A 246,667-nucleotide genomic window follows, 5' to 3' on the forward strand; every position below is an offset into this window, starting at 1 on the left:
ATCAAATTCGTGGAACCATGCTGCTTAGTGAGGAAAGAAGGCACACAAAGGAGAGGATGAGCCCCCCACGCATGTTGCGTTGCAGTGACGGGATCCCAAGAGGATAGCACCTCAGTTGAATAATTCTTCCAGATTAATCCTTAGCAGAACTAAACTTAAAGTAATGGATAATAATTTCTAATTTTCCTTGAAAGTTGATGTAAAGTGTTAACGGTATTCAAGGAGACGCCGCTAAACTGCAGTTTGTCCGCTTCCTGTCAAGCGCAGTCTTTGAGTCTCCTATTTGCAGACGGGAGGCAAAACGCAAGAAACGCTGTGCCTATGGCAGTTACATGCCCTGGAAAGTCGAAATTGGGTTTAGCACTATGGCCAACTACTTCAGCCTTCGACCTATGCACCATGACATAATCTTACTTATGCCATAGGTGGTCCGTGGAAGCTGCGCAGGTGGGCACAGCTACACACTCTGTAGTCCAAACACCTCTACAAAAAAGCAACGCCTGCCCTTCTTCACAACGGATTTCTGTGTGGTGAGCCTGAGGGAATTGGTTTTCAATAGCATGAGCGACATTTTTCATGCAACTGTGGTGAGTGCTTACTAGTGAATGCAATTGACGTTTCAGTTGAAGAACAAGAGGAATAGGCAGTATCAAGGAGAGCGTGGCAAATGTGCTGAATAATGGCGGGCTGCCGGCCCACTAGCACCATGCTGACCGTCCACCGCAACGCATCTAGCTGATTCCTGACTCAGCCCCAAGCTATGTTTTGCAGTATTAAAATCCGCGTAACATGGAGGGAAGGCTGAGCTTTAGGCAGATGGCTTGTTAGAAATAGCTAAAGTCCAGGAATTGCCTAGCGCCCTTATGCATCGCCCGGTGTGGATGCCGGGAAACGACGGAAGATGGCATCTGAGTGCCAACTTTAATGCCCCCAACAGGACCCCTGTGAAGAAGCTCTCGATGGGTCAAATAGGCGAACTAGCCTGCAACATACACGGCCTAACAGTCAAATCGACATTTGACCTCCCTCGCATATACCTTCTTACAATCCTCATTCAACCTGATGGCAGGCATGAAAATGTTTTTCCATGCCAGCATCTGCAAGCTTGAATGTAGATATATGCGTTTGTTCTCATTACTGCCTCAGTTGAGATGCAACCTCAAGTTGATCAATAGCTTCAGTAAAGCTTTCAAGCAGGGCTGACAGGAAATTTGCATGGAGGATGCCTGAGGATTGAGCCAAGATGTTTAAGAGCACCTACAACATTCATGCTACTCGAACCAGCTACTGTGGGAACTACTGTAGATGGGGCAATGATGTGGGAAGGCATGCAAGTGTTTATTTCTCATCAGAGCACCTGTGTTCCTGATAATTCCCTTTCTGGATGTAGGACTTGAACAAATAGTCAAAATATTTGACGCGAGACTTTTACCTTTACGCACAACCCAGAAAAGCTGCGAATTTCCGGGATCTTGCACATTCTAATCAATATTTCATTTTTCGATACGCTCGGATCCCTATGCTTCCGAGCAAAGTAGTTGCGAAAATTCTGTCTAGGGCCTGCACAGAGTAGGCTGATGCTGCAGCACGGATACATGCTGGCCGCCTTAGAACTTAACCCCTACTTGCGCTGCCTGACACTGTTTCCTCCTAACAACCGATATTCGTGACATAGAGGTAAGTGCTTTCTCTCTAAATACATTGCAGGCTCTCCAGAGCATACACGTATTTCTTGTTGAGCTAGCCACTTCGCCAAAATTGGAAGTGGTACTCGGTGCGGGAAAAAGAGCTTTATGCGGCGTGGCACGAAAAATGCAGGCACTATTTGTATGGGCGTGCTTTCACTGTCCAGCCAATTCGTCAATTTGCAATGTACGTTCCACAGAGATTACAGGACTTTGCTTATTTTAAATTTGTTTGCTGGCTTGGGCGCTTCTTGCACTACGATATTACACCGAGGTATATAACGGACATCACCAGCGTGGCTGCTTACGTGCTCTCGCGACGCCTCAGTGATTCACTGTTGTGCAGCGCAGCCACTCGCAACTACAAATATTCATGGCTTTTATCGAGAGTGCTTGAAGTCCGTGCCTTTGACATCCATGTATGCGCCACTGTTCCCAAAATCAGAATGACAAATAGCTGAAGGACGACCACGTCTAGGATAGCCTGTTGTGGTTCAAAACAAGCAACGACACCGTCACCTGTGCACTCTGACCTTGCTCCGCAGTGCCGTTTTACGCAATGTTTATGAACATGGTCTTTCGAAACACCATATGATTCAAGATGCAGCGGAACAGCATTTACGGTCCTTCTGGTGGCCTGAGCACAACAGAGCAGTATGCACTGTGCTGCCCAAATTGCTAGCAGCTAAAGCCACGGTCTGCTAAACCCGACCTTTGTGAAAGACCAAATGTTTTCTGAAAAGATTTTGACTGTTCTGACTACCAATGTTCTTTGTTGGACTCCTGGAGGTCAAAGGTCAAGATAGCAACTACGCCATTGTTGACGGAATCAGCAGCTTTGCCCATTTCCTCCCGTGCCTCAACTGCATAACGGCTGAAGAAGTTGCTCAATTACGCTTGCCTCGTGCATTGCAGCTTCAAGATTCCCAAGGCGTGTCATTTTGGGTGGGGACCTAAATGGCGCTAGTGCATTCTGGCGTGCCTGTACGATGCGCTTACTCATTGACAAGAATACGACCGCTGCGAACCACCCTGAGGCAAACGGGTAGCTGGAGGGCACGAGCCGTCCCCTTCTGCACTATTAGCCACCCATGCTCACAGACATTCAACTGTTCGGCACGATGTTCTTCCTTGTACTGAGTCAGCGTATATGTATACTCACACCGCACTTTTGATATAGCATGGGGGAAGAATCTTTGATCGAAGCGTAGGCCAGATGGCCGAGGCGGTGAGGGGGGAGGGTCACCAGCAACCGTTGGCAGGGGGGAGGTTCACAGAATAGCTGCCTAGTGGGCGCGAATCTATGCATGAAGCCTGACACAATCACGTAACTACAATGATCGGCAGTTGGCTGTGTGTTTTGAGCCTGGATATTCGGTTCTGGTGGATATGCAAGTCTACAGGATGCAGCAGACGTTAATCGGACAAAGAGGCTTGTGGCCAGGTGGCTCGGACCATTTGCAATTCTACCGCGATTCAGTGCTCAAAATACCACGCTGCCTTTACTTAATCTAAGAATCCTCGATTACTATTAAAAATGGGTTCCCAAAGAAGTTCCAAAGGTATCCGAATTACTCCTCGCAGGGAAGCGAGTAGAATTAAGCTGACGCATCCACAAGCAGTGTAGCAGTGCTGGGTTCCGAGACTATTGAGAAGCAAAAACACTCTAGTGCAGAGTTGCTGACGAAACATAGTGGCGGCCAATGCCAATCTCAGTGGATGACAAAGAAGTAGTTGTGGGCGTCGTTGCCTGCAGCAGAATTCGTGGCTTGGGCTAGTTCACAAGGCGAGTCGCAATGGGCGATACCTCTCTCATTTCCTAATAGTTGTTCTTGCCTCAAGCTTGTTTTGTGACTAGAATGCAGCTCAATAGTCATCAAGGCTTAAAAAGAAATACCCACTGATGTTCTCAGATGTGTTCTCTACGCTCAGAATTGTGCTTGCACTATTAAAATTATCCCACATCTACATGAATGCTTATTCCTCCTAATGGGATTGTAAAATTTACTCTACTGCATGCATCGCCTGTTTTGGTATGCAAGAATATCTTTATGAGGAGCGGAAGAGCTGCCAAACTACCGTGTACTTCGATTCACACTACACATTTTACTTGTCCTAGGTTCTGTAGTAAGAGGCCGTTCACATTTTAGCACTCTGAGGACAACCAAGCGTTGGACCACCACAGTCGTGCTGGTTCGCCTCTTGTTCGCTAGAGGATACTCTGCATCTTCCCTTCGATTTTCCTCCTTAGCTGTAGGTGCGCGCTGCTTTCCTCTTGAGCACTGCTCTTCCCGCTTATACTTGCGTGCGAAGTGGTTTTGAAGCGGAAACTCTTTCGCTGTTGCGCACGCAGTTTGTCATGACGTACAGATATTCTGCTCAGCTAATTATGAATGATCGGAATGCCTCGCCGGTGCATTCATGGGCATTGCAGTTGACTTCTCCCCTTTTGTCAGCAACTTAGGGGTTCGGCCAGAAACACGGAAGAACTACAGGTAGATATATTCACGAAAGTTTAATAGCCTTCTATCAAACGCGTATTGAGTTTGAAGTTGAGGATATTTGTAGGAAAATCTTGAATAGAGCGTAACAGTAGGTGCAGGGCGACTCAGCGCCTTAGTGTTCTGTCGACAGCGGTTGATAAAAGCTCATACAGCGTTCCGTCTATATCACGTGATAAAAGCTTAGATACGAGGCCGCATCCACTCCAAACATACGTTGTTTTACTTCAATACACTTGCTTGGCGAGCATAAACGCAAATACAGTCTTCGCACCTGGGCTGCTTTCTTGTGAAGGTATTGCACGAGAGCCATCAGAGTGGAAGATGGCTGACTTCACTCCTTGCAGCATAAGATTAGCTTTAAGACTAAAGCCTAGTATGTATATAGTGTCTTGCTTGCCGAAGCGGAGTGGTAGGGAATGAAACTGCAATGGCGTATCTGGTTACTATGATGGATCGCTCTGCAGTGCCGCAAGCCTGTAACTTCAGCATAATAAGGGGAGAACTGTGCCTACGGAAGCTCCACTAAATGCACGAACAGATGCTACAGCATTTAAGGTCTATAGAACATGGTTGATGGGGCTAGGTGCAGTGCACTTGTCTGAAACCCCACTTCTACGTCGATTTGGTGAGGCTGGCTCGACCCGGATCATTGACCAAGATGGTCTTCTGCAGTAAGGGGTTCGACTTCAAGTTGTTCTATGATAGCGGTATGTACTCCATTTCAAAAGCACAACAATGGTTTAATGCGGCAGAGGAGTGGAAAAGGCGCGAATACGACTAGCGCAGCACGAATGGATTCATCGAGATCTGACAGATATGTAGTCACATTTTCATTGCTGAGCACGCAGCAGCTGTGACTACATTGCAATATACTTTAAACTAATCAGATCCCCAACCAAATACACCGTATTTAACACCGCCATCCTATTGGATCTAGTAGAGCCCTCGGCAATGTGGGCATTTCAGTCTACCTACTTCGCCTTCTCGAGTCTATCGGCGCAAGCAACGGCTGCCTTTCAATAGCACGCTCGAGTCACCCCCATGTAAACCTAAGGGCGAATGGCTGTGAACACCCTTGATGGAATGCATGAACCTGTTGCCTTGATTTCGAGTGACGGCCCCTTCCACGGGCAGCACACTAAGAAGGCGTTGCTTCAGGTCGCCCACCCTCCTCTCCCTAATCCTTCTGCAGGCCCTACGCCAAACCCTGAAGAAGTGAAAAGGTTAAAATATTTTGGCTCAAGCAACAGATGGCGGCGCCACAAAACTTTCCAGGTCCTTACCATTATCACATCTGTTGTGTTTTTCATATGGACAATGTATTTGTGTCGGCTGAAAGGTAGGACCGAATACAAGGTAGCGGCAGTAGATCGCAGGCTGGCTAGTGGCGAAGCAGGAGGTGGGGATGAGGGAGCAGGGCCGAGCTCAGATCCAAAATTGTGCGAAGGGGCAGAGGCAGTACTGGGCACGGAGCCAGAAGCTGAGGCAGCAGGGGAGCCAAGTGCAGTATTTGATCCAGCAGTGGCAACAACGTCTGGAACCAGCACAGGAGAACAGCGGCCGAGAAAGAGGAAGAAGAAGTTGAAGCACCTGAAAGAGTCAGAAAAGGAAGCAGATTCATCCGCCAAGAAAGCCAAACACGGTGAGCCTTCGATAGACCCACTAGAAGATTTTGAGGCATTGTTACAGGCCGAGATAAACCTTGGGCCAGGAACGCCTTCCAGCATCGAACTCAGTCCTTTCAGCCTGGGACAGTATTTGTTTCCTGACTCCCCTGTCAGCCAAGAAGAGGTGCCTGGGTTCCTAATTGGCCACGGCGAGCAGGGTGTTGAGGAGGCGTCTGGGCACATGACATCACCATATAGTAGTCCAGCAATACCTGAGGATGAACCCTTCCCTGACATCCTTGGAGAATTCTTGGAAGCAGAAGGATTGCAAGAAGAAAAGTGGCTTCAGCTTTTCGATGAGAATCTGCTTGGTGGTTCCGATTCTGCACCGCAAGTCGAGGACCAGGCAGGAGCACCGTCGACAGTCAAGCAGCCCCTCACTACGCAAATAGGTGAAGGCACCTCTTCCCTATCGCAGGAGGTATGTGCCTTGTCTTTTCGGTAATTGTAGCATTGCAATTAGTGAGTTTCTTAAGGTTGACCCCTTTGTCCACATAATAGCGAGATGCATGTATGGCGTGCTGGCGTGGCACTCTGCTGTTTTCGTCTTGCCCATATTATTTTTGACCAGGCCCAAGCTGTGAGTGAATTTGTGGCTCAACACAGTTCCTCAGGGTTGGATCCCAGTTAAGCATAACCTTTTGTGTGCCGCAATGTTTGTGTCTTTAGGCTAGTTCCTATTCCTCCGATATCAGTCCTGCTGCAGGCAGCAGTTTGATATCTATTTTCCCGGGTTCCTCGCCTGATCTGGCCCGGCACCCATATTATCGTGTGCCGGTTGGAGACCCAGGAGCGACGCTGCCGCCGTTTGACCCACAGAATATCCCGGGAAAACAGGGAGTACCCCTTTCAGAAATTCTCGGTGACATTCGACAGCTGCTTCTCAAGTCACACTTATCAGAGCTCGATATGAGAACACTTCAGGTGGATGCATATCGTCTGGTTCAATATGCAAATTGGGTTTTATCACAGCCGGTACAGGGAAAGCGCGCGGCTATAGCGGTGTATTTCCTCGCTCGTCGGTTTCTAGTGGCGGATGCCATGTGGTGTATTAACCAAGTCCTGGGTCCCCCAATGAATATGCATCTGTGGTGGGATGCATTTATGGAGCCATTGGCGGAGCACGTGAGTGTGCCCCCTGAATCCAAGTCGCGTACAGGTGCGGATTGGACCCTAATGGCGGAGCGCCTTATGGTTGCGCTATATCAGTACAAGTTGGGTCAGCGCCCTGCTGCTCAGGAAGTGGTTGAACTAAAACGCCAAATATTCCGTTGGCCCTGCATCTGCCGCGACTTTAAATCAAACGCATGGGACCCTTGGCGAGACGATGACACGGGCAATGACGGACATTCATAATGCCGGAAGTCCAGAAAGTACATGTGGGCATGGAAAGCCTACAGAAAGCCCAGTCAAAATCGGTCCAAATGCATATGAATGTGTGATTCTTTTTACTTTCTTCTCAACCAGGTTACTCACGTGAACTAGCTTATGAATGATTGACAAAATGCCCCGCTGCATACCCGCGTGAACCTTGTCCTGCTGCTTGTATAATAGTAAAATATTTGGCGGAGGCATATATTTGCAATCGTTTTATTCGTGGAAAAGGCGGCAACTCTCTTTATGTAGAGTGGCAAGGCACTCTGCCTCGTGTTCAGATCCAGTTTCCTTGCCAATTCGTTGATAAGATCGAGTTGTGAAGCATACTACTGTTTTGGAGGTTACTTTCCTGGCAACGATACATGAAACAATGTGTAAACATGATGAAAACTGGAGAGCAAGAAGAGAGGCAAATGTGACGTTAGCCATATTGTGTTGTCTGCAAGGTCTTGTAAACATTAACATAATCATAGGAAGTAGCTTCATAGTAGTATAGCTTGGTTCGGGGAAACCACTGAATTCATGAGGACATTAGATCATACTGGACATAATATCGGATCGTCGAGCGAGCACAATAGCTCCAAAGACGTCTCGCCTTTACTCGGCAAAGTAGCTGGTGAGACAAATTAATTTTGTCAAGCAGTGCCAACTGGAGAACAGAAGAAATGCGTAGTCGAAGGCAAGAACAATTTTTCAATTTCAGGTTGTCCGCATGGGGCGCAGCCCAAGGCGCCTGGACAACACGTTGCTGTTCAGTTTCAAATGCGAAATGTAAATCTCTGGTGTAGAGCAGTACACCTCACTCAAGAACACTTTCGATTACAATGCTTATGATAAATAGGCGTTAGCAAAGGTTTGTTCAATTGGTGTCTACACTCATTGCAGAGTAGAGTTTGCTTTGATGTGAACACAGTCGTTCCACAGCTGGTGGAAAGGCATCAATGGTCAGCCGATTTAAAAGGCTAAGAAATGCCTCGACGATGCTCTCATGACCCGATAAGCATGATAGGCAGCGATCCCGGCAGGTTGAAGATCTCCGTGGTAGAATCCCAACCGGTCTATACTTTGTGGCCCATTCACACCGCCGCAGCCCTTGTGGGGGCCCTCCATTTCACATCCATTCCCGTTGCTTTCCAAGCAGCCTTATTCTACAGGTCGGAGTTCCATTGTTCACCATCACTTGAATTTTCCTTCCGCTGGAAGCTCTGGATTCTATCTGCCACTTTCCTTCAAGACAAGAAGGTGCGTTGGTGTGGTGCTGTTCGGGGTTGCTTCGAAGCACTGGTTTAGCTGTTTTCCTCTTGTACACCGTCGACTTTTAATTAGAATTGTTGATACAACCCCAGCATTCATAGGTTTTAAATACTACGTTGCTCTTCGCTGTCAGCCAAAGACTCAGGTGTTGTGCTCACATGTTCATGGAACCTCACCTAGTCAATGAGTTGTAGAAGCTCTACTGGCTGGTTGTTTATTGGCTGCCCACCCTGCTACCTGCAGACGTGAAGGCTTCGGTATGTCCGAGATGGGCCCCTGATACAGCAGCTGCGTGTATACTTTGTGGATTTTGCAAACCGAAGCTTTATATTCTCGTATATTCTTTTGACGGTATATTCTTTTGCTTCAGCTTCCGCAGTTCTCCTAAACTTGTTGCTGAGCGGATCTTATCAACAGCCGATGAATTCGTTTATAATGGCCAATTATAGTGAACTTGCATACTCCCTAGTTTCTCTTCATGGATCGAGCCACCATTGAAGTGCTTCTCCTTCCAAAAAGTGTGTTACAAGAGCCGCCATTTTAATCCTCAGGGATATCTCGACTGCGCTACCTGTACTGGCGCTTTTTGTATGCCCCGATTGTTCTAGAATGCAAGGAGGCAGTGCTCGACTACACTGATACTTGATTCCTTTAACACGTTTCTGTCTTTTGTTCTCCCGTTGTAGGCACTGCAAACATTTCGGCCTCCCGACAACAGCGAAATAGTGCATCCCCGTGATGATGTTGGCTGTTGCCTCGCTCGAAGTTGGCTAGTGTGTGCGCCTTGCTTTGCATTACTATTATTAAGCGGCAACAATGGCCTTCTCACCCGCAGTGTTCTACGCGTTTCTGTCTGCCTGGAAGTGGTACATAGGCAGGTACCCTTCTGCTACCTGCATGCTACTGGTCTCGACTGACAAAAACGGAACACGCGAGAGTTTTGAATTGAGGGGAAGAGCTCTGCATGTGAGTTGCTCTGGTAATTAGTTGAGAATGCACAGAGTGCTCAGCGGGTGGAGCAAAGTGCACCCTCGTGGTCCCTATGCCATCATTTCGAAGAGTGCGAGGGGAGAAAGCACTCGTGACTAAGTATCTTCCAGCAGAAGCAGATGGCGCCACATTCATGCACCTGGTGTACATGTACCCCACATTGGTTTTTAGTTTTCTGAGCTCGCGTTACTCTGAAATTTAAATTATATACGAACATTCGAAGCCAAAAGCGATTTTAAAAGTAGTCCTCAACCTACGTAACTGTTGTAATATTTAATTTCCAAGTGTAACCCACTGCACCACCAGTCGAGTAGGAGAGCCCCATGCACTTTGTCCGCCCTTTTTAGAAATAAAAAAGGTAGCGCTAAAATGAAGCACCCTGCGCAAACAGGACTAGAGATAAATTGCAGAAAGATATTCGTGGCTTAAGCAACTGCCGTCGGAAAATATCGCTGCGGCTGTCCTGGTGCTTTGTAGACCACTTCCACTTTTTGCATAGTGGCTTTTGCAACACTGGCTAATCAATTGATTGCATTAAAGCAAACTCTATACAATCAAAGACAACTTTTTCGGTTTTATTTAATTTCCTCTCGGCAGAAAACACCATGACGCGCTAGGATGCTTGCACATATCGCCGGGAAAGTCAGCCCCAGCATATTTGTTGTAATTTGCTTGTTCTACTTCAAGTCTATTTAATCCTGAATCGGTGAAATTCTTTTTGCTTTGACAAATGCTGAGGGTTTCGCCTTTCTCTCTCGATGCAGCTTCGGCCGTCTGCTAAGCCTTTATCTGCGTCTAGGGGAAAAGAGAACGAGGGTAAGAGTAGATTTGCATGCCCTCGTCACTACTGTTTTTTAGAATTCCTTCACCATTTTGCCTGTGCTTAACTCACGCGTAGGCAAGATATCAGTAGAGCGCGGCCTTCAGTATTGCTTCTTTTTATCTTCTGTCTCTCTGTCTTCTTCAGGCCCAGGGCCGTTTTCCAACTCGCGCAGTAAAAGGACAAGGACGGAAGGGACTGCTGTACGCTTATCGGCATACGGCAGCTGCGGGAGAGCATGTAGCTGCTCAAACCTCAACAATGGCATGAGCTTATATAGCTGCAACGACCCGTGAAGCCACGTCAGCATAGTAGCGGGAGCACCAGCACCAGCACCAGCACCAGCACGTCGTCACAAATAGATGTAATATTGCCCAAGATGACATATTTTTTGCTTGCCCATCTTCTATCTGCTCCCCCTTGATCAGAACCGTGGCACCATGATACCCCGCATGGTAGATTGCTTCGCAACCAAAGGGAGCATTGTCAAATGTGGATAGAGGTCACAGCTTACACCAAAGCCAATAGAAGTCCCAGCACCAACAGCAGGTCCAGCAGGCGTTCGAGTTGTACGTACGAGATCGGCTTTCCCCCAAGTTCATATCTTCCTCAGCCCAATCCTTCGTGTAAGCAGATCACTCCGTGACGCCTGCGAACAACTCGAGGGCCTGCATGAGGCCATTCAAAGGGGACAGAAGAGGACACCGAAGGCATTCCCCAGTACAACACCAATCTTCTCCAGCACAGCTCCGGACTGTCTTGCGTACAGTAGAAATCTACAGGGACCCCAGGGGACTGCACAGATGGTCTACAGACTGAAACAGAGTTCCCCATCGTGGGCCACCAACGTAGACTGTGCGCCCCCAGAGCTGGACGCTGGGCCTCCTGCAGTGGCACCAGCTTGTGCTCGGGGCCCTGCTGTTGCATCAAGAACGGCAGCAACAAGTGGATCACAGGGATCGGGATTTTTGCAACGTCGAGTTTCCCAGCGGTGGCGGCTAGTAGGCAACCGAGGAGGTCGGCATACACACCAGCACCAAAGCCAGCAAGATCAGGCTGCGAAATTCAGTGAATCGTCGTGTGTTCTGCAGCAGAAAGAGTACCTGGTGACTTCCTCCGTGTGCCCCGTGAACGCTTCTCCGATTGATGGCATTGAAGGTGTTGACACAACAAAAGAGCCCTCCAGAGAGCCGCTCCATTCACGGCAACCAGCTACACTCAAGCTGCACCGGTCTGGGGGAGCCGGCGTCGATAGTTCAACTGCTGGAAATGGGCCTATGCAGGGCGAAAGCGTCAACACAGCTCTGCAACCAGCAGCAAAATGGAAGGCAGGACCTCCGTGGGATGTAGGAACACCGCAAGTGGTAGATTTGGAGGGGGCTGCAGGCTCTTGTGGCGGCGATGTTGGAGCCAATAGTAGAATAGCCCCCAGGGCTGACTGTGTTAACCCGAATAGCACTCGCAGCATTAGTAGCATCTGTCGTAGGACTCGGTGGAAATCACTACCTTTGGGCCTGCCTTGCGTCCTACCAGGCCAGCCACCACTAGACGGCTCCCGCAGCGCTTCCGAACCCGTCAAGCTGTGTGCATCAGCATCATCTGTACGTTCTGGTGCTCGACGTCAAACGGATCGAAGTGTTGATGCAAGATGCTGGCCCCAGTTGCTTTCACGACATGCCACTAGACGTTCATGTCTCTCAAGTGACAGCAGCAGCAGCAGCAGCAGCAGCAGCAGCCGCAGCAGGAGCACAAGTGTCTGGACGAACAGTCTCAGGGCTTTCTCAAGGACCACCCCAGGGCATGCAGGAGCTCGTGGGCAGTCGTGCACCTCTGATAGGGGCCAGGGAGGAGCTTACAAGAACAAGCAGTCACAAGGTGTCCCTACCTCGGAGGTTTACTCCCAGCAGGAGCGGCCGAAGTCACGCTGGCGGCAGCAGCGGCAGCAGCAGCAAATACTGCGTCATTCGAGAACACACGAGCACTTTAGAGCTTCGTCGCCTTCGCAGCGGCAGCACTTACAGCCACAGGAGCTGCAGCAAGAGCATCGGAGGCAGCAAAAGCAGCAGCAAATACCGCGCCTTCGAGCAGCTGCACCTGATCATGTGGAACCACCCACTTGTGCGCCGCAGCAACAGCAGATACAGCAGCTGCAACAGAGGTCTCGGGAGCTGGTTCGTCGGCTTGCCATGGGCTTGCTGATGGGCCAGCGGAGGAGGGCGAAGGGCTGCAGGGCGTGGCTTAACCGTAGCAGCAGCATATCCAGCAATGGGAGGTGCAGCATTTGCAGAGAGAGCCAGCATCATCAGCAGCAGCGTGAGGAAAGCGACCATGCAGACTGGGATGAGTGCTCTATGTCGCAGCCAGCAGACGAGCAGAACGATGTTGCAACTTCCTGTAGCCACAGCAGCAGCACCGAAATTAGCCTGCGGAAGGGACGAAGGGTCGCCAGTAGGCTGCAGCGAATGGCATCATCCATGGGCTGTTTCGGGGAAGCAGCGTTGCGGCGGATAGAACCTCAGCGAGGAGGATCTCCCGTCGTAACCTCGGCTGAACACAAAGCCTGGAGAAAGCAGCTAGAGTCGTTTGCAGGTAAACGTAGGCTTAGCGGCGTCTAAGGTGTGGCAAGAATACTGGGTGAATTCTTGCCTCGCCCTCATCCCCTGAGAACGCTAGGCATAACGCTTCCGTTTACCATTCATCCTAGCCTCAAGAGCTTGCGATTTGTGCTTCCAGAAGATGGTTCCTTCTTCCCGCGAGGCCTGACCAACCTGAAGAACACATGTTTTCTCAACGCAGCTCTCCAGGCCCTTGCGGGGATCCCCTCTTTTGTATCCACCCTCCAGGAGGGGCTTCCACCTGAGCCAGGTTATAGTGGAGCCTTTTGGGGGCCACAGAGACTCATCAACGAGGAGTTTGACGGAGTACATGAAGAGACGAGTGCTGTCGCAGCTGCGGGATGCAGCAGCACCACAGCAACTCCACCCAACGAAGACGCAACAGGCCAGCAGCAACAGCAGGAACTGCAACGGAGGCAGATACTGCGTCAGCTGAGGCTGCAGCAGCAGAGGAGAAGGCAGCAACCCCAGAACCTCACCACCCTTGACGAAAATCAACGGCGGCTCCTGCTGAGGGAGTTCTTCACTCTTCTGTGCAGACTAACGTCAGACTCGGGCTCCAGCTTTGGCGATGATTGTATGGGGCACATAACGTTCAGAGTAGTAATTTCACGCATCAGCATTTCGTGTTTGTGTGTATCTACAGGTGTTGTCCCAACGTTCGTCCTGTGGATCGGGGTGTGGATCCGCATGAAGGGCTTGCAGCTCGAAGGCCCCGCCACTCCAACTCCCAAGCCACATGCAGGACCGAAGCATCACCACACCAACAGCAGCAGACAGCTGCGACACAGCCAGGTAGTATCAGGCCAGAACGTTTGAGAAGGGCCCTGGTCGCACCATTAGAAGGTCTGCTGTTGAAAGACTGCAGCTTGCAGCAGCAGCAGGACTGCCATGAATTCCTTAGAGGACTCATTGATATTGTTCACGAGATACTCAAAACATGCAGATGGGTGAGTCACTCAATGGGTGCTGTTGTTTTTGTGTGATTGCTGCTGTTATGCCGGGGTGGCAACGAGTTGCGACACAAGTAGCAGTAACAGCTAGACCTCGTGCCATGCAGCAGCAGATGCTGATGCTTTGCTTTGCCTATTTTTGCGACTGTAGGAGCGAGAAGAAGCGGCAGCAGAACAGCTGCTGCAGCTTCAGGCGGAAGTGTCCTTCTCTGCTTTACGATCATGTAGCCCCTCTGTATCCGATTCTCCACTGGCACCTTTTGAAGACAAAGATAACCAGCAGCAAGAGCAACTCCCCCCAACAGGATCATCAGTCAGTGCAACAGCAGCTTCCTCTCTATCAAGCCTCATATGTCCTTTGCAGAGCAGCCTGTCAGGGCCTCCAGTTGTGCAGGCACTAAAGGGGCTGCCTTCTGTGGGCTCACAGTTAGAAACCTCCGGTGATAAGGGGACAGGCGAGCTGGCTGAAAGGAGTAATAACGACGAAGGGGGTCTCGACCTAGCTGAGAAGAAGTGGAAGGAATATCTGGAAGACCAGGCATCCCCCATGTCAGATTTCTTTGCTGGACAGGTTGGTACTTATTACTTGGGAGCTAAATCACAGCCAAGGCTACAGAGTTTGACGTTCAGAACTGCAGCATTGGAATTTACCAGTTTTCACCTGCGAGTACCTCACTTCAGTGTAGCGTAGGTGGTCTAGAGAGAACGCTTTGAAGCTTCAGCCTTTTCTAGAATTCTGGTGCGATGGGCTGTGTGTATGTGTGTGTGCATGTGTGTATACTTCAGTTATGCAGTGAAATCCGATGTAGTTGTGGACGATCGCTTTCAGTGTATGAGCCAGCCTGGGATCTCTCTCTGCCTCTTCCCGCCATCGCCAGCAAGGTGTCCCTCTCGACACTACTCGATTCATTCTTCGGGGCGGAGGAGCTTGAATTCCGCTGCAGCAACTGCAGAAACCCCGCTTGTACTGCCATCAGGACCTTACGCTACACACACCCCCCGCGGGTGCTGCTGCTCCAGATCAAACGCTTTTCAGCTGTGGGTCAGAAAAGGAGAAGCAAAGTGGAATTTCCCCTCGAGAACTTGTCCATCCAACTTAGCCGGTACAAAGCAAAACACATTAGAGTTTATAGGAATACGTGCGCTAATAATGAAAAGGCTTGCGGAACTCGTTTGTTCAGCACGGACATTGGCAGGGGTGCACAGCACCTGGTGGTTAAACACCGGCCGCAGATGAATTCATATCTCTTTTCCTCACGACTTTTGTTCATGATTTACTATCTCTTTCCCATTCACTCTTTCCTGCGTTGGTGTCTCTTCCCTTTCGGCCCTCCATCTGCGTCTTCTTGCCATCTGCCCGATCTGTTTGCATATGGCACGTCGTCTTCAAACGGTCATGGTTGCGTGTGCATTATGTGCTGTATTTTACCTGCTGCAGCGGCTCAGCGTCATTTCGTTTAATAGCTGTCATAGAGCACAAGGGCAGCAGTTGCCACACTGGGCACTACGTGGCATATGTCCGCCGCAAACGGTTCCAGTTTCCCCAGTCAACGCCAAGCAAAATGCACTCACAAGCCTTAGGGGCCCAGGGGGCTTCCCCACGGGGGCTTTGGGCTTCTGGAGGTTCTAGTCTCCGTCCAGACACTCCTAGGAATTCTGCTTGCTCCCCTTCTGAGCTGCTAAAGCGCATTGGTTTGTTCAGCAGGTCCAATTCAAGCCTTCAGTCTCCCATTGTCAGTCAGCCAAATAGCCCATCTACAAGCACACCTTCCGCTTGTGGGTCTCCTTACCATAGCGGAGCCCAGAGACCCCATGGGGTTTCCACACAGGAAACATTACCGCCTACAAGGCTGCACAGATATGGAGGTGTGAACCAGGGATCGATAGATGATGCCTCGGAAGTAAGTATGTGTGTTTGTGTGAATGAGAGAAGTTGGATCGACGAAGGGGGGCGGTACTCGTGTTTATCATGCATGACAATAGCCAGCCCCTCTGTGTTGACCTCTGTTTCGTTTCTTCCTCTGGTGCACTACAAAGTTTGAGTTTCTCTTTCCTGGTTTAATTTACGGTTTTTAACTAGTTTCCATGTTAGTTTAACAAATCGCTACTTTATTTTCCTCTGTCTGCCACCTTCTCAGTGGTTTCGGTTTGATGATGGACTGGTTTTGCCCGTCTCGGAGTTGGAGGTGCTGGCGGCGGAAGCATATTGCCTCTTTTACTACAAGACGGATCTCGCGGCGAGCCCACAGCTCAGAATTTAGGCTTGGGGTCAGGATATTACTACCATTGGTTTTAACTGAAATTCGGGCATCAGATTTATTGTCGCACGGCTGGGAAGAGTTTCACGGATTGTAACTCGTGCTTCACTAAATCACGCCATGTAGCTCTTCGTGTTGCTTAGTATTTGAGTTGATTTTAGACTCAGACACGTGCGGCATTGTTACATCAGCTACATCAATTGCGAACACGAATGAAATGATGAATGCAAAGGAGTATCTAGGGGGTATGTGTAGCCACCCAACTGCGGTGCTCGTAGACCGCAGTATTGTCGGATTGAACAAACCACGCAGCTGTATATTATTTGTTTAGTCCTGTCACTTTCTTGGAGGAAAAAGTCTTTTTGTTCTAGATTTATTCCCGTTTTAGTCAACGATGTGGTTCATTCAGGATCAGCGCACTAGACGAGACCGTGTGTACCAAAGCTGAGGTTCCCATGCAAAGCAGATTAAGAAAAAGAGCCAACAATCCAAGATTTGAACTATCTCAATAGCAAAAGTGGCAAGAGCGCTGTGCTGCTGGGGACTTAAAAATGCAACGCTTTACATTAGGCCCTTAATGTTGTCTTCATTTACATTGGTGGTGATCCACTTCCTCTAAATCCCCTGCTGAAAAAGGTAATTTCAAGTAAAGACAGATTCCTCCAAGAGTACGCATGGAGACTAAATAGTACAAGAGAAACTGGAGGAATTGATCCTGATGATATAGGACACCGCTCCTCCTTCCGTGAGGGCAAATTGTCAGATTCAGTGGTGCAGGTATGATATCTTCCTCTACAGAATCTTCTGTCATTGTTTTCATTAAAGATTATTTAATGATCGAAACAGTAGCATCGAATGCGCGGCGGCCTTGTTTGAAGAAAAAAGGGCTATGAGAAAGATTGAGTCCGGCGAAATATCATGGATACTTATTTCTTACGTTTGGCCGTACATACAGTGTGATTTAAAGTTATTAGAACGGTAAGATCAAAGCAACGAGACACTCCGTAAAAAGAAGATAAATTACCTGCACGGGAGCAGGCCCCGGCCCCACAGTCCTTCACTCGCACAACCTAGTGGAGAAGACGAGTCATACTTTGTTTGCTTTTTGTTTATTCTGTATTTAACAGCCCTACAATGTGTATATGGGCTTACAATATAGTAAAACTCTTGCTATCATGATATCGGGGCAAATATCTGCAGCGGTTTTTCAAAAGCTGCCGTAGCGTCTTTGCATTCCAGCGATTACAAACCCCTTCTCTCCACGGGAATAACTGCTCAAAACTTCGCAGCAGTTTCTAGGCCTTTTCATCCTGCTCGTCAGAAGCCTCAAATTCTCTTCTCAGAATTTATAGGTTCCTCAAGAGGGACCCAGCTGGAAGTTCTCCACTAGCCTCCCCCTTCACAGTGCCTCGTTTTGGCTAGCCGAGCTGAAGCATTCGTGTTAAATCCACGCGTTCTCCTTCCGCTTAATTAAGTGTCTTTGGTGTATCCTTTGTTGAGGACAATGGATGACCTGGCATCCGAACAGCCAGCAACCGCTGCTGCTATAACCGCTGCTCCTGTAGCTACTACTTCTTCTTCTGCTTCTTCTTGCCATAATATCTCACTTGCAAGTGCAAACATTGTGTGTAGTCGTCCTTCTGCAACATCTGCTCCGTCTTCGTCCTCCCCTACTGCTCCTGCAGCAGAAGCTCGGCATGCGGAGGCAACAGCCGCCGAGTACATAATGCAAGCAGCAGCCACTAAAGAGGCGTCATCTTTGTCGGATTCAGAGTCTCTTCTGGACTGGTTCCCCGCAACACGTCCAGAATTCACTTCTCGCTGTGGCGATGTAAAACGTTTGGCTAGAGAAGACCTGGAGGACCCCCACCGGAGGCGGCATTTGGAATCCTTTCGTCAAAGCATGAAAGAGTGGGCTGCTTACGACTCTTCCACGAGAAATGTACTGGAGGATGAAACAGCAGACTCCTTCCTTGCCGACCTGGTCAAATTAAAACCAAAAACAAACAAAGAATTCAAGCAGGCTTTGCAGGCGCTCAGGAAAAAACACAAAGTTGCTCCAGCGAAATCGCAGCTGGTTGCAGCGTACAACCGTTTGCTCGCCGCTGAAAGATGTGCAGAGGATTTGCAAGAAGGCTCCTCTGCACAAGCCTCTGATGGGGGGATGGACACGCAGAACGGTGCAGATTGTAGTGCACGCAATCCGATGTTGGAAAGCTTGATGAGAAGAAAGGCGGTGCGCACAAACAGTGGCGTTGTTGTTATTACAGTTTTAACTGCTCCAGGTCGTTTCTCGTGCCCCCAGGACTGCCATTACTGCCCTAACGAACCGGGGCAACCACGATCTTACCTCTCGACTGAACCCGCAGTCCTCAGGGCAAACCAAAATGGGTGGAGCCCCCTAAAACAGTTTCAAGACAGAGCAGGAACGCTTAAAAGAAACGGACACGTTGTTGACAAGATCGAAGTCCTCGTATTGGGTGGCACGTGGAGCGGGTAAGCAAGGACAAAAAGCTGGATTTCGGTACTGCGTCTTAGGGTCTATGCGTCTGGATATGAATTTTATGCAGCCGAGTAACGGGCAGGTAATGGTTTGTCACGTATACTCTGATTGCGAGCCGTTCCTTTTAGCATCTTCTACTGTTGCTCCTCCTGCTGCATTTACTTCATTGCATGGGCTGATATGCGCTATATCTTTTCATGTGTATGAAGATATCCCCAGGACTATCAAGAAGAATTCATCAGAGACATTTACTTTGCCGCGAATGTCTTCGACAAGGCCGAGCCGACCCGCAGCCCGTAGGAACATTCGCAGATATCTAACGTGTCATCCGTTATTTCGGCCAAGAATTACCTTTTGTAACCATTTTACGTACTATCGATAATAATGTAGTAACTGGCTGCTTTCCTTTCTCCCTTTGTGATGGTGTTTGCAGCTTGACCCTCGAAGAGGAGCAGCACGAAAATGAAACTGCAGCATGCCGCATTGTTGGCCTGACACTTGTCGGTCTTCAGAACGCCTGTTACGAGCAACAACGGCATATGCTTAGCCCTTAAACTGAGGTTTCTAAACAGCTTTCGGAAGACCATTCATATTCAGTTTTATCAGTTTCTGTGGATGCCTAAGCGGTGCTTTTTGTTGCTCTCGGTAGCCTCACGGGCTTTGCTTTCTCCTGAATAGGAACTGAAAATATGAATATGTCTTTGTTGTTGTTTGTTTCTGTTTGATAGGAAACGCGTCCAGACTTCATTACGCGTTATGAACTCCGCCGTCTGCGTCGTTTCGGCTGCACTCGGGTGCAGATCGGGGTGCAGCATGTAGATGACAATGTGCTTCAGTTCATCAATAGGGGATGTGCAAGACGGGACGCCATCCGCGCAATTCGCATGCTGAAAGATGCTGGATTCAAAGTCTGTCCCGTTTTCCCATTCTATCTGCTGATAAATAAGCTGTGTATTGTTATGTATTCGTGTGCATACGGTGGAAACAAAGAGTGATGGGAAGGATGATTGACCGTTTTTAGTTGAAATGCTAGAATTCCGAAAATGCTAAATTCAGTAAGCAACGCTTACATTTTGCGGGCTTCTGTTTCAGGTTGATATACACCTGATGCCTGATCTGCCTTCTAGCAGTCCTGCAGCTGATTATCAGATGTTTTACTACGTTCTTTCATCCCCTGACCTCCAGGCCGACCAGTGGAAAATTTATCCATGCGAAGTAACACCCTTTTCAGCAATAGAGGTACAAATAGGCAAAATAAGATATTTCATAGTGTGAAAGAATTGCTCGAGCAACATGGCAGTGGCACTCTGCTAAATCCCGTATACTTACCACATGGATGCGCAGGCTGCATACTTAGTGGAGTACATAACGTCGAAGCATATGTTTCGTTGTGATGTGCTGTGTCAAGTCATCGCCTTGTTATGCAACATGTATCTAGACGCATTATTTGTGTACATGCTAAATCAAAAGTGTACAACCTAAAGCTACGCCGTTGTTTTGTTTGCCGCAGCAATGGTACAAAGAGGGAAAATATATACCGTATGCAGACAGTGATGGAGAGACCCTACTATCCCTTATTTGCTCGGTCAAGGCGGCAGTTCATCCATGGATTCGGCTGAATCGCGTCGTACGAGACATCCCAAACCAATCCATCATAGGAGGTAACAGCGTCACAAACCTACGGTAGGCTAGCCGCCCATGCTTATAAAGAATCCGCAAAGTGCACGCATTCAGAGCGCGTGTTAGTAAAGGTTTCATGTATTTGGATACATCTTTTTATATGCCTGAACGTGCACATCCGGATGCAAATGTATTGCGCATTTCTGGGGGCACATCTCTAGCAGCCTTTTGCCGATTCTGCGGTGGCATGTTCTGTCGAGTATATTATCCCATTGAGTGTGTCCTTTCGCGCTATGGCTTTACTGTCCTTGTCTGTGTTGCTCATCTTCATTTTTCTGTTTTTAGCCAGGAACTCGCGAGAGAGTTAGAGAGCAGACATTTGCGATGTAAATGCATTCGATGCCGCGAAGTGAAGGATGCCGAGTTCGACTTAGCGTGAGCTTGCACGCCCTTTTGGTTTAACAGAACCGAACACTAATTTTGTGTGCAACGGGCAATAAGGGGTGAAGAGAACGATGTGTTGAAAAGTAGTAATAGTGAGGGGAGGCCACACAGACAGGAACGCACGTTGGGGTAACGAAGGGATACAGAGTCTTAGTAGGTGGGAGTGCATGATGCTAATAGCATAGGAGGGCAGCACAGAGCCGTTTGTTAAGATATATTTTTCCTGTGGCCTCCGGCCCTTCCTCCCTGTACATGCAAACGCCAACGTGCGTCCATCCTACTTCATTTCTCCGTCCTTTTTCTGTTTCCACAGTTTGGCGGAGCTCTGTGTCCGTTGCTATGAAACAAACGGCGGCGTGGAATATTTTCTTTCGTTTGAGACGCGCGACAGAAAAACCATTTTCGGGTTTCTTCGAATGAGACTTCGTAGCAAACGACACATACGGGACTGCCCTTTCAGCGTCCTGAATGGGGCGGCGCTATTGCGAGAGCTTCATGTTTACGGTACGATTCTTTAGGGCTAGCTGTGCGGAAATGTGAGCGGGCATTTTGGGGTTTGACAGTTTGCGTCCATTTACACTTTGCTCTCGTCGTGTTGGTGCTTTTGAATGCACTCCTGGCGCGGTCCACAGCTTTTCGTTTATGTCCGCTTATATGCGTCTTCATCCGCGGCTCGCCTCCTGCCCTCAGAGAAGCTTTTAATCACTTTTGCGCCTTTTGCATGTTTTCTGTGCTTAGGGCGTCTGGTAGCCCACGGTGAAGCGAAGAATAGTGACGACATGCGGCCACAGCATGCTGGATTCGGCCGACGGCTAATTCAAGCTGCCGAGATTGTGGCCCTTGCAAAAGGTACTGATCATCACATTCTGTGGCTTACTGCCCGTAGATACTGCTTTTCTATCTTCCGTACTGACGTGTCTGTCTTTTGGTAGCACACTAATTTACTGCAGCGGTGCTTCAGCGTAAATAAGTACGGCCATTCTTCATTCTCTTCAATGTTTATACTGACATACACATAGGTTATGTCACAGCTACACAGCCAGCATCTGAAACACTTACCAGTCTCACTTTTGAGACACAGCTGCTACCTTTTATTTTTACACCTTTCCACATCCTTCTTCCAGGGAAAATTTTGGTCTACAGGAGGGACGACAGCCGATAAAACGAATCGTTATTTCAGCGATCGCAGCTCTCCTGAATGGCTAATAATCACATTATTGTAATGAGCCTCCTCCTTTTTCTTTTTCCGTCGTGTCTTTCTTAACTGTATGACACCTATTCGTCCTCATTTGTGTTGTTTGCACTTCAGGGTACCGCCGGATGGCTGTAATTGCGGGAATCGGCACGCGGGAGTACTATAGGGGTAGCGGCTACCATTTAGAAGATTCTTACATGGTGAAGGAGTTGACAGTCGTGGGACTACATGCAGGACGGGCGGAGTTGCTTGCTGACCAGCCAACGCAGTTGTTAGTTGAACGCCAAGACCTACAGCGTGCCGCTGCTTCTCTGCTGCTGCCGCTGCCGCCCAAGGTCCCTCGGAAGAAGACGAAAGTATCGCACAAGAGTAGCAACAAGCAAAAGGAGAGGACAAGGGAGGCAGAGGACTTCGGGGGATTGGGGGTAACTGCAGCGAATGCAGTTGCCGTTCAGGAAGCAGAGGAAAAGGCTAAAGCATTTCTTACTGAATATGCATATGGCGTGGAGGAGATTGATGTGCCTTTCCTTATACGCAGATTGAGGGACAGTGAAACAACTGAAACACAGGAACAACCCGGATTGTTCTGTGATAATGACACTTTCGCAGAGTATTGCAGTTTGTACACAGCGTTGCAACAAAAGCAGCAGTGTAACGTGATATGCACATCGTGTCAGTCATCTTTCGCTTCCCGCTTGGCTGCTTGGCTTCTTGGCGAAGCTGCGAACACATGTGAGAAGCATCAGATTCTGCTGGCTGTATCAGCAGCAACAGCAGCCGCTACATGTGCCACCTTGGGACTTTTGTGGTTTGCGGCCAGGCGGCGGTATTAGACCTAAACATAACGAAGATGCCTCATATCAGCTGTTCATTGCTACGCTGGCCAGCAATCAATGGGTTAAGGAGCGGAGTACGTGTAGTCTATTGTGCATCGTACTATCAAAATCCGCTAGCACACAACCGCATGCACTGCAGAGCATGAGACCTATTAGTCGTGCATATACTGGAGCAGATGTGCATAAGCAAAAGAAATACGATGGATGAGGGGCGCAGTATTGCTCTAACATGAGGAATCCCTGCTTGGTGCACCAAACATTGCTTTTCAACACCCTAGGTTTTCGCGCTGTCATGCCCATAATTGTTTTGCTTTTGGTATACTGATACCGGCAGCAGCAAGAGCCTGTATAGAACTGCAGTAACACGCCTTTGTATCCGTAAGTATGTTAGATCCGTCTATATCAATCAACTCTATAGAAACGTGTTTTCCATCAGGCATAGTGCTCACGTCCACCAACAAAACTGCTTGCTTTGCGGATAAGGAAACGGGCGGCCAGAAACACCCTTATGATTATAGCCCCCCATATTCGTCGCCACAAAGCCTTTGGATAAAAGTATTGCAGGATCACCACATGCGAATCTGCCAGGAAGAAAAAGTTTGCAAACGAGCGCTACTTCATTAGCCGCTAATGCCCCTCGACAAGGGCATCAGTAGGGTCATTTTTACGAATCAGTCAAGTGACTAGTCAAGCTGTTCGTGCAAATGCAGCCATTGTTGGCTTATGCGGTCCTTTTATCTCCCGTATTCTCATTTCTACGGCGCATGGAAGGGAAAAGGATAACCTCCTTGATCGTGATTTGATCCGAGAGGAACATCGTCAGTCGATCGATGCCGAGACCCCAGCCAGATGTGGGAGGCAGGCCGTATTCCAGGGCCAGTATGTAATTCTCGTCAATTGGGCATGCTTCGTCGTCACCCTGGTCCCTTGCCTTCTCACACGCAAAAATTCAGAAAACTGCTGATACTTGCCTGTGCATTGTCGTGCACCTAGGTTCAGGATTTACAAAAATCCACTTGAGAAACCTTGTGGGAGCCTACTGGCCCTCATTGTCAGCACCCTTAAAAAGTGCGGGAAACTGCTAGGAGGGTAGGTGACAAAACAGCAGCAAACTATCGGGAGGCATTTACCTTTGCTTGGTCCATGAAACATTCCCGTTGCTTCTTCGGGTCGTTAAGTTCAGTATATGCGTTGCACAATTCCTTGCCCATTAGGAAGAGCTCAAACCTTTCTGTCAACTCCGGTTTAGATCTGTGCCACTTAGCAAGGGGAGACATCACCTGCGGATGTTCTATAATGAAAGTTGGCTTCGTTGTACATTGAGTTTCTACAAAACGGCCACCCAGACTGTCTAAGGCTTTAGCGGGGGTGAATGGGTTAGGCAGCTCAATCCCATGCTTCTTGATAAGGGATTTCATAAACTCCAAGCACTCAGGGCCGTCCAGCGGCCGCGGCAACGTGACACCGGCCTGTTTCTCTATCTCCTCAACTAGACAAAGGCGCCGGAATGGAGGAGTGAAGTCGAGCTCCACTACTGGTCCGTTGGGGCCATCAGGATGGAAGGGTATCTTGTGGCTTCCGTGAATAGATAACACCATTGCTGAACACAAAGGCTCGTACATTTGGCTATTCCAAAAGTGAATAGCCCAGAATATGTGAAGTACAGATCTACATTGACACCAGTAAAATGCCTCTCACAACGCAAAGGAGCAAACTGGCAAAAGGAGACAAGCAAGTTATCGACACATCCATGAGTCTCAATGCTTGCTCTTCAGTAGTAAGCTTATAATCTTAAACTGTGGGACACACTTCCAGAAATTCAAATACGCCGGGTATAACAAATGTGCAAGCACGACAAAACGCGTTGAAGTAAATATCAACAATTGAAAGGGCTAGTCTTACCGGAAAGCATTTCTTCAGTCAGTTTCATTGTATCGTTGTAATCAGCGTAGGCCCAATAGAATTCACACGCTGTGAATTCCGGGTTATGCGTCATGTCGATTCCTTCATTTCTAAAGTTTTTCCCTATTTCATACACCTTTTCCATGCCCCCAACTGTAAGCATCTTGAGGTATAGCTCTGGAGCAACACGCATATACAAGTCTGTCTTCAGGTCGTTGTGGTGCGTAATGAAGGGCTTCGCGTTGGCGCCCCCAAAGATTGGGTGCATCATTGGCGTCTCAACCTCTACGAATCCGTTATCCTCAAGAAAGTCGCGCATAAAACGAATAACCTTCGACCTGAGGCAAGACGGCTCGAAGAATCGAAGAAAGGGAGCTGACTGGCAAATTGTGTACAACACGGGGAAACGGGAGAAGCCCTGCAAGATAGAGCAAATTAGCAACGTAAGTACTCAGGGTGCTCCTACATCTTTCTCGGCAGTGATACGAACGCTAATAGAGAAACAAAGGGTTGTCCGTTACGTAGATCGGAAACCTTGGAAATAAACTGCAAGCTGAACAAACTCTCCATTCCTTTTTCTGCCTAAGGATTATATGTTTGCCAGAAAATAGCTACACCGCCTGTGCAGATATGTGAATCACCTGATGGAGAAGATTTTGTGTGGCTGGTCATTAACGATTAGATCGATAAACCGATGGCGGAATCTAGTGTCTAAATCCTTCAGTGTATTTCTTTCCGGGAGCATTCGAAGACAGGGTGTCAGCAGCCTCATTTCACGAGGAAAAATAGACAACTCCCCGCGTTTCGACTTGCCAGGGTAACCACGGATGCCTGCAGGGCATGAAAGTCATATCGAACACCGCCTTTCTTGGAACACCACTGTTCTATAATCCAACGTATACAGAAAGGCAGATCGAGTTTATAGGCTTCCGTACCCACGATATCGCCTCTCCGAAACGCATTGTGAATCTCAAAGAAGTCTCCAGTCGACGGATCATGATCCCCCAAATTCGCCATTACTTGGAGGCGGAGGTTGCAACTGCGAATGTCGTAAAAACGGAGCTTTTGGCCACTTGCTGCCACGCGTGTCAGGCGCCCTACAGGAATAGAACAAATATAGGCAACGCTGTATACTTCATTATTCCACGCTCTGAAGCCTCTCGCATAAAAGTCAAAATCACCTGTGACGAGATCTTCAGCTCACTGCTCAGGTCAGCTACAGTCGTTGGGGGAAAGTTAACAAAGATTAGACAAATCTTCAGCTAAAAAGCTATAATACGAACCAGCGAGGCAAACTTCTTCCTCAGGGAGGTGCATGCCGTCGGCCAGACTTCCGTACTTTTTCTGATACTCCTCCATCGTTATTGTGACCTGAATAATGGCGGTAGTATACCTTTCAACAGTGGTGTATTTAGAAAACTCCACAGCTCATGCAAATATGTACTTATAGGGGTAGACGCCAATTCCCAATCATCACAAAAATGCATGGTCCGATAGAGAAAGCACCCTCAAACAGTCTGCGGGTGACCTGGAGAACAAGATTCATAGGAACCAGCTGCCTTATTCACGCCTGTATTTCACTTACGTTAAACTTATGAGGGTACGCAGCATTTTTGCTCCGGAGCTGTTCAACAAATTTGCACCGACTTTCGTAGAATTCCCTCGGGTCGACCTCATTTCCATTCTTGCCTTCGCCTCTTGTTTTCTGAGCATCCACCTTACGGAGCTTTTGCGGCTCTCTAAATAGCATAAAGCAGGACAAGCTAAACGAAAAGAACTTCAGCATCCCATTGGGGTTTTCAAGAGGGAAAGACTAACTAGAGCGGACGCAACTGTACCCGCTGCACTCATGGGTTATCACCAATAGGCTGTATCTTCTCCCCTATAGAGGTGCGCTAGTCTCACTTATCTGCGAGCGTAGGTTCTTGGTCAGTGGGTTGCGCAGGGGGGGCCATCACACTCATTGTATCTTCAATGCAACCACGTGAAGCGCTCACGCTGAGATAACGTGCTAACTGTAAGGAGGAAGTAGTTTGACTGTTATATGGCTTGAAGAAAATACGCCCTGTAGGATATGCTGCTGAGAAATTAGTTGAAAGGAAGGAAGATACAGGATCGAGCAGTCTAATGGCCGGAGGAGATCGAAGTGGGCGCAGCCAAGGCCCCACCGCCCCACGGCGAAGAGGAATGACAACTGAAAAAATGGTACCGAAAGTTTTCCTTACGGCCATTTATACTTTAGTACACTAGGAAAAAATCGCCTAAGCCATGTTCCAACACACGTGTTGCCCTCTCATTTAATCAGACATGCTAGCAGGTGTCGTAAGCCATTGGGTTGCTGTGTACGAGAGCAAAACAGCATGCATTGATTACTTTGTCATGCATGACCCCCCCTATCTGCATCGGTTAAGTTATACCACGGATGAACACTGTTTATAACGACTCTCTTCCCCTACTTTTTCAACATCTCGTTTGGCCATGCATAAGTTCTTGCTCAAATAGAGGTGTTTTTGTGATAATCGTGGGCACTGAGCATCCAACGCTACATGCAACGGGCCGATGTACTCCCACGACGTTTACCCTTATCGCCATCTCATTTACAATCATTATCGTTTTCCCTGAATTATAGACTTCAATCTATCTGTGCAAACGTGGTAGCTTATACAGCAATGTACAGTCAAGCACGCCTTCATGCATGACAGACATGGGCAACATAACTGCTTTTGTCTGTTTATCGATAGAAGATTATGCAAATAGTCTTTTGACAATATGTCTTACAGAGTTTTACTCAAGCCTAACTGTTGAGATGGTCGAAGCTTTGTGAGCGTCCCCGTAGTGCGCCTGTCCAGCACAGCGCACCTCTAGCGCTGCATCTAAGATCTCTATTGGGAAACCCTTGACTCAAGAGTCGATAAAAACTACTGAAATGTCTCTGAGTACTCCTTATAAGGGCTCTTCTGCATACCTGCCAGTTTCCTCAAAGTTCCTGACATGAGGAGGGAGAGAGATAGCTTTGTTGCACGTTGCTTAGCAGCTTGCATTGGACACCTTCTGATACATCTATTATGCTTAGAAATAATTATTTACAATTCATGCCCCCGTTCTTGGCATATTAGTGCTAGCTCGATACATTAAATCGCAATGTTGTATGCTTATGTGTTGGAACACTCACGTACAACTGCCCGTGAATGTTCGCAGTGCCCGGGGTTGCAGCTGCGTTCGCTCTAAGTATCCCTTTCCTCAAATGTTGGGAACGAGGCGGGCCGCAGGAGGAATACGCAGCTATCAAAGAAAAGCCTTCCAGTAACCTTTTAATTAAATTTTAGTTGACTGGAGTTCAACACCTCCCTACGGACACCTTCGATGGGACATCACACTTAGTAGTACAGCATAGTTCAATGCAACTGTTCCCCGCTCATTTACTAGCTCTATAGATCAAAGCATGCACAAACTCCTTTACAACTTGTTTGGCTTGAATTGTGTCCAGTAATCAAATGATCCGACGTTATTGGGTCGCATTCTTAATTTAAAAATAGAACTACCTGTTGCGGAAAGCCCTTTGGGGCTCCCGAGGCACGCCTAGACAGCTGACAAAATAACACTATTTTATTAGCCGATTAACTATTTATGAATGCTTCAATGATTTTATGGCAACCAGAAAAGTATTATAGCCAAAAGTACGAGCAAGTACTCAATTTTTCCATCAGCTGTATGGTGATGAGCTTCACTTGGTATTCCGCAGATACATAAAACGAGTGCTCCTTACAGCATGTTTATGGGGAGGATACTACGTCTAGTGTGGCTCACTCCCCCCAGAGTTAGTTGTCTGCCTGCAGGAATCACTACAGTTGAGACTCAAAAAAGACACTCTGCTTCATTGATTTAGGCCCAAATCAGCTCAACAAGCTTTGAAGCAAGCAAAAGCGTGGGGTAATGTAAAGGCATCAATGGATTGCTACACAGAAAAACGCGAGGTGGTGTTGCGTGGCTCGCAGAAGCCAAAATGTACAAGAATATGTGCTCTATCGGTGATGCGTATCAGGTCAACGTGGAATGTTTCGTCAAGTGGTTGCATGGTGGGAAGCAGCTCACCTATTAACAGTTAAGTGCAAAGCCTCCGCAAATGAAGGCTTGATAGAGATTTTAGAGGCAAATGAGCAGAACTAGTGCTTTGGTTTGGTAAAATGGAAGAGCCTATTCGGGTTACAGAACCTATGGTCACCCCGGCTGCTTCGACCAACCTTCCAGTACAGCCGGAACTAGACGAGAAAATAAAGCCTGAGAAAACCCGTGCTTTCAACCAGCCTCTGAGCCCTCCAGAGCACCTGGTTCTATTCGTGGAAGATTCAATCACGCACTCTGGACCTGTAATCGCATGCAAAATTCAATGTAACGTAAAGAATGAGACTGAGCTCAGCCGGCGTAGACTACCTGGCAGCCAATAAAGCGTTTCAGGGAAGTCAAAAGCATCCAACTCAGGCTGCGGCGTAGCGAAGGGGGCTACAGACAATGAGTTCACACTTAGGGACTCATCAGGGGTCAGTTCTGTGCTGATCGAAGATTACATTAATGGCCAAGAATTGCTAACATCACCTGACACTGGCTATGAACTCGTTTTGTCACCCGAAGAGCTGAACCAGAACTACGACCTGCATAAACACTCGTTACCGCAGTCCCTGAGAGTCGGGTTTGCTGGCAGGCAGCTGAACGCAATGCCTAGCACGGCCACCTCAGCTAAATGCATTTTTAAATTGAGCTTTGGTCATCTTAGTATGATCCAAAATTCTGCGTTGGACCATCCACCGTTTTTACTAGTAGGCATGCCATGGGACACCCAATCAAAGGAGCTCATGGGGCCACACATGCTCGCTGTGGAGGTTAACGTGCGAGGAAGCCCTACGAAGAAGCAACGACTAAACTCTCCAGCAAGGCTTATTTCGTCTATGGGGAGTACGGCATTATCGGCCCGTCAACAAGGCGAGGCATAATATTCATGTGGATGGCGGAGGGAGGCAGTAAGAGAAGGCGCTTCTAAGCATGCATGCAGTCTTATTGGCTCTGCACATGAATTTGCGTTGTAAATTTGATTAAATGTCTAGACTAAGTACAGTATGAACGAGTAAATGTCAAATGGGGGCTCGCGGATGCCCTAGATCATGAAGAGCTGCCAGCGCGCTCGCCACGTGCTGGTCGTCCAGCGACCCGTATTGAGCTGGCCCCCGGATGACTTTCAAGTTGTGTTTCGCGGCATAAGAAGCTCTTTTACTATGGAAGACCGGGGGTCAGCTTGATGGCTTGTTGGAAATGGAAAAGTGCAGGAATTGCTCGGCACCTGTGGGCATAACCACTTGTTAATGCGAAAAGAAGGATGAATTGTAGCGCACGCGCATTTGTTTTAAGCCCCTAAACAAGATAATTGTGAAGCAAACGCATCCGGGGTCTCGTATTCGCAAAGGACTTGAACAAATACACGAAGTTGCATTCTTTTCCATTATTGTTTTCCCAGACACGTTCCAACAAATCCTCACTCAGCCTGGCGACAGGCATAAAACGGCATTTCGCGCTTACACTGGCAAACTTGAGCATATTTCATGCTGCTTGTATTAATTAGCGCCTGCGCTGGACTGCAGGGGTGACTTAACGTCGATGTTTAACTGCCAAGCAAGGAGGGGTGGATGACGATGTACATGGAGAGGGTCTAATTTTTCAACCGAAAAGCTTACGCGTACCTACGGCATGTGAACTAGCTGTTTCGGGGTAAAAACATGAAGTTAAAGGCATCCATATGTTCACGTGCCATGATAACAAGTGTGTGCCTTGTAGTCCACACTTTTCCTGCAGGCATTGTACCAAATCCGCTACAATCGACATGATCAAGGCGTGGCCTTCAAGTTTACACACTCTCGAGCTCTTAAAATACATGGAATCGAATCCGATTTTCCAGCATGACTGCTTGCTCATCTATTATACTCTGGAAAGCGTGCTCTGTCATCTGACTAGAGAAGACTGATGTTCCACCAACGACGTCTATACCCCGCCTTTCCATTTCTTCGCTGCTCATACGATGACCGTCATGTCTCTTCAAGAACCACCGCGAGTTACGTAGCGGCAGGCTCTATTCTTTTTCAACACCCTACAGGGTCTTCGAACTACCAAAAAACTGTTAATTACTCCAGTTCTTCACTGAAGCTGAGCAGCGGTGTGCAGTGCGAGAACAGAGCTCTTATGAGGATTGGTGGGGCGTTGACAATGCCAGCACTATTCATGAGCGTGATTCTGCTGTCTACACAAATCGTCAGTCTATTTTGAATTTACCTGTTTTTCAAGACTTTTGATAATCCTAGGCTTTATTTGCGCGCCTTCTGCGGTATGACTTGACAGTCAAGTAAGTTAGAGGCATCATCAACTTCGCTGCCGACGCGCTCTCGCGATGCCCCAGCAATTTACTATTGTGCAGCGCAGGTGCTCTTGGGTGCCATAGTTTACGATGTCTATCGAATTTGCGTATGTTGCCTGCTTTAGGCATCCTTGTAATCCAGAAGGGTATATGAAGGACTATTTTGTCGAGGAAGGCCTGCCACGGTTTAAAACGAAGCGAGCACTCAATAAAGTTACATCCAGACGTTGCTCCACGCTGCAAGTTGGCGTGATGCACATGATTATTTGGGTTTTTTGGTTTTGGGTGGGAGACACCTTACAAGGGAAAAGCCTTCGCGGTCCTTCTGGTGGGCTGGGATGCTTTATAGGGTAGAGTAGTATGCACTGTAAAGCCCAAACTGCCCGTAGCCAAAGCGGTGTAATCCCCCTGGACCAGGGCATTTCGCAAGGCTTTCTGAATCCTCGAACAATGTGTGCTGACCTTACTATACGTGTTTGGTCCTGTTGGACTGCCGAAGGTCGCGGGTCAGGATAACATCTACGTCGTTGTCTACGCATTTGGCAAAGATGCCCATCTCATTCCTTGCTTGACTTTATCAAGGCTCAGAAAGTCGCTCAATTATCCTTATTTCAAGTCCACAACTTTCAAGGATTCACCAGGAGTGTATGTGCGGACAGGGAGCCGAGGTTCATCATTGCGCTCCGGCATGCCTTTATGATCCGTCGGCACAAATGGCCATAATATGAGCACTGCGAATCATCCTGGGGCACATGGGCACAACGCACCACCGGCGCTCTTTTGCAGCATTGGCGTTACTGTGCTCACGAAAAACTGTCTGCTTGACTGTATAGTCTTTATTGTGCGAAGCGCTCTCATGAGACACGATTTGTTTTGTTACAATGGTCTGCCTTGTACCCCTACACCCTTGCTATAGACTGAGAAGCGCCACCTTGCTCCAGGCCTGGATCATGCAAATCGGATTAAGCAGCGATCTAGAGCAGAGCAGATATTCACAGAGCAGCTGGCTAATGCGCCAGTAATCATAATCGCGTGTTTTTAGATGGAGTTTTGCGGATATATTAGCGTGGTTGGCAGGTTGTGTCGAGCCTTGAGATTTGATCCTGGAGGATTCGCACGCTTTACGAGGTGCAGGTGACGGGACGAAAAAGTTTACGCCCACGTGGCTAGGACTACTTGCACTTCTCAAGTCAGTGTGCTGCTGTCTTTTAATTTCCCTAAAAGTTGGTAATGCTACGGAGTTATCAATGTTGGATTCCTAGGGGAGTTTTTTGAAGCATTAAGAACTGGTCACGGACTTTGCTGTGCAGGCACCTGACCCCTGTAGAGGCAGCAGTAGAAGTGCAGGATTCTCCGATTATCGAGCGCAAAGGACCCACTAGGTGGGAGAGTGGGTGACATTATCTGGGGAGTGCAAGTCTTCAGTGAGTAATGGAGGAGCAGTGGGGTTCGTTGCTGCAGGCTCTATCTGGGTCAGTGCATTGTGCAGCAGTGAAGTATTCCGTACGTTTCATCGCAGTTATCCCTACGTAGTGCATGCTCTGTCTGAAATAGCTACCTTTGTCCATGGAACTCCCTTGAAACCTTATCGGGATCTGCTATCAAGGTGATGCCTACAATCATATTTTTATGAGCAGGCACTGACAGGCAGAATTTCTCTACGTTCTCTCTCATGCCTCTTCTGAGGCTTGGAATTCAACTGTGCAAATGTTCTTGCTGTATTTGCACACCAACATTGCTTCACGAGGTGCGGAGACATTGCTGGACCACTGGGAATTCTAATCCCGTTTGCACATTCCACCTGTTTTCTGTTTTCTCGTTGTAGGCCCACTCAATCCAGCTCTAAGCGAGACGTTGCCCCGCCGCGATCGGTTGGGATTGGACCCTTGTTGGTAGTGGGCTAGTGTGTGCCTTTTTCATCCCGTCCTTTCCTTGTCAGCGATAGGTGCACACATTTGCATTTCACATTTGTACTGTTGTCGCTCTTTTGTTTTCCTGGGTAGTGCGGAAAGGGCGGGAATCCTTCCGCAGTCCTGCAAACAGCTGGTCTCGATGTACCGGTATGAAACACGAAAGCATGTACTTTGAAGCGGGACAGAAATGGTATAAAGTATCGCTGGCTAAACTACACAAACATACTTCCTCTTGCATGTTTTTGCGTAATTAATAAGTGCTACAGAATGAGAGAAACGGAGTTTTTTGTTCATATATGATAATAGTTGCAAAGCGCAGTTCGCTGGATACAATACGGCACCAATTTCAAATGCCGCTGCTTTAGAAGCTTGTGCGCTCTCGGTGAATGCTGATTTGCTGACCGGGTGCGGCAAGATGCACCCCATATTCCCCACTCGCATGTCGGGGGGCTCTGCAAGGCGCGGCGAGGGAGACGGGGACTTCTTTTGAGGAAGGGCTACTGGCTTCCTAGTAATTCTTCATTGTGTCTCGATTCAATTAAGTATCTTTCTACTAAGATCTTTTACATGGAACGTTACATTTGACTTTTTCGTCCGCAGAAAGTTCCGGGCTTGCTCTCCAAAAGAGGTTGCTGTTCCATTCTTGCTCAAAGAGCACGCAGGCAGAATGAGACCCAACAGGGGAATTCGCAACACGGGTGTTGCTAGCTAAACATCTTCGCATTCTTCTTTTTGCACTTTCTCGTCACAAGCCTTGTGCTTGTGCACACGGGGTACGCTCAAAGGTGGAATGTAAGGGCATCCGAGCTGCCCCGGAAGATATATTACCATTAAGCCCATGTATTCAACTCACAACAATCGTGAACTGCACCAAATTTATCGCAAATTAACAGCCGAAGACCATCGAATCCCCAGCGCACATGTAGCCGCCAACATGGACCTAGTGCGGTTACTTCGCTGCGCCTAAAGTGAAATTTTTTTACTCCTGGTAGTTAAAATATATATGAGTTAGGACCATGCCGGTTTCTCACGCAGTGGAGCACTTGCATCGCAGCTGGGGGACATGCAGACACCAGCTTATTTGGTTACGCGGTAGCAATTAGCTTTCTTTATCTCCGCAGGTACAGTTTCTTCTAGCCCCCATCCACATTATACAGTGGCAGGGAGAATTTGGGGAGGGGCAGTGTATTTAGATCGCAGAACAGTGAGCTTCTCCAGAGCTGTAAGAATGCTGTAGCAGCCGCCGAAGGGCAGGTGCTCTGCTGTTCCGTAGTCTTGTGGATTATGTTGTTTCTTCGTCCTACGATATTAAATGAGCTTTGTTACGTTTCTTTTATTTTCTAAATCTATCTTTCAACCGTCTTCTTCCGTTAACATTCAGCAGACTCCCAGCTGCTCATTGGCGCATAAGCTCCGTGGGTCGCCCCCAGGACTGTGTCCAACAACTGCACTTTCTCTTCTCGTGTCGCTCTCCTTCTTGATGCAACAGTTGCTAGCGTTTGTCTCTTTACTCACTTCTCTTGCTCCCGGCCTTCTCCCCAGAGTTACAACTGTACGTACAATACTGGCCCCCACAGCTTTGTGCCACACCAGTTCCTTCCTATCTCCTCTTAATAACTGCTTCTCCCCCTTCTCCCAACTCCGTGGTGCACGGGCTTTTTCGCTGCATCAATCCAGCTCTTTTCCCCGTTGCCCAGGTGCCACCACTCTTCTCCAACGTGATCGAACAGCTGCAGCTGTAGGAACAGCAACCGGATACGGCAGCACCAACAGAATAAATCAGCAGCAGAGACATCCAAAAATGACGACGACGCCAAGCTCCACCAGCATAACCACCGGTGGTGCTGTGCAGACTATGGAAGAGCTGCAAGCCATGGCTGAGAAAGCGCGGGCGGAGGGTTGGCCTTCCTCGGCGGTTCGTGAGGTTTACATTTCGTTCTTCGAGTTGATGCAGCACAAGAGATACGCGTCATCTCCTGTCGTTCCCCATGGAGATAATACACTTCTGTTTATTAATGCCGGTAATCAAGCTTCTCCGGTTGCTGCCATACTGCAGGCTCAGCACCAGAGTCTAGGGCATAGGAAGGGCAGCGGTGTTGGCATCTGGGGGCATGCATCTATAGCCACGGAGAGGATGGACTGCTTCTTATGGGAGCAGCTGGTAGTACAGTGGCCCCCATGTGCCTGTGGATAAATATAGACGAGAACTGCTTCATTGTGCTATCTCCTGTTGCACACGAAGTGCTGCACTCGTAATTGCACGTCAGTGCATTCGCGTGACTGATAAAACGCACCTTTTGCTCGTTTTGTGTTTATTTACAGCTTCCGGCCATCTAAATATGACTTTACTTTGTTCTCGATGTCTGCATCTGTTTTTCCAGACGTGGTCTCTGCCTTCCTCTGCACCCTTTTGCTATGTCTCCATCTCTTCTTCCGTACATTTGTCTTAGTACATTTCTTCTCTCACCAGTATTTAGAGCTTCGCGAGCGCTTGAGCTTGTGGTCCTGAATGCATATTTGGTTTTTGCTTGCAGGTATGAATCAGTTCAAACCTGTCTTTTTGGGCCAGGTGGACAAGAATTCCCCTTTGGGTATGGTTCTATTCCGCGGGCTGTCTTGCCTGTCCCTCCCTATTTCTATCGAGCTTCCTCATGCAGCTTCTTTTCAGTGCTTGCTCGTTTTCTGCCTGCTTTTAATACTGCCGTTTGATCGGTCTCCTTTGTTTCAGGCCGCTTACGTCGTGTGGTTGACACACAAAAGTGCATCCGGGCTGGAGGCAAGCACAATGACCTGGAAGATGTGGGGAAGGACGAGTACCATCACACGTTCTTTGAAATGCTGGGAAACTGGAGCTTCGGGGACTATTTCAAAGATGAAGCCATTGAATGGGCGTGGACGCTTCTAACCGAGGTGTACAAACTGCCCAAGGACAGGTCAGAAGTGCAAGAGATAGGCCACCGCCTCGCGTTTGGGTCGTCCAGCAGTTGGCACGCTTTTCTGAGTATTTATTTGTATTTGAACACCACAAGGGATTTACTAGCGATGCGTGGCTGCACGGAGTTTGACGTATGCGAAGTAGCGGCGGGGGCGTGTTTGTGGTGCTTCCTACCTCTCGAATGAGGCTTTCTCGGCGCCTCTGCTGACTATTTTTTATTTCTTTCTATCACGTGCCATGGTAATCGCATTATCGCATAGCGTTATGGGCCAGAAAGCGCTTTCACAGGAGGTCCTACAAGGAGCCTTCTCTCCGTATGGCCGCACTGCATCGCTTGCTCTTTGTGTTTCCTGGTGTGTGGATGCTTAAGGTTGTACGCAACGTACTTTGGTGGAGATCCGAAGTTCCCGAGCTGTCCTCCGGACGAGAAAGCGAAGGCTATTTGGCTTAAATACCTACCTGCAGAAAGGTTTGTAAGGGGATTGGCATATTTAGCACTGAGGGGTTTTTGGCCAACTTGAGGAGTAGTATGCCATGTGACGCGCTATGTTCGTTTCGTTCGCGTCTGTCTTTGCTGACAGGCTCCTTTTTTGCCTTGCTATTTTGGTTATTTTCATCAATCAGCCTTGTTTACTTGATCCTCCTTCACGTATGTCTACCGATGTCGGCATTCAGGGTTCTCCCGTTCGGAGCGAAGGAAAACTTTTGGGAGATGGCGGATGTAGGACCCTGCGGTCCATGCACGGAGATTCACTTTGATCGAATAGGTGCCTATACACCCTAGTCCCCGTACTTAAAACCCTAAGAGGAGGTCATCCTGCCGTAGTAGCACGTTTTGTGCTTTGCGGAACCACTGCTGCATCTTAATGCTGCCTTTTGGTGAAGGCACCCAGCTAGGTTCTAGTTGCTGGCATTCAAAGCCTTACTATGAACTCTGCTGACCATTGCTTGAACTGGAGGTTTTCTTAAATGGATAGTTCCAAGGGGTAACACACTCCATAGTGTCATCTCCTCTTGCACATCTTTCAGGTGGCCGCGACGCTGCGAGCTTGGTGAATGAGGACGATCCCTCGGTCCTCGAGATCTGGAATTTGGTATTTATGCAGTTCAACAGGGAAAACAGCCAAACTCTCACACCCCTACCTGCACCCTGCGTCGATACAGGTAGGAGTTGGTGTTGGTAAGGGAGCACACTGTTTGCTCTCAGGGGATAGGTTTCTGTAGGGAATGGGGGTGTGGGCCGCGTGTGTTTCTTGGCTACATGGTTTGTGGTTCATTTTGCCTGCCTTTGTACCACCGCTTGTGGGGATGCCTTTGCAATGCGCAGTGTTTGCTGGTGTGTGTTTCTGTTGCGGGGGAGATCAGGGATGACATTTGTTCTGTGGTTTCGGCGTACTTTTCCGCAGGTATGGGCTTGGAGCGCCTGGTTTCAGTGTTGCAGCAGAAGAAGTCAAACTACGACACGGATCTATTTTTGCCCCTTTTTGAGCGAATTCACTCTTTCAACCCGAAGCTGCCACCGTACCAGGGGAAGGTGATTGCAAAACCCTGGTAGCATAAGCCCTAAAAAGTCGAGTTTTTAGTCCGTAGCGTGTGCAGATTACTTGACCATTGATTGGTGAACACTGGCCACCGCCGTTTTCTTCAAGTGCCTGCACACAACCGTGACGGCTCTTAATGCCTAGCGCTCCACTGTATGACGTATCTGCCCCCTCTCGATCCTTTCAATGTTCTACTTTAGGTAGGGGCAGCGGACAAAGACAAGATAGACATGGCTTACCGTGTCTTGGCGGACCACATTCGGTGCTTATCCGTGGCCATCACTGACGGAGCCGAACCTTCGAACGAGGGACGGGGTTATGTCTTGAGAAGAATTCTCAGAAGAGCTATTCGTTTTGCGAAACAAACACTCCAGCTACCTGGTACGCCGACGCTTTCCAGGAAGGCTAATACCTGTGGAAAAGAGGAAATTGAATATTCCTGCGTAGATCTTGGACCCCCTTTCCTACCGGTCTACCTCTTGGTGTTTCTTTGTGTCTGGGCTTTTGCCTTCTTCGCTTTCCTTCTCTTTTTTGTTGGAGTTGCTGTATCGGGCAAACGTAACTACGTATGAATGAGTGTGTGACTGCACCGTGGTCCTTTCCTTTTTCCCTTTAAGTGTGGCTCTGTCCTGCGCATTGCATGCATACTGGCAAATATACCTTGAACGGTGGGAGTCACTCTCCGGTTCGCTTCTTTCGCATTGTCGTGCTCCGAGCTTGCCTCCTTGTAAGACCCCGTCTTTTTATCTGTCCCTGTTCAGACAAAAGCTTTCCACAGTTGGTGTCTTGCGTTTGCTCGTCCCTCGGTGCTGTTTTCCCGGAGCTTATCCGCCGTCAAGAGAAGGTCGAACAGATTCTTTCGAGGGAAGAACAACAATTTGCTAAGACTCTGGATAAGGCAAGTCCCGAACCACGCCCCGCCAACCTCGTAGTGCCAAGCTTCAGGCAGTCTGAAAATTCTGGCACTTGCAGCAACCTGTGCCTTCACATTCGTCTCTGTTTATGGTAGTTCTCATCTCGTATATTGCCTGTAGATCGGAGTCCCTGCTAGCGCCATGCATCTCTTGTGCTTCTTCCTTTCGCCCCCCTCCGCGTGTGTTCTTGCATTCGCGTATCAAATAGCACACTGTCCCCCTTTTGAGTGCCACTATATCTACCTCCGCCTCTTGCATTGGCACCTTCTGCCGGTGCTCTGCTGCTTGCTTTAGGGTGTTGAGCGCTTCAAGAAGGTTGTCGCATCGCTCTCTCCTGGGAGCAAGTTCCCCGGTGCTGAGGCGTTCACGCTCTACACCACCTACGGCTTCCCTTTGGACCTCACAGAGCTGATGGCAGAGGAGGAAGGCAGGGCAGTTGATGTTGAGGAGTTCAAAAAGAGGTAAGGAGGAGGGTGTATCTTTTGGGCCAAGGGCAAGAAAGTAGAGTAGGGACAGCTCAGGTGCACGATACGGGCACGCACACGTGGACGCAGAGAACACGCACACACGCTAACCTCCGGGTTTCCTTTATTCTCTGCATGTCTTTACCTCTTTGTTCACATGCATGCGTGCTACAATTCATATCAAATATTTTGTTCTCCGAAGTCTTGAGAAGCCATGATTGTGTTTACTCTTCACTCCCTTACCACCGCATCGTGTTGTCCTTGTCTTTCTTAGTTTCGCACCCACTGCAAATTATTGGGTTTGTGTGCAAAGGTTTGAGGAACATCGTGCGGCATCAGAAAACGCGAACTTCAAGGCCTTAGGTGGAGCCTCCGTCTGCCGTCTACCACCCGACCAGCACCACAAACTGGAGCTCGAAGGCGTGCCGCCAACGAATGATTCATTCAAATATAAGTGGAACATCGCACAGAAGTTTTATGATGCCGTAAGCAGAGGAACATTCCGGGAAAGCGACAGGAGAAACGGCAGACAGAGACAACAGTATAATGAGGCAGAAACAGTTTGCAGAGTGTCTAGGGGTATAAGTCCCGCATGGAGGTATATAAGAGCAGTTTACTCGACGAGAGGGATGCGGGAGTGGCGAGAAGAGGCAAGCAAAGCTAAAGGATGTGGAGAAGAAGCGGCTTCTTATGACTGCAACCATGCCGTGTATATTTTTGGATTTATATTTGTATACTTTTCGAAGCACTTTGTATTTTTGCTTGAATGTGCATTCACCTGAGGTGCGCGTTGAATCCAGATATCACAGGCTGCTCGAGTCCCTTGTGATCTCTGATTTTTTACCCCAGGCGACAGAAACATTTCCCCCGTGCACCTGTAAGGTCTACGCCATATGGAATGGATCCAACTTCATGGTGAGGGTTCGCCCTTTGAGTTTTTTTTCGCGCATCTGCAGCACAGCCTCTTGCTTTTCGTGTGTCCAGCTAGTGCGCCTAAATGGGCCTTTCGTCTAAGGGATGAATTTGTGGGATCATGCGTCGGGTGTACTACGTGTGCATGTGTATATGTGCGTTGCTTGCTGTTCACTTTGTTGTAGGACTCCGCCTTTGAGGATGGTACAGTGGTGGGCCTAGTGCTTGACCGTACTCCCTTCTATGCGGAGCAGGGAGGCCAGCTGGGTGACGAAGGGATTTTGCAGTCTGGGACTGTGCGCTTCAAAGTCAGAGACACGCAAAAGAGTGGCAGCTATGTCCTACATATAGGTTCAATATTCGGATCGGGGACACTCAAGGTGAGAAAAAGGGTGCAATCAGCAGATTAGAAGGAAGTGTGGTTAGGGCAGCTGGCTAAGGTACAAGTATCTTGCAACGTTTGTGAAATTTTGAAAATTTAGGGTATGGGGTTTTGTAGGTACGTGGGACGTGTGTGTTTCACTTTGCATTGTTGTGCTCATATGTGCGTGTTCGTAAATTTTGGTTAAGAATTCAGAAGCTTCCATCAGGTGTGCTAAGTATATATATATATATATGTATGTGTTCGCTTTAGGTTGGCGAGGAGCTCGTTCCCCGGGTGAACTACGGACGCCGTTTTGGGCTTGCACAGCACCACACAGCAACGCACTTGTTGGGAGTCGCTTTAAAGCAGGTTCTGCTGCAGGACGGAGAGGGCAAGAAGGAGCCTGGAAAGCCTTGCAAGGCGAACGACAAGATTGTTAATGGAGAAGCTAATGCAGACAAGAGAACTATAAAGCAAAAAGGATCTTTGGTCGAGGAGAAGCGACTTCGGTTTGACTTTGACTGGGATGCACCTCTGACAAATCAGCAGCTGGAAGCGATTGAGCTCCATGTTCAGAGAGCAGTATGCCACAAAGCCCCAAATTTGATATTAGAGTCCATAACGACATAATCTGCGTCTTGGGCTACGTGGGAAAAGTGTGTAATGTGGAGAGATGTGGAATCTTCTATGTCCGAGCTGCTTGTTGCGTCGCCTTAGTTTTCCACAGCCTCTGAGAACGGTTATTCTGTTTCTTTGACCCTTTAGTTTCTGGTTTCAATATGCTCTCCCTTCTGCTGCGTGTGCCCTACCATCGCAAGCCCCTAAGTATATCCTCTCAGCATGCTCCCGCCTCGTCTACTTCATAGTTCGCTCTCTGCCAGCCTGGCCGTTATTTGTCTTGCAGCTAGCTGGATCCCTGCCAGTTTCAACTGCTGTGCTTCCCCTAAAATCGGCACTCACTCTGCCTTCCCTCTGCGCGGTCTTCGGCGAGGTGTATCCAGACCCAGTGAGAGTCGTAACGATCGGTCCAGACACCGAAGAAATTCTGAAAATCAGAGAGACACAGGGAGAAGACAAAGTGAACACCAGTGTGGAACTGTGCGGAGGCACACATCTTAGCAGCGCGGCACAGCTGGAGGTATAAATTGCACGACACATTGGAGACTGGGCAATCGCTTTCTAGAGATTACGGCTTCAGGGTTCACATTTAGCTAGGTGCTTATATTGGAATGATTTCTGGCGGCAATGCTTTTATGAGGACTTCTGTACATCGAAACTATGCCTAAAGATCCTCATAGCCGCTCGGACGTTTATTGATGCCTGAAGTAGTGTTCATTGCCTTCTTCAAATACACATGACTTTCTGTGCTTATATTTACATGTATGTATTGCACGAATTCTGGATGTGCCTATGTGGATGCTCTTTAAAATTATTGTTCAAGTAGGAAAGTATTGACTGCTGAGCTTGTCATGGACTGCTCTGGTCTCTGGTTTCAATATATTAGTCTGCGTGCCATATAGTCAGCCTGTGTCTCTTTGTGCATGTTCTTCTCGTTTTGTGTATGCTCTTTTGCCGCTTAGGACTTTGTGATAATATCGGAGGAGAGCATTGCCAAGGGCGTTAGGCGAATTGTGGCGGTGGCTGGAGAGGCAGCAGTTAATGCCAGAAATGAACTCAGAGACGTCTGTGTAAGGTTTGACAGTCCGGTGTACAGTCGTTGGGATGTAGGATATAGAGTTTCCTGCCTTTCAGAAATGAAATTTAGGGTTAGGAGCTGTGGTGCCCTTTCGTTCTCTGTGCCGACATGTTCCTTTTGCGTGTTTTTTGTTGGGCGAGCTTGATGGTAGATCACGGGTTTAGGTCTGTAGGGTGTATGCGGCGATTGTTTGTTTAGCTGAGCCTGGCCAATTTGGAATGTGCATCCCCGGCTTCTTCGCTTTTCGAAAAGGAGGTGCAGCAAGCGAAGTCCTTCGTAGAAGCCAACAAGACACTTCCGCTCCTGGGCAGGCGGAGACTCCTGGCTGAGTTGGATCACAAACAGAAACTAGGGGTAAAACTGATTCTCCAAGGGAAATACACAGCCTTAGCGCTTCATACAAATCACAGACCCAAGATAGAAGTCGCACGCGCTGCGGTGGAAGATCATTGTTAAAGATGACACGGCCCACCTGGAAACCTGCTAGCCGTTGTTGCGGCTCATGAGATGTCTTCAATTCTTTCTGCTTACGGTGTCTTTTGTATGACGCATGACAGTTGGTGTGCGCAGATGCTCAGATGCTTCCGGTTCTGTTTTTTGCAGCTGGAACTAGGCAAGTTCCGTGCGAAGGAGTTGCTGCGTGTGGCGAAGTCCCTCGGACAGGGTGCAGCAGAGGCGGCCAAAGCTAAGAAATTTGTCGTCATCAATATGACACAACTCCAGGGTGACGGGAAAGCCCTTGATGAAGCTGCAAAGGCAAGCTTTACATTCGAAGTATTGGCTTTGCTCCATTGCTCACGATGTACAGTATGCGGAGATCAAGCTCACTTCTGCTTAATTCCACGAACACGCGATTTATTTGCATTTCCACTTTATCTTTTGCGCACACTATATGTTCATGTCTGCACCCTTCATGTGTACGTAGTACCTGTTATCCTTCAATTCTGCAATGCAAAACTGTCCACAGGCGCTTCAAGCTGCTGCTCCAACAACTCCATTTCTGCTTCTAACGGGTCTGGAGAGTCGTGGGACGTCTTGTATTTGCTTCAGTCCCAAGGAAAGTCCGTTGGTGTCGTCCCAGTGGCTCAATGCTGCCCTTAAGGAGCTTGGGGGGAAGGGAGGGGGGAAGGAAAGGTCTGTGGGTGCCGCCAAAGACGGTACTGAAAAAGGACTGGAGAAGGCCACAAGAGCGGCTGTACTATTCGCAGAGGCTGCGCTGGAGTAACCTTGAGTGAAACTGTAGAGCGCAGCCTGAATCCCAAGCCTACTTCTGTGCGTAACGGACAAGCCCAGCGTTCCTTAGGCCAAGCCGCCATACAGCTAAGCGTTTCCAGTGTGGGCAGCAGATACTAGAGCATTTTTGAATTGATGTAGTTGTTTTCTCTCGTCTGCCTTTGCTTCCGAGTAGCCCTTGAACGCTGCATCAACAAAAATGCCATATCTAGATGTCTTCGCTGGACAAAATTTTATCTATAGCGGCCTCCTGCCAAGGAGAAATAGCTCTTTGTCAATGCATGCGGTTGATTCTAAAGCTGCAGCGCCCAGTGCACTTTGGACTGTGCGCCTCGAGCTGGCTTTAGGGTGCTGCTTCTCAGAGAGAATGCTTATGCATCTAGCACGAGGCTCCATGGAAACCGCATCATTTGTGCTGCAACAAGTAGATTTTGTACCGTTTCTGTTTTGTCTGTCCCCTTTAAGGTCTTACCCGAAGGGACGTACAGAGGGAACCGGCAATCGGTGTAATGGTACCACCGTGAGCACCAGGTTGATGCACACAGCGAGTGATTGTATAATCTGGAAGCTACAGTATATAGCCCCACATTCATGGTTGCCCATACCAGTATGCAGTGACGGTACAGCTAGGGTATCGCTACTCGTGTGCATACCAGCATCCCAACGCTCGAGGTCAGGGAATGTGCGACACTTTCTCCATTATTTGTTTCTCCGAGGGGTGTCTTGCCCCTCCCGCACAGCTCCCCTTTCCCAAATTTTATCTCTACTACCTATCGACTATGCCCGAAGAGAGCCTATACATTTTTATCGCCTCCTGATGAAAGAACGGCTGTCACGATTTGAGGGATCTCCTCCCCGGCTGTCACAGGCACTCTATACCATTACTCGATGATAGTTTTAACACCGAACCGTTACTCATCCGCGCATGAGCAATTTCCCCATAGAAGATCCTCGAATATGACGGGGCACACTATGTGGAGGCATCCCTTAAACTGCAGAATTCCCGTGCGGCTCAGGTTTCTGCTTTTGCAGCCTAGAAGCCTAAATTCTCCAGATGCCTGCAATACTAAAGCAGGTGCAACTGCTACGTGAAGAATCGCTGCACCTATTCAGCGCCCAAGCGTTTGTTTGGAAGGGAAGCGGCAGAGAAAGGCACAGTCCACGAGAACGTCCTTAGAGGAAGCAAACCGCTGACGTTTTAACGGAAGATATTCTAAGGCCCCCATACAGACACAGCCGCAACATCAACAACACAGGAGTTCATTATACTGCAACTGCCGTCCCCTTTACTCCTGTTGTTGCTATTGCTTGTGCTGCTGCTATTGGTACTGTTCCCACTGCAGCAACAGCAGCTGCGCGGGTGGGCATCATAGCGATCTCCCCCACCTCACTCCGTGCTGTTTCTAAACCAAAAAGAGTCCCTAACCCCCACCTCCCCCTCACACACAAATATACCCACAAATATATGTTAAGGCAGATCCCGCTGTGCATGCAGATACAGCACCAGGGTGTATGCGGTCTACAAACACCACAAGACGCATATGCTGGATAGATACGCACAGTCCGGTGTGAATCTTTATACACACATTTGTGTACAAAGATCCACACCCCAGGAGACAATACCGATATACAAATGCATAGGAGTATACATTTATATATAGCTGCCGCACTCCTCGTTCTGTTTTATACTGAATGTCCTGAGCGGGGTGCCTGTATATTCCCCTCTTGGGGTGTACCAGAGGCGTTCTCTATGCACCCGATGCCGCGTAAGTTTACAACTCAGTAGGGAGCGCCTCTTGCTGAACGGGAGGCTCCACCGTGCCCCTCATCTCCTGTGACCTCAACACAGCAAAAAAAAAGAAGCACTTGCACAATACTTCGTCGCAAACCTCACCACTCGGCCGACTATACAAAGGAAGCGCCAAGGCAAGAAAGGGCGATGGACTAGGCAGAAAAGGCTCAGGGCGCACAGGCAATCAGCAACGGGTGCAGCAGCAGCAACAGCAACAGCAGCACCACCAGCTAGAACAAAACCAAGAGACGCTACAACAAGAGCTTTAGCAGCAGTGAAAACATCCTTTCTAACCTCTCCTAATGGCTCCATAGCCCCCTTCGGCCGTGCCATACGCATCTCCATACGCTGTCCCGCCATAGTAGCCTCCGTATCCCGCATAGGCTCCATATGGGTTGGGGGCGTACATTGGAGAGTAGGCAGCAGCCGCTGCAGCATGGTACCCGTAAGGCCCTGCTGCTGCCCCTCCATACCCATACCCGTAATAACCCTGTTCGTAATACGGAGAAGTAGAGTAGCGGCCAGCAGGCAAGCGACGAGCGCCGCGATCCTGCGCCGGCTGGGCGTCGACCTGCCATGCAATACACAGTAAGGGATGCGAAAACACACAGGGGATACACACAGGTTAAACTGGAAAAATTCTATCCCGCCGCAAAAGACAGGTGAATAAACACGCGCATCACGGAATCAGGAGCCCAGACAGTGCACGGAGGATTCGAGACAGGTGAACGCTGAAAAAAAAGAAGACATGCCCACTTTGTTCTCAGAATCGAGCTGGTGGGGAGAGGCCCCAACCGCAAGAGCCACGGAGTCCACAGAGGTGAACTGCACAAAGCCGAATCCGCGGCTCTTCCCACTGCCGTCACGAATTATTGTGGCCTGCAAATATGCACATACAACGAATGGATAGCACGGGGTGATGATACATACACATGCAGAAGCATCGAAAAAGACGCGATCCAATATATATATATATATATATATATGCATAGCTTTACCCACAATCCAAACAGGAACCCATGACGCCGCACTACGCGTTCAGGGCATGTCGGGAGCAAACCGACAAAGGTATGCAGCTCCGCAACTGGCAGCCCAAAATAGCGAGACGTATGCAGAAAAGGGGAACAAACAAACAGTAGGCAGGCGCGTCGATATCCTAACGCGAGAAAACGCAAAGGGATGCATGGCGGATGGCGATGGATGGAAAGCAGTGATCCAGTTGTGCAGTCTCGGACCTTCTCGATAGAACCAAACTGCTCAAAATGGTGCTGTAACGTCTCTGATTACAAGACCACACGCACACGCATCGACGGAGGACACATACTTCACGGATCCATTGCTAGTGGCTTTGGCGGCGGGGGGGGGGGAAGGGTCTCGTTGAAAGGGGCGAGTCGGGCTTTGTAGATTTCGCACCTTCCGTTACGGACGAAGTAATTCCACCAATAAATATCTTGTGGCGATTTGCGCTGCTGCTACTCATGCGTCGCTCCGGCGGCCTCTCTGCCTGTCTCTCCGGTGCGGGTTTGCTCCCAAGTTCCCTGAGCCATAAATCATAAATCCTAGCTCACAGGCCAAAACAAGTAGTCCACATCGAGTCGAGAGGATAGGGACATGAAAATATGTCCAGATACGCGAGAACAAAGTGACGGCCATACAATACATGGCCCTACACCCTTACCCTAAACCCTCAATCCTCGATGCCACGCCACGTACCGGATATCCACTTGCTTATCTCTAAGGATGTGTTTCGTGTTCAAAAATGCATCGGCGTTGAAAGGCGGCCGAACGGATATAAATGCATAGCCCCTGTTCCTCCCTAATCACACCACATAGACACTAATATACGCCCCTGTTCCTGCGTGAAGGCGCCAGTGTAATAGCGATTTCTAGGCCACAAGACCTGGGGCAAGAGGAGAGAAACGACCTCGAAGCTAGAACAATTTTTCCACAACTCTAATCCCAAGCACTAGCCACCCAAAACCCCCTAACTATAATTGGACCTTAACGCCATGTATACCTGTTGAAACGTCCATCTTTATGTCGATCTCCTCGACAGGCACAAATCCCGAGAGATACTCCTGCAGCTCCCCACGTGTGATCTCCGGATGTAAACCCCCAACAAAGTAACTCCTGTGCAAATAGCACGCACACCCTAAGCCCTGAAGCCTAAGCAAATCCTAAGATGCCTAGCCAGACAGACATATATCACACTGTGCACTACGAAGCGAAGAGAGACGCGGGACGCTACCGCTGAGGATTCTAGACTTGCGTACACTCGATCGCCCTTTTCCTCTGCGCTGCCGTTCCTTTGATTATCAGCCTGCGCCTGTCTACCGCCGCCCTCTGTCAGTACAGACACTCCCGCCTTCTGCATTGCTGCGCCTGACGGGGATCCAGCGGTCCCTGCGTCTGCCGGGGGATCCGCTGGTTCTGTGGCTCCATCAGGTGTCCACACACTTCGTTCTGGAGCCTCCTCAGAAGAGGCACCTTGAGGCCCCCCTTGATTATCCACCGGAGGAGCAGCCTGAGGATCCACAGGGGGACCTCCCTGGTGATGGCCGCCGTCCCCAGCCCCCTGAGGGGAATCCGAACCCCCATACATGGTCGGAAAGGTTGGCTTTAAACCCCAACACCAAATCCCAGAACAGAAGCCCTGGGATTAGCTCTCCACGCAGCAGTTGCAGGTTGCTAAACCCTAATCCTAGAGCTAAGAACCTAAACTCGGAAGCTTAGGACTGGGTTTTGCTGGCTAGAGGGGCAGCGCAGCGGGGCCCCTCTGAAGCTGCTGGGTACCGAAAGCCTAGAGGTTACTTCAGGCGTCGGGGTATATTTCTTATTAGAAGAGGGGTAGAAAATGGCAAGAAAAAGAGGAAACCAAGGAAGAGATATGCAAGAACAGACACCCCGCACCTCCTGGGGCGGACCGGTGTACGCGCACTTCAGTTGCAGGCACTGTTCCGGCTAAGCCCTTAACCCTAAACCTTCTGTCCTAAACCCTAAAGAACAAATTAAACAGAACAAAGATACCGTCCTTGTTTCTGTGAACTCTAAACCCCACCGGGGGGCCCGGCTCTGCATGCTGTGCGTTGTTTGTGTGGGTTCTCATGTGGCTGCGGCTGTGCCTGCAGAAGCAGCTGCCTCCTATTTTCTCTTCTCAGCTAGAACAATTGATTAATTTAAGTTGGATGGTTAGGTTAATTGAAGTTCCTTGCCGCTAAAATCAATCGGGCTCTTGCTATTGGTAGAAAGCCTCACTCTGGGATCCTGGGCGTTTGCCCAGCCGCTCACCAGCCAAGGGGTATTGGGGGGAGGGAAGTGGAAGACGCCAACAGGAGACATAAAAGTAGCGAGTCACACTATGAGAAATTTCAAATTGCAAGTGAAACATGAGGCTGCGTCTGCCACACAACAACGAGGTACACACGCAAGATCTACTTGCAATACGCCAAGGAACTTGGCAGTTTCTGGGTGATGCGGCAAGTGTCAGCAATGCGGAGGCAAAGAGGGCTCCCAGTGCTCGTCATCCCACGTAATTGACACAAATTATTCAATCTCCCTCTTCTGTGCAGCGAGACCATGGTGCTGTGCAGCCACGCGGAAACGCAACAGCGCAAAGCAAGAAGACGAACGTTCACTCTTCTTTGCGGGGATGAAGATCCATACTCCTCTTCTTATGAAAATAATCTCAAGGGACATAGCACTCATTTCTCGCTTGGTTTTGTCGGTTTGGGAGAGGCGGCCCCTGGGTGCTAGCGTTCTGAAGCCGAGTGAGCCGCAAATTCTCATGCAGGCAAGGTCCAAAACTGCTCCTCAGCCGGTCACTAAAGGCTTTAGTTTTCTTCCACACTTCACTAAAATATCCCATCTAGTGTGCCCTTGGGCATCAGTAGCCGTAGAATCCAGCACCACTGCGGCCGTCCGTGAAACCTCCACCTCAGCAAGGTCACTTGCCTGGACGGCAAAGTCCGGCAATCAATTTGGGGAGCTATAAATGTTATACAGGATGTCAGTTTCGACAGTTCCGGAGCACTTCCAACTTTAAGGCAAATCGATCGTGCACGAAAGAATTTTCCGGCCAGATGGCTTAGCTATTTTGCGATCCTCTCACTGTATGGTCACCAGCTGTTGAACCTCGTAAAGCCCGCCGATCCGCCGGGACCAAACCTTTAGGCTCAAGCACACAGCCAGTTGCCGCCTTTCATTTTTTCGGTACTTGCCTCTGATGAGTTTTTAGCATGGACTCGCATGCGCTGTCCAGCTGTCCTTCCGCTGTTATGGGTATTTGCTAACCCCGGACCACCCGCTCCAGGCCTATAGTCGATAGAGACTTCTTGATGTAGATCAGGGATTCAGGACAGCAACAAGTAGGTGGATATACTGTTGTATTGTATGCCTACTCAGCATAGGCAAGAAAAATAGTCAAGCCAACCAATTCGGCGTTTGTGAGCAGCGAGACAAGTACTGCAAGAGACTGTGGCAGGTACAGTTGTTCTGCCCAGCTGCCTCACAGTTGTTTGTAGTATCCATTATGATCAATGCTCAGGCAGGTTGGGTCATAAAGGCTCGTCCGAACGTACCAGTGACCTTCAGATGCAATTCCATAAGCTTTCTTATGGTAAACCTCTGCAGCTATTAGACGTGAATTAGGAATAGTTAAAGGACTTGCTGAAACATTATACAGGTGAGGAAAGGGATAAAAGAACATACATGCTGATTCTGTCACCAGTGACGTAGATGGTCGCCTGTTTCCTGACCTCTAGGAGCTCAACAAGAAAGCTTCCATGCAGAGCAGTCTAAGTCTATTCGGGAACTAAAGAGCCTTGTGAAAGGCCTGATATAAGAGGCATGCGAGGCTATAGCTGCTGATAGTTTGGAAATGACAGTATATACTCATGTGCCGCAGGGTTCATCCCAAGTCACCGGAAGGGCCGTGAGAGCTTTTCCACTGCGGATTGAGCAGTACTGTGGCCTAAAGAACATTGAACATTGTCATGTACTTTGTGCAATCAAGCCCTACACAGGGAAGTCGAGATGTACAACAGAGTCCTCACTTTATTCGAACCATAGCAGGTCATCTTCAACGCGGTACTGCTGCACTCTTTGCCATTCTGGATCACGGAAATGGAAGTCAAAGGATGGCTGTCAAGATCATGAGTCTCATGCTATTTATATAGAACCTTAGAATCATCACCGACAGAAGCGATTGTGCTACACAGTAGTCAACTGCTGGAGAGTCCGGAGCGCATCGGCAATTATGTTGATGGTGCCGTCCATCTACTTCACAATAAAGTAGCAAAGCACAAGGAGCCCAAGCCGGAGAATACCTCATTGTTTTCGAAGCTTTGAACAGTGTCTGGAGAGTACACTAAAGACTGATGGCCGATCGGGACAGTACAGTGACGCTTAACTGCACAGTGCCGGCATTCTTTTTGTCATCGCACCTCAGGGATTTCTATTTCCCGCATTGGCTACCACTGCCCGATTTCTGCTGGGACATGAGTATTTAAACCAATAATTTGCTTTTTGAGAGAGTAGTTAGGGTGCTAGGGGAGAACATTTTGCACTGCTAGGTCAGTAGAGTCGGTTGGAGGGAATAAATGGCGCTCAGCGCAAGTGCCGGAGGAGTTGTAGGACGGCCGATGGGGAGTCAGTATCCTGTTGTGTTGATAAAATGCGCGTTCCTAAGTACGGCAGTCACAGGAGCAGCAATCCGAACAATCCTAGGGATGGAATTTCGCTAATAAGATGCAAGACTATAAACTTCACAGCGTCATTGCAAGTGCGTGAGGGTGAGGTCCATTCGTTCATTGTTCCGATTTAGCGGATCTGGCTCGTATTCGCTACCTGGAATACGGAATACCGGAAACACAATTCTTTTCATGCAAGGCGAACACTTGCAAGACTATACATACAACTGCTTGTCCCACAGCAGCTGAAACGCATGCCGTAGTCGCTGTGAATGCTTCTGAGCGTGTCAGTCAAATAATTTGATGTCGTCGATGTAGGCTCCACTTTGCCCTGCTTGATACTGAGGTCGTAGGAACGCACTAGAAGTATTCATGAAGTTAGACGTCGAGTAGACTGTTGCTTTGTGTACGCCGTCAGGTAATTATGCGATATGATGCATGGAGAAATTCTCTTTTGCGCTGACCCTGTTCAAAGCCTTCATTTTGACGCACCTCATCCGCATGTCGCTCAATATCCTGTTTGTACTGTGGGGGCTTCCGATATCGCGGAACCCAGCCTGGAGGTAATTCTTGGATTTGCTCAATACAGAGCGCTGAACGACCAGGAGCTGGCCAGCCTGCTGACAGCTCGTCATTATCAAGCACATACTTGAGCAGTCCTTTGATAATTGCACAAACCTGCGGTCTTGGGCTGAAAGATCAATGGATCATTTCGATCAAAACAAGCTGCACAGCCACTGTGACAGCTTACATGCTCAGAAGCGTTTTCTTGGAATGCTCCACTGAGCCGGCCACATCAAGACCATGCCGCACCTTGTTGAGGCAACGACTTTCACCCGCTTACCAACTGTAAAGCTATTCCACTCACAACAGCTTGACGGCCGGCCCTATGGCCCTACCAAGCACTACCCTACCGTTAACCTCTATCGCCCAAGGGCTTTGTTCTCGGCCTGCTGCAAAAGAAAATCAAATGGTTAACTTATCGAATAGAGTGTCCAATAATAGAAAGCTCGTAGGAGGCCGTGGCATTCCGCTACACTCGCAGCTAGTGATTGCGCGGGTAGCAGCTGCATCGACCCACGCGGAGCTACCAAGTAAAAGGACACACCACAGTCTCTGTAGAGAGGCAATCAACTCCGTGCTAAATACAAACCCTATAGAAAAGTATCAAGTGTCTTCCCAAACAATTTCTTCCTTCTCCCGCACGCGTCCCTCAGAGGTCCCAACACGAGGGAGGAGTACAGCTAGGATGTGGTCGGCTATACCCTCCATACACTTTGCGCCTTCCGAGCTAGTTGCAAACAGTATTTGTGGACAAGTACACAGCACTGCTTCTGTTCGGATTGAGCTGGCAGTATTCTGCAGTAAGCAAGGTATGTGAACAGGCAAAGCAGTTAGTCAATTTCTTACTAATAGTGAAGTATGTATTTAACTTAATAGAAAGTGATTTAGTGTAGCTTAGCCCGGTGCAGGCAAATTCTGGAGGCACACGTGTGCTTGTGGGCTAAGTGCTTCTACGAACTGATGTTCCCGTTGCACTAAGAATCCCCTACCATGGTGTTTATGAGGACGCAGTGACAGTCAAGTGCAATGATTAACCCCACACCACAAAGCATCGAAAAGAACGAAACCACCAAGTCAGCTACAGATCAACTAGTTTCTCTGAGAATTATATCTCTTCGGTTCGTGCATGGATGCCTCTAAGACACGTCAGATGTCCCGTGGGCATGGACCTGAGGTTTATTGTCACTGACTAGGTTTCCGTGCAAACTAAGCCATAAATACCAAGCATCCTGCTTATGACCTGTAGTGCTGAATTAGAAGAGTTCCACACATGAGCTATCGGTGGGCTGCAGCGTGCTTTTTCGATATCTACTACAGCGCTAGTTGTTCCTTGTGCTGCTGCTGGCGGTTGCATTGATGCCCTCCAAAAAATCTGTTGTTCGAAAACCCAGGGACCCTCGATTTCGCATTGCCATTTTGTCCGTTGGGAGCTTTCCTTTAAAGGCTGTTGGTGCTGCTGCTGACCCTTTGCTGCAGCAGCTGATGTTGCCATCTGATGCAAGAGTACTGCATCTCCAGCAAGATGCAGTAGTACCTGCAAGGCGTTTAAGACTACAATCTCAGCCGAGGCCTCATCGCTGGCATTGTGATCTTGTAAGTTCTTCTGCTGTTGTTTCATCACGTACTGCCGCAGCAGCATCGCCGCGTTTTCCGCTGCCGCGTGTAGCGCATCTTCAAGCGTTCTACAATCTGCATTAGGCTCCACTGCTTCCTCTATTGCTACACCTGATACAGTTGGTGCTGCTCCACTTCTTGGTGCCGCAGCCATTGTGCCCCAGAAATCATCCGGAAGGGGCTCTCGTGTATAGCTGCCCAGCATGCTGTCGACTAGCCGAGCGACAGAGGGGTGGAAAGGGAGCCTCACAGCAGCAAAACAGCCCTCTCCCTCTGTCTCAAGCAGTTTCCCCAGGTTCATGCACGTCTTCCTCTCGCTTGTTTGCCCTTGCTGCTTTAGCGCGGCAAGGGGACTTTTCAGAGTGGCGGGAAGCAGCTTTAGAGTTACTGGGTCGTCCTCGGTGTTGAGATCTACAGGCAGCTGCAGCACAAGGGGCCCCCATGGTCCTCCATCCATGCAGCAGGGGAGGCAAGCACCTAAGAATACAAGTCGGCGTGCCAGCAGTGAGAAGGAACAGGCAGCAGCAGCAGTTGGAAGCAGCAACAAATCATCTCGCTCCAGGCATCCGGTAGATACGACCTCGCCGGTAGTAGATAGCGTAAAGTGTTGCTGCTGTAGCTGATGCATTTGTCTGAGTTGCTGCTGCTCTACAGGATCAAAATCAGATATGAATTTTCTCCAGTCTGTGTGCGCCAGCCAGAGGTGTATGGACACCTCGTTCAGCTGCTGCTGCCGCCGCTGCTGCTGCTGTTGCGCGCATGCAGAATACAAAGAAACTAGTTGCCGGCCCATTTCACCCGTCAGGAGCTCCTCCTGAAGCTTCGGCTTGTCCTGTGATTCCTGCTGTAAGCATTTGAGCGGTGTATCACCCGTTTGTGGAGCCGATTCATTCGTTGCCCTCCTTGCCTTACTGTTGCACTGTTCTCGTTCTGCAACCACTTGTCCTTTTCCTGCATCTTCCCTTCTGTTTGCGTCTCTCACCAGTCCCGTGACATGCGGATCTGCCTTGTTTATCTCGGCCTCTGCTGTCAGAGATATGAGCCTAGCCAGCAGCAAGACAACTGACGGCACACACAGCTGCCAGTGTGGGCCCCAAGCCGCATGGAGCGACTGCTCATGTTCCTGGATTGTCTGACTGCTCCGTTCTAAAATCCGAACTGCAGAGACACCGCGAAGGCGAAGGCATTGGCAGAATCCGAGGGATGCACCCACATCCCACACGAATTCCAGTATCCGCGACAGGAAGCAGACAGAAGCGCATTGTTGGTGCAGCTTCTCCTCAGCCTTCAGAGAAGCGCATGCGGTGAGGCCCCAACAGTCTTCGAATGGCCCCCAATTGCTGGTGGTGTGGCTAATGCGAATAGACCGAAAACGAGAATACAGGAATTCAGAAGGTTGACTTAGGAGGGAGGTTACGTCGGCCGTCTCTGCTGGTGTTGTAGTTTCAGAGCTCAAAAATAATACAAAGGCCCTCAGTGCCTCTAGGGCCCTATGAAAGCTCTCCTTCTCATCGAAAGCTCTGCAGCAGCATCCTGACACAGCCCGTGTTGCACTTTTTCTTGGTGAGTCTGCTGTCCTCGCTGCCTCTGCATTTTTTGCTGCAGCTGCAGTTTGGCAGGTAAGACGTGAGCAAGCGAAATGCACATGCTTCTTTCTACCGCCACTGGGATGAGAAAAGCAGCAGGCGTGCAGCCGTAGTAGCAAGCGAAGGAATGAAGAAACACTTAACTGCATAGAAGGGCCCTCCGTAGCAGGTGCATCGTTCGGTGTGGCAACAAACATCGTGCTGCAGTTGATGATGTACACAAGCAGAGGAATCTCCGCAGCGAGTGAGAACGACCGCCGAAGGGACTGGGCCAGATGGAACGCCTGAGTTTCTGGTACTGTTGCCTCTCCTGCTGGTACTGCAGCCGGAGCAAACGCCACTCTTGTTGAGCCTGTTGAATCGGGTGCAACTGTCGCGTTTGCATCTAGGGGGCCCGCTGTTGCCCCTTGTGCATCCCGTTCGTGCAACAGCAGAGCAGCCGCTGCTGCCTGGTCGCATGTGCTGCAGTAATTGTTGGGCCTTTTGAAATCGCGGCGGCAGTCACTCCTCGCACAGTTGCTGTCGCTGCAGCAACCGCGTGACCTGAGGATCTGTGAAAAGGTGTGCATCCTGTCAAGCTGGTGTCCACCAAATTCCAGGAGGTGCAGCAGAACGTATCTGCTGTCTTTTACTCTCTGCCATAAGCCCTGATTCTTTTCTTTGAGGCCAAATTCTAAGCAAAAGAAGTCAAAGTCTTCAGCATCAAAAAGCGTGGCAGTGCGCGCCACATCTGTGTCGAGGAAGGGCAGCTCATCTCGAGATAAAGACACCAACGCCTCCACTGCTGCGACTGGGGCTGCAGGTTCTGCAGCAGGTAGCTGCTCGCCTGCTCCTGACCGTGCTGCTGCATAGTTTGCTGCGTCTGAGGGTGTTTCTGCGGGTTGCAGCTGTGATCCGTCGTGAGCCGAAGAGGTCGCGGCACCTGTTTGCCCAAGTTCTGCAGATGCTGCTGCCAGTGTTGCCCTTGGTGCAGCAGCATCAGCACCGCTGCCATCACCACGAGTAGGATGAGATGCATCAGTGAGTATTTCCCTCCTGTTAGAGAACTCCGCCTGGATAATTGGGAGGAGGCTTGATAGGGCGGTGTACCGAGGATCTGTTGCGGCAATTAGCGAATAGAGCAACGCCGTCTTCCCAGCATTCTGATCCCCTACCAGCAGAACAGTGATGCAGCAACAATCTCGCCTGCCGGTGATACTGCTCCCACTGTTGCTGCACAGAGGGAGGAGCTGCTCATAGTACTCGTCATGTCTATCCTGGAGTACATACAGCCCGCGTTGCTCCAAGCCGAAAGGCGTCAGCCGTAGGGAAAGACCCATCGTTGCAGCCTTCGTGATTTTTGGCTGTCGCTCTCTGGTAATCTCGCTTCACTCGCTGATTTGCCGCCGCAAAGGCCATTGGAAGTAACGGAACTTCGAAAGAGCCTAGGGATAGCCGAAATCACAGATCATCAAGTAAGGCGCTCCGCTTTTGCCATTGCTGTTGGTTGTGATGCTGTCTTTGCTCGTATAGCTGTTTTAGCTGTTTGCGTTGGTACTACTGCTCATCAAGGCACTGTAATCCTTGGCTTGCCGGACGAACGTCGGCCCTGTGTGTGTTCAATTGGGCAAAAGCTGACGATGGGAGCGATAAGAGTGAAGGAGCCCCCATATTGAGCCGCGGTGTGCGTCTAACTTGTATGTGCGTCTAACTCGTTGCTGAAGCAGAGGTCGACGGTTGCATTCTGACTGGGATGCGGATCTGAGGGGTGTCTGTGGTGCTCCGAGTTGCTGCAGCTTCAGAGCCAACAACAGCAGCATAGATGGCGATTCTTGAAATTACGTTTATTGAATTAGATGAGCCTTTACAGAAGGAACCGTACACCCTAAACCATAAAACGAAAAGACGCTTGCGTTGGAAGGCGCTGCCGACAAACCAATGCCAAACTAAAAGGCGTCATGAAAGCAAATCTCTGATTCTACGGTGATGATCAAATATTTTGTATGATTAGTTCATTTTTTTGCTTGTTTTTAACGGATCGGTGTGCGTGGCCGGCTGTTCGGCGCTCCAACAGATGGATGGCCGTACAGTTGGGCCCCACACACGAATTCTTACAGACCCGAAAAGGCACAACAAGTGCTTCTCTGCCCCCTCACGGCAGGCCCTGAAGCCTACATAATTATTCCTATACCTTTTCCTTAGATAGTAGACTCTTACTGCAAACCCATAATGCTCCTCGCTTGACCCTAACGATTCATGCTTTTCTTTTGAACTTCACTCCTGATGGATTGCTTTAATCTACTAGAAGAAACAGTTGCTGTGCCCTGTTCTGAGGCACTGCGCCACGGCATTTGTATTTTCTCGCCACTTGTCTCTCCATAGAAATACACAACGCATTGCACTTCAGATTCATTGCACCCTACTAGCCACGCAGCATCGAGGTACAGTTATACTTGGTTTAGGCGCTATGATGTGTTATACTTTGGCCATGTCGTGTGGGCAACTCTAATGCATACATTATAATTATTCTGTACGTGGTCATGGGTTTTTTTTGTGTGAGCATGTGGGTGACAGTGCAGGGTACTGTTGGCTCGAAACACGAAGACGCAATGATGTATGCTTGTGCAGTAGATGCTGTGCGCCACTAGCTAGGAGGAAGGTGAAGCTACTCGCACTTTAGCTCTCCTTTCTCCACACATGATCTTACCTTGCTGGGAATGTCAAGGGCAAGAAGGAACTCTCTGGAAGGAGCAGGTACCTTTTTTTATGTTCCAGATGCTGTTCCAGGGCTTAAGCTTTCCTCTAAAAGATCATAGCAGAAGTGCTGTAGAGGGAGAAGCACCACTTTTCGGCGCTTTCTCCTATGCTACTTATATTTAATTTAAAATAAGTAAAGAACTGCTTGAGTGTCTTGTCTGCTTGAGTATTTGCATTATTGCAGAGTACCGTTAGCTTGAAACAAGATGTGTAGACTCTATATTTCAAACTGCATCCAAGTTTTCCGTAGGGAGGCACTGAAATCCCACAGTACCCCACACTTTTCTAGGCACCAAACAGTGCGTGATTCCCAGTTGTACTGGGCGATTCGTGCATTTTGCTGCCCCTCAACAAATTATCCGCCTGCCACTCAATAAGCTGTTTCTGCGGAAGGGGCTAGGGGCTAACCTCTGGATTTGCTCAATACAGTACGCTGAACGGTTAGGAGCTGGCCAGCCTGCTGGCAACTCGTCATTATCAAGCACATACGTGTAAGTCTGACATGTAGCTCTGTGTTAATGAAGCAGTGCGGATGGGGCAGTGCAAGTGGAAATATGACGTGCGGCGGACAACGCCAGAGGGTCAGTCCACTTGACCGTGAGGGTTCGGAGTTCGAATATATACTGTTCTAAGAAAATAAATGCTCCGTTGCTAGAACAGATGTGGTTTAGTCGTGTAGTTATCTCCAGACAACGGTGGCTTGGCGTAGAGTCTTGCACACCGCAAAATGTGCGTTACAATAACTGCTGACATACCTGAGACCAAGGCATGGTGCACGGGTCCACCAAAAGCGTTACGGAATATGTACGTGAACCAACTTATGCTTTGAAAAACACTTAACTGCACTAGCCTTGCCGCTTCTCCAGTGATGCCACCCGTCAGCAAACCTGAGTCTTCAGAACTGCGCCTATGAGTGATTTGGCAGGCTGCACCTCTGCGCCGCCTCTTCAGATAACTGATCCAAGTCACATCAAATGTCAGGTAACGCTATTAACTCTTGAACACCGAGGTGAGCTTCTGTCAGTGCATATTTGTCTTGAGGCGGGTGTCCAAGTGCGGCTCCTTAATCCGTAGCCCACTTCACTCAGCCTCAGCCTGCGTGAGATTTTACCGCTTTCCTAATGGAACTTCTTTGCTCGCCAAGCAATCTGTTTCCCCTGGGCTCAGTCCCGTTGGTTAAGTTCTTGGGCGTTCTGCACGCGCTTGCCGTTCCACGCTATTTGGCCCTCTATCTGCGTGTGAAAACAGGTCCGTTGTTGGAGGGGCCGTCTGAGGCTGCTTACGATTGCAGGCTAGCTGGGGTTTCTCGTTCACCTTCGACTGTCGGGTGTGGCACCTTGACACAGGCCCGTTGTCAAAAGCTTCTAGATCCCTACTTGTCTCTTCGCTCTCAAACAAAGACTCAAAAGCTGCGCTCATTTGCCCCTGGAATCACGGGCAGTTCATCATATATGACAGCCTCACGGGGCCGTTGTTTGATCGCTGAGTCGCTGCCTGACCTGCGGCCACCTGACACCACTTTGAGTACGGCGGAGGTAAACCACCAATAAACCAGCTATGATGTGACTTTTACTTGCGAATCCTGTTTCTATATTTCTCATATGATCAATCTATTGCTAAATTGTTCTGCTGGGGCTATCTTAGTTGTCCCAAGGCTCGCTGTTGAGTTGTTCTCGGCAAAAACCAATGGGCTGGGGCTTGTATGAAGGCTTAAACGGCAGTAATTCCTGCAGGATGACGACTGCCTCCGCACAAATACAGCCACCATCGTAGCGATTTTGCATTCAATGAAGATGTCGCCAGAAGCAAGCGTTGCTCTGCAGCTACAGGGCACCAACCCAGGTATATCTTTTTCGGCAACGAAATCTCCGAGTACTTGACCATCCTTGTGGCCCTCACACTTTTCTGGTATGCATAAACGTATCGACGCGTCCACGAGCAATTTTATTGGCTAAAACTCATGCCTTTTTGCCAGTTGTGAAGCTACTCCGATTACATCAGCTTGCAGGCTAGCCTTTTATTGTCTCAGCCTGCTGCAAAAGAAAATCAAATGGTTAACTTATCGAATAGAGTGTCCAATAATAGAAAGCTCGTAGGAGGCCGTGGCATCCGGCTACACTTGCAGCTAGTGATTGCGCGGGTAACAGCTGCATCGACCCACGCGGAGCTACCAAGTAAAAGGACACACCACAGTCTCTGTAGAGAGGCAATCAACTCCGTGCTAAATACAAACCCTATAGAAAAGTATCAAGTGTCTTCCCAAACAATTTCTTCCTTCTCCCGCACGCGTCCCTCAGAGGTCCCAACACGAGGGAGGAGTACAGCTAGGATGTGGTCGGCTATACCCTCCATACACTTTGCGCCTTCCGAGCTAGTTGCAAACAGTATTTGTGGACAAGTACACAGCACTGCTTCTGTTCGGATTGAGCTGGCAGTATTCTGCAGTAAGCAAGGTATGTGAACAGGCAAAGCAGTTAGTCAATTTCTTACTAATAGTGAAGTATGTATTTAACTTAATAGAAAGTGATTTAGTGTAGCTTAGCCCGGTGCAGGCAAATTCTGGAGGCACACGTGTGCTTGTGGGCTAAGTGCTTCTACGAATTGATGTTCCCGTTGCACTAAGAATTGCCTTACCGGGTGCATATGTATTATGCAAGACGCAAGGGATGCAAACAGGAGCGCTAGTTAATCAATTCGCTATCAATTATTGGTGGGGCATAACAAGTGTAGTGAAAGGTAGTACAGTGTGGTGTCACTGCCTACGCAGTGCCTATGCCCGTGTTGTAGAAATATTTTACATCGACTGACGAATTAGTTGTGATTACGTGGATTTAATGTTTCATCTATGGCACACACAGGGAGATTCTTTGGAGCGGAATAAGGTTTTTATCATCAGTTTTTACCATAGTAGTTCTGTTTAAAAGTAGTAATGTATTGACTAGTTGGTGTAACTGTATGTACCTATTTATTCTCCATAGAAGAGAAAGCTCGGAGTTCAATACCAGGATGCAGTATTGTGTGCGTATGCCCTACATGCTTTGTGTACCTAACTCGGAATGCGCGCAGTGCATAGAGGGTGCAGCTACGCTCACCTTAGCTGTCCCTCTTCCCATGTCGACAGATCTGAGCAGCGCGTGCAGGGGAGACATGGGTTTATTCGGGAAAATTTCCAGCTGCTTTTGTAAGTTTTTGTCAACTCAGGAGTGTGGTGTATAACCCTCCATAGAAAGTTTCCTTCATGAAGCCTCCCCACTTAGTATAAACTTAGAAGTTATTGAGTGCCCCTCAACACAACCCCTCAATTCCGCTGCACGCGCCTCTTATGAATCTCAACATAAGAGGGGAAAACAGCTCAGGTGAGCATAGCTGCACCCTCTTAGCACTTCGCTCTACCATAGCTAGATGCACATAAGATCTGGGGGCCATACACACAAGATTGCACCCGATTGTATCGAACTAGCGATTCTCTGCAGTAAATGGGATATCAGATAAGCCAAATGAATTATTTAGCTCATTAGTGACTCCGATTTAATATTGCTAGCGTGGTACGAAGTGTTAACGCGTATCTTAGCACTATCGAGTCACTGCGATGTGTACATCAGTGCACTGTGTGAAGCGTAGTGGAACCATGTTTCTAGGAGACCTAAATATGTGGCAAATTCTTGTGTGCTAAGTAACTGCGAGCAACTCTCCGGGTTAAAATGACGTTGCAGCTAGCTGCAACAACGCTGTCCCTCCTTTGGTAAAGCTGGGGAACGTATGGCAATAAGGCTTTTGAAAAAACTGGCTGCACCTGATCCGATGAGTAGTCTTCATTAGATTCTAAACATCTTCTTGGCAAGATCTCCTCTATAGAGGCTCAAAGGTGATTGTTCCACAGTTGACGCATGTACACCATGCCATTCAACCCCGGGGAGAGACCGGTGGTGGCAGAATATTGAAGGAGGGCACAAAAACCTCTTTCAAGCTCCTGACACGGTCAGATCAAGTGTTACAAAATCTACTGCCTCTAAAAAATTAATTTTTACAGGAAATGATTGGTCATAAACAAACGAACAGCCGCAACATCTGACAAGTGCCATCCCCGGCATTGTGGCCAAGGAGCAAAGGGTCCTTCGCATTGAAAGGCGAGACCAGAAACATAAAGAGCAATGAGAACAGATAGGATTGACACTTAAATATCATTTCAGCTTATTTAGCGGTGCTGTGAAGGGTGGAAGCCTCCAAAACCTACGGCCCGCTATAGAAGCGTCGGCTGCTCCGCATCTGGGATGAAGAAGGGTTGCGGGAGGGAGGGCTACTCTTCGCTGTTCCTTTTCTCGCTAAGCACCGTGTCCTCTGCCGCTTCAATGAGTGTAAGCTTTAGCTGTGCCATCAGGGCATGCACAGGTATATTCTCGGTGGTCTGTTTGGCTGCACCTGGTGTGTGCTTTAAACGCGGGGGGTTCCTGAGGCAATAGAAGGCCCAACTAGAGCTTTTCCATATCCTTTCGCCCTAATATCTTCATTTAAACTATACAAGGCTTTTTCAAATTCATCAGCACCCGTTGGGCACACCGCTATCCAGGTCTAAGGCGCTGGTGGAGTTCGTGTGTGGTCCACGCATCTCCCTAGCCGCCATCATCGGAGTATCTAAGCCCCAGAACTCGTCCGTATGCAGTGCGAAGCTCTTTTAGCACGGGTCATCACTGAGGCTTGATACATGTGCCATACCATCGGGGAATTTCTCTACGAGGCCGCCTCGACCGGACCAACAGTTATTGCTGCAACACGTTAAAATGGCGGAAACTCAGCAAGAGTCAAAGTTTGCGTTGCCGATTTTAGAAGGCTCAGATGCTGACAGTTTCGTCGTAGAGTTTCCCGTTGAAGGAGGTCGCACACTGGTGTGCACAGTGCGCCGCCACCCAGAACCCATAGCAGCTGAGACGGAAACAGTGCAGGTGCTCCTGTCTTTTAAAGCTCCCTTTTTTATGCCTCATGAGGGCAATAAAGAGCTGTTCCTACACTGGTAAGCCGTGCAGTGGAAAGCCCTGTCCAGGAAAGCCGTCCCTCGTCCTCGCTGTGCATGGCGGAAAGGGGGCAGCGTAAGTGTCAATTGGACGAAGGAGCGTATTTTGCACCTTCGAGGGTGGAGCACTTGGCCAGTATACGCAGCGCCATGCTGACACTTACAGCTTCACACTGCATTATGAGGAGCAGTGTGAACCGGGGTTGCTCTAAATCCATGAGCGTGGTCTTTTGTTTCTTGAAGGCATTGTAACCTGGATCTGGCCTGCAAAAGCTTTAATGGCCCCTAACGCTTCTTGTGGGTATCTGCCGCTTCTAAGGATCCCCCCAAGCTGATTGTGGGTAGGAACCATGGCAGGCTGTGTGCTGCTTTACGTCCTTGTGTCAGGGGGGTAGCCAAGAACCCAGGCGAGTGGATGGCACCCGAAGGGGAGTTTCGTGAGTCGCTTCGTAGCTGTGGTCAGAGGGTGAAGTTTGGAGAGACGGCAACTGACATTGCATTTCCCTCGCCATCTTCTTCCCCACCACCGGTGCTGGACCTCACCTGCCCAGCACACGTAGCCCCTGAGTATTTGGTATTCGTACTACACTCTCCCCCGCACGAATGGTTCAAACAGCCAAACCCTGGCCGTCCTTCGACTAACTTCATGCTACCGCTCAGACAGGCTCTTAACCAGATGCTGTCCAAGGTTGCATTGCTCAATGCCATTTCGGCTTACAAGGAAACGCAGCCAATACGTCAAATCAAACCCAGCAGTGCACAGTGAGCCTTTGACCATGCTGTCTTGAAAAGTACTGACGTCTGAGCGTCTTGTCATTTGGCGCAAGGCAACCCTATTCATCAAGCCCTCCTCATACCTCGTGCTTTCATATCTCGCTTGTTAGTTGTCGCACCCGTGGTTCTTGACCTATATCAGCAATGCGAGCTCTGACCTAGCTTTCTGTTTCTTCTTGTGCTGCATCATGGTGTCGCTTGCCCTTTATGATGAAGTAGTTACCATCAGGGTAGCCCAGACACATGCCGCTACGCAAATGCTCCCATGCTAATCTGCTGCAGCCCTGTAACCTTACACATATATTTGCACGTTGTACCGCGTGCATGCGATTCGTGCATATATATATACATAGATATATATATATATATATATGATCACAGACCACGCACATTAGGTCTATGCATGTATGTACATCTACAAGAGTGCACACCGCCACATTCATGTAGTTATATATGCGTGAGTACTAAGTTTATTGATGACTATATGACGTATGCATATATACGTGGAGACATATATGAATATGTGGCTCACAAGTGTGCCAGTGTGAGCCTAGGCGCGAGTATGTATTTGTAGGATTTTTGCATGAACCAGCACAGGTCCCTTGGATGCTCTCCTCTACTCTTCTAAGCTCACAAATTATACTTTGATCGATGTAAGGTGTCTACGAATTGATTTTGCTGCAGCTACTGGAGGATCGAGGTAAATGATGGAGATATGCAGCTGCTGCTGCTGACATATGCGGACAGCGAGGCATGCGGGGTGGAAGTCTTTTGCAACTGGCCGGCCGCCCTGTTGTTGCACTGGGGGACGTGTGGGACAGCCAGTTGCCCTTGGAAGCGCATGGAACTTAATAAGATGCTCGTGCATGTAGGTGGCGACGAGCAGCAGCCACAGCAACAGGAGCAGCAAGATCAGCAGCGCGGGAAGCAATCGAAGCAGAGGAAAGGGCAGGAAGAGGGTCACAAGCAAGAAAAAAAAGAAACCGACAGGAATGGATGTGGACCCGATGCATCTTGCGCATCAGCCGATTCTGAACAACAGCAGCAAATGAGCGCAGAAGCCGCTCGTTTAGAGGTTGTTTACGGCACCTTCGCCCATTACCCAGTTGATGATAAAGCATCACAAACTGCCTTTGAGGTGAGCTTGTGTTGCGGCGTGCTTAGAATAAAGGCCTGGTTTGAGGTTCTTACTATGTATGCGTCCTACGCGGATTCGTGCACTTTCAAGTTGTGCTTTTTGTTTATTGGTCCCTGTACATTCGAATTCTCTGAAATATTTTTGGCGAGCGTTGACATGTCAAATCTGCAAGATATGCGTTTGTGTCCGTACTTTTTACCTGTTTCTCAGTTCTGTGAGACTTCGCGGAGCGTGGGCTTCCAGCGGGTGGCATTGTGCTTTAGAGGGGATGCTGTACCACCTGGTTTATCCTTTGTGTTGAAAGAGGCAAAGGCTGATCGCTGGTTCTCAGATCAGTCAGGGGACTTCTTCGTAAAACTCCCCATGCACCCCCACTGGGAGATCCTGAAGGCTAAGTACAAAAAGATTGCAGAAATGAGGGCTATTGAGGAGGCCAGGGAGCAAGAAGAGAGAAGACAGAAATGGAACGACGCAAAACAAGCATTCAATATATTTGTTCAGGAGCAGTGAGCCAAGCACTGACAGCCAGACAATGTGAAGGTGGCGGGGAACACCTCAGGATGCCCAACTGGCACATGACTAGTTCGTAGGCCATAGATAGTCAATATGGTCGTATGAAATTCTCTGCTGGTGTTGTAGGGTGCACTAGCCTTTTCATTTTCGCAGTCCTCGAGTTACGAATCATCTGAACCTGTCAGGACTAGTACAGCACATGTAGAGCCGCACCCATGTGCGGGCACAAGGAATCAATTCATTAGTTCAAATGAAAGCTGCGTTATGACGCGTCTAAACAATTTTGTATCCTCTGTTGATGCGTGATCGGGCTTGCCGCTTTGCCATATCTATCTATTTCTTTTCAAGTATTTGGAAGAAAGCAACCTGGGTACAGGCAATGACAGAGAGGACAGAGGATCACAAACTGGCTTTTTTTATTTCTGTTGAGCGCGTATCCTGCCTTCAGGAACCCCGAAACCGCGTTGGCGATGAGGCGCGTGCCCCTCTCAGATGACGTGGGAGAGATGTTGGTCCGGACAGAAGCAGACGCCACGAGAAACAGCATTCGCATATCTCTCACAGCCTGCCTTCGAACTCCCTGTATGCTGCGATGGGGCATGGTTGATATTATGGGGAGGCGGCAGACGGAGTTGCACTCGGAGAAACAAGCCAGTGAGGAGGCAGCCCGCGTAGCAGCAACGAGAAAGGGAGGAAGGTACCAGTGGATATGTCCTCCAGCTGAAGTTCGACCGCCGCATACCGTCGTTGCAGATCCACAGAGGTGCGTGTGTTTGCAGAGTGAGCGGAGGCTTCAAGCATATATGCAGTATGTAGCTTTGGTGTGGATGCTGCGGGAAGAAAACGGCAGTGTCAGCTGCTTCTAGTATTTGCATGTTTTGTATCCCTCACCTTCGGTGCTGTGATAGATAGATAGACACTTCATCTCAGAAATAAGTACGTAAGACGTGGGAGTGCGATATTTCGGGCACACACTAAATGTTTGAAACTGCATTTGCACATGCGCATCATCGTTGTCTCATGCACCTGCAGGGCTTGTGAGACTCCCTTTGAAGATTCTCCCGACGGATTGCTACAATGTCTAGAGATTCACGTCCCAGCAGCGAAGGCGCTTCCCCAGTTTGAAGGCGATCCCGGCATCCAGCCTCTCTTTGAAGGCTTTGCCTGCTGCCTTAGGGAAAGGTCTGCCGACAGGTGGTACAAGGCCATAGACAACAGAGACATCCAGGTAGGCTAGTTGGCATAGAGCTCAGCGAATGGACGTGCCCTCTTCTGTGGCAGGCCTCCTCCCTTCCTATTGGCCCCACCAAGGGGAGGCAAGGCTTGGAACTGGTCATTTGAATACCCAAGAGGCCTCGAGGTGCATTGTGTCTTCAGCAGCCGTGGTGTGTATGAACTGATCCGCGCGCCTGTTGCGGCTCCTCAGATCCGTCTCTTAGATGTTGAGAACATGCCATGCAAGGGTGAAAATCGAGATTATCTGGAGAAGGTTGTCGAAGCTGAGGTGGAGTGGCAACATATGACGCTGATGCACCGCTACAACTTGATGCGTCAATTCTATGAATCCTTCTCTCGTCGGTCCGAGGAACGGCTGCACTCCTCCCCCGACTATGGTACACGGGCGCAGAGAGTGGCAGAGCTCATTCGTGCGTGGCCTCGACGACAGTGGGAAGGAGACGAGGCGCCTTTACCCGAGGGCTTTGGGTGCTCTATGGGGAGGGCCAGAGCTGCACATGAGGCCGTGGCGTATAACGAGCTGGCGACTGCGGAGGCAGCAGAAGAGCAGGAGTTCTGGGAGCTCATGTTTACATGGGCACGTTTTGCATTCTTGGGGCTGCTGGATTGGCAGCGGAACTACAATACGAAGCCGAGAGAGCTCGCACATGCATGTGAATCCCTGACATTCTGCGCAGTCAGACTGTGGCGTTGCCATCCTTCTCACCGCACGCTGATCCGCAGCTGCCTTAGCACCATGGGGAGGGGGGGATCTCAGGGACAAGCCATCAGGGACAAAATCCTAGAGATTATGCACAAACACCACATCCCCGAGCACGGCTCCTTTTATGAGCAATGGCACCAGAAACTGCACAATAACACAACTCCAGATGACATCGGCATTTGCAGGGTAAGAAAGCACACCCAGGACTTCCGAACCCCTTCTTAGCGAAAATCGAGCGACTTCTATAATGCTCCCAGACCATGCCTATGATTAGACAGAGGCAATGCTTTGGGGCCATTACAGAGAGGGGTGTGTATTTTCCGGCTTTTGGAGCAGTACATGCAAGATTTGCACAAGTGCCGTTCACTTGTACAGTCGGTGTGTGGTGTTGACGCTGTACTGCCTAGGTTGTAGCAGCGGCATATGATGCGGCATCATGCGATATTGGGTTCTCTCCCAAGTATTAATATGGCTGCCTTTGTCGCTTCATTTTTCTGTCGCATGCAGGCAGTCATCGCCTTCCTGGAGTCCCGGGGAGACCTCTCTGCCTTTTGGCGCGTGTTGTCTGACCATGGCATTACGAAGGAGAGGCTTGCAAGCTACGAGAGGAAAATAACTATGGAGCCACATCTCGTGCAAACGAACATCAACGAATTGGTAAACGATTTCAAGGCCTATCTGAGCGTTATTCAAGACGTTCACGACGCAAGAGACGCCAGAGTGAGTTGCTTCCCGCCCCTTTCTTAGCAACCAGGTAGGCACGGATGCATAAGTTGGTCTGCCAGACCATGGGCCTTCATTTTACTTTACAGCAGAGAAAGTGTGAAGCTCGTTGCTCGCACTCTGAAGCATCTGCGGAGATGCGGCGAGGGCGGATTGTTGCGCATGTGTGCTGCCCGACTCAGAAAGCGTTCGATTATGCACGAGGATACCTGCAAGGAGACACAGTCCACATGGTAGAGACAGTGCTGACGGAGATGGGACAGCGGACAGATGGCATGAGTCCTGGAGAGGTACACAATCGTTTTGTACGGTTATCCGAAGCGCGGCGTCGCCTTTGTTTCCAGCTAAACGAGAACGGCTCTCTTTCGGCTTGTGATGATTCGAGGGTAGCAGAGACACGGGAGCTTCTAATGCTCGACTTTGTCTTGGAGCAGCAGCAGGGGCTACTGCTGCAGGCTACGGCGGCCTTTGATGTGCACCAGCTTGCAACGCATCTCAGAGAACTGCTCCTCTGTCTTTCCGCCCACGACCCCGCCAATGTTGAACTCGCGTGCGTTAAACTTTCCCGTTCCACATGCAGAATTTAGGCTGTTGCACGTAGGGCTATCCCTTCTGGTATCATACAAGCTGCAAAGCCTTATATCCAGATACTGCAAAGTTCCATTCTCCTCGAACTCCATGAATTTTTCCCCCCCCGTTCTCTCTCGCGGCGTATTATCCCTGCCTGATCTTTCCCCAGGCTTTTACACTGCAATACATGAGGCTCTGAGATGCCGCATGTGTGAACTGCTACGCTTAACAGCCACAGCATTTAGGAACGAGCAACAACCTAGGTCGACAGGAGTAGGATGGCCTCAGAGGGCTAAATGGCTTTGTGGTGTAAGTATTTTCTCACCGCAGGAACCTGTGCGCTGATTGGCAGCATCTCTCGGGTGACCTCGCTCTGGCTTGCGTCTCCGAGAACAGCTCAAGCAACGAATGTCGGGAGGCGGCATTACTTTTGAAGGCTCTGCTGGACCGTCTGTCTAGGTTTATAGGCAGACAAGTTGATGCAGTACAGGAGGGTTTAGGCCCTAAAGCACAATACTTGGGGGCCCAAGTGGGAGCTGACAAAAAAGCTCTGGACTTCTTCGTGGATGAGGTTCTAAGAGGGTCATCGCTGCTCAGTGTCGCCTTTTCCATCAAGCGACTCGAGCCCTTCCTTCGAAAGACAGCCTGCCTTCCTGCCTGGCAACTAATTTCCGTTGTTGAACGGGTCAGGGGAGAGCTTGTCACGATTGACCAACTCTCCGGCATTCAGGTGCGGGCTCTCTTTCCATGTAAATTATGAATTTTGCAATAGCCAATGACTTCTCTGGATATCGGAAAAATGCCCGAAATGAGGCTTCGGCTTGAGGCTGACGCTGCTGTGTTGGGGATAGTGGCCAAGAAAAGCCCGCAGGTTTACGCTTGCTGCACACGCTTGAAGAAAACCTGTTACTAGCGCTCCCCCCAATGGGTGCCTTACTGCGCTTCTTCGTTCTGCAGGACAAGGTTTATGAGTCGCCAACAGTGCTCTTGTGCAACGCCGTGAGTGGGGAAGAGGAGATACCCGAAGGCGTTCAGGCTGTTCTGGTCCGCTCAGCAGCTGTCTCCCCAGACATCCTCAGCCATGTATCGGTCCGCGCGAGAAACGCTCATGTTCTCCTCGCGGTTTGTTTTGACGAGGCTGAGAGTGGCAAGCTGGTGAGTGCACTAATAAGCTAGAATTCATTCATGCATCTTGATTCAGGCCGAAGCACGCATCGCGCCTGTGGAGGTGTCCTTAGCCGTGTGGTTTGAGTGCGGCATGTCATGACTCGCCACAAGGCTTTCCCACACCCCTGGTACGCCGCGGGTCATTGCTGAGATTGCCGCTTTTAATTGTCTCAGGAGGAGCTGGCAGGGGAGTGGGTGGAGGTTTTGTGCACACGAGACGGCAGCAGTTTGTCAGTTGCGGCTGCTCCTGACTTGAGACCGGACAAGGCCATTCAAAGGGCTTGTTCTGGTTTATTCAACCGCCAGGCATCTCAGCTCGCTCTCGAAGCGTACGAGGAAGAACGGACTCGCAAAGCCAAAAAGCATACAGACAGAAATGTGGCGCTTCTTGATGCCTCTGCAGATGCCCCCTGGGCTCTGACTCCAGACAGGTTCACAAAGTAAGGCGCCTTAAACGTTATTAAAGTGGTCTCTATTCTAGTAGTTGAATATCTTATCCCCAATGTATTGTACCGACAAGCTGCATAATTCATTCCATTTGTTTTGTCTGCACCAAATATTGCGAGGTGCTCAAGCAGTGCCTGGTCTGTCACACTTTGGGGATTCAGACTGAATGAGAGCAAGAAGGTGGTGCTGGAGTGCTGGTTCATAGTTAGAGCTTAGGACCTAGCATGTACCTTTTTGATGCTAATGATCTTGGGCTGTAACGATATGTCTGCTTCCCAGTTATGCTGGTTACTGATCGAGAAGTTGGGTGGGGCAACTGTAGACGTCTCCTGCTGCCTGTTGTGTCTTTGTGAAGGTCGGTGGTTGGTTCCAAGTCTCTAAACATAGGGAAGCTAAAGGCCTCTCTTCCTAAGGATGTGCTCACGCCTCAGTCTATTGCACTCCCATTCGGCAGTTTACAACGGACTTTGCATGCGCCCGACAACGCACAAGCACTCCAATCCTTAAGCTCTGCCTTACGGCGTCTGTCTAGCAGTCTCAAGAACGCCGAAGCTGAGGCCATCTTCGATATTTGCCGCAAAGCAATGCTCGGCGTCATTGTTCCCACAGAGCTCAGAAAGGCCCTCGAAGAGGCCCTTCAGAGCATCGATGGCCAGGGAACCAGCGACGAAGGTAGCAAGTGTCTCGGCAAGAGGCCTCGTCTGATGGATCTCTGGAGGAAGAACGGTGACACCAAATGCGCAGAGGCTCTAGTGGAAGTTTGGGCTTCGCTTTTTGGATTGAGACCCTGGGTTTCCCTGACGAAGGCGTCGCGCGATTATTGCGAGCTCAACATGGCGGTTCTCGTGCAAGTGAGCTCTTTGATACATAGTGGTGTCTGTCTGCCTGGAGTCCCTGAAATATTCAAACTTTGTACATAAATACTAGCGCAGCGTTTTTATACGGACCCATATTCCCCATATTCCGAGATGCGCTTTCTTGAGCATCGAGCGCCCTTGCCCCATGGTTTCGGTAAGCAAAGGGGACTCGCATTCTCGGATCTTTTGCGGCAGACATCTTTCATTGTCGCTATGATATAATGATTCATTGGCCATATCAAGTGTGTCTGCATGATAGGAACTGCTCCCAGTCCGGTATTCGTTCGTGCTACATACGAAAAATCCCTTCTCCCAGGACCCCAACGAGCTCTATGGAGAGATCGCTCCAGGTGATTCTCGGCATCCTTTGTGCAAAGAAGCTTCACGTATGGCGTATCACGATGCTAGACGCATACGTGAAGTTTGCCTCAGGAGGTCTACTCATTTGCCATTTGGCCTTGGAGCCTCGGACTTTATTCAACCCTGATGCAGCTCTGATCCTCAGATGAATGAGCATCAAACTCTTGCAAATGTGAATGCATGCATTTGACGCAGGACTCGGTGAAGCTATTGTGGGGAACTATGCCGGCCGTGCCCTGGGCTGGACACAGAAGCGCAACGGGGAACCAACAGTTATTGCATTCCTGAGCAAAAGTGTTGCATTGACCTGCGAACCTTGTTTGATCTTCCGGTAAGCCTCCTGCGCAACAATGCTGTAGCCATGGAATGGGTGAACAAAAAACTGCAGATGGTTGGAAAGGACACTGACGGGGAAGAAGCGAATACGACTAACCAATGAGTCTATCTGCTCCTTTTCTGCAAACCTCTTTTTCGCTTGCGTTTGCATGGCTTTTATCTTTTTCCTACTCTTGTGCTGGAAGAACGCTTATTGTATAATCGGTCTTTGCCCTTCACTTGTATTGATTAAATGCAACTGTCTATGCAATTCCGAATCGCTATGCTTGCGGTGCTGCTGCTGGTATAGTTCGGACTCGAATGGAGAAGACCTGGAAGGATTCGCAGGGGCCGGTCTCTTCGAGTCCATTACGGCGGAACGATCAGTTTGGCTACCTCTCTGTTACTGTAGGCAGCGCCTTGTAAACGACAGACCATATAGGCAAGCGTTACTTGACAAGATCAGCAAGGTGAGTTTCACTGCTTGGGCTTAACTCCAGGGCACTAATCTGTAGCTGGAGTTATCATACCTCAATGCCGTATTCCAGTGTATCCTCTGTAATGAACACAACGAAGCGGGAGTCTATCTATAAGCCTATTTTTTGCAGAGAAACACTCAAGCAGACGATATAAAATGCGGTCGATCACATTAAATATATAGGTTGACAGGCGCATGTGCTGTAGTGCAAATTGCAAGTGCATCTGCACGTGTGTTTCGCTTGCTGTGAAGATTGGAGTTCTCGTGGAAGAACTCTACGGAGAGCCGCAGGACATTGAGGGAGTTGTTATTGGTGAAGACACGATTGCCCTGGTGCAGACGCGTCCCCAGGTCTAAGAGAGAGCGAGTGTATGGAATGGATTACCGCCTTCCACCTAGGCTTCCGCAGAGAGGCCCGCGAAGAGGTCCTCCTATGCAACCCCATGAAATCACGTGAAATGTGTAAATGAACGATTAGCATTGCTGTATTCTACCTGTTGTGTGTACATGTAATTCAGGAAAACATACAGTATAGCAGCAGCTTTGCGTATGTGTTTGCATCTACACTCAAAAGTTCCTGTTACCTTTTCACCTGCTCCACGTTGTATCGCCAGGTTCACGATGTGAAGTTACTCTCAGTGAGGCACAGGATGTTACTCCAAAGTATTTCTTATTTGTGGAAACCCTTGTGCCACCCGTTGAAGTAACAGCGAGCTTTGCTCGAGTTCAGTTGCCCTTTAACCCACAACCCAAAACGTTAACTGAAACAACTGCAGGGGATGTCAACGTGGCGCAACCCTTGTGCAAACAGGCATGACGGGGCATTCTGGGAGCCTAGAAACGTTGAGCCTCAACACCAACGGCGGAAGTCTTCCCGCTTACGCGGAACATAGTTCTCCCTAGCTCAATTTTCAGAGTGTACGGTAGTATTTTGCGGTGATACTTCGGAAAATGTAGAGTAGGGTGAAGCCCGCGTGGTGCTCTTTATCCAGTGAAGCTTAGCTCTCTACCAAGTGTGGATCTAATCAGCATGCTACTAAGTTACACATAACAGTGAGTCCACAAGCAAGATTTTAACTACAGCTTCCACACTTCCTTGGGTCTCCTGCATTGTGCTGAGAGTTTTGCTTTTTCTTTAACGGGCTACGCTGACACACGCGCGAGGGTACACGAAGTAGTCAAGAATGCACTAGCTACAAACTGTCTGCCACAACTGCTTTAGCTTACTGGAGTGCTGCAAAGCTAAATGTTTGACTTACATAATTTGTATCGAAGTAAACAAAAACAAAGTTTAAAGAAAGAAACAAGGTGGATATAAATCAAGTAGGTGGCGTAAGAAACCAAACGCACGCGGTACAAGCATAAATTCGACGCAAATCATATCAGGTGAAAGTGAAATGCATAGCATGTTCACCTAAGCCCTCTATAATTCATCATTGCGAGTTCCTGCAAATGACAGGTATTTGGTTAGATCCTAGCCCCTTGAAAGGCGCTGTGGGCGGTGGCCCTTATAGCATGTTGTATTGGGGCTATGCAGCTTCTCTTTCGTCCAAGAGCAATGCACCAGCGACAAACTCATCTTCGAATACGTCACATATTTTTGCAAAGAACCCCCGGACGACTGCTGTCAGATCCAGCAGATGCATCTTGAAATGAAGCAAATCTGCAGGATCTCGGTCAATGTATTCCCGCGCTTCAAAAGTTTCCAACCTTTCCTGCAAAGTGTCCAGACTTCGTTCCAGTTGGCCTTGATGAAATTCGAAGAGGTGTTTCTGGCGGTTTTCTGGAAACTCCGCAAAAAATGCAAATGCATATGACCATTTCAGCATGCGTCTGCACTCTATCACCTGTAACCACCCTTTTTCCAGAAAATCCCAATCAAAGTCCTCCCCGAACCCGAGAGAACCGGTTGCTTCCCTGTTGCTCGTGGGAACCGTTCCAAGTCGCTCCCCCGGCTGCACTGAGCTTATGCTGGCTGAGACATAAGCAGGGCCAGCAGAGGGCTTGTTGCTCTCACTGCCCGCCATGGACTGCGCAGATGCGCATGCTGGTGTCTGCCGCAAGGCAATACACGCAGCAGCCGCAGCTACTTCTCGGCATTTCTTCAACTGGCTGGACTGCATGCCAGCAGCAACTTGCTGTCCGTGATTATGGGCCCTGTAGCGTTCAAAGAAATGCGCATAACGCTCCAGGGCATACTGGGCATCAGCCTTGTCTGATCCCTTGTTAGCATCACCACCTCGTCGCTCGTAAACATTGCACCGGTAAAAGCTCGTGGTTGCATGCTGTTTCCAGTCACCAAGACAAAGCCAACAAAACTCGTGCTGGCAGTAGCACCGCATGTGCATACACCCCATGTCCTTCTGTATGGGGCGGTGGCACTTGGGGCAAGGTTGCGTATTGCAGGAAATCCATGTTACGCTGTCGGCCTCCCGAACGTTCTTCCGCATCCACGCCGCTATAACCCGGCAAGAAATCGGACGGTGGGGTTCGTCGCCACACAGAACGCAAAAACGAGTGCCACACATGCAGGTGACGTCCGATACTGCTGCCACTTCCGCCGCAGACAGGGCGCATAATGAGGCGTCGGCCTCAGACCCCTCGCAACTCATTCCCGCTGGCACCAACTCCACCGCACGTTCGCACGTTGGAGAAGGGCACCACGCAAGTGCTAGTCGCTTCGCAACGAACTGCTCACGAGCGAACATCCGCAGGCGTCCAACTGCTGAGGGACCCCGGAAGAAACGCCACACGTCCATCGGTACAAGCTCCAGACACTCGGGAAAAGGACACCTACGTACAACACACGCGGTCCTCGCAATCATGAACGCACATTGACGAAAACCTGCACACGGCGATAAATGTATTTAGCAGACTCTATAGGAGCTAGTTGTGGTACACTACGGTAGGAAACTACCAGAGTTCAGAACAGGATTGCAGCAAAAAGTCGTCGGTCTAAGGGGCTGTGCCGTCGGAAGACTTCATGAGACCCCCGCGTCGCTAGACGTTCATGGACTACCAACGGAACAGCAGCCGTTTACTCAACACTCTACCGAGGCTACAACACATGTTTGGCAGGGTATACTTCCGTCAATTTGACATTCTTTTTCCGCGTGCTTATCAGCAAGCCTTTTTCCTCCATGCACCGGTGGCTTATCCCCACTCGCGCACACCAGTGCATGGCACCTCCAGGAGCTCAATTGCAGCGAAATATTCAAAAGCATGAGAGCCGGCATATGCACGCTTCCCGGTCCCCCAATACGCTGTTGGTTTGCCAGTAATCCCATCCGAGAACCCCCAACATGGAATCAAAAAATAACTGTGGGTCTATACCTTAGCGCAGCATTCATATTACTCTCACCGGGCATCAAGAGAGCGTTGCGGGCCTTCAGTTAAGAGTGAGTCTAAATATCCAACCCACCCGCTGCAGTAACATGCGACACCACAGCCAAACAGCCACAAAGATCCTTGTTTAGAATTGAACTTCAACGCAGGGGTACAAACCAAGCCAAGAATTGGGGGCTTTCAGCGCGCTCGTTGCTCACGCGTTAGAGTATCTGTGATTGCATTTGAGAGCGAATGTTTCAGTCATTGGGACAATGCATGCAGTAACGGGGCATTCAAACGTCTCGCCAGCCGGTTCATCTTTCTTGCTGATCCTCCCGGAACAGGCCAGAGGTTCTGAGGCACTGCTCGACGCGTCTGGCCCTCCAGGTAAAAGTGAGTTATTGTCGGTAGCATCAGGAACCCTACTGTGCTCCATACTTAGAACCTCAGGTGGCAGTCTGCCCTGCAAAAGCAGGCAGCATTTTCCACATAGGCTAGGTGTTGAAGTCGTTTACATACCCTGCAAAGGTACTTGACAGAAACACAAGAAATGCAACGCGAGCTGAGATGCAAATCGAAGTTAATCTTCCACTAAGAAGCCGATGAGTTTCTCAATGTTGGAAAGTCCAGTCTATGGCACGAAGCAAGATTTTTTGTACTCCCTCAATGCTACGAATGCGGTACCTTTCGTAGAACCGCAGTGCTGTCATTGAACCACTCTTGGACTAGTGCATCACTGCGAAAGTCAAACGCTCGTAGAAGGATCCTGCATGCGCCAAAATCGTCACACAGTCCCTATAGAATACATGATGAAAAGAAATCCATATTGAGGACAAGATGGCAGCACGCCCTCCTTCCGATGACGGAACTGTCAGATGACAACAAACCAGCTGCTAACCCCACGATTGCCTCATTCAAGCCCATGAGAGATGCAGTTTCGTGGACAAGCTCGTCGATACGTCTGTCTAAAGACTCTGGTGAATGGTATCTCGGAACCAAACCCTGGACACAACCGCAGCAATATTGTTGAGATTAATATTGCGCGCATTTTTTTGATAATCGGATCAACTAGTAGATACCAAGGAAAAAACTGATTGCTGTCAAAATAGTGGGCATTCAAGAAACCAAGGATGGCTTTGACAGCACATGGTGCTCATTCTCTAGATTTGGGCTAGGTAATGAGGTGGCTATGGATACCTTGGCTTTGGGAGGTGCCGCCATGTTGCCCAATAGGTCGTCTTCATCGAAGACAAACTCGTCCAGCTCACAATCTTCCGGGGAGGCATCATCGTCCGATTGGAGCTCCATCCTAGTTGCACGTTTCCAGTTTTGTTTTCCCTGCTTGCTTTTGTGTATTCGGCCGGTAGCTAGTGCGGAGGGGAAAACTCACGGTCAGCTGAGTTGCCACGAAAAGAAGAACATAAATTAATCTCAGATCTGCTAGAATTTACTTCCCGATACTATAAGCCTACAGGGGACGAACTTTGAAGTCAAGGTACACATGCACGCTCAAGTACTAATAAACGTATCCCCCCTCCGCATGTGCGCTGCCCAAACCCTAGCAAGTCAACGAGACAGGGCACCGCTTCAGCCCACTACAGCACAATACAAATATAAGCCAGAAACAGAAATATGTGGCGAAATTCTGGTCCAGGCCGGGCAAGTGCCGCTTTGCCCAACCCTTCGGTGAAATTAGTGGTCTGCAAGGCATATCTAACCCTGGACACGCGTTTCGAAAGTCAGGATTCGTAGTGTTATGGTCTCTTATGAAATAAAAGGCTACTAATGTCCAGTAGTCACCCGATAACTCGTGTTGCGTGTACACCCAACGCCACGAAGCCCCGTGTCGCCGCACCTGGCGTGGATCCGGCCTTCCATCGCAGTACGCAGCAAAATTAAGGCTTTTGCGCCTGTTTCCTTGTTGTTTCAACTGTGTCGTGCTCCAGCAAAACAGCTAATCAATGGGTTTCAGTGTCCCCTTGCAAAGGGCTCGTCAGTGTCTCACCACAGAGCATTCACAGTGGCCCACCTCATGCTCTATTGGAGGCAAGCTCGACAATTCTTGCTACGGCGTATGAGTACACTTAGATGCCATGCTCATCATCCCTTGAACCATGGTGCAGAGTGCGATCTTCCTTGAAGCCTTCCTTCGGGTCGCGCAACTCCAATGGGGGAACCGTGTCACACGTGTAGAAAGAAACGCTCCTTATTAGAGCCAAGATTGTTTTCACTTCAAAGTTCAATTGTTGCTTTCACATCGTGCTAGAGAGACAATTGGGAGGACGTAAACATATCAGTATATCATGCGCTGCACGCCGAGTTTCAAACAGCGAAAAGCTCGTTTCGAGCTGAAACAGAATGCGATCAAATTAGTTCGGCTGCTGCACTCGGTAGTGAGAATGTGGAAGCCTTCTTCTAATGTTCCCCTTCATGTAGTATATATCGACGAGGAAAACTAGAATATGAGAAGCCAGGCAATCAAAAATCAAGTTTCTCAATCTTCCTCGAAAGCCTATGCCCTGTTCCATTTATCGGCAGCAAAGATCCGTATGCAACAGTGTTATATGTCCTTCCAAATGATACAATACATATATATGGTCGGAGACGCACTGTTAGCCAAAAGGATTTGTTATTACATACTAGCTTGCCTGATGTAACGCTTTATTTGAGGTCTCGGTAGAAAGGAACTTGACTTTTAACCTAGTACAAAATTGGTTTAAGCTATTCAGTGTTCTTCCAAAACCATTCCCTCCTTGCCCGCGCACCTCAGAATTCCGACATGAGGGGTAAGTCACAGCGAGGTTGTGCTGCACCTCTAATGCAGTCCGACATTCACACCTGCTTGTAGATAGCATCCTGGGCTCACGTACATAAAAAGCAGTGTGTCTTAGTTGAGTGAGCTACTGCTAGCTTGCAATAGCTCATGTATACTTACAAACTAAGCAACGCGTGATCTTAATTAATTATTTTGATCCAGCCTAATGAAGGTAGTAGATAGTGCCACACTGTAGCTGGCCCCGCTACAGCTCAAAACAGACACCCTCGTGTTCCGTACTTGCACGTCGAGACTAGGTGAATGCGGAATAGCCGTAAAACTCCCGTCCGACCCCTACTTTCCAAGCAGGCATTGCCGCTGAAGTGCGTGGGGAAAAGGCAAATTGGGCATGAAGCGCTGAAGTGAAGTCAAACTGAAGACCTACACACACTGACCAACAAGTCCGAGGGACTAAACGAACACGATTGTGGTGGAGCTGTGGCTAGCCATCGTCGAGCGGAGGAAATGTGTGAGCCTCCCGCTGCAGCACAACACAAGACAATTAGAGCAAATGTAGAAACCCAAGATGCGCACTAGCTCAGCAGTGCCTTCACACCTCATAAAGCAATGTCGGCATGCAAATACAGCCAGCGTACCCGACATAGTACACTTGAAAGCCCCAATAGAAGCATTAGCGAGGATGTACAGACAGGATACCTACGAGTGCCAGCAAATAAACGTGAGCAGGACCATCAAGATAATAACAGTTTGGAGTGTTTCAAGGAGTGCACATAGATAAAGGCAGCCATATCAGGCACTGGAAAGGCAAAGAACTTCAATTATTAGTAGACATGTGTTGTATTATCCATGGTAACTAGCTTTTTTAGCCAAGCAGAGCAGCAACCTCTCCCGCAGGCGGCGACGCTTGCATCTGCTCCTCCATCAACCAGTAAGTCTGGCGGTCACCACATCACCTCACTAAAATGTCTTGTCTAACGTGTCCTCGGTGCTTTATTGTTGCATAATGCTGCGCTTCTACACTTGGGCGGCAAGGTCCACGAACAGATTGGGAGCCTTGATTCCACCTAGGAAGCCAATATTAGTAGTTCTGTGGGATCGATTAACGTAGCACAGAGCATTTCTTCGTGGCAAAATTGCAAAAGGTCCTAGCCGCCTGGACGCAAGCTTCCTCGTTTCGTCACCTTGTGGTTCACCTACTAAAGCCTAGTGATCCGCCAGAACCAAATCTTCAAGCTCGAAATACAGTACCAATCGCCGCGTATCAAAATTCAGTGCTTATCTCATTTAAAGGTTTGCTCATATATTTACATGTACCAGCGCCCCACTGTTTTCTGAGACCTTCTATTGCTAATGCTGACTGCTTGGTCCGCACCATCTTGTCCAGGCCCGGATCGGGGATGGGCTCGTCAGTGGACACCAGAGGTGCGCAAGAGCAACTGGCAGAACGATGTACTTTTCTATTAGGGGCATGCACAGCACAAGGGTGAAAACCAAGTCAAAAGTTGAATTTGGGTGAGCACGGAGTTTTGCAAGGACACAGCAGAGGAGTGCAGTTCATTGTTTCTGTCTGCGCATCTGCCTCAGGGTGGTTGGTAGGGGTCACAGGACACCCAATGTGTACCGGGTCGTAACAACACGCGAGTACGCCGTATTGAACGTCTGATCCCCATTCATAAGATAATCCCTGTGGAAAGTCCAAAGCTTTAAGGAATGAGGTAAGAATAGTTGAGCGATTTACTAAGCCGTGGCAGAGCTGGAGCAAGGCATTTGATGGGCATATTTGCTGAGTCTTTCGACAGCGACATCGATGCTAACCTGACCACCCAACTGAGGCAGTCCAAAGCAAAAGTCCATAGTCAGATCAGTACGAATCGTTCCAGCATCCAAGAGCCTTGCAAAAAAACTTGGGTAATGACAAATTTCACGGATTCAGCTGCTGACAATCTGGGCATGATAGTCCACGGTTTTCTGCTGCGGGACGCATCCTAGGCCTCCAGAAAGACCGTGAAAGCTGATTTCCTTAAGAATACAGATCTCGGCGGCCAGACTATTATGTACTGTGAGCAGAGCGGCACTGAGTTACGAAGCCCGGGTGTACGAGTACGGGAGTCATCACTTTTTCTTGAGCCAAGGCAGATCATGTTCAACGTGGTAGTGCTTCGCCCCTTAGTCGCTTTTGGATCTGGGTAGTATAAGCGGACACATAAGTAGCAATAATACACGCAATTTCTTTTAAATTTTTTCTCGTATAGCGGCTACGCGGCACAGTAGTCTAAGGTGAGGTGTCGCTAGAGCGCATTCAAGTTCGTGTTTCCCTCATAATACTTCACCGTAAAGTCGTCGTGCAGGAGGCGCCACGCCCAAGATAGACAATAATTTTAAGGCTATCAACGACGCTTAAAACGTGTTGAGAAGTACACTCAAGAATGATGGGTGATCTGGACAATAGGATGACGCCCGTATAAACAGTGCGAGCATTTGCTCCACGCCCCATCAACCTGCATGGAGGTCCTTTCTCCGCACCGGACATGCTGCTCGGTTTCGGTAAAACGATTCAAATAACAAACATTAAGTTAATGCTTGGAAACTCCTTTCAGAGAAAATAGCGCCCACCTATGCGCGTTTAGCATCGGATATGAGGAAGACATGACAACCATGAGGGGGCAACGCTGAGAATACGTAGGGAGTTGTGGGGCGGTCAATAAGCGTCCTTGCCGCGACATCCTTCTCCTCTGTCCAGATGATATAGACTGCGTTTTATTAAGTAGGCCAGTCAAAGGGGCAGTGATTCGAACAAGAACAGGGATGGACTCGCGGTAATGGGATGCAAGTCCTGAGCAACGTTCTTACGGATACGCCTACACTGCTTCCTCGCTTCAAATATGCCTGAGCTGACTCAATTCCTGCAGCCGAAATAGGGACTCCAAGGAGCGTAATCGCCATTCTGCGTACGAGCATGGGTATGCTTTGGCGTACCACTGCTTGTCTCGCAACAACTGGGTTCGCGCCGTGGGTGCTCTTCAAAGTTTCGGCTTTGAACCAAACCGTCGTCCATGCATACAGGCAGCCAGATATCCCTGAAAGGCTTATTCAAAATATCGATCTGCTTGTAATTACAGTCCAGATAAGGCACTAATCAGTTTAAAGGCGTACAGGTCCATTCACGATTGTGAATGCTAGTATGGAACGGCTTTTTGTGCCTGCATGAAGGTAAGTGGAATGCGTATGAACTCGTCTACGAAGTTAAATGTCAACTAGCCTGTTGCTTTGTGTACTCGGCCAAGCTTTTTGCCAACAGAAGGTATCGAAAACTTCTGCTTCATAGTGATCTCGGTACCGGAAAAGGAGAGGTGATGGTGCTGCTCTAACTAAATGCCCCTGTACAACATCATTTTCTGCCCAGAAGCGCTAGCCGATCCATGCAATTTGCTTTTTTTCAACGAATAATATACCTGTCACTCAACGCTTTTACTCTGTGAGGCTCCTGGATGTCGTGGAAGATGGTTGAGGGATCACGCAGGGAGTAGCACATTGAGGTGCGCTTGACAAACAGCAGGTGGCCAGCCTGTTGACAGCTTGCCAATTAGCACATCGGCAAACTCCTCGATTTTCGCACAATCTCGCCATTCATCGAGTAAATATTTATGTGAGGTGAGGCTTTTAAGTAGGCAACTCTTTGCATTGCTACTAAGACGGTACACCTGCTAAAAAGTGTCGTATCTGACTGCTCTGCTGCGATACGCCCATTAACACTCTACCTCACCTTTCGAGGCAGCAACTCTACCCTATTCGGCATCAATGATATGAGCGCTGTTAAGCAGACCATAATGTGCATATTCGTAGCGCTTTCCCAAACACCAGAAATCACAGCGCGAAGCTCTGGCCTCATGCGCACCTTTCATTGGATCACCCATGGCATACCACACCTACGGCATGGTTCACGGGTCCAAGTAGAAATCTTGGGGTTCGCTGGTACAACTCGATTCTAATTCATAGTAGCGTATACTTGTAACCTTGCCAACCATTGCTTTTAGTCGTTATCAACAAACCTGAGGCTAAGGGACTGCTGTAAGGAGTCAGGAGTGAACAGACAAATCGTGAATCCTGTGCCGTCTCCCCGCAAAGCTTGTCCTCTTCAAATCCAGTGTCAAGTAACACTATCAACTTTGAACCATCAATGTCGACTTGTCTTAGAGCATACTTGAATCATGGTAGGTTAGCTACTGCAGCTCGGTAGTCATCAGCCCCTTTCACTGCGCCACAGACTGGATGAAGAGCTCTCCGTTTCGCTGATACCCTTTCTTTGCTCACCAAGCTGCCTGTTGAGGCCTATTATTTTTGTTCAAGTGATTTAGCTTGTTGCATGCGATTGCGGCTGCGGGTTACCTAACCCCAGTTCCACAATAGAAGCAAGGGCGAGTTCAATAGGAGACTGTCCTGAAGCTGCTTCCGGGTGCAAGCTTTCTCTGGCTTTATTTTCTATGTCAGACTGTAGGCTCGGGTGCCTTCACATAGTCTCGAAATCCACATGTTCTAGGTTTCGACTTGGCGCTTCCTGCTCACTCAGAGCACACGGGTTGCCCCCAATTAGTCCTGGAATCTCAAATACGTCATCGTTTGTGGAAGCCTCAACAGCTGATTATTATATCGCTTAGTTACCGCCCATTCTGCGGCCTGACGTGACACTTTAGCTACGGCCGAAATAAGCCACTGATGAAGCAGCTATTCGCGCATGATATGGCTGTTGTCAAACAGAGTTTCAAACTATTCGAGATGCCGACGTATTGATAGCTTTCTCTGCTTAACTTGTAGTTGTTTTCTACATCCTTGCCATTGATCGAGACTGGGAATACACTGCTGACTTAGGGTCTGTGAAAAGGCTTGGAAGTGTAGCAACCTCTAAAGGCAAAAAATTGTTTACATGAGTACAGCGACGATCAAGGTGCTTCTTTATTCAAAATTATCTTGCAAAGAGCACGCGTATCTTACCTCGGGGGTAAATGCGTGGTATATCTGCTACCGGCAAACAAGAGATTCGAGTATTTGCCCATTCGTAAGAGTATCATACTCTTTTATTTGGCATAACCCCTTTGACGCATTTGTAAACACGTTATCGGCTGACAGATTATGTCTTTCTGCTAACTGCGGAGCTGCGGCGATCGAAGTAGACGGCGACGCAACGCCATAAGTATAACCGGCGTACTAGGAAGTGCCCAAGTGTAGCTTAGTCCACTATAACGTCTCGAACTGGAAAAAGGGATAGCCTGATTGGACAGGCGCGCCAGGGTAATGTAGGGTTTGTTCAGCCTAGCCTTCTCCCCGAAGAATTTCCTAGTGCCGGCTACTCGTATAAGTTCTGCATATGCTCAATCAGATCACCAAGATTTACCATTTAAATGCCAAATACAGGAAGCTTCCTTTGTCCTATAAGGGGAGGCACTTTTTTTGCTAGATGCAAAGAAAAGGAACCGAAACATTTTCTCTAGCCTACACCATTCGTACAGCAGCTAGAATGTCTCGCCTAGCCTTGCAATAAGGGGTTTCAATGGACAGTAAATAACGTATTGCTACCATAACTCCTTGAAGTTCCCCACTCAACGCAGTGAAGGAGGCATTCTTCTGACTAAAAGCGTGGATTTACGATGTTCTGGAAGAAACTAATACCACCTTTTGAATCGATATGTCGGCACGGCTTCATGCGTGCTTTACAGAAAAGGCCTGGCTATGTCTGTTAAATTGAGAATGAACATCCCCCCGGTTACCCAAGATACTAGCGAAACAGTCTATTGCTCCATTCCAAGAATCACCACTATTCTTGCTGGCTAGCAACGATGCATGTGCACTGACACAAATACCTGAAAGCAGATCAAGGGATTTGGTGCATTTTGAAGGGTATTTCAAAACAGTGATAGAATAGGCAGGACCCGACAGTGCCATTTAAAACCGCTAGGAGGCTAGTTCGAAATAGTGAATAGTTGCAGTCACTGGGTGAGGCCTGAACCGAACTTTCAGAACAGTATTCAAGCGCTCTTTCATCAGGATTAGGGTGCTACTCTGCAGAAACATGCTCTCAGGCACTCATCAAAGCAAAGCCTTCAAAACGTTTCGTCTCCAACCTCCCTGACAGCCAGCAGAAGGTATACCTCAAAAACAACAAAAGCCAGAGCAATCAGACCCCATAGAGAGCCACAGAGGCGGCTACTGCAATGGGTCAGCGAAGCGCACTTGTACGCATCACTGTCAGGTTCCTTCCTGCGTATTGTATCGTCCAAAATATCGAGGAGGCTGTATACGCTGTTCATGGATCCAATCGCCAGCATGGCAACCCTCAGTGGCCAAATAGTGTGGTATAGCTCGGTGAAAGCCCAGACAACTATTATTTCAAGAATAAAGATGACACAGACTATGCCTACTGTCCAGTTCCTTGCAAAAAACAGGAGGACCATTAGCAGCATGAAACACAGTAAGCCGGCACCTACTCGTAGGGTCCAGATATTGATACTTGCAAGAAGTGTAAACACCAATCCCCAAAAACAACTGCCCAGATATCCGGCAGGTAGAATAATCCATCGAATTCCTCCCACTGTATGCGTAACGCCTCCCTCGTTCGTGTACACCTCTGCACGGAAGGAAGCGCAAGCACATGGCCAATTGCATCTGTGTGGATGAAAGTGATAATCTACGCCTACGCAGCCTCTCTCTAATGATTTAGGGAGAACACAATGCTAAGCACGGTTTTCAGTAGGCGCTGTTTCACAGATGGTGCGATCCTTGGGCAGCGTGGGGACCAGACTACTGCAAAGTTCAACCTCATGAATGACTGGTTTGCAGCCTTGTCTCGTACGCAGACAGCATTACGTACCGATTCCCTTCACTTTCCCGCCTGTAATCCAAGCCGCAGAAGCATGGGAGAACTCGTGGAGGAATGTGGTAAGCAACTTGAACTGTAGCAAAATGTGGACGCCAAATATCCTGCAATGCCATAATACTATGGCGACAAGCGTCCAGCCTGCGATTATACCAAGGGTAATCCATTGGCCTCGACAGCAGCAATAATGCAAAGTCCAATCTACGGACGACATATTGAGGGAGATACCTGCAAAAAGACGGCTTCACGTTTTACCACCTCAGATACATCCCACTAACAACTCGGCCGGGTTGCCAGCAAAAAACGGCTGGCCGCTTCTGCGGAGATCATTATAAGCTTGGAATGAGATCACTTGAAGAAAAGCGTGCCTTTTGTTTGCTACAAAAGTGGATGCTACAACCCCCCAACTTAGCCAGCCACTGCTGCCGAGAAGTCACAAACTTCGAAGCAATGGAGTTTCCGAGTTCGCTATGATGGAGTAACGAGCCATAGAAAATAAGTGGGCGGAAGCATTTTGACTAGACCAACCACAAATTTTAATAAGAATGAAGCATCTCATTTGTTTTCTAGCTACTCATCTTTCTCTTATGTCCTTTTGAACGGGCGCACGACCCCGGCGACGCTTGACGGATCCTCCAGGAGAGCTTGCACTGGTGAGACTCGTTATTAGCACAGACAATGCTAAATGCCGAAGAATTAAGTAACACTGATGTTACTTTGTTGACGCCGCCAGTTTCTGCTCATTTTCCCGCTCGCTCTGCTTCCTAGAATGGACGAAATGCTTGTGGGTCCCACTGTGTGCCTGCTATGTCTTTCGGCTCTCAATAATGCAGTCACGACCGATTATTTAATGCCCCTCATGACATAACCTCCAACAGATTACTGCTTGCTTTCATGCATTAGTGTGCACTAGTAGTACATTCCGTCGCCTTTGTCCTGAATGACAGTCTCTACTTTTCCTATAAGTTTGGAGACCCCTAACCTCTTGCCGGCCCGCATCATTCTTAAATGATGCCGCTGCTGCGGTGGAATGAAAGGTGGCTTTCCGCCGCCTTGCTGCTCTTATCACTACTCCTGCCACCCCCACCAGCAGCGTCGTTTCAAGTCCCCAGCCGTCAGGGCCTCCAACGGGGTTCCCTATTTTTGCCTGGGAGAGTAGCACCATCACCCGCAGCGTGGCGTGTAGGTACAAGGCGGGCCCAGCAGTCAGCAGCTCCTTATTGGTCCTGTGCCTCCGGCGTGGTTCCCGCACTAAGGCCTCCTGTGTCACACTCGGCGTCGCGTATTTTGGCGACAGCATCGAGGGAGGAAGCTCTCGGTGGCGTTGACAGTCCCGCACATCCCCTGCCTTTTTGGGACAAGGTGTTTTCTCGAAAATTCTTGTTCAGTGAAGCGCTGCCGTCTGTGATCCCTCCCTTAGAGGCGGCTCTGTTTGCTAAAGCAAACCTAGCAGCTCGATTTTCCGGCAACTACAACAGGGGCTTTGGTGTTTTTGGCGCTGGCGGACTACCAGCTCTGTGCATAGCAGCGGTAGCTGCATCTGTTGCCGCCTTCGGTTCCTGGCGTCTCCTGAACTTGGCCTCGAGGTCCTTACGTAATGTAGCTACTCAGGTACGTTTTCTTTGTCCTCATCAATTATTGTGTGAGTTCACCCAGTGTACAGTGGCTTCAGACAACTGAATCGTTCTTTGACATCTGTTGCTTGATGCATTGACCGAGTGTCTGCAAACCTCCCTGGGCGCGAGAAACCGATGCAAATATTTTGGGAGGCACTGAGCAACGGGACGGTCATGTTCCCCTTACAATCTGCGTTGTATGGGGGCTTTTGCAGCACCGTCTTGCTGAGGCGAAGGCCTACGGACCCTTGCATTCGCTGGATGCAACGATTAAGCGGGTTCCAGAAGGGCAGGGAAGGGATATGGGCTCTCGCGAGTACAACAAGGGGACCAGCATAAAACGTAGCAGGAGCAATCCCAGTAAAAGCCTACCAAGCATCAAAAAGGATACCCTCCCACAGCGAACAACTGCGATTTTGCAGGAAAGCCCAACACGTGATCAGGATACATCTGAGGCCCCAATGAAGGCTGGCCGTCTGTCCAGCCCCAAGGCGACGAAAGTTCCCCGTGGCTCTAGTGCCACTAATTTGGATAACAGCGGCCCCCGAAAGCGTAGGGGTAGGAAAAGCGGCAAGGGAGTTGATGAGTCTTCCATTGCTCCGGCTGGTGATGTAGGGGGTGAACACCATGGACGAGAAGACCAGGACGGCAACGAACTCGTTCAAGCCCACACTGTTCTCGATACCACCTGAGCTTCCTTGAGAAGTCTCCTCCCAGGTATTACGCCTCTAGAAGCTACAGGGGCCTACAAACTCCCTTACTTCCCCAACAGAGCAAGGAGGCTGGTACAGTCTTGACAGTTCGGGGAAAGTTCGCAGTACGAAGGGGACGTTAGACATGCATTTGACAAAGACGACATATTCTGCGCCCTCTTGGCCGATACTGAGCAGAAGAGCGTACAATGGAAGGCTAGGTGTACTCCTAACTTCACTGGCAATATTGAACCATAAAAGAAGACTGTGCTAGCCCATGCATGGGTGCCTCACGTGGAAGGGCTTGTTGTGTACAGACTGTATCCTGCAGGGGGCAATATCATGGTAGCTTGCTCAAGTGACTCTGTGAGCTTTTGGAAGGTTCCAATTGCTGTGATACAGAATGACGCACGGACGCTTAGTGACTCCATCCCGGCAAGAGCACGCAAGCAGGCAGATAACCCCGTGCACCCAGTAGCTTGGGTGCTTTGCTGCCTTATGTTGAAACAGCGCACTTGTGCTGCGTAGAGTCCTCTAGAAACCACAAAGGCACCACCATAAGCATAGAATCGATTATTCGGGGGGATAGCACCTAGTGTGGACGACCCCTACAGATAGCTTATAAGCTGTGAATCCTAACTGGGTCTTCATGTAGACTGCATGGAAGCTAAGTAATATGCTTTCAGCGCTCTCCATATCAAAGGGGTGGTGTATGTGGGGCCTACTGCAGCTCAGATGCTGTCAGTTCTGATGCAGGACAACGCAAGATGACGCCAGTGATTCATGCGTGTGGCAATTTCTTTTCCAGTGTATCCTAAGTGCGATCAGCATGTACCCCAATTTGAAAATAACATCTCCCCAAAAAAATGCTTTTTTAGGCTGACTCGCCCCTTGAATGGCGCTGCTGTGGGACTACGTGAATCACGCTACTTCACTAGAAAACGTAAATGGCAGTCAGTACTGTTGGTGCGGCGCTGATCTAGGACATAATCCCCAAAGCAAGCATGTGTGTGGACCACTTGAAATTTCTTTTGAGGATGTACACAGTTGTTCTGAAGTCTGGTCTGCTCGTCTCTAGCAGATAAAATCACTGCAGTTTACCAGTCTGATAATCATATCATGTTACATATTACATTAGTTGACGCTGCCCAGTACACTGCTGCGCCAGCCACTACTCTTGCTGCTGGAATTCGGTATGCTGTTTGCAGTGCTCTGGCATTGTTGCTTCTGTCGGCTGTGGGTGAACCGCCACCGCTGCTGCAGTGTCTTAGCTTGTTCCTCATGCTGAACATCTTCCTGCCTCCTTTTCCTTATTGACAACAAAATCGAAAGCTCCCACTGCTCCAGCACAGGTTGCAAAAGAACAGCTGTTCGCTTCGTGCTGTGCTGCCTGGTGTATATTTTCACTCTGTGGCTACGTTCCCTCATGTTGGAGCACAAATCTGCCAAGCACAAAGGTGAATTTGCTGGCCATTCTATTCTGGGCTTCTGGTCCTGCCTGCACTGCACTTCTGCTACAGCAAAAAACCCGGATAAGCCATTGATGAGCTATTACAGTTTCTGCGGCAGCAAGAGCCCAACAACTGAGTAGCTGACTGTGTGATCTTGAGGCTGCTTTCACTGTCAGGGGCAGCACTGGGGAGTGTAATGATGGAGGAGCCCTGAGATAATGGAATATGGGCGATTTACGGAGAGCAGGGAGCCGATTGAGGTCTCTCTTCCAATGAAATCTTGCTAGATGCGTCTGCCTACCTCTGCAGGTATCGCGCAGCCGACACTTTGGTCAAAAAGCCGTTAGTAAGAAAAACACTTCTGGTGCAATCGCATTGAGGCATAGATTGATTGCTGCTTGGTGCAAGCGTCAGACAAGGAAAATGCGTCAGCAAAACACGACATTGAGATGGGGCTAGCAAGTGGCAATGCTCTACAGGTCAGTAAGATCGAACTGATAGATAGGCCTGCATAAAACATACCCAATTACTTTTGCATGTCTGCAAAGGGATAGTCTTTTAGAATAGCGCAATGAAGAAGGTGTACAGGTCAGAAGCTTTCAATGCAACCAAAAGTGTTCCAGATCGCATTCTCAGTGTTCCAGCGATGCCATGAAGCGTGGTTTGCATGTAGAGTGCACAATGCAAGTGCGAGCCAATAAAAGGCTCAGTGAATCTGCTGACCATTCATACTTCGTCGTCATTATTCTCGCCGAGATCGACAGATACTGGACTCTTCCGGCTACGGACAACTTTTTTACATTAGATGCCTCATTGGAATGCATACGCTGTCCTACTTAAAGGGCTTTCGGTAGTCCTACTGTAATAGGAAGCGTTGATTGGATTTTGCCTGTTCGATGCTATCCCAAATGTAGCCAAAGCATTCTTTACGAAGGACGGCACATGTACCCCAATGCAATTATGAAAATTCCCCTTAGCCACTTGCTAACGTTGGGGAGGCCGTCATGGATGTGCTGCTGCAAGAGAGACAGAAAAGCATGGGAGGTTACCGTAAGTAGCTGATCGAGTGTCAGTAAAACATCTCACCAGTGCCTTTTATTCTTAGCACATAAATACCGAATGGAGCTGCATATTCGTGTTCCGTCAAATTCGGCCTCACGGCAAGGTGGACACCCTTGAAGCACAGCAAAATGACTTAGGAAAAGACTGATGAACCGGAACCTTTGCGAGCTGAAAAACCCTTTGTTTTTCCAGCTCGATTCTCGGTTGCGGCGCCTGTAGACGTTTATTCCATTAGTGCCGCTTTTATCCGTTGCGCATGCAACGAACACTGAAAAAGTACGACTCGGCGCATCGTTACCAGTTGGCATTTCGATTTGTCCTCGAAATGCGCTCGTGCAGGGTGCTATCGTTGGCTACGCAAACAAGAGAGGTCCCAGCATCAGCAGTTTAGACATATGCGTCGAGTCCATAGAGACTCCGTGAATAATAATCCGTATCTTCGGGTGAGCGGGCTGCAAGACTCGGATGCGTCGAGTATACGTACTGCGGTGTTCTACCTAGTAAGCTCGCAAGCCACAGTACTTAAGTGACACAGCAGAACTGCCCCGAAGGAACGGAAAATTCGTCAGAATAATGTCGATAACATCAATACCTGTGTTGGTTCTGGGTTCGTTCAGGCGTCTGCCGAATCTTCGTGAAGTAGCTTCTGCACACAGGGGCACTGTCCGCAGGAAGGAAAAGCTGCAAGGAACAATGTGCGCTACTGTGTAGTAGATCTTTTGTCAGTTATTAAGTGCTTTACATATGCTCGATAGCTTGAAGATCCCTCGAGTAGCTTTCAAGCAGCCACTTTCAATTGATCGGTATGCCACAAAAAGAGTCGGTATGATGTCACAGCCTCGAGTTTTTGTGGCAACTTCCCTAGGTAGCCTGACAGGAGGTACAAATCGTCTCTTGTTATTACAAGGCCCACATTTAGGGGTTTATGAAGAAACCAGTGGTAAGGAAACAATAGAGCTCATGCAAAAGTATGGTAGGGCGTCGAAGAAGTGAGGGTGTCTTTCTTGCGTCGTTCAAGCGGGCGCTTTGTGGGTTCACAGGCACTTAGGGGAGGTCCGGAGGTTAGGAAAGCCTTCTGCCGTATTTTTGCGCACATTCATTCGTGCTTATCTTTGGTCACCGCCAAATAGGGTGCAATTTATCTCAAGAAGTCCCTTGTTGCCCCTCCAGTATTTCATGCTTCACGAGGTGACGCAAATTCTTTGTCAGAAACACTTCTTGCTGCTCCTCGTTCAGCTCAAGATCTACCAGACATCCCATATAAAGAGCCCTAGTTTACAATGACGCATTCGACTGTTGCTGCCCCTGTTACCACCATCTGCAGGCCGCAGGCTTACCGGGGAAGTAGAAGCAAGGACGGGGAGCTTTACATTTTTTGGATTTAGGCACACGTGTCTCTTGCAGCAAACAGCATTATTGGAGTGCCTATAAATATGGAGTCCGAATGTGAAGCTTCGCTTACAGGCTAAATGGTGATGTCTGTGCAATGAGGTTGAGTAAACTTCTGCGATCCCATTTGAATATGCAGATAGGAGTTATTGTGGCTCTTTGCCCGCAAGAGCCCACGAGAAAAGTCTGCCTGGAATTTAAGGAGAAAACGGCGAAAGGATTTCGGTGGGAACTGATGCCATAGCATGTGGGCTGCACGTCGGGGGGATGGAGGCTTTTGTCAGAGCGCACTTTCCCCTCACGGCAGTTGACGGCCTCCACAGGTGAAGCTGTAGCACCTGTCCTTAGCACAAGAGTACATGGCTGGTTTATATTTTTGATGCGTGGTGCCTCAAAGAAGGTCGCTTGAAGACAAAGCTTAGTAAGCAATCACGTTGAGTGTGGATATATAGGACTGGCAGGATTGGCCGGTTGGGCTCCAATTGGATTATATCATCCCTAGTTGCCAAGCGCAAAACAGCAGTTGCATTAGCCGTACGAGCATCACTGTCTACAGATGTTGCTATTGATGAAGTTGATGAATGTAAGCAAGCTGTAAAGCATCGGGTAGTAGGTCACTTGACAGCAATAGTTGGGCTGGCCTTAGTCGATTGCTTTTGCAGAATCGTAAAAGACTGGTACAGTACTCGAGTGCATTGGCGTGGTGGCCGTGGCCGCATGTTTTCTTGTAGGTCGAGGTATTCTGCAGTTTCGTTCGCACTTTAAGTTGGCCCCCACTGCCTTAGCATTGGAGCGTTACGGATCATTTCACCTGCACCCAGCCTCCACAGGCCCTCGTGTACGCTTGCTACTCGCTCACTTCCAGATAATGTAAATCTGCCAAAGCCGGTGTCTGATGCAAGACAAGAAGGCTGGAAGCCACGACGGTAGGCACTGAACTGGGTGTCAAACTACGTGAACCACTACTATCCTATCTAGCGATGACTTCGTAGGCTTTGCTTTTATTTCCATGTCAAGTCATGCATACGTATTCATATGCATGCAGTTTCAGAATGGTGACTTACAGTGATTTTACGTAATGTAGGGGCCTGTACTAACAAAGTAATGTATTGGCTCCACAAAATATCATAGATTTCCTGCTTCCAGTGTTTTGCAGACCTATGAAGCATCATTTTAGCACAAAGAAAGGGAATGAACACGCAAAAGTGCGCTGCGCCAAGGGTCTTTAGATTAATGCAAAGCTCAGAGTTGCCAGTGCAATCAAGGCGATTAGGGATCACGCGTAATAAGGTACCCTCGTGCGTGGCAAACATTATTCCTGGGTAGTGCCAGCTATACTGGACTTTGCAGTGCATCTCAAATTTCTGGAGCAGCTGCACTCACATCAACTTCATTGAGGGCGTCAAGCTGTAGTCTTAACATGAGGTCTAGTACTTAAATTTCTGTTTTCTCGCTCCCTTCCCTAGTTGTACCTTCATAATGGGAAGAATCATAGCCTGGGGTCATCTGACACAGTGCACACAAAGTAGCGAGAAACAGGCTAACTAGTGGAATGGCGCAGTAAATGCAATACCATTTAGACAACCGAACAGATTTCTATTGGGCTTCACATGATGTGGGCAATTCCTACTACGGCAAGGGCACGGGATTGAGAACAGCGTAAGAAAACCGCAAATATATACGAAATCTCGTAGTCAGACATCGCTCCAGTGCACCTGTGTAATATTTCAAAGGATTTGCATGGTGCAGTGCAGTGAACGCCCCCTAGTGGCGTGTGTTTTGTTCATGCTAATCGATGGACTTGCATGGCACTGGAGGACGGAACACGGCCGCAACAACTCTTTGCACATGCATTCATGGGTTAGCACGTTCATAAGGACTTGCTAGGAAGAATGGTGAGAGCATGTTGAAGCATTGGCGATATGCATTGTAGAGGGCGGCAGAATGGGGCACCGGTGATAGCTCAGTTGGTAGAGCGGCAGACTGTAGATGCTGCGGTTATCTGTTGGTCCCTGGTTCGATTCCGGGTCACCGGACTTTTGACCTTTTGAACAGTTTCGGGCTGTTTTTATTTGAGTCATTGAATTTTGGCAACCGAAGGCTTTTGCTTGGATGAATGGGCATACCAACTGTGGGGTGCGTGATACTGTGGAGGGCAGTTGGCGTTCCCTCCCTGCATACCACCTTCGTTTTAATTTCTGTTAGGCGGATCAAGACTCTCTTTTGGATGACGCTATTCGCTTTTATGTGCTTAGCTTCCTAGAAGCACATCCATCTGTGGACGTACGTTCAGCCTTGTACCGACAGAAGCTACTGCAACCGGCTGGGTTGCACCAATAGCATGGTCAAGAACACACTAAGTTTACTTACGATTAGTTTCTGTTGTGTTGTATTAAGCGTATTTTTCGCCGAAGTAGAAATCATATAGGCTGGGAACCACTGCGTAATGGTTTTATCCTGCTGAGCTGGACGAATGCATACTGCAGATTAGTCTTCAAGCTACAGAGAATCTTCTCAGTGCATCAACTTGGCAGAGACTATCATCCTGTCTGTTCAGCTTCTGACTGCCAAGCAACTGGTTTTGCATCGATGTAAGAGACGAACGGACATACAGGTGAACCCGTACCATGGTGATGGGCCAGTGACCGCATGCGGTGTTGCGTGTTCGAGACACTTCCTAGCGTGGGCCAACAATTATCGAAAGATCATTGTTAGGCGATTGGTTGAAATGGGTTTGCTGCCTCGATATTCCGGATTGAATTACATAATTCACTAGCTCATCGTTCTATTGGAGCTGATCAACGGAAAGGAACGCCAGCAGGACACAAGCAAATCAGGGTGCTCAACCGTGGCTACCCGCCATCAAGCTCAACATAGCAGAGCGATTTGGTAATTTTTCCTTGGTGAAGGTGATGCGCGTGGTGGCGATGCCTTCATTTTTTCCACTCCGATCCAAGTTGAGAGCCTGCGTACAAAGCTGCCAACCCGCAGCACACTGCTATCCTTGGGCATTACACAAGTATGCAAAACAGTACAGGTCTGCTGTCACAGGCACCACACCTTCCTGTGTTGGATGAATTCTTGCAGATCGGGCTGATATAAGAATTCGGACGACGCCTGATGTCAGGGTCGCCAGTCACGTCTTGAAACAATGGCTGTGCCGAAACTCAAATTTTAGCATGATACATCGCAAGTGAATGTCTGCAACCTTTCAAATTTGATGGCTCTTTATTCTAGCATGTCTTGCGTGGAGCAGTAGAGGCAGCATGTGTTGCCCACTGTGTGGTACTTTGCAGTGTCTCATTACAAGGCCACAGCTTGCGAAGGCCCGCTGACCCTCGGCAGCAAGAGGTTTTAAAGACTTTTAAAGCTTAATCTTTTCTGATATTGCACAATTTGGGCTACTACGTAAATGCAGTTTAACGGAACGCCGTTACGTTTATGTAGAGTCATCGCTCGTTTGGTCTTTAAGGATAATCCAAAGATCTATTAACTAGCAGGCTTTCACTGTCGTCTCAGCGGGAAGATATGCGACGGTATTTCTTAGTATGTCAACTTACCAAAAAGAGTTTTCCTGTGTCTGTCGTTCTCTCTACCTGCCCCATTTCGTCGGTATATACGTAATTTCTGTCAGTGGGCAGAGTGACTCTATTAAAACTTGGATAAAATTAAAAAATCAGAGGCAAGCACTCTGCTTACAGCCAAGTTTGTGCACAGTAGCCTTCGAGGCTGTGAAGGGCACCGAAGAACATTCAAAACGAAAAAGCAAGAGCGCAACGTTTCCGTTGAGTTCGCAAGCATAGCAGCCCCACCCTGTATCCGGCCCTTCACTCCATCACAAAGGCAGACGGGAAAACACATCGTAGCTCCTAGTAAACTGGATGGTCGTCGTCAAAAGGCTATGACTAAGGCGGCTACCGCTTGCGAGCCATGAGAAGTCCTCTCTGGTTTGCATCTTACAACAACGATTGATTCCCAGCTCTGCGTGATTGCAGTAGGGCGGCGGCTGCAGCCCACTCACTTTCGCCCTCGTCTAAGGAGCAAATTAGCTTCATGAAGGTTCCACTTTTCATGGAGATGGGTGTTGCACATGCGCGTGTAGTAAAGGTTATTTTCAGCAGTTTTTGCCAGTCCTCCTCACTAAGAGGGTCTCCAACAGTGGTCAAGAGATGACGCAATTCCTCAACATTGACAGCTCCCTTCTTCTCTCGATCCAGGAGGTTGAAGGCAGCAAGAACGTCAACGGGGTCCGCTCTCCTAGGAAAGCCCTTGTTGGCGATCCAAGAAAAAGTTCGACAGTTCACCGTAGTCACTTTTTGACGGCGCATCTCCATCTCAAATGCCCTGGCTTGCTCCACAAGCACCACAAACCCCAAGCTTCGAAGCATTGTGGCTACTTCAGTAACAAGAACTAGCCCGTCGCCGTCTGTGTCAAAGAAGCTGAAGCATTCCAAGACTTCGTCCTGCAAGGCACCGCTAACAGCGTCTCCAAGACGCCCTTCCCCAACATCAGCTACAGCAGCCTCCGCAGATGGAGAAGGATAAAGCGACCATTCCTTTTTTGGCTCGGGCTGCCTGGAGTAAAAGATAGTAGATGTTGGGGCTCTCTGAGCTAAGTCATGACTCACGGAGCGCGCGTTCCACCGCCTTCCTTGCTCGCTGCTTGCAGAATGACCAGCCGCCAGACCCCTCCCTGCGCGTGTTCGAGAATTCATAGTGTCTGCAAGTAAAATTTCACTTTCCCGAGTGAATACTTCTAATGCCTGTTGCCGGTCTACGAACACCGCAGATGTTCTCCGCAGGCGTTACGCTGGTGATATGAGTACACACCGAACTGTAGGCTGAGATAATATATTGAATGTATAGCCCATATTTAGAAACGATGAAAGTGTGCAGCTGTGGGGTGGGCTTCATGAGAAGTCGAAGCCTTCCCAGCAGTAGGGTTCGGGCTCAACGGTGGTCCCTCGGTGCCAGGCCCTATACACCAGCCCTAAACGGCTTGAAGAAGCCTTGCATGAATTCAGAGCAAGCAAAAAAAATTATGGTGCATCAAGGCACAGCAAATACATAAAACGGTAGGCGCAGCTTTACATGTATACTAATTCGGTGGCCCCAGCCCGCATGCATCCAACAAAGCTGGGAAAACAAACAAGCATCAATGATTTGTTAAGCAATCTGTTTTTAGCTGATAGCTCTGGGTTCTTCTTTGCTATGCAAACATACTGGGTAGCCATTTGAGTGCCACGTGGCCCGCCACGTGGCACTCACCAGCCCCTCTCTTTGACTGATGGTCAGGATCGTGGTCAGTGCCATGCACATGAGTTCATTGCTGACTAATTGGCAATCCGTCCCGATAAAACATATTTTTAAAATCACTATTAGTCTTTTAGGTGATGCGGGCGTGTGTTTTTCTTCTACAGCGCGTTATATTTAGGTTTGGACCTCGTCAGAGCAAAAGGATTCATCGGGAAAAAGTCCATTGAAATAATTTAGCTCTAGAATGAATACAAATTGATGAAAGGTTATCAGCCGTTTCTTTAAAGAGCTTCCTCTATCCCATGCGTCTCAGATTTTGGGCATGCGGAGAAAAAGGCAATGGAGGTAGCGTAGCTGCACCCTTCAAGCACTCCGAGCGTTCACAGCTACGTTCATTTAGCATTTAGCACACAATGCTCCGTCCGCTTGTGTTGATTTAACAATGCTAGGCGATGAAAGCGGCACACAAACAAACAGGCCAACGGCCAATTTTCGACTAATTCTTCATTTTATAATGCTATTGTAAAAAGTATTCGAGTGTGGCTTATACCACTATATTTTATCCTCTTCTGCATTTCAAAAAACACTCAATCATATTCCGTAATTGCAGATCGAGAGTAACTGGATGCAAAGCGGCGGAAGGGTTCCTCCCCTTTGCCCACTCCACAGACAGGCAAAAAAGGGAGAACAATGGAGTTGAGAAAGGCAGAGAGCGTAGATCTGAAGAAAAGAAACCGAGACCATGGAAACCACGCACACAATCCATGAAGTTCTACCAAAACAACTGCAGTGGATCTATCTCTCGCTACCGTCTTAGCACTGAAGCGCGTGAGCCTGTTGCCACGAGATCAGAATATACATTAGTTCACCTTTGCCTCTCCGCCTCGTACAGCAAAGTTTGCAGTCCAGCTAATTAAGAAGCACAGATTATTTCAAAACAACCCATGAGAAGACAGTGAGGAAGACACACTCGAGACTGCCTTCGTATAGATTCGAGTGTAGAGAACAATTGAATGATTCTAAAGGATTACCTTCTGAGCAATAATCAAGGGATATAGTAGCTTTTATCAAGCAGAACAACCTCTGGGGGAGGAATATGACAAAGGAATGCAAAAAACACGATCCATGGTAACTAGGGTTGTCACCCAACCACGCCCACGAATTCTGTCGCAGGCAGCGGCATTTGCAACTGTTTCTCATTCAGCCACTAAGGTTGACCGTCCCCACATCATTCCACGGAACATTCCCGCCTAGTGTCTCCAGATAATTCGAAATTCGTTGATTGTCTACTTCTACGGCTACCTGTGGATCATCCGCCTCCCCATGGGATACCTGCGTGCATGGTTGAGTTCGCGAATAGCTTGGAGAACTTTTGATAATCTCCCACTTTCGGGGAAACCGGCAAATAAAAGTGCATTAAATTATGAAAGAATCGCAGATGGTCCTAGCCACCTAGACTCAAAATTATTCGTCTTATCACTTTCTGGCGCACCTCTTGAAGCGTGTTAGTCCGTCGGAACCAAATCTTCAGCCTCAAAATACACAACCGACCCGTAATATCTGCATATTTGTTCTTCTTTAGCTTTACAAATACATCCACGTGCACTGGCCAGCTGTTCTTTAAATCGTTCCGCTGCCTAGGATTATGTTGCTGACCCCACACCACGTCCAGGCCTGGAGCGGAGAGAGGCTGGCTTGTGGAGACCTGAGGTGCAGTAGAGCAACCGGTAGACCAATGTATTGCTTTATAATAAAACCAATCAGCACGACGGAGATATACAAGCCGACCAATTGGATGTGTGTGAGCACCAAGCTGCGGATACTGCCGAAGAAGAGTGCGGTGAATGTGCTCAGTCTGTTCATCTGCCTCAGGGTGGTTGGTATAGGTCACAGTGCCAATGTGGAGGCGTGTCATTACAGCATGCCCAGAGGCACTAACGAACGTCAGCCACAAATTCCTAATGATGCTCCTGGTGTAACGCTGAATCATACAAGAATGAATTAAGAACAGTTTGCCGAGTTACTAAGCCTTGAGAGAGCTAGAGCAAGGCATGAGAAGGGCATGTTTCCGAGTCTGTCAACGACGACGTAGATGCTATTCTAACCCCTGACCTCCAGCAGTTCAACAATATATCCATGGTGACTGGATCAGTCAAAACTAGAGGGCCTTGTAAATGGCCTGATTCAGGAAAAATGCACGGCTTCAGCTGCTGATAATCTGGGCGGGACAGTGCACATTCCTTGGCTCTGTTGCGACCCGCATCCCAGGCCTACAGCAGGACATGCGAGCTATTCCTCTGCAGTGTAAATCCAAACACGGCTCGAACGAGCAAGATCATGTATTTTGCGAATACTGGTAGTGCGGAGCAAAGCTTGAGTGCACAGCCATCGGAGTCACCGTCTTTTCTTTTAAGCATAGCAGGCGATCTTCGACACAGCAGTGATTCACTAACGTTATAGTGCTTCTCAGTTTTGCCACTTTACTCTGACGTATTTCAAAGACATTAATGTGATCGCCGGAGCGTCCTCCCGACGTCCTAGCGGTTGGCTTCTGTGAAGCCGTATCGCTGTTGTCTGTGATGATCCACCGTTTTCTAGCAAACTTCGGAGCACCGCACGCTTTTGCTACCCATGCATCCGCCATTATTACCAGAATCCAAAGTCGTGCTGCAGGGCGCCTAATCCAGCGAACATCTCCAGTGTAACCGTAGTTCTGAAACATTGGTTAAGGTATGTTGAAGAGTGATGGCCTATCTGGACAGTACGATGACGCCCATATACACAACGCCGGTTAAATTTTACGCCCTGCTTATCTCGCAAACTTAATTATTCCCCAATAGGCACCACTGCTCGGTGTCGGTATAGCCAATCTATAAAAAGCAATAGATTGTTGTTCCGGAGGGCCAGTGGCATATTGAAGCGAATAGCACCAACCCATAGCTCACTAGCATTGGTGGTTAGGAAGACATGGCGTCACAATGGGTTAGGAAGACTACAAAGAGAGTTTTAAGGAGTCTACTAGGCCTCCTCCTTGCTGTGGCACTGGCCTTCTCTGTTCAGGTCACAAGCTGCGTGTCCTCAAGTAGACTAGTCATGAGAGCAGTGATCCGAGCAAATGCACCAATGAGATATCGGCAATTGAATGCAAGACCATAAAAACCCTCGGCATTCTTGCGATTACTAAATGGTTAAAGCCGCGTCTTCATTCCTTTTGATTTTCAAGGATCCATATAAAGTCCTGCATGCACTCATATACCACTGCCTTTCGATGACAGCTGAAACGGGAGCGGTGGGTGCTGCAGTTGCCCTTACAATTTTTGATTATATGCTAGGACATCTTCCATGATGACCGTCATCCACCTTTCGCTAAGGCTCTCTTAAACATCTCGCACCAGTTGAAGTGCAGATCAGCTGGGGCATTAGCATGTTATAACGTCATTCAGGTATACTCGCCTTTGCGATCGCGGGTGTGGGACGTCCTGTTGCCCCTTCCCTTAAGTTGGGCTGGAAGCTGTAAGAAAAGTTTTTGCGAACTCCGGTGTTCAGTAAAATGTTTATCTACTGTAGCTTTCGATTAATTTGCCAACAGCATGCATCAGGAACTTCTGCTTGACAGTGATCTTGCTCCTCGACGAACACCTTGATATCTGCACATTCCTACTGTTCCTTTCAATAAATTCCTATCAGAATTCTTAGTAAGGGGCCCTTTGTATGCCAACAAGACGGTATCCCTAAGCAGAAATGCCGCGCCTTACTACTTTGGTGAGCAACTCACATGAACAGTTATTTTTGAGGCACCGACTCTACCTGCTTATCATATGTGGAATGCGCGTTGCAACCAAGAGCTGGTATTCCTTCTTCCGAGAGCTTTCGGTTTGCCAGAATCCACAGCGCGAAGCTGTGGCAACATGCGTACCTTTCATTGGATCACCCAAGGTGTTCCTGGATCATGTCATAGTGGAGGGCTCCAACATACAATATAACAGTCCATGCAAATAGGACCCAGTAACGAGCCAAATCAGTATTTGACTGTCGTGATCCTGATAATCCGCCTTGTTGCATCCAGAATACCCGTTTTAAGGGCTGCCCTAACGATTGAGCATGCAAAGAGCTGTCCTCCTGCACGGTATCCCCGCATAAAAGGTCCACCTCATATCCAGTGTCAAGTAACACTATCAACTGTTAACCGTAAATGAAAACTTGTCGCAGAGCAGACATGACTCGTGGTAGGTTACCGACTGCCGCTCCGTAGCCTGCGGGCCCCTTTCCCCGCGCCGCAGCCTGGGAGAAAGAGACTTCCCGTTTCGCTGATGCCCTTACTTTGATCATCAAGCTGCCTGTGGGGGCCTAGTATCGTTGTTTAACTTATGTAGCTTGTTGCAAGCGCTTGCGGCTTCGGGTTACCTACCTCAGTTCCACAGTAGGAGCAAGGGCGAGTTCAGTAGGAGAGTGTCTGAAGCTGCTTCCGGGTGCAAGTTTTCTCTGGCTTTATTTTCTAGTTCACTTCAGACTGTTGGTTCGGGCTCCTTTACATAGCCCCGAAATCCACATGTCCTAGGTTTAGACTTGGCTCTTCTTTCTCATTCAAAAGCGCAAGCGCAGCACTCATTTACTCCTGGAATCTCGAGTACGTCATCGTTTGTGGAAGCCTCAGCAGCTGATTATTTTTTCGCTTAGTTGCTGCCCATTCTGCGACGACCTGACGTGATACTTTAGCTATATCTGAAGTAGGCCACCAATAAAGCAGCTATTCGTATATAATATGGCTGTTGTGAACGAGAGTGTCATACTATTCGAGATGCCGATGTATTGATAGCCTTCTCCGCTCAAGCTGTAGTAGTTTTCCAAATCCTTGCCATTTATTGAGACTGGGAATACAGTGCTGAGTCAGGGTCCGTGAAAAGGCTGAGAACCGCAGTAGCTCCTGATGGTAGAATTCGTTCTTTGCATGAGTAGAGCCCCCACACTCGTAAGCAGCCTCAGACAGCCCCCCCAACGAAACGGCCATGCTTCTATTGAGGGTAATTAGGTCGTGGTACCTGATTCTTCTCTCAATAAAGATGGTGCAATGAGCATTTTTTTTCTTCATCTGGATTTTTAAAACACTGTGTACATCTGCGCCCGGCATGTGAAATTTTCGAGCTCTTGTGTGTACATCTGCGCCCTGCATGTGAAATTTTCGAGCTCTTGCCCGCAATGAAGGCAATTATACTTTTGTATTCGACATAATGCCATCGACGAGTTGATAGACATTTTATCCACTTACAGCTCGTGACTTTTTATCAGCTGTGAAGAAATGGAGCTCGCCTGGGTTTGTAGGGTGGCCTCTACCGCCCTGACAGGCGGCGTGCCATTTTGTCGACTTCAAAACCAAAGTGCTTGTGTTTTTGCCTATTGAAAACAAAGGTAAATTACCGAGCTACCAATTGAAATGGCACATATCAGACATTGCTTAAGACACCTTCATATGCCACTTTATATACAGACAGTGGATAAGCGGGAAACACCTGCACCAAGCCATGCAATGCTCTTAACTTCAATGCTCTCCCATAGTGTAGCCGTAGATGTACGTAGATCCCGACTAAGTACAGACTTATTAAGAAGTTATAAAATGGTTTTCAAAAAAGCTTCCTCATTCGCCTCTAAGCGCCTCTCAGGATTTTTAACATGAGGGGAGAGGTAGACCCATAATGCGCCTAGATGCATGCTGTAAGTGCTACGTGCATTCACACGTAGTCGCACCTGACCTCCTGTGAGCAAGCATCCAACATTTCGCCTTGTTGTTTCAAGCTAAAGCTATTTTGCAATAAATAAGGCACGCGAACAGAACAATATTAGTTAGTTCCTTACTAATTCTTAATCTAGGAGGACTGTTGCAAAAAAAATCTTCCAAGTGTAACTTCGGGTGCTACAAAACACACAACCCAGGATTCTTTTCCCGCTCGTGTAAGAACACCGAAAAGTGCGGGCAGGGAACAAAGGAAGCCGTTTAAAAAGCGCTTAAAGCCTCTTTATGTAGCCTGGATTGAATTTTGGAGTTAGTGTGGCCCTACGGAAACCTCAAATTTAACATTGGATTTGCCGCCATATCCGGGCTCCCGTGGAGCCTCTACAAAGAGAGATGCTGGGAATGTCCCCACCGCATTGTCATACGGTCTATTGTTGACGAGATGAAGCAGAAGAGGAGCAATCAATGTGCAAATGGCTTCGCCCTGCGAATTGTTCAGAGTAGTTGACACAACCAATTACAAACATTGGCACGCACCTTGGATCCACATGATAAAGAGGCAGTCATACACATAAGCACTTTTCAATCGTATTCACTAACAGCAAATTTTAGGCTTCTGCCTTAAGACTTGTTTTCGTCAGCTGCGGTATCATTGTCTGCTACAGCCTCTCGAACGTGTCCGAGGATGCTGCTCGACTAGCTGACTGCTCAAGATCTTTGTCACCACCCCTTGGACAGTCGAGGCAGTAAGAAGGCTTTGAGTGGTAAATTACTTTACACTTTCGCCGTAAGCATACAACATGATTTTGTCTTTGGCTACAAGCTGTGACTGTGAGGAACGATGGTTTGGGGCTGGTGGGTGAGACCTCTGGTCGCTGTGATTGGAGGATCATCCCCGAGCAAAAGCGCATTTCCCTCTGCCTCATGATATTACAGGACGTCTCAGTGATGTTGAATATCTTTTCTGGCTTCTCGGGCGCCAGTCAACAGGTTCTATTTTAGACACCCAACGGCAGGGGTCCTTCCATGGCATGGTCCGGCCATTAAAGGCATTTTGACAAAACTCTGCCTTAAGCTTGCGAGAGCTTTGGCTCATGGAGAAAAAAGTGCCCAGATCGTGTCTGGACGTTGAACGCTTCTAAGAAACTTGGGCCCCCCGAATCTAAGTTTTCTACTAGCTTACGGCATGAGGCAAAAAGCAGAAGCTCTTCTGCGGCGAGCCGTTGCAGATGGCTCCATCTTGGTCGCCGATCTGCAGGGTAAGATGCCCTAGGTGTGTATCTCTTCGCCTCGGATTCTTCGGCCTTTGTCGTTAGCCTTCTGTCCACATGTACATGAGTACACTTCTTTTTTCAAGCGCTTTTCAACATTGCTCATCATCCTGCAGATGCGGATCCCCGCTCTCCACTATTCCTCATTACCATAGTCCAGGAATCCAGCCATTCTATACGGATCCCATGGTCTACATGTGATAAGATCGTTAGCACCTCTCCTTTTCTCCTGTGCGAATTTTCACAGGGTTTCGCCAAATGGATTATGCAGGAGTGGCGCGTATCCTGAAGCTGGACCCAAATCTTGGCGAGGCAGTGGTCGCCGTAAAACTGCAAGAAGTGCGTGTGCCGACCGATGCAGTTCCCTGTTCAAGTGTTTTCCCTACGTGTATCGAGCTTCCAGGTCGCCTTGAAAGTGCTTCTAATCCCAATTACGCATGGTTGCATTGCCGTAGTAGTTTCCAACTGGCGTGAATGTTGCAACGCATTCATTGTGCAGGTAGACGGGGGAACCCTCTTGGCCATGCAGCCTCAAAACTTTGCGTCAAGTCTGTCCCTGACCAAGCCGGAGCAGGGTAAACGTCTGGAAGCCTTCTTGACAGCTCTTAAAAAGGTATCAGAGGCTTCCAGCGAATCAGAACAGCTGCAAGAGCAGCGGTGTCAGGCAGCTAGTACAGCCACCGAAGCTTCAGCAGCAGCTGACCTTGCAACTAAGAAGAAACGCACCGAGAACGAGAAGGCAGAGGCGGCAGCTGCGCCCATCAAACCCAAGAAGGCATCCATTTCGAGAGGCCTTCAGGCCCCTCGAGTATCCGGGCTCAAGAGGCCTCATCATGTTGCCACTGCTGCTGATCCGTGCTTAGCAGCTGCACCAGCATCTCCCGCGGCTGCTGAGAGAGCTGCAGCGCTTACCTTGGCAGGAGTCCAGCACAACTCAGCAGAGCAAAATGCTCTGCAAGAGGAGCGCGCAGACATCCGAGCAGCTAAGAAGCAAAAGAAGCAGCGCAAGCATAAAGAAAATTGCAAGGTTGCTATCGTCAAAAACCAGACGCACGGAGTTCGCCAACCACGTCAGCGGTCAGACATGCCGCAGGAACGGCATCAGGAGGCTCCACACATTGCGGAGAAACCTCGCATGAGCATCAGGACAAGAGTGATGTCTTGGGCTTCCTCTGTTATTGCCCTTAAACGCCAATTCGATGAAAGTGTTGCGCGGCAACTTGCCAGGAAGAGCAAGCAGGTGAGCAGACCTTGCTGTGAAGACTGCACTTCATTAGTGCACTAAAACCACTGCAAAACAGCTGAAGTCCACTCACTTGCTTTGCCTTTAGCCTTCGATGCGCGCCGTGCTTCTTTGTGCACCGTCCAGCTGCTCATCTCCACGACTGGCTTCCCAGAAGGAGCAGGCGTCCAGGTCGAACTGCCGGCACTTGTACGACGACTTGGGCCCGTGGGATCGACCCCTACCACCTTCGAGTGGAGGCCACAAGCCCCTGAGAAGGTCACACATCTAATTTGTAGCAATGGACTAATGGTAAGGAGGGAAGGTTCGCACCGGTATATTCCATCGCGTTCCCAGAAACATGTCCGTGTCTTCGAATTATTTTGAGCTTTCTTACCGTGGTGCATGGCGGTGTTTCTTATAATTTTTCGAAATGCTCCCCTGCCTGCTTCCCAACCCTGAATTCTGGGAATGCTTTCTCACTGCTCATCATTTACTGCTACATGGTTCCTCTGTTGCGTCATAGCGGCCCACAGTGAAACTGTATTTCGCAATGGCGAGTAACTCGATGCTTCTGAAGGAAGACTTCTTGAAGGAAGCCAAGAGGCAGAAAGTGAGGGCGTCCATTCCCATGGTATCGTAAAATTGGCAAGTGCGGAGCAAGCTTTGTACTGCTTATTCCTCACTTTCCAGAAGGACTACCGCCACAGACACTCATCCCACTGCTACTGCTTCTACCACTGCTACGGCTCCAGCACCAAAACCTACGATGCTCGTCTGGCTGCTGCAGGCGTGGCCAGACCCCATGCACTACCAGCGGGATGATTTCCCTTCTGTTGAATTACGCGGCAAGTCTAATTGGCTCCTTAGGGGTGTCCGTATTTCCATTGAGGGCCCCTACAACGACGCCGGGCTATCGAAGCATCAGCTGCAGTCTCTGGTGGGTAATTCCGTGAGTGCCCCTACATGTGCAACTCACATCCTCCCCCTTTATTGTCACTTACCTCCCTCCTTTATACACCCCTTCTGTTGCGGGTTCACAAGAGTGGAAAAGGGAGTATTTGTTCGACTAGGCGTTTCTCAGGTTATCGCTGCTGGGGGTTCCCTGGCGGACGAGGCCTCTGCTGCAATCCGGCTACTGGCTGACGCGGAGACACTTCGCCGTCGGCATGCGCGCGGGCTCTGTGCTCCATCAAAAAACGGCCAAGGCCAGCTTAATGTGTTCTCTACACAGTGGCTACTTGATTGTATTGCAGCGTGGCGGTACTTGCCATTGGAAAAATATGCTCTCAGTCTGTCAGCCCCGCCGCAGCAAATCTGCTCTGGAGACGGGCCTTCTGACGCATTCGGAGGTGAGAAAGCGCCCAAGGGGCGAAGCATAGACACTGTGCCGCTAGACAAAGCGGAGAGAGTCGAGAAGGGAACGCCACAGCCACCGAGTTGCGCAGGAGCCACTCCCTCCCTGCACCAAGGTGAGCTCACAGAAGGACCGCAGAGAGCGACTGGCAAACGCCGCAATTACAAACGGCTGCCAACCGTGAGCCTTGAACAAGCATGCGCCGACGTGGAGGCCCCAAGTGCGAATGCATCTTGCGGTGTCACACATGGCCACGAAGAGGGAAGGCAGCAAGGTGAAGGGCAACTGCAGCTGCAGCCCCTGCAACAGCACCGGGAACAGGAGTGTATGTCGGTACCAGTTGAGTTAGTTGAGCAAACCGCTAAACAGAAAAAAGCCACTAAAAAGCAAAACACTAAAAAGCGCAAGCAAACTTTGGAGAAAGAGACTCACGAAAGAGATTCTCGCAAGCGTAAGAAGTCTGCCGCACATCTTATCAACGAAGTAGAGAAGCAGAGTGTAGTGCAACACCCGCTGGCTGCAGCAGTCATGAATACGGCTGAATCAGCTCTTGCTGGAGAAAATGGGAAAGATCATTTGATGGGATCACCAGCTTTCTCAAACAGTCCGTGCAGCATCCCGGGTACGGTACGAGCTGGTGTGAAGGGCAGCACCGGGAGCGAAGCTGTAGCTGAAGATGCATTGGGCCCCTCTCCCGCTATTTGTGACTACGAGGAATCAGAGGCCTTTCAAAGAAGAAGTGACACCCTTCCCTGCGACGCAGGGAGTGCTGCAGAAGGATTGCCTGCAACTGCATTGGCACCAGAGGCAGTCACTGACAGCGCAGGAGCCCCTAGAGGAGAATGCCCAGCTGACGTTCCCCAGGTTGGTGCTTGTGTGGACTCGTTGGAATCCCCTGGGGAGCAGCTGGAGGTAGCCGGCCTTTTCGAAGCTGAAGAAGACGGAGATGCTTCGGGTTATAATTTTGACCTTGACCAACCCTATAGCTCAGGACCGGATACGACTGGTGTAATAGGCACCAAAGGCGGACCAGGCCTTACGCAGCAAGAGCTTTCCGGAGGGTTCCACGTCAACGAAAACGTGCCTTGCAACAACAGTAGCCCGTGAGTGGACGGTGTGCGCCATATGGTGGCTGTGAAGATTGGGGACGCCACTTAGGGAGACGGATAAATGGGCAGCACCGAAAGCCAATCCAAAGGTGCTGGTATATCCAGTGGCTCTAACGTGCGTGCGGATAGTGCGCTTACAGGGCAGACAGTGGTACCCCTCCACCTTTCAGTATGAAAGTTTTTTACGCTTCACCATCCGTCGCTTTGGCCTTACTATCTGTTTATTGTGTTTTGTACCCATCTCTACATTTCATTTCGAGACCCCAAGCCATAGTGCCAATTAGTTCCCCTTCACTGCCACGGCAGGGTTCTTAGTGTGAAACGAGCGTTCTTCATCCGGTTTCACTACTTCACTTCCCGTGTTCTTCACCTGTGCTTCCCACCACGTGTATCTACGAGATTGGCGTGCAAAGACAAATCTCAGAGAATGGCGAAAATCCGTTGTATTGAAGAGCGTTTGCGGTAGGTTACAACGAATTCACTGTCCACGCTGCTACGCGCTCTCGAGGCCAGAATAGCAAAATAGTTGTTGCAATGGATCGGCTTCTGGGTTCTGCAGGGACAACCCTCCAGTGTAGCGTTTATTTCGCTTCAAGTCAGAGCGGCCGCAGTGGAACTAGTAGCAGTATCCAGAATCGGCCATGTATTGAAAGCATGCTAGTACGTTGCCAAGCACCGAAGAAATCCACTGAACACATTTCAACTCAAAGACTGACTAGCAGCTTTGCGAGAATGCACTGAGGCGGCAGCGACCGTACATTCGCAACCTGGAAAGCAAGTAACTCAGACGGCGGATACAAGGGCTGGCTTGGTTTGGTCAAGCCTAGAATTCTCTGTAGCGCCGTGTTCGGTCGTCTGTATTGAGAGCCACTGATTGTACACAGGCAAGCAATTCAATTCCTGATGGTTGACGCTACTCTTGCAACGGTGTAGTAGCAGATTAAGCGTATCGAGGGCTTCTCACTTGCGATCTAGGAATATGATTGGAAGCTCACTTTCATATTTGGCCATTTCTATACATATCACAAAGTTTAGCACTTCCAAGCGTAGGCGGCGAGACACAACGATCACCTCTATTGCACATATCCATTGGTCATTCTCTGACAATAAGGCGGAAGAACTTCTACGTTCTTCCAGCGGGGCACTAATAACGGCTCTCCGGGGCAAGGCAACCAAGTGACAGCGCCTTCTGTTGCGAGCAGAGGAGTACAAAGCAAAGATACCGTGTTCTGCCCGATTGGGCTTACGAAGAGAAAGCAGAGGTAGTATCGATCTGAGCAATACGAGGGATTACAGAGATGGTGCTGCAATACGCTCCATCTCATAATTACAGAATATCCGGTAAAAGGGTCTCAAATACCCCAAGTATTGAAGAGAAGTGTTTTGCTTACTTCGCTAAAACATTGCCTACAATACGCTATCTTAAAAACAGCACTTCAGGCTGGCACCGTGCACGTCACGATTTCCGTCAACGTTCACCAGCAAGGTCTTTTTCTCATTTCTCTTGCGCTAAGGTATTGCTGCTTTTCAAGGGGCAGATTCCATCAAATGCGGCAATATGCTGACCGCGTGCTCATCATGCGGTGTTCTCGCGTATTTTTGAAGCTGTAAAACGAATTAATACAGGAGATGGGGGATGTACAGGCATTGGTTATTCCACAGAATATAGTACTGGATTCTTCATAGAAAAATTCGAAGCATGTTGCAAAGAATAGCGAAATTGCATGAATTAATCGGCTGAATCAGCAAGGGAAATTGAAAGCGTACAGAAAACAAAAGAGTAAAAAGATATAATGAAGAGGAAACTTAAGTTAGGGCAAAGCTCTATAAGTGTTTAGTTAAACTAATTGCCCGAATTGTACTTCAGCACACAATTGAAGCTGTGGCTGAATGACGTAAAACTAATCCTATTCTCCATGAGAGACTGAAATTAACTAGCACACAGGCGACACCAGCCTAAGAATAAAGGTGGTACATGTCTTGTACCTACGTCTACTCCTTTTAGTCCCACAGCGTATGCAGACATACATTGCACAGTTACCGCAAGGATAATACAATATGTTTTTGCTACAAATTACTGAAGCCCCACTTAGCACAGTAACGCTAATTATTAGCTATTTTAAAAAACGTGATGTTTTTTGTTGCTCTATTATGTAGTATAAGAATTCAGCAAGTCCGGAAGCCAACATTGAGACACGACACAAAGTCCTCTCGGCTTCTTCAGTGAATGCATTCTTCCAAAAGTAGTTAGCTTGTTTAAATTGAACAAGTGTCCTTAATGCGAAAGCAACGCCACACAGCTTAATAGATTTGCTACAGTAAAAGAATTATTGGTGGCTCTGAGGCCTAATTTAACTAACCGTACGGTGGTATTACTGCTCAAGTGGTGTTGGATTTTAAACTTTTCCACGTGGTAAGAACAGGCAGCCAAAATGTGCACCCCTGTCTTTCTTCTGAAGGGCTTCAATTCAATCCATCTCCCTGGGTTTTTTTTACTAACAGGCACAAAGAAATCGAATTCAAATTATATAGAGAGTAGCTTTCACATTATCTGGTATTGACCATGGGCTAACTCATTGTTGTATTGGACCCGGAACAATTCATTATAGCTAAACAGCAAATGCTTGAGAAACAGGAGTCTTGTGAGCTAAGCGTGCAACTGCAAGTACTTTAACTTTCAAGGCAAGATATTGAAGGCCAGTTCAAGTGGAATGTTTGTTCTGAAGCTACTTTTGTCGGTACTTCTTTACCACATCCCTTGATTAGCCAGGTCAAGGGCGGCTAGCAATACCGTGGGAGCTGGTTCGCAACCTAAGCTTCATGCCTTATAGGTGGCTTATCAACGTTTCTTCTGACTAACCACTTTATCGACCCTGGCTTTTTATTGTGGGTATTCGACCTCAGCAACTCGCGCCTATATGTCAACGTAGCTATTGAACGTTGACCACGGAGCTCCAGAAGGGTACAGATGTCAACCAAATGCTTGGAGAAATGACTGTTTGCAGCAGTGGTTTCTATCGCTCCAGCGCGCTAGGGAGCACCTGCACACTCAAAAGAATATAAACACCGAGAAGATACGTGCTCTCAGTAAAAAGGTTGCGCTTTTAGGAAAAGAGCTTTCTTATAAGCCAAGTCACTGCTTCAAAATACGCTGAGCCTCGGTGTCTGTGACTACAAATGGATGGATCGCGAAAAGGATGAGTATGTGAGCCATTACACACGGAAGTGAGCCGTGCAGATGGATGCTGGGATGGGTCAATGATGTTTAGGAAACCCGTCATTTCCCTGAATTCGCATTTCCAAGAAGTTATAGATTGTCTCATTAATAAAAATCACCGCCTGCTATTGCCATATGGTGCGTTTCTCAGATTTGTGCGAGCAAGATGAGAGAAACTACGGATGCTCAGTTGCTAGCAGGAAATAAAACTGGTGAAAATTAACACAAAGCAGTCCGTACCCGTACTGTAGCTGGCTCAGCTACAATTGGGCATGTTCGACTACAGTACTCGCTGTTTTGTCTGCTAACATATATTTTATTGCATAGTGGTGGTTGCTCAATACAAAAACCACAATGCTGTGTTCGGGTGCTAGATGCTATTTGCATCCAGCACCCAATGTTAGGAGTGCATAAGGGGCGCAGCTACGTACACCTCAGCTTTCAGGGCGGAAAGTCTGGACACACGAGTAGTGGAAAGCAGGAGGCGAATTCGGAGAGACAAAAAATAGCGTTGTATCAAGTCCGTATCAAGTGTGCTCCAGTATTTCCCTATGGAGACTTGAGATGGGGCGTTACAGTTGTTTGCAACACATGTCTTTATGCAGCTGGTCACTGCTCGTCTAGTCGCTGTAAATGCAGTGGGGTATCGGAGATCCTTACAAAAGTTGGCTGTTTTAGGCAAGACGATATGGCATACAAATAATATGATTTTCGTTGGCAAAAAGCTGGGAAAAAGGCTCTCTGGCGATGGCAACAACGCGGTGGCCCTCGTCGGGCTGCAAAGGCTTGCTTATAAACCGACGTAGACTCAGTATCTCTACATCTTGCACAAAGATATAAGCGATCGGCTGACGAAATGATTTGGGGATGCGTCGATGAGCTTATGCCGTGCAGAAAAGTATGACGGCAGAAAGTACTTGAAGCTTTCATCTGCCAGTTGGAGATGCAGCTACCTTAGTATCCCTCAGATGAGAAAAAGCGAGTGCTTCTTGTGGCACGCTTGCAAAAGAGAATGCCCATGAATTGCTGGTCGTATTCTTGCCGAGCACACCGTCCACCTGCTGGGAGTGCTGCAGTGCAAGCCGTCATCCAGGACCTGAATCGTCGGATTGTGCCGAAATAATCTCAACAGCATGCGCTGGGCATATATCAGCACTTTTATATTTCAACGAACAGGAAATTTTGGTCGCCAACGCCTCAGCGTAGAGGGATATCTGCTTTACCAGTAATTAATCTCGGCTGTAGCCGAGGTGTCACGTCAGGTGTCACAGAGTGGCCAGCGACCAAGTGATTAAACAGTCGGCGGGTATGGCGTCCAGAAACAACAGAGTACCTGATATTATTAAGAAAAAGAGCGTAATATGAGTCTATTGCTTCTTTGAATGACTCTGTGAAGAAGCATCTACATCCCAACAATACAGCGTTCATCGCAAATTATTGTGTTTTCCGAAAATCGCCCGCATTTCCCTGTCGGTTCCCGTTAATTCTGAGATGTCAGTGAAGTAGTACAGGCAGGCTGCGTGTTGCTGCACCCTGCAAGCATTCCGAGCATTCACAGCTAGTTGCACATAGCATCTAGCGAACAAGTATACAGGATTGCGTTTCCTTGCATAAAGCTAACAGAACTCTGCAAAAGTAAGCAAATAGAGCCAATAATTAGTCAGTTCTCCAGTAATTGTTTCTAATCTAACAAAACTAGTAGTTTTGAAGCCACTAAAGTGCAGCTGGGCACGCAGCATCTTTGGGGTTGCAGCTCAGTATTAGTCCACTGGTGTGTGCTGTGCAGAAAAGTACCCACTAAATTGGTATATTTAAGATCAATCAGCCCCATAATGATTTCTTTATGGTTCTAACGCTGTTGGCCTTGGCCTGGAATAGATCTTGAGCACGGGAGTGTTACAATTCAAATATGAGCTGTTCCACGCGTGTATGCGAAGGGTGCAGCTTTAAGCTTACTAAACAATCTTTATGATAGCCATACCTAACAAATTAGATACAGTTTCGGGGTCAAATGTCATGCTGTCCCTTTGTCTGGTTTCAAACGGCATATCTATCGATGATCTTTTACAGCATTCGGAAGCAATTCTGACCAGTGTTACCTACATGTGTAGAGCAAAACACACAAATTATCACAGATTCTACTATGAAACTGGCATTGCTACAGATACGCAATGATTTCATCCAGCTGAAGCTGTACAGGAGTCCGGGTGAGCAGTTTAATAGTCACGCAGCCTGGTTCCGCAGATTTCAATTTGATGCACTGAAAATCTTCGCAGCGATATTTTCCCATGCATCGAAAAGAAAAATTTAGTGCATTCCAATGGTTTTAGGCCAGTAAATAATTTCAGCAATTACGAGGGTGCGGCGGTCTTGAGTCTGAGCACCTGCAACTGGTATTGTTCTGTCAGCGTTCCTTTCCGTAGATGTGCCTCAATAAAACAAAAAAGCGGTAAGACCGAACTATTTAACAGTGACACCGCTTTACTTGGCTGCTTGGATAATCCACCTGAAATTGCGGCGAGGCATTCTGGAGTGACTCAAACATATAAGGCTGCCCGTGTCACCAGTGCACGAGTACCTCTGATCATCCATCATGATCAGGAGCACAGAAGAATGCTTATCAACAGGGAAATAAGCATAGAATGTGATATTTTCTGCAAATACGATGCACTGAGAGGAAATTTCTTGGTAGTTTGAAGGTGAATCTGTAATGTGCACGATCGTCCAACTCAACAAGACAAAGTGTAGCGCAGTAGTTCCCAGCTTATATGAGCACTGATTCGGCGATAAATACGTATTATACAACACAGCAGAAACTCATTGTCAGTAAATTTAGTGTTTTCTTGCCCATGCTATTGGTGCAACCCAGCCGGTTACAGTAGCTTCAGTCGGTGCAAGGCTGAATGTACGTCCACAGATGGATGTGCTTCTAAGATGCAAAGCACGTAACAACGGATGATGTCATCCAAAATAGAGTCTGGATCTGCCCGACAGAAATTAAAACGAAGATGGTAAGAAGGAAGAGAACGCCAAGCGCCCTCCCTATCATCGCTCACCCCACAGTTGGTATGCCCCTTCATCCCAGCAAGAGCTTTTGGTCACCAAAATTCAATAACTCGAATGAAAACAGCCCGAAACTGTGCAAAAGGTCAAAAATCCGGTGACCCGGAATCGAACCAGGGACCAACAGATAACCGCAGCATCTACAGTCTGCCGCTCTACCAACTGAGCTATCACCGGTGCCCCACTTCGCCGCCCTCTGCAATACATATCGCGAACACTTCAAGATACTTTTACTGTTCTTCCTATCAAGTCCTTATGCACGTGCTAACCCATGAATGCATGTGCAAAGAGCTGGTGCGCCCGTGTTCCGTCCTCCAGTGCCATGCAAGTCCATTCGTTACCATGAACAAAACACACGCCGCTAGGGGGCTTTCGCTGCACTGCGCCACGCAAATTCCTTGAAATATTACACGAATGCACTGGAGCACTGCTTGACTGAGAGAGGCCCTACATGTTTGCGTTTCACAAGTATTTGTAGCGTCCTTTTGCTGTCCTGAAACCCATCCTCATGCTCGGTTATGAAGTGCCCACTCCACACGAAGACAAATTGAAACCTGCAAGATTTCTAAGAAATATTGCATTTACTGCGCCATTCCGCCCAATAGTCTGTTTATTTTACTTTGTGTGCACTGCGTCAGCTGGCCCCAGACTACTTTTTCCATTATGAAAATACAACTAGGGAAAGTGGTGAGAAAGAGAAAATCCAGCACTATAGGCCTCATGTTTAGACTACAGCTTGCCACCGTCAATGGAGGTGACGTGAGTGCAGCTGGTGAAAAAATTTCAAGTGTAGTGCAAAGTCCAGAATATCCTGCACTAGACAGGCAAGCACGCACGTGACTACTTCATTACATTTTTTTCCGAATCGTCCTGGTTGCAACAGCAACACCGGACTTTTTGCTCTTCTGAGGGCCCTTGGCTCCTTGGCGCCTTCCACTTTTGCGTGTTCGTTCCCTCTCCTTGTGCGAAACATGCTGTTCCCTAGGCCTGCAAAGCATTGGAAGCACGAGGCCTTTGAGATTTTGGGGAGTCAATACGTTATAGTTTGTTTATACAGGCCCGTAGCCTGCGTATCATCCCCATGAGCCACCCAGTCAAAACTGCGCACGTATGAATGCGTGTGCATGGAAATAAAAACAACGTAAGAAGTCTTGGCTAGACAGGATAATAGTGGTCCATGTAGTTTAATTGTGCCAGTATGGTGCCTACCGCGGGGGCTTCCAGCCTGCTCGTCTTGCCTTGGACACCGGCGTTGGCAGATTTACATTATCTATTAGTGAGCAGAGAACATGCAAACACAAGAGCCTGTGGAGGCTGGGTGTAGGCTAACTGTTCGGCAACATTCCCTTGTTGAGGGGGTGGGGGGCCGACTTAAATGATACTGCAGGGTACTCATGTAAACAGGACCACTACGCCAATGAACTCGAGTGCTGCATCAGTCTTGAAATAGAAGACCGCAAGAGCAGTCTACCGAGGGAGGCCACCCCAGTTACTGCGTTGAAGGGGCTTACTTCGCTGTCTACTCGACTTCTTATAGCTGGGCTTGCATTCATCAACTTCATCAATAGAAACGCCTGTCGATAGGGATGCTCGGACGGCTGATGCAACTGCTGCGTCGCGCTTAGCGACGAGGGAAAATACAAATCCATTGGAGCCCAGCCGGCCAGTCCTTCCAGCCCTATATATCCACACGCAACGTTATTGTCTGCTTACGAAGGTTTGTCTTCAAGCGACCTCCTTTGGAGCAACAAGCAGTAGCAGCACCGGCTGGCCATGTACTTTTGTGCCGAGTAAAAAAGCTGCGTGCGTGAGTACGTAGCTTTCTACCTCCGGGATAGCCGCTAGAGCGTCACCTGTGAAGGTACTCAACTGCCGTGAGGGGGAAGTCCGCATTCACAACAGCCTCCACTCCCCCGATGTGCAGCCCTCGTGCGACGGCATCCGTTGCCACCAAAATCCTTTGACCGCTTCCTCCTTGGAAGGCACGGAGACTCCTCTCGCGGATACTCGCGGGCAAAGAGCCGTCATAGCCCTGCAGTCCACACGCAAGAGGAACGATGGCGGAGAAAGCGCTTACCGCAGTGTGCAGCCTTCGCCGCTTCGCCTCCACGCGACACCCCACCCTCTGATGCCGTACAGACAGGCAGACTAGCAAGGCTGATGCCCACAGAGAAGCAGACTCCCGGCAGCCAAAACTGCAGAGGGTCCACTGCTTAGCTCAACTATCGGGAAATACCTCTGCAGGAAGGCCGGCAGCCTGCAGATGGTGGCAGCAGGCACGACAACTGTCCACTGTGTTGCAGAAGACCAGCACCTTCTTCTTGCCTCGGAGGTCTGGATGGATCTTGAGTTGTTCGAGGAGCAGCAAGAAGCGGTCTGCGCCGAGCACTTGCATCATCTCGTGCCGCAACTGACGCTGGGGGGGGAAGGAGGGGCCCCCCGAGACTGAGAGCACCCTCTGCGGCGCTAGCTGCAACAAGGCACGAAGGCTCTCTTCGACCCCACTATCAGGTGTCGCGGTGCAGGTCAGCAGCACTCGAAGCCGTCCCCTTGCTTCTCCCTGCAGTTGGGGGTGCTGAGGAGATCCTAGGCGCACGAATCCAGAGCGCGTCAGCAGCCTCTGGAGATCCTCTTTGAAGCCGCCAGACCACAGAACATCCGCCTCGTCCAAGACACAGAACTGCACATTCGCGAGGCTGGGAAGCCTTCCCACCGCTGCTCTGCAGGCGCCGCCACCTCTCCGTCCTCTCGTCCCCGGTTCTCCCTCCTCGCCAGGAGAGCGGCGCGTCAGCCGCAAGAGACGATCGGGCGTGCCAATCAGGATATCCGGAGGACGCTGCAGCAAGGACCGACGCTGCGCTCCCACCCCGACTCCTCCCGTGGCGCAACTGACTGACAGCCTGATGCTCTTCGCGAGAGCTGCAGCCGCAGAAGCCACTTGAGAGGCGAGCGGCCTCGAAGGGCAAACAACGAGCGCACGTGGGCCCTGTGGGGAAAAAAACTCCCCGTGCTGCATGCCCAAGTCGTGCTGCATGCCCAAGTCGTGCTGCATGCCCAAGTCGTGCTGCATGCCCAAGCCGTGCTGCATGCCCAAGTCGTGCTGCATGCCCAAGCCGTGCTGCATGCCCAAGTCTTCCCCTGCATCCGCCGCTGCAGGGGCCCCGTCGAGGTCCATCAGACTCCTGAAGGGGCCCTCCCCCGACACGCCGCGGTGAGCTGCAGCAGCCGCTGTTTCCTGCTCCTTTAGCACCTGCATGAGCGGCAGCAGGTAAGCCAGCGTTTTGCCGCTTCCTGTCTGGGAGCGCACAGCCACCAAGCGGTCCACCGCAAGTCCGTTGAATCCGCGACTTTGAACCCTCCCTCTCCTCGCCGCTTCGGATAAGGCTCGCAGAATTTGAGGGATTGCCACTCGCTGTGTCGGCGTCGGCTTGGAGGAAGCTCCCTCCAAGACTGCACCGACTGCCTCGCTCACGGAGCGGCTCAAACCCAGTGCGGCGAAGCGACTAGGCGGACCAGGATGGTCATCTGGCGGTCGTCGACTCGCAGGAGCAGAGTTTCCAGGAGTTGCTTGCGAGGAGCTCTGAGGCGCCGCTGGTGGCTCCGGAGACGCAAGAGGAGTGGCAAGGATCGCCTCCTTGAATTCCTCGGGAGAGCCATGCTCGCTGTGCGCCGTTGCTGTTTCAGGCAGTGGCGAGGAGCCCACGTCTGCTCCTCCAGCGTTCGTGGAGACAAGAACTGCTGGGGACGAGGCTTTGGCAGTCGGCTGTGCAGGATGTGACTTCGAGGAGTCAGTGGAGGCGTTCTCCCCCTGAGCTGCGCCTTCGACTTGCAGCCCTTCTGCAGTCGTGTCGCGACGCGCTGGTGCTGCTGCGCCTCCAGCAGGCAAAGCCTCGGTCTGGACGGAGTGAACGGGAGACTCCCTTCTCTCGAGGCTGTGCTGCTGCGGCGATTGCCTGTGAGGCTGCTCTTGTCGGGGGGGAGTCTCTAGCCCAGCGGGAGGGAGACGGTGGTCTCTTCGGAAGGCGCTCGAGTCGCTTTTGAGATCACCTGCATCTTCCCGAGACGGCTGAACCTTGCAGTCCAGCAGAGGGGGCCCAGCCGAATCGCCGTGCTCACAGCGCCTGAGCGTAGCTCTAATGCCATCGCTCCTTGCCTTCTGAAGGGCCTGGGTGTAGCGCAGCTTCACCTCTTCGTCGCTCAGGGCTGCTACTTCGGCTTCCGTAAGGGGAGGCTCCCCTGGAGCGGCATTCTCAGGCTGCTGAAGCAACCGTCTCCACGCTGCAAAGGCTGCGTCGGAGTGGCGGATGCGGCCGTTCGGTGCTTCCGCGGCTGCACCTCGAGGGTCACTTTGTGCCTCATCGCCAGCAGGTGAGGCACTTTTCGAGGGAAGAGTGAGGGCTAGAAGCTGGCAGACCTCTGGCTCTTTCGGGCAGTATGTCTCAGCCTCGGCTACTGCGAGAAGCGTCAACAGCAATTCTCTGCGAGCACCTGCAGAGAGAGGCATCGCCTTCTCCTGTACCAAACGCCTCATGGCCTCTGCCTCTGCGGCTAAAGCTCGTCTTTCGACCCGAGTTTCCTCCAAGAACCGCTCCAGAAGCTGCGTGTCGCTGGCGCTTTGCTGCTCCTGCTGCTGCTCCTGCTGCTGAGGCTGTTGCAGGGAACGCTTTGGAGGCAGGAGCGACTCCAGAATAGGCCCCATAATTAACAGGAGATCCCACACATCTTCATCCGTGAGTCCAGACAGCTGCTGCTGTAGTTCTGGAAACAGGGGGCGTGTCTCTTCTTCTGCTGCCCCTAAATCCAGGAGCTGCTGAGCCTCAACCACGGCAGCAGCAGCAGCAGCATCGGCTTCAGCAGCAGCTCGCTTAAGGGGAGTCGAAAGTTGCTCTCCGCGTGCTGTGCAGCCCTCAGGGTGATCCGTACTCTCCTGCTGCTGCTGCTGCTGCTGCTGCTTTTCCAGTGTACGTTCACCTGCGGGGGATTCCTCAGCATTATCTGGTCCGCCTGCATCTGCAACTTCCGCAAAGTCGAGGAGCTGCTCAAGGAGCATCCGTAGCTGCTCCGTTGACACGGTTGCAAGATCTGAAGGAAGGCCTGCAGCAAGATGCTTGTACATCTCAGGCAAACGTTGCTGCACGTCTCGAAGCAGTTGCAATAGCCCCTCTCGACTCACTCCCTCCAGTGATGCATCGATTTCTACGCATTCAAGATCGTCTGGGCTTTGAGGAGCCCTCTCGGACAACCTTGAGGGTTCTGCATGCACACCACCACGCTGTACATATGGCGCTTCTCCAGAAGGAGAAGCAGCGCCTGGTGCTGTTGAAGCGCAGTGTGGGGTTACTTCTTTTTTCTCTGGGCAAGTCGGAGAGTGTTCAGTTTCCGCAGGGGTGGCAGAACTCGCACTGTTGAAACTTGCAGCCAGAAAAGCCGATGACGCCGGGAAAGAGGCTTGACTCCTCGAATTACTGCGCCAAGTGTCTTGCAATAAGCCCCTTCGTGGGCCTCTTGTGTGCGGCGTGCTGCATGCTGCACTCAGAGATCGTGTAGAGGCAGCAGCTGCAGGGGAAACGGGAGCGGCGCAGTAGACACGTGTCTGCCTCTCTCGCGTATCCACAAGAAAGCAAGCGGAATATTTGGCGAGCGCCAGAGAGAGGAACAGCAACATGCGGAGGAGGTAGGACCTCATGGCTTGTAGCTATGGAGAGTTTCGCTGGGCTGCATGCTGCTACGTGCTCAGGAAGCAGCTGCCGCAGCAGCAGCTGCTGCTGCAGGGTTGCCTACACGGAAAGCATCACCGAGAAAACTCTAGCGTGGCGCTTGAAAATTCATGCGCCAGTCAGGAATGCAACGGCGCAGCATCGAGTGCAACGAACACCTGAAGACTGATCAGGATCTCCTAATCTGTGAGATTCTGATGCTGTAAACCGCGATCCTAGATCCCTTCCTCCTCAGTAACGGTAAACAACAAGGTGTAGCAGTGATGAACTACAACCGAAGGAACTTTATTCATTAAAACGGGAGGCGTTTGTGTCAGCCCGCATGGTCACGAAAACCGAGGGTACTTCGCTCTCCACACGAACAAAAAAACTTGCAGGCTCCATTAAAATGCAGCATTCGAATCTCGGATCGGTGTACTGAAGCTGTCTGACTAGAGGCATGGGAATGGGAAGGCAGAGGGCCCCTAGCTGGACCCTCACACGTCTTGGGGGCCCCTAGCTGGGCCCTCACACGTCCTGGGGGCCCCCATATTGGTGAACTTTTGCCTGCTCCAAGAAGTCAGTGCTTTTACAATCATGATCTATCATGAATATGCAAACTCCGTGGGAAATATGCAGTGTTCCTTACGTGGTGCGGAGGGCTTTGGGTTGGAACTATTTGTCCTTGAAAACGCATGTGACACCACGGCGATGTAGCTACACCACCGAAGGCATACAATGCTGTCGATCCACTTTCAATGAAATATGGAAACCCCAAAACAAACGTAAATGATAAGAGTGAACGCCACCCCCGTCAGACATCTCAGGCTGACCCCCTTGGGGGAAAGCGCAATGATGTGTAGTGCACTATCGGCATGACAGATAAAACAAAATGCCACTCATTTTGCTCCAAACAACAGATAAGACTGTTCATTAGCGTGGAAATCAATAGAGCTACTTATCTAACCGTAGCTTCATTGTAGCCAGACAAGCGGATCACCCTGACGGCCGACTTGTGAGGGAGAGTGAATCTGGAGGGCTAGAAGCCCATGTTGGGGGGCACCCCGTTGTCATACTGAGGTCTGAGAAACTCTAGAGAAGCCTTTGGAGTTCTTTTGGAGAAGGGAAGAGGGAGAGAGATTTGAGCAGATGAAGTGTCTTTTCCATTGGTACATCATCAGTTGTTGATCCTTTGCCGACGCTTTGGGTCACAGCGTGCAGTGTGTGACACAACTATATTTGTAGGTACCGATAAGTCACAGCGCGTCCTCAGTGTTGATACTAGTGCATAACTAGCAGCAGGTGCAAATGTGAGCAGGAAACCAACTGTAATTGGATTATTTACAAATCTCCAGATGGCCGGTGTAGCATTCGCCATCAAATCTCAATCGGAAGGCCCACAACAAGATAGCCATTCGAAGTTCAAGTTAGATCTAATTGTCTTAAATTTAGAACGCTCTCGTTTTCTTCCCTCAGCCCACTGGGGCCTTACTCAACGGAAGGAGCACCTCTTTTGCAGGCTGCTGCACCTACTATGCGAGCCAAGCGATGTTGCACAACTGCTGACTTCGCACGAAGACGGATATTGCGAGACTGCACATTGAAGCTATATGCTGACCCCAAGGAATATATAGAATACAAGCGTTTTCATATTTCTCTTCACTTGGAGTCTCGATAGGGAGACACTGTTAGACCCCAAACTAATACAAAAGAACTTATTGCGAAGTTATGTACTACCTTTCCAAATGAGATCTTCCCTCCTCCATGCATCAGCCTCCTAGGGTCTAAAGCCCGTATTTCGATCATTCACAGTTCGAAGCGCAAAGCAGCTTCGCGCAGGGGCACGCAGCCGATTCCTGCCGTAATGAATTGACGCAACTTGCCAACAGTCAAACCAAAAGGTCGATCTTAACTCGTTCGTAATTAGTTGCACATAGCGTATTGCCACTTTTCAATAACTCGAAAATGCACAAAACATTGCAATTAAATGCAAGCATCCGTACCTCAACCGGTAAGAGGAATGCGAATGGGGGTAAGACACACTGGCCAACAATGAACGTGGGACCAAACCCACATTACAGTGGCGGCGCAGTGGCTCGTAGCTGTGGGGGGTGGATATGTATGAGCATACTGTCACGATAAAGCAGAAAAGAAATAAAGTTCGTGAAGGACCTCTAAACACATACTAGTTCAGCAGTGCCTCCACACCCCGTAGGGCAATGCCTGCATGCACATACAGCTGAAACATGCGGCAATGTCTATTATCAAACTCCAAGAGAGCCGCAAGGGAAACGTGCAGAGAAACCTAGCTGAGAATATTTGCGCATAAATGTGCTTGTAGAGGGCGCCGTAACAATAATATTCAGGAGCTTTTCAAACAAAAATCCATGGATGAAGGGACCTGCTTTAGACAGAGCAAGTGCCAGGTCGGACACGGATTCAGAAACTTGTGAAAAACCGTCGATGGTCATTAGCACTTTGATCCGCACCTAGTCACAGATTCTCCGGCAGATTGCGAAGCCCAAGTGCTTTTATGTTAGCCAGTACGGCTCGCTTCGCTCATCCCACTTCATTTAAAAGTCTTTTCCAGTGTTTCCTGGGTGCTCAACATTCCTGAAAAACACCAGTTGTGCCGCTTTCTGTGGATCCTTCGCCCCCACAGAGTTGCTTCGCCTGCGCGGCAAAGCCAGAGAACAGTTGGGGTAGCCTGAAAATTCTATACGAAGCCGACACCGATAGCCATATGGCACGTCCAACTATGAATAAAATCGATATTGATTAAAAGAGCATCGTTCTCTGATGGAACAGCAAATTGTCCCCGCCACCTGGCGGCAAACTTTTTCAGCTCGTCACTTTCGAATAGATCTTTTGGGGCCTGCCGCTTCACAGCGACGAATTATCTAGGCTCTAAACACATCGCCCACCGTCGCTTATCCCAATTTCAAGCTTTTCTCGCTTGAGCTTTGCGCAAGCATTCGCATGCACCTACCACCTACTCGCTAGATTTTCCCGCTCAGGAGGGTGCTTCCTGACCCTGAATCAGCATGTGCAGCTCCGAGTGGAACAGGGGCTCTTGAGTGTAGGCCAGGGACACGGAAGACAAGCAATTGGAGCGTGCTGCTGAATTATGAACCCACTTTTCACACGGAAGAAACGAGCAAACACTTGAACTTTTGCCACCACCGAGTCACAGATACTGTAGAATAGTGCCGTTGGGAAAGTCTATTTGCCCATCTGGCTCAGACTGGTTCGCATTGGTCATATTGGCGTACCTGTGCAGGCGGTCACATAGGCCCGTGCAAATGCACTAACAAGCTTCAATTCACACCCCCGTGAAGATACCTGCGGATGCGTAAAGCTTCCGAACATAAGTAGAGAAGAAATGAGCAGCCGCGTGGGCCAAAACATGGTGGAACAAGGACTGAAATGGGCACTTTCAATTAGTCCGTTAATAAGAACGCAAAATGCTATGCTGGGCCTGCACCTCCAGCATTCCGAAAATAAAGCCCATAGTCTGCTTGATCCGAATCCCTTTAAGGACCGGAAGGCTTTGCAAAGGTCCGAGTTGAGGAGGAATTTAGGGTCGCAGCTGCTGACAATTTGGACCTGGGCTTGTGTAGTCCTCCACTCTGGGATGCATCACAGGCCACCGGAAAGCTGGCGGAACACTTTCCCTGCAGAGTGAGCCGCACAATGGTCTAAAAACATTGTCATATGCGTTGCACAAATAGACACTGCATATGACAATCTTTTTCAAGGCCGTTCACCAGAATCCTGACTGCGTCTTGATCTATCGTTTGCCATCCTCAACACGCTAGGGCTTCATCCGTTTTCCATTCTAGAGATGGGTAATAGCAGCTCTTGCATGGGTGGCGAAAGCATACGCTGCACGCAACTTCGATGTGAATCATGAAGTGTCACAGACAATAGCGACTGCGTGGTAAAATAAAGACTTGTTGTGGCGGAGCAAAAGTGCTTCAGCGATCGCGCTGGTGATACCGCTAGTATAGTGCACAGCAAAGTCGTGCTGCAGAAGGTGCCAAGCCTGCGATATCCCAATGGCACAATTGCTCACGTGAAACGCAAGCGCATGTCTGCCTTCACAAGCCACTGCTTTTCCCGCAACAGCTGAAAACACGCCGAAGGTGCTGTAGGTGCTCTTGAACGTTTCGGCCGTAGACTACGATGTGGCCCATGAAGACAAACATCCACCCATCCTTGATTAGCTGATCAAGAACTTGATTAACATAATGCTCTAGCTCCGCCCAGGCATTCACAAGCTTAAACGCATATAGGTGTACTTGAGTTGGAGAGTGTGAGTGTGGCGCTGCCATGTGCTTGTCATCAGGGCGAATGTGGAGTCCAACGAAGGCGCCTATGGAGTCAAAAGACGAGTGGACTCTTTGTGCGTATAGAGTATCTAGTAATCCGCTAATATGAGATACTTGGAGCTTCTAGTTCACAGTACACTCGTTCAGGGGCTCAAAGCTAACGTACATGTGCGGCGTCGTTGCCTAGCTTACGACTACTTGACTTGTCGATTCGGGTAAACTTGAGATGAACCACTGGCAATGCAGCTGTTTGTGAGCTTTTGCGCAGCAAAGTTCTACACCTCCCGGCGTAGCGATCTGTTGGTTGCTTCTCCTGGTTGAGCTTTTTCACTTCTCCCAACGCTTGACTGGTTTGTCTCAGCATATGCCGATGAGTTATGGTTGTAAGCAGGCTTTTTTTCCCGTAGAACTTTGTGTGTGCAGGTGAGTTCCTTTCTATGAATAGAGCCATTGTTGAGTCGCTTCGCCTTTCAATAAACATGTCGCAAGGAGCGGTCGTTTTTCTTTCTGTGGGTAGTACCAAGGGAAGTACATCTCCGACCGGCAGATTGAATCTTCGAAAATTTCCCAGTCTTTACGGCCGTCATACTCTCTGTTCGGTATAGCCTTGTCGTCCGATCCATGCACAGTATATCACCTATAAGATATGTTCGTTTACCAGCTGTGGGGCTACTACATTCACATTAGCTTTCAAGACAGCATCCGCCGCCCCAGCAGCTGTTGTTCCGCCGTCTATTTATACTATCGAAGGGCTTTTTTCGTTCCGAGTGTTGTAACAGAAAAGCAAGTTATTGACCATCAAATAACACAGTCAAAGTCCTACAACTTTTGAAGGAAAACATGACATCTCACTGCATCCACAGCCACTGGCTAAGGTGAATGGACGACAACATTAAACAAAGGGGTCACGAAAATGCCGTATAGCAAGCTGAAACGCCTCATGCACCACTGCCTTGTGGAAACGAGTGTTCTGGGGAGCGACGTTTGTAAGCTATGCTACCTTGTTTTTTTTTCAGTTACATCCTCTCTTGCCCTCTACAAGCAACTACAAGGAAAGTCGGCCGCACGGGACTAACAGTAGTAGACCTTTGGAGTGAACTACCAAGCGGTGTGTCAACAGTAGAACGAGGGTCAGAGACTTGCTCGTAGGTTTACAAGTCGCAGAGCTACACAACTAATTACGAATTTGAGCACATCAAAAGAGGGGGTTATTCGGCCTTGAGAAATGGCCAATAGAGCCTTGCTTTTAAATTAAATGCACAATGCCCCGAATGTGTACCTCCCTAGCACTGCACGCCTCGTATGCTTCACGGCTTTTCGCGGTATGCACTGCCACGATTAGAGGAACTGCGTGAGTTAGGTTTCCACGGGCTCAACTTAAGCCAGATGCGCGCTAATTAAGCACTTATTCAGCGTGGATATGCCGTGTTATGCTAGAAGAATACCGATATGGTTGCTTCCCCCCAGAAGCGTCCTGCTAGTGACTCAGCTGGCAGACACACATGGGAAAGAGTCATAAAGCTCGAGAAGAGGGCTCAAGTAACCATGTTGGGTGGAGCTTTGATGAAAGACTCCTCAAATTTTACAAAGTGGTTCATCAGAACGGGCATTTGATGCGATGTGTATCGTCAAAACCAGACCGCCATGAATGCTCCCTCAGTGCGTGCCTCGTGTTGAGGCAGAGGACGATTAGAACAGGTGTGTGTATATCTTGATGGTTGGCCTATAATTCTGCCTTAAAGCGCGTGTAACGTCTAGTAGTGCCTCATAAAATAGTGGATTCAAGCCGAACAATTACCCTCATGAAAGAGACTCTACTGGCGAGGGGTGGAGTCTAGCATAGCCGAGCAGATTTGCCCCGCGCTGTTGCCAAGCCACGGAGGGTATATGTCTGTCAGGGCCCAAGGAGAGTTCTTTATGGGTTCTGTCTCGTTCATATGACTGCTTCTTTTATTATAAAAGCCTGCTAACACTAATTTTTGAGCTGTTTTGGGAGAGCTCCTCGCTTGAGAATACCACGCGGTATGCAGTGCGTGCCCCCATTGCAGCTGTGGCATCGAACTGTATGCGCCCCAACTTTGCCCGTTTGCCCCCAGATTCGCTTCATTTTGGGCATCTCGTATACTCCTGAAACGTTAAAGAGGACGATCGGAGGTCCTTTGATCTTTGTTGTGCCTCCTGGGCAGTCGCTCGCAAATCCATGCAGTGGCGCCATCAAGGGCCGCAGTTGTATTGGAGCCTCATCCCATTGATTGAATACCAGCAGTTGTCAGATTGTCATAGTCCTTTCCCACGTCAGCAGGTGTAGCTGCTTCCATATCCTGGCTGCTTATTCCTTGGCCTCTCAGTTTTCCTGCATATATGTAGAGGCCCCATCACTGCTCATGATTCTTCGAGGGGAGGGAGGTTGGAGACTCCAAAGAGAAGGCCGTGCCAAATAACTCACAGAGGCTTTGCTGCTCGTGCACGGGGTGTGCACTAGGCTGCCCGTAGAGGAGTCTTGAGGGATAGTTTCGTGGAATCTCTGCCTCTCTCGGTTAACTTCCTAGCTGGCGAGTGATCGAGGCAGAGGGAGCGCTCCCTGTTAGTGCTCAAACGATGGGAGATGGACCTGAGGTTTCTCAAAGGGAAGCCTCATGGCTCCCTCTTTGCTTTTCTATACGGGGAGGGGGCGGCCTCTTTACACAGGCAAGTCATTCCACGGTTTACAGCTGGGATGGTGGGCTGTATTCACGCGATCTCCCTCAAGTGGGGTGGGCTTTCCAATGTTCAGTGGTTCGGTTCTTGCAGATGGGAATGGCTGCTGAAGCCGGTAGTGAAGAGTTGCCATTTGAATGTTTTGGGGCCTGCTTTGTAGCGCAGATGGTGTTTTGGTGTGCTTCGCATCCGAATGAGCCTCTTAGAGTACAGCATGTAGAATGTTGCATCCCCCGTGCATTTCCCCTCATTTGCTTCTTTACTCGGGGTGTGCGCTTTTACGCTGTTTCTCTTTTATAGCTGGCACTACAAATCCCCGCCAAGAGCAACTGGCACGCTGCCCGCGACACCAAGGAACTTTTACGGTAAGGGCTGTAGATACACCGTATTTGTGTGTGTGTATATACATATATGTGTAAGTGTATATGTGTATGTATGCATGGTGTGTTTGCCTTTTTGTGTGTTTTTCCGCGTTTGTGTGTGTTTTTTTCAATCCTGTGTATTTTTGCCGGTGTGGATTTGAAGGAGTTCGAGGCTCACCCCACGCCGACTCGAGGGTTTGGCAAACAGGGGTGGCATGTGCATGTGTTGTGTGCCTTGTGCCTTGTGTCACCTGTGCAGGTCTGAGCACCGCGCATGGCAAACCTATGGGGTGTGTAAGGAGCTGGGATTGATGCAGAGACCATGGCTGCGAGCAGTTGCTCCCGCAGATGGCTCCTCCAGTGGCGCTGTCACTTCGAAAACAAGGGTAGCGAGCTGCTGTTGCAGCACGCGAAGCTACAGTAGCTGTTGCTGCAGCAGCAGCAACAGTTGCTGGAGCGAGCAGAACTCGATTTCCTCTTCCTCGCACGGAGCCGCCTTCCCGCGTCTGCCGCAGTTGGCTGCGGATGCTGCGTCTGCGCATCCCATCGATAGTCGGAGGAGCACCAGCAGCAAGGCAGACAGCACTGCGTCTGCTCCTGGCGTCTTCACCACTGTCAGCAGCAGCAGCGGCGGAGACGGGGAGGCAAACAACTCCGAGGATGAGGAAAGCAGCGTGGCTTCATGCGCTGAAGGAGAAGGCCGCTTGAACGAGGGGCATCGCACCACTGGCAGGCTGGCGTCTGAAGAAGGTCGAGCTGTGCCTGCTGCTGCCTCTTCTCTCTTGCGATTTCCTCGAATCTTTCCAGGCTACCACTTTCCACCACAGCCTTCGGCCGTTCCCACAGCCTTCTTCCGAAGGCCTGCACCGCAAGGCAGCAAAACATCCAATGTTGCGGAGACAGTGCCCCCCCTCGTCGTTCCCCGCTCGAGAATTCAGCTACTGCAATGCATGATTGCCGATACGGCAGCGGTGAGGGAAAGTGGTTCCTGCATCCGTCTATGTATCTATACGTCTATGTATCTACATGTACATCTATATATGTATTTGCATGCGTACAACGCATGTTTGCTCATTTTTATGCGTTTGATCGAGGCCTGTGGCTTCGGTCGTGTTGGGGCTTTTCCAGGAGTGCCGGCTGGCTCGTCTGCATGTTGCTTGCTATTTCCGTGTCTGTCGTCTCAACGCGCGTGAAAAAGCATTGCTTGCGGGGAATGGAAGGCCTAGTTTCTTTTCTGCGTGCAAGCTGTGCACTACCGCATTAGCCGCTGTGCTGTGCTGTGGCTTGCGGTGTACGTACAGTCGACGATTCAGAGGTTCATTAGGGGCTACTTTACCCGCCTACGGTACCAGGCGGCCTTGGTGTGGCGTCGGCTGCTGCAGCAGCAGCAGCAGCGGGAGCACAGAGCTGCAACTTGCATACAGAACGCTTGGAGACGTTTGAAGGCTGTGGAGGAGCTTCTCAAGAGACGGACGATCCGGGATCTGGCCTTGCGAAGGGAGAAAGCGGCGATCAAAATTCAAGCTCTTTGGAGGATGCACGCTCAGCATTTCGTTTTCCAGACGGAGCGCTTGGTGAGCAACGCGCAGAAGTCTCTTGAGAAGATTGAACGCAGGGAGCAGGCCTTTTTTCCGCTGCGTGTCTTCTTCTCCTCACTCATGGTTGTGTATTACGCACGTACTGATGCGCCTTTGTGCAGTGTCTGTACATATGCGGGTCTTCTTCTTCGCATGTTCTTTTTTCCTCGCATGTTCGTTCTGTCGGGCTATCTTGGAGTGTCTGTACATCTGCGTGTCTTCTTCTTCGCATGGTCTTCTTTGCCCGTTCTTTCTTCTTCGCATGTTCGTTCTGTCGGGCTATCTTGGAGTGTCTGTACATCTGCTAGTTTTTTCTTCGCATGGTCTTCTTCTTTGCCCGTTCTTTCTTCTTCGCATGTTCGTTCTGTCGGGCTATCTTGGAGTGTCTGTACATGTGGGGGTCTTCTTCTTCGCATGGTCTTCTTTGCATGTTCTTTTTTCCTCGCATGTTCGTTCTGTCGGGCTATCTTGGAGTGTCTGTACATCTGCGTGTCTTCTTCTTCGCATGGTCTTCTTCTTTGCATGTTCTTTCTTCTTCGCATGTTCGTTCTGTCGGGCTATCTTGCAGTGTCTGTACATCTGCGTGTCTTCTTCTTCGCATGGTCTTCTTCTTTGCATGTTCTTTCTTCTTCGCATGTTCGTTCTGTCGGGCTATCTTGGAGTGTCTGTACATCTGCTAGTCTTCTTCTTCGCATGTGCTTTCTGTCTGGCTATTTTTCCGCTCGCATTGCGCGGTTTTTGTGTGTGGAGGCCGTTGCTCTTTGCTCTGCCATAGCATAGTTTTAGCTGCTCTGGAGGCGCTTAGCGGCAAGGGTTTGTTGCTGCTACGCGGAGCAGGTGTCTGTCCCTTCGTATGGTCTTGTGGTTTCTCTGCACAGACGCAGTGCTTATTGGCAGTTCGCCGCTTAGCGGCAATCGAAATTCAAAAGGCGTGGAGAGGCGTCCTAGCGCGAAAGGTGTTAGATGAGGAGTGGGAGGCATGGGTAGTGAAGTGGGTGTGGGACAAACCGACGGCCATTGTTGAGGTAAGGGGTGTGTATATGAGTGTATGTGTGTGTCTTGTGGGGAAAGGGGTCGAGCGTCTGACTTGCAGGCGGCTTTCTTAGCCTTTTTTCTCCTTTTCGATCCCGCTATGGTGCCTTATTTGCTGAACGGATCGTCGATTGCATTCCGCCGCATGAGGGTGGATGCGCTGTTCTTTGTATGGGGGAACGTCTGCACAAATATTGAGTGGAACCAACACAGGGGTTGTCAAAAAAAAACTTTCGTTTGAAAAAAGGGGGGAGGAGGAGCTTATGTACGTACATGCATTGCTGCGTGACGCCTTGGCATCCTGTTTGGGCTTTTTTTGTGTGGCCTCGCTGTCTAGGGGGCTAAGGGAAGAAATTTTATTGTACACGTCGCGAGTCATGCCGTTTGCGTCGTGGTGTGAAGCTTTGTCTGCTCTTGTCTGGCTTCAGGGTGTTTCCTTCTCGCTGGTTTTGTGTGTTTGCTGGGGCAGGTGATTGGCGATTTCTCTTCGCCTCCATGGACAAAACGCCATCTCATGTCGTATTGCCATATCCGCGAGTGCGTCTCCTGCATGCGGGGACTGCGTTCATGTGCCTTTTTCGCTGCAGACTGCATGCTTTGTTGTGCTTCTGCTTTCTGTTTTTGGAGAGGGGAGGCTCTCTGTGGGTGTCTCCATGTGCTGGCGTTTTTGGCGTTGTTGTTGGAGTCAAACACACTTCTCGGATTGACGGCAGTGCAGTGCAGGCCTAACAGCCCACATACTGTTTGTATGTATATTCTCCCTGGGGTGCTGTGTGGACTTATTATTAGTTTTGAACGATTTTTCGATAGGCTGCCCCTTCTGCGCCATGTGCATGCACATTGTGTTTGTTTGTGTTTTTGCGATGCTGCCCCTTCTGCGCCATGTGCATGCACATTGTGTTTGTTTGTGTGCTTCTCACAGGTGCTTTGTGCTGTCGCTTCCACGTCGCCCTGGTCGGCATGAACTCAAGTTCATTGTAAATGGCCGCTACGTGTGCGATGGCAGTCAGACTGTAATTGCGGTGAGGCACCTTGCTGTTCTTACCGAGGCTGCATCACCTGCATCTCCCAGCTGCATCTCCGTGTGTTTTCTGAGAAGCGTTCTCTGCGGCCGATACGAGGGCTTGCATGGGGTCTGGGGAGGAGGAAGAGCGAAAGCCTCGTCTGCTTGGGCTGCTACTGCTGCCAGCTCTTCGAAGTAGCGGCGAAGGTTTGACTGGCTGCCTTTCGAGGTGTCAGTTGTGGCAGAGGCTGGGTAGAGAGGCAAAAGGGGGGGGCTGCAGTAAGATGCTGTCTTGGGAGTATTGCTGGCTGCTTGCTTTTGTCAGGACGGCAGCGGCCACTTCAACAATTTGATTCGGGTTCGACCCGCTGCGCCTTCACAGCGTATGCTTGTTATGCAGCATCAGCCTTTGTTTCCACCCCTCTGTTTTGCTGCTGCTACTTACTGCTGTTGAACTCGTGGAGAAGTGCAGGGGAGGGCTTAGTATAGAGATCCAGTGTGTGTTTGTGTGTGTCTGTCTGTGTGATGTACGAGTCGATACGCGTATCATTATTATGACACGATTTTCTCGTCTGCATGGCAAAGAAAAGCGGTCTGCAGTGAAAATGAATGTTCTCGCATGTGCGTTTGGCGCTGCAGTTCGACTGATCCGACAGCGGCTGGCTGCCCTAGACCAGAAGCGGCTCTCAATGGAACGTTCTTTGTCTTCCCCAGCCATTGGCATGATGGCGAATCACACGGCTCCTGCTCCTTTGCAGCAGCCAGAAGGAGTCTTGGGGTCGTGTAGCGCTGAGTTTCCCAGATCAGGTAGACGCATGTGCGTCCAGCAAGACTTGCTGCCGCATGAGGACGAGGAGCCAGAGGCAGTGGAAGTGGAGCAGCAGGAGGGAGAGGAGGAGGAAGAGGGAGAAGAGGCGTATCAAGAGCTCCGCGGAGTGGTACTTCGTCTCCCCGAGGACGGACTTCCCGAGGGGCCCCCCCTCTCGGGGGAGGGGGGGCCCCCCCTCTCAGACGCTGCCAGGACGTGGAATCTTGCCTCTGTCAGCGGGCGCTCAGACAGGCAGAGCAGCAGAACGGCCAGCATTCTGTCCAACACCAGCTCCGCGACTGCTCCAGGCGATGGAGGAGGACGGGGGGGTTCTCTCGAGTTGAAGATCGCCAGTCAGACGGCAGGCTACAAGCTGGAGCGGAGCGAGAGAGACTCTCCTCCTGCCTTCATTCGCCCGGAGGAGCATCATTGGGCTTCCAGTCTGCATGACGAGCTTCATTTCTTGGTGAGAAGGGATGAAGTCTTGGCAGACCCCGGTGCGCAGCAAGACGCAGCGGTGGGGGCAGTGGGATGTTCGGACGCTGCGCAAGACGGAGTGGGCTCGCACAGTTTCTGCTCACGAACGTCTTCCAAGAAGCATGCAGAGGCGGCTTCAGACAGAGAGGCCCCCCTCTGTGTGCCTTCGGCGAGGGAGGCAGATGGAAGGTTGGGGTTTCCAACAGTTCCGGCACCATCAGCAGCACTAGCATCTGCACCACAAAAATACCCACCATCCCTACCACAACCCCCATTCTCGGCAGTTCCTCTTTTGGAAACGCAGGTAAACGGACGTCAGCGTCAAGCAGAGCATGCGGGCGAGGCTGTAGATGCTGCCATGGCCGCATCGCCCTCTGGAGCAGCTTTCCTCGCGCGAAGAAGAATCCTTGACATGGGAGTGGCAGACGGTGGAGCTGCTCGTGGTGGTCGGGGGGAGAGTTTGTCGGACGAGAACGCCGGTCGTGCCTCTGCACAGCGACATCAGCAGAAAAAACAACATCAAGGCCAAAAAAGACATCCCCAAGCGGCAAAGGCTCATCAACGCACAGGGAGAGAGGGGCCTCTTGACGAGAACCTCGGCTCGGGGGGGGGGGATCGCTGCTCCGCTGCCAACGCCTTCGTAGCAGCCGAATCAGCCCCCTTCAAGCGAGGAGGAGTGGCAGCAGAAGCGGACACACGCCGCAGAAGTGCAGAGGGCTCTAGAGAGCATTTGGATAGCAAGACGGAAGGCAGTCGGAAGCATAGAGGGCGGGGTGGCCGACAGCGAGGCTCCGACAGTCGCGTCGCCAAGGATCCCTCTGGATTCAACTAGCCATCCAGCTAGCTTTGCGCTTCTTCTGGTAGTCGTATGGATAGACATGCGTGTAGGATTAGCGATAAATCATATAGTGTGTATTGACTGCACTGTCCAAACGTAGCAGTGAGCTCAACCCACTTGTACAGACGCTGGTGCAGTTGCCATCGTAGGGGCAGCAGCATCCAATGCAATTTACCACAGCGTTCGCTCCGTGTGCCTCCAATTAGATGTTCTGGGAGCCACAGAGTTTATCGCGGCAGCCCCTCTGCAGCAATGCATGCCGCAGAGCGGCGCATTTTCGTATTCTTTGCTTTTCCTGGTCAGTTTGGCTATGCGGGTTATATTTGGGAGCTTAGGGAGCTCCAGCACATTATCTCATCCTTCAGCGAGTCAGTGGACGCGTGCGGTTGCTGGCGGATGTGTGCTGCTAGCCAACTGGCTAGTCAGCGCTTTTCTGCCTGCATTGAGGGTGGATGGCTAGTGTAGTTGCTTGCTTGCTGAGCAGCCGGTTCTAGTTGTGGCGCCGTGTACTGGTCAGACATCTACTGCCCTTTAGGAGGGCCCTGGGTTGGAGCGTGCGCCATAGAGCCAGAGAGCAAGCTTTTGGCCAACTGGTTACAGGGATGTTTATGTGTTTCTGCGTTCAAATCGTATTCTACACGAAGGGTGAATGCGTGCTGCTCAGTTGGAGGGAGCTGCTAAACCTTTCCACATAGCGGTTCCAGGGTGTACGTACACCAGGAGCACGCATTTTTGTTCGATCTTTAGGGGGCGAAATCACGCCAGCAGCAGAAGCAGATACAGTACTCACAGCATGCGATGCCTTTTTGATGCGATGAGCTGCGCTGCGTGTAACGCTCCATATAAAGTGTTCGCAGGGAGACACTTATACCCCCATGCCCAGTACAAACTTAATTGAACGCGGAATTTATTCCTAACTCTGTAGTTCCTGCCTGCGTTCATGGCGGCTCGTGACGGAAGGGTGGAGGAACTCAGGGTGCACATAGGTGCACCCTCTATCCTCTCAGATCATTCATAGCTAATTGTACATTGCCTCCAACAAGCACATTCATACATACACACACAACATTGCGTCGTGTTGTATCGAGCTAGCAAAGCTCTCAAAATCAACGAATATACGACCAGGCAGCCAACTAGTCAGTTCTTTGCCAACGCTTGTTAGATGAACATGTAATGGAGCATGAGAGCGCGTGTAGCATAACCCCCCACATTTTCCCCCCTATTTCAAAACAAGCTTATTCATGTTAATTTGCCTACCTATCAGCACTCCCCCGACAAGCTGGAATGCGAAGAACAGTGCGAATGAAAAACAACGAATGCGCGTCCATCAACCGCTATACTGTAATAGAAGGGAAGAAAGGCATCAAACTAGCGAACAACAAAAGCGAGACCAAACCCACACGGCCGTTACAGCGCAGTGGCTCTCTACCGATGGCGCGCTGATGTGTGGGAGCCTCCTGTCACGATAAAGCAGAAGAGAAATAAAGTTTGTAGGGGACTCTTAAACATACTAGTTCAGCAGTGCCTCCACACCCCGTAGGGCAATGCCTGCATGCACATACAGCTGAAACATGCCGCAATGTCTATTATCAAACTCTAAGAGAGCCGCAAGGGAAACGTGCAGAGAAACCTAGCTGAGAATATTCGCGCATAAATGTGCTTGTAGAGGGCACCTTGACAATAATATTCAGGGGCTTTTCAAACAAAAATCCATGGATGAAGGGACCTGCTTTAGACAGAGCAAGTGCCAGGTCGGACACGTATCCAGAAACTTGTGAAAAACCGTCGATGGTCATTAGCACTTTGATCCGCACCTAGTCACACATTCCCCGTCAGATTGCGAAGCCCAAGTGCTTTTATGTCAGCCAGTACGGCTCGCTTCGCTCATCCCACTTCATTTGAAAGTCTTTTCCAGTGTTTCCTGGGTGCTCAACATTCCTTAAAAACACCAGTTGTGCCGCTTTCTGTGGATCATTCGCCCCCACAGGGTTGCTTTGCCTGCGCAGTAAACCCCGCGAACAGCTAGTGCGTTATATAGTGACTAAGGCGCTGCCCAGCTTTCGAGCACTTGACGTGGCACTTCCGGCGGACCTGAGATAAACCGCTAATATAGGAGCTGGTCGTTCACGTCGAGACTTTTGCGAAGCAAATCTCCATGCTTCTCAAGGTAGCGACCTATTGTTTGATTCTCCTACATAAGCTTTGTCAATCATCCAAACGCTCGTTGAGCTGTCTCGGCATGAGCCGATAAGTCAGGGCTTGGATGCAGGCTTGCACTGTAGCAGTGCCTGTGTACAGGCGACTCTCTCTGCATGGATAGAGCCATCATTGCGTCGCCTTACGTTTCAATACACATGCCGCGAGTAGCACTTGTTTCGTCTTATCTAGAACGTAGAAAGCGAGGTACCTGTTTATCCAGCTGATGCAATCTTCCACTATCTGCCCAAAATGGTCGAAGCTACCTCTCAATGTTTCCACAAAACTATTGAACTCCAGCTGCGAATTCGTAACAAAGTCCCCATTGGTAGTCTGTGTGAAAATACTCATTATTACAGAACACCGCAATCTGCATACAATAAAACGTAACAGTTGCGCTATATATATAATACGTCTAACCAGGTGTGAATACTAGGAGTGCTTAGAGGCCACAGCTACGCACACCCTAGCTGTCCCTCACCCCTACTGTCGGGAACTCTGAGGGTCCTGCACAGAAGAAGACGATATTTTTTTTTTTACTCGATGGCTTTCTATTCAGTTTGCGTTGAGTCTGGGGATAAGTGTTTTCCTAGGGAGACCTTAAATGGGGCGTTGCACTTGCTAGCACTGCATGGCTCGATGCAGTTGCTTCTTGCTCAACCACTGGCTGTAAATTCACGGCCTCTCCTGCCCGCGACACCCAGACCTCTAGGCGTTATGGGGAAAGGGACTTGTAAGTTCCTTGAAGTTGCGCCGACTGAGCACTCTGAGTATCCACAGCTGGATGGACACGGAAACTAGGGTACACACAGAGCAATGCGTCTTCCTTTGTCGAGCTAACAGTGCGCTGCAATGAATGCAGCATTCGAACAGACAAACCAAAAAGCCCCTTGTACATCAATTGTTAGCGAATATGAACTATCTAGTAGACAGAGTTGATGTGCACCGTAATCCGCTACATATTGTACCAAGCTCACACTGCTCAGTAGATGGTAAGATGTACGAACAGACAAACGAGAAAACCAGTCCTTTGCCGACTTGGAAATCAAATATAGCCAGTGGACTAGAAAGTGTAGGAATGTAGGTGAGGCCGGAACACCTAGGCATGCAGAACAATGCAGAGCAAGCCAAGGTTGTGCTGCTAAGAAGGATACAGCAAGAAGTTTAGGTTCCGAGTTGTTGGATATTCAGCGAGGAGGTGTATGCCCGGCTGGGGGAGAAAGCGATGCATGGAATGGGGATGCATAACTTGCCTCAAGAGCCATTTTACTAATGGCATTATGAATTCAGGGGGCGTGTACATCCATACGCACATAAAGAGGCAGACAAATCGGCCATTTTCGTCTGTGTGCATGCCAGTCTCCGGCATGTGTTCTTGTGTTTTTTTTTTCAGTTACATGAAAGTTCCAGAAGTTCCCCTAATTCGATGCACACAGAGAGGCTTGGAAAGCGATGACGGCGCACGATGTTGGTTCTGATTATGGTATCTGCTTGAGACGTCCAGTGAGCAGCTCTCCCTTCGGCAAGTGCACGAGTGGCCCCTCAAGCACGACGCCTAGAGAGGAGCAAGCCCACACGCTTGTTTCGCTGAGTGCAATCCGTAGTTTGAGAGTTTAAACGCCCTAAGAATGCGGTTTTTGTAAGCGTATGTGTGCTGCAGTGGTAGGGGCTTTTCTGTTGGGGGGCCTTCCAGGGGGGTTTGCTGAGGGCCCCCCACCGTCACCACCAGTTTCTCGAGCTGCTTCCTCTGCACACGTAGGTTGTGTCTTTGCTTGCGGAATTGGGCATTTAAGGCCTTGAAGCTAAAAAGTGAGAGATTCGCATTGAGACGCAGCACAGAAGGAGGGCTGTCCGTACACCACACCGCAAAATGCAGGCTGCGGAGGCTGTCACCACCCAGGGCCCCTGCACAGCCATGGCGTTCGACGCCTCGCACGAGGTGCTACATGAGCATGCAGATGCGGAAGAAAGCGAGCCGAGTCAAGGCATTTTGCGGCAGCAGCAGGCAGAGGGTTCGCTAAAAGGAGAGTCTACAGCGGCAGCCGATAGGGCTGCGGAGGGAGAGACTGAAGCAGGAGAGGAAGGGAAGGAGGAGGAGGGTTCTGAGAGCGACGCTGACAGCGACTGCGAGGATGCAGCCACAGCCGAGTCCGACAAACGTAAGCCATCCCGATTCTCCGAGCTGTTTCCGATACGTTTCCTCCATGCTGCCTGTCGTCTAGTGTGACGTTGGTGTGTGGCCTCTTCCCTTGCAGTGCTTGGCCTTTGCAATTCGAGCATCCGGGGCACTTATCGGCTAGCCAGCGGTGGTGTGCTGTTGTTTCTCTCAGTTGCCGCTCTGGATGCCGCGGCTGTCTTCGCCTTGGGCAAAGCCGCCTTCAAGCAGCATGAGTTTGCAAAGGCCGCTGACCTCTTCTCGAGGGCTGTAGAGAAGCAGTGAGGCTTTACTGTGTAAAAAGCGGCGAAAAATTCAAGACACAGCCGGAGAACGGGAGGGAGGGAGAGGCCGCCTGGCAATTGTCGTCTAGACATGCCTGAGCTCCTACGATGTCGACCACTGCAGACTACCCAAGCCGCCGTAGTTGCCACCATAGTCTGGTGTTTGCACTATTGTGGATTCGCATGCAGGCTTTCCGATACTGGTTGCTCCGAGTTAGACCCGTGCATGGGCGTGTTTTATCTTTGGTTCGGTGATGCCCTCCTCTCCAAAGAAGAATCAACAGAAGACATGCTTGCACAGCTTCCCCAAGGTAGAGCCACCGCAGACTGCTTAAGAGTGTTCAGGGTTTGAAAAGTGTGTTCAAATGGCTCATGAAGATTTGTGAGATCAGGCCGGCAAATTTTCATTTTTTTGGCCTGCTTTTTGTTTGTAGCGGCCGCAGCACAGCCTGATAGTGCAGGTGTTAGTGGCTCCCAAAGCAGTAGCGCAAGCAGCGGGAGCACAGAGCAGAAGGAGGGTGTAGATACACCCGATGACGAACTGGCTTTCCAAATGTTCGAACTTGCGAAGAAGTGCCTCGCCAACAAGCTCAACTACACGAGTCCTACTGAAGCAGCTGATGGATCAAAGGCAGCGGCAGTGCAGGAAGCGACGCGCGTATTGGACAGAAAAGAAGTTGTCGAAGCCGCAACAGATCTTTCGTTTGCGTGTTTGCGCCTCGGAGACTTGCAGTTGATGAACAGCAGGTTTCAGGATGCAACGCAAGTAGGCTGGGCAGCCTCAAATTCCAGAGGGCGAAAGCTGCAACGTGATCCGTTACCATCTGCCGCAGGCTGCTGCTGCTGTCGCATACTGCCTCCATGGAAAACACAGGATTTTGGGAACTGCATTCACGGCGTGCTAATGATGCGTTTCAGGATTACGGGGAAGCAGTTGCAGTGCGTCGAGCATTCAACTTGGGAGAGGCCGGCTTACTAGCTCCAAGTATTTCGCTTGCGCAGTCTGTCTTCTTCTCTGGAGATACCACTAAGGCACTGACCCTTTTCAAAGTAAGACATTTCCTTGAACCCTCACTCATGGAGCCTTGATGCTTCTTCTGTTACGCTTGAGAGTGGCAGTTCTGAGCGGAGCTGCTGTTTTCATGCGGCTGGCTGAAAAAAAGCGCCGATGGGGTGCTGCGTTGATCGCCCCCCGCCGCTACGCATGAAGCTGTGTACTGACACCTGAACTAGTGGCCGCCTTTGCTATATATTCCCAAAGTGGAGGGAGCGTTGCCGTTATCTTGTTTTTCCTGCAACACGATTGCTTCCTCCCACTCTTCATGGCGCCTCTTCCTGCTGAAGCCGTTGCGCCGGGTGTACGTCCACCTGCTGCTGCAGGAGTGTGAAGCGCTTGCGGTTCGCATACGGGAGGGCCTGCTGCCACTGCCTCAAGGAACCTCGCTCAAGGCAGTTTCGGATACCGCAGAAGACCTTGCGATTCAAATTGCTGACATAGAGCAGCAGCAAGGGCAGCAGCAAAAAAAAGCTCCTGGGAGTCAGTGCGAAGCGAAGAACTTGATACCAAGTACCACATCCTCCTTTGATGCCCCAGTTCTTGCATGCAAAGACCATGTGAGGCGCATTGCCGTTTCTCCCGCAAGGGGTGCCCCTGAAGGCTTACAGGAACTAGAGGGGCACACACCCAAGAAGCGGAGGATCGATCTCAGGGCACTCCCAAGGCAGACGCCACAGCAAATCACTACTACACAAGGAGAGAAGAGCGCGCAAGCGCCTCCTGCAACTGCTGCAGAGCCGGCATCAGCAGCAGCAGCAGCAGCGCCTCTTACAGCTGCATGCACCGATGCGCGTGACGAGAGCAAAGCCAAAGGAAGCGACAGCAGCAGCAGCTAGAGCCTTAGATAGGTTGAAACCACTCATAGAGCTTTTAAAAAAGTCTCTATAAAAGGCCGTTTTTGCAGTCAGTAGCCTATAGGTGTTTAAAGCATGCATGTCTGCGGGGTTCCTCGAGGCAGAGGAATTCATTGAACTTTTGACTCCTTCCTTTCCCTTCAAGTTGAGGCAGGAGAGGGCACGGGTAGCCTACAATGCATAGCAGTTTCACCAAGCGGAGATGGCGCTTCAATATGCCGTTGGCTGTGTGTGGCGAGAGTGAAGCGCCTGGTTGCAGAGACAAGGGAAGGATCGGCACAGATCTGCCGGAGTCATCTTCACCCTGCAGGGGGGGAAAGGGCCCTGCTCCTTGACAGCCCTAAACCCTTCATGTGTACCCTTACAAGGCCTCTAGCACTCACGATGGCAAAATGGTGTGCTTGAAGCAATAAAAAATTATTAGGGCAATGGGGAGTCCCTTTCTTTAGACAGAAAAGCGACCCCACGGTTTCCATGGCTCACAGACCGCCACGCGGGAGTGCTCTGTTGGGCATGATAGATATACATACATACATATATGCAAGCAGCTGCCACGACATGCATGTGCATTCTTATCGAGGTAGAGCCCTTGTATCTGTTTCAAGAAAATACATATCGCCTAAGAGGGCGGTGGCACTTGCCAGCCCTGCGCAATGGGCCCATTGTCCATGATGATTTCCCTGAGGCGAAAACGCAGCTCCAGCCCGCATGCGGGGTTAAGCTCAGTCGACTACCCCATGAGCAGAATACTGCGCAGGTATATACATGGACGGCAATAATCGCTTTCGTTAAGGGAATTATGGGGCGGCTCAGCGAGCTGGCTGGAAAAAAAAAACGTAAAACTTGCCGGTGGCAGGTCCATGTGCTTCTGATGGCTTGCGGAGTGCCAATTGACGCAGCCCTTGGATCTCCTGCGGGTCCAAAAAAGTGGTTCTGAGGGGCCCCCGTCGTACGGGCTCTGATGCCTGCGTATGTAGTGCCATTGAGCGAAACACCGAGGAAGCGATTGAGCGTCTCGGGGTTCCTCGACACCACAGCGGCCGTTAGGTGGTGTGAAATGCTTTCCATGAGGGCAACCAGCGCATCCTCGTCCCCGTCTCCCCACTCCACTACTACCTGAAAGTCGTACGCCCCATCAGCAGCACGCGTCGCAGTGGGCGCGTCGAATCGAACCGGCAGCACAAATGCCGCACATGCAGGCAGACAGGATGTGTCGGGCAGACACACGACGGAGGGGCCAGAACTTGGGCGGTTGCTCAACTCAAAGAGAAAGCAGCACCCCAAAAGCTTAACACACAATCTTGTATTGCACCAGTAGGCTAATATGTACTTCGGCAGATGCGACGGATCAAGTATGCGGCATCCAACACAGCACGGAGATAGTGCACCAAACCCTTTCCCTTCCCAGAGAGAGATGATAGGGAACCTCGTGGAGAAGCGTAGCACTCGATACAGAACAAAAGCATGCGCCCAAATAAATCAATACACATATATAAATATATATATTGTAAATACACATACATGCACATCTATCATGAAGTATCCCTCTTCGTGCGTTGAGAGCCGTCTTCCTACAGGCGAAGGGCCCCGATAAAATACCCTTTCAACATGTCCACATGCGGCATCGCCGTCCGTCTGCCTCCAACCGACAGGGGGCGCTAATCTCTCCGCTAGACAGCCTTTCAGAGACTCCTACGATGGCTGCATTAACGCTGCTCCGACGGGAAATCAGCAGGGGCAAGAGCCACACGGCCCTGTTACTTGTTACATTTACCTGAAGAGGTCCAAAGATCTCCGTCGTGGCTAGCACCCTTGCAGCTGGATCTTTTAGCAGCAACTGCAGGGGCAGCCGCACGGCAGTCGGTTGGTATAGGCCAAAGGCAGGGGGCACTGCAGTGCCAGAAATACTTGAGCCTCCGAACAGCAAGGACGCCCCTTCCAGATTTAGCAGCGCCTGGAAACAAAGCAGCGCGAAGGGTTCCACTTTTCGCGCTTGATAGTGACAGCAATATCCCCCTCCGCTACGATTCTGCAATGCAGACACGTCAAAATTCTGGCCCCCAGGCTCCGAAAAGCTCTGCTTGCGAAACACATTTGCCACCTTTGAGCTTATACTAAACAGCAAAGCCCCTTATCGGACATCGATGTGTCGCTGTATCTCCTCGTTGGTGTGCGAGAGGAGGGGGGAGATGGTGAGATCGTCAACGGAACGCCGCGAGGCCAGAGCCTTAATTCGGTCTAAGAATCCTGCCGACACCCAGTTGCGGTGTATGAGCAGAAGCGACTGCGCTGAGCACTTCTGCCCTGAAGCACACACCAATGCATGCACAGAAAACGCTGCCAAATACTGCCTACCAACCCGCATGCGAAATAACCTCCACCCTATGCCGCCTCCACACCGTCACGTGCACCATGCCCCTAACGGACCAGAGAGCGCATACGCATCCTGATCTGACTGCCAGGCAACATAGTCAACATCCTCCTGCCGAACATCGCCGCAAAGGATCTTCCAGTTGAAGCCAGCATCTTCAATTCGCACGCGGCCTTCCATCAAATGAGACAGCTTCTGCGCCACCTCACAGCTCCCTAAGACGCAGCCAAACCGTCCTTTTGCACACACACACACAGACTGGCAAAAGCCACGGCCAAAGCAGCGCCAAACGCAAGCCGCTTCGACATCATTCGCGTCAAATATCTCACACACTAGCACCACACGCCGCTAAAGCCAGCCACACCCAGAACAGGAGACGTCGCCACAGCGGCAAGCAGACGTTTCTGCCATCGGCAGGAAGCGTAATCGAAGGCGCGGATAGAGCACAGCAGGGCATGCGGAGCAGCGAGAATCCGGAGAAAAGAATCAGCATGAAAAGATCATCATCACCTTACCCGTAAACTGAACTAGTCGCACGGGGCTTTTTTCTAACAGCTGGGAGACAACCGGTCCTCTTGCACTGATCAAGTCCATGTCTTCCAACGGCATTCCACAGTAATGCAGAAATCTGCAACGCAGCGCAACCACCGGCTGCAGATGCTGTAGCAATTAATTGCCTCCTCTATGTGGACGTACAGGCACACATGCTAAAGGAAGCCCTCCACTGCAAGCTGGTTACGATAAGCGCGATTTCTGCGGAGCAAGCATCTTCTGAAGGCTTCTCCCACGGTAACTCTGTGTAAAGGGCTGCTGCTGCTACAATGTGCTGCTGCTGCTCCAAGCAGCTTTCTGTGCTCCAAGCAGCTCATGCCCGTGCTTTCTTTCTCGCAAGGCGGAAGCAGGCAGCCTGTGGAGCCTCCGAAAGAAGCGTAGTTCTCTCCAATTGGCTTTGCGTGTGGGAGGCAGAAGAAGATGGTGCTTCACCTGATGAACTGCTCCAAAGGGAGGCCTTGCCCTGCTTCGGCCTTGACGAGAGGCTTGTTCCCAGCAAACAAAGCTCCCATCATCTGAGCATGCAACAGAATCACCGTCAGCAACCTAAGTTGCGGCAGCCAGGCAGGAGGACTGCGGAGTCAACAACAGCACGCTACGACGACGAAACGACAACAGCGGAGGCTACTGCAGCGGCGGGAAAAGAGGTGTAAGCGCTTGCCTGCATGACTGGAATTTCCAGAGGGAAGTTGAAAGGCGCAATGATAGCGACTGGACCGAAAGGCCACCTGCAACAACAGCAACAGCAACCATGCCGGCACCAACAGCCCTTCCTAGCAGCAAGGAGATTCCCAGTTGCAGCACAGACAGTCCCTTCAGCAGAACGCGAGGCACCGCGCAGGCGCTGTCGCTCGCCATGGCAGCAAGTCCGAAAGGAGAGTCAGTTGGAGACAGACACGCGCAGCACCCCAGCCAATCTGTGGAAAGCATTTTTTCCTCTTCGGCGAGACACCTGACCAGCAGGCGTTACGTGCATTTGCCGCTGCTGCTGTTGATAACGTGCCTGTACGACTGGCTTTGCTGGCCTTGGTGATCTCCCGAGACGAAGGATCCGCGGAAGCAGAAACGGACGTTATCGCCACTGAAATTCTCGAAGAATGCGCGCAGCACCCGCATCTCCCCTTCAGCCTGCGAAGACACCGAGCGGCAAAGACAAGACAAGGGGCCAGTCACCGTCCACGAAGACCACTTTTCCTGCATTTTGCAGCCCACAGCGGCTGGCAGCTGATCTCTTTGGGTTACAAGACAGCGCAGCGCAAAAAGAACCCTCGAACGAGCACGGCGTGCCATCTCAACTGTCTGTACACCTAAATTTGCGTGTATACACGCGGCGGGGGGACGAAGACTGCCAGCAGCGCAGGCCCTTACCTGTGCTTTGCTCTTCGGCATGGTCATCTGAATGCAAGAGACGAAGAAAGAAAAGACTTCCTGGTCGTGCAACAACGCAGCAGCTCTCTGGCAGATTTCTCCGTAAAGAAGATAGCGATTCACTGCCTTTAGCGGATTGTGGAGGCCAGACTTTGAGCAGCGCGAAAGCGAGGCTATAAATGGCTCCAATTCATCAGGCTACACGCAAACAGACACAGAGGCAGAAGCAGCACGAAAGGGGCTGGCTGTTAGCGCGAACAAGGCCAGGGGGGGAGGGAAGAAAAGCTCACGCGGAACCTCCACCATACCAAGAGATGATACCACCAAGAGCCATATGCATAACACACACATATTCACGGAGGCATGGCGCTTTATACGCATGCATGCGCACAGGTGTGCGCACAGGGGACCACGTCAAAAAGTTTAAGCCCCATCCCCATGCCCACATACAGGTGCATGCATGCACTTGCATGCAGTTCTGAATCCCCACATGCTGGAAACGCGAAAAGTGGGAACAAAAGCCAAGGAGAGGAGAGAAGAGAGGGGCACTTGCCCCGCCCAAGAGCGAGGCTCAGGAAAAGGAGTCTTGCCAGCATGAAGCGACTTGTGTGTGCAACAGTGGGGAGGGTGGGGGCTGCTGGAAGGTGACGTAGGGGAAAGGAGTTCATCAAAAACACGATAATGCATGATGGCCATACATACGCATGCCGCACAGCAGCCACGACCATATCACCCACCCAAACCCACAAAAGGAAGCAAAAAAACAAGCACACACTCAGAGGAAACGAAAACAGGTGAGAAAGCAGAGGAGCACAGAAAAAACAAATGTACGTGTACAGAAGGCGGTCTGCGCATAGTGTGTGTGTAAGTGTATATAATATATATATATAATTCATGCACGCACATACACATTAACACTTTTACACATTCATGTATACATACACACATACCTATGCACATCTACATATACATGCATACACACATATAGACATATACATTTGTACACATATATACACCTAGAGACACACATGCCTATACACATGCACACGTCTTCATTACATATCCATATTACGCATATCGACATTTACATATGCAAACATATTACAAAGATACACATTTGCATACATATATAGAGAGGTTGCATGCATATATATATAGGCCTCAATACATACACGTGTACATCTCCACATACATGAGTAGCGAGTTGCGCCAAATAGTGGGGTAGCAAGCCCCATGCAACGGCACGACGAACAGCATGCAAAGCGAGGAAGGGGCACCCTAAGTAGGGGGTGGCACAGAGGCGACTTGAGTTGAATTTTGGCAGAGTCTGATCATCGAGTCTGATAGGGGGACGGGAAGGGAGCGCCCTCCACAAAGGGAGTGGCGAGAGGCTTAGAGGTTTGGTGTGTGTGTGTGTGTTTCGGGTGCTTCTCGCATTGCTAGATACCTGTGTATGCGGCGCGTGAGCCAAGACAGTTCCGTTTAGGGGGTTAATGACGTCGTATGTTTTTCTGGCAGAAGCCCAGCGGCCGCCTACGAGATTCTGGAGAGTGTGAGGGCGCGAACCTGAAGCAGCGCCGTCGAAATCGAGGTTGCTAAATGCCGAAACGGAGCTGTTTTTGCCGCTATGGAAGAGGCGGGAGAAGAGGCAAGAGCTGCCAAGGCCGGACAGACACCCCTCTGGCAAGCGCTGCAATCGGCTTGCTGCCGCCGCATCTGCAGCGAGTTGCTTTGAGGCTACCGGTGTGGCGATCCTGAATGGGGATTTTGAGGCAGATGCAAGTGTCGATACACTGTGCAGAGCAGCGGCAGCAACGCCATCGCTGGAAGGAGGCCTAAGGTGCCGCAGCGCAGCGGCAGCCTGCGAACGGATTAGCGACGTCAGCGCCATCTGCCTCGGTTACTCCACGAGCCCAGATTGTCGTTGTCAATGCATGCAGAAATCAAAGAAGCTGAACACAGAGAAGACTGAAAGGCTTGAGACGCGCGCAGTGCCAGACGGCAGCTCTCACCGTCTCCCTGCGGCTCCAGTGTACGTCCACCCAGCCTCATTGCCGGGGGGCCCCCCTCCCTCCGTCCCCGTATGAGGAAGTGGGAAGTGTCGAGTCTTGGGGTTGAAAGTATTATGTACATAGCAATGCGCGTCTCGAGCATGCATTTTAAAGGCAAATCTTGTCGTATTGTGTCGATTTGGGGGTTTTACGCGACTGTTTCTTCCCACGTATTTCAGGCTTCATGGAAGCAAGAGCGCTCGCGCTGCGGACGGAGGGTGGAAGAGCCATGAGAGATCGACCTCTTGGGCTTCTGCAATGAAATTCAGCACTTCTTCGCTTCTCGGCTGAACGCACAGCCTGAAAATCTTCACCGAGCGATCGGCTGACCACTACAGTTGAACTGGTGCAGACCGCAGCGAGATGTACAACCGCATGCACCAGAAAGCCTTCCCGTGCACTCGCTGCGGGGCCCTTCTGCTGCTGCTGCAGCCCCTCCGAAGGTCTCATAGTGCTGCATGTGCTTCCCTCGCTGCTAGCGTGACAGTGGCGGCAGCCTCGAGCGCAACAAGTCCTCACGACTGTGGTGCAATAACCCTTACCTGCTCGACGCCAACCCCAGCAAGAAGGCGTGATCGCCAGCAGAAAGCCTTGGGATATGCAGCAGCAGAACAAAGCAGTATTATGCCAGCAAGAGCAGGAGCATCAAGAGCAACAGCAGCAAGAGCAACAGCAGCAAGAGCAACAGCATCAGCAGCATCAAGAGCAACAGCAGCATCAAGAGCAGCATCGCACAGCAGCGCCTTTCAGGAATGTTTCTTTCGCCCCTCTTTTCTTGGAGCCTATCAGCCGTTGTTGCAGCTGCAAGTTCCGAGTCTCAGCGGCAGCTGTAGATACAGCTTTAGCACGAGCACTGCAGCAGCCTGCCACAGACAGCCGTCTCCCTGGTTACTTCTTGCGATCCAGCTGCTCCCCCCAACAGCTTCTTCCATCCTCGCTGCTGCCGCTGCCTTGCCGCGAACGCGCTTGCTGGGGGTCCAAGAAGCCGCTGCAGCAACTGTGCCCCCCACTTCTGATCGTTCTACGGTGAATAGGACGGATTCAGACTGGCTTAAACTGCTGCAGCAACAGCAGCAGGCGCTGCGCTGCCGCATGCTCACGGAGCAGCAGCGGCAGACACAACAACGGTCTCAGCAGCGTCAGCTTTCGGGGGGGGGAGAGCACGCTCTTCCCCTGCTGCAGCATTTGCAGCGGGAGTTGCAGAATCGGCAGCTTCGAGAGGACCCCCTCCAGCGAGCGCCTCCAAAGCAGCAACGCTTCGTTGCGCAAGAGACATCCGCCAGTGCTCCATGGGTGTGCCTGAAGCTGTTGCTTTGGGGGCTGTGTGCTGCGTGCACCCGAGTGGCTTTTTCAGGCTGCATGCTGGTGCCTTCTTGGTGTCTGCGTAATTGAAAGCGCCGCGAGAAACCGCATTTACAACCCTGGTGTTCTTTCTGCTGCTGCTGCGGCGTGTAGAGGGTGCACGTCCGAATTCTTTGAGAGGTTTCAAACGGCTTTCACGTGTGTTCTCAGCAAATGTTTTTAGCGATGGCGTGCGCGCGATAACAATTGGCAGGCTTCTCATTCAAGGCTTTGCTGCTGGTGCTGCTTGCGAATTGACTGTCTCCTGCAGCAGGTCGCTCTTGGACAGTTTTGGCGCTCCGCCTACCAAAATGCCTTCTTCTATCCGCCTCTCCGCGTGCCGATCTTCAGTGCCTGCCTGCTGCTCCTGCTGCTGCTGCTGCAGCTGCAGCAGCTGAGGCTTGCGGGTAATTTGGCGGATCCTGATGCGTACAACGACGCAGCAGCAGCAGCAGCAGCAGCTAGTGCCAGCAGCAGCAGCAGCAGCAGCAGCCACGGCGACAAAGCGACACGCGAAAGAAGAGGTAACACCAGCAGTAGCAGCAGCAGCAGTGAGCCAACAGCAGTAGCGACTGCATGCAGCAGCAAGACAGCTGCAGCTGCGGCTGCACTGGCTGCGGAGAACGCGGAAGCCCTCCTCCGCTTTCGCTCGCACTTCAGTGCCGCACCAGAAGACGTGCTGCTCGACTTTGGCGATGTCGACAGAATCAGCAACGGGAAGAAGCCTTACCCCCTGAGTCTCTTGGGGGCCCTCCTGCTGCCCTCTCTGCTGCCAGCAGAGGGGCCCCCTTTGGGGACTGGCCTAAAGCATGCGGCCTTTGGGGCTGCATGCGTTTTTTCAGAGCTGCAGTACGGGGCTTTCGCCGCAGCCGCCCTTGCAGCAGCAGCGGCAGCAGCCAGCACAGCGACAGCGTTGCTGCTGCAGCGGCTTTGTCACGGGGAGCACGCAGAGACGCCAGTGGTAGGCACTGGTGGAGGAGCCTTCATAGCCTTGGCAGCAGCTGCTGCGCTGTCTCGCGAGAAAAACTTTGCAGCGGCAGTCCATGCGACTGCCGCTGCAAAGACACCTGCGCTTCTGCCGCAAGTGCCGCTGGCTGCAGCGCTTCTGCTGGCTCCCTTAGTGGTTGATGTGCTGATCAGGCTAGAAAGCTTCTGCGCCTGTCTTCGTGGGCTCCCAGCACTGCAGCAAGATCAGCAGCAAAGACAGCGGCTGCTGTGGGGGCATGTGCTGCAAGCCGAGGGACTGGCGGCTGCGGCTACGGGAGCGAAGCAGCAGCATCGCATTGCAGATGCAAAACAACTGCATGCGCTGGCACTGCAACACCAGGTAGGACGCAGCGTTTGTTTTTCCGCTCCTGGTATTCAGGGAGTGCTTCGTCTGCTGTGTATTCACGCCTTGCACAGTACCCTTCTAGCAGAGCAGGCTGAAAGACTCTTGGCTCCGCGCCCAGTACTCCTTCCACTACGCTTTTTCTGCGAGAGGCTGTTGTGCTTGGCTGTTGGTGCAGGAAAGTGCAAAGGCGCTGGAGGGGGAAGCAGGCATCGATCTATGCGACTGGGCGGTGCTTGGTGATGCTCTCGTGATGCTGCTTGTGGCAGCAGCAGCAGCTGCCCGCTGTCTTCCCAAGGGCGCAGCTATTGCAGCGGCAACGGCTGCTGCAGCAGCCGTTGCCGCTGCAAATCACAAAAGACTTCTCACCTCATCTGAGGTCGCTGCAGCGTAGCACCCGTGAAAAACTGCTTTCTAGACTAAACTAGCAAAACTGCTTCCTAGACTGAACTAGCAAAACTGCTTCCTAGACTAAACTAGCAAAACTGCTTCCTAGACTAAACTAGCAAAACTGCTTTCTAGACTAAACTAGCAAAACTGCTTCCTAGACTAAACTAGCAAAATTGCTTCCTAGACTAAACTAGCAAAACTGCTTCCTAGACTAAACTAGCAAAACTGCTTTCTAGACTAAACTAGCAAAACTGCTTTCTAGACTAAACTGCAAAACTGCTTCCTAGACTAAACTAGCAAAACTGCTTTCTAGACTAAACTAGCAAAACTGCTTTCTAGACTAAACTAGCAAAACTGCTGCCGAGGAAACTAGCAACAAAAAGATTCCCATTTGAATTTTGCAGGAGCCACGACTGGATCACTATATATATAGAACCACCAGGTGTTGTTTCCTGCTACTGCTACTGCAGGAGTAGCGGCAGCACCAGGCGCGTGTTCCGTAGAGAGAGACACAGAAAAAGAGAAAGGAAGAGATGTGTGTTTGTGTGTGTGTGTGTGTACCAGTGATGTGGGGTTCAACACAAAATATATTTTGCGGAAAATTTCAGATAAGGGCAGCCACTGCCAACTTCTCGAGGCCTCCCCATCCCTCTAAGAGTAAGGGCCCCTCCGCCGCAGAAGCGGGCAGCGCATTGAAGCTATGTGTCAGCTGTCGAAATTCACTGACTGACAGCAACCCCTCCCAATCTGTTGCTGCAGAGGCATCCTTATGAGCGGTTCCAATGCTGCCATCGTTCCTGCTACTGCTGCTGCCGTCGCTGCATCGCGCCACTCTACGGAAAGGGAGGCGATGATTTTCAAAGACGTATCCAAGTGTACGCCCAACCACGACACAGCACCTGGGTGCGCTCTTGCTAGCCATGCCCCTAGAGGCTTCCAGACTTTTCGCCGCTAGTTTTTGCAGGAAGGCAGCGTGTCGCAGCAGCGCTAAGTCTCCACTACTCCTGCTACTGCTTACACTGATACTACTGCTACTGCTGCTATTGCACGAGCAGCCAGGAGTGCCACAGCATTTCTTGGCGCTGCTGCCGCTGCCCCTGCCGCCGCTGCCCCTGCAGTGCGCGTCGCTGAGGTGTATGTACACCAGGAGGAGTCGCTTGCTGCTTTCGGAGAGGGCGCCAGCGAAGGCGACGGCAGTATCAACGAGGTGCTGCATGTCGGTGGAGCTCAACGGAGCATCAGTTCTGCCGCTGTTTCTGCTGCAGGGGGGTGTAGCGGGAGGCCGTAGCCGCAGCAGCTGTAACGAAGGAGCTTCCACCTCCCACGACAGCAAGGGGTGCACAGCTAGCGACAGAACCTGTACCGCTGGCAGCTGCAGCGGCAGATCCCTGCCGTAGCTGCTGGCTCCACACGTCAATTCCAGCACGCGAAGATGTGGGAGAAGGCGCAATGCCCGCAACAACTGCAGCCGCAAAATACATGCAGCCGCAAAACACATGCAGCCGCAAAACACATGCAGCCGCAAAACACAAGTCCTTTTAGGCGTTCAAAAATGGGCAGAACGGGGTGCACTGCAGTGTGGGACTGACGCGCGATACAACAGGGTACTGAATTCACGCTTCTCCTTGCATGCATGAAAAAAAAGGCAGCAGGCAGCTCGACCCGAGGGCACACACAAGGAGACTGTGTACATGCAAGCAGCAGCAGCTGCAGCTGCAGCAGCTGTCCATACAGCTGCTGCTGCTGCCGCTGCTAATATGCGCAGTCGCCTGTGCTCCCCACTTCGACAACCGCAGTCCTTCAGTGGCAACCTACGTCTGCGCTGGTGAGGCTGCAAGCTCCAGCGAAACGAATCTCTTGCAACGGTGCTGCAGCGAACAAAAACGCCGCTCTCGATTCTGGAATGCTGAACTCCCCTCCCCCCTCTCCTGGAACGGCAGCACGCCCTCTGCCCCCCCCGTCTCGCCCCTCTGCTGCTGTAGCTGCAGCTGCTGCTTTGCGGTCGATCGTAGCCTCTCCCGCTGCTGCCGCTGCTGCTGCTGCTGCTGCGGCGGCGGCGCAAAGCAAAGGGCTCTCGAGCAGCGCAGCCGCAATTTCTAGGAGGTGCTCTGCCTCCTGCTGCTGCTGCAACAATCCTCCTAAAGACTCTTCCACGGCTCCTTGCCGCTCCCTCAGCAGGCATCCCAGCGCCTCTGCTGTGCTGAATTCCGACGAACGCAACTTTTCTGATGCTCCTGTTGATGCTGCAGCAGCAGCCGCCAGAGGCCTCCCCAGACTCGCTTCTTCGCCTCTTGACACCGACCATCGCCTTTTGACTTCGCTGCTGCAAGAGCTGCTGCCGCTTCTGTTCGGCTTGTTGTTGCTGCTGCTGCCTGCTGCTGCTGCATGCACTGCACCGTTCGCCAGCACCATCAGCAGCAAGTGCAACACATCCGCCGCTGTTGCGGGTGGAAGGATGCCCAGTGTCAGCTTCTGCAGCTGCGGAAAGGCAAACTGCAGCACCACGCGAGCAACACAACAAGCAACGCAACAAGCAACACCAGCAATATAGAGGCAGTCGTAGCACAACACATTCATTGCCTCACACCAAAAAATGCGTGAGCTTCAGCAACCACACAAACGCAAGGCCGGGCAAACAACACACCCAAAACAAACCAACAACCAAATCAAACAACACACCCAAAACAAACAAACACCCAAAACAAACAAACACCCAAAACAAACAAACAAGCAAATCAAACAAACAACCAAAACAAATAAACACACCCTAAGCAAACCAACAACCAAATCAAACAACACACCCAAAACAAACCAACACCCAAATCAAACAAACAACCAAATCAAACAAACAACCAAAACAAATAAACACACCCTAAACAAACAAACACACCCAAAACAAACCAACAAATAAATCAAACAACACACCCAAAACAAACAACACACCCAAAACAAACCAACAACCAAATCAAACAACACACCCAAAACAAAAAAAGCAAATCAAACAAACAAGCAAATCAAACAAACAACCAAAACAAATAAACACACCCTAAGCAAACCAACAACCAAATCAAACAACACACCCAAAACAAACAAACACCCAAAACAAACCAACAACCAAATCAAACAAACAACCAAAACAAATAAACACACCCAAAACAAACAACACACCCAAAACGAACCAAGAACCAAATCAAACAACACACCCTAAACAAACAAACAAGCAAATCAAACAAACAACCAAAACAAACAAACAACCAAATCAAACAAACAACCAAATCAAACAACACACCCAAAACAAACAACACACCACATCAAACAACACACCCAAATGACACAAATACACCTGCCCCTCCTAGAGAGGCATCATTTCGCGAAGCCTCGCCAGAAGGCACCACAAAAGAGGGGCTTTTAACAGCAGGCATTGGGTGGAATGAGGGTAGACACTGTACCGCTTGCAAAGATTGAATGGCAGCAGGTGACTTCAAGTCGATAAGGGTAAGCGACTTCACTCCCCGAAGCCCTTGCAGCTTCTGCCTGCATGCAAATGACTCTCCCGGGGAGGCAGCAACGGCATCTGTGGCAGCAGCAGCAGCCACTGCAGGATTCTGCTGGTCAGCAGCTGCTTCAGCAGCTACCGTCCCCGCTGTAATGTAGTCGCATGTGCAGCAGCCACACAAACAGCAGCTGCTGCTCCTCTGAAGTCTTGGCAGCAGCAAACACAAGTCTGTGCTTTCGAATGCCAGAGTCAGACGAGACAGACGAGGGCACCGACGGCCTGCAAGACACAAAACTCCCAGTCGCTTTGAGTTATAGAGGGGCACTTTGTCTCTATTCCCTCATAAGTGTTTTGGAGATTGTGTCATGTAAGTGTTTTGGAGATTGTGTCATATAAGTGTTTTGGAGATTGTGTCATGTAAGTGTTTTGGAGGTTGCGTCATATAAGTGTCTTGGAGATTGCGTCATATAAGTGTTTTGGATATTTTGTCATATAAGTGTCTTGGAGATGGTGTCATATAAGTGTCTTGGAGATTGTGTCATGTAAGTGTCTTGGAGATTTTGTCATATAAGTGTTTTGGAGATGGTGTCATGTAAGTGTTTTGGAGATTGTGTCATATAAGTGTTTTGGAGATGGTGTCATATAAGTGTTTTGGAGATTGCGTCATATAAGTGTCTTGGAGATTGCGTCATATTGGTGTTTTGAGAGGGCTACCCCTACAAATACAAATACAAATACAAATACTATAAATACTACTGCAGCACCAGGAGGGTGCTGCTTTCTGCTTAGTATATATATATATATTTATACATATTTTTTTCACACGGTAACAAAAGGCAAAGGATCCGTGATGAGGAGCTTGAAAGAGGCTGTCCACTTACTGGCGGCGCAAAGCCAGCAGTGAATCTGATTTGCCTCTTGTTGATGAAGCCCTTCAACGGAGAGATCCTCCAGCGTCACTCCCAGACAGGAAATCAAGGGAACAGCTCCTGCGGGAGCTCTTAGAACGCGCAAGCGTCGCAGCCGCGATGCCAATTTGCTGCTAAAAGAAGGCAGCAAGAGCAAATCGGCCCCCCCCAGAAGATGCGTGGATCGAGGCGTCAAGGATGCCGTCGCTGTCACCGAATCGGGAGAATTCGCTGAGACTGCGGAGGGTGAAGGCATCGGACTGCGATTACTGGTGCTGTTCGTACAGCTCGTATTGGCTTGCGAAGATGTGCTGCCATGCTGTGTCACACCGCTGTTACTGCTGCTGCGGCTGCTGCTGCTGCTGCTGCTCCTGACAGGTGCACGAGGAGTCTTAGCCGAACAAAAGTCTGCAGTTTCTATGGGGGCATCCCATGCGGCACGCAGACATCCACGACTCACCAAAGATATGCCTGCAAACAACAGCAGTAGCAGGAGGTGCGGTAGTAGTAGCAGTAGGAGCAGTAGCAGGAGGAGCAGTAGCAGGAGCGGTAGGCGCAGTAGGAGTAGCAGTAAGAGCAATAGGAGCAGTAGCAGTAGCAGTAGTCGCAACAGCAGTAGCAGTAGGCGCAACAGCAGTAGCAATAGGAGCAGTAGCAGTAGTAGTAGCAGCAGAAGCAGTACCAGTAACGGCAGCAGAAGCAGTACCAGTAACGGCAGCAGAAGGAGTAGCACACCTATTATGTATGGTGACAAGCCGTAAAAGGCTTCCCACAGATATTTGGCAGCAGCAGCAGCAGCAGCAGCGGCACGCCACACGTAGCCAGTCCTAAAAGTGTAGGCTTGCATGCGTAGAAATACACCTTCCCCCCTTCGCAGCCAGAGACTGCAGTTCTAACGATGTCAACACTCACGCACCCCCAATGCGCTCCTCCAATGACAAGAAAGGGAGGCAAACTGGCAGAACCTGGAGAAATCGTTCGCTGCTGCTGCTGGCATGACTGGTGCTCTTGCAGCTGGCAATGCCACTGCTGCTCTCCCAGCATTCTTCAGTCCTGAGATGGAAAGAAGGAGAATCAACGGCAGACGAACAGGGAGGAGGCAGTCCCCACTCTTGTGCGTATCTGGAGGGAGGGGGAAAGGAGCTTCGCTTGCAGCAGCAGTAGCTGTTGCCTCCGAGTGCTGTGTTGCTGCCAGTGCCATAATTCCTGACGAGCACTGTGCAGCTGTCTCGAGGGGGGTGCCCCCGCTGAGACAAGTCCAGAGCAGTCAGTGCAGCGTTTGCTGTCGCTACAGCCTCTTGAAGAAGCTGCAACTCCTTCTCCCCCGCAACTACCCGATTCGCGCCATCCTGCCGATGCTGGTGACTGGTGCAGCGAGTTCGGATTTCTTGAGCAAGATCGAACAGCGCTCCAGCAAGAAATTCCACATTGCCTCTCGTCACGTCGGTGAGGACTGGTGCTTCTGCTGTGGCTACCGTCTCTGCTACTGTTTCTGGTACAGCTGTTGGTGTTTCTGTTGGTGTTTCTGTTGGTGTTTCTGTTGGTGTTGCTGTTGTTGCTGTTGCTGTTGTTGGTGCTGCTGCTATTGCTGCTGGCTCTGCTGTCTGCTGAGGTGTAATCTGTGTTGCAGAGAGCAATGGCAGTTTGGCGAGCTGCTGCTGCTGCTCCTGTGACTGCGCATTCATTTGCAAGTGGACAGAGCTCCAAAGGCTTCTTCTGCTGCTCCGTCTTGGCACTTCGCTGCAAGTGTGCGCGCCAAGAGGCTGGGCTGTCTCTCGAAGCCTCTATGACCGTTTTGATTCGTCGCACTGTTTCTTGCTGCTGCGGCTGCTTGTAGAACCAGCGATGCCGCCTGTCGCCCCCCCTGCGAGCCTTCTGTTGCTGCGCTCCCAACGGCAGCTGCTCCTGCAGAGGCTCAGTACAAACTCGTGCTGCTTCCGCGACTGCATGCCAACTGTGCGCAGCCGCAGTTCAAGAGACGCGCGGTCCCACTGCCGCTGAAGCTGCTCCTCTGCCACGGCTGCCCGTTAGTGAACCTGGAAGGCTATGGCTCATGGAGATCAGCGGATGACGCTTTTGCTGCTATTTGGCCTTGTGTGCTCCCAGTTACTACCGGTGTACTGTTATAGCGGCTGTCTGAGGAGCTTTGCAGTGCTAAACAGCCTCTGTTGCTGCTGCACTGCTGCTGCTGCTGCACCAGCAACGGCAGTTGGCCACCAGCATACCTGCAGTGTTTGCACTCCAAAATGGTCGAAAGATCTGTAATATTCAAATAGCAAGGAAATTCGCCTTGGATATTAGTTAGTCAGCACTGCACTCGGCAAGCCGAGAGATGCACGGGAGAAATCGTACCAGTTGCAGCAGCAGCTGCTGCTATTGCGGCTGCATAGTTTAGCCTCCCTTTGTGCTTCAATAGGCATATACATATTGCCGCTTCACTAACCTTCACCAGCTGTTACGTGCGTTCAGCACCATATTTTCACTTGAATCGCCTCTTCGTCTCACCGTCTTTGTCTTCATCTCCCTAGTGCAAGTGTCCACACTGCTGCCGCCTCTGTACTCTACGGGCTGTGTGCCTGAAACAGCATCGGCGCCATCGGGACTATTCAGAACTCCTGTATTCGCGGGCTTCCTTTTTCTTCGAGCATATTCTGCAACTTGTTTGCTGAATAGTTACACATTGTTGGCTCTATTGCACCGTGGGCAGCGGTTGCAACTCCCGTAGCAGGAGCGCGAGGAGAAGCATCGTTCTAAGCGGGAAGATTCATGAACGACATCCATCCCTTGAGAGACCCTAGTGATCTGTGCAGCAACGAAAAGCATCAAGAGTGGAGATTTTTGCACACAGAAACTATATGTACGGCAGGTTCTGCTGCAAAGCGAATTAATTGTAGCAACTGCGCATGAGCGGCATCGGTGTTACAGCACCACACGTCGAGTGCCTGGAGCACGTTCAGATTCTAAAGAGCAGCACAGGTTTAGACTGCTACTGAAAGCACCCGCCGTTTAGGGGGGTGCAACCATGGAGGTAGGGCATATTTGAGTGTTTTTGAACATGGGAATCCTGTCGACTTCGCGGATGCTTGCGAACACATATACACATTTTATGTGTATGTACTGTTGGTGTCGTGCACTGCGCGTGCGTTTCTGCTATTTCTGCATCTGTGTAGCCCCAATATATCTGTCGCTGCGGTTGCTGCTGCCATGCTCTCTCTGCGTGTGCACGTGTACAGCCCCTCGCTGTCCGCCGTAGCGGTTACTGGGAAGAGAGCTGCTCTGCATTCCGTCCATGAGTAACTCCAAGGCGCAGTGACCCTTGGCAGTTTCATATTCAAGAGGCTGTAGAGTAGCGCTCGTGCTGAGCTCAGGGGTTGGTGTGCGCGTGCAGTCTGTGGGAGAGAAAAAAGTTTCTTCGCCGTCAGTTGGCGGCACAGCTCTGGCTGTCCAGTGCAGTCCCTTGGCATCCGCAGCTCGCGCTGCAGCAGAAACTGCTGCAGCAGCAGCAACGGCAGCCGCTGGAGAACGCGGCAGGAGTTCCCAGCCGCGCCGCTGTTTGGATCTGTGTGAGCGTCGCTGGCCGATCTGCGAGCCTCAGGGGCTGGTTAGCCAGCTAGCCAAAGTGGCTGTTTGCAAGGATGGATGTCTCCTAGATACTGGTGTGAGAGAGTAAGCGGAGCACGCTTGCTGCACTTTTTAGAGCAGTGGCAGGCTGCGCCTTTGCCCAGAAGGAGTTGCTGCAGCGCGAGTTGCGGTTGCCGTGCGTCTGCAAGCGCAGGGAGGAGTGCACCACTAACTGCCAAAGACTCCTAAAAGGATCTCAGGTCGGTGTTCAGCTTTTTGCCAGTCAGTGAGCTCGCAACCTCCCGAGGTGGCCACTTAGCAGACTCACTAGCGAGCTAGCCACCACTATCTCCCCCTCTACGCTCAGAGCTAGCGGCGTGTTGGTGGGTCACGTAGTGAGTAGGGGCACCCACAAACAGCGATTTTCGTAGTTGCAAACACACACATACACACACCCATACACACATACATATACACACACATACATACACACACACACACACATACACACATACATACACACACACACAGCGGCCAACACAGCCAGCACCTTCAGAATCAGCTATGCAGAAAGCCGCCGGCTATATGTATATATGCCTACAACGCCACAAATCACGTGACAGGGGAGGGGGAATCACCAATGCTGACGCTTGTGCGTAGGCCTCCATTAGCCACGTCAGCCCGCATGAGGCCCTCACCGCCTGCATTGCTGGATGCCGAGGAAGATCCTTGTAAAAGAGTAGTCTTATTTCTGCACTTGTTGCAGAAGGCTTGCGATGGCTGCTGCGCTTCCACAGCGGCAATACGCCCGCCTTGCAGCAGTTCGGAGGGCCTTAGCAACCGCTTACCTTTCTGTTCTAAGCAAGCCCTACCCCCAGTCGCTCAGTCCTGTTGTAGTGGATTTTTTTGATACGACTTGTTCAACAGCCGTTGTTGTCGAGACGGTGACTTGTGGTCTAGACACTCTCAGGGGTAGGTAGGTAGGTGGGGGGAGTGCAGTGCAGCGGACGGGAAAAATTTCAAGTAGACATGACTCTACCTCGAGAAAAGCTAAGTAGCGTATACTCCTCAGATGTTTCGGACTGCCTGTGCAGCCGGATTTGGCTGCAGTTTTTCAAAGCTAGTGGTTGCTGGTATGCGAAGGCACCGATACTGCGGCAACTGAACCGCAAGCACAGCACGCGATAGAAGCAACGCCCTTCACGTGTAATCTCAGGGTCGTGCAGCCTGCCAGGCACACTACTGCTTGCTTCCGCCGTGCAGAAACATGAAGGCAGCAGCAGCAGAAGCCGCCGCAGCTCCGCCACAGGCGCTGCAATGCACAGCGACAAAACACAAGCTGCAGTGTGCCTGCCTAGCAGCTGCGGTGCTGCTGTCGAACCCTCTAAGTGCTCTTTCGCCATGGAAGGCTTCTTTGCACGGGCTATTCGCCTTCGGATCTCTCCGGAGAGATGAGGGGATACATTTGACTCATGTATACGACGATCCAGCTGCACGCAGAAACCAGGAGGACACCCCAAGGGCTGCATGCAAACGCTTGCTCATGCCCATCTCTCCCCAGGCGACAGCAACAACAGCAGTGGCAAGAGAAAGCAGCTGCAGCCTCAAAAAGCAACGGCCCTGCGGCGGGAGAGACGCGTGTCATACGTACAAGAGCCACAGGCAGATGACAGTTGTTGTCACCAAAGAGAACATCAGCCTAAAATCGCAAGGTAGCAACAGATGGAGGGCAGAGAAGGATCAAAAGGTTTCCTGAGCCAAGAACTGCAGAAGGCGAATACAGCAAAAGCCCTCCTGACACAGCAAACAAGCCCCTTCCCGAGCCTGGCGAAATTGCATCGAGATAGTGGGGGCACTCAAAATTCATCAAAATTGACGGGGCACCCCCTCACGACAAGCATACAATCTATTGCAAACAAACTCAAGGCACGCCCTCGTCCTCTGTAACAGACTTGAATAAAATAGCCACGAGGCCACCTTCCTGTACACCCGGGTGGCAAGCGCTCCGTAAGTACATATTTAAGCACAGGCAGAAACGCACGGCAGCACGAAACGAGCAGCAAACTGCATGAAGGCGCCTTACTTGAGCATTTCACCCTTTGAGAGCGTGCTAAGGTTATGAGGTCTTAAGAGAAACGGGGGGAGGATAGCGCACAGTAGAACCCCTAGACCAGCAAAACACAGTGTGCCGATCCACAAGGCTGCAAATGCCATTCTCAAGAGGCCTAGGCAACGAGACAAAGAAAAGGTGATGCGAAAGGGCGGGAAGGAGGCGGCAGAAAGATGACGCAAGCAGGCACTATCTGCACAGCACGGTGGTGTATGTATGGACCGCTGAAGCGCGTGGCGACCCCTTCCAGAAGGTGCACTCGCCAAGCTTGAGAGTGAATCGCTGGACAGCTCCTCTGCACAGGATGGTGGTTTGAGTGGCAGTAAACAAGCACCAGCGGCGCCAGGCTGTGAGTCGATCCCCTGAGCCACAATATTCTAGGTGCTAGTAGGAGGGTGGTTGGTTGGGATTCTGCACTCGATGTACAGCTGGAAGATCCGTGGATGGAGAAGACCACCCCTGCCGCAGGCTGCTACAGCTGCTGTTTTGGATTATGCTAATGCTCTTTTCCCTGTAGTTCCTTGAGCCGCTTCAGCGGACTCAGGTGGTGCAGGATACGACTGCTTCTTCGGTGTCTGCACTGGCAGTTGAGCAGGCTCACCCTGGTGGCTGCACCTAGGACCGCGAAACTATCGAGGGATGGGCAGATACGTTGCCGATATTGCTGCTCCTGCAGCTATGTAGGACCCCTAGAGCCGCAGCAAAAATATCGGACAGGTTTGAATGCTCAGGCATTGCACACCAGCTGGCGCTGCGGATATGCCGCTAATGCCCAAGAACCCGTATCTCGCCGAATCTCTAGAAGCAACTGCCGAGGTTACAGGGCAGTCTAACGCTTTAAACAAGGGAAATATATTCTCTCCTGTTGGCAAAGCAGCAATAGCTGCTGCATCTTCGCTCTACGGTAGCCGCCATGGGCCGTGAAAGCCCCCAGGGCTGTAAGTACACATGGTAGGCATGCCTGTCACCCTTGATGGCACATCCTAGGCGTCAGACTCTTCCAGATGCTGTCTTTTATCCTAAATCCCAGGCTATTACTTTTCACGAGCGACAATCGAGGGCTTTTGATGTGAGGAAACTTCATGAGAACTGCGGTCGCAGCTGGAGCAACAGAGCGTCGGTCGAGGCGGCGCTCATTCCTGAACTTGGCTAAGAAATGTGTTCCCTCCATACTTACCAAAGCTATATGAAAGGCAAAGAATTTCCAGAAGACGCTTCATTTCATCATGGGGGTGCCCGGCTTAACGCCTTTACGTGTGTCACAACTTCCATTCAATGGCTCGCTGCTACTGCCAGTGATGGAGCTGTTTGCATGTTTGCCTCCAATGCTTGCTCTGCTGCAGCTGTTCGTTCATTTTTTCCTGTTACTCCTATTGCTACTGCTGTTACTGAACCACCTTTGTTGCCTCCCCCAGACTTCGGGGGCCTACCTGGGCAGGGCATACTCCTTGTAGAGGGCAATGCTGCATTAGAATGCTTTCTACCACAGTCGTGACAATTAATTAAGAGTTAGTAGAGTATTGACTAGTTGGTTTGCCAGTTCGTATATCTTATTTATTGCAGAGTACCGCTAGCTCGCTACACTAAACAGCAACATTGTGTCTATGGGCATTTAGATGCGATGCACCCTTCACCTCAAAATATATTTCCTCGCGTTCTGTACCTGTAATTTGAAACCAGCTGCCTGCAGGATAATGGCAGAGTCGCCGCTTTCGAGGCTACCAGAAATGCCAAAACAGTCCAAAAAACAGGTGTACATGTAAGCATCAACCGGTAAAGTGAAATTGACGGTAAGAAAGAAGCACACACTGGCCAACAGCCAAAGGGGCACCAAGCCAACCCGTTCGCGGCAGCGCTCGATTCCACTAGCGCACTGAAACGGCGTGAGCCTTCTACTACAAAAAATACAGGAGATGAGTAAAATGTGTGAAGAAAAGCGATACGCACTAGCCCAGAAAGGTCTCTGCCACTCGTGGAGCAATGTCTGCGTGCATATACAGTCGGTGGATGCAGCAGAGTGTGTTTCAAGATCCCCAATAAAGGCCTAATGAAGAATGTAGGGACGAACTACCTGAGTATGCCTTCGGGTAAATTTGAGTGTAGATAACACCTAGACAAAAATATCCCTTAACATTTGAGGTAATGCCCGTGGGTGAAGGTCGCTATTTCAGGCAGAGCGTGCAGTGGGGAAGGAATTTAGCCAAATAGCGTGCGAGATACTTGGTGTTCACACCGATTTGCCATGCTAAGCAAACACAGCCGCCATTTCCCTGCAGCTAACTAAGTTCACAATTGTTTCTCGAAACATACAGTTAATCAGCACTTATCAAACAAACTTGCTCTCCTGAGCTTTGCACATACACTTGATCGCACTAGTCAGTTTTTTACTAAGTCCCTTCGCTGCTAGGGGTGGTGGCTGACACTGGACCACCCGGTCCAGGCCCCATGCAGAGATTCTTCTCTTCCAAGGGCATCCCAGATGGGGGAGGGCAACTAGTAGACGAGTGCACTACTGTATTGCTAACATGTTCAGCATCAGAAATAAAACGAAGCAAGCACTTGGGTTCTGTGAGCATAGAGTCGCAAATACTGCGGAGGCGTGCGATCAGTGGGCTTTGCCTGTCCGTGCACCTCAGGGTTGTTAGTAGCGGAGATTTTATAATTAGCGCGGAGGCGGATGCTAAAGGCAAAGCAAAACGCAATAACAAAATCTTGATATCTACCTGTAATAATACGTCCGACACGAGCTATAAAATAAGAATCAAGCGACGTCCTGGGCCGTGTTAGAGCTGGAGTAAGCAGTGAAAAGGGCATGTTTGCTGGATCTGTAGACAACGACGTAGATGCTATCCTGGCCCGACATCCGCTAGTCAAACATAAAAGTTCATTGTCAGAGGAGCCCGCATCCTCTCAGGAACCACAAGGCTCTGCAAAAGCCTGGCGTAGGAGAACTGCGTCACTCTGGCTGCTGAGAATCTAGCCACAATTGTGCATGGTCTCTACGGTGGGGTGCACCCAAGCCACCAGACGGACTGTGAAGCTTCTTTTTGCAGTGGGATTCCCACTGTCGCCTCAAAGTGCATGGTTGCATGCTTTTTGCACAAAACGACACTGCGGGGCTGTAAGCTGGAATGTCCAACCGGTGGAGTCCGCTCTTGCTTTGAAGCACAGAAAGCCACTCTCGACGTGGCGGCAAGTTATATACACTATGCTCCTTGCATTGCTGTATATAAGTGTTCTGAATGAAGTGCTGAACCTCTTATTTGCCGACTGCATGTGCCACGAACGTGTTGGCTTGGTGCCCCTTTGGCTGTTGGCCAGTGTGTGCTTCTTTCTTACCGTCAATTACACTTTTCCGGTTGATGCTTACATGTACACCTGTTTTTTGGACTGTTTTGGCATTTCTGGTAGCCTCGGAAGCGGCGACTCTGCCACTATCCTGCAGGCACCTGGTTTCAAATTACAGGTACAGAATGCAAGGGAGTATATTTGAGGTGAAGAGTGAAAGAAGTAGCGGGCTAATTTTACACTTGAACACCTTGCGTATGCGCGAAGTGCTATGTGCAAGTAGCGGTGAATGCTCCGAACGTTTAAGGCTTAGCCGAATGCACCTTAGCTGTTTCTCTTTTCTCGTATCGGAGTAGTCCTGAGGAAATGTGGAGGGGCGGAGTGATGAAAAACAATGATGAACTTTTCAGTGGGCTTGTGGTAAGTCGTCAATTATTTAGTGCCTTTCTCCGGTAACCCCAGATAAGGCGATTGAAAAAAGTGCTGGGCACAGGTGCCCCGTCGCCAATGCACCCAGAAGAGAAGCCCTTGTGACTTTAGAGAAGCGTACGCGTAGAAACAGAGAAAGACGCTACCTGCACACCAAGGTGGACGCGTTTTCTGCCCATTGATCGACGCCTCCTGGTCAATACAAGACTAGTCGAATTATGCCTGCAGAGTTTCTGCGCTCTAAAGGCGTTCACACGCGCATGCGTGCAACGCCACAGCTCCTCCTGCAGTCCTAAGCGTATCAGAGGGCTTGCCAGACGGCGGCCCCTCTAAGTTAAGTTCAGCAGCCAGCCAACACGTGCCCTTGTGCAAGAATTCAATGTGCATTGCAACGAAAATGCATGCCAGCAGCCGAAATAGCCCTCTGTTGAAATTGTGCAGGCGCGCAAACAAGCGGGAAAATGTGCCCCTACCCCACCTGCTGCACATGCAGGAGAGCGGCGCATGCACCCGTCCCCACACGTGCCGCTTTCTCTGTCTGCAGCCGAAGAAGTTAGTCTGTTTTCTTGCCGTTTAGCTGCGGCTCTTGCTTCCGCCTCCTGCGGCAGTGCAGTGCCCAACGCACTTTGGAAAGCCCCCATTGGGCGGCGTTTGCAGCATCACTGGCTGCTGCTGCTGCTTCAACAGCGAGGGCATCCCAGTCACAAATGTTGCAGCAAACGAGGAGGCCAACAATAAGGGCCAGGAGGAGGCAGCAGGCAACCCATACAGCGGTTGCCACTTGGCTATACACCCCAGCGTACAGAAACTCCACAGCAGGCCGTCTCAAGGGCAGCACAATCAGCTGCCCGACAATTCTCCTAAGCCAAGTTCCTTCACGCCACCAGTCGTATCCTTCGGCATGCTGCTGCAGGTGCTCCAGGTCCTGCTGCAGCTGCCCTTCAAGGCTTTCAAGCGTCAAACGCCATCTGTCTCTGAGATAGAAAGCTGGCTCCATGAGCGACAAACCCCAGCCCATCTCGCTTTGCTGTTCGCTCTGCTGCCTCTGCTGCTGGAAGAAGGCAAGGGAGGGCTTTTTGTCCACCACGAAGACGGGAGAAAACACAATGACAGCCGGCAATTCTGCGGTTGCATAGACCCCAAAGGATTCCAAAACATCCCCAAAAGAAACGCCATCAAGCAATGCAAAGCAAAACGGCTTTCTGTTCAGTGGCGCTGCCACCACGTTTGCTGCTCTCGCTGCTTCTTCGGGGTCTCCTGCTGCTTCTGCTGACGCAGCTGCTGCCGCTGCCTCAAAAAGAGGCTTGTACGTTACGCTAGTGATCGTAGAATAAAATTGCTGCACCTGGTGCTGTGCCTGCTTCATCATGAGCGCAGCCGCCTGCTGCATCCTGTCCTCCCGCTGCAGCCGCTGCTGCAGCTGTTCAGACACCCCGAATATATCGTATGCGGCAATCATCGCAGGGCTGCTGCTAGAGACCTCTTCCGCACCGACTCCTAGCTCCTGCTGCTCCTCTACAACAACACCCGCTAGTTTATTAGCGTTCGCCGAGGCTGCAGCTGCCGCTGCAGCATTAACAGCGAGGCTCACGAGCAGGCAGCCTCCTCGGCGGTCCGCTGTTGCCTCAGCTAGCCGAAGCGCGAGGAAATTTTCCTCGGAAATGAAGGCTAAAACGGGGTGCTGATAGACCTCTAGAAACTGCTCCACTGCAGCTGCTGTCGCTACAGCAGCGCCCGCAGCTGGTGCACCTGTTGCTGCCGACTCAACAAGGTCACTTGCAACTGCTCCCGCGTGTCTGCAGCCGCCATTCATGACTGGAGCAAAGAAATCGTAAACCTGAGCTCGCAAAAGGGGCATGCAAATGTTTTTGCTGCTGCGGTGGGTGCTGAGGATCTCAACGGCCTCAAGGGCGAGCTTTCTCTCCAGGCTGTTCTTCCATTGTTCACGCAGCCAAATGGTCAATTCCTGCTGCTGCTGCCTCTCCACCGCTGAGTCACTAGACCCGCCAGTGCCTTGCTGCTCATCCGTATCGGCTGCAGCAAGGGGCTGCAGCGCTAAAAGGACGAAGTCTTTGGTTGCGGCGCTGCTGCTGCTGCTACTACTTTCGTCCCTGGTGAACTGGGAGCAAAGCTGCAGATCCGTTGAAAAGAGGAATAGATTTTTTCGAAGAGATGCGCAGGAGCTCCGCACAAACGTGGTCAGTGCAGCATGCCTCTCTGCTGCTGCATCAGATGCAGCAGAAGCAGCGGCAGGAACAGGCACTGCTGCATCGTCAGAGATCATCGACGCGGCTTCTGTCTCTGGCGGTAAACACAGCAGAAAGGAGGGAGCTGAACTGCCTATCTGAGCGTCAAAATGCAAAAGATTAACCGAATCGCGGCTCCAGACCTGCACAACACAGGAGGAACCTCTAAGACTGGTCAGTCTTGCGTCTGCAGGTGTCTCTGCTGCTTTGTGAATGATTTCTGAGGCTGCAGAGAAGGGTGAGGCGTATCGCAGTAGGAACTGTACGAATGCCTTGGGGCGCGGGAAAACTGTTGGACTGAAGGCGGCAACCACAGCAGCTTCCGTTACTGCTGCCGCCTCCTCTGGAGTGTATGTATACACCACATCTACTGATGCGGCAGCAGCGGCAGTGTCAGCAGGCTGCTGCAGAAGCAAAAATGTCGGGAACTCTTTTACACCCAATGCTTCAGAACAGAGAGCAGCCGAGTCACCGTCCGCTTCGCAATCGAATTCTCGAAACGATACGCTGGGTAGAAGCAGCGGTTGCTGTTGTTGAGGGTGTTGGTGGCCCTTCTGCTGCTGAAAGGCATGGCGCTGAGATTCCACAACACGTGAGTATTCGGCTGCAGCCACCCGGAAGGAGGCAGAGACACGGGTCCAGGGGCGAGAATCTTTGCTTGTAAAGGCAACAAACAGCAGAGCGCCTCTAGCTGCTGCAGATGATGCGGGTGTCTCGGTTTCTGCATGTGCGTGCGCTGCTGTTGCTGCATGCAGTGTGACCCTCAGTTCTGAAACTGTCAGCTGGTCCACAACACTCGAAGTAGCCGCAGCAACAGTAGCCGTGAGGAAGCTACAAAGCAGCAGAATGATCTGCATCCTTTTCTTGCAAGTTGTAGGTACACCTGTTGCCGTTGCTGAGGCTTGAATCAGCCAGAACCACGAGCCATATGTGTGTGCGTCGAATCAACCGGGGAAAGTGCAACTGTTTCCTTCGGCCGCATGCATGAGCATGGCAGCAGCTGTTAATTCAAGCAGGGTAGTGCCGCCACTGCTAGTACTGTTGCTCACAATTCTGCCCGTGCTAGCCCTGCTGACCCAGCAGTGGCACTGCATGAGCTACTGCTGCTGATCTTCCGTTTGCCATGAGCGAATACACCCGATTTGTACTTCTTTCATGATACTGTTGTGACTATGGTGATTCTGTTTTCTGCATTGACGTTTTCATTGAGCGCTGCTGTGGGTGTATGTCTGTCTGCTGCAGCTGCCGGTGCTCACGCAAGGGGCATTGCCGCTATTGTTTTTACTGCGAGCCGGCTCACCGAGAAGTTCTCAAGGCATATCCGATCGAACTCATGACAGGAGCACTTGATTTTATGTTGGCGGGCTTTCAAATTGGAGATGCGAGGCCCTGCGCAGGGGGTCTGCAGTGTTTTGGTCGGCTGTGCTCAGCTGGCTGAGGGTGTAGAGGGGGTATTCGATTTTGTCCACCCTGCCCAGCACACGATCCTTTGGTTATTTGCTTTTAAGTGTTCAAAAGAAAGCTGGATGGTGACAGCCGCATGCATCATTGGCTGGCTCGGTGTGCCTGCCGCCGTCCCCCGCATGATGATGTTGCGACTGCACGCTGCAACCAGACCGGTGTTGTTGCTGCTGCTCTTACATCTGCCCCGCCCCTCTTCGCCCTAGACTTTGATACATTTTAGGACGAACCTGTCATTTATATTTTCTTTCACCATTGCGGACACCCCTGCATATTAATCCCCTGAGTGGCCTTCAGAAGCGAACAGCCGAGCTCCCGCACAAGTATCGATGCGTTCTTGTAGCTTATCAAGATGCACACGGACAGAGAGTCTTCTCCTTACTCGGTCTTCCCCTTAACTTCTCACTTGTGTCGATAGAATTACGGGCAAGCGGTGGTGATACTCTGATCAAACTGTCCATGTTAGGGGAAAAACACAGAGCTCTTGCCTTGCCGCTGGTGGGGAAGAAGCTGTTCTGCCGCTGTCACTTGTGCTGGCTTCCGCCCATGTATGCATTTTCGCGTCCGGCACTTCCGTCCCAAGTGCCTTCACCAGTGTTGCTGTATCTTCCAGTAACGGCAGTAACGGCCTTGGATTGCCGGCAGCGCACATGTCGCCCCTACGGCACGGCACTGCCAGTGCCCGAAAGAGTTAGGGGCTGACTTTCGAATTCCCTAGGAGGTCTCACCACAGTGTATATCTATCCTGTGGGAAATGCACTGGTCAGAAAGCTGTCCTCGCCGGATCCTCCAGACGGGCAGGAGGCACGCATTTATTCAATCTACCTCCAAAACACGATGAAACAGGGGCAGGTCCCTCCTCTCTTACGTCGATTGGCGATATCTGGATACCCACAATATTTCATGAGCAGAAAGCAAGTGGCTGAGCAGGGTGAATCTTGTCAGCCTTCGCTTTTTACTCCGTACCACACTGGGCACTGAAGTGCACCAGAAAATGTGTCACTCAGAAACTTTCTAGTACACTAGTGCTGCGTGGTAGAGTCAGTCCAACACGACAAGAAGCAGTGATGATGTGTGGCTGCGCCTTATAATTTGGTTTTACATGCAACCAGGCATGAACTAATGCTCGAAGTGCTTAGAGATTGGGCTTCAACCCGTACCTTAGTTCTCTGCCCCTCGCTCCGAGACTCTAAAGAAGGAATACAGGGGAAGAAGCGAGCTTTTGGTCGGAGGGGGATACGAAAGCTTTCTCTTATCATGATTAGGGATAAGTGTCTCTCTACAAGGATCCTAGAAGGAGCATTACAAAAGCCACCAACTCGCGCTACGGCAGGTTAGGCGAAATGTAGGGTGCTTTCCCTTTTCTAGCACTTCTACCCGAGTGCATGCGCCCATTCTCTTCAGTCCCTTCTAGCCAAAGATGCTTTGAGGCCTTCGCATAACGTCAGTACCTGATGAGCTTCTCCCTGGTCTAAGTCCTAGTTGGGCGATAAAATACATATCGTGCCGTCTCCTGCTGCCTCCAAGGAATTAAAGGGAGGTCCTTCTTCCTGGACACTCTCTACATAGGCATGTGTATATAGTGAATTCGCTGCACGTGCTCATGACCTACCCATACTACAGATTACTTGAGCGAAACATGCAGAATTTAGAGTTTGAAGAAACACGCCAACCAACAAGGACCCCGAGCAAAAATGCCAAGTACGGATACTACCTATAGTCGGGCACAATCGAGAGCACAGGACCCTGTATTGCACGTTGTCCGCATGTATGTTCATATGTATACATATCTACCTGCGAACATTGATCTAGAGATAGACTTATATACATATAGGTACAGATCTACATGCATACGTCTTGGAAACTGCATACAGCAGGTGCCCTGATGCCGTAACCCCGGGCAGTCGCGTGTCTAGACACATCGAGACCGCGCAAAATCGAGATGCACCACATCTAAAACACATCTCAGTATCTTACGCGTTGTCATCACCACTTAATCTGCCAGATTTATGAGCGATTTCCGCAGCTGATGATGCGGAAGTTAGGGCTAAAGCGGGAGGAGCGGGCAGGTAGACCTGCATGGTTTCAAGAAAGTGCTTCCAGCAGCAGTAGGCGTGCATAAATATAAATAAATAAATATATATATATATACGCAGTATTAGCAGCCTCGCAGCAGCAGCAGCAAGTGATGCACTATCTCCAGTTGAGCTTGTAAGAATTGTCGATTCCCTGTACTTTCTGCCGCTTCTTGACGAGATCTTCGTCTCGGCGCTCCTCCCTGACGTGTCGCAACCCCGTAAAGGCACGGTGGTCAATTTCCTTCTTCTTCAAACCCTCCTGAAATCCACCACAGCCCCAAGCCACAAAGCATGCGCTGCCAAGCATAAGCCACGAAAAGCATGTCATACAGGAGCCAGACGCGTACTCAGGCGTGTGGTGATGGCTGCATTTAAGATCAACCACACAATTCCTCAAAGACGAGCGCCGCATGCAGACAGCCCCAGAAGCTGCAAACGACCGACAGCAACACTCCCCAAGAGTGCCTCTGCAGCAAAGCGGCACAGACTTGTGCACCTCACCTGATACTCTCTCCAGCTGCCTACGCGTTCATCCCGCTTCTTCACCCATTCATTCCTCTCCCTGCACTTTTCTTTCTCTTCTTCAATCAGCTTATCCTCCTTCTGAAACAACCCCCCCGCAACACACACACATACACTTTGAAACGCCACGTTATGGGGGCCCTTTATACGGCACCTCTCAGTCGCGCATGCACACCGGCACGCAGTCAAAGCACACCCACCGACTTAGGCACACACACACACACATAGACGCCAATAGAGTCTACAGGCGTAAGCGCTTACGTCATAGAATCTAGGAATGCACATACCTCTCGCTCATACTTCTCATTGGCGGCTTTACACTTGTCTGCGTAGTCCTTCTTCTCCTGGATTTCCTTCAGCAGCGCCTCGCAGCACTCAAAGACAGCGCCACGAAGGGCATCCAGCGTCTCGGGCAGCAGTTCTTGGCCAGCTGTGTCACAAGCAGCTACACTCTTATATCGGCGTTTTGTTGCAGTCCTCCACGGATACACCGCAAAGGTCATGCAGCAAAAAAGCTCACACAGGTGCATATACATATATGCATGCATATATACATATACATATACACATATGAATATACATACGTATATATATATATATGCACACAGCTCTAGACTTGTGCATTCCACGGCTCCCCCTCGTGCCCCTCTGCACAGAATTCACAAAAACAGCAAGCCTTATCAGTCTTCGTCAAAATCCTCGTCATTTCCCCACCGCCACTCCCTGCCCCTCCTCTAATGCCCCCAAAAGGCTGACCAGCTCGCCGTGCCTTGTTTTCTTGCACTCTCTGCTTCAACACGCGCTTCTTTGCTTCCTCAATGACACCCTCGTATCGCTGCCGGACGCCTTCTTCCTGCACCTTCTCGTATGCCTTATTCACGACTGAGCAGACGCGCATGCAAAAAGAAGGGAGCAGCAGCGGACAGCTGCAGAAAGGGGCAAAATGCAGCCGCGAGTGACGCTTTGCGCCAGCAGGCTGATGCAAGGCACTGCAGCAACACGGGCGCTTAGCACCAGCCAAAACAACAGACTCTGTGCAGCAAGAGCACCTCAGATGCAGCGGACCAAGTACCTTGAAACGCTTCCTGTGCAAGTTCATGTTTGCACTTGTCAGGATGAATCAGCAGCGACAGCTGAAGAAATCAGCACAAACCCGGCCTGCGCATATATGCGTTGAGTGGATCGGTGCCATGAAGACTTCTTTCTCATGATGAACGAAACAGAGGGAAAACGCAAGGAAAAAAAGTATTTTCTAGTGCCGAATGTGGCCCCTAGCCAGCCTTCCTCGGGTATACATTTCATGAGTAGCTCCCAGTTCCCATCCTCAAAAGACCACAGCCTGTGTGCCTCGTATATGCCAGATCACTCACCTTGCGATACTGCCTCCTGATATCCTCCTCCGTAGCATCAGGGGTAAGAAGGAGCACTTGAAAGGGCGAAACAAAGACCTGGGAGGTTAGCCGCACGCATTCGGAGGTAGCATCCCCGAAAGCAGCCACCACTACTTTGGCAGTCTTCGCCTGCGCAACTTCGGAAATTGTCTTGCCTTCGAGTGCTGCAGCAGCCGCAGCGCGGCGAGCTGTGCAAACAAGCAAACATACATACATTCATACATGCATTCATACATACATACATTTTATGCATACATTTTATGCATTCATACATACATTCATACATACATGCATGCATACATACATTTTACGCATCTATTCATGCATACATACATTTTATGCGCTGATACAATGATACATACATACATTCATACATACATTTTATGCATACATACATTCATACATACATGCATACATACAGACATGCATACATCCATTCATACGTCCATTCATACATGCCTTCATACATACATACGTTCACACATACATACATGCATGTATTCATACATACATACAGGTGGAAGGCAGAGAAGGGTAAGACGCCATGCCCAGGAGGGCTTTCTCTGCCTGCCGCTTCTCCTCATGGCTGCTTTTGTCTATGCGCGTATCAACGCGTGACGTTCAATCCATTGAAATGACGCTCTTACTTTGGGGGTTCGATGTGGGAATGCGCTCCAGTTCAGTCATGAAAGCGGCAAACGCATCATCCAGGTGACCCTGATCCTGCGTGTCGCTGCTGCCTGCTGCATCTGCTGCAGCTGTTTGCTCTTCTTCCTTCAAAAATTCCTCATACGAAGGAAACTTGAAGCCAGTAACTTCCCCCTCAGCACTGTCATCTGGGGGCAGATCTCGAGCTGCAGCTGCAGCCGCCAAGTCAAAGCCTCGGCACGTCGCGCTCGCGCCATTGCTGCTGCTGCTGCTCATGCCCATCGCCTTAAGATAGCGTTCTGCATAGTTGATTGATTCTTTGGAGCCTCCTTCTGCTGCATCCCCTGCGCAGCAGGAAGGCGCTTTGTCGCTGCTACTGCCGCCGCAGCAGTGCGCAGAGAAAGAACTGCCTTTTGAGTCATTAACCGATGCATCGGGAGCTCCCGATACACCCCGCTGCACCTCTCCTGCAGCCGCCTTTGCGGCTGCCCCTTCCGATGATGCGACCGCAGCTTCCTCTTTCCCTTCCCCCTTTACCACTGCCGCATCCCCTCCTGCAGCCTCTGCCATTTCGGCAGCTGGAACTTCCTCCTTGGCAACTGAGGCAGCGGCTGATGCAGCAGAAGGATTCTCGGCAGTCCCCATGGGCGCCATCTGCCTGCCGTTTCTATCGGCGATTCTCAACGGATTCCTTCAGAAAGCGACTGGTGGCAGTGCCCCCTGCAGCTGTTGCCACCCCCCTTTTGAAGCGGTACATGCACAGTAGACACATGCAGCGGCTGCCGACTGCGCCAGATGGAGGCGCTTCTCTGCCGTTCTTTCGGTGAATGCTGCACCGCCGCTGGTCCAATAATCCGCCCCTGTCTCTGCTGGAATGACTTCTACACTTGTCGACCCCATTCGTAAACAGCAACCTCCCTAAATAGGCCAAGAAAATTCCACCAGACGCGCAGGGGAGAGCCGCGCAGGCTGCAGGGTGCATGCGCCGAGGACGCTACACAGGAGGGATCTTCCGACATCGAGCACCACTGCTGCCCCAGGTGCGCCATTCGCTCCTAACTGTAGCCACTCCAGCGTTCTGTTTATTCAAAATTCCCAATTGGTAGCCGAAGTTTTGCGACTATTCTTCCCCAAACCCGGAGCCACAGCTCCCCCAGGGGCCCCCCCCTAGGGCTTGCAGGGGCCCCTCCGCGCGGTCCAAGGGGCCTTTTCTCCGGATTTTTTGAGCAGAAAACTCTAAAATGGAAGTTTTCACGCGGCTCTCGGGAGCTCCGCCGCTTTTTACTCGTGCACCTGCATGCGCTGCACCACGCAGGTGCCACCCCCTTCCGTGCAACTCCTCCCGCAGGTGTACAGCCATGCAAACATCGGCAGCTCCCGTCACCCACCCCGTATGGCCCCCCTTCGGCAGCCTGCAGACCAAAGGCTGCGAGGATGGCCTCTCGTCCGTCTCGCAACGCCGTCACTATTCTCGTGCTGGAGGCATGAGACATCCACGAGCAAGGTCGGTGTCGGCATAGACCTCCCAGTTGCACGCTGCGTACTGCCGTCAGCGTCTGACTTTCTGGCGTTGCTTGCAGCTGAAAATCCATGCACACGTCGACTCCTGGCCCTTGCTTGAGCTCCTTTTTACCCTACGGAGAAGCCTCCTGCTGCCGATGCTACTTGTGTTCTGTTGCGCACTCCTCGAGAGCCGAACGAACGACGGCCAAACTCCTTGTCTCTCTCTCTCTCTCTCCCGATTTCCCCTTTCTCCCGTCGCTACGCTGGAGTCGCTCCTCAGAACCCTCTTCAGGCCCCTGTTGCCTCAGGGGGATGCTGGCGATTGTATTGCAACCTGTGTGTCGCATGACGCGCTGCCTGCGCTGCAGGAGAGCTTCCACAGATCCGGACGTGCTCAACAGGAAAGGCGTTTGGGCTTTGGAGCGACGCACGTACCGCAGGGGGTTACTGCAGCTGCTCCTTCAACACAAGACACGGGCTGCTGCATTCGCTGCCATTGCATCTGCACTTCCACACTGCAGTAAGGTCCCACCCCTTCTCCCTGCTACTGCCGCCTTTGTGCTGGCTGCTTCGTCAGCGCTGTACAAACTTTTGCTCGACGGCCTGGAGGTGTCTGCGCCTTCTTTGCTGTTCCCTTCAGCCCCCTTCCTCCCCCCTTCTCCGGTGTAGGTACAAGCCCATACGCACCGCAGAATGATCCGGAAGTTTCGCGCGCTGCCCTTCTGCAGACTCCCGCTGCAGATGCCTCCCCTTCGCTTTGTGCTGTCTGCGCTTTCTTGCAGTCCATGTGCTTTCGCTACCGGGGCCGTTCACGCTGTTCGTTCCTGTAGACACCGGATTCGAGTTCTCCCTTTCCCCCAACTCCTTGCGCAAAGTCGCAGCGCGGCTGCAGCTGCTGGCAGCCTCTGACCCTGCAACTGCTGCCTCTCTACAGTGCTATGCGTTTCCCGCCTTCCCACGCCACCTTGAACATCCAGAGATGGAAACGCTGCTGCAGCAGCAGCGGCAGCTCACACCCGCTGCTGCCGCAGCAGCCGCAGAGGCCGCTCGGGAGAAACTTGCGCTGCTGATTAAGGCGCACATCGTCCCTGGAGCGCTCCCGCTAAAGCGCATCCTTACACATGTGAGCGAAGCCTGCGAAAAATGCGCACCACGCAGAACCGCCTGAATCCGCTTGATCGCCTTTGCTGCTGCTGGCTTGTTGCCGCTGTGCCGCTTCTGGGTACACGCGTGGACACACCTCGAGAAGCAAGCAGAGGGGCAGTAAGGCGGATGCTCTGCGGTGAGATGCGCTGCTTTGTCTAGCCTTCTCAGGATCCTGCGGAAGCAGATGCAGCAGCAGCAGACAGCAGCGCTGCTGCTGGCTCTGCTGCCGTCACCGAGCTGCATGCGTTGCTGGGGGGTGCAGGCGCTGGGGCTTTCGCTGTAGGCCCCTCTTTGGGGGGAGACCTCCTGAGAATTCGCAAAGAAGTGTCGCTTGCGACTGCTGCTGCAGCGCTGCGCACTGGCAGCAGCAATATTTCGCCGATCGTGCTGCAGCAGCACCAGAGACAGCAGCAGCCACAGAAGCAGCAGCAGCAGCTTGGACAAGGTTTGTTCAGAGTGTATGTTGAGGGCGCTCGACTGCTTCAGGGGGACTTGCGAGCCGCGAACGGAATCGTGCATTTCATAGATAGGCCAATCATTCCCTCTGCCTTGCTTTTAGAGTCTGCCTAGGGGCAGCGTATTCTTTTTTGGCGCTGTTTGGCGCTTTCTCTCTCTCGGGGTGTCTGCGGTCTGTGTGTATCTCGTCGCGTGCTCCTCCGTTCTGGGTGTAGAGCGCCAGGCGAAGTCGAATTGCAGTCTAGCTGTAGCCCTTAGAACGGAGTCCTCCCACTGGCTGCTAATCAGCTAGCTATGTGTTTGACGAGGGTTAGAGGACCTCCACCTAGGTCGCAACTGAGGCGTCTGACGGCACGGATTGGGATACGTGTGGCTAGTCAGCTTGCTGCCCACAGATAGGCCTAGTCTTTCTTATGCCCCCATAAGAGTAAGGCGCAGATGCCCCAAAAACTGTCTTCGCGAGGGATGTGCACCCGTGAGCTGGTCTGCGATGAGACTTGGTGAATTTGGAAAAAATACACAGCAAAAGAAGACGTCCTCACAGGATAAAGGCATACGGGGCAGGATGCAAATCGCCCTGCGTTTTACAGTCTATCTGCCCTCCGTTGTCTCTCCAATGGGGGCGTTTGCTACTAGAACGGGCTAGACCCTACACCCCCAACAAGGACTGGAGAAGCTGGCGAAGTAGTTTAAGCTCATCAAGTCTGTCTGGGATCGAACTCTTCGGATGGGAAAAAGGAAAGGGCTTAGCGCTGTACTCAGCATTTATGGCATCAACAAAGGTATATGAAATAGGCACAAGTGTGCAGGGCTAGGCCAAAGAGACTGAATTTTCAGGCTGCACCGGCACTAAAGGAGTTGGAGGGGCAGGGAAGGGCAAGGCGGCGAAACGCAGCCAATGACACGAATATGAACAAGCAAGAGTTATTCTGTGGCTCTCCATATCAACTTACAACTCGAAAGGCCAGTCGAAATTCGAAGGGAAACAATTAAGCCCGCGATGGAAAGTCTCTCACTTCTTCCAAAAGGCCACTGGGTTCTCAGCTTCCGGAGTTCAGGAACTCCTGAGAGGCGCAGATAGCGGCCCCATAGCACAGTTTATTGATCATGGGGCAATTGCTGACTTTTCTCTTTGGAGCCCATCGCGGAACTGCGTGCTGAAGTGCCCAACGAGCTGCAGAGAAAGTGCACCGGCTCAGAGCCAGGACGATCAGATTGTGTCGTTCATTCTTACGTACACCCGAAAATCTGTCTAAGAAGAGCAGCTCAAATGGAGTCTAGTCCGTTACAAAGAGTTTAGCGACAAGATGTAAGCTGGGTGGGGGCCGGAGAAGGCAGAGGGACAGAAGGGAACCGTATAGGAAGGGTTCTTTGCTCTTTTACGATTTTCTCCACTAGGAGGAGGTATATCCCTTCCTACCATTAATTTTCTCTAAGGATTGTGCAATCCGCTGCCCGTGTGTAGGCCCCGCTAGGCCTAGCCTCTACGCACCCTCTAGCTCGATACTCGAAGCCGAAACCCTTCACTGAGGAATTTTTCCGCTCAAAGAGTCAGGGTAGATAGTGTCTAGAACGTGCAAGGCGCCTTCATCATGACGCGGCAGATCTGGAGAGAGGCTGCCGGCAGAACAGCTAAGCTCATCCAACAAGGGTCAGGCGATCCCTAAACTACGTATTCTGAGGGTTTAGGGTACCTTTTAGCGCTCCCATTGTAAGAATATGTAATTTTTACGCGGCATTCTGCGGGTTTGTCTCTTATGAATTTTTAATGAGACCCACGACACCCGGGTGTATCGACAGGTCCGAGGCCCTGGACGCGGTGTCGTCCTCGCCTGTGCTGCCTCCTCAGCTTCAGCTTTCGTTCGTCTGCTCCTAATCACAAAAGGCGTCAAGCGTTCAGACCTGTAAAAATATAATCCTTTTGGGGGAAGTCATTTAGAGAATCCAGGGAGAATGGTATACGGAGGACTGAAACATAGCCGTCCATCTCAATCGCTCCTGCATCTACGCTCTTAGCGGCGACCTCGGAAAAACAAGTATCGCCGCTGCCGCACCGGGAGACTCCTGTGGCTGCTGCCGACAGTATGCTCCTTTTGGATGTTTCTGGGCAGTATTTTCCATGTTTTGTCTTAGACTGAATAATTTTGAGCGCTGAGCTCTCGTTGTGCCCCCTTCTAGCGTGTCTGAGCACCAGAGCTATCCATTTTGGTGTATGGGCATCCCGACGGCTCGCTGCCGCTGCTGGTTTCCCCCGGGTTTATACGATGGCAGGGGTCTCTCCTCTTTGGAGCCCTAGTGTTTTGTCTTCCTCTTCCTCCCTGGCCAGACCCTCTTAGTCTGCACCTGAAGGAAGACAGCACTCCCAGTTGCTGCAGGGGCGAGATCGGCTGAGAGGGTGCACCAGTGGTCAAACGGCAAGATGTGTTGCTACTGTTGCGGCTGGATGTCCTTACGGATTCGTGCTGCACTCTTGTTCGGGATTCCTCTTGTGTATGGCTCTGTGTTGCTGGCTCTCGTCGTATGGCTGCCACTCCCCTTCGACACAAGCCCGATCCTTTCTGTGTCCTGTGTTTCCTACGCCTGTCTCAATCTTCTTACGGGATGCGTGGGGGAACTCGGAGTTCTTCGACGGATAGAAGCGGCCCTTAGGGCCACGCTAGTGCTCCTTATTATGGAAAATGTAATCATGCTCTTCCTTTCGGGGTTCCTGTGCGGCTTCGCGGTGTATCGACACATGAAGCCTGGGAAAGTGGACCCCTATGCTCATACTTGGGTCTCTCTTTGGCTTCCTCCTGCGGCAAGAGTGGTTCTGTGCGTCGTCCTTTTCCTGCTTTCTCTGATTTCTCTCTGCTCTCTCTGGGTAGTGGCGGAGTATCAAGCCGAGGTCGATGCGGAGGCCTTCCTGAAGGATGCTCAAACGCTGAAGCAAAGAGAACGGCTGGCTCTTTTGCATGAGTACAAAGAACCTCTTGGCGCAACCATAGAAAAGTCTTCAGGGGCCTCTGAGGAGGAGGTCCAAAACACAGGGGAACCTCAGGGACCTGGTAGAAAGCCACAAAAGGAAGGCGGCTCTGTTACTATAGCAATGCCAGATCACATAGACCCCTAAATAATCTCTGGCTTCCGAGTTTGGGTAGGGGAACCCCTAGACATGTGCAGTAAAGGCTCCACCTTCGGAGGGTCGATTTTTGAAGGCGGGTACTGCCTCTAATGAGCAGTAGTAGCAGCAGCAGCAGCGCCTACGGAATCAGCAACATTCGCCGTAGCACTAGCAAACGCACGACGAATGACGACTAGAAAAGGGCGCAGAAAGGCGGGCCCTGACTATATGTGTGGCATCCCTCGGTTCACTTCGCTGCTCTCTCCGTCACGGCTGCGCGGAAAGAAACGGCTGCGGCTGCCCTTCATGTGAGAGAGGGCAGTAGCTGCAAGCAAGAAAAGTGTTCTTTTGTGCATGGCCTGCTCCATTTGCAGCGGCAGCAGAAACAGCACTTGAGAGTGCTGGCCGTGAGCGCTGATTCACATGGCATGGAGTTCCATGCCAAACTTCCTTTGGGCTGCGCAAGAATCTTGAGGTTCATAGAATCGACAATTGTTTTGTGCTTGAGGTCTGTGCACAACTCGGGGCAGAGCAAACAAATGTAAGTTTTTCAAAGGGAGTATTTTTGTCCAGAAGCGGCATCACAGGCGCTGTTTCTGGAGTAGCAGCATCACTGCCTGTTGTTGCTGCTGCTCTCCTTGCATGCAGCAACAGAAAACAATACCCAAGAGGCTGCAAGGTCCGCAGACCAAAATTCCTTTTTGTGCTTTTTTATAGAAATTAAAAGCCATTTGCCTCTCTCCTAGAGTGCCTCAAAAGGAGTAGCACAGCATCCGAATCCGGCTAAAAGGTGCTACTTATCTAAAATAGAAGGAGCCGTTACAGCTACGTCCGTAGAAACATAGTTCCCATGGCAGCCTGGAGCTGCTGCAATTCCTACAGGGGCGGCAGTTGCTGTTTGCTTGATCTTCTTCGGCTGCTCGCGTCTTTGCTCTGCCTCGGGCCTTCTGTAGTGGCAGCCAAAGGAGCAGCTCATTCGTCTGGATCCTCTTCAGAGTCTTCCACCACCTCTACCTGGATTCTTGTTGTGGTGTTGCTGCCTGCTGTCGTGGCCTTGCCACTGTGGCTATCGGCAGTGCTGCCAGCAGCAGCAGAACAGGGGGAGCCTTGACTCGCTGCCTCCTCTTCTTTTGCTGGAGGACGTGGCGAGTCAACATTAATCCTGCTGCCTCCGTCAGTGCCTCCACTGGCATTGCTGTGACCATTACCTGCCCTTGGCGTCTCTGATAGCTTCCCCTCTTCACAGATGTCCTCTAGGTCTGGAGGGGCGGCTTTATGTGTGCTCCCTTTGGAGGCCCCTATCTCTGTCATTTGTGCCATTTTCTTTTCCCAGGCCAAGAGCTCCTCTGCAACTGCCTGTTTGTCTGCCGCTGTGATGGGGGTGCCCCCAACTGGCTTCCCTGTGAGCTTTTCTATCCTGTCTTTTGCGGCTTTCATAAGCTCTACGTAGTAGCCCCCGTCTTGCTTCAACATCGCTAACATCTTCTTGAGACGCTTCGGGTCGGTGCACTTTTCTATGGCTTCAAAATCGATATCCGTGAGGGATAGGGAAGCCATTTTTAGCTGTCCGTACACTACACCGACAGCGCTACTAGCAGGAGAAGGTGCGCTAGGATAAGCCAGACACTTGAGCTAAAGAAGGCCTCCACGTTATGCTAAGTGAGGGTGTTTTTCATAGCAGTCTTTGCACAAATAGAGCAGCAACAGCAACGGCGAAATCTAGAGGACAGACTTAAGAGGAAGGGTCTGGGGTGACTACGAAGAAGGCAAATACGAAAAGAGACATTGGATGCGTTATAGCAGCCCCCAAGGGGTAACGGGGTGTATGCACATCGCGTCGTGCTCCGGTAGTATGCCACAGAGTGTAACCCCAATCCAAAGTCAAGGTGATAGAAAGCCTAAGCATCTGGTGTGTGCTTGTGCGTCTTCGGGATTTCGTTGAGGCAGATTATAGGTTCCTTCGTGAAGAGGGAAAGGGAGTCCATGGGGTCGTTTGACACGACCACTGCCAACGGGGACGGCGGGGGTTCTCCCTTTGCATATAGTTTCAGTTGCGTGTGCCTGATTTTTCCGTAATTGCTTAGTTTTTGTGCATTTCACTTCTTTAGGAATAAATAAGGAAAGGGAAGCGCTTTGTTTCGCCGGGCTGAGCGTCTCCCTCATGAGACGACACGTGGTCACTTGGTGCCCCCGACCGTCACCCCACTGCAGCTTGTCAATACACCCCAGATCTTTTTTGATCTGCTCCGTCTCATCCTCCAACAGGTGCATTTATTGAATCCTTTATTGCTCTTGTGATAATTTTCTCCGTTACCATACCCCCTACACAGCACGGAGAGGCCCTTTCAAATTCGCCGTAGAGACAGTCGTTGCAGTCGCTTCCCCCGAGGCAACGGCGCTGGCAGGGGCAACGAAGGAGGTAGAGTGCGGCATCGCGTGAGCTGTAGAAAATTTAGATCTAACTATCTCTCCAAATACACCTAGAACCGCAAAAAGAGGGGAGGAGAGCCAAACATTGCAATGTATGAAGAACGGGCACTTGAATGCCTCCCTCATCTGGAGGAACAACGCAGGGGTAAGGGCAAAGGCCCCCTACGACCGATTAGGTGTAACAGAGGAGGCACCTTTCTTCTTCGACCTCTGCTGCAATATCTGCTGCACTGAATTGTTAATGCAACTCGCTAGTGGGATACATAAATACGCTGCGGTGCAACCGTGGCTGTGCGTGGTCCTTCCTGAGTCATGGTTCTTGTGCTTCTAGCAGAGTCACCTCACTTCTCTCTACGCGTCTGCACATCGCAACGCAGCTGTCGCTTTTGTGTGGATCGCTAATCAGGAAACGGGGGGCGGGCTTGCCCCTTACTGCAGCAGCTCAGCATTGTCCTGTTAGTATGCATATTCCTCTTCAATACAGGGGGCCTTGTGTTGGAGGCAGGCTGGCATCTCCTGTCGATTTTCTCGTTTTGCTCGCAAGTGTCTCTAGCAGTTGCGTCCCTCGCTCTCATTGCCTTAGAGGCACCCTCCCTTTCCGAAAGCGGCGGAACAGGTGGCCTCCGCGAAGGCTTAAATGGTATGCCTTTTTCTGGAAACGAGGAAAATAACCCCTTTGGGATCCCTCAGGGAGAAATACAGGAGGGCGACGACCCCATACACACGCCGCGAAGTGCCTCTCTCCTTGAAAGGGGTGTTCTCGCTTGCGTCTTAGGTAAGCAAAGGCATCGAGCTCGTCGCCTAGCTTTAAAGAACTGGTCAGACAGGTAGCGAGAGGCTGTACATGCGGCAAGCGCCTTCGACAGGCCTATTCGTTTAGCACCAAGGGGCAGCACTTGCCAGGCAGGTATACACGGAGAGTTGGCTGTCTACCCACCACGCGACCAGTGGTGTGGCTCCTGTGCCTGTAGGGGTTTTTGGATTATGGCACTTTTGGATAAATCTGCCAAGTGGCATTTGCTCTTTTCTTCTAACCCTAGTGGGCCTCTTTGAGGTGTCGCTACACTTTATTGGTTGGGGGGAACGCGACGCAGTAAAGGCCCTTGCGGGCGGAGCCACCTTCGCCAAAGGTATACTTTTTACGAGTAAGTTGCCTCCTGCTGCCGAACTAGCCTTCTCGGCACACAGGAACTACTAGAGGGTGCCTCGTGAACAAGCCAAACAGCGAGTCGCTAGCTGTACCCATCGAAGATGTCAGGGGAACCCCGGGGGGGGCAGAGGCGCTAGCTAGGCGGCAGACCGCCAGCTGTCGAGCCGCGTTGACAGCTACCCACCATGCACCCATCACAGGCACACAAGATAGTGGCCATATCACTAGCTAAGATGCGTGCAAACCATGACCCTTTCCCCTATCCCTCCCCCTCCCCCCCACAAAAACTCAGATCACTTAACAAGAACTCTTGGAATCTGTCGTATGGGTGCGCAGCACGGGGATGGCAGTATGTACGGTCCAGCGACTTTCGTTCCCCTGAAATTATTTCTCAGGAAGAAAGCATTGGTGCTGGCGATGCTGCGCTTCTTCCACAGCCGCAGCTGCTTCTACCACAGCTGCCCGGTGCAGCGTCTGAGTCCGCCTCAGCACCCATTCGTTACCCAGAATCCCCTCAGCAGCCGCTGCACGAGCCGCTTCTGCAGTTCGGCAGCAAGGCCCTTGAGCGAGCGATCGCTCACTGAAGATCTACACAGTGTGGCTTTCGCAGCGTAGCGCAGCCGTGGCAGCAGGGGTGACCCCGTTGCTGCGACAAGATGTCAAGTACAGCCGACTTTAGAACTCGGCACGCTTCGCTTCAGATTGCACGCACTATTGTTGCTTCTTGCTCTCCCTCCGGAGCGTATGTGCGCATATTCGTGAGGGGGTTTCGCACTGCGCTTTTTTCTGCTTCATGCTCTCGCGCTGCTGCTGCTGCTGCTGCATGATGATTTCTGAAGGCCGCATGGCAGCCAGGCCCCCCAGCTCAGTAACCAGCCACCCCGCCACGCTGCTTGCCAGAATTAGAGGTAGCGTCGCATGTACTGGTCAATCGCAGAGAAGGCCACTGCACAGAGCAGATAAAGCGCCAAAAAACCCCCTAGAACGAAGAAAGGCACACGTGCTCAGGACGGGAGGTGCCTATCTATCTACAGCTCGTCAGCATACATTCATTCGCAAGTTTTGCAGAGGAAACTTCCCCCTCCCCCCCTGTCTGTCAATCTGCCAAGCGTCGTCCAAGCCGCGGCGACACACGCCATCCTCGGCTAGCGACACGCAAAGAAAGCCCGTCAGGCAACAAAGCCGCGTCTTCCTAATAAGGTGGAATAGCCACTATTTTCCTGACAAGGAGTGCAGTCAGAAAGCCATATATGTGGGTAGCTGCAGGAAGGCAGGAGGTGACTACTCACCCGCAGAGGCTGCACCGTAAGCCCCCAAAACTCGCCAGCTGGCTTGCACCTTGTACAGACACCCGGCGAGTCCCCCCGCAACGGGGGCGTGAACTTCCGAATCTCCACGCACCAGAATGAGTAAATTATTGAAGCAGCAATAGAACAAGCCTGAGGGAAGCAAAACAACCACCCATGCGAAAAAAATGAGCGGCGCAGGGAAAAAAACTTCCCAAAATGACGTGTTGAACATGGCATGGCCAGCGAACCGCCGCTGATCCCTGTTTCCCTACAAGAACGGGAAATTTTTTTTCGAATGGGAGCGGTGTTGTCTCTGCTCTCTAAAGTATACGAGAGCGCCTCCGCGGGAGGATATTATACGACTAATGTGTCCACTGTATCCATCATTGCGCCGCATACTCAGGGTGCCTAGTTGGCTGCCCATGGCAGGGGCATATGTGCCGCAGCCATTGAGAATCGCATTGAGACGTAGACGTGCCGAGGGGCCCCCCTTTCTAACGCCCGAGGCGAATCCAAATGAACCCCCCAGAAGGGCCCCTAAACAGCAAAAACAAAAACGCAGCAGCCTGAGCATGAGCAGCATGAGCACGTGCAGCAAGGTCAAGCCAAAATGTGTAGCATGAGCATGAGCAGCATGATCATGAGCAGCATGAACATGAGCAGCATGATCATGAGCAGCATGAACATGAGCAGCATGATCATGTGCAGCATGATCATGAGCAGCATGAACATGAGCAGCATGAACATGAGCAGCAGGAGCATGAGCAGCAAGGTCCAGCAGCATGAGCATGTGCAGCATGAACATGAGCAGCATGAACATGAGCAGGAAGAGCAAGCCAAAATGTGTCTATACACAATGGGCGAAGGGGGGATGTCGTATATATAGTACGAAGGGTCACGTGGGTGTGAGCTGTACAGACACTAGAGGAGAGTGCCGCATGCATACGAGTGCACAGGAAGCAATGGCGACTCGAAGTCGCAGCAAAGACGGAAAAATTTTGGAGGACTGAGAAGCAGAGCGAGAGCGGCACGAAACTCCAGGTCCAAGAAAGCAGCCCAGCGTGGCTTCTTTGATAATGACTCGAGAGAGCTTTTACGGAAGGAGGGAGAAAGAAAGAGGGGAGAAAGAATCACCTGCAGCATAGCCAACCCCTGCACTGTACGTCAGCTTCTCTCCGAACTGCTTCCCATATCCGTAAAGATATAATTCTTCCTTTCCAAACGCTGTACGGGAAGACGGGGGCTCAAAGCCGAGGCCAAAGCTCAGAGTGCTCCCACTGCTGCCATAGTCTTTTGGGATACTGCTGGCTGGTGAGGGAGACGGGAGAGAAAAGCCGCCAGGAGGGGCGAGCGAGCCAATGCCAGCGGCAGCAAAGCTGCTGCTGCTGCTGCTGCTGCTCTCCTCGCTGGAGAGCGACATGCTGGGGCTCAAGCGGGATGGAAATACACGAGCTGTAGCTGCTACTGCTGCTATTGCTGCTGCTGCTGCTGCTATTGCTGCTGCTACTGCTGCTATTGCTGCTGCTACTGCTGCTATTGCTGCTGCTGCGATCGTGAGTAGCAGCCGTTAGCCGCATGCCAGCACTTGGAAGTGCTGCCTTGTCGTGGAGTGTACGCGGGTGCTGTAACGCGCCAGAGTCACCAGTCAAAGTAGGGAGGCCCCTGGACAGCTGCAGCAGCAGCTGCAGCAGCTGCTGCTGCAGCAGCGGTGTCTGGCTGAGTCGGTGAAGGCAAAAGACTCCCCCAGGCGGCTCTCGTTGTTGGGTGCTGTGCCACAGGAGTGTCTCGACGCTGTTTTCACTGCTGCTGCTGCTGCTGCAATGTCGAGGCTCTTTTACTGTGTGGGGCGGTAGCCTCGGGTGAGACTTCCACGGGAGCGACGGCGTCTTCTTCTTTGAGTGCCCCCTGCTGCGCTTGCTGTGCAGAAAACCAGGAAGAAGAGAGCCATGAATGACACGCCTTTGCCTGTGAAGAAAAAAATTCCTCCTCCGGTGCCTTATCGAAGAAAAGGGGCAGCTGCTGCTGCTGCTAGGCTGCTGCTCTGCTGCTGCTGCTGCTGCTGCAGCCCCGACCGCAGCAGCAGCAGCCTAGCAGCAGCAGCAGCAGCAGGCGTCACCACGTCTGGACGCTAATTTAGGAGCTACATAGGGACTGAACAGAAGCAGAACACGATGAAAAAGAACGGTGTGTAGGGCAGTTGAGCGTTAGATCGCCCTCGGGAGAAGTTGGGTGTATGTACGGCTCGGGCAGGACACAACACAGCGCACAGTGTAGCGGCAGCTGCTGCAGCAGGAGCACGCGATCCACAGCTTTTGGTCCCTCTTCGGCGCTAAAGGACACAGAAAGCGCCCTTTTCTTCCTCAAAACCGTGCCTTTTCAAAGCAGCAGAGACAGAGGCAGCAGCAGCAGCAGAGCTAGCGGCCTGGCAGCCGGAGGAGCAGCACGATCAGCAGCCCGTCCATGGATGCCTCTTCTGCTTACAAACCGGCTGGAGAGGGCAGCGAGCCCTCGCCGTCGGCGTGGGAGGGCAGTGGGGGGAGCGCCACCCCCGAGAACGGGGGTGTTTCGAGCAGCGCGAGCGCAGAACGCTCCTTGATGGTAGCAGGAAGCCCTCCTCTAGACGCCGCAGGCAGTGCCAGAAACGCCCCCTTCAACTGCCCGCTGCCAGCGCCGGGGGCCCCCCCCCGTGGGGCTTTGTTGGGATACCCGCCTCTGCAGCAGCAGCAGCAGCAGCTGCAGCTGCAGCAGCTGCAGCAGCAGCAGGGGCCCCCTGGGCTAGGGTACTACCCGGGCCCCTATCAGCAGCAGCTGCAACAGGGGCCCTTGTTGAACTCTGGAGCGCCTTCCTGTCCGCAAGCAATGCGGGTGGAACTGCAGCAGCTCTTGAGTCCGGAGGATCGCCAAACTTTGCAACAAATTGCCGCGAGAGCGAGAGCATCTGCCGTCGCTGCTTCTCTAGGCTTAGGTGTCTTTGCTATGAACGCACTCAAGAAAAGGAGTATGCTGTTGGCACTCACGGCCCTTCGTGGCCTTCTATGGAGATGTCTCGAGAGCAGGGTGCTGTGATTTGCGTAGCAAGCAGCACAAACATCACTATTTCCACATATATGTGCATATGTATGTATGTGCGAAGACACTTGTATGTATGCATGAATATGTGTCTATCTGCATATATGCATATGTATATCTATACATGTGTATACCTACATGTATGTATAAAGAGTACATATATATTCATGTATACTTACATGCATGCATGAATACGTATGAATATGTAGATGCATACGTTTGTATATCTACACACACACACACGTATGTATGCACACGTTTGAAAGGATCCTTTGGGGAGGAAAGTGCAGATCGAGAGAAGAGTGCAGATCGAGAGGAGAGTGCAGATCGAGAGGAGAGTGCAGATCGAGAGGAGAGTGCAGATCGAGAGAAGAGTGCAGATCGAGAGGGGCGGGAAAGCGCAGGGGTATCTTGTGCTGAGAAATCTCTTTGAGCGCCTGCGTGCTTGTGGCGCCTTGTTGTGCGCGGCTCCACATATATGTACACACCCACACTGTTATGCTATGTGCTCTTTTTCGCAGACTGGCGGTATCCCATACTGGGGGCCTCTGTTATTGGACTTACGGTGGGGCCCCCTCTAGGCTTCGCAGGCTACGTAAGCGAGAGCACACTGTGTTTATTGTGCAAGGCCTCTTTGGAGGCGGTGGATCTCTTCCGATTCGGGGGTGCTGCAGGGGCAGGAGCCGCTTCCGCATGCATTGTGCTGCGAATGCATGCGGCCTGCACGCCTACCGCGTGCTGCTCAAAGCCCCACAACCACCCTCTTCAAAGAAGCCGTGTCTGTACTCCTCTGCTCCTGCTGTTTTGCGAGGCCTCGTGCGGCCGCCTGTAGGAGGAGGCCCCCCCTTTGCACTTTTTGGATAGCGGTGTTAAGTTGCTTGTTTTGTGGTTTGCACTCTTGTGTACAGATGCTGTTCAACTATTCCAAAGTCCAGCAAATGGAAGCCAAATTTCGAGAGGCGCAGGCGATGTTTGAGGCCCGTCGGAGAGGCTTTCCTGGAGGCGTATGATGGATGCTGCTGCTGGTGTAGTGGGAGTCGTTCTGCCGTTGTTGTGCTGCTGTTTCGTGATTTTGTGTGCTGCGGTTTGGATGGCTCTCGCCACGGTTGCGTCTTTAGGGGTCTTGCTTTGCGATTGTTGTCGTTGCTGCGCGTGCATGCATGCAGTTTCCCGGCGGATTCGGGGGCCCCCCCTTCGCTGGGGGCCCTTCAGGGGTACCTTTGGGTTGGCGTGCTGATGACTCCGCTGCAGCGGGTGCAAATGCTGCCAGCTGGACTTCACCGGCTGCTCTCGACAGCGCACAGTCCCCGTCGCCTTCAGCTGATGAGCTGCTCAAGGAGTAAATCCAGCGGCAGCGTGTGCTGCTGCGGGGGAAGCGTGGGGAACCTCCTTGTTGCGGGGGAAGGAAGTTGCGGGGGCGTGGTGGCCGCTTGCTCTCAGCAATGCCACCTGCTAAAGAGAATAGCTGAGCTGCACTGGCAGCAGCTGCTGCATCGCGTACTGATTCGCGCACCGAACTATGCATTTGCACATGCGTAGTCGTCGTCACCTTCCCCCTCCAGCGAAGCCACAACAAGCAGCACCGACAGGAAGGCCGCGGAGTGCGAGCCGATATGTGCCTGTACATAATTCTTAAGGTCTAAAAATAAGCGTATATATATACATGTATGGATGGATACAAAAGATGAGTGACAAGGTTTCCTCAAATGTCGCATTTATCTGCCCTATTCGGTCCACCTTTGCTACGGAGAATTCCACGTGCTCGTGCTTAGGGAACGAGCAGGCTGCTCTCGTGGTGACATGCCGTCGGTTCTTAACTAGAAACAGGCCTGAAGTGCAAGGGGGCCTCATGGAGGCCCCTTTGCACTTCAGTAGCGAGCGAGCACCCTAGAGGAGTAGAGCAGCTGCTGGGGGCCAGCTGCAAATGCACACGACCCTTCTTTCCTCCAGGTTTTTTTTCCCTCTCCCCCCTTCGTGCTCCGCTTTTCTCTACGAGCGTAGTGAGGAGCGCCTGGGGGTGGTATGGTCTGTTTATGTGCGTGCCTAAAGCCGCTGCTACAGGGGAGAAAGGGGGGCCCCTCCGTCCCGGTTAGATAGCTAACTAACCCTAGAGAGAGACTTTCCTCGCGGCCGCACGGTGGAAGGCTGCAAAGCGAGAGGGAGAAAGCACATGCCTTCCCTCTCCTCCGTTGCAGATTAGCATCCACACAAGACTTGGGTAGCTATGGCGGGGAGTGCGGCCTGCTGGTCATTCTGCTGTTTGATGGATCGACTTAGAGTTTCCTTGTCTCGCTGGCTGGAAAGCCCGTCAAAGATGTTTTTTCCTGCACGCAAACAGAACGCAAGTTCAAGGAGCGATCCTTGCAACAAGCAGGCAGCAGCGCATCCTGCCGCAGAAACACGTGCGAGGGGAATACTGAGGCAGGCGTCAATAGGGAAGGCCAGTTCCCCGTTTGCACGTGACACCACCTGCACGATTCAAGGCTTTTTCTCGCACCCTTGCTACGAGCACTGCTCAAGCAGACACGAGTTTCTGAGCTAGAATGGCGAGTTCTGCAGTTGGAGAAGAAGATTGAAGGCCGGGGATCGATCCTCGGCCTTTATTCTTGCGGAGGGTGGCTTTGAGCGGTGCACGCAGAACCGAAACAGCGAGGCAAAACAAGGATTTCAGGCTGAGAGACGGTGCGTGTTGCGCATGCCTGTGAACTTCATGATGTGGTAGGCAAAGAAGCACATAGCACGTCGGAGGGGCCCCAGCTCCCGCCATGTTTCGAGAAAGAACTGGGGAGCTCCCGCAGCCTGTTTCTCTTGAAGCTCAGCAAGTTCCCACGCCACTGAGCCGCCTAAAACACCAATAGAGACTTCTAGGTTGCGGCGAGAAGAGAACCTAAATGCAAATTCGCAAACAAAAGCTCTCTTTCACTCTGAACCGTAACGCAATTGCATAGCGCAACACCTCGAAACAGAAGTGGAAAAGGCGAAACCTCCCGCGACACAGGCAGGCGAAGGCACCCCAATCACAACGACCCTAGTAGAGACCGCGAAACTTCCCTTGGCCTCCCTACCCCCTAAGCATTACAGCAACTCAAAAACTGGCTAAGCGCATGCGCATGCGCATTGCAACTGCAGCAGAAGTAGCACAAGCAGCAACTGCAGCAAAAGTAGCACAAGCAGCAACTGCAGCAGAAGTGGCAGAAGCCAGCAACTGCAGCAGAAGTAGTAGCAGCAGCACGAGCAGCAACTGCGGGAGCAGAAGTAGTAGCAGCACGAGCAGCAACTGCAGCAGCAGAAGTAGCAGCAGCCGCACGAGCAGCAACACAGCAGCAGAGGTAGCAGAAGCACGAGCAGCAGTAGAGCGGGGTCTTCTAGAAGCAGCAAAAGAGTGAGCGGAGGGAGAACTCGGAAACCGGCAGAAACACTACAGCGTAAGGCGTATGCAACGCCAAAACAGAGAGCCGCGAAGGAGGAAGGAGCCGTCTTGGAGGAAAGAGAAGGGGTTGTAAACTGTGATCTTCCTGCACAGTGGAGCTTATACCCTGCTATGCGAACCTGTCGAAATTGAAGGATCCAATGCAGGCCCACAGGCAATCTGCCACAAGGTTCTTTGCATGGTAATGCTTATCCCTGGTGAAATGGATCCTTAGCTCCCCCCTCAAGACCTCTGGCGTATTGCCGCCTCTTAAAAAGCGAAGCAGACGATACAGAGGGCGGGAGGACGGCACAGACGCATCTGCGCCGCTTCCTTCACAAGGATCTTCCGTTGTGAAGGAATGCACAAAAGGCTTCTTCGCTTGCTGCTGTTGTTGCTGCTGCTGCTGCTCTGACTGTCCCTCTCGCGGAAGCAGAGGCGGACGGCTGGTGAAGACGGTACGTGACTGCTGCAGTCGAGATAGAGCAGTCCAAGGGGGCAGCAAGCGTGCAAGGCCTCCTGCTGCTGGTGCCGTGTCTTGCTCGTGCTCTTGCTCCTGCTGCATCAGTTGCTGCTGCTGCATCTCTACAGTGGCTGCGGTATTCCTCAAAAGTAGCCAATCCTGCAACGGCCTGGATCTTTCTCTTGCAGCCTGCGAGAAAGTCACACAAAATAAAGTCCACCCCAAGAAGGAGTCCCCACAAAAAGAACCGTCCACAAAAAAAGCAGCTTTCTCCCTGCCGCTCTCTCACCTGCACTTGCGTGTTTATGCACGAAGCCACAGAATCGTGCCTACCCCTCCCCTGTACCCCCTTCCCGGATCTGCATCGCCAGCTCTCCTCCCTCCTTACCAGAAGCTTGTGAGCGAGGTAGGTGGTTGCTGGGAAGTCACACCACACGTCGCTATCGCCCGAGAGAAGCAGCAAAACGTCTGTGTGTCGGCTTCGAATCTGCTGGAGCAAGGCCCTCCGTAAGAATCCTGGAGGCATGAAGTAGGCCGTTCCCAAGTGCAAGGAGCGACTTGCCTGCAGGGTAGATCCCCACAGCAGCAGCAGCAGCAGGAGCAGCATGCAAGCACACCAGTCATCGTACCGCAGAGGCCACGGAGGAAAGAAAGGCAGCAGACCAGCTCGCAGCAGACGCTGCCACGGAGCAAAGAAGGGGCAGCAGGGCATTAAATGTTCAGCCGCAACACTCGACGCAGCCAAAGGGGGCTCACCGTTTGAATGGCCAGTTGCAAAGCCTCCTGAATGCATCGGCGATTCTTTAAGATGTCGCTTTCCAACACCTGAAGCGCAGAGCCTACACCCGCAAGGGGAACACTAGGGGGCCTGTCGAGATGCTGCGTGCGTAATAAAAGTGGCTGCTGCAAAAAGCCAATTCAGCAGGAGGCCCTAAGCGGCAAAAAGAGCAGCAACAACGCCAACAGTGGCATGCGAGGAGGGCATCGCTTGCCTGAACAATGCAGCCCTGCTGATTCGGAGATTTAACGCAGCCGCAGCACCATAGAGGGTCCGCCTGTGCAGCCACGCCACAGCACGCATGCATGCACGCATGCATGCATGCAGCAACACCACACCACGGCACGCATGCATGCATGCATGCACCAATGCGCACGTCTTGAAAGGCAGAATTGAACGAGCGGGGGGCCGTGTTGTCCTGTACGGCAGGCAGGGCGGCACCTAAAGCTTCCAGAGAGAGTAAAACGAAATGTGAGAACGCTCGACACGCACACAAAAACCGCCAGCGAGCGTGTATGCGAAGGGCTGGCTACGCATCCAACGCTATGCCGCGAGCATTTTTCACATGGGAACAATTAAGCACGCAAAAACGGCATGAAGCAGGGGCCTCTGCAAACTTTTCCAGGACGGCCTCTTCGCCTCGGTGAAAGCAAAGCCCTAATACACACCCTCTTGACTGACCTGCTGCAGTTGTTGAAGCGCCTCGGCAGCAAGCGACTCCGCTTGTGCCGCATGCAACGACTGATGAAACACAAGCCCCAAGTCTGTTGCTGCAGGGCCGCACAGCCGCACATGCAAATCCTGAAAATGACCAGTTCCCCCCACAGAGGGGCCTGCACCACAAGACACATACACCCGAAGCCATACGTGACTCGGGATGCTTGCTTAACCTTTTCTCCCCATGAACGCATACAGATGCTACTGGCGCATGCGGGTCGCAGCGGTATGATCGACAGCAACACAGTGCAGCAGCGACACAGCTCGTAGCAGCAACAAGATGCAGCTTACAAGATGCAGCATCATGATGCAGCAACACGATGCAGCTTACAAGATGCAGCTCACAAGATGCAGCAACAAGATGCAGCAACAAGATGCAGTAACAAGATGCAGCAACAAGATGCAGTAACAAGATGCAGCAACAAGATGCAGCAACAGCATGCAGCACCAGCAGCTTCCAGCAACAGCAGGATCACCTCAATCCCCCCCCAAGCAAATCCCCCCTTTTCCCCCCTTCCCACACCCCTTTCCATGGCTAAGTGGCAGCGGACCAGTCGTGTCTACGGAGATATTAAAGGAGCCTACAAAGGCCTCCTTGCCATCCACCACCAGCGTCTTGCGGTGATCTCGCAAAGCAAGGGGCCCCACTTTCGCTGCATGCAGTGACCCTTGGCGCTTTGCTGCCTCTGCCAGGGGGGGTGTCGTTGCCTCTGCTGCTGGAGCATAGAAAGCGGCAGGAAGAGGCGGATTAAATATTGTCACGTGCACTCCAGACTTGACCAATTCGGAGATCCAATTCGACGGAAATCCGAAGCTCCCAACCTGCACAAACACGTGTGCGCCAAACACACACTCTCCAAGGCTTCCTTCGCGGCAGCAGAAGGGTGCAAAAAACTCCCGCAGTAGGACATGCAAAGAGTCATACACGCATCCGCAAGCGCAACAGAAACAGCAACAGCGTCAAATTTTCGCCGATCTCAGACTTTCTGCTTTTTAGCGGCCTAGTGCTTCGAGGAAGGCCTCGTCATCGATTCTCAGTGTGCAGTAAAGGGGCTTCGAGGATCAGAACGGGAAAGGTGTGTATGTACACCGTCAATGAGAAGGATGACCAGGCAGCCCCTTGCAGCTGCTGCTTTTAGCGCTTCCTTCACCGCAGCTGCCGCTTGAGACGCATCGAAAATGTAACTCTCAAGGAATACGAAGCGCTCTGCGGAGGCGATCGAGTCCAGCATAGCACGCAACGTTGCATCCCCTACAGCAAACGCAGCCAACACCCCAAAGCAGCAGCGGCAACAGAATCCTTAAGAAGAATGCGACCAATAGGACTGCACTTCCCGCTTAAAAACGTTCGGCAGGTGAGGCTCCCCAGGCAGAATACACCCTCACTCCCACCCCAAAAGACACAATTCAGCAGCAGCAGAAGTGTCTGCCAGCTACCATTGCTGTAGACTTTGATGAAATTTGCGCATGTCAATTTGCCGTGTGCCTCGACTGAAGACAGAAAGCCGCTCCATCGCTTTTCCTAAAAGATCCATTTTCACACGCAGACTGCCGCCACGCGAAGAGCATATACATACATACCGCATGTATGTATATATACATATATATATACATACACATACACATACACGTAAATAAACATGCGCATACACACACACATATATATATATACATACCTATGCATATACGTACATCCATATGCACGTTCATACATACACATACATACAAATGACCGCATGAACACATGCATGCCAATCGCATCGAAATGCAAAGTGTGGCCGTTTTTGTTGTGTGTTCAGTCCGTGCTTAAGAATTCGTGACCTACCAGGCGCCCATAGTCCATGAACGGGGTAGCGATGCCCTTTGCTTCAGCCTTCTGCTTTTGGAGCATCTCAAGCCTCCGTACAGCCTGGTGCAAGATGCTCTGCATGTCCTCTCTGCTGCATCGCCCTAGTTGTTGCTGTTTTTGTTGCTGCTGGCGCTGCCTCTGATTCGGCTGCTTCGAGCCACTGTACCCCCAAAACCATCGCTTCAGGATTGTGCTGCGGCTCTTGCATGCGGTGTTATCGGCACTAATGCGAGAGCAGGAAACACTCTGGACAGTGGTGGCGGTGGTAGATGCAGTTCCGCAGCTGCTCATGCTGCTCATGCTGCTCATGCTGCTCATGCTGCTGCTGCTGCGACCGCAGACGTAGCATTTCCTGTATACAGCGCCATCTGGGCTGGCTACTTTTGAAGCTGTCGCGGCAGCAGCCGCTGCTGCCGCTGCAGGGGCACTTGGAACGAGTGAATGCAGCAGGACCATGGTGCCTTCCCTGTCGATGCTCTACTCGAGGAGGACGTAAATCCTCATGGCAGAGCATGCAGAGAGACAAAACCTACGCTGCGTGTATTAGAGACCAAGCTCGACCAAATTTGACGCCTGTAATTTGGTAATTTAAGGGTGGCGTGCGGGCAGAGCGAAGGCGGCTGGAGTGCTGAAGGGGCCCACTGCGCCTTAGCTTCCTTGCCTCGCTCTCTCTCTCTCTCACTCTCTCTCTAGATGCAAAAAGCCTTCAAATTCAAGTCAACGGCACGCAAAACACAAACCGTTTCCGATATTTCGCAGACACAGCGCCTCCCAATCACATACGGTGGAAGGACTGGATACCCCGAGAGGGGCCCTAGTACCAACCCTTCTCTCTAGAACGAAACCCCTCTGCGAGCAGTGTGCAACGCAGGAAGCTCGGGGGCAGGATCTATGCCCGACTAAACATAAGATGTCGCCATATCTCCTCAATTTGTGCCGCCAATTCAGCGAAAGAATAAGAAAGAGCGGTGTTTGAAGCGTCAAAACACTTCCACGATTTGGCACTCTTGAGCTGGCTGGTGCTCGTAGTCCAATAATCTCTTGCTTCCAAATCGGTTTGGAGGGATCTACTCTGCCACCTCTTAGCACACTCCCAAAACTACCCCCTATTCCCTTAAAATAGCCCCCTCTTCATCTAACACGCCCCTCGCACGACCCCCGCAACCACGGGGCATCAAGTACAGTAGCTTGCGTTTCTTGCACCCACACGCCGTTTCGAAAATACGGCCTGCAGTCATGCCAAAATTCTCAAAAAACGCGGGAACAAAATGTTACACCAAGGGACGCAACCTTTCTAAACCCCTCAGTGCTGCAAAAAAGCGTGCGGAGGGAAAGCCATCCCTCCGACAACGCGCCTTCGGAGGTCGTTAGACTCTGTCGTTATTCAACGATGCGTAAGTCTTCAAACTTACTCTCGGTACCGTAGATTGCCTGCACGACACAGGCACAGGCACAGCGCTTCTGGACTCTCCTCGAAATTCCAGACACTATCGAGGAGACACTGAGACGTCTACAGATGCTCCAGGGAGGGAATTTTGTACTCTGGCTTTGGTGTAGACCCGTTGCAGGGCCGCACAGTATCGCTGCCGAAGCTGCACACAAACCCAAGCAATTCTCAGAAACCTTGTACATCGTCGAGTACAGCACCCAGCAAATCCCACTGGGAAAATCACTTTTTCAAGCGAAACTCCACATCCAGAGCCCACAGCTAGCTGAAGATCAAGGCTGCCCTCGCAACGCGCCTCTCCCCAGCTGCACATCACACACGCCGAGATATATAAACCCAATTAGCGAACCTCCTCAATGTCCTCCTGAGTTGGATGGGGAATGCGGCGACAGGGAACGGGGTTCCCAATGAGCTCGACAATCTTGACGCGTCTAGGCATCGTCACTTGCAACACGCCGCGCCCTAAAGCAAGGCCAGACGTACATACACCTCAGCCCCCTTCGTCGCTTCTCCCAGCGTCCCACCTCGTATCCTACAATCCGTGCAAACGCGTGAAGCGACTGAAGGGTCACAGGGGTGTTTAGGGGGTGCATGAGCACACCGTAGCAAGGCGGCAACGAAAAGCCAAAGAGCCCCATTGTCTTGCGTGAGATAAAAGTCAGAAAGCAACTCAACATCCCTTCCGTCAGCCTCTCGTACATGTCGTTCTCCCCTAGGGAATAGACCTGAGCACACGGACTCTGTAACACGCACCCCACGTACTTTGAAGAACGCAGGGTGTGCCTCCGTCTTCTCCCCAGGAGGTGCTGCGCCGGGAGTAAGTGCCGGAGCGACTTGAAAAGATTCGAAAGGCCAGTTTTCAAGGGCCTTTTGTGCCTGCTGGCACTTGAGGCGTTCGACGACTTTGTCAGAACGCACGTGGACCCCGAAAGAGAGCTGCTTATTGCGAAGGGGAATTCGCTCAACGGGGGAAAGCGGAGAGGAAGGCAAACTACTGCTAATTCAGGGAGCACTATTACGGGTATCAGCCAAGAGCCCGTCTGAAGGGCAATCTCGAAAAACCCCTTGCGGCGATGAAGCACCAAGTCGTTCAAGCGGGGGCCCCCCAGAAACGCCTCCTTAGCCCCCCCAACCACTACCAAGACCGCACGCCCAGGGCCCCTGTACGCAACATAGGCACCGCGAAGAAACTGGGAAGCATGCATGCGCCACTCCCCAAGGGTATTTTTGCCGCATGGCCGTAGCGTTGAAACGCGAAGAAAGCAGCTCTCAACAGCAGGTTTTTGCCCAGCATCTCGTTCCTAGCCTTAACCGTCGACCTACCCCGACAAGAAAGTCTTGATGCTCTTCCTGCTGCAAGAAATGAAGCCAACTGCCTGCAGCAAGTGGCCCCAGAAGGGGAGTCGCATGTTTATCGAGAGTGTCGTCAGACGGATATTCAACCCTGTGCCAAAGATCACAAACGTGCAACGGGAGAAAACGCCCGTACGCAGCCTTCCACACCCCAAAAACGTGGCAGTAAGCTAAACCTGCAAGAGCAGCAGCAACAACAAACAACAACCAACAACAAACAGCAAAAGCGAACAACAACAACCAACAACAAACAGCAACAGCGAATAACAAACAACCAACAACAACCAGCAACAGCGAATAACAAACAACCAACAACAACCAACAACAAAGCGCAACAGCGAACAACAAACAACAACAACAAACAGCAACAACAAACAGCAAGAGCGAATAACAAACAGCCAACAACAACCAACAACAAAGCGCAACAGCGAACAACAAACAACAACAACAAACAGCAACAACAAACAGCAACAGCAAACAACAACAACCAACAACAAAGCGCAACGGCGAACAACAACAACAAAAGCAGCAGGATAAGGAGCAGGAGGAGGCTACTTATGATGAACGACAGACCTGGCAGCACACGGCGGATGTCTAGCCACTCCCAGTCGCTTCTGACTCCCCAAGCCAGCGTACAGGACATGCTTAGCACGCCATGCTGCATTCGCAAGCACGCCGTATGAACACGTCCACCATGAGTGTATACTGTCTTCTGTTGACGCTGGGGAGCAGCAGTCTTGGTCGTGGCATTTCCCCCTCCCTCTGACTCGTTTTGCTAGATCGAAAAACAGGTTCTAAATGAGAGCGGAGCTGGCAGCAGCTTCCCCTCCCCCCTTTTACCCTTACTGAGATATAAAGCACAGACACTTACGGGGTGGAAGCCGATGAGGTAAGACTTGTCAGCGGGGTACAAGGTGTCGGAGCTTGAGGATTCACCAAGGACAGAAATAGGGAAATACTCGGCAGCCTCACGCCACAGCCGGCACCCACGAACCTGAGGCACCCCATGGAGGAAACAAATAAAAGGCGAACACGACCTGCCCTTGGTCTTGAGAAAGTGGAAAAACGCCAGTGTGAAAGGACTGACTGCTGCGGCTGCAATCGCAAGACGTGAAGCAGCAGCAGCAGCAGCAGTAGCAGCAGCAGCAGTAGCAGCAGCAGCAGTAGCAGCAGTAGCAGCAGCAGCAGTAGCGGCGTTCCATGTGCCTCTGTGTGCCCCTCCCCGTCCTCCGCGCCTCTAATAGCAAGCCCACTTATTCCCGTCAACATGGCAGCCACCTCATTGAGTTGCTTGCGCATGCCTACCCGATCAGAGGGGAGGCTCAAGAGGTTCCCCAGCCCCTCGGATGCAACGCAGCAGACTGCTGCATACACCCCGTAGGCGCCAAGAAAAGCGTCGGTAATGCGCAAGTGCTCGTCTTGCTGCTGCAGCAGCTGCAGAACCCGCAGCACCAGTTGCTGCAGCAAGAAAATATTGAGCAGCCACATGGCAGGCAGCATGAAAGATACGATCCTCAAGGCCAGGTAGGTTCTCGCGCGCGCCAGCAAAGATCTGTCTCTCTTCCAGCGGCCTGGGGAGTCGCGAGTGGCTGTAGTGGAGCTGCTATGTTTTCCCTTTTGGATGACTGCGCGTCTCCTCGTGCCTCTGCTGGCAGTGCTGATGCTGCTGCACGAGTCGTGTTCAGCAGCAGCAGCAGCAGCAGCACTCGGCCCGTCCCTGCTGCTGTTGCTGGTGTACGCTTCCTCCATCTCGTTCCCGCTGTCGTCCTCCTCGTTGTCTATACAGAGGGGTGAGGAAGCTTCATCCCAACACGGCGAGCACCAGATGGTCTTGTGACTGCTACAGCACAGGAAGATGCAGTTTAGCACAAGCAGCGGCAGAGCCAAAGACCACCACAGAAAGTGCACAAAAGCCACTAACACCATTGCTGCTGCGTGAAGTAGGGGGCTGGCTGGCCGCTGTATTGCTGAAGGGGTGCTGCTGCTCCAGTGGTGTTTCCTGCGGTTGCATTTGCTGCTTTTTCGCGCGGCTGGGTGTGCTGCTTGAGAGGCTTTTTTGTTGTTTTGCTGTTTGCTAATTAAATGTGTGCTCCGGGGGGAGGTTGTGCCTGCGCTGCATGCTCGAAAGAAGAATTCTTGGGGAGATGTAGGGGGCTAGTCCTGAGGCTGTTTTGCCTCTGCTGGCTTCGAGGAAGTGTCGTGGAACGATCCGCTGCTGTATGCGGGGGCAGCAACGCCGCTAAGAAATCAGGGACGGTATCACGAGCCAGCAAAGTTCGCTTCCTTTCTCGTGCCTGCACACCTGCTCTGGTTCCTTCTTCTTTTTGCGTTGCAACCTTCCCCTGATGTTCAGGTTGGCTCGGCTGAAGCGGAAGCAGCCCTCGTCGATCTGTTGCACGCAGTTTCAGCAGCGTGCAGAAAGCAAGGGTCTTGGTGCGCTTAAACGGTTTGGCTTGTTGTGCAAAGCAGAGGCTCTAGTAGAGATACACCCTCGGGAGATCGCTTGCTGGTCTTCGCGGAAGAACGGGAAGCGAGGGCTGAAGATTCATGCTTGCGAACGGCCCCCCTTCGGCAGCGAGGTCACACAAACAGCCTGCCCTGCTGTTTTCCCTAAGCCTGCGGAACCTTTCCTTTTAGGTAAGGGTTCGCAAGAATGTGTGTGTTGCAGCCGAATAAGCGCTTGGAAGAAGGCAGAGTTGTTCGTGCAGCCTTCCACGGCAGCAGCAGGCGAAAGCCTTTGACGCGCTTGCAGCCCGTCCTGCCCGGGGATGAGCCTAGTACTATGCCTTGCCTGCCAGCCCTTGAAGTCCACGGTAAATCCCCGTCTCAGCCTATATCTTGTATTTTATTTTGCGAATTGCGTGGCTAAGCAGTGCGCGATTGGCGGAAAGGCGTCCAAAAAGACGCCAAACTGTGGGGCCTCTCGAAAAGAGAGCAGCAGCAGAGGCTCTCCACGGACTGTGAGCCACAAGGATACAGAGGGGAGCGCTCGCACAGTGCAGTTCCTCCCCCCCGGATTATGTTTTGGCCGCAGTTTTCCGTCTAGATTCCCGTGAAAATGTGCGATAAAGGCTGACAGGAAGGCGAGCTGCGGTTCTAGAGGTAGAGTGGTGGAGGGCACTTGCGTAAGCCTGCTGGGATGCGTTCCACCAGCCGCATGCACTTCGCTTGCCCCCGCAGCCTAAAAAATGGTTGTATCCAGGTTTCATGCACTGCACTACCTGACCGGAGGTAACACGCGCCGAAGGACTGCAGTTTTCTTGCAGGGACTGATGGGGAGGACTGGTCCGCACTGCGCCGCTCGCTCCCCCCTAAGATCATCCTTTTACACGAACGATCATCTCCGCCGCGACCTCTCCAAAGCTCCAAGCAAGGCTCTTCCGTGTATGCTGCACATAAACTCCACTCTCCCTGCGGCCCAAGGGCTTGGCGCAGGCCTGAGCGCGAGGCAGCAAACCGATACAGAAAGTGGCGATGCAGGGTGCAATGCCTTTGCTTCACTGGGAGCCTCCGTGCGGTGCCTGCACATTCTCATGCGTGGAGAAATTAGCGCATAGACGCTAAGCACAGGCTGTCTGAGCGTGGAAGAAGCCACAAGCTCGCTCCATGTCTACCCAGAATCGAGCCCAGCCAATCAAGCAGGCCATGTGTCGGGCCAAAAACTAGACACGCGCTTTCTTCTGCAGTCAATATTTTTTGAACAACACTCTTCAGCTTGCTATCAAGCGGGCAATGGATCTGAAGAAGCTTGTTTCCCTGCAGAGACCTGAGGCGGAGCGCTACAGTTCGTGGCACCGCGTTGCGTGATGCAGGTTTCCTCGCGTTTGCACACTGGCTGGCTGTTGATGGAGTGGGATGTCAGATTTCCCTGAAACCAATACCTGGCTTCGGCTGAGCTATCTGGAACTGCAGTAATCTGATTTCTTTATAGCATTCTAAAACCGCACCCACTGGCGAAATAAGTTGATGATGGCGCAACGCCTGTTGGCAAGGCGGCCAGTGGCTGCCCCTCAAAGTGCATTGAGCGCACTAGCTCCACAGCTGGGAGAAACGCATGATTGATCAACTGGCAGAATGTGTATGGATCCGTCGATGGGGCTATGCCTACCAGAAAAAATATGACGGTCGTCAGAATGAGGAAGTGCTCGACGATTTCATTCGCCCGTTGGCGAAGTATCTCGCTGTGTACCCGGAAAATGAAAGGAAAAAAAATGCTTCTAAAGTCATGTGTATTTAATTAAGAAGCACTTTATGGTGGTTCCATAACTGTAAAGAAAGTTGTCAGATTGCACGGCGTGTTACAGAAAAAGCTTTCATACACACTTTGACTCCTCGGTTTATCCCGAGATTAGCTCAAAAGCAAGTTTTGGAAGGGGTGTACAACCCAGAGAAAGCGAATCTATCAATATAGCGAAAAAATATGAAGCTGTAGCTCGCGAAAACCACAACGGAGAAGAATAGCTGCTTTATCAGCGGTTTGCCTGTACGGCCTATCCGAAGCGTTCCGTTAGGTGGTCGCAAGATGGCCAACAACTTAGCGATTTAAGAGCTGTCTGGTGGATATTGGACACATAATTGACGAGTTGAGGTTTCAGGAACAAATGAGCGCAGCTCTTAGATCTTTGGTTGCACAGTAAGTGACAAATCGTGATCCAGAGTCTTTGGATGCCGTGGCTGTGTCGACCAAGGCTGAGCCAGCTGTCTCAGCTTAATGAGAACAGGAATTCGAGAAAGATCTTACCCTCGTTAGCATTACTAGAGATCCCCCAAAGCACCTCTTCCTAATGTGGGAGCTTGTGTCGCATAATCCCTAACTGCAAGCGCATGCAAAAAGTTGAAATTGAACAACAGGACTCGATTCAGCTAAAACAGGATTTTTAAAAAACAAGGAAGGTATTCCATTTGCAAATTAAAGGATCTTCATCCAGGCTGCGACGCAGTGAAAGGGATTGCAGCCTATGGAGCCACAGTTGGGGGCCCGTCAAGGTTTTATGCTGCACTGATACAAGTTTACACATATGGGTCAAGAGCTGCAAGCAGTATTTAAAATGTGGATACGATTCGAAGTGGATGCATTCTTCCAGGTGAAACGCAGAAGTGCGATATGCCTGTTCCTTCGTCAGAGCAGTCCCTAATATTCAGATTTGCTGACGGGCGGTCGAAAGCAAGGACTGGTGAGCATACGGCAGATAAGCGATCTTTCAAGGCCGTCAACATTGTTCGTGACTATTTTGTTGGACCCGTGCACTGTTCCAGGACGTAATTCCAAACACAATGGAAGGCGCATGTAGCGTACCATCGAAGATCTCCACAGGGAGGCATTTAGATTCAGGCTCGATAAGGATTTGACGGAAACTTCCTGAGTGTTCCTCAAAACAGCTCGAATGTTTCCATGCCTGTGCCGCTCAGAGTTCCTGGCATGCGGTGGGTCCGGGACAGACGGGGTTTGTGCAGCTGCATGCTCTAATTGTTCGTAGCATACACAGCTAACTGTACGTGACACCTAGGGCGAATGTACACAATTTTGCGTTTTACGCATTGACATGGCAGCGATCTGCAGTAGGTTTACAAAAATATGCTAGCAGGTTGGCGCACCCATTACTAGTACCTAGTTGAACGTAACGTGTAGTGGCTGGTGAAAAGTGTGGCTTTTTTGCTCTAGGGTGTGTGTGGTTTCCGAACAATGCACCTACGGCTGCTGTAGCTGTTGGTACTGCACGCAGCAAACCCAAGTGCTTGTTGCGGAGCTAGTCCTCGGAACGTTTGCCTTTAATCGTCCTACCTCGAGAGGTCGTCGTGCTGAACTGTGCATCTCACCACGAACCTTGCAGCCCGCGAGATTCACTCACAGACAGCTGACAATGAACAGATCACCAGTAAAAAGGCGTCCAGGAAGGGGACGCGCTCTAGATTTGAAGGCGATAACAAGATAATCATGGTTCGTTAGCACTGCAAATGCAGCAGAGACGGCTTGGGGTGGGTGGTCTAAGGGTCCTCGCGAAAGCATGGCCCCTGTGAGATTCTCCGAATAGCTGCGGGTACCTCTCTAAAAGTTCGATATTAGGAGGATCTCTGACAGCAGCAACAGCAATTTGGACAGGAGGAAACACGAAGAGGCACTCAAGTGCACGCTCAGGTATATACGAAGGCAAGGGGGAACCTCTTTGCCAGGAGGGGAGTGCCTTGCATGGAACTATATTACCACATCAAAATTATATTGTGCTTGCATCCCCCTCCCAGATACCATTCAAGGCGTAAGCGAGAGCTGTACAGTTGAATAGCCCTTGCCTCGCAGTTTTCGGATCCCTGAGCACAGAGCGGGACGTTGGCAGTGGCGTAGTGTCTCGACACCTTGGGGCGGTTGCAGCTTGAACGTCTCTATGCCTGCTACTCTGAAACCCTGCCAAATGTACGTCGAATCCCACAAAATCTTCTCCGCAGCGCCGTCCATGCCCCGATAGTAACCCCTCTAGTGTTGCTCCCTTGCCACTACGCGCTTGCCGCAAGCTTTGTTTTTTCCCTACTCCCAGTACTACACAAAGAGGGACCGTTTTTTTCCGCCGTCCTCCGCAGGCCCTCCCTCCCTCTAGGGTTCGCGTGACAAAAAGCCTCAATGAAGGGCAGCCAGAGAAGGTGCTGCACAGTGGTATTATCCCCGACACAGCGATAGGGGTCTCTGTGCATGGGGAACGGCAGCAAGGGCAACAGCAGCAGTACCAGCAGACAGCCAGTGCTATTTTCTGGACTGTATACGTGTTGGTCTATGGATCGTAAAACGTGTTGTGGATAGAAGACGGCGGTCCCTTGTGGGATTTGTATGCTCGTTGGGTATTGCATCAGCCCGGAGTCTCTGCACATATCCGTGTACTGGATTTCTCGCTAATTCACCTGCCTCTATACCCCATCATTTTGTCCTTCCCTATGAATCACTGTGGGGGCCTCCACGGCCCAGGCAGGGCCCCAGGGGCGCCGCCATAGACCGCCATTGGCACGTGGGCCCTTGGGGGGCCCCCATAGGGCGAGCCCGCAACTGCGACGGGGGGGCCCCCCACGGCCGCTGCCGGTGGCCAACTCGGCGGATAGGCAGCCGCAGCAGCAGCAGGTGCAGCTGCTGCCGCTGCAGCAGGCGGCTGCTGCTGCTGGTAGCCATACGGAGAGCCGTAAGTCGCAGCAGCCCCTGGCTGTACAGCGCAGACACCGTACGGCCCATACGTAGGGGCCCCCGCCAAGACGGGCTGCGGGAGGACACCGCATGCAAAAGCGAGAGGACGCACAATGATGACGTCTTGTGACACACACACGTATGAAGTCAGGTCCAAAAGTGTAGGCAGAGATGGGGGGAGCTCCGAAAGCGCGAGTTAAGACACACCGAGCGACGACGGCTAGAAAAATACAGACAGCATACATTTTTGTCCAGCCGCACGGCGACAGGCGACTAAAGCTTCAACCCCTTAGCAGCATGTGCTCTCACCGGTGCAGTGTAAGGAGAAACATAGCGCAGCGAAGTAGGGCTGTAGCCTCCCCGATAGGGCCCGTAACTTAGGCCTTCAGGAGTTCGAGGGGCCCCTACACGGCGGCTTGTTGGCTCTCTGTTGCTGCAGTCCACAGACACCCAAATTGAGCCTCCCAAGTGCTATCATACCCATATGCATATACATAGAAAATCCGAAAAAAGCCCTTTCACCGCTGGCGCGCGGTGCAAAAAAGAAACAGAGAATCGGAGGCCCTTTGTTTCCCTTTCGCCAGACAGCAAGCAGGCGAGGCCCCACCGACACACGTGAAGAAACCTCCGTGCATCCAAGGTGTCTGCGGTGTTCCTTACAACGTGCGCGAGGCGTTCTGTGCGAAGCAAATCTGGAGTGTCACTCCGTTGAAGTTGTGGCCGTTCAAAGCCTCAAGAGCCTTCGCTGCGTCGCGTACGTCATGGTATTCCACGAATTTCTCCCTTAAAAAACAAAAAAACGCATGAACGAGGACGCAGCACACATAAGGGAGCATGCAGCTCTCGATAACCCCCCCTCCCCCGTTCGAGAAGGTAACAAAGATGCCGCTTCTCCCTCTTTCTCTCTGCTTGATTGAGTGGCATGGCAGTCCACACAGCGGGTGATTAAATGCAGCAGCAACGGGTCAGGAACACGCAACACAGCCGGAGGCAGCATGGTTTGCTTTGCTTTGCACACGCGGCTTTGATCAAATTCACATGGCCACGAAAAAACGGAGATACACGAAACGACAAAGAAGCCTACAGGCCGCCCCCCTCCCCGTACTCCCCCGAGTTCGCGATTGCGGAAGGCCTTAAGAATGCCAATGACGCACGAGTCTCTTTTTCTGTTGACAGACACCTTTTTGATGTCTCCGTAAGACGAGAAGAGGCGTCGGTAGGCGTCCAAGCTGTTGGGATCGCTGAGCGTTGTGGAAGCGGAGACTCCATTGGTAGGACGAATGTAGAGGGTGCCCTAGGGAAAAAACACACACACACACATACGCATACACATACACACGCTACGCCATACAGGGGAGGCAGCGGTGTCTTGCGAGCTTCACAGCCAACAAACGGCTCACGCGCTGGAGGAAGTCAGAGAAAAGCCTCGTTTCAGCTGCATAAAAAGAAGGAGAAGCCTTCCTTCTAGTGGAAAGCCACGAGAAGGGGGCAAAAAGGTCATCGTACGAATAGCTTTCTCGACGCACCATGTTACTGTCCTTATCAGGCCGCTTGATTGCACTGTACTGCACGTCTGCCTTTTTACCCGCGATATCCGTTGCGCGAAGGGCTTCCCGTGCAGCTTCTGCGTGTCTAATATCGAACTGAGAAAAAAGGCCGTCGCCACACAAACACACCCACACGCCTCCCACCCTTCTTCCCCCTTGTTTGGTAAAGAGGTCTTTCGAGGTGGAACGGTCCGAAGCAGGAGCGACTGAATCGGCGCGAATTCCTCAGTCTTAGCCGTGCATGCAGCCCTCAACACACAGCGTTCCCTGAAAACTACTTTGCCGCAGAAGGTGCTCGCTTCAGGAGAGGCCCCACCCAGCACACATTTGCTTACGAATTCTACAAAGGCCATGTGCTTCTCAGGATAGCAAGTAATCTTCCTGATATCCCCGTACTGTTCACAGAGCCCCCGAAGAAGATCTTCTGTTGCCTCCGGCGCCAATCGGCCGAAGAAGAGACAGCGGCTTTGCAACGCGTCAGGTTCCGTCTCTGCAGAATCACATTCTCCGCAGGGAGGCATCGAACCCATGGCGACTCTTAAAAGAGGGGCTCTAAGTGTGCGCAGGATGCTTTAAGTGCTGAGCCAGAGTGCAGAGAAGGGGCAGGGTGGGTTTTGTAGGCAGGTGATCGCGCTACTTGAATGCAGACAGAAAACATGGACGCTTCCCACGGTTCGGTGTACATACGCACCAGGATCGACGACGGCAGAGCTCGAGCGAGCAGCAGCGGCTCCCCATGGCCCCCACTGGTAGTCTGCCGCCGTTCCTGCCCCTGCTGCGGCTGCCGAGGGTGCTGATGCCCCTGTTGCTGCAGCATACGGATACGTAGTGTAAGACGGGTAAGTGCCAATGGCTGCTGCGTATGCTGGATCCGTCATGGTGCTATGGGGGCTGGAGGCCCCTGCTTGTACACCCAAGGGCCTCTCTCTCGTGGGGGCGGTTGCGGTTGCGAGAATCGGAGGAGAGCCCCTCTTTAGGGGAGTGCAGTGTGTGTAACTGGGGTTGGGGTATGGCTACGGATGGTGCGAAGCTGTGCGTATGTCTGCTGCGAGTATCCCGTGGTTCCTAGACAGCATTAAGAGGCAATAGGCGGGTGGCCAACAATCGCTTCGCCCCGAACTGTGTGCCTCAATTCGGTTCAGAATATCGCACGTTCGCGCTGTACGAACGCAAGCACACGGAGGTGCTGGGGGTGCCTTGCCGTCTGTCTCTCTGATTAGGAATGGATTGCAGTATGGGGTTTAAATTCAAATGCATTATTTCTGTAAAATTGGGAGTCTCTGAACAAAAGCAGAAAAAAATGCGCACCTCCAGCAGCCGCAGCCCTCCCTCGGATTTTGCTGCATGTGGCCCCTGCTGCTGCTGGTGACGATGGCGTTGATTCGTTCATGATGATCATGGCGCAGCTACACGATGCCTCTTTTCCTGTACTGCGCCAGTTCGCTGCATTTGAATAGCAGCTTTTTGTCGTTATGTTTAAACCCCTTTTAGGTTGGGTTATGTAAATCGAGCTTTGCGGGAACGTAGGGAGAAGACCGGTGCAAACAACCCTCTGGTAGAGGAAGGACTTTGTGGCAGGCATCCTCACCTCATCCCTTGGCGCTTCCCATCGACCCTCCTGCCGCTGCCGCTGCTGCTGCTTCTGCTGCTGTTGGAAGTGCCGCTTCTGAAGCAAAGGGTGGAAGCGTTGCGGTTCTTTGAAGGGACAGCGGAAATCTGGAAGCGCCTGTTTTCTACTCCCGGCTCCAGCAGGTAGGCACACCCACACCAAAAGCCCCAGACCACATAGATATATACATGTATATATATATATCGTGTATCTCCGGAAACTAGCGAGGTTCCTAAGCTTTTTACAAGCAAATATTTACTGCTTTGGACCCGCAGTTGCCTCTGCTGTTCGCCTTCGATGCCCCACTCCACTACCACGCAACAAATTTCGCGCCGATTGCAGAACTCTAGGCTTTTGTGCGTGTCCTCGTATAGGGCCTCTCGCTTCGTGAACCAACGCGCGTCTTGTCTGTGCTTGCCCCTGAGGAACGTGTGGAGTGCCTTCGAGTGCCTTCCTTTTTTGAAAATATATAAGGCCCAAGGGCGAAGGGCTTCGGAATCTCGGCGTTTTCAGTGAGACAGAGAGAGAGAAGAGGTTTTCGAGAATGTACACCCCGCCGACAGGCCGAGGAAGGCATATGGTGCTGCCTGCGTGGATGACGCGAGGACAGCAGCCTACAACAGGAATGACTGCATGCTCCTCCTCCCAGGGGCAGAGTGTGTTTGCCACTCCTGCGGTCGCAACGCCTCCTCCGTTCCCCGTCGTGGCAGCAGCCCCTGCTGCTGCTGCTGCAGCAGCTGCAGCAGCAGCTGCACCCGCTGCTACAGTCACCGCGTCTTCTCCCCAGCCCGTAGTTGCCTCTCCTGCAGCTCCTGCCAATAGTAGTCCTACACGGGGGAGTGAGACGCAGGGAGCCAGCCCTTCGGGAGGAGGGCCAATGGGGAGATGGATGAAGACGCGATCGCCTCCCCCAAGGAGAAGCAGCAGGGAGAGAGAGAGGGATCGAGAACGGCAGAGGGAACGAGAGAGGGAGCGAGAACGCGAGAGAGAACGAGAACGCGAGAGAGAACGGGAGCGAGAGAGAGAGAGAGCGAGGAGGCGGAGCCGCTCTCCGCCAAGGAGAAGCGTTAGGGAGAAGGAACATGGAAGGGGCAGGGACAGGAGAAGAAGCATCAGTAGTAGCAGCCCGAGTAGTAGGATTTCAGATGATGGGCTTAGTGCCGCAATGCTTGCAGACAGGTAAAAAAGGGGCAAGGCTTCAAAAGAAGAAGAAGAAGAGAGAGAGAGAGAGAGCCTTCCACGGGGGGGCTGTTTGCTGGTGTCGGCTCGCGGGGTGTAGAGCGACAATGTTGCATTGAAAAGACATGCAGAGACGGCAGCCGAGTGGCAGAAAGGCAGCAGCAGCAGCAGGGAGGGCTGTTAAGGATGGGCAGCGGAAAGTGTTGACGGATTTTTCGGAGGAGAAAGGGGGGGGAAAAGAAGAGGCTGGGTGGGAAAGGGACACTTTATCTAAGGCCTGAAGGTTTGGTGTGTGTTTGGGGGGTTTCCTTCGTTTGGCAATCCTACAGAGTGCCGCTGTAAGATCTGTGCGTACAGAGATGTGTTTGGATTTTTTGCGATGTGTGTGTTTCTTTGAGTGCTACAGGCTGGTGGAGGCTAGGCAAATGCCTTCTCGGAAGCGAGAGGAGAACAGGGATGCCTTCATGAGTTGGCTCTGCCCGGAGGTAGGGTGAGGGTGAGGGGGCTACAGAAATCCACTAGCGGCGTGTCTAGTCGCTTGCGCTTCTGGCTTGTTCCATGTGCGTGAAAGCCTGTGGTCTGTGCTGTCTCGCAGGATTTCTATTCCGAGGATCGGCAGGGTACTGCTGCAACTCGGGACGACTTTGTCGACAAGTGCGCGCGTAAACAGGGGCCTTAAGGTTCTTGGGGGGGGTGTTTGCTTGCTTGGCGGGGCTTGCGGTGTCGTTCATGGTACTTTCTCGGGTGGTATGTGCCTCTGTATTGGCGTGCAGTTTGATAGATTTCCCCCATTCTGTCCGCGTTACCAAGCGGCTCGTAGCCGAGGAGAACAAGGTACCTCTTTTTCTGTGATTCCCCAAAAAGCCCCTGTGGAAGGCTTTCCATGGGCCGACCCGTATGACGCTGTGAGGATTTGAAGCTCGTTTGGGGTATCCTACGGTTTCTTGCCATCGTTTTTTTGGTGAAAGAATACACGCAAGGTAATGTGCTGCATTCAGCATGGGACTCAGTGATGTAGCATTCACGATTTTGCGCTTCCTTTTTGCAGGACCACTCCTTCTGCTTAGACTTTGAGGAGATTCAAGAGGGCAAGAATCAGATAAACCTGTATGAGTGCCGCCACGGCAAACTGACGCGCGTATACGCCTTCAGAGGTAAGGGGGCCTTAGCCGGTCTAGAGGCTTTTCTCGAAATACGAGGCGAGCGCTCCTTGCTGGTGCCGCTGTCTTGGCATCTGCAAAGAGGAGTCTTCATGGTTTGGGGTTTGCGTGTACGTATGCATGCATGTGTATACGTAGTAGTGGACCGTCGGCCTACATTTCCACATGTAATTCTTATCCGTCTAAGGCGCCCATACATTTTTTCCGTTTCCATGTTAGCAGCCTTTTGACGGGGGGAAGGGCAGCCGTATTTTGCTGCTCTAGACCTACATGCTGGCAAGTTTGCGTGCCGACGTTGGATTGGGGTGTACAGACAGCGAGGAGCTGACTCGGGAGAAACTCTCTTTCGGGGAGCTGAAGAAAACAAGGATATATCAAAAGGCTTTCAAGTATTTTACGAAGAAGGGTCAGTGTAAACTGTGCACACAGTTGCATGCGGGGGCTCCGCAAGGACAGGGGGGTTTGGTGTTTTGGGGGTTGGAGCGCAGGGTTCGTTCGGTTTTCGCGAGTTTGTAAGAAGTATGTGTTGTTAAGGTTTTGCGAGTTTAGTGGGGCGCGGTGATGCCTATTTGGATTTTTTGCTCGCGTCTCTGTGTGTGTACAGGAGTCCGTGAGGACGCCAAGCTTGTATATCATGACTATCTCAACGACCCGCAAATTCGGGTTGGCTCGAGCCTTGAACGGTGATTTCACTGCCTTTAGAAAGCGGAAACCCCAGGCGCCTAGCCACGGGGTTGCAGAGGGGTGGGTGTGCAGTTTAAATATCCTGCGGTAAAACCAGAAGGGCCTTTAAAGAAAAGGCATGTTGAGAGGCCTCAGGGGTCGCCTGAAGGGCTGCCCTCTGGCGCAACGGTCTCTAAGGATTCCTCAGCACATCATCCTCACGAAAGCCCCCAACGGCCTTTAGAAGGTCGTAAATCGTTTAACATATTCGCGAACACCGTAAATCTAAACCATTTAGATCTCGGTATTAGCAAGTTTCTCCATGTTTCTGGCCTGTTGTTGCCTTTTAATTATCGGTACGAACGCAAAAATGGTGGGGGAGGACCCTCTCCGCCACACGATGCGGCTTGCCTCTGTGGAAGCAGCCGCAAAGGAAACCTTGGAGGGCTCTGCAGCTAGGAGGCTGTGGTGGATCGACGCCTCCCAACAGCCCGCAGTCTCAAAGTAGGGGCTTCTGGGGAGGAGGAAGCCTCGTTCTTGCACTGTCCTACGAGATTCTGCTGCCCACCGTTTCCAAAGCTGCTGAAATCAGGCTCCCTCAGTATCCACCCCTCATACAGGCCCTCCGCAGTGGGTGGCTGCTCTAGAGCAGCCTTCTCTTCCTGAGGCGGAAGAGCCTCTTCGCAAGCTAAAAGCGCCTCCTGCTGGGCAGAGGTTCTCCCCACTTCGTCGGCGGGGTGCAGCGTGTTAGGGGCCCCTGCGACGGTAAGGAGGTACCCACAGCAGCAGCAGCAGCAGCAGCAAACCGTGGCTCCAGCCGCCGCGAGGAGGAAGAGCGTGAGCAGGAGATACGCAAGATAGGGGTGTTGTACAAGGAAAAGCCTGATGCCTTCCGGCTTCGGCTGTACGATCAGCGAAGCCTCCCCCGCAGAAATTGGGGGGTATAGGTAGATCCGGGCGAACTTGAGTTGCGAAACTAGGGGAAGGGGCAGCCCCTCGATCATGGGAATGACTTGTTTCGTTTCTTGACTACATACGGCGGGGACTAGGAGGGAAAATACGAAGGGGCATGGCGAGAACTGGACGGGTCGTGTACTGCGAGCCACGAGAGAGTTCCTATGAGAAAAGGCCAACAAAGACAGCATAAGGGGAGAGACATTACGATGTCGATGAGAGCTGCTATTGTTGAGGGCCCCAGACACGGAGAGCGACAGAATGAGATCTACGGTGAACTCCGGTAGCTTTGTCTCTTCCTCCAGCTGTTGCATCGGCTGCATTTGCTGCAAGTCTTGCATGTGTTGTTGCTGTTGTGAGGGCCAGTGGGAAGAAATGAGGGGCGCAGGAGCAGCGAACATCGCCTCGTCACCGGGTAGCAACTCCCATGAGCGATTGCTGAACGGCACAGTAGCAAAAGCCACGGGCTCCTCCAGCGAGGCGAGAGAATGCCCTGAGAGTCCAAAGAGCTCACGATACGCATGCTGAACACTTGAAGCTGTTGCAGGGGGGGGCAGTGCTGACTCTGACTGCCCTTGCGGCGGCTGCCGAAAGCTGCCCCCCTCAAATGGGGAGATGCTACCCACAGGCCCTACTTCTACGTCGAGGGCCCCCCCCCCATGGGGGGGGGAGGCCCCTACAGTGCCCCTGTGCGCCTGTGAAAGCGCGGCAGTGATTCGCGGGAAGAAATCAAAAAACACGGGGAACTGGTGAAGCGGGGGTGGCGTGGAAGAGACGGAAAGCAAATAGTAGCTGAATGCACCGACGATCGAAAAACACACGAGGGTGCAGCCAAGCACCAGCAAGGCCACGAAGAAGAAGAGGATTGCCCACTTTGAAAAAGAGGCGAGCGAAAGTGCCCCCGAGCGAAGGGCTGAGAAGCAGCCTTCGAGCCTCTCCTGCAGAAGCATCAGTTCTTCCCGAAAAAAGCCAAGCAATCCTGGAGCATCCCACGTTTCGGAACCCCCCCCTCCGTCATGTCTGTTTTCTTTTTTCCTTGGTATCGGCGTTCCCCTTTTGTTTGTCGTCATGAGCAAACGGCGTGATCGATCTAGCGGGGTACAAGGCATTGGACCATCTACCCGCCGGCCTGCTTCCCCTTGATTCACTCTTGTGCTGACACAGCCCTCAAAATAAGACCCTCTTGGAGGCATTGTGGCAGGCGGAAGCCCCCTGAAAGATCTCGGAGTGCTGACGGGAGTAACAAACTGCGCTGAAGTGGCAGGGGGTGGGGAGGGGCCCCCGGCCGTCTGAGAGGCTCCGCATCGGGGGGAATCTGAAAAGTCTGATGAACCTGCAGATTTCATGTGGTGCTCGGCGGCCTGCAGGGAAGTGCATTCTTCGACTCCACCGTTGAGTTCATTCTGTCCTTGCTTTTCTTCCTTGATCGCTTGCATTTGTTTCTCTCCGCTTGCTTCTACTCTCTCTGGAAGGCGCGACGCCCGAGCATGGGGAGCTGCAGGCTGTGCTGTGTACTGCATTCTACCGAGGTCGCGAGCTTCCTAGACAAAGAGGGGAAGAGCGAGGAGCATGCAGGACCGCTGAAAGTCATCGTTGCAATCCCTCCTCTGCGCCCTATTGCAGAACGCAGGCAGCAAAATGCAGAAGCCGCCCAAACGAGAAGGGAGAGGGAGACGACCAAGATATAGGGAGTGCCTCCAGCTGCTTCATACAGCCCTCATGAATCTTACATCATTGTAGAGGCCCATTTGCCTTCGTTCGCACGGCGTATTTGTGTTCCCTCAATCGATCTGCAGGATTCACGGGAAGGGAGCAACATGGGATGCGAGGGCTACCAGCGAAAAACGCACTCCAACCGGACCACAAGCCTAAAGCAAAACAGAAAAGCACTCATGAAACCGTGTGGAAGAGGATCTTCTCATCACAAACAACGCCGGGCTGCGAGGAAAATCACGGGGCCCCCAGGCTCCTCGAGTCGGCGGGAGTGGGAGAGATGGGGTAAGCGAGGTAGAAAGCTCCATTTGGGTGCCGCATTTTTCTTAAAGGCAAACAGAACTGAAAAGCTTTCCTATTCTGCCTTTAGGTAAACCTCCAGTGTCTCCCTTTGCATTCCTTTGTGCCTCGAAGATCGCGCGTGGGGGCTTCTTTAGTGTTGGAGTTTCAGCAGGATTCCTTTGATTGCCGAAAGGAGGAAGTCGGAAGTACAGGCTTTTCTATGTACCCCTTTTTCTTTTAGCTGGGCTAACGGCAACCAGCAGGGGAAAGTTGCAATGCGCGTGAGGGTCATGAACTTGAAGGGCTCCTTCACGACTTTCATGATTTTTCATCTTCTGTCGGTTTGTCGTTAGCTGCTTCTTGCGAAGAGCCCGAGTGGAAGGCTAGAAGAGGGGGACCAGGGGATACAAGCTTGGCTGAATGCTAATCAGTCCACAGTAATAATGCAGTGCACCGTAACGGAACACAGCACGGGTAAAGCAGGCTAGCACAAAGGTTGACACCACACGAGTGAAGGCGTTGAAGTGAAAGGAGAAGATACGAACTGCTACGACAAGATGCGGCTTCAGGCGGACGTCCTGCGTTACATGACGAAGGGGGAGTTTCGTGTGCTGACTGCCGTCGAGATGGGCATGAAGAACCATGAGTTTGTGTCTGCACAGCTCATTGAGCAAATAGCAGGGCTACGAAGACATTCCATTCGGCAAACTCTTAGCTCATTGTTGAAAAACAAGCTGATTTACCACTCGTCCAAGTCGTACGATGGATACAAACTCACCTACTTGGGCTATGACTACCTCGCCCTTCATGCCTTAACGAAGAGGGGTCTTATTAAAGGAGTGGGTGTTAGGATGGGAGTTGGGAAGGAGTCAGATATTCATATCTGTGAAGGCACCGACGGAAAGGTATTGGTTCTCAAACTACACAGGCTGGGTGAGACATCTCGAATGTTCTTGCTCGCAATTCCCTCTGTGATTTGCCTTTTCATTTCCTCTCTTTCTTTTCAGTATGCCTATTTCCGTCTCTTCTCGCCCATGTTGCATCATGTATGTCCTCTTGATCTTGGTGCTGTGCTCTGCCTCACCTGCGAGTCCTTCGGCAGAACAGTTACTGGAGCGTTCAAAGTGTTGGGGAGGGTTGTGCCGCGATTCTGCTCAAGGCACCTCCCGACTGAGGCTAGAATTTATGTCTCAGGGTCTGTGCATCTTGCTGGCAGTCACCCGTGATCGGTGTGCATGCGTCAATGACGCGAGTCTCGAACTGCGTAGCAGCTACATGAAATGTTGTTTCCGTGACGTGTTTGCAGGCCGCATTTCCTTTCGTTCAATCAAGAAGAACAGGGATTATATGCAGCACAGAACGCATTGCAGCTGGCACTACTTAGCCCATTTAGCGGCCGTCAGAGAATTTGCGTATCTCAAGGCCTTGCATGCCCACGGCTTCCCCGTCCCGCAGCCTCAAGACATGAACAGGCATGCGGTGCTCATGGAGTACATTGATGCAATTCCGCTGACACAGGTAACTCGAGGGACGGTGCGGCAAGTGGATTAGTAGCACACGTTCTTAGTATTCATCGTGGGCGTGTCTCTTCCGTTGCTTGGTGGCTGTGGGCATCTCCCCACCATTGTAAAGAGGGGGCTGATCTTTCCGTTCTCGTCATCATTTTAGGCGTGTGTGTAGCAAGACTTGCCAGATCGCTGGTGAAAATCCTTTTCCCTTGCTGCTATCTGTTCTAGCCCGCTTTCGGTCTGTAGCATAAAAGTGCTGTTATTAGTCATCACGTATGTGTGCAATATGTCCTTTTTCTGCCGCCCACAGGTACGCGAACTGGCCTCCCCAATGACGGTTCTGGAGCGCCTAATGAAGCTCATTGTTCGGTTAGCTCACTGTGGTTTGATTCATGGAGACTTCAACGAGTTTAACTTGATGATTAACGAGGAAAACGGGAGCATCACGATGATCGGTGCGTCAGACGTCCCAGGCGTTAAGGAGCTTAGTATCAATAGCTGATCGAGCAAATAGAAGCTTTAGCCGGAGAATATCTGGCTAAATATTCAGGAATCTCATGTCTTCATTTAGAGCATTGCAGGTCCGAAGTGATTGCAATATGGGCCCTGCGTGCGGGCTGTTCGTGAACCTTCTGAGTCATCCATCAATTCGCCGATATTTGGTTTCAGTGATTCTGTTTCTCCTTGATATTTGCAAGGGCGCTTCTGTTATTAATATTGAGTGTTTCTTGAGTGCGATTGCTACGCAGTGATACTTTTTGTTTCCTTATTTCCGTTGACATATCTTCAATATTCAGTTGTATGCGCTCGTTTCACATCCAGGTTTCATGGCCTTGTCGCGTTTCTTGTTGCTTTGCTGTCATGCCGCTAAATACGCTCTGTTGCTCCCTCATGCCATTACGCAACCATTCCCGTGGTGGCTTAGATACAAGACGCTTCTTTATCTGTGTGGCACAGTGTTTTTTGTTCACGCTGTGCAGATCTTCCCCAGATGGTTTCCATCTACCACCCGAACGCGGCCGTGTACTTCGCCCGAGATGTTGAATGTATCAAGAGACTGTTTGAGAGAAAATTTCTTGTAGAGGTTTCCAGTGTACCCAAGTCAGAACACTACATTATCATAAATGCCAATTTGTAGTCCAATGTAGCTCAGCTTAAACTGCCTCAGCCTTTATCGACTTGAAACCTAGCACCTTCACTGCGGCGTCTTTGAGAGTCCATGACTGTAGATGCAATCAACAGGTTTTGTTTCCGAACGATTGCAACTTTCAGTTGAGATGGTGAGTTATTGTCTATTCTTTGCTGTGCTTTGTTTAGATTCGAGGAAGTTGTGGGTGAGCCCGAAAATTTAACTGCTTCCAGTCGTCGATCCGATATTCTATCCAGTGAAGCTACGTCTTCTCATGGAGACGAAGGAGATGAAGTAGTGAGCAAATGCAAAAGGATACTAGTGTCAGATGGTCTAGACGACTGTCAGACGAAACTGCTGGAAGGAGCTTTGGCTGCTCGGCTAGACGCGCAGGGAATCTCTTCTATTTCTGACCAAGGGGATACAGAAGAAGAATGTTCTTCCGTATCCTCTGGACAAGAGGACGAGGCGGAGGAGGAGCAGACAGATGATCAAGGAGAGAAGGAAGGGGGGGGGGAAGGAGAAGCAAAAGAAAAAAGGTCAGAAAATGTGGAAGAGAAAGAAGGCCTGGACTCGGAAAGCGAGGCGAGCAGCGAAGAGGGTGGAACCAGCGGCAGCGGTGCGCGCTGGTCCCTTTCCATATTAATTAAACCTCATTTTGATGCATGCAGCAACCAACTCCCTGTTGGAGACGCCATCCACCTTTATTCCTAAAGGCCTTTGATTTGCACTTTTCTTTCTAAGCTCTTTTTCATACACAATTGGGGCCTCAGGCGGGGCTTAAGCAGCGAAGAGTAGCCATTATTTGCATCCAGTGGCTGTATCGTCTTTTACTTGCCTTCCCGAGTGCTGTGCCGGTCGTAATGCCTTGATTGTGATGGTAAATGGACCCTACATGGCCCCTAGAACTTCTGGACGAGGGGCGTCTTCCGACATAGTGTGATAATTGCAAACGCAGTGCGCTCTGCGTCTGATATTTAGTTCTTCCCGCAGTGACGTAGCAATTTCGAACCTATCCAGCTCTGCGCTTTTGCCATTTCAGAGGTAGACGAACCGCCGAGCCGTCCCTTAGTGCCCGAGGAGCAGCAGGCGCTGATTCACTGCTGGCGTCCAACAGCCCGAAGGTAAGCTATGGAACCGCCGTCAGCTGAACTATCTACAATGTACCTCATTTCGACCCACGCTTTTCGTGGTACGACTGCATAATGACCTTGGAGTTTTAGTCTTGTAGAACAGGGCTCCTAGCAGTTTCTTATTCTCTCTCTTTCAGTCTCTTTGTTTTCATGTTTCTGTCTGTCTCTCCTACGTATGCCTGTTTCTCTGGTTCTGCATTCTGTTCACATTTTTCGAAGACTTAAGAAGAGTACAAGGAGCAATGCAAACAGCCGCCATACACTGTGTTGCATGGGTCCTTCAGCCCCGCCTGTCATTTTGTGTCGTTTTCTCATTCGTGTCTTGTCATTGCTCCCCCCTTTGGACTCATATCTGAGGATTTATGCAGGGGACTTTTAAATTTAGGCAGTTTAGTTTGTGTTTAGAGTTCTCTGGCTTTTTTTCCTTGTAGGCATACACGAGACTCAGTGAGAAAGAGAGTTCAAGCGAAGAACCAGAAGAGGAACGGCAGGGGAAACTTTGGATCGAACAAGAACGCCGAGAGAATCAGGGCCAAGCAAATGGCCAAGTTTGATTGTTAGGCACTTCATCCATTTGTTTTCTTCTTTATAAAGGAATGTTGCTGTGTGCTGCTCTTGTTTGTTTACTGGGCTCTCAACAAACTACCCGCAAGCTGTTCAGTATTGCCAGGAGTTACCCTTCAGGGATCTTAATTGCATTTTCCCATTCCGCCAGTCCGTTCCCATTTTTTCTTGCTCTGTGTTGTGCAACCTATGCGCTCTGCTCTCGGTTGTTCTGCCTTTATTTTAGTGGTTCGTTTCGTGTTTCATCCCCTCACTCAACCTTGCGTTCTACAAGTTCCTTGTATGCCCTTCTATAGCACTCCTCATGGGCTCCTTACAAGGAAGCCCACAGTGTAGCCTTTCCTCTTCTAGGGTCTGCCTAGGTCAGTACAGTTAGCCTTGAACCGGATGCAAAAGTTTAGTAAATCAGTGTCGCTCCAGCAGAACTCCATCCCCCTTGTCGTGCCTTCGCCTCGTAGGGTCTCCCCAACAGGAAAGAGGCCAGATACGGTGCTCCAAAGTTGCTACGCCCTCTGTGGGCACTCCGAGCCTCACACAACACTGCACATAGCATCAAGTGCAAAGGCACATACTATCTGTCACCGACATAAGCTCTCCGTAGGAAGACACGTGACTCTAAACAAACCACAAACTCTATAGAAGATTCTTGCGTGTTGTCCAATAGAACTCCAGCCTCGATCTGCTCGGGCTTTTGTGAGTTCTCAATATGAGGGAAGAGGAACACCTTGAGTGCGAGCTGCTGCACGCTTAAACTACTCCGAGTATCCAAAGTTTGTTGCACGTTGGGCTTAAGCACGGGGACACTAAAGAATCGACTAGTGCGCTTGTCTGGTCAGCGCATCTTGTTTTGTGCAGAGTAGTGTGCACTCAATAGAAGAAGAAACAACGTTCTTATTCGTAGCCGGCTGTACATAGTATAGTGGTACTGCATTGAAGCGTAGTTCGGCCGCTACCTTATTTTTGGTGTAACGGGCAGGCTGCATAGTAGGAAAAAATGTTTAGATAGCCAGACCAAATAGTGACCGATTCCGTAACAATTCTCAGTTGAGTATAACTCATGCAGCAGAAGGTGCCATTACATACGGTGTACACTGTGCTCCTATTTATGGGGAACCAAGTCTGGCATGCAGCAAAAGTATATACTTACCTTGTCAAGCTCAGCATTCCATGTAGGCTTCAGGTGTCTTTTCATGATAACTAGTGTAGCAGACATTGCCTTGACATTTGCTTGGATCGCCGCGCTGTCCCTTCTGAGGAATGATGCATGATGTTTTCTTCAGAAGGTATAAGGACACACGATAACTGCCCTTTAACTAGTGTTTTGCTGTTGTGCCCTTCGGTGGCTTGCGTCGTTGGTGCTGTAGACTGTATGCAGGAATGTGTCAAGTGGCAGAGGTAATACGTCCCTGAGCAATTATGTGGCAGACTAGAGACGCGAACATTAGTTGCTGCTCACGCGATGCTAGCCACGCATGACATTCAGCCCTTAGCTTCCCTATAAGCAATAGCAAATTGAAATTAGGTGCACTGGAACAAATAAAAAACACGTAGTACCCTCAGGCGTACAAAAAAGTATGTCAAGACCAGCTGCTCGCGTCGCCGCTCCCCTTGGGTACAGCGTTGCCTGCGGTGACACGCAAAATCAACAAGAAGAGACGTCCTTTTTTTGCTTTGAGGTGATAAAATTGAATAAATGCGCCATGGGTGGCAAAATACAGAGTCCTGGAGAGGACAGATGAGCTGCTTCCTTTTGAGCAACGATGGCAAGGATTGCTGCACTTCAAAGCGCGCCGCTCCGTCCCCGTCGCTACAAATGCCTTCCCCTCCCGTTTTGCCCTCACTGACTCCTGCCGTTCATCATTCAGTTAAATTCTTGATTTATCCTGTCCAAACGTTCGAAAATCCACCATTAGTCAGCTTTAACTCGCGAAAATGAAGACCGCTTTCTTTGCCGTTGCTCTTGGTGCTTTGGTTGCCCCGATGGCAGCCCAGGAGGACCAGGCCCCCGATATTTCCCCTGAAGGTAAGACTCCCGCTGTTCTATTGAATTTACTCCCTTCTAATTATATACGTCCTGTATGGGCAGTATGTTGCCTATCCCCCCCAGTTTAAGTTTGCTACCTCCGAGGCTGTCATCAGTTGCGTGGGTGAGGGTGGGAGTTTATGGTTTTGGGCATAATCGTGCTGTGCTACGTCGCCGCTCACACCCCGTGGTCTTCTGTCCGACCTCTTGTTCCTATTGTGTATGCACCCGAAACTTCCCTTCCCCGTTTCCCTTCTGGCCCTCCTGAAGCTTTGCGCCTCGTCCTTTGCTGGAACAAGAGGTCTTCCCCCCTTCGCCTCCGTGGTTGTCGCTTCTCTCCGAATGCCGTGCCCTTCCCTTTCTTGTCGGGTATATGTGCGTTTCGCGCGTCTTTTGGTCATCCGCAGACCTCCAGGCCTCGTTCGAGAAGCATTTTTCCAAGTTCGACTGGTCACAGGTTTCCCCCGAGGCGCTCGGAATGCAGTTGAACTTCGACGAAATGAGCGATGAAGAGCTTCGAGCGCTGGCTGAAGTGTTCGTGAAACCTGGCCTCATCGGCCCCGAGGAGGCTCAGGTCTTCATTGATTCGCTCGTAGACCCACGAATGCGCGCCATGCTGCAAGGCCTCAGCGGAAAGTGGAACGAAATAATGGAAAAACTTATCGCGGATCCCCAGTACCATGACTTCCTGCGCAAGTTCGCCGAAGTTGACATGGATGCCCTTACTGAAGCTGTTGGCATCCCTGGCGGTCTCGCCGGCGCTATGGCCTCTCTTTCGGAGACGTCATCAGACAATGCAGCAGAGAACATTGACTAAACGGGCTGTGCAATATCAGCGGCGCAGATTATTGAGTGTTCCCGGCTCAGTACGCACTAAGGCTTAGTGATTGACAAAGAATAGGCACTTACTGCGCAGGACAGGTTATTATATACCCTCGTAGGGGAAGTTTTCTCGAGCGCTAGTGGGTGGGGTAGGTGACGACCATTTCTTTCTTCCGGCCTGCGCGCCCCTTTCACTTTGTTCATTGGCACTTAAAAGGTTTCTTGAAGACCTGCTACATCCGGTTCTTCACTTGTTGCATTAATTTGGGGAGCAGTTCTCGGCTTCATGATCTCGTCTGGCGGCGATTGAGGCGCACACGTACACATCCCCGTGGTGAGGACCTGCTACTCAGCTGTGTTTAGCACTTAGGACAGAGTGGTCGTCGAGCAGTTGCTTTCTAGCATGTGGTGCGAAGAGTGATCGGAGCATGAAGGCTATGGGCTCTCGATGCTCTCTGGACGTCAGTCCTTTATTCCGGCGGAGGAGGAGGGGCGATGCATGCGCATGACAGCTGACCAAACACGGTGCTTTATTTCGCACGTCTCGAAGACCTTTGTCCACGCTCTCTAAATTTTTGTGTCCTGGTGACAGCTTGTGATTAGGGGGCATCAATATACTCTCTTGACATGTATGTAGGGTCTTTCTAGCGCTCTGCAGAGCGGTCAGAAGTTGGGTATTCCTTCTTATCAGCTTCGGCGCTGGTTTCGCGCGGTTACTCTGTAGTGCGTGCACCCCCCCCCCAAATGTTTTGGCGATGCGCGACATCTAGAGAGTTTCTATCTAGGCTCTAGGGGGCCGGTGCTACCCTCTTCGCTGGATTAGTTGGTAGGGACAGCGCGGGTGGGAGGGGTGGGGCTGTGGTTGTGCATGTGCAGTCTCGCGTTCGTGTTTTGGTTGCGGCGTTATCATGCTCCAATGGCACGGTAGAGAGGGCCTAGCCTAGTTTGGAAGGACGTGGTGCCGTAGGAGACGGTTGGGTGTGGAGTGCCTTAGAGGGTGTAATAGAAAGTGCGATTCTGGGCAGGTTCAGTGCTTGTACCTGCTGGGGGCAGGCTCACAACAGCTCCTGCGCTACTGATGGCGCATAGTGCTGCTTGAACTGAAAAGCTGTCCGATCTATTGCTTCCTTCTCACCGGTTGCGCCACACTGAGACTCGCGTTAGGCCTACAATTCACGGTATTTTTTACACTGCAGTGGAGCACCGCGGGGAGTTTGCGCGGTCGAGAGATACAAGTTCGATGCAGAAGTTTATCCTCGCACCACGAAAAGGTGTATGGGTGCCCGCAGTGCCGCCCATTCATGCACAGGCGTGCAAGTGCCGGGTCTGCGAGAACCCCAGAATCATATTCCAAGCAGTCGTTGGACGGCGCCGCTTCTCACGCCAGCGACCTGCGACAAAGAAAACAAAGTTCGGCTAGATGAATGCGGAAGGCAACAATGAATGATGAGCGACGAAAGTGCGGAAGGTTTTTGTCACAGCGGGGTCGGGGCGGGGCAGAGCAGTAACGCAGCGCCGGCAGGTGTACGTAGCGCTTCCCCAAGCAACACTAAGGAAGGATCGCGATGAATGAAAAGGCCGAGCGGACAGAACTCTTGAATAACAATGAGATGCTGTGCGCTCCGGGGTGCGACGCGCACAACACAGAAGCACCCAGAGACACCGTATAATCAGAATGAGCGCTTTGCGTATGCGCACGCACGAACCAAGGGGTGGACCCTTTTAATATCAGTGAAAATAGGATATGCTGCTCTCACACAACAGCTGCTGGTAATGAACGTGCAATGCCACCCGAAGGGAAAATGCATATCCAAAGGGGAGTCTGAAAGCAATCGACAAAATAAACAGCCGAAGCAACGAGACCAATTGCCTCCAGGCGCCCTCTAGTCATCATCGTCTCACTGTATCGTCACCCCCGCCAAAGAACTTCCCAGCAATAAATACTCGCGGGACAGATCGGGCGCCTGTCTTCTCCTCCAAGAAGTCCTGAATCGCGTCGCAGTAGTGACTTTTATCTATTTCCTCCACGTGCTAAGCACATGACGAACACAAACTGTACACCGCAAGGGACTCACCAGACGCAACAATAGAATGCAAACAGAAGCATCAAGGACGGTGAAGAACCACTACACTGTCTATGCACCGTGCCCTGTGTGTGTGTGTGTGTGTCTGCGTGTGGTGCAAGCCAAATTTACCATGTCACTGACGTTTAGGCTCGTGAGGGCTTCAATTGCTATTCGGCAGAAAGGGCAGGGCCTGTGCGCAACAAGCCAGAACACACTTTCGTATCGTCCCGCCGGACATACACACGCCCACATGCGCTTCACTCATGAAAAGGCGATGGCAGCACAGGAAGCTGTTCGCACAGGCCCTATATACACACCATATCAGGATCAATACATGTTTACAATGCTAACTTACGTCTTTGCAAAGACGGTAATCGCGTGGCCTCTGATTAGCTCCTCGGCCCATTGCGGCACGTCCCTAGAGCTCTTTAGCTCCATTCGAGAGCAGGCTGTGTTCCTGGGAGAAAAATAGTGGCGCGAAAGAGAGCTAGATGACAGCTTTATTGTTTTATCCCAGAAAGGAGACACAAGGGTACGTCCTGGAATAGGCAGCTGGGGTGGGTGGCAAGTGCGGGAGGCTGAGAACATGCCTACGATAAGCCTCATCGTTCCAACTGGCACGGAGCCAAATATTAAAAAGATTAGGGTCTTGTTTTTCAAAAGCAATCCCACAAAGCGCTTTCTCCCCCCCTCTGCATTACCGCTACAGCAGCCCCAATGCTGTGTGTGTCAGCATAAACGTGCGATTAAAAATGCAAGATTCCAGCAGCATCCTGCCTTACTTATTATTCAGACAATCCGTTATATGTGTATGTGTCCGCTTGACTAACATGAATGGCCAGAGGAATCGTGGAAGGCAGGATAGGGTGATTCTCGTGCTCATGCAACAATGGTGGGGGGCGAACGGTGCCCCATGCGTGTAGCCCACAGAGCACCGTCACAGAGTAGTTGAGATCTTCGATTGTTCGATGATTATTGTCATTTGTTGAGCAGGATTTCTTGGTGGTGGAGCTACCGCCATGGAAATTTCGAATAAGACTGGGCGCTAGCAGGGCCAGCCAGGTTACAAGTGCCGCGAATGTGTAGCAACGTGTTGCCATAGCCGTCCTGTCTGATTGGACCAAGCTGCCTTGAGATACCCCTGTAGCTTTGGATTTCATGCATTCCATCCTTTGGTAAGCTTACGCAGCTGTTTCGTTAGGAGATGTCTGCAATGAGATACTGCGTTCTCAGTTTCAGTATTTTAGGTGCACGTCTCTGAATTACCACCCTGATACAGCGCGCTGCACCTCAGACTGTCCTGTTCTCCTTCCGCCAAAGTCCGTGTGACCTCAGGTCGAGGAAAGGGGTTTCGGGCCGCCCTCAAATACGTTTGAAAATTCCTCTCCATGCATGCAGTTAGTTTCTCATGTTCGAGACTGTAAAGGGCAAAGCTACACTTGAGCACTCTCTACTACTCTGACTATATAGAGTTCAGAATCGGTAGCAAATAGACTATTTTGTCTGGCTATCCGTATATTTATGTGTTGCAAAAAACATTCTACCAGAATCAATGATGTGTGCGGGTGCTTTTCATGCTATATGCAACTCGTTCTAAATGGTCCAAGTAATTAGCGAATGCAAAAGCTTGGGTTACGGCTGTTCCTCTCCGTCCGGCAAGAAGCCTTATAAACACTGGCAGGGAAATGAGAGAGCTCGTATGAAAAAGCCAACATGCTACCGGGTGAAGTATCTAGTTATTCGGAAGCTAAGGGTATATCCCAATCGAGACCTTTAGTGGGCACTTACGGTTATGGACGAAAACCCAGCACACGTGAAAATTTTCCGTGTGAATTTGGCAAGCTTGGATGTAAACAACCGACAACTGAAGCAGGAAGTTCGGAATTATGTTGCCGCATTAAAAATTAGGCCGCTACCGCCAGCCACAGGCCAACCCGAAGAATATGAAAGGAGAGGCAAAGACGTAGCACAAAGAGTAATCCTACGGGATTTGTGTGTCCTCCCCGCTGACACTATTTTCCTCTAAGGAGTGACGGCTATGAATCGCTCTGCTCCTAACAGTATGGCGCTAATGCGCCGCAACATCTGTATGGCGTTTTCGATAGCTGTGGGCTTATCTAAAGTGTATATACCTGGCAGAGTTTCTGCTGTTCGCCTAAAACCTGCAGCCTGGAGCATCAACCCAAGCGTTCGTTGTGTTTTGCAAATTCTCTCTCCGTCTTTACATCCCTCATTTTATAAACGCTCGAAGAGTCAGCTAGCGAGTTTGAGGGCCGAAGTCCGTTTCAAAACTTCGATGCCGCTTTCTCTGGAAATTCTCCCTTCTTATTTTTTTTTGCCTGAGGAAAGCAAAGCCCTACATTTCATGCGCTGGATGCTCAGTCGATGATGATACCGTGGTTGTTGAGGCTCAGGGTGCTAGCGCTTAAGTTGCACCCTATCAGGCAACTGCTTTTCAGACAACACAGAAGACTGCTGGCGTACAAAAAGCAGCTTATTTGGGGTACCAAAACGCTCCAGATCCCCTCATTTGCAGAGCGTGAATAAGGCGTGAGCCCCTTCGCCCTATGCTCTGAGCAGTGAGATGGCAGACGGTGTATCGGATTCTCAGGCAGCCGCTGCCCGTAACGCCATCTTCTCCAGCTCTTCCAAAGAGAAAGCCTCCCTCTTCTGCTTCTTTGGGGGTCTCTCCCTCCGGTTACTTGGTGCCTTCTCAGGGCCCCCTCTGACGACTTTAGAAGGCAGCTCAGGAGCTTCTTCCGCTGATTCTTCCGAGGCAGAGGCTTCAGAGAAGCTCTCCTCCTCGCTGGTGTCTCCCCCCAAAACGGTGGTCGTGCCTGCAGACGGCACGCAAAAGTTTGGTCGAATAGATGATCAATGATAGGCTCAGTGGCGTGCTGTTACGAGTTACGAGGAATGAGGACAGCCTCTCCGAAGTGCAGGCCTGTTCTGCTGAAGTCTAAAACACGCCCCCATGATCTGCTGACAGTTCCGAGCTAGTTGATTTCTTCGGCCTAGTACACCTTACCGAAGTCCCCTGTAACTAGAAAGCAAATAGAAGCCCACGAGTGTAACACCATTCCTATTCATCTGTTTACCATGCAAGATACAAGCATGCTCGCTGCCACGCCCTTCCAACCCCAACTCCGCCAGCCCTCAGGAAACCTATGCACGCAGTTCTCACCGACTGCATCTCCTTTTCTAGCCTTCCTCTCTTTCTTCCGTTTCTTGAGATGCCGCTCCCGCACTCTTTGCTGATCTCGCTCCTGCATTACGGAGGCACATACATACACACATGCCCTAGCGGCTTTTCATGCATCCTAATTTGGCCCCTTGTGTGAGGCTGACACAAGAGACACCGACAGACGCAAACAGAAAGAAAACACGTGGCACAAACCTCACAACAAAGCCACCCTAAGGAAGCCCTCCTACCACGGACGGTGTAGTGTAAAGACGCGCATCTACATGTATATACACCAGCGGCCCTCAAGAAGAAGGCCCCATTTTTGTGTTACCGGTGCACGCATGTGCAAGGGAGTCGCAGTACCTTGTCGTGTTGCCGCACAAACTCCATTTTGCTGCGCATTTGCTGTAGAAATTCCTCCCGCAAATCACGAGCAACCTCCCTGCTGCTGCTATCTTGTGGTTCGTGAGCCTCCTCGGGGAGCGCCTCTGTCTCAGAAGGATCTTCGTCGCTGAAGAGAATGTGAGAATTCGTGGATGCCGCAGCGAGGCCCTTCACTTTGGCCGTCCCATCTGCCCGGAACTGCAGACGCTCGCGCTGGTAAGCTGCGCATGGCAAAGTCGAAAAAAGGAGAAAGAAGATGCATTGCAGAGACACACACACACACCCAAGTGCCACTCGGCATAAAAAAAGAGCACGGAGGGGGTTGTATGCGGATACTGAGTAGCAAGCCTCCACAACACGCAACTCTCGAGACAGAACGGGAAGGGGGCCAGGCACGAACGCAGATGCAAGTAGCTCAGGGGAGAAGAGCGAAGGCAAGGGACTGACACACAACTTGACGAGACAGCCTCTCAGTCCCAGTTTCATGCACGGACAGATGATAGAAGGGTGCAAGTGTCACGACGACACGACATAAAAAAAAGAGGGTCATAAGCAGAGGAGTCTCTAACTCAAGGAAGCGATAGACTCGCTATACGTACCAGGTTTGCGCAGCAGCATTTCTTGCAGTCGCAGATTTCTCGCCGTAGATGACTCCTCCGTGAGTTGTTCCGAGGTTTTCTCCTTCAATTCTAGAAACTCTTCCACAGCGCCTTGGCCAGCGTCGCTCTCACCTGCTGCAGGTGCTGCGGTGCTGCTGCTGCTGCCCCTGTTAGATGCCCCTTTTTGCTCTGGAGACTTCTTCTGCTCTCGACGTGCCTCTAGCGCTTCGGCTCCCTCCTCTTGTTGCTGCTCCTGCTGTTGCTGCTGTTGTTGCCGCTGCTGCTGCTTTAGCAGCTTCTTGGCGCGAATTTGCTCCTGCGGCACGAAGGCCATGTACAAAGGTCACCTACACTGTGGGAAGACGAAAAGGCGTTTGCATGCCCTGCAACCCCGCTGGTTTCAGCAAAAAGCAAACAAATTTAAGATTGCTGGCAGCAAAATCCCCAGCCTTGCCTCAGCCTACCTTCAGTCTTGCCAACTTGGACATGTTTTTCTTCTTGTGCTCGCTGTTAGCGACGGCCCCTCCGTGCATCGCGGAGTCTTTCGGCGCTTCCTCGTCGTTTTGTCGTTGTTGCTGCTGCTGCTGCTCCTCGCACTGCTGCTGCACTGCAAGGTGCTCAATTGAGGGGGCGATGGAGAGGCCGTAGCACACGGCGAGCTGCTGCAGGTCAAGTGCGTGGATGTCGAATACCTTCTTGTTCGGCATGACAGAGAGACAGCGCAAATACGAGGCAATGGCCTTTTGCGCCAAGGTTTTGAGGGAGGGACTGCAGCAACACACGAAGTAGCGCCAGCGTGTAGAATGGCAGCGGAGACTCGAGACAGCCCTCCCCCCTTAGAAGCACGGAGGCATACGACGCTGCAGTACAGCATGCAGCAACACGCGAAGAGCTGTATCAGCAGCTCCGTCTACCAAGCTACGACATCAGATACACCAGCATACGCATCAACGCTCCCCAGAAGGGCAATATGGAGCAACGCCCTCGCGCTGCTCTGCCAGCCAGCCAGCAGAGGCAGACGGGGGATTTAAAATGTTCAGCGTTTGACAGACTCACTCCGCAGCGAGAAGCGCTTGAAGCTTGGATTCAACTCGGACGGCCTTATTCGGGTTCACGTTGATCCGCTGCAGTGCCATCTGCAGCAACGCGCCTCCACATACGAACAAAGAAGCTGCGAAGCTTCCGGGAGGAGAAAGGGAGGGAAGGAAGGAGGAAGAAAGGGATGGGGGGAGAAAGGAAGAAAGGGATGGAGGGGAAAAGGGAGAAAAGGAGGCTGTGGGTAGGTATTACAGACCGCACAGAGCATGGATGGGAGGGCAAGTGAGCGGTAAACAAAAAGACGCAAGAGTGCAGCAGGTGACAGGCCCTGGGGGGTTGGCCATTCGTAAAGAAGCGCGAAGAAAACAACGGAACGGCTCCAGGGGAGAGTTTCGCAAGAGCTGAAGATCATCGTGCCGCCCACGTGCATGCAGTGTGTGTGGTGTATGGTGAAGGCGCACGGCGCGGTGTCTGTTTACCCCCTTGGCTTGCAGCTCCTCAACAAAGGAAACCTCCGAAGGCAGCAAAAGAAGAATAGCGCGGCCTTTCCTCGTGAACCTAGCGGTCCTTCCAACCCTGTGTATATGCGTATCGACGCTATCTGGGCAATCAAACTGAATCACCAGATCCACCGCTGTAAGCCCCTCGCCGCCTTCCAAGTCATCACTGTTTGTCCCCTGAGAGGCCTCCAGAGAACTCCCCTGATGCACAAAGTCAATGCCTCGAGCCGCAAGGTCGGTGCTGATCAGGCAACACGGAGAACGGCGAGAAACAAAGTCTTGGAAGGTGTCCAGCCGCTTCTGTTGCTTCTGCCTGCCGTGGAGGCACAGCAGAGACAGCCCTGTGGAGGTAGAGCGCACAAAAAGAAGCATAGATACGCGTGCAGCAGGGGGAAGAAGGGGAAGAAGGGGAGCGAAGAGAGGATCTTCTGGGAAGGAAGGACACGCAAGCGAGATCAGGAAAGGAACGAAGGCAAAAGAGGTAGCTCTCGGCGCGACAGAAAAGAAGATTAGCGGCGAGGAAGTGGGGGTTGGCGGAAAGAAGTGGGAAAAGGCAACGGCCGTCAACATTTGCCACACACGCAGAGACGGGCGCAGCATTCAGAGGCAGAGTGTTTGACGTCTCAGAGAAACGAGAAACATCGGGAGAGCAGCAGAAAGGATTGGAGGCGCTGCAGCCTCGCTCGTACCAGGTTTGAGCAGCTTGAAGGCGTCATGCAGAAACTTTGCTTGCTTGCAGGAGGCAACAAAGACGATGATTTTCTTCTTGCACTGCGCTCGAAGAATTGAGAAAAGCGCAGACGTCTTGTGTTTCGGGTTCAAGACCATGTAGCTCTGCTTCAACGGCCCCTTGTGCTGTTGCTGCTGCTGTTTTTGCGGTTCGTCTGTACAAACAGCCTCCGGCTTGTGACTGCACAACAGCTGCCCCAACCGCTGCACTGCGCTATGCAAAGTCGCAGAAAAGAGCAGCGTTTGTCTGCTGGAGGGCAGCGAAGAAACAATCAGCTTCACTGTCTCCTGAAAGCCTAAGTCTACAAGTCTGTCCGCTTCGTCAATTGCTGAAAAAAAACCGCACAGGCATGAAGTTGACAGTGCGCCGAGCGCGTTCAAGTGCTGCCGCAAACACGGCCAGGAAGATTTTTTCTCAAAAAAAAATCACAATAAAAAGGAAAAAATGCCTTGTGGCAGCAGCAGAGCCCGCCCGTGTAAGTGCAGCAACCCACGAAGAGGCTGCAGTCAGAAGGGGGAGAAAAGAAAGCATCCCCTAGAAGGTTGCACGAAGAGCGACACAAATAATACACCGAAAAACGGCCTCAACCAATGCCCTTTCAGAAAGGAAGCGCCGATTTGCAGCAATAGCAGAAGTTTCAGTAGCAGGAGTAGTAGTTTTAGCAGCAGGAGTAGCAGTAGCAGGAGTAGCAGTTTCAGGAGTTTCAGGAGTCGCAGTAGCAGGAGTAGCAGTTTCAGTAGCAGGAGTAGTAGTTTCAGGAGCAGCAGTAGCAGTGCAGGAATAGCACTTTCAGCAGTTTCAGGAGTCGCAGTAGCAGGAGTAGCAGTTTCAGTAGCAGGTGTAGCATTTTCAGTAACAGTAGCCGCACTTCAATAGTAGCACTTTCAGTAGCAGCACTAGCAACAGCAGCAGCAGCAGCAACAGTAGTAGCAGTTTCAGTAGCAACAGTGGTAGCAGTAGCAAAAGTAGCAGCAGTTTCAGTAGTAGCAGTCTCAGTAGCATCATTTTCAGTATAGCAGTTCCAGCAACAGCAGTTTCAGTAGCAGCAGTAGCAGCAGTTTCAGTAACAGCAGTAGTAGCAGTTTCAGTAACAGCAGTTTCAGTAGTAGCAGTCTCAGTAGTAGCAGATTCAGTAGCAGCAGTTTCAGTAGCAGCAGTTTCAGTAGCAGCAGTTTCAGTAGCAGCAGTTTCAGGTGCAGCAGTAGCAGCAGTTTCAGTGGTAGCAGTAGCAACAGTAGTAGCAGATTCAGTAGCAGCAGTTTCAGTAGCAGCACTTTCAGCAGCAGGAGTAGCAACAGTAGCAGCAGTTTCAGTAACAGCAGTAGCAACAGTAGTAGCAGTTTCAGGAACAGCAGCAGCAACAGTAGTAGCAGTTTCAGTTACAGCAGTAGCAACAGTTTCAATAAATGCATTTTCAGCAGCAGCAGTAGTAGCAGTTTCAGTAGTAGCAGTTTCAGTAGTAGCAGATTCAGTACTAGCAGTTTCAGTAGCAGCGTAGCAGCAGTTTCAGTAGTAGCAGTATCAGTAACAGCAGTTTCAGTAGTAGCAGTTTCATTAGCAGCAGTTTCAGTAGCAGCAGTATCAGTAGCAGCAGTAGCAACAGTAGTAGCAGGTTCAGTAGCAGCAGCAACAGCAGTTTCAGTAACACCAGTTTCAGCAGCAGCAGTAGCAGCAGTTTCAGTAGTAGCAGTTTCATTAGCAGCAGTTTCAGTAGCAGCAGTATCAGTAGCAGCAGTAGCAACAGTAGTAGCAGGTTCAGGTGCAGCAGTAGCAGCAGTTTCAGGTGCAGCAGTAGCAACAGTAGTAGCAGGTTCAGTAGCAGCAGTTTCAGTAGCAGCAGCAAGAGCAGTTTCAGTAACACCAGTTTCAGCAGCAGCAAGAGCAGTTTCAGTAACACCAGTTTCAGCAGCAGCAGTAGCAGCAGTTTCAGTAGTAGCAGTTTCAGTAGCAGCAGTTTCAGTAGCAGCAGTAGCAGCAGTTTCAGTAGCAGCAGTTTCAGTAGTAGCAGTTTCAGTAATAGCAATTTCATTAGCAGCAGTTTCAGTAGTAGCAATTTCAGTAGTGCCAGTTCCAGTAGCAGTAGCTTCAGTGACAGCAGTAGTAGCAGTAGCAACAGTAGCAGCAGTTTCAGTAACAGCAGTAGTAGCAGTAGCAACAGTAGTAGTAGTTTCAGTAACAGCAGTAGCAAGAGTAGTACCAGTTTCAGTGAGAGCAGTGTCAGTAGTAGCAGTTCCAGTAGTAGGGGAAGCAGCGGTTTCAGTAGTAGCAGTTTCAGTAGGAGCAGTAGCGGTAGTTTCAGTAGTAGCAGTTCCAGTAGCAGCAGTAGCAACAGTAGCAACAACAGTAGCAGTGTCAGTAACAGCAGTAGCAAGAGTAGCAGCAGTATCAGTAACAGCAGTTTCAGTAGTAGCGGTTTCAGTAGGAGGAGCAGCAGTTTCAGTAGTACCAGTTTCAGTAGTAGCAGTAGCAGCAGGCTCAGTAGTAGCAGTTTCAGTAACAGCAATAGCAACAGTAGTAGCAGTTTCATTAGCACGAGTTTCAATAGTAGCAGTTTCAGTAACACCAGTACCAGTAGCAGCAATTTCAGTAGTAGCAGTAGCAATACTAGCAGCAGTAGTAGCAGTTTCAGTAACAGCAGCTTCAGCAGTAGCAGTTTCAGTAACGGCAGTTTCAGTAACAGCAGTTTTAGTAACAGCAGTCTCAGTAGTAGCAGTTTCAGTAGCAGCAGTAGTAACAGTAGTAGCAGCTTCAGTAACAGCAGTAGCAACAGTAGTAGCAGTAGCAACAGCAGTAGCAGTTTCAGTAAGAGCACTCTCAGTAACAGCAAGAGCAACAGTGGAAGCAGTTTCAGTAACAGCAGTTTCAGTAGCAGCAGTAGCAACAGTAGCAGCACTAGCAACAGCCGTAGCAGTTTCAGTTACAGCAGTTTCAGTAACAGCAAGAGCAACAGTAGAAGCACTTTCAGTAGTAGCAGTTTAAGTAGTAGCAGTTTCAGTAGCAGCAGTAGCACCAGTTTCAGTAGTAGCAGTTTCAGTAGTAGCAGTAGCAAGAGTAGTAGCAGTAGCAACAGTAGTAGCAGTTTCATTAGCAGCACTTTCAGTAGCAGCAGCTTCAGTAACACTAATAGCAATAGTAGTGGCAGTAGCAGCAGTAGTAGCAGTTTCAATAACAGAAGTAGCAACAGTAGTAGCAGTTTCAGTAGTAGCAGTTTCCGTAGTAGCAGTTTCAGTAGTAGCAGTTTCAGTAGTAGCAGTTTCAGTAGTAGCAGTCTCAGTAGTAGGAGTTTCAGTCACAGCAGTTTCGGTAAGAGCAGTTTCAGTAACAGCAGTTTCAGTAGTAGCCGTTTCAGTAACAGCAGTTTCAGTAGTAGCCGTTTCAGTAGCAGCAGTTTCAGTAACAACAGCAGCAACAGCTTCAGTAACAGCAGTACCAACCGTAGCAGGAGTAGCAACACCAGTAGCAGTTCCAGTAACAGCAGTAGCAACAGTAGTAGCAGCTGCAGTAACAGCAGTTTCACTGGTAGCACGTTCAGTAACAGCACCTTCAGTAGCAGCAGTTTCTGTAGTAGCAGTTTCAGCAAGAGCAGTTTCAGTAGTAGCAGGATCAGTAGTAGATGTAGCAGCAGTTTCAGTACTAGCACTTTCAGTAACAGCAGTAACAGTTTCAGTAACAGCAGTTTAAGTAGTAGCAGTTTCAGTAGTAGCAGTTTCAGTAGCACGAGTTTCAGCAACAGCAGTAGCAACAGTCTCAGTAGTAGCAGTTTCAGTAGCACGAGTTTCGGTAGCAGCAGTTTCAGTAACAGCAGTAGCAACACTAGCAGCAGTTTCAGTAATAGCAGATTCAGTTACAGCAGTAGTAGCAGTTTCAGTAACAGCCGTGGCAATAGCAGTACCAGTTTCAGTAGTAGCAGTTTCATTGGTAGCAGTTTCAGTAGCAGCAGTAGCAGTAGGAGGAGTTTCAGTAACAGCAGTGGCAGCAGTTTCAGTAGTAGCAGTTTCAGTAGCAGCAGTTTCAGTAACAGCAGTTTCAGTTACAGCAGCAGCAACACTAGCAGCAGTTTCAGTAACAGCCGTGGGAACAGCTGTAGCAGTTTCAGTAGCAGCAGTTTCAGCAACAGCAGTAGCAACAGTAGCAGCACTTTCAGTAGTAGCAGTTTCAGTAGCAGCACTTTCAGTAGCAGCAGCTTCAGTAGCACCAGTTTCAGCAGCAGCAGTTTCAGCAGCAGCAGTTTCAGCAGCAGCAGTTTCAGTAGTAGCAGTTTCAGCAACAGTAGTAGCAACAGTAGCAGCAGTTTCAGTAACAGCAGTAGCAACAGTAGCAGCAGTTTCAGTACTAGGAGTTTCAGTAACAGCAGTAGCAGCAGTAGCAGCAGTTTCAGTAGTAGCAGTTTCAGTAGCAGCAGTTTCAGTAGTAGCAGTTTCAGTAACAGCAGTAGCAACAGTTTCAGTAGTAGTAGTTTCAGTAGCAGCAGTTTCAGTAACAGCAGTAGCAACACTAGCAGCAGTTTCAGTTGTAGCAGATTCAGTTACAGCAATAGGAGCACTTTCAGTAACAGCCGTGGCAAGAGCAGTACCAGTAACAGCAGTAGCAGTTTCAGTAGTAGCAGTTTCAGTAGTAGCAGTTTCAGTAGCAGCAGTTTCAGTGGCATCAGTTTCAGTTACAGCAGTAGCAACACTAGCACCAGTTTCAGCAGCAGCAGTTTCAGTAGCAGCAGTTTCAGCAGCAGCAGCTTCAGCAGCAGCAGTTTCAGTAGCAGCAGTTTCAGCAACAGCAGTAGCAAGAGTAGCACCAGTTTCAGTGGCAGCAGTAGCAACACTAGCAGCAGTTCCAGTAGCAGCAGTTTCAGTAGCATCAGTTTCAGTAACAGCAGTAGCAACACTAGCACCAGTTTCAGTAGCAGCAGTTTCAGCAACAGCAGTAGCAACACTAGCACCAGTTTCAGTAGCAGCAGTAGCAACAGTAGCAGCAGTTTCAGTGGCAGCAGTAGCAACAGTAGCAGCAGTTTCAGTAGTAGCAGTAGCAACACTGGCAGCAGTTTCAGTAGCAGCATATTCAATAGCAGCAAGAGTGGCAACAGTGGCAGCAAAGACGCATGTACCCAGCATGAGTAGCCTGCTGGCATCCCAAAGAGGAGACTCTTCGATATGCTGTAAGAGGCGTCCAGGTGTAGCAACAATGATATTCAGCTGTCCGATCCGCTGTGCCTCAGCCTCTAAGTCTTTGCCCCCAATCAAACAGCCAATAGACACCTCGTGAAATCTGAATACCACACGACAAGGAGAAGCGTGCCAAGCAGATCTCAAGAGCTCGCCAGAAAATGCCTCCCCCCGGAGACACCCTTTCCCCCCTCTCTCCCCCGCGAAGCTGATCGACGTATGATCAGCACATTCATTCCCACATACGTAAGGTTACAGAGCCACCTTTCTGGGCTAAACAAACGTTCAACTCCGCAGAAAGGAAGATGCGGCGCTTTAACAGCATAATCCTGTGAAGGCCATTGTCAATTTCTCATAGGTTTGCATACATACATGCATATATACATGCATGCATACATGCATACATACATGCACACATACATGCATATACACAAATAGACGTGCCTGAAAAGGCGAAAGAACGCATCAGCAGCCCGTCAAACCCGCAACAGCAGCACAAGTGTCTTTACCTTCCAACATCTTTGAAGACGTCGAAGATTTGGACTGCAAGTTCTCTGGTGGGTGTCAAGACGAGTGCAGCCGTGCCGTCCAAGCTGCAAATCTCTTCCCGGAAAAGGCGCTCTAGGATCTGTTGAGTGGATAGACACCACAAGTCTCAGCAGCGAAAGAAAGCATGCACACTTGGCATGCAGGCCATGCTGCATCTCGGTAGGCGTAGTTTCACATCTCAAAGCGAACTAAAATGAAGCTCCGAAGGGGAGCAGCCAGCAGCCAACAGAATGCAAAACGCCAGCGGCCGAAGGGGGCCCCCCGATCATCGAAGCAGCAACAGCAGCACGCATATATATATATATATATATCTGTACATACCGGCAAGACAAAAGCAAGCGTCTTGCCACTGCCTGTTTTAGCCTGTGCCTTGATGTCTCTGCCAGCTAGCGCATGAGGGATTGCAGCCGCTTGAATCGCAGTGATGCGCGAAAAGCCGCATGCTGCGAGGCCTCGCTTTGTCAGACTCGAGAGAGGAAGGTCGGTAAAGACTTTCTCTGTCAAAATGCCATATTTGGGCTTCATGCTGCCCCCCCTAGTGCTGCCTGGAGCAGCTTCCTCCTGCTGCTTCTCCTGGTGCAACGCAGCCAGCGCTGGAGGTGTCCACTCTCCACCAGGTGGGGGCATCTCGATCAAGATGCGCTGATTGAGCTCGGCGATTTCCAGCCGTTCTTTCTGCCGTAGCTTGAGGGCAGCAGCAGCAGTGCTCGCCTTACTCGCAGGAGGGGCCCCCTTACGCCTGGGGGCCCCTCGACTCCGCTGAGGGGCCCCCCTACCAGTGCGCGCATCGCTGCCTCCTCCATGGCGGCGGGAAGATGCAGTGGCAGCCATCGTGCAGCGGCAGCTGCTCCTGCTGTTGCAGATATAGTGCTGATATTTCAGCTACACTGCTGGTATTGCTGGTGCTGATATATGGCTGCGCCTGCTCCTGCCTGCGAATGCCCCTCGTCTGCATAAATCGCAATCCAGCTGCTGATACGCCGACAGCGCTGCAGTTTCCCCAAGGCTGCAGCAGTAGATCTCGTGGCGATCACGGTGGAAGGCAGTTCAGCGCAGGAGGGGGGGCCCCCGAAGCGAGCTTTGCATGCCCTTCCGAAGTCCAAACAAATCGAATGGCAATGCATTTATACGCCTAAAACAATAAATAAGCGTACTGCCACGCCTTCAAATAGCAACAAAAAATGCAGCTGCAGCTACAGCACCGGGGGGGCCCCACGGTCCACTTGAGCTCACGTGCGACTTTGCGCAGCGTACGTATGACCAGAGGGGCCCCCTCCCCCCCTCCGCCTCTTGCCCCTCCTCTCGCGCTTCGCCTCTCTCGCTGGTGAGAAAGCAGCGGTCTGGGAGGTGTATTTTTGTCATTTTGGGGGAGCGAAGGAGCAGTGGCACTCAAAGAAGCGCCTGGGAAGGGGGCTTCCGAAGATCGAAGAACCCTGGTGCAGCTTCGCGCTCCCGAGCTACAGCGGCGAAAGCAGCACCATTTGTGTTGTCTTGAGAGAGCTGCTTCCCTCCGCCTCCAGCAGAGGCCTCTATTCATTGAATCTGAGAGGCGCATCTGCCGTAAAGGTCGCTCCGAAGTGCAAAGTGGAGTGCCTAGCAGGGCCGTCCAGCAGCTACCCACACGCAGCCGATAGAGGCCTCTTTTTCGCAGTGCACACGTACATAGCATCAAGAGCGGCAACGCATATGCAGCACCAGCAGCCGGAGGTGCTGTTGCCGCGGTTTATCGCGATCTATTTTATCTGGTTTGCCTGCCTGCCCCCCTGGCGCTGGTGATTTGATGGTAGGCATCGCCCCTATCTCGCAGACGAAACAGCGGCTGCGCACAGAGAAAGCGTTCGCATATTGCTTGCAGCGGAGACAAACAGACAACAGCAGATGTTTGGAGGGGGCGGCTGGAAAGGCTTTGGGGAGTACCTTGAGGCCAAATCACGCAAACTTCACCAGCAGCTTCGCGCATCCCTTGCCTCAGGTGTCCATGAAAGCAGCAACACTGGCAGCAGCAACACTAACAGCAGCAGTAGTAGTAGCAGCAACACTGGCAGCAGCAGTAGTAGTAGCAGCAACACTGGCAGCAGCAACACTAGTAGCAGCAACACCAGCAGCTGCCACAGCAGCAGTGGCGTAGGGGCGGGGGGTGAAGTTTCTTGGTGGAATAAGTATACGAATTCGAGGAGTTGTTTGTTTTCCTCGCTGACTTTCTTCGTCGACGGTCTGCAACGACTGGAGGGCTCTGAATTGGTGTCAACGGGCTATCCGAATGCCACTGAAAAGACAGCTTTCGCATGCTCCTCGGAGGCTGTCGTCGGCCATACGCCTCTCCGCGAGGCTGTGATTGAGGCTGTACAGCTGAAGCGGTGTCTGGTAGCTCAAGGGGGGAAAATTTCGCTCGCTTTGGGGAAGGGTGTAACGCATGTTCTCGCGGATAATGTCGCGCTTGGCAATCAGAGGTGGAGGAAGCTTCGGTACGGTTGGTGAATGTATGTTGGTGGTTGTGTGTGGGTTGTTTGTGCTCTCTTTCCCTCCCTTCGTGTTTCTTGTGCGCTTGCGTTCCTTGTGCGAGTGATGAAGAGGAGGGTGATGGTGGTAATGGAATCAGCGAGCAGCTGTCTCCAGGTGTATCCCCGCTGCGTCTGCGCATGCTGCTGCCGCGTCCTCCTCAACTATTGGGGCTTTTCCGTGCATTGGACCGCTAAGTCTAGTGCACTCAGCTAGCTAGCCAGCTAGCGAGTGCATGACAAGCATCAGCAAGAGCGGCTTTACGAGTGCGTGTGGGCGTTGTTTGCAGCGCTGCTCCTATTGCTATGTGTTGCTGCTATGTATGTGTCGCTGTTGCTGTTCGCTTGTGCTGCAGAGACAGAGGGGGCTCAGCGAGGCACTATGTGGTAGTTCGTTGCAGCTGGGTGTTTGCCTCCATCGACGCAGGTTGCCTGCTTCCACCAAGTCACTTTATGCCTCGCAGTCTTCAGTTGACACATCGCAGTCCCTTGTCTAGGCTGCCAACTTCTCGCAAGGAGCTCATCACAGCGCCTTCCTGCAACAAGATTTCAGAAAGCCTTTCTTCTGCTGAAAAAAATCATGCGGCTGCGCAAGAGGCAGCCACTCTCTCGACAGCGGCAGCAACACTGGCCCCCCGCGTCTTTAAGCGGCAGAGAGAGGCTCAAGAGGAGTTGCAGGAAGCACAAGCTGCCGCAGCGACTGCTGCTGCTGCTGCTGCACTCGAAGAAGATGAGGATGAGGGAGATCGGCATCGGCAGGCGGAAGACGATGAAGACTCGCAGCAGCAGCAGCTGCTGCTGCAGGGGCAGATGCTGAGGCTGTCGACTCACAAGAAGAGGCGGCTAAGCGAAACTCTCCATGGCCATCATCACCATCACGCTATCCTTAGTGATTCTCCCGCAAAAACAAGAATAACAACGGCAGCAACAACAACGGATCAAATGCAGGCAGCGGAGACTGGTGTTGCTTCCACCGCAGTTGCACGAGCCGCATGCGTAGTAGCAGCAGACTCTGCTACTACGGCTGCACTGGTTTCAAATGCAGCACCTTTAGCAGCAGCGTTAGCACCACTATCGGCAGCATTAGCATCATCATCCGCATTAGCATCATCATCCGCATTAGCATCATCATCATCATCATCCGCATTAGCATCATCATCATCATCATCTTCATCATCATCTTCATCATCATCATCATCATCATCATCATCATCTTCATCTTCATCTTCATCATCATCATCATCATCATCATCATCATCATCGACAGCACCATTTGCACCCTTAGCATCATCATCGGCAGCGACGCCAACAGGGCGGGAAGGGAAGTGCAGCATTGTCGATTGCAGGCACCCCAATTTTGTTGCTTCCTTCTTCGAGCACTCGCGGCTTCATTTTATTGGATCCTGGCAGAGCCGCTGTGCTTCCATGCTGTCTCGCCTCCTAAGTACCAGCAGCAGCAGCAACGGTGAGCAGCAGCAGCGGCACAAGTCTTTTTTCCAGTACGTGGACGTGTCAGCAACGAGCAACGCGCTGCAGCCTCTGGTGCTGCCGCTAGATTTGACGCTGCCTCACGACAGCGATTTCGTTGCTGCAGCTGCTGCTGCTAGTGCCAGTAATGGTGCTGGTGGGGGGTGGTTTTGCTGTGCGTCTCGGCTGATGAAGGCCTCTCCACTCTCAGTAACAACAGCGCCTTCTAGAGAATGTGTGGCAGGAGCAGCAGCGGGTACAGGGCGCTGGATGCTGCACATCGACTTCGATGCCTTTTTCGTGTCGGTGGCACTTCTTAAGCAGCCTCACCTGAAGGACAAGCCGGTAATTACGAAGAGTTAGTTATTATTCGGGCAGGGATTTTTTCTGTTCTCGCGGCTGCTCTCTGAGCTTCTGTCACTGCAGCGCTAACTCCCAAAAAGAGGCTCCTTCTAGGAAGCAAGCCTCTGCTGTAGCTGCTGCTCTTTAAAAGTGCTGTATTTGCGTGTATATATTTATATATGTGTGTACCTGTGTGTATGTGTATGTGTATGTGCTCAAGCTGGGTGCTGGTGCTGCTGCTTATGCTTTTGAAATATTGCGCATCTGACGATGCTGCTCGTGCTGGTGCCTCTACATGCAGGTAGCAGTATGTCACTCAAGAGGAAGACAAGGTGGAAGGCTTAGCTCGACAGGTTAGGCCGCTGGCTGTTGTTTTCTGTTGGAAGCCGTCGTGCGAAGTGTTGGCTTCGAGGCGTGTTTTTTTGAGCGGTTATATATATATGTATATATAGATCCAGCTTGCTGCTGCTTTTATTTCTCCGTTTGAAAAGTGTCTCTTGGTGACTGTGGAGCGTCCATGTCGCTCAGTTTCTTTGCATCCTTTACCCCCCGTTTGTGTGCATGTGCGCCACTCAGAGCCAGGAGCAGCAAGGGGCAGTCCACCTCGAGGCGGGAGCACCTCAGAGATAGCGAGCTGCAATTACCCTGCTCGGATGCAAGGGGTGAAGAAGGGCATGTGGCTGCGTTCTGCCTTCGCCCTCTGCCCGTCTCTTAAGTTGCTGCCTTACGACTTTGACGGCATCGAGAACGCCAGTGAAGGCCTTTTCAGGGTTGCTCTCTCGCTTTCGCACAGGCTTATCCCGCTTTCCTGTGACGAGGTGCGCGAGAAGACACTAGAGCGTCCATGCGGCGAAGACTGACCAACCTAGCTGCAGTGTCTAAGGCGGGGGCTCTTGTAGGGTGGTTGGGGTGTTGGGGTTGTTGGGGGTGTTGGGGTTGTTGGGGTCGTTGGGGGTGTTGGGGTTGTTGGGGGTGTTGCACATTTGTGGGGAGAGCCTGTGGCGCAGGGATAGGCAGTTTTTTGAGCAAGGCTCTCACGACTGGGCTGTGTTTTTAGAGCATGAGGCGTGAAACTGCTGCTGCATTTATGCCAGCAGCAGCCGCATTGCAGCTGGCCTTCGAAGAGGGATCGCTGCAGGATGCGTGTGTGTCTGTGTCTGTGTGTGTGACTCAGACATTTCTTCAAATTTCTTTCCCACTCGTCCTCCAAACGCAGCATGACGACAATCTGATCCCGCAGGAAAGCAGCGGCTCGAGCGGCAGTCAAGGCAGCACTGCGGAAACGGAGGCGGAGAAGGTGGCTGCTATATGCGTAGCCTTGAGGAGGATCGTTCTGAAGATGACGGGGTGCAGCGTCTCTGTAGGAGCTGGTAGCAACTGCCTGCTGGCGAGGCTTGCAACGGCAGCGGCGAAACCTTCTGGCGTGTCTGATTCAGCGGCAGAAGGACGCCCTCTCTCCTTGTCATCAGAAGAAGCTGTGCTGCGGCGAGAGGGAGTCTGCGTGGTCAAGGCAGGCGCTGCCTCTGCCGCTGCGTTTGTCGGACCGCTGCTGCTGCGGCAGCTTCCTGGCGTAGGACTTAGCATGATTGCCAAAATCAACGCTGCACAGGAGGCGGCAACTCCAAAAGCGGCACCGCTGACGTGCAGAGCCGTGCAAATGAAGGGCAAAGAAATGCTGCATCTGCTGCAACGCGCGCTGGGTAGGGGGGAGCAGGGCACCGTTAGCTGTAGAGGAGTGTTGAAAAGGTTGAAAGATCGTTTTTCCTTCCTTTCGTTTCGCTTTCGGGGAATCTGGATGTCGAACGAGGAGGGAGGGGGGCAGGAAGAAAGATGGCGGTGCCGCAACAGCTTAAAGACAGTGGCTCAAAATTAGAGAGTTTTCTGCTTGCCACTGCGGTACGCTGCACATGCGTATTGTCATGCAGGGCAGCGGAGGGGAACGCAGCTCTGGTGGATGTGTCATGGCGTTGACGTGAGACCTCTACCGCCTTCGCTTCCTGGATGTGATGGCGATATCGCCTCCTTTCCAGGAGCAGCTGCAATACCAACTGGCGGCATCCCTGCAAGTGGATCCTTGAGTTTGTCGGTGAACTGGGGTGTGCGGCTGAAAACGGAAGCTGACCTGTTCAATCTCCTGTACCAGCTGGCTCTAGAAGCGCACAAGCGACTAAAGAAGAGTGGCCTTTACACGACCAAGATATCCGTCAAGGTAGGCAGTGTGTCGCACTTCTTGATCCCGAAGTTATAGAGCTCTCACATCCTAGAACGGAGTCTGTAAGGAAGGAACGGGCAGGAGGGAAGTCCTCGAGCGTCCTAAGGGGCTTTAGAGACTTCCCAAGCCACGTTCGTCGCATGCATGTCGTCGATGCTTGAAGAAGACTCGCAGCTCACACAGGCGCAGAGATGGCACTGGATGCCTCCGAGCACACACGAGATGGTGCCTGGCTGGTGCTGCTGCATCGCTTGGTTCGGGATGGTGGTTTGTTGTGCCGCAGCTGCTCTACAGGCAACCGGGAGCCTCCTTTAAGACGACAAAATTCTTAGGCTGCGGAGTCTGCGACGCTGTTCGTGCGTCGCGAGTTGTTGGCGGAGTCACCAGCAACACGCATAGAAGGGCATGCGTCGTCCCTGGCATTCAAGTGGCAGAAGCGTTGAGTGAGGAGCTCAAAGCACTATGGAGAGACAGTTTAAATGGGTATGTTGTAGCCGTTGTTGTTATTTTTGTACTAGCTGTTGTAGCTGCTGCTGTTGTTGCACTAGCTCCTGTAGCTGTTGTTGTTGTAGGAGCGGCTGCAGTCGGGAGGGCAGTCATGTGTGGCATGCTGCAGTCGGGAGGGCAGTCATGTGTGGCATGCTGCAGTCGGGAGGGCAGTCATGTGTGGCATGCTGCAGTCGGGAGGGCGTCATGTGTGGCATGCTGCCGCTCGTGGCGTGTGCTGCAGTGTATGTCCTTTGGAGGACTATCGCGGAATCACGTTGGTTCTGCAACAGCTGCGAACAGAGCAGCAGGAGGAGACCTTGCGGAAGCAGCAGCAAAGAATGCAGCGCAATCTGCATGGCCAAGTTGCAAAGGGCAGCAACAGTCTTCACAGCAGCAAGCCACGAGCGGCGGAGCCGTGCCTCATTGTCATAGACCCCACGCAGCCGCAAGAACAGCAGCAGCAGCAACAGCAGCAACAACAGCAGCAACAGCAGCAGCAACAGCAGCCAGAGGCTCAGCAGGCAGTGTCAATGCAGAAAGAACAGCAAGAGCTGCACAAAAGCTCGAAGCATCACGGACAGCAGCAACAGCAGGAAGACTGGAAGCCTCGCGTCTTGGGAAATCGGGAGGCGCATGAGGATGCGATAGTCATTCAGTCTCAAGACGCTGCACCTGTTGAACGTGGCTTTGCGTCTGCCAGCAGCCCTGGCAGCAAAGACTGCAGCAGTGCCAGCAATAGCGGCAGCAACAACAGCCACCACAGAAAGGAGCCAAACATTCGCTGGGGTGGGCCGTTGATTGATGTTTCTGGGAGTCATGACGAACCCCGGCAGGAGCATCAGTCCTCAACAGGTGGAGATTTGTCTGCGCCTGCGTCTCTCCTCGCAGTTTCGGCCGTAGCAGCGGGTGCTTCAGCGCTTGCTTCCAAAGCTGGGAAATCGCCACACGCTTTCAGACCGATGCAGGCTGCGCAGACACGCCTCCCACCTTCAGACGCACAACTGCCTCGAGTGCGGCAGCGGGAGGATGTAGATACACCGGACAGCAAAGTAGTGACACCGCTGCTGAGGAACCCTGGGCAGGGTGCCATGGAAGCAGGGCGCAGCGTTAGACAGCCGTGCTCACCAGCAAGCAGGAGCGTCAAACGAAGTGCCAAGGGAAGTCGAATACGCCGATATAAAGGCGGCGTTGCAACTGCCGCTGCGAGGTCACCTGACGTTGTTAGTGCTGCTGGCACCCCTACTCTTGCTCAGAGGAGGCGCTTAAAGGAATGCCCTCCGGGGATAAGAAAAGGCTGTGTCTTGCAAACAACACCAAACGAGCGCGAGCAGACGAAACAGGCGCCATGTAGCTGCGCTGCTGCCACGGAGGGGCTGATGCATCCTGCCGCTGCTGTCCCTACTGCTGCTGACGGTGCTACTGCCCTGCCCGTGACTGTAATCTCGCTACTAACGCAGCACCCATGCAACAGCACACACAGTTGCAGCGTGCCTCTCTCCAGTGCCACATCGCCCGTACAGGGGCAGAATCCACACGCTGAAGAAGGCCCCTGTGCCCTTGGTCACAACAATTGCTGCTGTCGTCTAGAGGCGTGTGTCGCGAAGTGCGTGTCGCTTCTTTCCCCCACCTCGAACCCACCACCACGTCGCCCCTTGGCTCTGCGGATTGCCTTCGCCGCACAACTTGTGCTCAAAATGCTGCTTAGGCACGCTGCTGCAGCAGGCGCTGGCACCGCTAGGCGCTTGGGGGCAACCGCGTCTGTTCGCACTGCAGTAGCGATCCGCATTGCTGCTGCAGGGGCTGGAAGGGGCTCGTGCCTCCTCCCACACGCCTGCGGAGCCACCCATGAGCAACAAGCAGCTGCCTCCGCTGCAGCAGCTCCTCAGGCGACCCCTTTCGAAGGAGTTCTTTCTGAGACCCCCTTCGCAGAGGCGCGTCTCCGCACGAGCGATTCTGAACATGCGGGTAGTGGTGATGCAGCTGCCAGTGGTGGTGATGCAGTTGCCAGTGGTGGTGATGCAACAGAGGGGCCTTCATCTCCTAGCGTGCCCGCATTGCAGGAAGGGGGTATGGGGTTTTCAAAGGGTTTCCCTGCTCTTGAGGAGTCTCTCAAGAGTGAGGCAGAGGGGCTCTACTGGGATTGTGTGACGGAGACTTTGGAGGCCTTTGGCGCAGCCCTACAGGGAGTTGTCGATCACCTTGCTGCAACAGGAGCACTGGAAGAGCGGCAATTGTTGCTGCGGACCCTTTTGAGGACGCTGCAATCTGCTGAGTCACGCACTGCACAGGCAGCAGCCGCAGCTGATGAGGAGAAAGGCCCCCACGAAGACTCATCTCCAGTCTCTCTCGCGTTCTTGCTATTGCAGCTTCTTGCTTGTCCAGCAGGCCGCCTTGTGTGGCCGCTGCTGCTGCGTTGTGCACAGGCTGCAGCGTAATCCCTTTAGTAAGAAGCCATATGTTACTACGACCCACGAACTCATGTAGTGTTTGGCGGTCGAGTTTTTATGAATGTGTATGTGATCAAACAACTTACGCCAACTGGTTTGGCACTGGTGGGCGAGGCATATGTGGCCCCTTCTATTTGTGCTTTATGCTAAGAACTTCCTACTTCACGCGTCCTAGCTGATGCCGCTGCAACGGCTGCACGGGCGTCGCCCTTGTGTTGCATGTAGCTTTTCAAGAAAGAAGCCACATACACAGAAGTAGACGGGAATGGTGAGAGGTATCTGGCGTATGCTACATAGTGCAGAGCCCTCCAAAGCAAGCAGAGCAGCAGACGTCGGCAGGATATGTAGCAGCTGCTGTTACGGTCATTACTGCAGCAGATGATTACAATGCACGCCTTTTTAGGTTCCTCGGAGTGGTTTGATTTCGTGTTCTAAGCAGCAAAGGACGCTGGCACTTGCAAAAAATGACACGAAATCAGATTTTTTTCGGAGCACCGTTGATTTTCTGACGGTCTAAGAATTGTTGGCGCGCATGCGATATCGATGCCGCCGCTTGACACCGCGATTTAAACGTGTACCTTCGGGAGTCTGTTGGCTGCGTTGGCCTTCTCCACCAGAAGGGCCTTGAGACCGGACCTGCAAAATGCGCAGCACCGAGAGCGACACACTTTGGAGGCGCTTGACTCCTCGAATGCATGCAGCGAAGGCACATAGCTGGCGCGATTGGGAATCAGGCAAGGAAACCAGTAGACGTGGAGCCACGACAGCCGTGAGAGGAGCTCACAGAAGCAGCAGGACCGCCTCCTCCGTGGGCATGCCTGTCGCATGCCACCGAATTCTCGCAGCTTTATCCACCAGCAAGACGGTGACAAACTTGTGCCGCTCTTTCCGCTTCAAAGCCTCGGTCTCTAGAGCTCCCCAGCTCCCGCTGTATCCTAGAAATGAGCCAACGAGGCCTCCAGCTAAGGCTTGGCGACCAGCGAGCGAGCAGAGGCTGTCATATTCTTCAGCCACCTGCCGCATGGAGTCCACTTCGGGGTCCTTGGGAGGCACGGGGGGCCCTTCCAACGCACGACTCGCGGAAAGAAGCCGCTGCGGAAAGTTGTGGAACGGCGAAAGGGGGTGGAAAGCTGGAGCCAGACGGCGCATGCTGCGGATAGCCAGAGGCCTCAGCCACGCGGGTGCATGATCAACACAAAGATACGAGACGGATGCCAGGTCTGGAGCCGCTGTTGCTGGCGTGACGCCTATGAAAGCCCGCTGCTGGTGTGTTCTCTTCTGCTCTTGAGAAGGAGAAATACCGGAAGTAGACGCGGCAGCGGCGAAGGGCGGCCCGTAGATGGCCGAGAGGAAGGCGGGATGGCGCTTCAAGTGATCCAGCCAAGCCGCCACATCTGAGAGCTGGGAGTACTGCCCCCCCAAATCGAACAGGAAGAGGAGGGAGACTCTGCCATACAGACGCTCCGCTAGCTGCATGCAGCGCACAGCAGCATACACCAACGTCCGGCAGTGTGCGAAATCACGTAAGGCAGCAAGCACAGCAGCAAACTCGTGGGCTGGAAACACTTTGGGGGGTTGGAGGGGCATGCAGTGCACAGTCGACGAGCAGCAGATGTGTATGTGTGCGTGTGTATGGAAGAGCAGGGAGGTGGGGGAAAAGCGGGCTGGGGGGGAAGCTGGCTGCAACTCACGGCCGTCCTAGGCTGCATGCCTGTACGGCTTTTGAAGAGTCCAGCTCCCATTAAGCCTGCAGCACGGCCTCCATGAGCTAGCGGATCCGGATTCTCCTCGAGATCGAACGGCGTGACAAAAAAGCGAGGAGGAACTTGCGTGGATTCGTTGATGGGCAGCAAACGCGCGGGGTAGTGATGGGCCGCTGTCATTCCATCTACGTACCGCTTGTACACAATGGGGGAGGCAGCAGTACCCTTGGGAGCCCCCTCGAGGTGGCCAAAGGATGCATCTAATTCCGCTGCTGCCCCCGAGAGAGGCCTAGCAACGGTCCGTTTGACGCGTGACCAGAATGCTTGCGCAGTTTCTGCTTGCAGCTGCCGTTGCATCTCTACTTGCGAAATAAGACCGCTAACTCCATGATGGCGCTGTAGTGTCTGGCCTTCCGAAGGCGCAGTGTGGCTTGACTCTTCCGCAGCGATCACTCGACGGGCCCGCTCTGTGATGTCTGCTGGCCACTCAGCACGACCTGGTGCTTGGGTAGCGGAGTTTCTGCCAGTAGCAGCGGCTTCTTCCCCTTCTGTTGCTGCTGAGGGGGATGCATCCTGCCTGTTAAGAGCAGGGCCTCGAATGCGCAGGGTGGAGCTCTGTAGGCAGCGTTGCTGTTGCTTCTTCAGAGGATTGGCCAGCGGCAACGCCACCCTGGAAATCGCGCGCAGACCTGCACTGTAGGCTGCGTGAAATCGAACGCCCATGATGATGCTGCAAAGGCCTTGAATAGAGCCGCAGGCGCAGCCCCACAGAGTCATAGAGAAGGGCCTCCAATGGAAATTCCCCGGGTTCGGGGGAATCCTGCAGCAACTGTTGCAGCGGAGGGGCCTAAGGAATCTGTCGCAGACTGTCTTTGTGGAGCCAGAAAAAAAGCACAATTTACATCGAAAGAGCTATATTCAAGACGAAGGAGCACAATGCAGCAACATAGGAGCTGGTTCTTGCAAGGCCCCATCGGGTGCTTTTGGTGTGGGATTCAAGTCGGCCGTCCTAAGACACTGTGACTGGCAAAACAGCAAACAAGCCAACGCTTATAGCGTATTTGCCTTTGGAAACCAACAGGTAAAGTAACTGCTCATGGGGATACTAGCAAGGAATCCCCGACATCGCGCTGCCGACTACCGTGCAGCGAATCGCTGACATAGCAACGGTTTACAGATGAAAGAAGCACGCACTATTCGATGAGTTGCTTTACAAAGCTGAAGCTCGTCACTCTGAATTACTATCTGTCGACTTTGATAGAGGGTAGTGTTCATCCTCTACGGTGAAATTTCTGGAAACGCTCGCACAGAATAGATGCGGCTTCTTTTAATACATCAGCAGTGCAAATCCTCCAACCCAAACCGCACGCAAGCAGAAAGGATATATGTAGAAATAGAGCCCCCATGCAGGCAGCAGGAAGCTCAAACTTATTCAAACTTTTGTGGGACCAGCTATATCAGAATCGAAACCGTAAAAGCTAGCAAAATGAACCTTGGCGTTCACTTGCCTTCGCTCACCTTTAAGTGCACACTGTAACAGTGTAAGACCCTCAGTGATGGTGCTGAAACTCAGCTTCACAGTTGTGCATTGATCTTTCTTGTAATTCGACTTTGCTTTGAGGGAAAAGAAAGCCCTAATTGCCCCCCCTTATTATCTCTTCACGAAATGCTTGCTTTCCTTCAGCTAAGACTGCTCTCTCCTAAATAGCAGAAACAACATACTGATTCTGTTTTTTGTTGACATATGCTGCTGCTCGTATGTTTCGTGAAAAGGAGCTGTGGCAACGGTAGTGGCAGAAGCAGCCAGGTTAGAGTATTTCGTCTGTACACATCAAAATGCGTATCTCGTTGAGACCTCTTCTGCAAAGAATTCATTAAAACTTCACCACAAGACCGCCTTTCAAAGGGGAACACGGTGGTCTTGCCTGACGCATTCTACCGCCTTTTCCACCATGGTTTTGGCATCGAGCCGGACAACTTACACTCCCTTCCAGTGGCAGCTCAATATACTTCTGCCTGGGATTAAGTAGCGGCGTAAAAGGGGCTTTAGCGCACTTTGAAGACTTCAGATATTGCTAGTGACTTTAACTGGACCCGTCATTTTTGTGAAGCAGTAACCCTGCCCCACTACGATTTCCTTCATGCAATGCATATTGCTGTGGTTAAGAAGGCTCCTAAAATACGAGAAAGAGCACTTGAGCACAAACCCGAAGCGCCTTTTAGGGCCAAATTATACTAATAGCGAAGGAATGATCATTTCACCAATTCAAGACCCACGATTATTTTCCTCAAAAACGCACCGTGCACCATGAGACCCTCTTCCCATGTTCCAGCTGATGTTGAGCAAGCGAGGATAGGCTGTAAAGATAAAATGACTATGTACTGCCTGAATATCTCTAATTTTATGTAGAGAGGCCATATAACGTAGTTCGCGCATGATAAAACATCCTAATAGTGTTTCCTAGCTCCAGGTGCGTGTATACTGACTTCCGGCGCTTCCCTTCCTCAATTGCACATTCAGGAAGCTGTGCTTAGAGAGAACTTCTCAGCTCACGTTGATGTGAATCTAAAGGAAAAGCAATAATATATGATGCCAAGAGAAGGGGACCATCGACTTCACAATTTGTGAACATGTGTTCCCACGTTGCCCCCGCACTGTCATTCTTTTCGCTGTCATCATCCCCTATGCTACAGATTAAATTTCACTGTAACCCGAGTGAGAAAATCATCGTTGCTGGCTAAATTCATTTGCACATGGTGTATTTTTGCAGGCTCAAGAGGTAGCTTCGTGGTTCACGTATCCTATTTCATACTGTAAGTATCTGTCGGCGCACTGATGAAGCATATCTGTAGCACCTTCACCCATGTAGCTTGCGGAACAGAAGTGCTGTACGCATGGCATAGGGCGGTTGTAGCAGCATTTCTCGCTCCATCACGCAATAAAATTAAGTATTGGACATATGAAACGAAGATTTTTCGAGGCGATGACCTCGCATCTGATGATAGCTAAAATAAACATCACAATTCTAGTACAGCATCGGCAAATACTCTAAGCTAGCAAGCGTTGAAAAACTAGGAGCCCTTTACCTTGCATTAATTCAACAAAATATAGTAGTGAAAATCTCGGTTCACTTCGAACACAGGGTAAATACATACGCAGCACCGCGTTAGTCGTGCTGCTGCTGAGGTCACTACATCTACCACTTCGCATAAAACCGCGGGGTCAATGCGCAGTGAAACGAGCCCAGCGGTCTATAGGAAGGGCCTCCCTCACTGATCAGCGTCGAATTCCGACGCTTGGTCGCTTCGGATTACTGCTGTAGAGAGTCTAACTCATACAGCTGAGGGCAGCATCAAATTTCCTATGCTTGCCATCGTTGGTGGGAGTAGGTCTTTTCATCACATAGGGCAAGGGAGCAGCACACGCTTCTTAGCGTGTATCTTGATGTTCACAGGAACAGCTCAGATGTGGGACACACTGACCGCAGAGGCAGGGACCGTCCCAGCTGAAGTAAGATACTTTGCACGACGGCGTCACATAATTGGGACCATGAGTTACCGTTCTGACTACACGCCAAAACGCAGAAGGAAGGCATACTACAACAACGCGCATTATTGCACCTCATGCATGGTCATGGGACCTGCAGCAAGATACCGACCCTTCATGGGGGCAGCAGCTGTCACGTACATTGGAGCTGCAGCTGTCTTGCTGTGAGCAGCCTCAACGTACATAGGTGCGGGGGCCATCTTAGTGTGAGCCTCATGGATCACCATGGGAGCAGGAGCTGCCATCTTAGTGGGAGCCTCATGGATCACCATGGGTGCAGGAGCTGCCATCTTTGTCGGAACGGCCTCAACGAAGACGGCTGTAGGAACAACCGGCGCGGGCTCTACGACGTACGTAGTGCTCTTCTTCTTGCCCAAATTGCGTTCAGCTGCTGTTTCCATGTGCTCAGGCTCTTCATTCATATGAGACTCCTCCTCCGTGGCAGCGAGGTACCGACCCTTCATGGGGGCAGCAGCTGTCACGTACATTGGAGCTGCAGCTGTCTTGCTGTGAGCAGCCTCAACGTACATAGGTGCGGGGGCCATCTTAGTGTGAGCCTCATGGATCACCATGGGAG

At 51.0% G+C, this 246,667-nt stretch overlaps 33 protein-coding genes and 2 non-coding genes across 35 annotated transcripts; 15 read left to right on the forward strand and 20 right to left on the reverse strand.

Annotated features, from left to right (window-relative positions):
- Window positions 1-10,235: 10,235 nt before the first annotated feature.
- On the forward strand, window positions 10,236-16,161 carry LOC34618229. The gene is made up of 10 exons (XM_026334084.1): window positions 10,236-10,293; window positions 10,829-11,998; window positions 12,095-12,189; window positions 12,589-12,878; window positions 13,011-13,457; window positions 13,559-13,862; window positions 14,017-14,436; window positions 14,652-14,968; window positions 15,304-15,797; window positions 16,046-16,161. The coding sequence occupies exons 1-10, from the start codon at window positions 10,236-10,238 to the stop codon at window positions 16,159-16,161; spliced, it is 3,711 nt and encodes a 1,236-aa protein (XP_026189869.1).
- Window positions 16,162-17,849: 1,688 nt separating this feature from the next.
- Window positions 17,850-22,718, forward strand: LOC34618230 (elongator complex protein 3). The gene is made up of 9 exons (XM_026334086.1): window positions 17,850-18,619; window positions 18,836-18,922; window positions 19,060-19,145; window positions 19,687-19,865; window positions 20,137-20,309; window positions 20,592-20,681; window positions 21,004-21,194; window positions 21,429-21,539; window positions 22,000-22,718. Exons 1-9 carry the CDS (start codon window positions 17,850-17,852, stop codon window positions 22,716-22,718), a joined length of 2,406 nt encoding a protein of 801 aa, XP_026189871.1.
- Window positions 22,719-23,442: 724 nt separating this feature from the next.
- Window positions 23,443-26,854, reverse strand: LOC34618231 (lysine--tRNA ligase). Its single transcript, XM_026334087.1, has 8 exons — window positions 26,537-26,854; window positions 26,209-26,340; window positions 25,907-25,994; window positions 25,559-25,720; window positions 25,265-25,454; window positions 24,624-24,961; window positions 23,852-24,321; window positions 23,443-23,652 (listed from the first exon to the last, which is right to left on the reverse strand). Exons 1-8 carry the CDS (start codon window positions 26,852-26,854, stop codon window positions 23,443-23,445), a joined length of 1,908 nt encoding a protein of 635 aa, XP_026189872.1.
- A 7,880-nt stretch (window positions 26,855-34,734) lies between these two features.
- On the forward strand, window positions 34,735-42,984 carry LOC34618232 (alanine--tRNA ligase). The gene is made up of 19 exons (XM_026334088.1): window positions 34,735-34,954; window positions 35,468-35,524; window positions 35,662-35,866; window positions 36,239-36,337; window positions 36,544-36,635; window positions 36,898-37,032; window positions 37,275-37,402; window positions 37,610-37,790; window positions 38,171-38,337; window positions 38,618-38,784; window positions 39,101-39,272; window positions 39,637-39,702; window positions 39,885-40,079; window positions 40,334-40,645; window positions 40,968-41,201; window positions 41,644-41,751; window positions 41,958-42,113; window positions 42,363-42,515; window positions 42,727-42,984. Exons 1-19 carry the CDS (start codon window positions 34,735-34,737, stop codon window positions 42,982-42,984), a joined length of 3,105 nt encoding a protein of 1,034 aa, XP_026189873.1.
- A 1,787-nt stretch (window positions 42,985-44,771) lies between these two features.
- On the reverse strand, window positions 44,772-47,386 carry LOC34618233 (heterogeneous nuclear ribonucleoprotein D-like-B). Its single transcript, XM_022731569.2, has 8 exons — window positions 47,058-47,386; window positions 46,802-46,914; window positions 46,498-46,600; window positions 46,198-46,322; window positions 46,020-46,063; window positions 45,541-45,663; window positions 45,079-45,355; window positions 44,772-44,824 (listed from the first exon to the last, which is right to left on the reverse strand). The coding sequence occupies exons 1-8, from the start codon at window positions 47,384-47,386 to the stop codon at window positions 44,772-44,774; spliced, it is 1,167 nt and encodes a 388-aa protein (XP_022591600.2).
- Window positions 47,387-52,224: 4,838 nt separating this feature from the next.
- On the reverse strand, window positions 52,225-55,554 carry LOC34623425. Its single transcript, XM_026334089.1, has 2 exons — window positions 55,221-55,554; window positions 52,225-55,184 (listed from the first exon to the last, which is right to left on the reverse strand). Exons 1-2 carry the CDS (start codon window positions 55,552-55,554, stop codon window positions 52,225-52,227), a joined length of 3,294 nt encoding a protein of 1,097 aa, XP_026189874.1.
- A 6,195-nt stretch (window positions 55,555-61,749) lies between these two features.
- LOC34621966 (alpha-glucan water dikinase 1, chloroplastic) lies at window positions 61,750-71,617 on the forward strand. Its single transcript, XM_026334112.1, has 17 exons — window positions 61,750-61,979; window positions 62,367-62,741; window positions 63,438-63,891; window positions 64,102-64,397; window positions 64,853-65,167; window positions 65,437-65,632; window positions 65,831-66,529; window positions 66,851-67,063; window positions 67,249-67,616; window positions 67,967-68,366; window positions 68,594-68,791; window positions 68,978-69,243; window positions 69,606-70,101; window positions 70,367-70,457; window positions 70,663-70,798; window positions 71,093-71,252; window positions 71,513-71,617. Exons 1-17 carry the CDS (start codon window positions 61,750-61,752, stop codon window positions 71,615-71,617), a joined length of 4,998 nt encoding a protein of 1,665 aa, XP_026189897.1.
- A 1,172-nt stretch (window positions 71,618-72,789) lies between these two features.
- Window positions 72,790-75,895, reverse strand: LOC34621967 (probable E3 ubiquitin-protein ligase ARI5). Its single transcript, XM_026334113.1, has 7 exons — window positions 75,785-75,895; window positions 75,486-75,589; window positions 75,272-75,353; window positions 74,806-75,050; window positions 74,622-74,684; window positions 73,699-74,053; window positions 72,790-73,506 (listed from the first exon to the last, which is right to left on the reverse strand). The coding sequence occupies exons 1-7, from the start codon at window positions 75,893-75,895 to the stop codon at window positions 72,790-72,792; spliced, it is 1,677 nt and encodes a 558-aa protein (XP_026189898.1).
- A 7,563-nt stretch (window positions 75,896-83,458) lies between these two features.
- Window positions 83,459-84,445, reverse strand: LOC113146524. Its single transcript, XM_026334090.1, has 2 exons — window positions 84,226-84,445; window positions 83,459-83,982 (listed from the first exon to the last, which is right to left on the reverse strand). Exons 1-2 carry the CDS (start codon window positions 84,443-84,445, stop codon window positions 83,459-83,461), a joined length of 744 nt encoding a protein of 247 aa, XP_026189875.1.
- A 7,948-nt stretch (window positions 84,446-92,393) lies between these two features.
- Window positions 92,394-92,477, forward strand: Trnay-gua. The gene is given in 2 exon segments: window positions 92,394-92,430; window positions 92,442-92,477. It is a non-coding gene; the product is annotated as a tRNA-Tyr (tRNA).
- Window positions 92,478-94,397: 1,920 nt separating this feature from the next.
- On the reverse strand, window positions 94,398-95,156 carry LOC34621969 (calmodulin-like protein 3). The gene has a single exon (XM_026334091.1). It carries the CDS (start codon window positions 95,154-95,156, stop codon window positions 94,398-94,400), a length of 759 nt encoding a protein of 252 aa, XP_026189876.1.
- A 7,455-nt stretch (window positions 95,157-102,611) lies between these two features.
- Window positions 102,612-107,125, forward strand: LOC34621970. Its single transcript, XM_026334092.1, has 11 exons — window positions 102,612-102,684; window positions 102,944-103,035; window positions 103,196-103,553; window positions 103,635-103,936; window positions 104,066-104,230; window positions 104,445-104,531; window positions 104,709-104,858; window positions 105,003-105,549; window positions 105,625-106,378; window positions 106,525-106,667; window positions 106,839-107,125. The coding sequence occupies exons 1-11, from the start codon at window positions 102,612-102,614 to the stop codon at window positions 107,123-107,125; spliced, it is 2,958 nt and encodes a 985-aa protein (XP_026189877.1).
- Window positions 107,126-112,757: 5,632 nt separating this feature from the next.
- On the reverse strand, window positions 112,758-112,841 carry Trnay-gua. The gene is given in 2 exon segments: window positions 112,758-112,793; window positions 112,805-112,841. It is a non-coding gene; the product is annotated as a tRNA-Tyr (tRNA).
- An 804-nt stretch (window positions 112,842-113,645) lies between these two features.
- Window positions 113,646-118,350, reverse strand: LOC113146526. The gene is made up of 6 exons (XM_026334093.1): window positions 115,819-118,350; window positions 114,901-115,710; window positions 114,518-114,696; window positions 114,154-114,342; window positions 113,874-113,915; window positions 113,646-113,676 (listed from the first exon to the last, which is right to left on the reverse strand). The coding sequence occupies exons 1-6, from the start codon at window positions 118,348-118,350 to the stop codon at window positions 113,646-113,648; spliced, it is 3,783 nt and encodes a 1,260-aa protein (XP_026189878.1).
- Window positions 118,351-124,140: 5,790 nt separating this feature from the next.
- On the forward strand, window positions 124,141-131,479 carry LOC34622785. The gene is made up of 11 exons (XM_026334094.1): window positions 124,141-124,230; window positions 125,689-125,753; window positions 125,914-126,136; window positions 126,266-126,721; window positions 127,075-127,324; window positions 128,078-128,352; window positions 128,829-128,896; window positions 129,282-129,381; window positions 129,688-129,745; window positions 130,002-130,169; window positions 130,299-131,479. Exons 1-11 carry the CDS (start codon window positions 124,141-124,143, stop codon window positions 131,477-131,479), a joined length of 2,934 nt encoding a protein of 977 aa, XP_026189879.1.
- Window positions 131,480-136,346: 4,867 nt separating this feature from the next.
- LOC34622786 lies at window positions 136,347-137,209 on the forward strand. The gene is made up of 3 exons (XM_026334095.1): window positions 136,347-136,431; window positions 136,564-136,898; window positions 137,039-137,209. Exons 1-3 carry the CDS (start codon window positions 136,347-136,349, stop codon window positions 137,207-137,209), a joined length of 591 nt encoding a protein of 196 aa, XP_026189880.1.
- Window positions 137,210-139,634: 2,425 nt separating this feature from the next.
- On the reverse strand, window positions 139,635-144,213 carry LOC34622787 (delta-1-pyrroline-5-carboxylate dehydrogenase 12A1, mitochondrial). Its single transcript, XM_026334097.1, has 9 exons — window positions 143,770-144,213; window positions 142,323-142,520; window positions 141,958-142,082; window positions 141,616-141,682; window positions 141,387-141,469; window positions 140,918-141,030; window positions 140,459-140,617; window positions 140,172-140,335; window positions 139,635-139,985 (listed from the first exon to the last, which is right to left on the reverse strand). Exons 1-9 carry the CDS (start codon window positions 144,211-144,213, stop codon window positions 139,635-139,637), a joined length of 1,704 nt encoding a protein of 567 aa, XP_026189882.1.
- Window positions 144,214-144,405: 192 nt separating this feature from the next.
- On the forward strand, window positions 144,406-147,438 carry LOC113146527. The gene is made up of 6 exons (XM_026334098.1): window positions 144,406-144,461; window positions 144,553-144,591; window positions 144,817-144,989; window positions 145,155-145,492; window positions 145,899-146,753; window positions 147,130-147,438. The coding sequence occupies exons 1-6, from the start codon at window positions 144,406-144,408 to the stop codon at window positions 147,436-147,438; spliced, it is 1,770 nt and encodes a 589-aa protein (XP_026189883.1).
- A 600-nt stretch (window positions 147,439-148,038) lies between these two features.
- LOC34618004 lies at window positions 148,039-164,173 on the reverse strand (the record flags this gene model as incomplete). Its single annotated transcript, XM_022731349.2, has 9 exons — window positions 148,039-148,896; window positions 149,250-149,600; window positions 149,796-149,927; window positions 150,884-151,209; window positions 151,947-152,309; window positions 152,755-152,839; window positions 153,020-153,187; window positions 153,243-153,505; window positions 161,890-164,173. Coding segments are annotated over 9 exons (4,830 nt in total), but the record flags the coding sequence as incomplete, so codon positions are not given.
- A 2,953-nt stretch (window positions 164,174-167,126) lies between these two features.
- Window positions 167,127-170,472, reverse strand: LOC34618008. The gene is made up of 9 exons (XM_026334099.1): window positions 170,378-170,472; window positions 169,980-170,239; window positions 169,572-169,916; window positions 168,904-169,112; window positions 168,606-168,666; window positions 168,290-168,415; window positions 167,821-167,963; window positions 167,513-167,614; window positions 167,127-167,270 (listed from the first exon to the last, which is right to left on the reverse strand). The coding sequence occupies exons 1-9, from the start codon at window positions 170,470-170,472 to the stop codon at window positions 167,127-167,129; spliced, it is 1,485 nt and encodes a 494-aa protein (XP_026189884.1).
- Window positions 170,473-170,813: 341 nt separating this feature from the next.
- LOC34618009 lies at window positions 170,814-175,013 on the forward strand. The gene is made up of 8 exons (XM_022731354.2): window positions 170,814-171,076; window positions 171,444-171,595; window positions 171,858-172,198; window positions 172,381-172,781; window positions 173,222-173,487; window positions 173,641-173,831; window positions 174,478-174,581; window positions 174,866-175,013. Exons 1-8 carry the CDS (start codon window positions 170,814-170,816, stop codon window positions 175,011-175,013), a joined length of 1,866 nt encoding a protein of 621 aa, XP_022591298.2.
- An 83-nt stretch (window positions 175,014-175,096) lies between these two features.
- On the forward strand, window positions 175,097-175,786 carry LOC34618010. The gene has a single exon (XM_022731355.2). The coding sequence runs from the start codon at window positions 175,097-175,099 to the stop codon at window positions 175,784-175,786; it is 690 nt and encodes a 229-aa protein (XP_022591299.2).
- Window positions 175,787-176,570: 784 nt separating this feature from the next.
- On the reverse strand, window positions 176,571-177,334 carry LOC34618011. Its single transcript, XM_026334100.1, has 3 exons — window positions 177,090-177,334; window positions 176,792-176,912; window positions 176,571-176,678 (listed from the first exon to the last, which is right to left on the reverse strand). Exons 1-3 carry the CDS (start codon window positions 177,332-177,334, stop codon window positions 176,571-176,573), a joined length of 474 nt encoding a protein of 157 aa, XP_026189885.1.
- Window positions 177,335-180,259: 2,925 nt separating this feature from the next.
- On the reverse strand, window positions 180,260-182,066 carry LOC34618013. The gene is made up of 4 exons (XM_026334083.1): window positions 181,781-182,066; window positions 181,046-181,183; window positions 180,647-180,796; window positions 180,260-180,303 (listed from the first exon to the last, which is right to left on the reverse strand). The coding sequence occupies exons 1-4, from the start codon at window positions 182,064-182,066 to the stop codon at window positions 180,260-180,262; spliced, it is 618 nt and encodes a 205-aa protein (XP_026189868.1).
- A 3,845-nt stretch (window positions 182,067-185,911) lies between these two features.
- Window positions 185,912-191,387, reverse strand: LOC34618015. Its single transcript, XM_026334101.1, has 11 exons — window positions 191,227-191,387; window positions 190,908-191,112; window positions 190,520-190,604; window positions 190,171-190,334; window positions 189,634-189,904; window positions 189,047-189,198; window positions 188,344-188,412; window positions 187,976-188,149; window positions 187,265-187,776; window positions 186,415-186,602; window positions 185,912-186,039 (listed from the first exon to the last, which is right to left on the reverse strand). The coding sequence occupies exons 1-11, from the start codon at window positions 191,385-191,387 to the stop codon at window positions 185,912-185,914; spliced, it is 2,109 nt and encodes a 702-aa protein (XP_026189886.1).
- Window positions 191,388-192,311: 924 nt separating this feature from the next.
- On the reverse strand, window positions 192,312-195,030 carry LOC34618016 (diacylglycerol O-acyltransferase 2). The gene is made up of 8 exons (XM_026334102.1): window positions 194,938-195,030; window positions 194,305-194,506; window positions 193,748-193,822; window positions 193,398-193,540; window positions 192,980-193,103; window positions 192,728-192,840; window positions 192,473-192,523; window positions 192,312-192,362 (listed from the first exon to the last, which is right to left on the reverse strand). Exons 1-8 carry the CDS (start codon window positions 195,028-195,030, stop codon window positions 192,312-192,314), a joined length of 852 nt encoding a protein of 283 aa, XP_026189887.1.
- Window positions 195,031-200,657: 5,627 nt separating this feature from the next.
- LOC34618017 (protein MEI2-like 2) lies at window positions 200,658-203,318 on the reverse strand. The gene is made up of 7 exons (XM_026334115.1): window positions 203,132-203,318; window positions 202,776-202,930; window positions 202,420-202,536; window positions 202,048-202,187; window positions 201,554-201,676; window positions 201,203-201,326; window positions 200,658-200,966 (listed from the first exon to the last, which is right to left on the reverse strand). Exons 1-7 carry the CDS (start codon window positions 203,316-203,318, stop codon window positions 200,658-200,660), a joined length of 1,155 nt encoding a protein of 384 aa, XP_026189900.1.
- Window positions 203,319-204,593: 1,275 nt separating this feature from the next.
- Window positions 204,594-207,510, forward strand: LOC34618019 (intersectin-1). Its single transcript, XM_026334103.1, has 8 exons — window positions 204,594-205,228; window positions 205,635-205,713; window positions 205,824-205,882; window positions 206,002-206,062; window positions 206,277-206,382; window positions 206,702-206,794; window positions 206,993-207,051; window positions 207,115-207,510. The coding sequence occupies exons 1-8, from the start codon at window positions 204,594-204,596 to the stop codon at window positions 207,508-207,510; spliced, it is 1,488 nt and encodes a 495-aa protein (XP_026189888.1).
- On the reverse strand, window positions 207,507-209,525 carry LOC34618020. The gene has a single exon (XM_026334104.1). It carries the CDS (start codon window positions 209,523-209,525, stop codon window positions 207,507-207,509), a length of 2,019 nt encoding a protein of 672 aa, XP_026189889.1.
- Window positions 209,526-210,557: 1,032 nt separating this feature from the next.
- Window positions 210,558-214,331, forward strand: LOC34618021 (serine/threonine-protein kinase rio2). Its single transcript, XM_026334105.1, has 8 exons — window positions 210,558-210,933; window positions 211,307-211,518; window positions 211,819-211,963; window positions 212,489-212,609; window positions 212,826-213,116; window positions 213,219-213,330; window positions 213,682-213,761; window positions 214,202-214,331. Exons 1-8 carry the CDS (start codon window positions 210,558-210,560, stop codon window positions 214,329-214,331), a joined length of 1,467 nt encoding a protein of 488 aa, XP_026189890.1.
- A 1,935-nt stretch (window positions 214,332-216,266) lies between these two features.
- LOC34618022 lies at window positions 216,267-217,174 on the forward strand. The gene is made up of 2 exons (XM_022731366.2): window positions 216,267-216,357; window positions 216,765-217,174. The coding sequence occupies exons 1-2, from the start codon at window positions 216,267-216,269 to the stop codon at window positions 217,172-217,174; spliced, it is 501 nt and encodes a 166-aa protein (XP_022591310.2).
- Window positions 217,175-218,522: 1,348 nt separating this feature from the next.
- On the reverse strand, window positions 218,523-219,683 carry LOC34618023 (glutaredoxin-1). Its single transcript, XM_026334108.1, has 4 exons — window positions 219,601-219,683; window positions 219,375-219,435; window positions 219,082-219,210; window positions 218,523-218,570 (listed from the first exon to the last, which is right to left on the reverse strand). The coding sequence occupies exons 1-4, from the start codon at window positions 219,681-219,683 to the stop codon at window positions 218,523-218,525; spliced, it is 321 nt and encodes a 106-aa protein (XP_026189893.1).
- A 2,169-nt stretch (window positions 219,684-221,852) lies between these two features.
- LOC34618024 (ATP-dependent RNA helicase dbp4) lies at window positions 221,853-233,176 on the reverse strand. Its single transcript, XM_026334109.1, has 13 exons — window positions 233,116-233,176; window positions 232,787-232,914; window positions 231,707-232,117; window positions 231,346-231,464; window positions 230,707-230,939; window positions 225,640-226,008; window positions 224,930-225,291; window positions 224,469-224,548; window positions 223,877-224,180; window positions 223,413-223,728; window positions 222,793-223,034; window positions 222,430-222,511; window positions 221,853-222,082 (listed from the first exon to the last, which is right to left on the reverse strand). Exons 1-13 carry the CDS (start codon window positions 233,174-233,176, stop codon window positions 221,853-221,855), a joined length of 2,937 nt encoding a protein of 978 aa, XP_026189894.1.
- Window positions 233,177-233,263: 87 nt separating this feature from the next.
- LOC34621451 (DNA repair protein REV1) lies at window positions 233,264-240,828 on the forward strand. The gene is made up of 12 exons (XM_026334110.1): window positions 233,264-233,405; window positions 233,529-233,850; window positions 234,240-234,576; window positions 234,964-235,695; window positions 235,994-236,024; window positions 236,221-236,510; window positions 236,867-237,392; window positions 237,618-237,901; window positions 238,188-238,387; window positions 238,635-238,755; window positions 239,236-239,733; window positions 239,785-240,828. Exons 1-12 carry the CDS (start codon window positions 233,264-233,266, stop codon window positions 240,826-240,828), a joined length of 4,527 nt encoding a protein of 1,508 aa, XP_026189895.1.
- Window positions 240,829-241,620: 792 nt separating this feature from the next.
- On the reverse strand, window positions 241,621-243,266 carry LOC34621449. The gene is made up of 2 exons (XM_026334111.1): window positions 242,532-243,266; window positions 241,621-242,310 (listed from the first exon to the last, which is right to left on the reverse strand). The coding sequence occupies exons 1-2, from the start codon at window positions 243,264-243,266 to the stop codon at window positions 241,621-241,623; spliced, it is 1,425 nt and encodes a 474-aa protein (XP_026189896.1).
- Between the last annotated feature and the right edge of the window lie 3,401 nt (window positions 243,267-246,667).

Source organism: Cyclospora cayetanensis, unplaced genomic scaffold (assembly GCF_002999335.1).
Source record: "Cyclospora cayetanensis isolate NF1_C8 unplaced genomic scaffold, CcayRef3 CcayRef3_contig_36, whole genome shotgun sequence".
In the NCBI taxonomy this organism is placed as follows: domain Eukaryota; phylum Apicomplexa; class Conoidasida; order Eucoccidiorida; family Eimeriidae; genus Cyclospora; species Cyclospora cayetanensis.

Excerpts from the sequence above, each read along its gene's own strand:
- LOC34618229 (XM_026334084.1), top strand. The coding sequence starts at position 10,236 with ATGCAGCTTCGGCCGTCTGCTAAGCCTTTATCTGCGTCTAGGGGAAAA. Across the intron at positions 13,458-13,558 it reads ACTCTTCTGTGCAGACTAAC|GTGTTGTCCCAACGTTCGTC; the intron begins GTCAGACTCGGG and ends GTGTATCTACAG. Across the intron at positions 14,437-14,651 it reads CAGATTTCTTTGCTGGACAG|TTATGCAGTGAAATCCGATG; the intron begins GTTGGTACTTAT and ends TGTATACTTCAG.
- LOC34618230 (XM_026334086.1), top strand. The coding sequence starts at position 17,850 with ATGCAAGCAGCAGCCACTAAAGAGGCGTCATCTTTGTCGGATTCAGAG. Across the intron at positions 20,310-20,591 it reads AACAGCGTCACAAACCTACG|CCAGGAACTCGCGAGAGAGT; the intron begins GTAGGCTAGCCG and ends TTCTGTTTTTAG. Across the intron at positions 21,195-21,428 it reads GCGAGAGCTTCATGTTTACG|GGCGTCTGGTAGCCCACGGT; the intron begins GTACGATTCTTT and ends TTCTGTGCTTAG.
- LOC34618231 (XM_026334087.1), bottom strand. The coding sequence starts at position 26,854 with ATGGCCGTAAGGAAAACTTTCGGTACCATTTTTTCAGTTGTCATTCCT. Across the intron at positions 25,455-25,558 it reads TCGGAGAGGCGATATCGTGG|GCATCCGTGGTTACCCTGGC; the intron begins GTACGGAAGCCT and ends CATGCCCTGCAG. Across the intron at positions 24,322-24,623 it reads GACTGAAGAAATGCTTTCCG|CAATGGTGTTATCTATTCAC; the intron begins GTAAGACTAGCC and ends CTTTGTGTTCAG.
- LOC34618232 (XM_026334088.1), top strand. The coding sequence starts at position 34,735 with ATGACGACGACGCCAAGCTCCACCAGCATAACCACCGGTGGTGCTGTG. Across the intron at positions 40,080-40,333 it reads TCGGATCGGGGACACTCAAG|GTTGGCGAGGAGCTCGTTCC; the intron begins GTGAGAAAAAGG and ends TGTTCGCTTTAG. Across the intron at positions 42,114-42,362 it reads ATCACAAACAGAAACTAGGG|CTGGAACTAGGCAAGTTCCG; the intron begins GTAAAACTGATT and ends TGTTTTTTGCAG.
- LOC34618233 (XM_022731569.2), bottom strand. The coding sequence starts at position 47,386 with ATGTATGGGGGTTCGGATTCCCCTCAGGGGGCTGGGGACGGCGGCCAT. Across the intron at positions 46,601-46,801 it reads AAAGATGGACGTTTCAACAG|GGAGGAACAGGGGCTATGCA; the intron begins GTATACATGGCG and ends TGGTGTGATTAG. Across the intron at positions 44,825-45,078 it reads CTATGGAGCCATTAGGAGAG|GAGATGAGGGGCACGGTGGA; the intron begins GTTAGAAAGGAT and ends TTGAGGTCACAG.
- LOC34623425 (XM_026334089.1), bottom strand. The coding sequence starts at position 55,554 with ATGGGTCTTTCCCTACGGCTGACGCCTTTCGGCTTGGAGCAACGCGGG. Across the intron at positions 55,185-55,220 it reads TACTCGTGGTGATGGCAGCG|CAGCATCTGCAGAACTTGGG; the intron begins GTGCTGATGCTG and ends CAACACTGGCAG.
- LOC34621966 (XM_026334112.1), top strand. The coding sequence starts at position 61,750 with ATGGCGGAAACTCAGCAAGAGTCAAAGTTTGCGTTGCCGATTTTAGAA. Across the intron at positions 64,398-64,852 it reads AATATATTTGTTCAGGAGCA|GAACCCCGAAACCGCGTTGG; the intron begins GTGAGCCAAGCA and ends TCCTGCCTTCAG. Across the intron at positions 65,168-65,436 it reads GTCGTTGCAGATCCACAGAG|GGCTTGTGAGACTCCCTTTG; the intron begins GTGCGTGTGTTT and ends ATGCACCTGCAG.
- LOC34621967 (XM_026334113.1), bottom strand. The coding sequence starts at position 75,895 with ATGGAGCTCCAATCGGACGATGATGCCTCCCCGGAAGATTGTGAGCTG. Across the intron at positions 75,051-75,271 it reads GCACTGCGGTTCTACGAAAG|GGCAGACTGCCACCTGAGGT; the intron begins GTACCGCATTCG and ends CTGCTTTTGCAG. Across the intron at positions 73,507-73,698 it reads CGGCGTGGATGCGGAAGAAC|CGACGAGGTGGTGATGCTAA; the intron begins GTTCGGGAGGCC and ends AATGTTTACGAG.
- LOC113146524 (XM_026334090.1), bottom strand. The coding sequence starts at position 84,445 with ATGTCGTCCGTAGATTGGACTTTGCATTATTGCTGCTGTCGAGGCCAA. Across the intron at positions 83,983-84,225 it reads CGGGAAAGTGAAGGGAATCG|AGGTGTACACGAACGAGGGA; the intron begins GTACGTAATGCT and ends CCTTCCGTGCAG.
- LOC34621969 (XM_026334091.1), bottom strand. The coding sequence starts at position 95,156 with ATGAATTCTCGAACACGCGCAGGGAGGGGTCTGGCGGCTGGTCATTCT.
- LOC34621970 (XM_026334092.1), top strand. The coding sequence starts at position 102,612 with ATGAGGCAAAAAGCAGAAGCTCTTCTGCGGCGAGCCGTTGCAGATGGC. Across the intron at positions 104,532-104,708 it reads AGGAAGCCAAGAGGCAGAAA|GCGTGGCCAGACCCCATGCA; the intron begins GTGAGGGCGTCC and ends TGGCTGCTGCAG. Across the intron at positions 105,550-105,624 it reads CGAAGAGGGAAGGCAGCAAG|TTGAGCAAACCGCTAAACAG; the intron begins GTGAAGGGCAAC and ends CAGTTGAGTTAG.
- LOC113146526 (XM_026334093.1), bottom strand. The coding sequence starts at position 118,350 with ATGAGGTCCTACCTCCTCCGCATGTTGCTGTTCCTCTCTCTGGCGCTC. Across the intron at positions 114,697-114,900 it reads CTGCCGGCCTTCCTGCAGAG|GGCTATGACGGCTCTTTGCC; the intron begins GTATTTCCCGAT and ends TGTGGACTGCAG. Across the intron at positions 113,677-113,873 it reads GCAGGCTGGAAGCCCCCGCG|GCCTCGTGCTTCCAATGCTT; the intron begins GTAGGCACCATA and ends AAAATCTCAAAG.
- LOC34622785 (XM_026334094.1), top strand. The coding sequence starts at position 124,141 with ATGGTTGCTTCCCCCCAGAAGCGTCCTGCTAGTGACTCAGCTGGCAGA. Across the intron at positions 124,231-125,688 it reads AGCTCGAGAAGAGGGCTCAA|CTGGCACTACAAATCCCCGC; the intron begins GTAACCATGTTG and ends TCTCTTTTATAG. Across the intron at positions 129,746-130,001 it reads ACCCGCTGCGCCTTCACAGC|TTCGACTGATCCGACAGCGG; the intron begins GTATGCTTGTTA and ends TTGGCGCTGCAG.
- LOC34622786 (XM_026334095.1), top strand. The coding sequence starts at position 136,347 with ATGGGCGTGTTTTATCTTTGGTTCGGTGATGCCCTCCTCTCCAAAGAA. Across the intron at positions 136,432-136,563 it reads GCTTGCACAGCTTCCCCAAG|CACAGCCTGATAGTGCAGGT; the intron begins GTAGAGCCACCG and ends TAGCGGCCGCAG. Across the intron at positions 136,899-137,038 it reads CAACGCAAGTAGGCTGGGCA|GATTACGGGGAAGCAGTTGC; the intron begins GCCTCAAATTCC and ends GATGCGTTTCAG.
- LOC34622787 (XM_026334097.1), bottom strand. The coding sequence starts at position 144,213 with ATGGCGCTGACGTCGCTAATCCGTTCGCAGGCTGCCGCTGCGCTGCGG. Across the intron at positions 140,336-140,458 it reads GGATGCGTATGCGCTCTCTG|GGCAGAAGTGCTCAGCGCAG; the intron begins GTCCGTTAGGGG and ends TGTGTGCTTCAG. Across the intron at positions 139,986-140,171 it reads AGATACAGCGACACATCGAT|GCGCTGCTAAATCTGGAAGG; the intron begins GTCCGATAAGGG and ends CTTTGTTTCCAG.
- LOC113146527 (XM_026334098.1), top strand. The coding sequence starts at position 144,406 with ATGAGGAAGTGGGAAGTGTCGAGTCTTGGGGTTGAAAGTATTATGTAC. Across the intron at positions 145,493-145,898 it reads CGGAGCAGCAGCGGCAGACA|CGATGGCGTGCGCGCGATAA; the intron begins CAACAACGGTCT and ends AAATGTTTTTAG. Across the intron at positions 146,754-147,129 it reads AGAAAAACTTTGCAGCGGCA|CAGAGCAGGCTGAAAGACTC; the intron begins GTCCATGCGACT and ends GTACCCTTCTAG.
- LOC34618008 (XM_026334099.1), bottom strand. The coding sequence starts at position 170,472 with ATGGGGTCGACAAGTGTAGAAGTCATTCCAGCAGAGACAGGGGCGGAT. Across the intron at positions 167,964-168,289 it reads AAACAAGGCACGGCGAGCTG|CTGGCCAAGAACTGCTGCCC; the intron begins GTCAGCCTTTTG and ends CTTGTGACACAG. Across the intron at positions 167,271-167,512 it reads GCAGCTGGAGAGAGTATCAG|GAGGGTTTGAAGAAGAAGGA; the intron begins GTGAGGTGCACA and ends GGTGGATTTCAG.
- LOC34618009 (XM_022731354.2), top strand. The coding sequence starts at position 170,814 with ATGGAAGTTTTCACGCGGCTCTCGGGAGCTCCGCCGCTTTTTACTCGT. Across the intron at positions 171,596-171,857 it reads ATCTGCACTTCCACACTGCA|TCCATGTGCTTTCGCTACCG; the intron begins GTAAGGTCCCAC and ends GCTTTCTTGCAG. Across the intron at positions 173,488-173,640 it reads AATAGGCACAAGTGTGCAGG|GCCAGTCGAAATTCGAAGGG; the intron begins GCTAGGCCAAAG and ends ACAACTCGAAAG.
- LOC34618010 (XM_022731355.2), top strand. The coding sequence starts at position 175,097 with ATGTGTTGCTACTGTTGCGGCTGGATGTCCTTACGGATTCGTGCTGCA.
- LOC34618011 (XM_026334100.1), bottom strand. The coding sequence starts at position 177,334 with ATGGCTTCCCTATCCCTCACGGATATCGATTTTGAAGCCATAGAAAAG. Across the intron at positions 176,913-177,089 it reads TGGGAAAAGAAAATGGCACA|AGCAAAAGAAGAGGAGGCAG; the intron begins AATGACAGAGAT and ends GCCACGTCCTCC. Across the intron at positions 176,679-176,791 it reads ACACCACAACAAGAATCCAG|CAAACAGCAACTGCCGCCCC; the intron begins GTAGAGGTGGTG and ends AAGAAGATCAAG.
- LOC34618013 (XM_026334083.1), bottom strand. The coding sequence starts at position 182,066 with ATGTCGCTCTCCAGCGAGGAGAGCAGCAGCAGCAGCAGCAGCAGCTTT. Across the intron at positions 180,797-181,045 it reads CAGCCAACTAGGCACCCTGA|GCTTGTTCTATTGCTGCTTC; the intron begins GTATGCGGCGCA and ends TGCTTCCCTCAG. Across the intron at positions 180,304-180,646 it reads TTACGGTGCAGCCTCTGCGG|TGGCCTTCTCTGCGATTGAC; the intron begins GTGAGTAGTCAC and ends TGCTCTGTGCAG.
- LOC34618015 (XM_026334101.1), bottom strand. The coding sequence starts at position 191,387 with ATGGTCCTGCTGCATTCACTCGTTCCAAGTGCCCCTGCAGCGGCAGCA. Across the intron at positions 190,335-190,519 it reads CATCAAAGTCTACAGCAATG|GGGATGCAACGTTGCGTGCT; the intron begins GTAGCTGGCAGA and ends CGTTTGCTGTAG. Across the intron at positions 188,413-189,046 it reads CGCTTCAACAACTGCAGCAG|GTGTTGGAAAGCGACATCTT; the intron begins GTCAGTCAAGAG and ends TCTGCGCTTCAG.
- LOC34618016 (XM_026334102.1), bottom strand. The coding sequence starts at position 195,030 with ATGCGCAAGCAACTCAATGAGGTGGCTGCCATGTTGACGGGAATAAGT. Across the intron at positions 192,841-192,979 it reads TTCGTTGCCGCCTTGCTACG|GGCGCGGCGTGTTGCAAGTG; the intron begins GTGTGCTCATGC and ends GCCTTGCTTTAG. Across the intron at positions 192,524-192,727 it reads CTCAGGAGGACATTGAGGAG|CTTCGGCAGCGATACTGTGC; the intron begins GTTCGCTAATTG and ends GTTTGTGTGCAG.
- LOC34618017 (XM_026334115.1), bottom strand. The coding sequence starts at position 203,318 with ATGACGGATCCAGCATACGCAGCAGCCATTGGCACTTACCCGTCTTAC. Across the intron at positions 202,537-202,775 it reads ACATGGCCTTTGTAGAATTC|TTCGATATTAGACACGCAGA; the intron begins GTAAGCAAATGT and ends CTTTTTTCTCAG. Across the intron at positions 201,677-202,047 it reads GTCAACAGAAAAAGAGACTC|GGAGAAATTCGTGGAATACC; the intron begins GTGCGTCATTGG and ends TTGTTTTTTAAG.
- LOC34618019 (XM_026334103.1), top strand. The coding sequence starts at position 204,594 with ATGTACACCCCGCCGACAGGCCGAGGAAGGCATATGGTGCTGCCTGCG. Across the intron at positions 205,714-205,823 it reads TGAGTTGGCTCTGCCCGGAG|GATTTCTATTCCGAGGATCG; the intron begins GTAGGGTGAGGG and ends GCTGTCTCGCAG. Across the intron at positions 207,052-207,114 it reads TCAACGACCCGCAAATTCGG|CCACGGGGTTGCAGAGGGGT; the intron begins GTTGGCTCGAGC and ends CCAGGCGCCTAG.
- LOC34618020 (XM_026334104.1), bottom strand. The coding sequence starts at position 209,525 with ATGCAGTACACAGCACAGCCTGCAGCTCCCCATGCTCGGGCGTCGCGC.
- LOC34618021 (XM_026334105.1), top strand. The coding sequence starts at position 210,558 with ATGCGGCTTCAGGCGGACGTCCTGCGTTACATGACGAAGGGGGAGTTT. Across the intron at positions 211,964-212,488 it reads CGGGAGCATCACGATGATCG|ATCTTCCCCAGATGGTTTCC; the intron begins GTGCGTCAGACG and ends CACGCTGTGCAG. Across the intron at positions 213,331-213,681 it reads ACCAACTCCCTGTTGGAGAC|GTAGACGAACCGCCGAGCCG; the intron begins GCCATCCACCTT and ends GCCATTTCAGAG.
- LOC34618022 (XM_022731366.2), top strand. The coding sequence starts at position 216,267 with ATGAAGACCGCTTTCTTTGCCGTTGCTCTTGGTGCTTTGGTTGCCCCG. Across the intron at positions 216,358-216,764 it reads CCCCGATATTTCCCCTGAAG|ACCTCCAGGCCTCGTTCGAG; the intron begins GTAAGACTCCCG and ends GGTCATCCGCAG.
- LOC34618023 (XM_026334108.1), bottom strand. The coding sequence starts at position 219,683 with ATGGAGCTAAAGAGCTCTAGGGACGTGCCGCAATGGGCCGAGGAGCTA. Across the intron at positions 219,436-219,600 it reads ATTACCGTCTTTGCAAAGAC|GCCCTGCCCTTTCTGCCGAA; the intron begins GTAAGTTAGCAT and ends TGTTGCGCACAG. Across the intron at positions 218,571-219,081 it reads TTGGCGGGGGTGACGATACA|GTCGCTGGCGTGAGAAGCGG; the intron begins GTGAGACGATGA and ends TCTTTGTCGCAG.
- LOC34618024 (XM_026334109.1), bottom strand. The coding sequence starts at position 233,176 with ATGCCTACCATCAAATCACCAGCGCCAGGGGGGCAGGCAGGCAAACCA. Across the intron at positions 232,118-232,786 it reads TTCGGAAGCCCCCTTCCCAG|GGGGCCCCTCCTGCGAGTAA; the intron begins GCGCTTCTTTGA and ends CCCAGGCGTAAG. Across the intron at positions 223,729-223,876 it reads CCAAGTTGGCAAGACTGAAG|GAGCAAATTCGCGCCAAGAA; the intron begins GTAGGCTGAGGC and ends TTCGTGCCGCAG.
- LOC34621451 (XM_026334110.1), top strand. The coding sequence starts at position 233,264 with ATGTTTGGAGGGGGCGGCTGGAAAGGCTTTGGGGAGTACCTTGAGGCC. Across the intron at positions 236,025-236,220 it reads TCACTCAAGAGGAAGACAAG|TTTCTTTGCATCCTTTACCC; the intron begins GTGGAAGGCTTA and ends CATGTCGCTCAG. Across the intron at positions 238,388-238,634 it reads TGGAGAGACAGTTTAAATGG|TGTATGTCCTTTGGAGGACT; the intron begins GTATGTTGTAGC and ends CGTGTGCTGCAG.
- LOC34621449 (XM_026334111.1), bottom strand. The coding sequence starts at position 243,266 with ATGGGCGTTCGATTTCACGCAGCCTACAGTGCAGGTCTGCGCGCGATT. Across the intron at positions 242,311-242,531 it reads GCATGCAGCCTAGGACGGCC|CTAGCGGAGCGTCTGTATGG; the intron begins GTGAGTTGCAGC and ends CGCTGCATGCAG.